We start from the raw sequence: 288,358 nt of genomic DNA on the forward strand, positions 1-288,358 counted from the left end.
AATACCAGGCCTGAGAAGGAGGGGACAACAAATGGAAGATGTATTGTTAGAAAGAAGAGTGTATTTTTATAGCTTGCTCCTTTTACAAGGAAGCTGTTGAACCAGCTGGAATACAAGGTGAGTTTAAAAAAAAGGAGGTTTGAGACATTCAGACAACTACAAGCTAACGAGGTCTGGGTGATGGCATGTATCACGTCCCTACCAGGGAGCTGATGAAGTCACAGTAAGATTCAGTGAAAAAGCATGTCTGGATGAAAGTGGGAGTGAAGTCTGCGTTTTAAGCCTACTGTCCAGGGATGAGCCACTCTGTGGTGTGTGACTTGAGCAGTCACAGGATGGGATGTTGCTTTTAGGGGGTTTAGGTGGTTTTGCCAGCTCTCATTGAGTGAGTAGCTGCTGGACTTTCTTATAGAACTTTTTCAAGAAGATGGTGAAAGTCACAAAAAGATTTTATTGTCCCGTTCCCACCTGCAAAGTTCCTGTCTTCTCTTCTTTGCCTCCACTGGCATATTTCGAGGTCTTGGTGTCTAATCCAACACACAGCCACAGCTACTTGCCTTTATCCCTATTGCTCCATTTGAGAGAGCAACGTCAGAAAAAGGTTTATCTTCCAGCATTAGCTCTGGAAACCCACCCTGGCAGGGCAGCTTTGCGTGTCTGTCTCTCCCGAGAGCCGGCGATTAGCAGGTGTTGCATTAGAGCTGCTTATGTGGGCTCAGTTGCATTGGCTCAGCCCTATTTTTAGCCAGGGCTGAGTTCACGGCCAGGGCTGTGGGGCTGTGTGAAGTGATGGACATGCTACAGGACATCAACCCTCAAGGTTTCTTACAAATCCTTGCAGTCCCCCAAAAGTCATTGAACTGCGTAATCACAAGCAAATGCAGTCTTAGGACCTCAAATTATTGCTCTTGGCTCTGCCGCAAAACCCCCGTTCTTTGCCTTAGTTGGGTACCAGGCGATCTTTAGGTTTGCTCCCCGGTGGATGGCTCCCCTGCCAAACCATCTGAGACTCCTGCACACAGCCTCACGTCCTCACGTCCTCACGCCTGCACGGTGGAGAGGTGCTCAGAGGCCATCACCAGCCCAACTAGGATGGGTGCAAACAGGAGCAGGTTCGGAGCCGTCAGCGTTCAGCTGGATGTTATATGCACATCCATCCAGGGCATATCTTATTTTGGGAGAGGTGGCAAGGCTCACTGCCGCATCTCCTGGGAGCCAAGTAAAAGTCACACCAACAAACAAGGATCTATTTTAATCACAGCCCTGACAACTGTCCCTCCTCTGAGGGCTTGAAATGTCATCTTAAAGACAGAGGGCTTGGTACATGCTGTACAGTTTAATGAAAAACGTCACGTGCAGCCTCGTGGATAGAGGTTTGCTGAGTTATACTAGGAAAATTAAATACGAGTCACACTCCAGCTGGGTTTTGCATCACTACATTGACCATATTAAATTTGTTTTTCATGTGATGATAGTGGAAGGCCAAATTCTGTCTTTGCATATCCAAACACATGTGCGGTCGTTGAACCGGGACCCAGGACAGCACAGATGGGTTGATTCACCTCTGCAGGAATTGCTGCTCCTCGGTAGCAGAGCATGGTTCTTTAATACAAACTGGATGTGACCCACTGCAGAGCAGATTTTGGTTCATGTCCCCTGCAGTTTTCTGTGTGTATTTATAAATCTGGACATGCTCAGCCCCCTAATTTCACACAGAAATGGCAAATCTCTCAGTGGGTCTCATTATAGTCCAGAATTACAAGCCAGTCTTGGAAAAAATATTATATTCAACAGGAAAAATTCCTGGCAGAATTATTCGTAGGAAATGTACAATTCCGAAAGGCAATGAAGTGTTGTAAAACTACAGCATTTAAAAACTTAAATTCCTCTTGGTGTTCACAGTTTTCTTCCTTTTGTTATGCCATTTAATACTTAGATGGTGAGTGCTTGCAGACAGAATGAATTATAAAGGATTCATTTTACAGCAGGACACAGGTTCAGTCCTAGCAGTTGCTCATATGAGTAAAGTTGCTTGCTTATACCCTTGTTCAAAGGATTAGGAAATGAAATCTCTTTAACTGAGTAGCACTGGCCATCTAATTTTCATTTCTCGAGTAAGACTTCACAAAAAGTTGACAACAATTGCTGAATTTCAAAATAACAATATATGGCAAGAATTGATGACATATATTTAGCATCTGCTCCCAATGAAGCTTTTGTGGAACCGACAACTGGATAAAAAATGAGGGCAGGGACCACATATAAGAATAGCACTTCTTAAGTACTGATGACAATAGACACTCTGTCTCCTGTACCAGGAAAATGTACCAGTATTTTATTGCTGTTTGTTGTTTAACCGCAGGACGACTCACAGCCACTGAAAATATTCCACTGAAGACCTAGCGTGCTGCCGAGTCCAACAAGGATGTATTTCTAAGCGCAAAAAAACCACAGAATTGTCTTCTCCCCATCTGAAAGGGGTACAAGAAGACAAAAGCCACTGGAGCCAGTGGTGCTGGGATGAGAAATGGCTCGATGACCCTTCCCTGTCTCTCCCTGCAGCGGTGAGAGATGAAAAACGCACTCAGCGTGTGGTGCCATCAATGCAGGGATTATAGTGTGACTTTCCCTCCCTTCCCAAGGTCCATCTGCAGCCTTCCCGGCACAGAGTTGCCTTTTCAATAGCTCCTGCTATTTTCGGTGCCTTGTAACCATCTCACCATGTGACCAGCTTGGCCTCAAAATGCCGCTGGGGACACGGCCAGGGTGTGCTCCAGGAGAGCAAAATGGGAGCACTGGATCGACCTGGAAGAAGTGGCAAGCTGTGCGTGAGGAGTTACAAGCCATTACCTTATTGCATACTTGAAAAAAGGTACAGAGAAGTTCAGCTAGCCTGAGCTCTCCCCAAAACACATACGGGAAAGATTTAACGGGAGGGATGCACTGCCAAATTCTTCCCTAGCCAGCAGCCCTCCTCCCTAGCCCTGGTTTTCTAACAACAGGGCATTAATTTCCCTTCTCACCAAGCATTATTGCCTTGTCCAGCATTTAGCTTTTAAGCATCTCATGCCCCTGCAAAGGCTGCACTCTCTTGTGTACACCCTGAGCTAATTTATATTTGCTGTTTAAGCTGGAGCATTAATTTGCCTAGCAACCATAGATATTTTTTTCCATGCTGATTTACTATTATTTATGTGTGTTCACAGTGACAGCTCTGCTATATACAGATTTTCTTAGGGCAGTGTTTTCTTGTTTTTCCTCCACACTGGCTCCTCCACAGCGGCTCAGCCGGGTGCTGGTGCATTTGTGGGAGCAGGTGCAAATGTTCAAACCTAAGCCACCTGTAAGTTCAGCACTTCATTTTCAGTAACCAGCTATTTGGCCCAAGAGTATCAGGTGGGGAAGGGGATTTTGTTGGGCTGCAGATATCTGCTCCAGGCTACAGTCCAGGTAAAAGGGCTTCTTGGAGGAATCATGCTGCAGTGCCTGGCTGCTGGCATCCCACCAGCTCCTAGAGCGTATGGGATGTGTGACCCAATTCTCCTTGCAGGCCTGCTAATGAGCCAGGAAGTAAAATGCCTCTTTTCTCACTTTGCTTCTGCTCCATCTTGGCACATGCAGGTGGGTATTTTTAAAGCATGTTTCTCTCTATGTCAGTCCCAGTAAGGTCTGCCCTTTTCTTTAGGTGCCCCTGACAAAGGCAAAGAAGACCTTTTCTGCATGCAACATGCCCACTCTGCTCAGGCACCTCTTTACCCATTGCAGAGCTAGAGGGGAATGATTTGGGACAGGGCTGGTTGGCTTGGCCAAAACTGCCCAGGGCTGTGCTAATGATTTACCCACAGAGGGGATCAAGGTCTTGTGCTTGAGAATATCCCTGGCCACCTATGCAGTGCACATGCCAGCATAAAACTGGGCTGTGTGTCCATGGTAGAGGCATTAGACCTTTTCATCCTGGGATTTTGGACACAGAGTGGGCCAATGGAGCGGTTCCTCCTGTAAATACATTTGCTTGGCAAGGGAGCTGGCAGCCTGCTTCTCCTCTCCTTGGGAAACATGAAGCTGCTGGAATACTTCTGTAGCTCTTTTTCTTAAGGCTTTTGTTAGACACAGCTTCACGATCACCCTGTCCAAACTGGGAACAAGCATTTGAGATGGCTTTTGGCACTGGGGGCCCACTGGCAAAGAGCAGGTTGTATCCACACTCTTAAACTCTCTTACTCCCCAACCACGTCCAAAGCGACTTGGGGGAAGGTCACCAGCCAAGCGTGAACTGGGATGCTCTGAAAGGTTGGGATGAGGTCATGGGGGATCCATGTCCAGTGCCATTGACATAATTACGGCAGAACTGCAGGATTTACAGCAGTGCTAGATACAGCCCTGACATTTTAAATTCTGTTTCCGTGTTTCCTGCTTGCTAACTCACATGTTGCTAGATGTCCCCAGTTTTGCTTTGGTGCAGTCTCCAAACAATCTAAACCCTCCTGAGCTTTGGAGGAGCTGAATCAGAAATGACCAGCTGGGTCATTATTTTCAGAAGAACCCCAAATCAGGCTCTGAGCACCCGATCTGTGGGAAAAGCATGGATTTGAATTTAGATGGCAACTTTGCAGCTCTGGCATTTCTCTGACCTGGCAGCCGTCATGCTGCAGAGGCTGGTATAGCTTCTATCCTCTGTGGGGTGTAATCCAGCCAGCACAAGGACAACGAGGGAGGCTTTCCTGCTTTTCCCAAAACCATTGTGTTTCCCAGAGGACTGTAGCTGCGGCAAACACAGAGACCACAGCCCACATGCTGGTGCAACCGGGCTGGTGTTGAAAGCCCAGCATGCTGCTGCTCATAAAGCAGAGGAGCAGATCTCCCAAGCTGAGGTCGGTCTTGCCGGTGACAGCCTTCGTAGCAAAGCCACAGCATGTCTGGAAGGGTCCCCTGAGCTGCTCATGGTCCAAAATGCTCCTCTCACATATGGGACAAGGGATGGGCTCAGGATCCCCCTCCTTCTATCTGGTCCAGAGGAACTGGCTGCCCGGGGGAAACAGAGAAGGAAAATGGGGGAAAAAACATCATGGCAGAAGAAAGTGTTTGGCAAAAAGCAGGTTAAGAATGGGAAGTGTCTGCAGAGAGAAGTCCTAAAAGGAAAAGTGAGGGAAAAACGAGAGGAAGTCAGAAATCGCATGCCACCAAAATGATTGCGGGAAGTCCATGTCCTTTTTTATATCAGCTGCAATCAGGACGTAATCCAGAGTGTTTTGAGCTCCATCTGTGCCAGTCCTTTGCCCCACTCTACCTCTCTGTATCATGGCGCAGCATCTCTTATGGATCAGACATTCAGACAGGTGAGGGTAGCAGGAAGGTTGCAGGACATGAAGAAATATTTACATATTTTTATTTGTCTTAGTATGAGATCACAAAGCCATGGAAACATATTTTTCTTTAGATCAGAAAATGCTTGTATACATACATACATACATGTATTTATTTGTGCACAAGCATTTCTTCCTCATGCAGAAACAGGTTGCTTCTCAGTTCTTCATCCTACTTAACCCACAATTTCTCCTAAAAGAGCCATGGCAGCAGCCCAGGCTCTAGTTTTGTTGACAGAGGGATCCATGCCGTGCTGATCCTATCCTCTCCACTAACCCACTAGGTGTGGGGCTGCCACTGTGTTATCCCACAGCTCGTACCTGTTCCCCACTAAAACCTCCCGTTGCAGGAAAAAAGTCTTTCCTAAGATCTCTAATCTGCTGACAAGCAAAGGTGATGCAGAAGTTTCTGTACTCCCCCTTGCCTGGAGCATTGGTCCTGGGGAAGGGCCGGACACCTGGGCTGAAGGAGATGGAGTCCTGGTTTCCACCAGCCAGGGTCGAGCTGTTCTCCCCGATACTGCCAACTGGGCATACTGGTTTGGCTGGATTTTCACGTTCTTTTACTTATCACAGGTTACCTTCATACAGCAGCACTGCCTCTGCATATGAAAGGGCTGATCTGCCCTGGGAAGGGAGTGGGAGGGAATCTGTAGTATTTTGGTTTCTCGGCGTAACCTCCTATGCACACCCAGATGCTGGTCCCCAGGACCTTGCAGTGCCCAGGGTGAGCAGAGGAGTTGCTCCCATGAGTTCAAAGGCACGAGGTACCTCCCGCCTGCTCTGTCCCACGGGCTCTGGGAGCTGCTGGGCTTGGAAGGAGCATGCTGACCAGCAAAACGCCCTGCATTATTTTACTCAGGGAAAGCTAAACCTTTGGCTGTAGCTATTTGCTGACTCAAAGCCGTGACAGATGATGCTGAAATCCAAATGTCACCGCGGAAGTAACCTTACACTGGATAACTGGGGTCGCGAGTCTCATGACTATTGTCATATTTTTGAAACCGTGTTTAGCCTGGAGATAAGGCTTCCCTCTGCAGCTTCCTTCCTCTGCCAAGATAACTGCTATGTGTGTGCAGTCCTCTGCCTGGGACACAGCACCAGCGGCTTCTGAGAGGACCCTGTGGGTGGGGACAGGGCAGCTCTCGGGCTGCTGGGGCTGGCAGGGTGCTCTCCATTTGGGGGAGTGTGGTTCTTCCCTGTCTGGGGCAAGCACTGGCACCTTGTCCCCAGATGGTCACCTCCAGGCCACAAGACCATAGTGCATCCCTGGTGTTTTCAGTTCAAAACTTGTTTTGTGGACAGTGGGCTGATATCTGTTGCTTCGAGTTATTTTAAAACAACATAGGAAGCTCTTTTCTCTGTATCACTCATATGGAAAAGCTGAGCTCTTATTTTCAGGTTTGTATCAAGTTTAAAATACGTCTGAAGTTTAGGGAGAGTCCATCCATGGAAGTGCTGGCAGAACTGACCTGCAGGGGAGTTTTACCGATTTGTTAAGGTCTCAGATACCCCTAAAGGCACCTGCAAATGGACTTGGCAAGGTTTTGTTCTGCTTTTATTGGATCAATATCAGTCAGCACTTTAGGTAGTTGCCTGAATGTATTTTTAAAACTTTTATTTGTTGTGAAAGACTGGTCTCTGTGTGACCAGAAAGATGCTTTCATTTCACTTGGGGGCTGATGAGGACTTTGAGAGTCCCGTCAGCCTCGGATGCTGGTGGTCTGTGATGTGTGCCAGTCCCTCCCTGCATTTGCAGATGGATTCATCCCATTTGCTCTAAGAGCACCTTACATCATCCCAGGGTATTTTAAGGCCAGGTCAGTGTAAAATGGCTTTTGTACTAAGGAGTATCAGGCCTAGAGATTTTGTAACTCCACTTATTGCAATCCTCATAATCAGCTTGAGGTCTCTAATTAGCTGCAGTAATGACTCAGCTCTGTAGACAAAGCTTGAAGGTGAAGGATGACATGCTAGAGTTTCTCCCTTATCTGGGAAAAGCTGAGATGTATTGTACCTTTTTTCTTTTTAAAGGAGAGCCAAGCAGCTAAGAAATTTACCCTCTCCCCAAGTTTCATTAACGGCATTAAAAAAGCCATTTGATATGTTCAAAAGCCGTATCCACCTCCCACCTGACTAGATCAGGAGTCTGCCTAAATCAGCTTAAAAAGATCCAATTTCTGAGCAGTTGGGCTTTCTGGAGGCCACCTGTTATGTCACCCTTTGGGACACACCAGGTGAGGTCTCATTTTGCTGAGAATCACAGTTTTCCCTGGGGAACTGTGATGCCTCATGCCCAGCAGGCAATCCAGGCTTCCTGCCCGGCTGAATCCAGCTCTGGGCTGATCCACGGAGAAGTGGCTTGGGAAGGAAAATATGCGCATCCTGGGCAAACCTAATTAAAACCTGACAAGAGAAAGGAGGAAGTTATTGACAAAGGGGACAGTGAAATTTGAAGGGAAGGCTGCTTTGCCAGCTCTCATTGAGTGAATAACTGCTGGAGTTGCTTGAATCCCCATACATGGGTATAATTTGCTTTTCAACAGTTTCTATTAATGGTTTGGCAAAAGTATCTCATTAAAGTTTGTGGGAGCTCCCAATCTTCTGGGCCTCTAAAAAAGGCAAAACTTACTCTGCCCTTCCAGTTGAATTCATGAGCTGATCTCCCCAAGCCACCAGGAAAAATGTCCTGTACTTATTTCCTGATAGGCTGTCGTATTCCCAGCTGTATGGCTTTGTGTCGCTACCTCCCAGCCATTCGGGTGAAATCTGCTGTCCTGCAGGGTTGCAACCAATACATAGTGACAGGGATGCTGGGAGAGACCCAAGAAGCTGACAAAGTACAGCACAATCCTTGAGGTGTTGGTCACTTGGATATTTAGCATTTTAACACTCATTGCAAGGTCCTCTGCTGCTGGGTCCAGTGCTGAGCAGGTAAAAAAAGGATTTGCAGTAGCAAATGTGTTGCTGTGATCAGTCCCGCTCAGCCATTGCAGCTGCGGTCATGCAGCACCATGTAAAACGTTCCTGGGGGACTGTGCAGGGCTGCAGGCTGTTTGCAGGGGCTGCATGCTCTCACTTCCCATTAATAATGCACTTGCTATAATAACTGCAGTCCTTGTGGGAGACCCCTGAGACAGGGACCCTGGCCAAAGAGGAGCACGGGGTGGTGCTCCAGCAGCCTTGCAGGCTGCTTTAACCAGCTTTTGATTTGCCATGCTGGCTTTTGGGACCCCTCTCCCCTGGGGATGAGCTCTCCGAAGGATCTGGCATGTGGACTTTTGCCATCTGGGGGACGGCAGCATCTCGCTGTGTTTCTCACGCAATTGGAGCTAGCAAAGCGAGAGCCGCCTGTGAGCAGAGAGGGTGGTGGCTCTGCAGCTGGAGGCAGGGTTTGGCCATGCCGTACGGCTGCTGGAGCAGAACCGCCTTTGCATTGCCGCAGGGACAGAGGGCGATGAGGACAAGCTGGCACCTGTGCTGGGCTGGGAGGAGGTGCCACCAGCCAAGGAGCCAGAGGGATGTGGAGCAGCCCCTGGAGCTCCAGGTTCGGCAGGAACAGCACTGAGCAAAAATGGTGTGTCCTCTGGAGAGGCAGTACCTACCAGTTTAACTTCTTACATGGCCATGGGGCTTTCTGGTCTTGATTTTTGTTCGGTGTATTTCCCTTTAAATGAAAAAATGCCTTTTTTTTTTTTCAGTCTCAAACTTCCAAAGGGGCGAAATGGCAAGTCCTGCCTTAAAGCCCAGTGTGATGATGCATGGACAAGAGATGCCAAAGTTCAGGGTAGCTCAGTCATGCTATGCATATAGCCCATATACGACACAATCAGCTGCTGCCTGGCCCAGCACTGGGTCAAACCTGTGTGGCTGACAAAGGCAACAGCATTGTCCCCTCGCCATTAACACAGGAATGTGGCCCAGCACATTCACCATTGCAGTAAATCAATTTGTTGCTTTCCTTATTTGAGGCTTCCAGCTGGAAACCCCACAAACCCAGCGGTTTGCCCTTCCTAACGAATTGGTTTTACTGAAAGCTGCAGGATTTGGCTCCTCTGTGCAATTTGAATTCAGTGGGAGCCTCTCACCCTCGCCTGCTCCTCACGGTCCTGTTGCTGTTTCTCCAGAGCCTGATCTTAGTGACATGTGAGCTTGTTTCTTGCAGCTACAGATAAAGCTGGGGGACACAGAAGGGAGAAATTGCCCGTGTTGTAAAGCTAGTCCTCGACCAGTATAGCCACACTCCTTCAAAAGCCTCTTCACTCAAGCACAGAACATTTATTGCTCTTGATAAGGCTGTAAAACATTTCTGGCTGTTTCTGGATTTATCTGGTGAAGTTATGTAGTAGAAGATTAAACTCACTCATGTTTCACCACGTAGCTTAAGGAAACTAGGGCAAAAAAAAAGAAAGTGCTCTCATAGAAATCAGATGTGGTTGAGGTGGGAAGCCTGGATTTGAAAGCAACCGCTTTCAATATCATTAGGACCCAATTGCGGAACAGCAAATGCCATTGGCTTTTAGCAGCTTTTGGTGGGGCAAAATACAGGTCTTGGTGCACATCACATCGTATGGTCCCAGTAATAAGTGCAGCCCAAGGCAGCAGAGACATCCCAGCTCTCCTGTCCTTCAATAGCTCTGTCTCTCTGCTCCCTGGTGTGAGGTTCTTCATTCAGGCTGCTCGCTGGCCCCATGTTGTCCAGAAGTCACACATTCAGAGACCTGGTTTCCAGTCCTGTCCTCTATTTCCAGGGTGCTGAACAATGATCTTTAACAATCATTGATTGCACTTACCTTGACAAGCAGCTTTCTGGGGCAAGGAATACATTTGGGCTGGTTGTGTGCCTACACCACGGGAGGTTTAAATTAGATATTAGGAAAAATTTCTTCACTGGAAGGCTTGTCAAGCATTGGAACAGGCTGCCCAGGGAAGTGGTTGAGTCACCATCCCTGGAAGTATTTAAAAGATGTGTAGACATGTTGCTTAGGGACATGGCTTAGTGGTGGTCTTGGCAGTGTTAGGTTAACTGTTGGACTTGATGATCTTACAGGTCTTTTCCAACAAAAATTATTTTATGATCCTATCCTAATAGCAACTTGATCAGGATTGAAAATTTTAGGACCCTCCATGAAAATGTACCAGGGACAGAAATGTCTGGCTTTATGTTTGTGAAGTTTCATTTTTTATGGCTGCAATCAAAGCACAACTTCACTGCTGGGTAAAAGCTTAGCCATGATTTAGTCATGACCTCGTGATTTAGCCCTCATTGCTACCTCTGAAAATACAGCCCCTGGAAGGACTTCCTCGTGGACACCCACTCCCTGATTTGGGTCATGGAGGTGTGGATGGCTTTGGAGAGGATGCTTGTAACGCTTTCTACAAGGTGCCAGCGGTGTGCTGTGGCCAAATGAGGAAGATCTGCCTGAGACAGGCTTTCCCCACCAAGGAGGATGCAGACGGGAGCACAAACCTAATCTATGCCTGGCTGGGTTTTAGTGCCTCTTACTCACATACTACGTTAGGCAGCAAATCACTTGGGAGTCCTGCGGAAACCCAAAACGTGTACACCATGACCATTAGCTTCTGCTGAAGAAAACATCACTCTGCCGTAAATGATTAATGGGAAAAATATTGCACCACTCCCCTCTAAGCTACCTCCAGCAGTGCTGATGCCCTCCCAGACCAGATGTGATGCTGCTCAGCAAGCGGAGTGCAGACGTGGTCCCCTCCCTTGCTGCCCAGCACGCAGGCAGCCCAGACAAGCACGGGAGGGACTCACAAGCCTTGGAGTCACTATTTCTGACCAAGGAATGGAAAATCCCTTCTCTGAGGAGGTGCTGTCATGTCTTCTCAAGATGTTTCATGGCTTGGTCTCACCCATTTTTGCTAGAGGCCTCTCGGATAGCTTTGGTTTGGAGAAGACACTCCCTCTGCTTGCTGGCCCCTCTGCAGTCTTTTTCTCTGTTGGTGCTGTGTCCTACAGCCACCACCTGGCCCACCAGGAGGGACCACAATTGCCCTCAGGAAGCCTCCAGGACCCCACTGAAGGCACAGGTTATACTTCAGTAAGCATCTAACTGAAAATGGCTAAACCACAGTAAATGTAATTTATAATCAACAGCCAGATTTATCATCCAACAGATTTGTCATCCAACATTTAAAGAACGGTACTGCGGGCAAATTTTAACCCATTCCACCTGAGCTTGGGTGGAAAGGATGGTGGCTGGTGGTGCTCGGAGACAATTTGTGCTGCCACCAGTAAAGCCTGAGCAGCTGTGACATGTCATCCAAATGTATCTGAGACTCCATGTTTGCCACCAAAATGAGATTATGGTGACAATATACCGTGTGGGCACTAAAAATAGTTTGCTGACTTTTTGTCTGGCTTCTCCATGACTATTTATTACTGTGAAGAAAACGTTTTAGCAGGGGTTCCAGCTGAAGTCTTTTGTTCCTCTGTAACTAAGGGATGCAAACGTGGCCCTAATTAAAAGGATTTACTGAGTGTTCTTTCTAGGGATAGTCTGTGAAACAGGATTGTTTCAGTGGAAACAGAGCAGGGAAGTCCAGTGTGGAGTAGGTGGGAAGGATGGATGAAAGGATGAAACCCACTGATTTCTGTCGGAGAAAGGGGAAAAGAGCAGAGCAGACTTTGTGAGGAGTCACTGTTCTACCACAAAAACCCTCGTGAGCTCTGGGGAGCCTGCCTGGCAATGGACACCTTGGCTAAAAATGCAAAACATGGAAGAGATAAGAAACATGCTCATTTGTAGCAATAAATACATAATCTTGTCCTTTCTATTCTAGACCTAAACATACCCCAAACCAGCAGATCTAAAAATACAACAAAACTAAAGCAGTAAGTCAATGCTGTTACTTGAAATGGGTTAGCAGCTGGAATTTCTTGCCTTCCTCCTACACCTGAAGGGACATTGGGGACCCAAAGAGATAACACATTCTTTGCAGATTTCTCCCAGGGGCAGGACATTCTCATCAAGATGTGGCTTCAGGCTTGAGGCCGTCGTGACTTTTGGTCCAGCATGTGCCTGCCAAATCTCTGCTACATGCCTCATTCCTCCTCTGTGAAATCACTGCAGCGTGACCTCACGAAGCCGGTATTTACACCACGCGTTATGTCTATGAGAAGCAGCTGTGGAGAGGTGTTTGGCTGTTGGGACGGCTCACGTTGCTGATGAAGTTTTGGGATGCAGCAGCTTTGGTCATCTTTCTATTGGATATTATCGATCCTGTCACTCTGACCTGCAGTCCACTAATACAAAGCAAACCAGGGAGTTCGGGGTTTTTTAGCTGGCTCCCCCAAAGGCAGCACTGAGGACATAGCACAGCTAAAACCCTGGAGCCCACCGCTGGCTCTTTGGGCTACTCTGTCCCCTGTGTGCTTGGCAGCACCACCACCATGGGATATGCTTCCTCCAGTTGAATCACAGGGGCCCAGAAAATATCAGGTGTCCTTGAGAATTTGTTATATACTTGAGAATGGGTGATATTTGGTTCTTTACCCCAGCAGTAGTGTATACAACCCTGTACATGCCAAGAAAGGAGGCTGATGTTGTGTTAGTAAGGTACTGGCTTGGCACAACCGTTGCATAAAATGCAAATGGATTTGTTCTATGCATTTCAGGGAAAAAAGGGGCCACTTGGACTTACTGGGGTTGGTCTTCTGGTTGGTTTTGCAGCGTTGCAGGACTGGGAGTTGGCCCAGGGCACTGTCCCCAGTGCGCTGGAGGGCAGGGCTGCTGCGCAGGTTTGGGCTGCTAGGCAAACGTGGTATTAAATGATGCGAATAGGTCTTTCTTACGTATTTCATTTCCTTATTTAACTTGAGGAGTGTTGGGTGTTAAGAAACTCAACAGCAGTTAGAAGGAAGCTAAGATCTTGTTCTGTTTGTTTTCCTCTTTAAATTTGACAGTGTGTGATTAATACAGTATCACAGACAGAAGAAATAGATACACAAGAGATTCCTAAGTAAGTATACAGCCATATTATTTTTTTGTAGTGAGTAGGGTAGGAGATGGACATTTTTAGCACAGATAAATTGAGCGTTCTAATTTGTGCTTAAATTCCCCTCCAACTAAGGGTTATCCTTTTATTTCACCTTAGGACTTTGCTTCTGTCTGCCTCCATGAGAATATTGCATATTCCCCTTGTCGTTCAGGTTCTGCTACCTTAAACTTACTTAAAATAAACTTAAAATAAGTACTAAAATTCTGTGAATATCATTGCATGAAGCATAAACTACTGAATTTTGGCACATACTTCTTAACTACTTGAAGGCATTCCCTGTTTTCATAATCTGGGGTTTTGCGTTAAAATGTGTCAGTAGTTTCAGTACCTCCCACATGAACAAGAATTGGAGCTATCCAAGAAAAGAGAGGGTTATCCAGTCCTCTCTTGCTCCACAAGCATGAAGAGATATTTGCCTGGCATGTGATTAGGTCCTAAATGTTGGACCTGCAGAAAAAAAGTACATGCACTGGGGCATGGTGAACCTGGCAACAAAAAACCAAACACATTGGTTAACATCAAGACTAAAGGAGTGATTATAACTTCTCCCAATAGATCGCGGGGTTCTCCTGATAGTCATAGGTCTGCAGAAGAACAGGGGCTGGTGAGGGCCCCTGGAGCTGGGACCTCTGGAGGTCCCTCCTCCAACCCTTGCTAGATCAGGTTGCTCAAGGTGTAGGTTCGCATCTCCCAGAAGAGACATCCCCCACCTTGCTGGACTCCAGTGTTAGATCGCTCTCATGGCGAACGTATTTTTTCCTAATATCTAACTGGTATTTCTCATCTTCCACCTTGTGCCCATTGCCCTTTGTGACTGTTGGTCAGTCACCAAAATACTCCTGAGATTCACATTCCTGTTCTACAGGAGGAGTCATCAGCAGGGCTAGTCGTAGTCCTCTGGGCTAGGACTTTAATCAAAGTTTCTGTGCTGACCTGATTAAGCCAATGGGCTGAAAAGGGGCCCTGGATGGTTCATCATTAGAAAGGACAAGTGTAGGTTGTGATGATGGGCTACCAGAGCTGACAAAATCACTCATCATGTAGGGATCCCATCAGGCCGCTGTGACCCCACAGCTGTGGTTGCGTTGGCCCCTTAGGTATCATGCCCAGCCTTGGGCTGGGTCAGGCCACCCGAGGTTCCAGGACAAGCTGCGTTGGTAGCACAGCTGTGTCCTTTCCCATCCTGGACAAGCACAGAGGTTTGTGCTCCTTGCTGTACCTCCTGTGCCCCTGCAGCAGATCTGCTGGTGTGGAGGGAGAAGCTACAGCAGGCAAGTGTGAACACAGAGCGAGGAGGTGGCCGCCTCCTCCAATCCTCCCCATCTTGATACTTGAAGGGATTGTGACATCTCTGTTTTGTTTCCCTGTTGCATCTCTCTCACAGGCATGGGAATACCAACAGGCTGGTCTTGGTGCCTCTTCGACAGAGTCTCCTTGTCCTTCTGGCTTCACCTACACCCCTAGAGCAGGATGTTTTGATGTCAGCATGCCCAGCCAACCTCAACAAGGCAGCTAGGGATCATCAGAGAGACTCACCACCCAGTGGCTCAGCTCCATCCCTTGCAGACACAAAGTGCTACCATCAGTTCCAGACCCACATCGGCCCCTTGCAGCACCAACGTGATGTCCGCAGGTCAAGGTCCACCATGCCCCTGGTTGCAGAGGACCTGTCTGATCATAGGTGCAGACACCAGGAGGTGGGTGAGCCAGGCACAGCACTTTGAGGCTCTCCTCAGCTGGGATCTCTGGGTGGGCACACAGATGTCCAACCACAGCCACTTTGTTTGAGCTAGGTCCTGGGTCCAGCCTTGAGCGCACGGGGGAAAAAGGAGAAGGCTCTCACCCTGCTGTGGCCATAATGAGCTGTTTTCCTCCCATCTCTCCAGCACTTGGCTTCCAGCCCTGAAAGGAAAAGCACCGTGCCAAGAATTCTGATGGCTGTGTCCAGTGGAGCGAGCCGACACCTGATTTGCCCTTATTAATTACAGTGGTGGGAATAAGCCCAGGGGCAAATGTGAAAGGGTGATGACCGTGTGGTGATAAGGACATGACTCGTCTGTCATTTGCCATAAGGGCTTATCCCGAGGGCTTTATTTCCTATGAAAAATGAGCAGAAAGGCTTTCAGTGCGTGAAGAACCAGCCCATGGGACAGGACGTATAGAAACCCTGCCTTCCCCTCTGCCATGCCAACATCTCCAGACCAGAAAGGGCTTTGTTATTCCAGACGAAGCCCCCTCACAGCCTCGCATCAGGAGTGACGTGTGTGCCATTTGCATGCCGATGTGCCATGAGGCGCCAAGCGATGCAAAATTACTGCAAGAAGGGAGTTAAAAATAGAGACTCAATTATTCCAGAGCTTTTGCCCAGCCTGCTTACGAACAAAATAACCCCCATTACCTGGTGACCCCTGAGCAGCTCCAGCCATTTCCACCACCACCAAAACCACCCCCAAGCCAAGAGACCCTGCCATTGCTGCCTGTGTTGTGTTCATGGGTTGCTACGATACAAAAACACTTATAAAGAGTGCTGCAGCTCTGAGTGGGAGTGCCCAAAACCTTCAGGCCCTCCCTGCTGAGGTTGTTAACGGGAGGATTTTTAGGTATGACTGATCTTGTTTCTGATCCAGCAGCTTTCAGCTCTTGCCCCAAAGGTGTGCTGTGCTTCTTTGCTTTGAACATGTAAAAGAAAAAGAGAGAGAAAGCCATAGATTTTTTTAAATTTATTTTACTTTAATTTAATTTAATTTTAAAAAACAGGAAAGGAAAAGGCCGCACAGCGATTGGCTGAAGCACCTCAATAGTTCAGCTGGGATGCTCAGCCCTTCTTACAGGGTCTTCTCGCCTGTGTCCTGCTCGCACAGCCCTTGCTCAACTCCACCTGGTTCAGTGCTGGAGCAGCCTTATGCTGGTGGCCATAGACTGGGGATTTTTATACCTTTTTAAATACCGGGGAAAGATTTTGGAAGAATGTGGTCTGGGGTTTCTGCAGCCTGTGTTGAAGTCCTGGGGTATCATGGACCGGTGCCTGAGAAGGGTATTTTTTAATGATGCTGTTTGAAATCTTTGATCTGTTTGGGGCTATTAAATTTGTTAATGCAGTGCTTTACGTCCTCCCCAGCTTGTGCCTGGGTGCATATTGTTTTAGCCTGGCTGCTCCCCAGCCAGCAGAGGCAGTTTGAGGGGAAAACTGGAGTGGGACCGATGGTGCTCGCTGATGAGCCCCTTCTCGTTATGAAATATTGCACATGGGTGTTGGTCACAGGAAATGAGTCTCCAGAACAACCCGGGAATCCGTCATGCGGGTGTTTGCACGCGCTGGACAAACAGGAGTGCCCTGCATGCCCCAAGCCAAAAATCAAACAGAGTTTGATTTTTACTGTTTCCCATCCACTCACTGTCTCCTTCTGCCAAAACCCTGGTTGAAAAAAGATATTTAAAAAAATATTTTTATAATAATATACTACTATATATAATTATGTATTGCTATATATAATTATATATCCTATATAATTAATATATTATACTTCATATTAATATATTTTATGTGCATATTCCTATTATAGATAAATATAGATACAAATAATACATAAATTGCATAGAACACATAATTATATCTAGCAAGATACATAAAATAATTAAAAAATCTTTATATCGCAATATATATATACACACAGTTCCTTGGGGATGTGTGTAGCATGTCTGCTTTTCTGGATGCCCAGATGCATCACCTGGTATTATATGTATATAATATAAATATGCATATTTAAATTCCTATATTTATATATGTATATTTATGTTATCGATAAATATACCTTTATACAATATATTAAAATATATAGGATGCATATAATCATATATATTTTTATATTTATGCAGACATACATATCCAGGAATATTAAACAGTGCTTTTACTAAGAGCAAGACCCAGGGTACAAAAACCAGGGGAGATCTTTCCAGAGGAAGGGCAGACCTATAATATTAAGAAAAGTATTAAATGCTGCAACCTTCACCCCTCTTTTCTCAGTCTTGGCTGCACACCAGACCCTGCCAGGGTGGCCAGGACTTTTCTCTTGGCAGACCCAAGCCTCAGGCTGTTCCTGCTCTACCCTTGTGCCACAAATTAGGCTCAGTCCCCTGCTCTGAAATGGCCTTGGGGGGATTCCTGGGGAAAAGGGCTTGGGCGTGATGGGGATGGGGTCTCCCCCTGCCCGGCCAGTGGAGCCAGGGATGCTGCTTCACCTTGCAAGAAAAAAAGAAACTTACCTGGGACATCGCTTTTCAGCTTAAGAGAGAAATGTCTGTAAAGCATCTGCGTTACTATTTATATTATTTGGAGGACAGAAAGAAAAGGGGTTTTTTCTATTATTCACTAGAGAGTAAATTAAAATGTTCCCACCTTCACTTTCCAAGTGCCTCCTGGCCACATTTCCCTGACATTTGTGCTGTGTCTTTTCCCCCATAAACACCCAAATTTCCATTATCTGCAGATCCCACTCAGCTCGGGTGAGGCAGTTAGCTGGCAATAAAAGAAGTGGCTGAAAAATGGACAGGGCGGAAGGAAAATAAATGTCCTCAGCAGGAAACTTAGAAGAGAAAGCTAAGGAAGGAATACATGAGAGGGAGATGGCATGGAGATGACTGTGCCAGAAACAAGCCCATCCAGAAGGTGATTGTCCAGCCAAAACCCACCAGCACTGAGCCAAAAGCAGGATGGGGAGAAGGGCTGGAGTAAGGGGAAGGTGAGACCAGCTCTTTTGGCAGCATCTCGCATTGGTGTCAGCTTCTTGGGTGATGAAACCAAAGGAGAATACAATTTTTAAAAATTTATTTATTTATGATGCTTATTTATGAGGCATTTTATTTACGAAGCATAAAACCCGGTGGCAGTTTGGGTTTGGTGCCTTTTTCCCATTGCTGCTTGCTCTTACGCAGTCCAGTGTGATATTCCTGGAAGATGCTGAACCACCTGGGTGAGATGGTGACATCAGGCATGGTGAGACCAAAAGCTTATTTTTTAATTCAGGCCATTTTCAACCTCCTGTTGTCAGCGTTTCTATGGCTACTTAATTAACCCAAAATGTCAGTGCAGATGGATGGGCTGCCAGCGCGTTGCTCCCTATGCATCCCCAACTCATGTTTTCAGGAGCTGGGCTTGCCCCCCGAATAGCAACACCAGCAGGAGGCTGTATGCATCAGCTTGCATGCATCCTGCAAGAAAAACTTCTCATTTTAATCTAGCTCCCGGGCAACTAGTTTTTTTTTAAATAGGGCCAGGGACATTTGACACCTGCTGAAGGAATTGGGAGGAATTGTTGTGGGCAGACAGACAGACCCTATCAATCAGCCCCATCAACTTAATTTTCTTAATCTACCTAAAAAGATGCTGTCAGAGATCTGGGCACCCAGAGTTTTACCAAAATTTGCCATTTGTGCACGGGTTGATTCTGGTTACCTCCATCCTAAGCGATGCGGTGACCTGACTGACATCATCAGCACTTAGCCTTGATTTTTTGCTTCCATAAAACTCAGTGAAGGAGGGAGGATTTTTTTCCTGGTTCCACCACAGTGAGACGGGTCATTGAAATTAGTTTTATTGCAGGCAGATAAAAAGTTATCCCTGTTTATCACCCGTAAGTTATGCCTGTAATTATCCTGTAAAAGGATGGCTGTAAAAGGGTTGTTCAGGCACTGTCTGGAGATCATCTAGGTTATGTTTTTGGCTTGCAGGTGTTGGGTGTGGGATTGTAGCAGAGATGAGTTCTCAGAAAGGACCACCAGGTTTAAATCAATGCGTTTTAATTAGCAGTGCAAGGACAGAAGAGGGGCTACTCTTGCATTTAAGGTAACAGCAAGCTCACATCAATGTCTGGACAGAAGGATCAGGATTTTCCTGAAGTCCCAGAGTGAATCCAGGACTTTCCTGCTGGTGGATCCAGGGCAAAAGAGAAGCATTTTCCCTGAAAGGAAAAGGCAGCGAGCCGCTGCACTCATCTGGCAGTACAAAGTGCAAAGGGGTGCCCCCATGTCAGGCGGATCTGGATATAAAATTCATGGAGCGCTTCAGGTCTCTGTATTTTCAGTCTTCTTTAAAGTTGAGAGGCAGAAATGGGTAGACTCAGATGGGAGTCATCTCACCCCAAAATGAACTGAATGGCTCGTCCTGGGGGTTGCCTGTTTTTTCCCTGCAGACCCTACGGGAAGCTTTGGCCAGCAGGATGAAGCCCACTCTGCATGTCCCAGGCAAGGCTGCCTGTGTCTCCCACCCATCCACCTCTCAAAAGTGGGGTTCAGCAGCGCCCCACCAATTCCCACACCCCTCTCCTCGTGTAAATACGGCATGGGTCCCACTTGCAGTTCAACTCACTGTAGATATAAGGGGCTGTCCAAGCACGTTTTGGTTTCCTTATCACTGGTGTAAAGGGCTGCACCGAATGATTCAAACATATATTGCTGAATTACATATTATACAAGCACATACATACATATAAGCCCGAATAGAGCTGGTGTGAGGGAAGGAGCACCCCTGCCTCCCTGAAACATGGCAAAGCAAGGTGCGCTGACCCGCCCCACCAGCTGGAGTGGGCTTGGGCCAACATGCTGGTCTGCAAAGGGACATTGGAGGCATCTCCCTTCTGCAGGCGCTGCCACGGGGTGATGGTCCAGCATGGAGCAGCCAGTCTCTACACAGCCTAAACCCCCATGGGCAGAGCTGCTGGTGCCAGTGTTTGCTGGAGCCGTTTCTCATCTTCAAGTCTACAAAGAGTCAGTATCTGCTCCCAGCACTTCAGGGCTGCTGCATCCTGCCAGTGCTGGACTCTGTGCCATCAGCTCCCACCCACTGACAAAAAAAATGGTGCTGTGGTTTACCTGTGGGATGCCAGAAGGTGTTTATCATGGGCAGGGGCACAGGCTTTCCTGCCATAACTGGGTATCAACACCTTAAAGGAGGAAGCCCAGCCACCGCTGGGAAGTCTGTTCAAGCAAAAATGGGAAAAATATTAAACAAAGTGGGAAGTTGCAGCTGAGGTCAGAAGCCATGCTCTGCCTTGGGCACTTCCTGGCTGGCTGCAGATGCTTCGCCAGTGTTGAATATCCACAGCATTAAATGTTTCAGGGCATCTGAAACCGAAAGGCCTTTCAGCCATGGCCAGAGGTGCCCAAATTCACAATAAACTTGATAAGTCAGATACATTACAGCTCCCTTGCACCGAATTGTCTTTAATTTTGGCTTCAAGCCCCCTTTTTGAGCCAGCAACGTGCCCTTGTGGCCAAGAAGGCAAATGGTACCAGGGATGCGTTAGGAAGTGAGACCAGCAGGTCGAGGGAGGTTGTCCTCCCTCTCTGCTCTGCCCTGATGAGGCCTCATCTGCAGTACTGTGGCCAGTTGTGGGCTCCCCATTTTAAGCATAAGGAATTACTAGAGTCCAGCAGAGAGCTACAAAGATTATTAAGGCCCTGGAGCATCTTTCTTATGAGGAGAGACTGAGAGAGCTGGGTCTGTTCAGCCTGGAGAAGGCTGAGAGGGGACCTTATCAATGTTTATAAATATCTCCAGGATGGGTGTCAGGAAGATGGGCCCAGACTCTGTTCAGTGGTGCCCAACAACAGGATGAGGGGCAACGGGCACAGGCTGAAACACAGGAGGTTCCATTTGAATATGAGGAGAAACTTCTTTACTTTGAGGTGCCAGAGCCCTGGAACAGGCTGCCCAGAGAGGCTGTGGAGTCTCCTCTGGAGACATTCAAACGGGCCTGGACACTTTCCTGTGCGATCGGTTCTGGTGAACCTGCTGTAGCAGGTGGGTTGGACTGGATGACCTCCGGACGTCCCTTCCAACCCTAACCATTCTGTGGTTCTTGGAAGCTCCCATCCTCAAACCATGGATGTTGCGACAGAACAGCAACCGTGGCTTACTTCCACGTGTCTCCCATGGGGCTGAAGGGCGCTAGGAGAGCAGTGGGGTGAAGCTCGAATGGCTTTTGTAGAGGTCCCGTGCTGACCCACCGACAGCTCCTGAGGGAGCACCCGTGTTCTGGCGCCACACGCAGCCTCACACCATCATAGATGTCCTGAGTTGGAAGGGACCCACAAGGATCATCGAGTCCAACTCCTGTCCCTGCACAGGACAACCCCACAGTTCACACCGTGTGTCTGAGGGCGTTTTCCAGTCTCTTCTTGAACACTGTCAGGCCTGGGGCTGGGACACCTCCCTGGGGAGCCTGTTCCAGTGTCCAGCACTCTCTGGGTGAAGAACCTTTTCCTGATGTCCAACCTGAACCTCCCTGGCACATCCTCCTGCCATTCCCTCGGGCTCTGTCATCGGTCGCCAAAGAGAAGTGGGTGCCTGTCCCTCCTCCTCCCATGTGAGGAAGCTGCAGCCGCCATGAGGTCTGCCCTCAGTCTCCTCCAGGCTGAACAAACCCAGTGACTTCAGCCGCTCCTCACACAGCTTCCCCTGCACGCCCATCTCCACAGCCCTGCTCTGCACTCTCCAGCAGCCTTATATCCTTTTTACCCCGCGGCGCCCTGACCCGCACACACGACACATCCCCGGGGATGCGCTCCCGCTGCCCGCCCAGCGCTGACCGGCGCGGGGGGCGAAGCGCCGCCGTCCGCCCCGCTCCGGTCCGGTCCAGTTCCGCCCGGTCCCGGGGCCCGCCCCCCGCGGTGGTTCCCGCCGCCGCCGCCGCCGCCGCCGCGCCCCGGCACGCGGACACCCGCACCACAACGCGCGCGCGGCCCGCCCGGCCTTCCCGCCAACGGCGGGGCGGGGCAGCGCGCGGGGCCCGCCCCGTCCCACTTCCGCCGCCGCCGCCGCGAGGGGCCCGCCGGGAAGGCGGCCGGGACCACGCCCCCGCCGCAGGGGAGGGAGGAAAGGGGTGGGCGGGGGAGGGCGCGCGGCACGCGGGTCTGGGCTCCACTGCCCCGCCCCGCCCGTCCCCGCCCCCCGCGGTGCCGGCAGCGACGAGGTGGGTACGGCCGGGCCGCCGCCCCCCCTTCTCCTCCCCGGGGCGGCGTGAGGGGGCGGCGGGGAGGCCCCTCGCGGCGGCCCCTCGCGGCCCCCGCCCCGCCGCCTGGGGGAGAGGCGGCGCCGCCCTCCGGCCTGCGGGCCGCGCGGGGCGCGCGGAGCGGGGGGCGGCCGTGCCGGCCCGGCCTGTCCCGTCCGGGAGCGGGGAGGAGCCGCGCGGGGAGCCCCGGGGAGGCGGGCGGCCCAGCCCGGCGGGGAGGAGGGGAGCGGAGGGGAGGGGAGGGCCGGGGGTGGCGAAACCCGGGGCGCGGCGGGTCCGCCTCTTTCATTGATGAAATTTAAATTCCTCGGGGTTTGCCTCCCGCCCGCCGGCCCGGCAGGGACTGCTCGGCTGAGGGGCCAGCGCGGCGGGAGGGCTGATCCCAGCGGGGCCGGGGCCGGGGCCGCCGTCCGTCCCGCCTCGCCGCTTCCCCGCCGCCCGCCAGGCTCCGCGGGGCCGCGGGGAGGCAGCCTGCCCGCCCGGGGGTCGGAAACCCCCCCGAAACCAACCCGGGCTGTATTTATAAGGGCAAAGTATTTATTTTATTAAAGAGCGAAAATGTCGTCTTTTGCGAAAGGTAAGTTGGCGTGCTCTGTAATCGTGCTTTTTGGCTCTTCAGTTGTGTATACGTAGATCTCTGCTTTTTTTTTTTTTTTCTTTCCTCCTTCTCTCCAGCAGCCCGGTAGCGCAGGCAGCGGTAGGTGCAGCAGCCCCGTTGCGAGGTGCGGGGGCTTCCTCAGAGTGTTCCTGGTGATTTGGCAGCGGGGCCGCGGCCGGTTGCACCCCGCTCGCTCCCCCGGCCCCGGTGGGTGCGCGGCTCTCCCGTGCGGTACCGGTGCTCGGTGGAACGGGGCGGCTGGAGCGGCAGGGCTCCCATCCACGGGCAGGACCTGGACTGCACGGGGGCATCTTCCAAATGAAAATCTCCCCCCCTTTCACTATGAGGTCTGTTAAAGTTCAGGCAGAAAGAGCACTGAGGGCGAGCGTCTACACTTTTTTTTTTTTTTGATTATATAGCCTTGAGTATATTTTGGCGTTTTCTAATCCCTGTAGGCTCAGGCACTCTCCTTTACTCTCTGCATGTGTGAGCATGGGTGTACGTGGTTTGAGTTTCAGATTCCTCTATTGCGAAACAGGGAACCAGCCCACAAGAGGTCATTTCAGGAGGAAAAATGACTTTGGTGCATTGCTGTGGCAGTTTTCTTTCCGATATTCCTAATGGTGCATATGTGCTGTTTGTAGTGAAATCCATGCCTGTAGGTTTCCTTAACATGAATCCGTGCAGGCCTATCCACAAATGTAACTCCACCTGTAGAAAGAACACAAGTAGGTCTTTCGCTATGTGAACTTCGATGTTGCAGAAAACCGAGAGCCTCCGCAGGCTTTGGGAAATCGCTGTCACTCACCCAGTGGATGTCCAGGACTGTGCAATACTTGCTGTGTAAATGCACCGACCGTCTGCAAATGTCCTGTGGCACCTGGGCAAAATGCAGAGCTGAAGGAGGGAAGTGTTGCACCCATGTTGCTCAACTGGCCACTCTGAAAGTTATCAAGATAAGCCTCTTCTTGCTGTAAAATACATTACGACAATGCCTTCTGAATTGTTCTTTTTAAATGGAATTGGCTTATCTCAGCCTCCTGCTGAAGGTAGCCATCTTGCAGGCAAGTGATACTATTTACGAAACTAAAAGCTGGAGACACCTATGTAAAGACCATAACCAGTTTTAAAAATATAACCAAGGATTTAAGAATCCTAAAAGCTTTTAAAAAAAGTAACTACCATTTAAGTGCTCTTTTATCAGGCCAATAGTACTAAAACATGTTGCTGATGTTCAGTGATATTTTTAGCATGAGGATCAGCTGCTAGACTGAGAAGTCCAGCTGTGTCTGACCGTAACACCTAAACTCTTGGCGTATGCTGCTGGAAAGAACAGCTTCCTATGTTGCAAACTTCTGAGTTAGCTCAGGCTAACCTGCTCATCTGTTAAGGAGAGAGCAGGTGTACAGGTTTCACTTCATGTGTGCTGCAGTCCAAGATATGTTGACAAATTTTGCCTCTAGTAGTAGGAAAATAAAAATGTTTGTAAAGGCTGAGTGGGTATGTTCAGTTCTAAAAATCAAACAAAATATTTATCATTATGCATTGTAGTGTCAGTATTTAAAGAGATTTTAGTCCTTGTCAGGGATAAAAATTGCCTTGAACTTTCAGCGGAGCTGGTGGAAGTTAAGGCATTCACTCTGTACCCTCAGCACAGAGTTCAAGGGTAGAACATTTAGAGTTCAGCTTCTTGTTTTAACTCGCTGGCTACCCTTCTTGATTTTTATGCAAGTAGTCTGGCTTCGAGGAGACCTAAATAATTTTCTGCTGTCGGTCTTTCTGTATAGTTACTTAGATTGCAAAAGTAATTAAGATTTATAAGCCACAGCACAAAAGATTTACAGTTTCTTCACGAGGGAGGGGACTTCTTGTCTGACTTTTCTGTGACTCCCTCCTGTGCTGGGTCCTTGTATCCTGAGTACCAAGGCACTGAAGTTCTCTCCTGAGTGAATTAATGAACAAAAATAACCAATCTTAATGCATTCTCCGTTTTTAATGTAGAATAAGAGGGACGGCAGAAAGGAAATACCCCTAAATAAGGGATCACTGCTGTTCTGTTCTTGTGTCTCTTATTTTGTTTCTGATAGTGTAAGATGACCTCCTTTTTATTAGCTTGATCTGACTTATCATATTTTGGTTTTTTCATATGTCAGTTCTAAAGTCATGTATCGTAAATCCGCAAATACTCTGCCATGTGCCGTAGTTCATACTGTGAGGGCAGGGGGCAGGTTAGCAGTGAGAGCGAAGCACAAAAGCGTGCTAGAAATAACAGTGGGGGCAGGAGGGTTTGAAACTTCCCACGTGTCAGACGCCACCACTGTCCTTTCTGTACTACATGAGGAAGCACTTTCTGCTGAAGACATAAAATAAGATATCCTGAGTGGTCATTTCTGCAAAGTCCCATGTTTTCTGAAGCCTCAACTATTTAGTCATGCTCATCTCATCTGCGCTAGTTTCCTGCGTGGGCTGGTCCCCCCAGAGTCTTCCACTACCTTATCCCACCCTTTTCTTGCTTCAGATGAGCATTCAAGAACACTGGTCCCATTAAAGTGGACTTAGGCTGAAATCTGAGGTTTTGGTTGCGAAATAGCTTGGAAGAGGCATTTCTTTTTATAAATAATTTGGGAGTTTATGGCCGCGTGTACCCTTGAAAATCTCTTCCTGCCATTGTCCAACACCCCTGCCTCCCATCTGATTTTTAGAGGCATGATAACTATTTTTTGTTATAGCCTTAGGAAATTTTGCTTGCCTGTAGGAAATAATTGCTTTCAGTTATGCAGATGCACTGGCCTTTCTACTTCCTTATTGCTGTTGGGGCAAAAAGGGAAATAAGCCTTCACTTGGGCTGTTAAATTTAACAGTAGCTCGTTACAGGGCTGCAGTTGTCTTTCTGCAAGCAGTAGGCTGGAGCGCATAAACACCAGCTTCTGTCCAAGAACTCTTGAGGGGCAGCAACGTGGGAACAACGGGTGCCGAGTTCATTTATGTTTGGAGCAGATGCACCGATGCTGTTCTTGTGGTCTTGCTCTGGAGAGCCTTCAGAGAGTGCCTAGATCCCCATCCAGTCCAAATCCTGGTGGACATCTCTTAAGATAAATGCTTGAAAGCCTCTGCCTTGCAGTGGCATGTTAAAAGCAGAACAGCTTTGGGTTGCTATTTCTCTTGGCTGCTTAGTTACAGTATTCAAATTCTCATGTATGCAGAATAGATACTTTTCCTGCACCAGGCAAACCCATGTTTTTATGGACTCTAGCCATGTCCTTCCTTTCTCTTTTCCCAAAACAATAATAGTATTAATAGCACTAACAATGTTGTCTCGGAGCAACTGTGCCATAGCACGTTGAATCTGGATGAGACTGAGTGGTTGCAATAGTTGTTAAATGGTCGACATAAAGCCTAAATATCCTCAGTTGCCAACAAAGGGTGCAGCCATCGGTGCTGGCGGCTTTGCCAGCCTGGGTTTTCTGGGGTGAATGTCCCCTCCAGCTGGCTTGTCTGTGTGCTTGGCGCTTGGTGTTTGGAAAAGGCAACAGGTTTGCTTCGCTTCTCTGCAAGGACATGGGTGATCAAATGTGTTTTGCGTTTGCTGTTTATGTCATGGAGAATGTATAGTATTATAAAATAAAAACCAAACCCAAACTAGGACATTATCACATGTTTACTTTTATGATGCCTTTTTCTTTTGATTTCTTTGTGATGTTACTTAATCTCCAAGTGTTGTTATCTGGTAGCTTCAAGTCTTTTGGCTAATATGAGTGAACAAGATTTTCCTACTTTCCTCCTTCCTACTTTCCTCCTTCCTACTTCCCAGCAGCCTGGGAAAGTTGCTCGCTGGCTGTGTCTTAGCCTAAATGCGCTTAACAGCACAAATTACAGTCTCTGTTGAATACTTGATATTTTTCAGAGTTTCTTCTGAGATGTGTTGCATCATATTGGGAGGGTCACATGTTTTACAGGCTGACGAACTGTGAGAAATGGCCACTGTTGCTGTAACAGAAGTCACGTATTACATGAAAGTATTATGAAAGTATCCCCCTAGCAGTTGTTTCGATTGTTTCTCTGGAAGTTTAGACCGCGTTTCAACCCAAAATGTGTTTATGAAAAGACAGGACTTGTAGCAGTTGGGTATGAAAGTATTAAGCTGGCATAAACCTCTTCATTTTACTGTAGGAGGAGGTGCTAAGAGCTGTCTGTTTTTACATATTTGACCTGGAAAGATATGCCTAACAGGCTTTCAACTATTACCTGTTTTTACTACTAAATGAAGCATTTGATTAAAAAAAGAACCTATTATGCATTGTACTGTTAATCTTGAGCTGGTGTTTCCCCTGTGATGCACTACACACAGTATGTGCACTGCAGCACTTGTCTGTTGTTTTTTCTTTTTTTTTTTTTTCCCTCTCCCCTACCTGCAAAACAGTGCAGTCAGGAAAATGGCTTCTGTGGGCTTCAAAGCAAGGATTAGATACTGTTACTGACTCTGAGGCTGTGGAATACTTTGCTTAAAAAAAATAAAATAAAATAAAAATGGTATTAAAATGAACTGCCTCTGGCTTTCTTAAACCTTCTTGATAGAATAGCCTTTTAATGCATGTTCTACATAAGTAAACTTTAAACACATCCATCTTCTACCAATATTTTCTGGCAGTATCACTCTGTTCACTTGCAAAGTTTCTTCCTGTCCCTTTTTGCACTAGTATTCAGGGTGTTTCTAAAATCCAGCTATATTTGGCAATACATCACTCTCTCTGTTACGGAGAAGCAATTACTCAAGGGATTTGGCAGAAATTAAATTACTGAGGTCTTTAGCGAACATACTCAGAATATCTTTTGTGAATGCACTCCCTTCAAGTGCTTTCTGTTGGAAAATAAAGTCATGTTATTTCTCATTTCTTTCTGTGATGTGGACTTTACTATATAGACCATTTGTATATCTGCTCTTTTTCACATTTGTGGAGCTTATTGCTTTCAAAGGCAAAACAAATGCTGAAGTGATAGACTAATTTTCTAGGTTGCTTAGTAACAGAAATACATGCTGTAGTGTGAAAATAATAGTAAGATAAAGTAAGGGAATATTTACTGGAACAAACTGAAGATAGTGTGAAAGTGCACTGTATAAGTAATAAAAGCATATGTTTTTATTTGCTTATGAGAACAGAAGGATACCCTTAATCTCAATGTTCTACATAAAAGAATTTTTTTAATGAAAAGCTTTTTCACACTTTTACTTGCTTAAGTATGTTGATGCGATAGGATGTGAATTTTTTTGGCTGTCTGGCAAAAAAGTGTACTGCTGTGGATTTTTGGATGTTTCTTGAGATGGGTCATTGGCCTTTTGGGATTCTTGAGTTTCGAGAGAAGGGCTGTTCCTCTGTGGCCCCAATTTAAGGTCTGTCCTCCAAGCTATGAATAACAACAAAGTTAGATTCCTGGAGCTCTAGCACAGTAATAAAACAAGACTAGATATGTGAGTTTATTAATTTTTAAAAGAAAATTGAAGACTATTTGTAATCTAATTAAGCAAGTTTTCTGCTTTTTACTTTAACCTGTGTTTTTATTTTTATTCAAGATTTCAGCAAAGCAATGTCTCAAGCTGGCACTTCACAGTTTCAGGAAGTCATTCGACAAGAGCTGGAGTATTCAATGAAAGTAGAACTTGATAAGATACTTGCGACCGCACCTTCAAATGAGCTAGAGGTAAGGAGCACGATGTGGACAGAACTCAAAGCATGATAAATTAGATATAGGAAATGGAGGCAAAAATTATACAGGGAGGCAAATCACAGAGTATCACAATCCTTATTTTGAGGACCTGCTCTGATTCTGTGTGGAAGGATGGCATGGAGACAATGTCCGCAGGAGACTTTCATTTCCATATAAACTGGGTGACAGAGTTATTATTAAGTGTTTAATCATCTTTAGTTATTAAAGGTTCCGTGTGTCTTTAATGGATTACAGAAAGGGAGGGTAAAGCTGTTGTCTGCCAGATTGGGCCAAATTCTTATGGTTATGACTAAAGACTTGTCTTTTAGGTGTCGAAGTTGGTTTTGTACCTGGAGTTTTAGTGAAAATGAGCTTTTGGTACCTTTTTAGAATTTTACTTGAATTTTAGCATGTCTCTGTTTCAGCTCTGAATAAAATTACTCTTGTGAATAGATTCTACACCAATTTTGTAGAAATGCTTCTGTGATTGAATAGGTATACATTAAATACCAGTGTTAACTAACGTATTTCTTCTTTGTAGCATGCTAAAAAGGACCTGGAAGGATTTAAGAAGCTATTTCATAGATTCCTACAAGAAAAGGGACCATCTGTGGACTGGGGGAAGATTCAGAGACCCCCAGAAGATTCTGTAAGTTGCAATGAAGTGATAGTCTGTAGGGAACATAAAGCTGATAATTGCTACTTGTAGCAAATGATGTAGTTGCATATAGAACGGATACAACTTCTGTGGTTCTGTAAAATCATGTAGGACACCACCTTGGGTTCTAACTGGAAAACAATTATTTATTGACATATGTTGTATGTGTTCCTGAACATCAGGTCCTGCATAACATATGTGTCAAGTTCTTTGCTGTTATTTTGTTAGCTCTTCCTTGAGCAGGAGAACAAAATTGGGCAGATGCCATCTTACCATTTGGTACCTTCTCTGGTGTAAATGGTAAGTTGTGGTAGAGGTGAAGTAGGTAGGACCCTTGTTGTTCCCCTTTCTCTCCTGCCTGTGGAAGAAGGTTGGGTGTGTCAGATGGGACCCTTTCCAGCAATCCATTCTGCTCAATAATTTGAAAGGGACATATGGCAAGTGGGCTGGGTTATATAGCTCATTTATCAACTTCTGTAATCTACAGCAGCTCAGTAAAAGTGAGGAATCTGAAAGAAGTGGGGGTTTTCAGAGTAATTTTCTAACATCAGTTATGTTTTTATAACTTATAACCTGCCACTTGAGCTGCTGCTGAAAAAGCACTAAATATTTTTATTTTTTTTTCCAGCACTGTTTGGTACTGAAATAAACACTTCCTATTAAACCTAACCCCATTTTATTGATTCGTCTGTGATCCTAGGCTGTCTTTTGACTCCTTCATAACTGACAGAGTAGTTGTGCTACAAATTTTTGCTTTTCCCAGAGTGGTGATCTTGGCGTATTGCAGGACTTCTGTATCCTCACACATTTGTGGTTTCTCTTAGCCTCTCTGTGGTGATTCAATTGAGGCTCTGTTTGCAACTGAAAGGCAGGCTGTCTAGTTACTTCCAGAAGAGATGCAGTGCTGCTTTCTAAAGTGCTGAAGAGTGATGCTGTTTTAGAGCAAGTCTAGGGTTTTTCCAAGGTTGAGTGTTTTCTTTTAACTTCAAAAATGTGTGATGTCTCTCTCTTCTGTACTGTAACACCGAATGAAGTGTTGCTTTGGGGAGAAAAATCCACCTTCAATAAAGAGGCCAAGGTGAGAAATTTGAGTTCTGGATAACATGACTTGCAAGGAAGGCTGAAGAAAAGGGGTGTGCTTTTAGTCTAGAGGGGGGTGAAAGGCTGGGGAGTGGTAAGTCTTTTAAATATGTAAAAAGGTAGTTGCAACAATGAAAGAAATAAACTGTTCTCTGTGTCAAGATAAGGCCTGGGATTAAATGACAGGAATTTGATGCGAGTGAATGGGCTTCTTTGTGGAGAGGGAGAGCTATTGTCTATTTTTAAACTTTTGCACACCTTCATTGGAAAAACTTTCAAGTTATGTAAAGGACTGAAAATTACTGGGTAGGACACTGGGAGCAAATGTCAAACAGGAGAGTTATGAGAAGGCACTGAAATTGCCTGATGAGAGATTCCCAGGCAAGGCAAGCGGTGTTTAAAAAAAAAAAAAAAAAAAAAAATTTTAGACAAAGGTCTACCTTAAGGTCACGTAAGGTGGGAAGGAGGACAAGATAAGAAAGAGTATCCTTCTTCTTCCTTATGGCCTGCACTAGCTCATTCTCATCTGTGTTAGCTATGTAGAAACTTTTAAACAAAAAGGAAAACAAAACCAAACAAACCCAAAGCAGTAAGACTCCTGCAAATTTGGGTCACTGGTCACTTTGGCTTACGTGAGATGCATGCATGATCTTGGAGGAAATTTTGCTTCCTAACATGAACTCCAAATCAAGTCATCATGCTTGGTAAATGTCACAGAAGAAAGCTAGGGAGAAATACCTGCAAACAGACATCTTTCCATGCCTTCTTCACTTAATAATAAAGACATCTTGGTTTTGGATTTCTTGGATAAGTTGATAGTTGAACAAACTAAGTGACTTTAGCCGCTCCTCGTCTGACTTCCCCTCTAAATCCTTCATGTTGGGACAGGTATCCATTTGTGAATATATGCAGATTTCCTCTGAGTGCTTTTGTTCAGCTCTAGTTGAGCTTTTCCCTAGTTATAGAAACTCATAGTGTACTCTCCTCCTGGTCTTGTTAGAACTGCGCAGAGGATGTTTTGGATGTTTGGTTCGTGATCTTGCAAGTGATGTATTATTGCCTGTATGGACAACCTTGTTTTATGCGGTGGTGGGGTGCTCAGCTGCTTTTGAGAATCTTGCACTACATGTATCATGGTCTGGAAAGCAGTGACCTACTCTCCCCAGTGTGATTGTTTTGGAGAATTGGTTTGCTGCTTGATAAGTCCAAAGCACTGAGTATTCTGGCATGTGTAATCTTCAGCTGATAGACCTCAAAGTATCTGTTTAGGTATATATGTGCATGCGTGAAGGTATGTGTGTATATATATATAAAGATATACATGCACATGTGTATATGTGTGTATATATATAATAAAAGCATCCAATAATACGCCAAAGTTGTTCGTGTGGGTGTTTGTGGTTTGGTGTTCGGTTGTGTTGTTTGGTTTTGGTTTTTAATCCAAACAGCTTAAAGGTTCCTGCATGGTTTATTGCATTTATAGGCTTTGTCTTTTTCTGTTTTACATGAGGTACTTCTCAGTTTCAGGTTAAGAGGGAAAGGTGTTTTCAGGCTTTTGCCCCATGCCATGGGACTGTGCTGTGCAGGAGCAGAATTTCTGATCAGACTTCTATGGGTCATCTAATGTATTATCCACTGTACTTGTTCTTTGAATGTAGTTTTCGTTCTTTACTGAAGCGTCTACTGACAAGTAAAGGCTTCTGTCAGTGCACTGAAACAGGAATTATTGTCTAGTAGTACGCCTCCATTTTTCTCTGCAATGGGAGATTTCATCCCTGACCTCCATGTTTTCAGTGTAAAGACTAATACCGACGGGCAAGCGAGTTGTAAGCTCCAAACAAGAATAACAGAAGATTTTACCCATTTCACACTATATTGGTAAACTTCTGACTTATTTTTTCCTCCCAGACGCTTTGCTTCCATGTGTCCAAAGGCTTAAAATGATAGCTGGCATATTTAGGAACCATTACTGTTACAGTCTTTGGAGAAGAAAATATACATAGTTAGAGTGCCTGTTAGCAAGGATGCCAGGTAAAGAATGTGGGCATGGCAAGTGTAATTTATTCCTGTTGATGTAGATTGCAGTGATCTGTTTGTTTGAGTTGGGAGCAATAGCAAAGTCCTCCTGGACTCTCTGAGGGAACTGCAGTGATCAAGTTAACCTCAGGACAGCAATGGAAAACCTCATCTAGGATGTAGAGAAAGCATCCAAAGCAGTGCGAATGTGAAAGGACCTTGGCTATTAGAGGTTTGTTTCCCCAGTGGCTGGATTGTTGTCTGCAGCTCAAGTTGTCATCTCAATGAACTATACCATGAAGGAAAAGAAAGAATGTCATGCTCTTACTCAAAACCAAAATGTCTTCCTAATGTTAAACTCTGGAAAGAGATTAAGGGTTCACATGGTGTTATTTCTAAAACTGTCCCTTGGTGCTGATGAAGTATTTCCTTGTTCTGTAAGTACATGTTGACTAATATGGATGTGTTCCTTTCCTGTCTAACCATGATGACAGCCGTGATAGTCCTTTTGTCTGTCTCTAACAAACTCTTCCAAACCTTCTTGCAGTAAGAGTATGCTTCTGAAATCTTAGTCAAACTCCCAACATTGCCTCGTGCAAACTGTTCTGAAAATCACTTCTGTGACGTTGTCTGCAAAACCAAAAGAAGCTAGATATGTCATCTTAGAAGAATCCCAAACCGCGGTTTTTGAGACACATCTCAAATGAGTGACACTATAGTCATGCCTCTGTAAACTGTGTCTTTTCTGCCCGTTTTTGTTCTTGAAGTGTTTCCCCATCAGCACTTACTTGTCAAGTCCAGTGTTCCAAACCCTGAGAGTAAGAACTGATTTTTATTACCGTGGAATACTTCTTATGCTTGTGTATACGTTCACAGGTGATGAGGTAGTTCTGCATATTAGTGCCTGCACATGACTGGAGCTGCTAGATGATAGCACTGGCATCCAGCAGTCCTGATGCTGCAAGGATCCTGCTTGGATATGAGTTCTTGACATTTGTTATTCTCTGAATTAAAGACCCATCAAGATCTAAGGCTTCATTGCCAAGTTGTCGTTTCCAGTGCTTATGCCAAAAGAAACTGAAATGTTTAACGAGGCTGAGTTAGAAATTTTGTATTGTAGCTGATGTAACGTCTGACAAACTAAATCCTTGATGGAGGGCCTGGATGGAATTGTTAACTTCATCAGGATTTTACTCTGAGCTTTCTGTATAAGCTAGTTTCAGGCGTGTTAGCATGGGCATAAAAGGGTGGTTGGTGCTTTAGCAAAAGCAGAAGATTTCAAGGCAGTCTGGCCCTGAACTGAGTGGCAGACCTTCTTTTTGGAGAGCTGCGTTGTGAGTGATGCAAGAAGAACGTAGGGAGACTTGAAATAATTTTTTTGGCTGTTCTGATGGTGTCTGAACATTGTGGGTGTGACTCGCATTCCACCCAGCTAAAGCTTGAACCTAAATGTTTTAAATCCATTTGCAGTCTAATATGGAGTGGTATTTACATTACTGTCGATGGGCAGTGATGGCAAGGAGAGAGGATCTAGTCACATTTCTCTCCCAAACTGTGCCCAGCACTGAGCATACTTCTCTGTAGATCCTGCTGGTAGTGAATTGTTCATTAAGCTTTCTGGCGTACCTACAGTACATTAAAATCACTGTTTATCATCTCTCTGTTAGTGAGAAGAACGATTGTTTTTCAAGGTATCTACCCAGCCTGAACACAATCTCTGACAAAACACAGCAAGATTCTGCTTTTTGCATGCTTCTGTTCCTGAAAAGTTCTAGGAGCTTTGGAATGAAGTTCTGTGTGTGTCTGTATGTCGTTTGTGAAATGGCAGTACTGTGTGGTTGTGGTGTGGTGGGTGGTTGGTTGTGTGGTGGTGGTGGTGGTGTTGTTTTTGGTTTTGGTTTTGTTTTTTGGCAGGGGGTGAGCGATCTTATAGTGACAGCATGTAGCTGCCATGACTGTTGGGTGGCTAATTTCAGTATTGACCTTTGGGAGGTAAGGGTCTCTGAGTACAGGGATCGTAAGGATCCGTGAAGTTACAGGGTTAAAAATGCATAGTAGTTTGGGCAGCAGTCTTTTTAGATAAGAACTGGGAGTATGTGTGCGTGTTTTTGCTAATTCCTCTCGACGCGCACTTGGAACTGGCTATCTGCGTCAGGTCCTAAGTTCGTGACCCCTTGTGCTGTATCAGCTATCCCTGCCTTTCTGACAAATCCATGCTGGTAAACTTCAGGATCTTTTACCTTCTATAGTTTGTTCAGATGCATCCTGCAACACTGAAATGCTATATCCATGTCCTGCCTCTCATTTATTTTGCATGTTTCCTCTTGAAAATACAGCAGAATAAATGAGCTGTGGATAGAATAAACTAACTATGAACAGATGGTATTCCTGGACGGATATGCATTTGGAAGAAGAGGGGGATTGCACTAGATCAAAAAGCTCTAGTTCTGTTTGATTTTTGCATATTAACATTCTGTGAACCTGCTTGTATCAAACATCCTTGCATGGTATCTAGAAGATTGCTAAAGGATTTTCTTTTATGTAGCCTTCTTTTTAATGGAAAGGAAGGGTAAAAGGAAGCAAAGGGATGCATGAGATGCAAAGGACTTTCAGTTCTCCTGTTTGAAAATAATTTTACCTCAAGCTCTGTACCTCTGTTATTGTAGTCTAGCATAGCCATAGCTGTTGTAAGGTAGTACTTGAGGTCTAAATTCTCTTTGTGAGAGCTTGGCGTGACTGGTGAAAATGGTGCTGTTTCCAGTTGGAAGTGGAATAGTGCAATTCTTTGTATCCTTCCTTTCTCCGTCCTACTTCAGCTTCCACATAGCAATAAATCTCGAATGAAAAAAAAAAGTCCTGTTCTGTTAAAAGTTCCTTTGACTTGTTCTATCCTCTGGATCTGCAGTGAGTAGGTGGCCAGATCTGACATGCAAACCTGTTGCTGTGGTTTTCATCCAGGCATTACCAGCTTCTGTGACCTTCAGATTCTCTCCCTCACATCTGCTTAATTCCTAATAGCCTCTGAAAACGCTAATGGTGCAGTGCGAGTGGCAGTACGGTGCCAGTGCAGGAACCATCCTGCCCTGGACTGCCTGGGGCAATGGTCTAGGGAACAGATCAAGTCGTCTTATTTGCCACACGGTGCTGTTTGGGAGCGCTGAAGTCTTCACACAGAAAGTGCGGTGGGTGCTGTTTTAACAGATGACCCTGATCGCAGCAGGCAGTGCTGCTGCCCTGGCTTCGCTACGTGTTATTTCAGTCACACTGATGTGCTCTGTTGCATGAACAGAGACATCTGGGGATGCTAAGGCATCACTGATGCAAGGCCAGTCTAGCGTGTGCCTCTTTTTGGTTGCAGAACTGCTTGCTGGTAACTAATTGCTTGATCTGTTGTTGCTGCTGTCTTTGTGCAGTGTTTTGCTTAGGTCAGTTGCTTCTGTTTTATGGAGGGCATGCCGTGCAGGAACTTTGGGTTTATTGGTGACAAGCTCCATAAACCTCCAGTGTTTAGTGATGATATTTTCGGGCCAGCTGATTAGAAATCCTTTGAGGCACAGTTATGTGAGTGACAAAATTGTTGTTTGTTGTGAAGATTGTCGTACAAGCTTCCCTTTGAGTAGACTTCATAATCTGGCCTTTTTTGTCCAACTAAGGAAAGGTACTGCATGTATAATCTGAAACAGTTGACTTTTCTAGTCCTTATTTACTGTCATCTCTTAATATTTTCAAGGGAGCCATCTCTAGTTCAAGAGTACGCCTATGTGTCCGAACAGCACATGCGTATATGATAATACACATGTACATATATGTTCTGTGGTGGTGTTGTATGTGGTGTGGTGGGGTTTTCTTGTGTCTTCTCTGTGTGTTTTTTGTTTGGTTGGGTTTTTTTTTTTTGGAGTTTGGTTTGGTGTTTTTTGGGTTTTTGTTTTTTAAACGTCTCCCTAAACATTAGCCTCCTAGTTCTCTGCGTTTGACTTCCTGGAAGAAATGAGCTTCTCAGCTAAGTTATAAATAAAACAACTCTGCAGACTTGAAAGCTTTCTCTGTCTTTAATTTAGCTGAATAACCCTATTGCCAGTTGTAAGATTAGGGATGAAGGGCTGTAGTGTTCCTGTGTAACATGGAGTGCTTGTGTGGGCAATCTGAAATGGTCCTTTTTGAGAGTGGTGGATGTGAGTATTAAGGAAGTGGTTTTGACACAGTGTTTATCTGGGTTGCTATGGCTGCCCCAGCTTGCTAACCTTCTCATCCTGGTGTTCTTTCAACAGTTGTGGCATGCGGCAGGATTATGGTGGAAACGAGGATAGATGCCAGTGACATACATTAGTAGCTTAATAACTTTTGGTTGATGCGAACACAGCTCAGGGCCATGGAGAGCAAGCTCTGCTCACAGAGGAGGAAGAACAGTATTTCAGAATGCCTAGAGAAATGGAGGTTCCTGCCATCACTACGTGGAGAAGAGCCCAGAGGAATATTTCCTTCAGATCTCACAGGTGGATAGGTCTGGTTTCTCACCTCACACCTAGTCTTCCTTATTAAGCTGCTGTTGTTGTTTGGCTTTTCCTGTCCTCCGTCTCCCACCACCTCTGGTGGAGGGGAGGGAGGAGTACAAGCCCTGTAGAAATAGTGTAACCATTACGAGGTTGGTTCTGATTCTGTTTCCTCTTCACCCTTGCAAGGATCAGGGACCATCAAGGCTGTGTTGCACATTTTTGGGGAGAACATGCAAGTTCAAACCCAACCAAATCAACAGCTACTGGTTTGTTTCAAGATGGCCTACATCTTCCCCATGTAACATCACAACTTCATATGAGTACAGGTGTTGCTGTATATTTACGAGAAGTCTGAGTACAGTTAAACTTTAAAAAAATATTTTGTGGGTTGTTTAGACTTTATGAATTCATCTTCTGCATTAAAAAGAGGCACAACAACAGACTGCTGCCTTAACACCCGAACAAAACTCATTTTGTAGATTTCCAAGGATACTGAGCTCCCAACTTTACAGGCACAACCCTGCCCCCCCGCCCCCCCCCAAAAAAAATCTTTCAAGTGCTTTACCTCAGATAGGTGTTGCTGGAGGAGCTCATGGTCAGGAGCTGGTGGTTCCTCCCCAGGGTGCAGAACAACCGTGCAGGACAGACCTGGGTGTAGGGCCAGATCCCACCACAGCCCTCCTGGGAGCTGCTGCCAGGCTGCTGCAGGGCTGGGCATCAGGGCTGCACCGTGCTGGGGATTTTATCCCAGGGCGCAGTCACACCTGAACAGCTCTGGAGCCATGTTTGGATACTCCTGATTTTGCTTATCCTGGTTTGAGCATCTTTTAAGCCTTTCCTGAAGCAGGACTGTGGAGATGCTTCCAAAATGCTGCTGTTAAATTTAAAATGTGCAGAGGAATGTTTTGATAAGATTTACTAGCTTTACATTTGTGTTGCTGGGCATCACTGTTATTTTCTGTGAAGTCTCATGCCCAAGCCCTGTAGCAGAGTCTTGTACTGGAAAACTGACAGTTTGCTTGGTGTTTTTCCCATTATTCCAGGTCTGGTTTGGGGTCTTTTGCCACTCTGCCCTGGGACTCCATTCATTTCTAGCCGTCACCTTATTTTCTACCTTCCTCCCTCTTATCAACCTCAGCTGTCTCTTTTCTTTAATATTTCAACCTTTTGTCACCTTCAGATGATGCAATTGAACAGAATTTATAACCTGGAGGCAGGAAGCTGTGCCAGGGTTTGGGGTAGAAAAGGGAGAATGGGAGAAGGCCGCAGCTGGCCAGAGATCGTAGCCGGTAAATCTGGGAGTGGGCACGGAGAGAAAAAAGCAAGGCAAAAATGGACTAATGTTTCCCTCCTGCTCACAATATTTCGTACCCTGCCTGTGTTTCTTGGAGTAATACATGGCACAATCCCGTTATCTCTAGGCACTGTGTGACTAATTGTGAAGACGTGTTTGTGATTAGAACAGTTGTTTGATTTCTTGATACTGCTAGATAAAGAACCTTTATGCCTAAAATGAATGCTGTCACACTCTCACATGAGAAAGCTGGAATGGGAAGACTTTACCATATTGCTTCCATAGCAAAGTGGTCCATCTAAGATACCTTTCAGTAACATATTTAGTCTATTATAGGGATTTGCATAAATTATTCATAGCGAGTTGTGATGTTATCAGTTAAGCCATGCACTTAAAGCTGTCAGCCTTTTTTAATGAAGGGTCTTGGAGAGCTGGTTTTTAACCAGCTAGTTAACAAGGAAGGAAACTCTTTTTAATTCTCAATTCAAGGTAGCAGAAATCTAGAGCCATCGTTTTGATGTAGCATAATTTTTGCCTGGGTCACTTGAGTAATGCATGCTTGTTTAAGTGTTGTGTTTTATTTCATAATCTTATGATACAGAGTTGAAACTGAGACACCTACTGTCAAACTGCTGGGACCCCCCAAAACCTTGTTTGAAAACTTTATCTCTTAGATGTGTGAATCGAATTGTGGTGACGTAGGTAAATTTCTGGGGATCAAAGTTCTGGTTGTCCGAAGGTCGGCATTCAAGTTAAAGCCTTTGATGGCAAGTTTCCACTCCCTTGTCCTTCACTGATCTCTGCAGATTTTACTGACAAACCTGTGTGCTTATCAGTGACTAAACCAGTTTGTTGTTCCTATGGCTAGCATTCTCTGCAGATTAAATGGGAAATATAATAGCATGCCAATATCACCTGTTTTGTTTAGTCAGCTAATTTCCTTCTCTGAAGAGAAGGTGTTAGCAGGTGACTGCAGCCGTGGTTGTGTTACAGCTGCTGCCTGAGCCATGGTAACTCCATGTTTACCTTTTGGCCTGCAGAAAGAGAAATAAAAACTGTTCAACTACAGTGTCTGTGACTTAGCTGGAAAGTAGTAGCTTAAATACTTAAGATTTTCCTTTTTGGTCTTATTCTTACAAGCTAAATTATATTTATCTGTAATGCAATGAGAATTTTACACTTAGGATAGTCTGTGCATTACTCCTAAAGCCGGCTTACATGGTCTCAGGGTTTTTTGACATATGGAACCTCTACTGCTTTTGAAACATGGAGAAGTACGTTAAGCCTGAACTTACTTGGTAGGTAGGAATGCAAGAACTTGGTTAAGAGCAGGTAGATGGAAACATTTCTATCTTTAATGTGTTGGTTAAATCTTATGTAGGGTCCTGAGTGAGTCTGGATGTTACCTGTTCTCCTGGAAGGAATATAGTCTGGGGGTACCTGTGTTCCCAGTACCTGCCAGAAACAAGCAGCAAGGTTCCTGGCATTTGCCCAGAATGTAGCTTTAAAAATCACATCAAAAGAAAATAATTACTAGGCTTACTCTTCAAGCCTCATCGTTTTAGTTGCATCTCTCTGTTTTGATGGGTACACATCACAAAATTACCAAAATTTGTCTTGTTCCCCAGTAACACTGCCTGCTGAGCCAAAAGTTAAGTCACAACATTGACATATATTTTTAATGTTCAACAGCTAGAGTGTTTCAACAGAGAATATGGTGCTATTCTTGTATTTAATGTTTTCATATTAGTTAAAAGTATTTTAGTGAGAAAGTAGGGCTTTCAAGTTAAGTTAATCGCATGCTTTTTTGGAGTACATATCTTATGCATTGGGAATTTTTTCTAAACCGAATGAGTTTAAGCAGTTGCATCGAGATGTTCCTCCTTGGGCCACTCTTTGAGTAATCAGAGATGAGTTAATCATTATGCCGTAACTTCTGGAGTGATCTTATCTTTAAATATATACCATGAGCTTTCCAGATCCTGCGTAAGGCAGAACTTCCCCAGTGCAAGGGATCTGCTCTACGCTGCTGCCTGTGGAATGCTGGAATTGCGCAAACTCTCCTCTCTACCCCCGCACATCCCAGTAAGAAGCATGACTCTTGTTCCAGTGCAATGCAAATTTCCATTGGAACCCCAGCCTGACTTGCCCGAAGCAAACACGGTTCTGAGAACTGGTCCGTATTTGTTTTTGGAAATCAGCTGTGGATCTTACACACTCATCAGAACTAAAATGATGTTCTTATGGCTAGGATACCCACGGCACTTTAACACCAAGGCTTTTTTTCAAAAGAAAATCTCAAGAAGGGAAGGCTAAAGGGTAATTGTATTGATTTTGCTCTGACAGTTTTGGCATGATATTTATCGTTGCATTGTTACCGTTGTTCCTTTGATTTAGGTGCTTTGGATTAGGAGGCAAGTGATGCCTAATGCAAGGCACACTGTCATTACAAGCCTGCTTTTGCTCTCCATCACTAGCCCCAAATGCAGCCCATGCTCTGTCTGTCAGCCTGTGGGATACAGCTGTCGGCAGGTAGAAGACTTTGTGCAAGGTGTCATGTGAGCTGGACGAACACATCCTGAAAATAGCAGGATAAGAACTAGGAACTCTCTTCTACTTTGTAGCGTGCTATTGGGAGAGTAATAACACATTGGATTGTTTGTATTACAACAAATCAGATTATGGTAGAACTCATTTTGCGAATGTTCTTCAGTGTCGTAGATCTTAAGTGGCATAAATCATACACATAAATGTGGGTATTGTTGCCAAATTCTAAGTGTTACAGGGTTTTGGGAGAAAGCGGTTTCCTTTGAAATGTCTGACTGCTGCTTATTTTCTTCTTTGTTTTTTCTTCACAGATCCAGCCCTATGAGAAAATAAAGGCCAGAGGACTGCCTGATAACATTGCTTCTGTCTTGAACAAGCTGGTGGTCGTGAAACTAAATGGCGGCTTGGGCACAAGCATGGGTTGTAAAGGCCCAAAAAGCCTTATAGGGGTGCGGAATGAGAACACCTTCTTGGATCTGACAGTTCAGCAGATTGAGGTAACTTTTGAAGGGCTTTGAAGAGTTGTTGTGGACATTTGAAAGGGGTCTGGGTGCTGGGACCAAATCTGAAACCCACCTGGAGCAGAAATTCATGCCAATACAGAAACATTTTTTTTCCCTGACTAATCTGATCTTAATTAAAGCAAAGCCCGCTAAGTGGTTGTACAGATTTTGCATTTTTGGGGTGAGGGGAAGTTGGGATCCAATTCTTGTTTCACAGTATATGCCAATGTCACTGGGTTTGCCAGGTTTCAGAGTTGTACTTTGGGATAAAGCATTGCTTTTCTGTGCCAGAGGAAGTGAGACTCTCAGCTTCTCCTGTATGGCCCCTTAAGTAACATCCCAGTGGAGACTTGCCAAAAGGGAGAGGAGAGGGAAATGAGGGCTGGGTGCAGCGCTGGTGCTGGAGAATTGTGTGGAAAGAACGGGCATTAGTGGTGTGCACATGTGGATAAAAGAGACGGAGCAGTTGGCAATGGAACTCTTATCCATGCGTGTTTGCAGAGGAGTAATTCACCCTGTGTGCACCAACCCGGGCGGTGGTGATGGTGTCCAGAAACACAAGCAATCCAGTGGCAGAGCTGGCCTGGCGTGGCTGGCTCCTGGGCTTGTTTCCGACTCCTGCAGGTGCAAGTCCAAGCTTAGCTTTTTTTTTTAAAAAAAAAGCTTTTAATGTGCATTGGAACAAAGCTCTTCACAGCAGCTCTGAGTTCCTTGTTGAATTAAAACTCTCATGCTGGAAGTGATTGCTGCCATTTTCCTCTAAAGAAAGAAAAGTAAGAGGAAATAACAGCTGTTGGTGTTGAGAGGATGTTTCAGCTTATGTTTTTAATGCAGAATATTCCTTTTACAGCAGATGAGGTGGTCATTAGAGGAGGAACTTTGGTGTGCCTGTTCCAGTGTTTCTGGAGCTCCAAAAATTTTTGCCTTGGTGTGGTGTCGGTGTGGAGTGACCCTCCCATGTGTGTTAGACAGTTCTATACTACCTTTAAATTTATACACAACTAATGCTATCCTAATCCTTTGGTGTTACGGGCACTTTCTCAAAAAGGTCATTGCAGAAGCCTCTGACACCACCGGAGGTTAATGATCCCAAATGCTGCCCAGCAGATGAGGGCGACCTGACACACAAACCTTTGAACTCATTAAAGTATCTTTTTTTCCCTCCACACTCTTATTTTTGATGGAATCCTGTCACATTTTCTGTTTGTTTTGTTTTGGGTTTTTTTCCCTTTGCTGTGCTGTTCACATGGAAATGCTCTAGCGTATTTCAGCTCCATTTTACAGATGCCCAAGTAATTAACATTGTAACATTTCATTATGTATTCTTGATTCTATTGTCCATCTCGTAGCCTGCCAGAAAGGCTGAAGTGCTTACTGTGGAGAGAAGGTTTTGAAACCTTACCCTGACAGACTTCAGTAATCTGGGGGAAAAAATGCCTTTCTTGTAATCAACAATAGCCTAAAACTTAAAATAATCATTTTGTGGTGTCGTGCTTTTCAAATTTTAAGTCTCGATGCAGATCTAAAAACAAAGATTAGTTATACGTTAATTAATTTGGGCCTTATCTTGACTACTCACAAGGATTTGTGTTCCTTTACCTGATTTATTATCCTTTCTGTTGGCATAAGCATCTCCCTTTTATGTCATGCATTTATTACTTCCAGCCTGTTTTATCTCGTTTCTTTCTCCCAAAATCCTAGGTGTCAGAGTTAAAGCTAATAATACATGCTGAATTTACCATTTCTTTCCCATCTCAGCATTTAAACAAATCCTACAACACCGATGTTCCTCTTGTTCTCATGAATTCCTTCAACACTGATGACGACACAAAGAAAATCTTGCAGAAATACAGTCACAGCCGTGTGAAGATATATACTTTTAATCAAAGCAGGTATCGAAAAACTTCTCCACTTGGGGTGAAAGGAAAAGCTAGCTTGCATTTCTGCGTAGCCCAAATTGTGTTGGATTTTTAATTTGAGATGCTGAGGTAGCAATAGTGTCTTCTGTGCCCATGTTCAGTCGCTATTTTGTGGCTCTTTGTCAGGGTGTTAAGCAGAGTCAAAAGCAGTGTATTATAATTTGGGAGAGGGGGGCATAGTTCCAAGACGCACGTGAATAATGGTGTGCTGGATGCTGGCCTCTTGATTCCTGAATTTGCTTTTCGGATACCTGGTCTCTGGAGGGAGGCAGAGCACGGCTTCCTTATCAAGAACAAACTCTAATCTCAAGTGGCTGGTGGTGTCAGAGGCGGGCTTGGCGAGCTCTGAACCGGTGTGCCAGGGGAAAGCTGTTTTACAGGATGGTTGGAGAACTGTGGCTTTAAATCCTTGAATGAGAGCTTGCATTCTGTAGCTTCTCAGTGACAGCCCAGTATTTGGACGGGTCTTTCAATTCAGAGTACTTACACTAATCTAGAAAGCAGAGCTTCAAAAACTGTATGAAAAAGCCCATGTAGTTGCACCTTTACTGTTGTATTTTGTGTTTCTTTATGCTAGTCCGACATTGGCGAGAACTTAACAAACCCCATTGACTTCCCAGGTATCCCAGAATTAACAAGGAAACTCTGCTGCCAATAGCCAAGGATGTTTCTTACTCAGGAGAGAACACGGAGTGCTGGTATCCCCCAGGCCATGGAGACATCTATGCCAGTTTTTATAACTCTGGTCTGCTGGATAACCTCATTGCAGAGGGGAAGGAATATATTTTTGTATCCAATATAGATAACTTGGGTGCCACTGTGGACCTTTACATTCTTAACCACCTCATGAACCCACCCAATGGAAAACGCTGTGAATTCGTCATGGAAGTCACCAACAAAACCAGGGCGGATGTGAAGGTAAAGGGAGGTGGTTGTGCAGGTCTGTCTGAATGCCTGACACGCTGGTGAAAATAGCCCCTCGTCTCTTCTGCGTGCATGAATTCAGACGTAGATTAAATCTTCTTACAGCTATTTTAGGCACCATTTAACACATCAGCTGTGACCTAATTTGAGATGCACAAAATCAGCAACTTCATGAAGTTCTGATTCATGGAACAAATTTGACCTAGGTTCTGGGCAACAGCCTGGCCTTGACCGATGGCTGAACACACAAGTGATTTTCGTGGGTTGCAGGTCAAAACCCCCACACCTTCTCCAAACTGTCACTTCCAGGGGAGAAGTTTGGGGATGGTTAAAGTAGAGCTCTGAGGGGTGGGATACAGCGGTTTTATCTTTATGGACTGAAAACTGCCTGTGCTGCTCACCCAGCTGTCAAGGTGTGCATTGCACAACTCTGCTTGGCACGGCTGCCGATCTGCTCCTGCCCTGACTGCTTGACTTTGTACAGAGTCCAGGTTTGACACCTTGTCAGACGTTTATAGCACATATCAAATCTTTCTAGCATGCGGTAATTTGTCATGTAACTGGACTTTGCCTCTGTTCTTTTAAATAAGAGAATGGGGAGGAAACATGATTTTTCTCTGTATTCATTAAATATTAAGAAAGCTCTGACATCGTCCTATAAAGCCACAGAAATGCACTGTAAGAATACAGTTTGGGTTACTGAAGTACCACTTGTTTCTTCAGTAAGTGGCGCAAATACAGAACGATTAGATTTAATTTAATTTTGCTCTGTAATCCAGCAAAGTACTGCTGAATGTGATTTTTGACAACAGCAGCACTTGCAAAAGATTCGCAACAACTTTCACAAAAATAATTAACTGTCTTGGAGTGCTGAAACATGATCGTTTGACAGTTCTGACTGTACTTTAAACATACTCTATAATTAGTAACCTGGTAGCTGAACACAAGCAACATGTTTTCACTGAGGTTCAACTTCAAATGCCAACAAAACATTGCATCTGCTTGGGATGAGGGGAGGGTTTTTCTGGCATCTCATGAACAGGACTTAAATCTTCTTCTTTGACCCTTGCAGGGTGGCACGCTTACACAATACGAAAACAAGCTGAGGCTGGTGGAGATAGCTCAGGTCCCAAAAGCACACGTGGATGAATTCAAGTCTGTGTCAAAATTCAAAATATTCAATACCAACAATTTGTGGATTGCTCTGTCTGCGATTAAAAGGCTGCAAGAGAAAAACGCTATTGATATGGAGATCATTGTTAACCCAAAGGTAAACAGCTAGGAAGATCTTAGAGGAAATGGACTCAAAAGAACTGTTTATTTCTAGGTAATGAGACAGGGACTGCTGCCTTCAAGTAGGAGCCGGTCTGTCGGTAAATGCAGAGCTCTGACTTGTCTCTAGTTCTGAGCGCTGTTACCTGCGGGTTGTGTTCACCTGAGTTTTCTCTTCCAGACTCTGGATGGAGGTTTGAATGTTATCCAGTTGGAGACTGCAGTTGGTGCTGCTATTAAGAGTTTTGAGAACTCTCTGGGGATAAACGTACCTCGTAGTCGTTTTCTGCCTGTTAAGACCACGTCAGATCTCTTGCTTGTGATGTCCAACTTGTACAGCCTTAATGCGGGATCTTTAACAATGAGCGAGAAGCGTGAATTTCCAACAGTGCCTCTTGTCAAACTGGGAAGTTCTTTCACAAAGGTGAACTCCTATAATTATACTTTGTTTTTATTCAAGGAAATGAAAACATATTCCATAGCAATACATAAGTTAACAGAGAGGTTTTTATCCACCTCTGGCCATCTGGGCATTCCCTTTTGCTCTTTGTAAAGAACTGTTAGAATACAAATGACTTAACATGTGTGCATAATGTCACACTGCTGCTGGGTGCTCCTTTACCCTGTCAGCTGAGGAAAGAAAGAGTGAATTGGGCTGTGTGTTCTCTAGAGCTTGCCCAGCTTTGGTGGGATACTGCCCTTACTGCTCCTCAGTTATCTCTGACAGAAATTACAATACCACATTTGTTTCAAAGTAGCAACTTTTGTATTTGTCATATGTAGATTTCGAAATGATCCCTGAAAGGAGTTTTCAAGAAGCTCCCATGCTTGTCTTAATCCACAAATAGATTATTTTTTTTTTTTTTAAACCATCTCTATTCTTCCTTCTCTCCAAAAGGTTCAAGATTACCTGCGGAGGTTTGAAAGTATTCCAGACATGCTGGAGCTGGATCATCTCACAGTTTCAGGTGACGTTACATTTGGGAAGAATGTTTCATTAAAGGTGAGTGTGTGAGCAGTATTCTCCTGCAATAAGCACCTCTGCTCCTTGGTAATTGATCCTGCCTAAGTCAGTGCCTTTAAGCACAGTCAATGGAAGTGCTCCTGGGAATTAAGTCACTGGCCCAAGGATTGCAGAGCACAAGAATGAAGAATGACCCTTAGGAAGGAGTGCGTGGTGTTACTGCTAGAGCTGCTTCTCTATGCAGTCCCAGGGAGAGCTGAGGTTTCTGTGAATCTTGAAAACACCACAGACCTCATGACTCATTTCAAAACAATGCTTATGTCTTTGTCCTTTGGCTCTACAAGGCACTCTACTGCCTCGCCTCCCAGAAGGGCTTCATAGCCACAGGCTGTGTCTTACCAGTTTGAGGTTCTTGATTTATTAGTAAATGTTTGAGCCGAGCAAATTAGTTTCTCTCTCATTCTTCCTTAGGATCTGGCCAATCCTAGCAGATTGTTGTCATGGTCCTGTAGCAGTCTAGGCCAGTTTAGCTGCTGACATAGACCAGTGCAAGGTGGGGCTGCAACAGCCAACACTTGAACCACCTTAGGCAACTGTCAGACACTCACACCCATGTGTCTGTTCCCAGCTCTTTCTGCATATTTGCCTTACAGCTATAATGGTGAGCTCTGCCATCACATACTGATGTGGGTAACTCTTCCGCCTAAAAGCAAGCAGACATGATAAAAGCGCTTACAGCAAGCATGTATCTTCAAAGAAGGCATCAACTCTGCTTGTAAGCTGATAGTATCTAGTATGCTGGCAATTACAGTGTTTTCAATATTGCTTGTTTAAAATCTTTGTTGTGAGGGGGGAAAAAAAAGTCTGTGCAGAAACAATACAACTAAATGGATCCAGGATCTGGCTGTTACAGCTGACATCTAACTGGTCCTCCAGACAACACTAGTCTAGCTCATTCTAAGTCAACAGTTGATATAAAGTTTCTAATCACTTGGGTTTTTTTCTGTAAATCCAGGGAACAGTTATCATCATTGCAAATCATGGCGACAGAATTGACATCCCAGCTGGAGCTCTACTAGAGAACAAAATTGTATCTGGCAATCTTCGGATCCTGGACCACTGAGTCAGGGTCGGTTCTGTAGGCTGCTGTGCTGAACCAGCCTTGTAAAGGAAGAACCTTTTAAGCATTAGAAATATAAGTACACAGAGGGCCTATGCTTTGTCATCTTCACAGTACCCTGCAGTATTAATTTAAAATTAATTTCTCTTGCTTATCTTTTTAAGCAGACACATAGCGCCATGGATGTGCGTAAGTAATGCTTCAGTCCTTAAAGAGATTCTGTAACTCAGTTAATATAACCTTGAAGTGCAATACTGTTTGTCTTGAGGTAAGATGGACAGATCTTCTTTGATAAGAAGTTAAGAGGCTTGCCTCTAACATGTAGTAGTTTTGAATTGCTTGTAACTGCAGAAATAAAGCTGTGAAGCAATACATGTGGGACAATGCAGTTAGCTACTCATGTGACTTTTTATGAAGTATAAGTGGCAGGCACAGTTGAAAACCAAAAGTTTCACTACTGCTAAATGGGCAGTTAAAACCCCCTGTATTTCACATGCTCACAAACATCCTGACCTCTAGCTCTCTCTAACCCCCACAACCCACAAGTGGGATGTCCTATCCCAACTGTATGTCAAGATACTGGGGTAAGGCTGTCCATATCTCCATTTCTGTATTGTGAGAGTGGGAATTGTTGATGTTCAAAACTCACCCAAAGAATATAATACTTGAGAATAATGCCTCAGTATCCACATGTGGTGTTTGCTTTTTCACATCCCATCTAAGACTGGATTTCCTGTTAATATCTTAATCCTTGATCTGCCCTCTTTTTTCAATAAATGGATCACATTGACTACACTCATGTTCATATTGTCACAGCCGTGTATGTTAATTTATCTTCTATTGAGTCATTTCTAAATTTGTACAGGAACTGAAATCCCTATCCTGATCACTATTGATTTCTTAATGTTTCTCTTGTATTTACATGCAGACAACTTTATTTTATAAGCTTAGTATAACACTGGTATGTATCATTAAAGAAGTTGGTCTTTAAAAACAACTGTGATTTTATAGCTTTATTTTGACTGACAATTAATGACATCTGTTATGGTAACAGATAAGCATGCCTGTCTGAAGAAACCATAGGCGCGCACACACACACTGTAGTAGACCATTCCATCGTACATAATCGGCACAGGGTTAGGCACTCAGACTATGGTTAGGTAAAGAGGTGTGAGGTGAAATACACAGGCACTTTTCCTTGGTACTGGCAGCATCCAGTCTTAAAAGGTAGTATTAAAAAAAACCTCTTCAATAAATTAATTTCAGTTGCACCTTCCTTAATGGTGTAACCTTTTATAAGCAGCCTAAAAACTTTAAAATTTTTCCTGCCCTGTTTTCCGTGTCCTCTGTCTTTATATGCACCGCTTTTGTGTCTTCAAAACTGTGGAGCAATTGGCAAAGTCCTGAAATGCTCCCTGTCCTGACCCTGCTGTCAGTGGCGATGCCCCATCCAGGGTGGGTAACTGCAGGAAACCATCCTCACACCAGCCTTGTTACCTTTGAATTCCACCAGAAGCCCACTGTTAAAATGATCATTTCACAACTCTGTCCTGCAGGTAATGGCTTCAGTAAGCTGACAGTTTGTTAGAAAAAATCATCTCTTCAGATGGCAGTTTAGAGGCCAGCTGTGAGAAATCCCCTCAAACAGGACTGCTCCCTAACAAATCTGAATCCTATATGCCAGCAATCAAAAGACATTTATTTATATAAAGTTCTGTAAAAAAATAAATTTTAGAACAGCATAGTTTCATAGAGAAAAACATTTTCTACAGAGTTCCAACTGCAAGATTTTTATGTTGTACCATCATTAAATAAGGTAGGACACCATGTGAACTTCATTGCACTAGAAGAAATGCAAAGCATCTTTTTAATATAAAGATATACAGAGCATTCTAGACAACTACAGCTGTGTTACAGCTATGTGTTCTTTTGGATTTGGTCCAAAGAAACCTGAGTCTGTTTCCAGAGAGAATGAAAAAACATTGCACAGACAGCTGATCACTTGTTTTCTTGCTGAAGGACACTGAAAAGATCACTCCCTGCAGCTCACTCTGAGTCTAGTTTCCCCAACTATCAATAGTGCCCTTTCTTGGACTCCGGTCTTAAGTATTCACCTCACAGGCATCACGCTGCTTAGAAGAAAGTTGGTCTGTTGTCAGAGCCAAGTGACTGCTCCCGCTGGATTATCACCTCTTCTGCTCCCAAATTTCAGCCATGTTTAGGTCTAAGTTGTTAAGGCCTTTCAGAGCTTGAAGGTTTCCAGTGTAAAAAGCTACATCTGAAGTAACCAGTCTGCAGTGAAACATAAAACAAGATCAGAATCTGAACCTATCACATCTATCTGCAGTAATCAGAAAAGCAACCAGGGTTTGTTTAGGACTTGGGCACACAATTACAACAATACTTGTTTGAATACCATGCCTGGATTAGATATTTTAAGTATCAGCTCAAAACTCAATGCTACAGAGGTGATTTATTTTACAGGTACATACCATGGTTACTGCTAGGTGTAAAACTAATTATAGGGAAAGGAGATCAAACAACAAGTTCAGAAAAGTCAGCAGGAATTAGGCATCTAAAACGCCTGTTCTCTTGCTGTAATCCCAGGCTTTTCTAGACGTAAATGTAGAATATTAATTATTGCAACATTAACTTCTGTATTCTAGAAGATTAACAGCAAAACAGTTATATTGCTTGTAACAGTTACACAGTTAAAATCCCTCATACATCGTTGAAACATATCAGAGGATGACAGAAATATGATCATGATGTTTCTAGTTAGAAAGCAGCAAGATATAGGAATAAAAATCGTATTTTTGTAGTTTAAAAAAAAAAAATTAACCAGGATTCACAGGCCTGGATTTTTACTGTTATTACAGAAACAAGCAGTTTAAAATAGGATGAAGATCAGGAAAGCGGTTTAAAACCAGGTCAATGAAGACTGCTGGAACAGCAGCAAATGAAATCCAGCATTTGATGTTTCCCTTTTCAAAAGGCCCTGATGACACACTGGGAAAGCTGTGTTCTGAATTAAGTAACTGCTGCCATGAAGGAAACAGGCTTGGGCATCACTGTCTCCAGCTGCTGCTGAGACCCTCCTGAGAGCGAGGATGACTGTGCTGGGAAATGCACCACCAGCATGTCACCAGGAACACCTGCCCCAATCCTCCTATCAAAAAGGGGTCCATTCAGCCCATCCACCCACAAGCACCGAGCAAACCCAAAGGAGCAGGATGAAGAGAGCACAGCACCCACAAGGGTGAAACACTCCCCAACGTGCTCTGGGTGCTGCGGCCCCACTCCAGTGAGCTTGTTGGCTTACAAATGCATTACTAAGTACCAAAGGCAAGTGCATGTTGTCTTGTAATACACCACAAGTACAGAAAACCATTCCAGGCAAACTCACAGAGGATAAGGATGAATAAGCTTAAGCATAAATTGGACAGAAACAAAACCCTTCTTCGTTCCAGCAATTTGAAACATTTATAAACTTCCTTCTCTGGTTTCTTCAACCTAAGACAATGTCTTCTTGCATGTGGGTAGGCTGAGTGAATTTCACCCTTACTACAGTGTAAATAAATACCCCTAGGTCATTAAGAATGATTACAAAACCATTGTTTCAGAGGACAATCCAACTTACAAGGGAATTCAGCCCGCAAGAGGCTGCAGGCTTTCCCAGGAGGTGTGGGACACCAGGTGCAGCCTCTCAGGAGAGGGACCACTGACCTGGTTTGGTGATGGAGGGTTGGGCTGGGGCAGGAAAGGGGAAAAGCTCTGTCAGCATAATCTCTCTTTCAAGTCTAGTTCTGCTGTAAAAACAATTTCTGTATAGAAGCTGCCCATTGCACAGGAGAAATACCACTTTTTCCTATTTTTACTTTGCTAGCAGCATGAGTCATCATCCATGATTCAAAACTGCTTCATGAACCATGCAACTCTTGAAAATTAAACTGTGGCTACTGCTGTCACACAAAAAGAGAAAAAGCAATCCACAAACTGAGGGAACCTACAGCAGGTTTCCAGTGGGACAATGCCGAAATCACAATCTATTACCAGTCTCACTGCATTCCTAGTTACTATGGAAAGGCACAAGTCATGTCCTTTTACTGTAAGAAAGCTCCAAATGGAACACAAAACACAGAGCACGGCTGCATCTGCAATCACAACTTCCTTGCAGAAGACAAAGCCTCCTTATTTAAATTAAGCAGTAAAAAAAAAAAAGTGCCCAAACATACCCATTCAGAGGTCCTCCATCATTGACTACATTTAGGTGGGCCAGCTGCCTCTTCAGGTGAAGTTTGTAGCTTGCGTTAATTCGTAAAAACAACATCTAGAGGAAGCCACAGAACCAGAGTAAGGAACCATTCCCCACACTTGTATCACTGCATACAGTGAGGAAATTGCAAACACCTTAAATCACCAATCTTCGGTTTTGCAATTAATGAGATTTTGCCTTCTGCCAGTCCTTCAGCCTCCTTTCTGGCCATATACAATTCAACACAAAAGACAGTATACAACCTCACTTGTTACGTGTTGCACTAAGAGGACATGTTTGGAGCATGTATTTTAATTCCCTGTTGTCTGAAGCATCTAGCAACTTGTATTAAGGCTAGAAGATAAATCCCTTCCCTGTACTATAACCACTTAAAGTATTTTCTCTAAGAGAAATAACAAAAAACAGTTTGAAAGTACCATTTAATTTAGTGTAGTTTAGAAACTACAACTTAGTGCATTCAGTGACTGTATCAGTCCTTTCTGTCCTTAGATTTACAACTCTGCAGTAGCAATAACTGCAGCAAAATACTGAAAAAGCACATCTGGTACAGTTTGGCCACATAATACATTTAGGGACCTCCAGAAGGCACTAAGTTTGAGCAGCATTACAGAAGAATTCCCTAAAAGGGCAGTACTTGAGCCCCAAAATGTTGCCCTTTGTGTAGAATTTCAGCACTAATTCCTGAATTGAAGATTCACCTCTCTAGACACTAAAATGCAGCTTATAATGCTGGAATCAGCCAGTTCTTTTTGCGTGTCTCATCGTTCTCCCTGCACATCCAAACACTTCAGTTCAGACTGAGCTGTCTGCATGACTGCTGCCAACCTCTTTAATGTGTGGGTTTTACAAAGACTCAATTTTTTTTTTCCCCTCCCAGATAAAAGTAGAAGTCTCTCTCATTACTGAGTTCATGTGCATTTGCAAGGGAGGTGCTACATGAATCTCGAAAATAACATTCACCTGAGTTTGCTCCTCAGGAAGGAGATCATATATAGCTTCATGCATCTTTGCCATTTGCTTGCAGATATTCCTGAAGCATGCTGAAGGAACAGGAGCCTTCACTTCATACTGCAAATAAAAACACAACCAGTTAGTCCTTTCTGCCACCTTCAATTGGTTTATAGAGGAGAATTTCCAACAGCCATCTGAAGCCCTTGATTGCTAATGACATCACAAATCAAAGTTCATTCAGCATATCACAAATCTAAACACTCGCTGGGCATGATCTAGCTCAGCCAAGCATGAGCACAATACAATCTTTTAGCAGTTCTTGCTTCATAAGCAAACAGAAACATTCAAACCACTATGAAATCTGAGGATTTCCCAACTTCATCTACTCGTCTTTGTTAGTTTGAATTGCTTCTCTTTGCTCATTATCTTTTGTTGGTTTCCATTACCCTATGAATTACAGATGCAAAGAGAATAACCACTGTGCCAGCTACACAGAGGCACACACGCTATGTGACCTGCTAGCTGCCCTCTCCTTCAGATTTGTGGGAGTCAATGACAGACACGCAATCCTACCTCTGATGAATACCCCCCTCAAGTACTTAATGAGAGAAAGCTACTTCTCTAAGATCACATATATCCAAATTTCTGAAAAAAGCAGGAAAGGAAAGCATAAAGAAATGGAAGCTTCTGAAAACTCAATATTGGCCATAGAAAACTCCCCAAAACCCCCACAAAAATATGGCAGAAATACCTTGGAAATAAAGTAGGAAACATCCTTTCTCCCTGTAACTGAGATCCAAGAAACAAGACAGTGGAAACCACCAGATGGTTAAGAGATTTGCTACAAAGGGAACAAAATTCTTACATCCCCATCCTGGATAGGGAAGATGAGAATGTGATTTCAGAAGCACTTTGAAAAACTGTCCCAGGAACACTGAAGCCAGCTCTTCAGCTCCTGGTGGTGAGGCTGTGCCAGCACGGGCCTGGGTTAAACACTGGCAGGTCACCTTTGGTCGGCTGACACCTCCCCAAAGGGCCTTGCACAATTCAGTGGAAGAGCTGAATCATTATAACTAAATTCTTTACAAACACATTGGAGGAGACGCTCTCACGCTAGTCTGACTTGTGAAAACCAACAAAGCTTGCCTGAGTGTGAGAGGAAAAAAAAAAGGGGGGGAGGGAGGGGGGCAGTTTTGAGAAAGCATTTATAGAAAAGCCAAACTGATGACCTAATTTTAACCGGTAAAGTAGCAGAAAAATAGTGCTTACTGCTTCCAGGAGCCCTGCTCCCTGCACACCATACAGGATTGTGCCTCAAGACATGAGAGTAGGGCAACAAATGATTTACAATTTACCAGCATGTTGTAAAGCCAAAGGGAACCAGCAAGCTGCAGTGATGGCTCTTGCATGGCTACAGACAAATCAAACTCTTCATCGTGATGGAGAAAAGTAACAGCACCAGAAAGAAACATGAGCTCCAGCCCTGTGAAGTACTGGCCATTTTTATCTCCAGCTAAGGTCAACAGTGTGTAATACCATGAGGGATCAGACAAAAATTTACAGCTCTTCTGAGCAAACGGTCACAAGACAGCAAGCTCCAAGAGAAGCTAAGAACCCACGCTGGATTTTTTTTCTATGAACATTTATCCCTTTTTAAAAAACTACGCCTTTTTCAGTTGTTAATTATAGCCGTGTTAAACACCCCCAGATCCTGTTTTATCTTCCTGCCAGAGTTCACAGACAGATGCTGGGAACTGTCCGTGCTGCTGTGAAACGCCCGCTGAGTGCAGGTCTCACTGCGGGACAGCAGCTCCTGTCCCACGCGGCTCCCTGGGGATGCAAGATTAACTTGCCCACGTTACCCAAGTGCCAGATCAATGTCCCTTCCACTGGACCAAATGGTTTGTCTCCTACAAAGTGTGATTCTAGACTGCACGCTATTTGTTTTTAAAGCATTCTGGACATGCGCCATACAAAACTTGCTTGCTTACTCATTCAGGTTTACCCACTTTAAAGTAAGTGACCACTTTATCCACAACGCCCTGAAATATTTGGACTCTCACAAAAACGTGTAAACCAAAGAACATACTGACACGGCTGCACTGACATGCCTGTTTGCAAATTTCCTGGTTTTATGTTCTTCACAGCCTTCAGTGCCAAGATTTCGTTATTTCAGGAACAAGATGAGCCAAATTATGGGGTATGTTAGGAACAGGGACAAATTAACAAATGGTCTTGTCTCCTTTTCTTCTGCAGTCTGTGGGTTGCACTCATGTGAGCCAGGCACTGTCACTCAAGCCTTTAAGAGCTCTAAGGGACAGGAATATTCTCAGTTTATAACTTGTGCCAGCTCACAAGAGGAGAATGGGCTGTAAAGATGGAAGGACAGTAAGAGATGGATACTTAGCACCTACCATCAAGAACAGAAACTGTGCTACTGGTTTGGTGTGGACTAACTTGTTTACTATCAATAATCTAAATTCTTGCATTTGTCTTTTATTTTCAATACATAAGGGGTAAAGTGACCAAAAAGCCATGTTACTTCAGAGAACAGGTATTTTTGTATGGGGCAAAAAACCCCCCAAAAGTAGCAGACCACTATTTGGATCTTTAGAAAAGGGCATAAATGTTTTTTTAAAAGTGTAAACAAAACAGGGGGCAGGGAATCCTAATTTAAATGCTTTGGGTTCCTTCCCCCGCCCCCCCCCATTTTTGGTAACACTATTTATTAGGGAAAGAAACAGATGAAAAGATAGAGCACAAGATCAAATAAACAACAAAATAACAGAAATGCTGCCTGTTACAGCCACCCCACCACAGCCCCCTTCAGCCTGTCCCCACCTTCTGCTCCACCAGGGACATTCTCAAGAGCTCTGACAAGGAGAGGTTGGCCATAGCCAGTCAATCAAATCAGTCAGTAAAGCACATGAGATCCAAAGCAAAACACTAAGCTTTAAAAGCTCATTAACTTCATCCATCAGACCTGTGGGCCCAGTCCCATTTCAGGGCAGTCTCAGTGTATTCCACCTCAAGATTAGTCAAAGAGAGTGGATTCAGCCCAGGACCGACCTGTTCCCCTGATGAGTGTTAAAAAAAAAAAAAAAAAAAAATCAGCTAAGAGCATTTCACAGGACAAATGTAGCGTTACTATGCAGCAGGAACTGCTAAGCGCAGACCTCTAGCCCCAGCCAGGTCTGCAGCCCAACAGAAGAGCTGGTCCTTCCCCTCCAAAAACTCTTCCTCCTCAGCAGTTTTTTGCTGTTTCCTCAGCTGCAGGAAATTACACACTCCCCACTTCCACAGAGGCACCATGGGGATGAGCAGGAAGCGGGAAGTGGCTCAGCCTGCCTGCAGACAAGAGCTGTCAGTGGATAAAACTGCTAAGGGTAGGAGAGTACTTCAGTTTCCAAACACAGATCATCTGTGCCAGCCAAAACATTCCCGATACAGCTGAAGAGGTAAACAAATAATTTTTTTTCCAAGGGCAAAGGTGAATGACACCCAGGTGGCAAATGTTAACACCAAACATTCACAAGTACAGCACAGAGCTCTGTGTTTATACAGTTTAAAGAAGTTCAAACAATTCCTGATCAGAAAAGTTTAAGATTCTATTTGAAACATCTAGACTGTATACAATGAGGCCTCCAATTGCTATTTAGAGAGTGTGTAATTATTTCCATAAATCATTACCTTTGATAATAGTTTGTCAAATAAGCTATCCATTATGGCAACGAGCTTTGCTGAAATTTCAGCTATATGGTCGTGATAATCCTGTAATGGAAGAAAGCAGGTTTTATTTACTATATAATAACATTCATACTCTTCACAGCACAGTTGAAAAGTAGAACTTTGCGCTTAATTAGGAAACGCCAAAAGAATTACCTTCATAATGTGGTCAAAATGTCTGAGCATGCTAAACTGCTTTGGCTGCAGTCGAGCTTCAAAATGAGCCCTGATAATGGGAATGTAGTGTACAATTAGCTGGAGGCAACGTGAAGAAAGGGCTGTAAGTCCAGAAGCGAGAGAGGGAAAGAAAAATAACTTAATTATTACACAGGAAGAGTCATTTTGTATAGACTGTATCTCCTTCAACATAAATAACAGATCTGACACAATTTAATATTTGTTTCTATTGGGAAACCCCATCCATTGAAGACACCAGGCTAATACCTGGCTATTCACACCCAGCTTCTGTAAGATACGGGATAAGGGACTAATTTTACACAAGGCTTTAAGTGTCTACTTGACATTTTGAGCTCTGAGCACACGCAGACATCAGAGAGATCTCAAAAGACCTGACTCATCAGCTGCCTAACCTCGGCAGCCACATTCTCAAGGCATCACTACTTCTGCAGAAGGTGTACGTATAATAAACACTCTGTCCTGACAGTGCTGAGCTGCCCAGAGCCAGCTCCTGGCAGGATTCCCAGACCTGAGCTTCTCCCAGGTCCATCAGGTCCTGAGATGGCAGCAGGACACACGGTGGTCACTACATTGGCCAATGTGGCGTGTGCTTCTGGAGCAAAGACCTGGCCCAGCTCACTTGTGTCTGCTCCTGTGGCCCCCGGTGGGGAAGCCTTTCAACCCATCTGCCTCAAGTTTTTCCCTTTTAAAAAGGGAAATGCAGACTGGTCATCAGGACACGCTGACACATGAGAACTGCAAGGTCAAACTCCCACTCAACCTATCACCAAAGGCTCTTAATTTCAGGAGGCAGTTTAAAAGTAGGGGTCTCAAGTAGCATGTTAGACTTTTCTGTAGCACGGAACTGGGCACCTAGCTCTCCCCAGCTTTTCAGAGCAGCTGAAGCAGTCCGGGCAGGTAACTTGGGGGCTGGCAATTCAGCTAAACAGCTGTACACTGAAAATGAGGAACTCTAAAGCCCAAATCATAGTTTAGATTCAGCACACAGACACAGAGCCCTAAGTTACCTGATAGCGCCAGGACACTCAGCCACATAAAGACTAATCTTTGACTCAGAGCCACCCACAGGAATAATTTCGCGCATTACTGACACGCGGTTATAACCCGCAGGAACTGTGTGTGGACACGGCGTTACAGAATACAGCACCACAGGGCAGACAGGACAGCACAGCTCAGCAAAATGCACAGGGAGACAGGGGCCTGGCTGCATTCCTCTACTTACATACCTCCCATCTCAAGATCTGAACACTAAGCAGCCCACAAGCATGCCAGCATCACCACTTAAAAAGTAACCGCACCTTCCTGCAGTCAAAAGATTTTTGTGGAAAACTTCCTAGTCTGCATATTTGTTCTGATGTTTCCTTCAAGTGACACAGAGCTTTACGTTTAAAGTGATCCAGTAGACAGCAAAGGAATGTGATGGATTTCAGTACACCCCTTAATCAGACAATTCACTGGCTTTTATACATGTTTTACCCCCTAACCAGCAAGATCTTATCAACCTCTGTGTTCCATGCATGGCACCGCAACACAAACAGAGCTTATATATGTTTAGGTGGGTTTGTATCTTTTTTTTTTTTTTTTTGGACAAGCTTTGACATTTTAAATATGGAAATGCATACCTAGGTTTTTTGTAGTGATTGTTTTCAAACCAACAACTTGCAATGCACCAGCTCCAAGCACTAGTTGGCAACTTCTAGAGTTGAAATACTGTAAGAAAAAGATAGTGAAAATTTATGCTGACTCTTTAACAACTACACATAACCACAGTTTAGAAATACCATCAATAGAATTCCATAAGATTAAGCAGATTATTACAAAATAAAAGAAGGCCAGTACCAGGGTTTCCACATATTCCTTGCTACAGAGGAGTTCAGGACTCCTAACTAATAAGACAAAAGAAACTTTTTCCCCACTCTCTGTATTCACTGGCCCATACTATTTTTTTGACTCAGTTTATGCTAAAGCACTCAAGGCAGTGTTTCAGCAGAGGGAAGCAGAAATATTGTTGTTAAAAAACACAGCTGCTCAGTGACTGAAATTCAGGGACTAATTTCTGCTTCTCTGTGAGACCTTTGGGTGAGGATTCTCTCAGTGTAAAAGTAAAGCAGCAAGTCAGACTTGCTACATTCGGCCTTACTTTGAAAGTTGTGCATAAGAATGGCTTTATACTAGAAACACATAAAATGTACTCCTCAAACCAGAGCCTTGGGTGGAGTGAAGGGTAAGGATCTCACTAATGCTGCTGAGTAGACAAGCACAATATGAGGATGGAAAAGATCAAAAGAATAAGTTTCTGCTCTGGCTCTAGACCTTCTCCACTGCTGATGTTAAGGAAAACTTGAAAGCACTAAAACTCACTGCTGCTGAGGTGACTGAATCTCCGTTTGTAACAGTATAAAATACTGAGATCAAGAAATGACACACAGATTATGTTAAACCATGTTAAAAACCAACTCTGTAAGAATTCCGGCTACAGTAGACAACTCATGACAATCTTCCAAGCTTAGTTCCAGGACAAAAGAAGTTATCATTAAATGCACACAGGCCAGCAAGGTCTCTGGACGGTAAGACAGTTCCTGTTAGCATAGTCTGTCTTATTTTGGAATTCTGCTCCACCACCCAGCCTGAGACACCAGATATTCTAGACTGGCTTGGATGATGCAGTAGAGACAGAGGAGCCATTGCTGCTGTCCCTGATTCCTGCTCTGAATGGAGAGCAGAAGTGCCTGGGCTCATGTCTGAACAGAACCGTCCTGTTGACGCTGGGGTGGAACTTGTGAGACAAAACCTACAGAGAGCTGACCCTTTCTTTTGCACCCAAAGACAGATTCACAAAGAATTGCGATGAGGTTGCCCTTGCAGCTTATGTCTGCAACACAGGGAATTTTCATTCACATAATGCTCCTTTTTCGCAGGGCCACAGTCCTGCTTCATGGGTCTTGCTTCATGATAATGTAAGAATAAACCCAAAATTCCAAGCCCCCTTGAGTAAAAATAGGAAACAATTGTTCTGTCTATTGCCTGGAGTAAGTCACAAGACTCAGGAGCAGAGAGGATATGCTGTGAGCACCGCACACCACTCTGCCAGCGTGGTGTATCCAGGGCCAGAAAAGCAAACCAGACCTAGTGCCGCAACTGAACCTGAGCTACGTGTGGCCCCGACCTGCAAGAAGCATAATCTGCTCTGCTCTCAGACAGCAGTCAGGATCCAAAACTGTCTGACATTCACCATATACAGGACCTTTTCCTGTGCCTCCTGGTGGACTTCAGAAGTAGACCCACTGAACAGACAGATAACATTCTACACAGCCTAAGCTGCTCTGAGCTATTTAGCTCAGGTTAGCACCAACTGATTGACTGCATGGCAGACCATTAAAAACATGCTCTATAAGGGATGATAGGCACTTGTACTCTCCCACTGCCTTTTGTAGATATTACTGTTACCGGATGGCCTGTTGCAGACAAAGAAGCAAGGAAGCAGCATTCCCAAAACATGAAAAGAGCAATACCCCCTCCTTGTGACTGCTTGGAGGAAAGCATTTCTGCATTCTGGCACCATGGTTGCCAACATTCTCTTACCTGCACCAGCTAAATGACTCCAGTAATTACAAACCTGTTTTTCTTTATACACAGGTATAATTTCATTCTGGTTGCAGCCACAGTTCAAAATGGCCTGGAATTTCATTACCTGGGAACACTTTGCAGCTTCCATTACAATAAAGACTAGCTCTCGCTACCCTCAAAATTTGCTAGCTCTGACAGCTGTGAACCAAAAAGCGTAGTGACCTGCAAGGTCACCTTGAGTGGCTGTTGTTTTGTTCAAAATGTAATAAATGAGCTCTTGTTTTCGCTGGCTGCTCTTGTCATCTCTCCAGCTGACGGCACTTTGCTGTCAGACAGGAAATGCAATAATTTAACTGCACGTGACAAGTGAATATCAAGGAATAAAACACAAATTACATAGAGCTAGACAGAACATGATATGGTAGGGAGAGAGAAGTAACACAGAGATGCAAATCTGGCCATGTTTAAAGCGTCTACTGCTATTCTGCTTGCAAAAAGGTGCTGCAAGACTTGAGTGAAGCAGCAGCTGGAGAACAAGAGGTGAAGAGGGGCATCCCCAGTCCCAGACTGACTGCTTTGCCTTGGATAGTGCCTTCAAAGGGGAAGGTTTGTGTATGAATCTGAATGATGACTGCAGGGAGGAGCATTCCTGCATCCAGTTATTCAGGTAAGAACCACCACCAAGAAGATTCTTTGAAAGTCCATCTTCTAGGCTGTGTTTCCCTTCTTCTGTCCCCCATCTTATGTAAAATACACTTCTGAGAGTAGAATCTGTTCATCTTTTATAGATTATGCCTATGTTCAGAACTCTAATACCGGACGTAACCTTTGTAGGCAGCAGAGACACACGTGAAAACCTTCAAATAAATTAACTGCTAGGCTTTGGAGCCTATCTATCTATCCGACAGTTTCAAGATGCATTCATGTGCTCCTTTTACTATTGCTTACTTATATTACCTTGCAGTATCTGTGCTTTACCGACTTTGCTCTTCCCTAGCGAGAAATAAACGACAAAAAGGTCCTGGTCTTCCATCATCTTTACATTTACAACAGAAGCTTCATCCCATACTATTTTTCATGCTTCTGCTGACTATACCTTTACTGACTTGTAAAAAACTAAGGGATTAATTTCCTTCCTGTATATAGATAATCTCTGTGGCATCTGAGATCAAATTGCTTTTTCTTCAGAAGCATTAATCCTACACCCAGCCTGAAGGACAGGCAGCTGTGACAAACACTGCTAGATGGGATTTCCAATATTCCAGCTAAATAAGAGGAAAGACAGCCTTCCCAAAGTTAATTCACACAACAAACTGCATCTTTAATGCCCTTAGCTTAAAAGGCTACCTTATGGCACAGTAACAAACACAATCATTTCTAGACAATTTATATCATTTATATGAAATCAGAAAAGCATGTGAAGCATTACAGAGAGTAAGACATTTTCTCCACCTTAAACACTCCTGATGAGCACAGATGGTACATTTGGAGTCATACCTTCAGTAAATCAGACAGGCGGGTAAGCATGTCAGTGGTGATGGAAGGAATGTTATCCACACACTGGCAGTACTCGAGGATTATTCTTATTAGCAGCAATACTGTCCTACAAGAGAGGAAACAGCCAAATATGTCATCTCAGTGCACAGAGTATGCTGAAAAATCAAACACAGGACAGTCATGTTGATAGAAAGCTACCTAATGCTAAAGATTATAGCATTAAATAAACCCACTACATGATCTGAAGTAGAACATCAAAGAAGATATACATAAAGATGGTTATAAAGAATACCTATTCCACAGGATGGTGCATGGAAAAAGTACTTAACATATGAGAGAAAATCTCTCAGGTTGATTGGTATAACTTATTAATTTCCAAAAAAGCTACTGTGGAACTAGAAGTCTCCATACAGATGTTAGCAGGGGACAAAAAAAATCCAAAGCTCATTTCTTATACTACTGTATAATTCTGGCCAACTTCGAGCAAGTATAAAAATCCACTGAATGTAGACAACATTCAACATCGTTGAAAACAATGAATGCCAAGGAGTCACAAAAAGAGAAGGCAGCTCTGAAGAGACAGCATCTAATATTCAAAGATGCTCAACACCTGTAATTTCCCCTGAATTTTGCAGGCACTGGAGCCTCTGGGAGCTACTGGATAGAACCAGGAAGGCTCCACAAGGAGCAGGTATGCTCCTTTGAATTCATATACACAGAAGACAGGAAAACTAAGGCAATATCCAATGTTCAGAGTAGATATTCTAACATTTCAAAAAGTTAGATCTCTTTTTTTTCCTTTAGGCACTAGAGTGCAGAAAGATGATGAGCAATCAATTGAAAATAAACACCTGGAGAATTTTTGGGGAACATCAAGGCTTTTTTTCATGAATGCATTTTATTTCATTAAATACAATGAAACTGTATGTAGAAGTGTGTAGAACTGAAACAAGTATTTGCACCAACACGAAGCTAATGTTGCTTCATAGAGGTAAATATAACAAGTTTCAAACAAGCAGAGGTGGATTATCAAACACATCCTCTATTAAGTAAATTTTATTCCTTAAAGCATGTTCAAATACTCCTGTTCAACCTGAAATGCTCTTTTACAATGATATCAGCTGGCTAGCACCAAAGTTCCGAGCCATCAACTTACGTTCCAATTGAACAACAATGCACCACCATGAAGCAACTCCTAAAATGACTGCTGGTCAAAGACATTATGTAAATCAGAACTTTTAAATTTGGGCTAAATTGATGTTAGAACTCTGGGGAGCGAGATCTTCCAGGTTTTACTCCCTCCTCAAAAACACTCTCATGCATATTTAATGCTTAAGCCTCACAGTCTTTGGACACATAGCTGCTTTTAAATGAAAGTGGTATGTGAGTATTACATATTTAAAAACTTCTTTGATATAACCAGCTTTAAGAAACTACTTTCCAATCTAGAGCAATCAGGATACCAAGAAATAGCATGTGCAGCTTCTGAGAAAGCCCATAACTTCTCTCTTATTCTGAATGAGACAAGTAATCATTCAGTAGCGGACTGATGTATTTTGGGGTTGTTCAGCCTGGAGAAGAGAACGCTCCAGGGAGACTTTATTGTGGCCTTTCAACACTTAGAGGGGGCCTGTAAGAAAGATGAGGACAAACTCTTTAGTAGGGCCTGTTGTGAGAGGACAAGGGGAATGGTTTTAAACCAAAGGAGGGGAGATTCAGACTAGACATAAGGAAGAAATTTTTTACACTGAGGGTGGTGAAACACTGGCCCAGGTTGCCCAGAGAGGTGATAGATGCCCCATCCCTGGAGACGTCCCAGGCCAGGCTGGACGGGGGCTCTGAGCAACCTGATCTGGGTGAAGATGTCCCTGCTGATGGGAGGGGGCTTGGACTACATGAGTTTTGAAGGTCCTTTCCAACCCAAACTATTCTATGGCTCTATGAATTTTGCAAGAGATAACCTCTAATGCAAGAAATAACAAGTGTGCTGTGAAGGGAAAAAACCCATATTCAAATGAAACCATACATTTCAGCCTAGTCATTCAGATAAAAAACAGCACTTTAATGGACAGAAGAGCTTGCAATGTCTTGTAACTGGGAACTAAAGAGAAAGTAGTCTGTGTGAGGAGAAGGGGTTTTTTTAAAATTTAAATAAGATTGATAAAGCTTTTAGTATTCATCACAGTTCTATTCAAAAGCTCTTGCCAACTAATCCACTGCTAATAGAAAAGAGTGCATCTTACCCAACTGTTGCATATTTTTGTCCTTCAACAATAAGGAATTCAGCTGGCTTTCTTTCTTCAGTAGCTAGACATTGTAGCAAAAAAGGAAGAGATGAGTTGAACTGAAAAGTAGTACCAAAAGAAAGCTTATTTCTAAAAATTTAGTGTTCACTTGCTAAGGCTTGAAAAAAATCACAATCAATCTTTGGAGCACTGCTCTCTCTTACGATTTTTTTTATATAGTTGGCCACCCATCATAATTATTACCAACTGTAAAGTTACTTTATTATCTGCTGGGATTTTAGATCAAAAACACCCCAAAGTTCCACAGTTATTATGGACCTAGAAATTTCAAATACAACAGGTTACAAATAGAAGAAGAAAAGAAGAAAAAGTCACTAGGTTTTCTACTCTACATTCTCAAATTATTTGCTGTTTATATTAATGTTTTAGCTTCAAACCACTTCTTCCTCAGGCTTCATAGTAGAAGCTCTTACTGATGCATTTTTTCATGCTAAATTTGATGCCACCAGTTTTCTATCTTCTTGAAGGAAGCTGAAAGAGCTTCCTTTAAGAGCAATGGTCATTGAGACTATCTTGGTGTCATGTTCCATACCTGGAGTGATTATTGCCCAACGTGCTCTCTGTCTCTACTATATTCCTTTTGGGGGGTTGAGGTTTCTCCACTGTGACATTACTGTATTTTCTTCCTTCTAATCTATTGCCATTTTTTTTCCCCTCCATGTATGTTTTCTTCCTCTTCTAGCTGTTCACACACATTCATTGCTGCAATACTGGATGAATATCCCTGAACGCATTATGCATTCCCATTTTGTGCATGGGGAAATGGGACACAAGGATCAAAAAAGTGACTCGTCTGAGGTCAAATGAGGTTTCTGTGGTAAGGTAAATAATTCAATGTACATGAGTTTTCAATTCCGTGAGCAGCCACATGGCATGCTGCCTCTCATTTGAACAACTGGCAGATGAAGTAGTGGGAAGGAGCAAGGAGGGCTGAACACGTGCACATGCAACACTTCAGTGGTATGTTCTGAGGAAAGATTTAATTTGTGCAAAGACTGTACGCCTCTACACTGGGAATACTCACATAAAAAAGTAGCTCCCTCCCTGTGATAATACTTAAATGAGTTTTCAAAAATAAACAAATAATCTTTTAAAGTAAGCACAAGAAGTTTCAACACTGGTAAACCAAGAAAAAAAAAAAAAGTATCAACTTCCTTTTGATGCCCCCACAATACAGTGAGCAAGCACAGATCAAGAGTTGACATGAGAGTATGTCCTTCAACATTCAACAGCAGCATTTGCCAATAATAAATTCAGTTAACAGTAGGACTGCTAGATACATACCTGCTGGTTTTTTTTCAGGGAGAGAAATTCTGCCATCTGACACCGAATCGACAAGATCCTGAAACTCGGCAGGAACTTCAGCCTGCTTCCAACGCTCGTTTTCCAAGAGCAGGCTAGTTAGAAACACAAAAGAGAGGAGGCTGAGAAAATGAAATGCCTTGTCTTGATGCTTCTGCCTGTAATTCTGTGGAATCAAGACTAACGTTACGTTACTCATCTTCATTAGAAATTGGCAGTAGCAAAACAGAAGAACACCGCGTTAGCCTGAAGATCTCACCATTTGTTCATTCAATCTATCACAGAGGACAAAAGATAACACTAGGCAATAAAGGTCCTTACGAGATCACTGCCATGGAAGTAATGAGTAAATACAAGAATTTTAAGAGCTTTTGATGGATGAGAGCAAAACGACTTGATGTATATTACTGGGTAGGCTGTTCCCAAGTGGAGTGGTATTCTTTAAATGGTTGTTTTTGGAGGGTTTTGGGGTTGTCTGTTGTTGTTGTGGTGAGGTTTTTTTGCATCTGTTTTTTGGTTGTGGGAGTTGTTTGTTTGTGTGTGGTGTGTTTTTGTTGGTTTTGTGTGTGTGTTGTTGTTTTGTTTAAAAAAACCCAAACAACCAACCAAACAAAAACCAACAACAAAAACCACAACACAGCTCACACGCACAAAAACAACCACAAACAAAAAACGCCCCACAAAACACAGGAGTGAATTATCCTGAAGTTACTTAACCTGAGACAAAATCCTGCCCTTCAACGTCACTCCTGAGTACATCCTGTAGCTGTTACTGTCCTTATTAACTGCAGAACAGCCTAGTTTGAAGAAACTTATGGAAACAGTAAAAATCTAAACCAATTTAAAACAACTGGGTTTTAATATAGTTTTTTTACCCCCTGCTCTTAAGTACAACTGTCTTACTACTGTTCTAGGCAACAAAATATTGTGTTTGCCTGGCTTATAATTGATAAAATTATTCATGTAAGAACATGAAGATCTTCTACCCAGAGATACCTTAGTTTCGTCTTCCTCTCCTCATGGAATCTGTTCACAAATCTATTGGCTTGACTCTGAAGTGCTCCTCGCAAGGACATACTTTTTCGGCCACAGATCTGCTCAGTATCCAAGATAAAACCTTCCATCAAGCGAGAAAGAGCAACAAACTCACTGGAATTCAGCTTCTCTAGGAAGCCATCCTACATGCAAAGAAAGCCATTGTAAGACGACATAACACCACAAAAATTCAGAGATGTAAAGAAAAAACCAGTCAGCATGTCTGAGGGCTTCTAGTATTTTAAGAGGCATATTACTTAACCCTGCATGGGACAGAGAAGGCAGATTGCAGTGCAAGCAGCTACCTTATCATAGATACATATTCTCTGCATGGATCTCCAAAGACAGCAAGTCAGAATATTAAAAAGGAGAAAAAAAAAGGCAGCAGAAACCCACACTGCTTTAAAATGACATGATATGTTAATGCCTGTGTGCTGTGGGCATTAATTAACATCAAGTGCCTGTGGCAGCAGGAAGAGTTACTTAATTTCAGTTGAGAATGCCAGTTCAGAAGTCTCACTCATTAAATCATTAAGGATGAGACACCAACAGCAGTCTGACCCAAGCGCCTTACCTTTGCTCTTGCCATAAGGAACTTGACTGAACGATCGTGGCAGATATCAGAGGCATTATAAAGCAACTCTTGAATATTGTTTGCCAGCCTGACCAGTTCCAGGTCAGTCAGCTTCATGTCATCACTGATCCTACGAATGACAGAACCAGTTGGTTGAGCATAAATTTATACATATATATATATATATTTCTGCTCACAGATTGAAGGAGGAAAGAGCCTTGCAGCAACTGTCAAATGCAGTAAGTTAACAACTGAAGTCACTTTGTACAGATGGCATCTCCTAAGTTGCTGTCAACGTCATGTCAGTCCTGCTAACAAGGAAATGCACAACTGCACGTCCTTATATTTTGTTTCAAATTCACATTCTGATTGCCATTAATGGCCTAAGAGTAAACACGATATGGTCATTACTAATACAACAAATATTAACATTTACTAGGCTAAAATTTACTCAGCTCCTGTAACACTTGAGCATCACAAGAGGTGACAGATAAAACAACATTTTTCTTCCAACGCAAGTGTAAGGCCTAAAAGACGTGCTCTGCACTCCTCACCACCTTGTTCTATAGGCTGTCATTCTATTAGCTCTTTAGACTTCAGGTTCCTAAGTTGGTCCTTTTTTAAAAACTTTTTGTGATTTGTCACTGTTTAGAGGCTAACACATAGCACAGCTCTGCCATTCCTGTAATTAGTTACGATAACAATCTTCTGGTCCAGTGTGGCTGCTCAAAAGGCTGACAGCATGAAAGGAGAGAGAAAGTGCAGGATGCTACAGAGCAGCAACTGGGCTAATATTGCTGTAACACTGTAATTTTACTAGCCTGCTCCAAACACAGAGCAGAGGTGCAAAGGAAAGCAGAAGAGGGATGAAGCAAGTTCATTTTAGAACAAAATTATGCAACCAGCCTCGGAAACAACTTCATTGCTCCAGAGCACTAGCTGTGTGGTGTATTTTTAGCCAACTTGGCAAAATGCTGCAGACCAGTTTGGATCCAACCCCCTTCTCCTTCTCTGCTCCTCACTGTAACCCCCTGGACTCCTCTTCACATTGCATTTCTCTTCCAGCATACAACAGATGTTTGGACATACATAGACCTGAATTTGTTTTACATGCAGCATATTTATTTTAAATCTATCTCCTTTGGCCAGTATTGCAATTTGAAGGGGGAAGGTGCCTATCAAAACTGACAGTTGCTTAAACACACAAGCACAGACACTTGAGTACCAATCCGCTAGAGTGAGCAAGCCACTTGCTATCTTCCGTCTTTCAGCAATGTAACAAGTGGCATTTCAATTTTGCTTCATAAAACTCTGTATCCAGACCTGCTGGCTTCTGAAGTGGCTCGTGCCCAAGTCCCACACGCATCATGCCTGTTTCTTTTTTACAAAGGTAGCTCTGATGTGCAGCCATGAATAAGTTATGCACAAAAGGTTGCCAAAAAGGTTACAACTGGAGTGTGGAGCACCACAGGGCAGCACTGCCTATGTTACCAATGCACTGAGATAGATTTATTTAACCATGCAAGTCACAGAGTTGACAATGAGCAATAGATTTTTCTCTAGAATTTATTCAGGTGTGTTCCATGAAGCCAGCTTAAAACATACAGAAAAAGCAGCTGTAGGGAACATGGACAAGGAACAGAGATGCCTCTGCCAGCCAAAGGCATGACAAAATGACCAGTCTTTCATGTAGGTGAGACTTGCATCTCTCCTCTCTACAAAACTGGCTCCCCAGCAGAAGAGATGGAGAAGGGGCCCTTTTCTCTAAGAAGTGAGATAATCAGTACCTACAACCCTACACACAGGTGAAAACGAGGCAAACGAAACCAAGGTGAGCTGGAGACAGTGCAGTCTGATGGCAGTCTCTAGGGGCAGCGGTGGAGAGCCATTCCACTTTGCTTATGTAGAAAAGCACATTCTTCCAAAGTAATTTTTGTACTGTATCATCAGAAACAACCGCCTGCACCTAACACCTTGTTTCTGACATGTTGTAAAGTGTAGACGGGCAGCACATTTTACTCACATCATCTCTACTCCCCCTGGAGTAACAGAAGACGATGTTTGCTCTTTGCTGGATGAGGAATCCGTAGTGCACTCTGGTTCAGAGACCGAATCGCTGCTACAGGGCTCGCTGTTTGGCGAAGTGTTTCTTTGAGAGGTAGTGTCAGCTGCGACAGATGGGAGGTCCCCTTCGCTGAACGCATCGCTTATAAACATGCCTTCATGAGTCAGGTAAGCCACTTCTGTGTCCACCGTACTGTCTTTAGCAGAGTTCTTTTGTAAGGTGTCCTCCAGGTCTCTGGTTTTTTGGTTCTTGTCTAGAACCAAGAAAACCACGCTACGGATAGTATTTAACGTTGCCTGGAATCAAATATAACTTTTATTACAAAAACAACAAAACCCTGTGCCACAACCCTGCACTAGAAAGATTTTCTTTTACTCACAAAATAAAACTAAATCCTGGCTTTATTTTCTATTGTATAATTAGCATTCGGAGGCAGACCCATTCATCTTCGATCGCAACCAATATCAGACGTTTCTAAGAATGGTGAAAGAAACCTCATTTGGAGCAATCTAACACATACAAAAGTTTTGTCCTAATCCCTAGCAGCCTGAAATGGATGTAATCACGCAACAAGAGGTAGTATCTCTTTCCCAGTGCTCTCTTTGTTAGCACTAATCATTTTTGCCCTGGATGCCAATAATCACATATCCTTCTTTCAATCAGAAGTTTAAACTCTATATGCAAAAACACCACCTTAAGACTTCAAATGGAAAGTAACTTCATGCCATTTCAAGTCTGAACTATGTGAAGCTCTTGGTAAATTAATGTCTTACCTTTATTCTCTTGAGGAAGATGGTAAACTTAGAAAAAATATTCTTCAGTAAATCAAACCACTGAGGAAAATTCATCATCCTCATCTGGTCTGCAAGCCTAAAAAAAGAGCAGTGTTCAGTTAACAGCAAATGTTTACTGGCCATGATGTCTACTGGCACATTAAAAAACATGCTTTAAATTGAATGGTAAATATAAGGAAAACCATGTAGACTTTTATCTGGCAGAACAATAGACATCACCTGAACAACAGCCATGATCACCAAAATGTATGCAAGTAGAATGGGGAAAGAGGTATATAAAAATAGATAATAATAAAAAAAAAAAAAAAAAAAAAAGAAAGCCTCACATCTACCATTCGTTTTTTTTTTCATTTTTTTTCCAGGGCATAATGTTCTTTTCCTTGGGATAAGTATGTGTTACCAGCAAGGGAGGGGGGTTAATAACATTTTCAGAAATCATGTGTAAATAAATTTACAGAAAAAATTAAATGAAAATATTTTGAAAGTGTTACAAAAGCCATGTTATTAAGCCCATTTTGTTGCATTGCAGTAAGACCACTTCTGCTATTAAAATGCAAGTTAGCTGCTTGTGGCAAAGGACAGAAAAGTCAGTGACAGAACAAAAGTTAAGCTCTGTAATACACAGTTAGGACCCATTTGCAGAATAGTAAACATTGGAGAATGGTGACCAAATATCCAATGTTTAAAAATGACCCTGTGCCCAGTCTTTCCCAATCTGGGTATAAATGCCAGGTGGATTCTGCCACTCACTTTGCTTTATCAGCTGGTCTGGTTTTCTTACATTGGAGTAACCCTTCGCTGAGCCAAATGAACTGCAGAGCTACAGAAACACAGAAGCTGGCAGGGGCCTCTGGAGCTGGGACTTCTGCAGGTGCCTTGTCCAACTCCTGCTCAATGCAGGTCCAAACAGATTGGATTCCACTGGGCCCTCACCAGTCAAGGCTTGACTATGTTCCAGGACAGAGATCCCACAGCTTCTCTGGGCCCCTGTTCCAGTGTTTGACCATCCTCACAGGGAACACATTTTTTCCTAAGATTCCACTAGCATTTCTCATCTTTCACCTTGTGCCCACTCGCTCTCATCCTTTCCCTGCACACCTCTGAGAGGAGCCTGGCTCTGTCTACAGCTCTGCTGCAACCTTCCCACGGGGTAGTTGTGGGCAGTTCTCCCCTTCCCAGGCTGGAGGGGGACCCAGCTCCCTTGGCTGCTCCTCCTACATTCCCCGCTTCAGCCCCCACCCAAGCCAGTGGCCTCTGCTGGATCTCAATGTCTGTCTTGCCCCTCAACCTGCTGGCTATGTGAACATGGCTCAGGCTGTGGCTGCAAGGACACGCTGCTGGTCCATGGACAACCAGTTCTCCACCAGGACCCCCAGGTCCTGCCCTGCAAAGCTGCTCTGAAGCCATCCCAGCTCCTGCCTGTCCTATTGTAAAGAGCTGCTTCTTCCAAGACACAGAACTTGGCATTTGGTTTTGCGAGGTTCCTGCCTACCCACTTCTTGGGTCTGAAGTTGCCTGGTTTTCTCTCTGGATAGCTCCTATTCTCATCCATAGGGGACGTACTGAAATTACTGACATGTTTTAATACAAAATCCCAGACTATGACAACAGGGAATGCCTTCAAGTAGTTAAGAAATACATGACTAAATACAGTAGTTTATACTTCATGCAAGGAGATGCACAGAATTACAGAATTTCAGTATTCTAAAGGTAAGTTTAATTTAAGGTAACCTTAAAATCTGAACAAGGAGGTAAATATACAATATCCTGACAGAGGCAGACAGGAGCAGAAGCTTAAGGTGAGAGAGAGGGATAATCCTTAATTATAGGGAAATTTAAGCAAAAATTATAATGTTAAATTTATCTATGCTAAAAACCATCCATCTCCTATGCCCTCCCACCACCAAAAAAAAAAAAATCTGACTGTATACTTACTTAACAACCACTTCTGTATCTATTTCTTCTATCTGCGATACCGTATTAACCACACACTGTCAAATTTAAAGGGGAAAAAACAAAACAAAACAAGATCTTAGCTTCCTTCTAACTGGCCAAGTTTCATAACACACAAACAATCCTTAAGTTAAAAAAGGAAAATAAAGAAAACACGTATTCGTAGCATTTAACAACTCATTTCTCTACAAACAAAAGCCCAAAAGAAACCCCCAAATCCAACCCTCCAAACATCTGTTTGCAAAATACAGATGATCAAAACATTCCCAACTGTGTACTAAGCTCTGAAGGGCACATGGGCTCCACCTCAAAGGGACCTGCTTTTCTGAGTATGGATGCTAAGCATTGTGTCAAAATTGTCTCTCAGCTCAGGTACTTATGAACAGAATCCACATTCTTCCCCCTTCCAAAGTGACTTGACTTTGTAAGATGCTGGTTGATAACCTTTTTCAGCTTCAAATACAGGACCTGGGATCTAACCTAAACGGGAACAAAGAGCTCCAGGGCAGTGTGGAAGCACACACCTACCATCCTGTGTTTTCAGGTGTGAAGGCAGACCCAGTTTCAACTGCTCTCCTAGCAGACATGGTATTTGCTGTCTATCTGTCCTCTTCTTCACCTCCAGGGCACCACCTGCCTCTGTCCAGAGACTTCTCCACACCTTTATTGCTACGCTGTGGCCTTTCCTCAAAGGACATTTGCTTTTCAACTCGTACATACAAAACCAGCCAGTTTCTTCAGGTCTCCAGAACAATCGATTTTCATTCCAAATGTATCTATCATTTTACAGCAATTTGTTCACTGATGTCTTTTCACATTACTCTAGATGCAAATCAAATCAATTTAGACTAAAATCATGGTTTTCTCCCAAATGTCAATCAATACCTGATCAAATGAGTCAATAGTGTACAAACTCATCTTGCCTTTAAGTAAATATGTACAATCCAAATGGTGACTGACGGCCGCTATCTCAAGCTACATGGATCTTACCTGCGTTTTGAGTAATAGTGATCAGTACAGAAGCATCTTAAAAGCAGATCCTTGTTCTTCGACTACGCAGTGTGTCCAGTGCATACAAACCTCTGCTCTTTCACCTGCCTGGCAACTACTAATGTCCTGACCAAAATTGCCCAGCAATGCACTTGAGCAGGCACATTTGAGACGTGGGAAGGAAACAGTTTCCTTGAATAAGGAAAAATATTTCTAAGAGTTGACATAATAGGCCACAGTGCAAACGTGTTGCACACCCCACACAGAAATACTATGATCCTGTCTGTTTTCCCTATTCAATAGGAAATTACATTGGATGTTGATTGAATCTTGTCTATTACTGAGCAGAGGCGACGCCTGAAGAATCCAACATAAAGGCAAATATTCCCATCAGAATGGGAAAAGCACTTTATGATCAAGAATGAGCAGGAAAACAGGGAGCACTACTTGCCTATTATCCAACTAAACAGAGAACTTAAAGGAAAAAATGTCTCCTCATGACTGCCAACACAAGCAAGTGAAAACCCTGGAGACTGACAAGCAGATGAAGAGTTTTATCCTGGTGTTATTTATTCATGCCTTTTTTCTTTTTTTTGTGTGGGGATGTGTGTGTGTTACACCTTATATGAAGGCCCAGAGCAGCTGCACACAGCTGTATGCTCTTGTTTCTCCTGGCTTATATTAATATAGCATGACTAGAAAGTAGTGCTCACTTCCATTCTCTGCCAGTCTTTCAGGGATCAGGGCAATGACCCACCGCTTTGAAGTGGGGAGAGAACAAGCAGCTCGGAGCAGGAGCACTTAACCTGATTTAAATTGTATTGGGGTCAAGCAAGAAAGAGCTCACACAATTGCCAACTTCTTACAAGAGTGGTGGTGTAGTTCCGCACATCACTGTCTGTCTTCTAATTCTGCCACAATATTTACTAGCAACATCAGACTGTGTTTATCTAAACCCACCCTGCACAACTAGATCAACAGAACAGGGGGGCTGCAATGTAAAGTGGACTGTGGGAGACAATCTGGCTTAAAACAAAATCCTAACAATAATTAATGATACGAATCATCATCATCATCAATATCTTCCTCCTCCTCCAGACTTGTAAAAGCTGGGTTCCCAACACAGCTCTGAACAGCACGCTGTACCACAAGGACAGGAGAAGCTGTCTTCATCTGCTGGCAAACCCACCACCTGATTCCCAGCCTTTGAAATACAAATCAGAGGCGGCTCACAACGCATCAGAATGTGACTCCTGAAACAATTGCATAGCTTTAGGGGATGAAAAATGCCCCTTGCACAATATTCTCACATATGTATGCAAACAAACAAGATGAGTAAAATTAAAAGTACCAAACACACACTCAGAAGTTCAGTCTAGAGTTTTTGTTTGCAAACAAAAACCATCATGTTGCTAGCCAAAATATTCCATGCATTTTTCCCAAAGAAGTCATCTAGACTTGGTTTATTTGTTGGTTTTAGCTGGTTTTATCTACAAAGACTTTTGGTTTGCCATTTAGGGTAGTGTATCTTTTCAAATAACAACAGCAATGTGGACGAGGATTCATTTTTCAAATAATTTTTACAGGCAAGCACTTCTACCATCTTCATTACTTCACCTTGCTCTCTTCAAAAAAGGCAAAGATGTTTTCCAGCCTTGGTAATTATAGTAATTGTACAGAGAAAGCTGTGATCTGCTGTACTAATGCTATGTATTCCTTCCAGGTCTTTTCTGCAAACAGACCTCTGTGCTTCAAAAAGTCCTTAGGGTCTGCAAGATCAGCTGCTCTGAACGAGACACCAATAACCACTAAAAAACTTCATCAGAGCTGTTCTTAACTGCTTTCAAAATAATTTGTAAAGGGTTGAAGCAACCTTGTCAGTTATGTTAGAAGTGTCTGGCTTACCTGTTTAATGATGTTCTTTGCAGTAACAATCATTTCATCTCCATATATTTCATAAAAATTTAGCTTTCTTTGTTTTAAAAGTCCAAATACTAGTGATACAAGTCTCTCCTATCAAGAAAAAAAATTTTAAAAATAAAACACACTAAAATATCAAAGTGAGGACAAGAAACAATTTAAAGAAATTGCACAGCAGTAATAAAGTTTGTGTATCAAATACATGGTGAACAGTATTTTGATCAGCGAAGCACTTCGAGACTAATGTCACACTTTAAATATGCAAAGCTCCCCATAGCAATGACAGCTCATAGAGTCCCTCCCAGCCCCTTTCATGCCTGGTTCCTCAGTTGTGCTCATCCAATTGTGCTTAACAACATGGATATTTCTAAAGACTAAAGAGTTTCCTTACCCTGAGCAAGCATGATGCTAAATACAATTGCACCAGCACAAGTAAGAATCTATCAGATGGCAGCATGGGGGTGTGAAGAAACTATAGGGCAGAAATGGGAAGATTCCAAGTGCTATTGCCATTCACTAGATTTCATGAAACCCAGGGATGAAACAAGACTAAACAGTTAATAGCGTCTAGCAATTACTCAAGAATTGTACAGACAAAATCCAGAAAAATCTTCTCCTGGCTAGAAAGCAATCATAACAGCCTAATTTTCAGATGTTTATGATCTTGAAAGCAATGAGGAGTATATACTGCAAATGAAGCACATATTCAGGGCAACCATATGCTTGATATAAATACCCCCAAATGCACAGGGAGACAGAATGAGAGCAATGTGCAACTATCAGCTTTCACTGCAAAACTGAATTTTTAGAGTCAAGTAGATAACAGCCCATGTTCTTTTCCACTGACGCAATGAAGCCATGAAGTGAACTCAGTACACATTTAATCAGAAAAAAAGTATCATTTTGAAAAAAATTAATTAGGGCTGGATTGCAGTTCCATGAATTTAGTTACAATTATTTAATTTTATTAAACTCAAAAAAAGGCTGGGGGATGAGGGAAGTTTGGACAAAAAGAGAAATAGTATAAAATGAATAAAATTATAACGTTGCTTAGGGACCTGAGTGAATTAGTTGATGCTAATTAAGTATGTTAAAGATTCAAACATATTCATCAGACAGTTTATTTCAATAATAGACATACCTCTTCTAGAATTTGGCAATCATCTTCTAAGGGTCTATTTAAATCATTGCGAGCATAAGTTGAAAATTCTGCAATCATCATTTTATCTATCAGCTTTTCCAGTTCACAAAGCTGTGAGCCAAGATGCCTAAGAAAAACAGCCATTGAGATATGAGCTAAATAATCAACCTGAAAACGAATTCATTAGTTCACAGTTGAAGAAAATAACCACCCAGCAGGTAATTTCCATGCAATCAACGCTGGCTTAATGGGGTCTCAAATCTTTCACTTGTTAGAGCAGCTGAAATCATGCCTTTTTCAGAGGTACCATCACCTTGCAGCAAAATACATGGACTTGAATATTGATGGAGGGTAAAATGTGGATGTAGGGCTTTTTTTTCCCCCCCTTCAGAAGGTGCCAAGTACCTTCTCTTCCCAAAGAAGGGAACTAGAACCAAGAACACTCGGTGCTTGTCAGTATACAGGTGTTAAAAACAAGGAATACATCTTTTGCTCCTCCAGGTCCCCAGCTCATCAGTCCACAAGTTCCTCCACTTCAAACACTGGAGCTTTTAATGTGGTCACAGATTTAATTCCCATGACTGAGACACAGTAATAGCTTTAGATGACAGGATGGCTTTCAGAGAACACAGAATAGTTTTCAAATTTGCCATTTCTATGCTATTCTAAACTAAATTTTTTTTTCATGTATTGCACATTTTAAACCATATTTTGCAGACTGTTGTCACAAAAAACTACAAGGAAGTTTTTCACATCAGAAATGTCAACCAGTCTTTAAAAGTTGTGCAGCTAGAGAAACTTTTAGCAAAGTAAAAGTAGGAATTTCAGAGATGCCAAACACTTCAGGCTTTCCAACTTCCAGACAGCTGAGAGCACCAAGTATGTGTAAAGATCAGACTGCTTTTTTTTTTTTTTTTTTTTTTTTTTAAGGAAAAAGACACTTTGCCAATAAGAATTAACAGGAGCTGCGATATTTTAAATAAGCCCAGATACAAAATGGAGACAATGAACCTGCATGGCTCACTGGCTTTAATTCAGCGTTGGTGCAGCTGGACCAGCTGAGTTAAACAGATTAATTTTCTTTAATTTTAAGATGACCAGGGATGTGCCTGCTTTTGAAATTGTTGGTCAAGAATTGGCTGGAAAGGACAAACTGGACACATTTTAAGTCTTTAACTTAAGCAAAAAGGGCCTCTAGAAAATCCAAGCCAGTTGCATCATGGACATTTCAAAACAAACCCAACAGAAAAAACTAAAGATTATTATTTGCAATGTAATGACTGGAGTTGCAAAACTTAACTGCAGGACTAATACCCACAAGATAAAGGCTCTTACGTAGGCAGACACAAAGATACTCTTTGGTAACTTATTTCTGTAACTGTGCTTAACTACCCAAGTTACTACTAGACAAGGTAACCTGCCCTCTCAAACCTCAGGTGTGGAAACATCCAACAAGAGTTCCCAGCACTAGTTACCACCACTTTGCTGAAGATGTTCTAGCCCCTAACAACAACAAAAACCACTCCACCCTGAAACACACAAGAATAACTCAAACCTTAATTTGTACTCCAGCGAAACACCTTGGCAATGGTCTCTCTCTTAAGAGGTACCAGTCACACATCAGGTCCTTTCAATGACTGAATACTACAATTCTGTTACATAAAATTACGAGTGTAGGGTAAAAATTCTTTTAAAATACACAGATGAGAACTATTTTTTCCAGGCGTTTGTGGTATGCCAGCATGCCTGTGCAAAAAAAATTTACTGTATCTCCATCACTCCAACAAGGATTGTGAAAACAATGTAAAAATTGGCAGTACAGATCTGTAACTTAGTTAACATGTTAAGTATTTTTTTGTGTAATTAAAAATATGAACTTGAAAAGGTTAAAAAGCTCTAAAACTTTAATTCTATCCTATAGTACTAGCAAGCAATAATCACACAGTTATGACTGATACATATAATCACTGGGGATATTTAACCTAGATTAAAGACACCATTTATTATCTCAAAGCACCACTAAGGTGCTTTCATTTTTTGCTATAACTAGAATCAAATTACATTTTTTTCTGTGTATAGCATGACAAGAACAGAAAAATTATTGTATATAGATGATGTGAGTAGTTTTCTTACTGCTTTATATTGAACGATTCTATGACATGACTCAATTTATAGCTGTGAGTTCACAAGCAAATTCTATAAGCTGTCATGCACAACACCAAAGCAACAAGATTTTTTTAAAAATAAGATACAAATTATTTTGGGAAAAAAAGAGATATTAATTGTTTAGAAAAAATAGATACTGATTTAGAAGTTACTCTCTTCTTAAAATAAATCAGGTATTTGACTCTATTGAAAATTGCGTCATTCTTGCCTAAAGCAGAGCAAAAACATTCAACTGATATTTCTCGGAAAAAGATGAAGTATTTGTGTATGACATCAACTTAAATTTTAAAAATTTCATTTATTTTTAAAACCACAACATTCTACTGAAAAGTTTTATCAAGATCTCCATGTTTTAATTGCACGTTATTTCTCCAGACACACTATACATTCAGGCCACTATGATACTTGGGAACAACTATGCTGGGCTTCTCGGCCGCACTTCCATCTCTGACAGGGGTGATGACTTAGGTTGCATTTAACTCACCTTTCTGAAGCTTCAATATCCAAAGTAGATGGAACATTTCCCACTCTCATCACTATTTTTAACTCTACCAAACCAACCAATGAAGCATCATTCAAGAAATCACTTTTTACAGACAAGATGACTATTTACATGCAAATATATTCCACATGTGACTGTAATTTTAAAATAATGGCACATTCTTGGGACAACATGTATACCAATCACAATGACAACACAATTGTACTCTGCTGATGTAGTACATAGGTTACTTGATTGCAAAACATAACTAATTCTGATGCTGTCACAGGGTTGCAGAAGTACACTCACTACATCAAGGTAAACATAAACGTGACTCAGACAAGGGCTGTGCACTATAATCAAGTGGCTGAGAACAGAAACAGTAAAGAGGAAAGAAACTGTTCTGAGGTGCCCGAAGGTGGACAATCTTAGCTAAAAGAAAGACTAACACCTTCTAAAAACTTTCCTCCCAATGGTTTATTAGCTCTTTAATTTTTTTAATGTAAAAAGCCATTTTTTTAAAGACTTCTTCTGAGTTCTCTTCTACATAAAATGTGAGTCTTTTTCCAAACCAGCTAGAAGGGGTGTTAGAAGAGAATCTCATCAGAACAGACATACAAGAGTAGCAACCATATAAAGTTCTGAATATTCATTTTACAGTTACTGAGCAACAACCATATTTTTATGATGCAAGCTGGGAACCACCAGGTTGCAGGAACCACATAACCTTTAAACAAAACAAACAAGCAAACAAAAGCAGCATCGACTTTACATATATAACTCACTATACAGCTCCACAACAGGTTGATGCAAGTCTCAGAGCTGATTTAACATACTCTGATTTAACATACTTCTGTTAGCATCATACCACAGCGGCAGCTTTGCATACAACACTTTTAAACTGTATATGATGGTTATGATAACTTATTTTACATCAGCAAAAAGGATTCTACTGTATTAATACTCTTGCATATCACAGAGGACACTGCCCGATCCAGTGGCATCTCCCAAGTGGAGTTCTAAGCATCCACTGTTAACAGAAGCAGCCAGCACAGGACCCTGGACTCAGTAATTCCCATCACTGTCACAAACACCTTGATTTCAGTAAAGCATTTAACACAGTCTCCCGTAGCATCCTCACAGCTAAACTGAGGAAGTGTGGTCTGGACATTCAGGTAGTGAGGTGGACTGTGAACCAGCTGAAGGAAAGAAGCCAGACAGTTGTGGTCAATGGGGCGGAGTCTAGTTGGAGGCCTGTATCTAGTGGAGTGCCTCAAGGGTCAGTACTGGGACCAGTATTGTTCAATATATTCATCAATGACTTGGATGAGGGAATAGAGTGTACTGTCAGCAAGTTTGCTGATGACACCAAGCTGGGAGGGGTGGCTGACACGCCAGAAGGCTGTGCTGCCATCCAGTGAGACCTGGACAGGCTGGAGAGGTGGGCGGGGAAAAATTTAATGAAATATAACAAGGGCAAGTGTAGAGTCTTGCATCTGGGTAGGAACAACCCCAGGTTCCAGTATAAGTTGGGGAACAACCTGTTAGAGAGCAGTGTAGAGGAAAGGGACCTGGGGGTCCTGGTGGACAGCAGGATGACCATGAGCCAGCACTGTGCCCTTGTGGCCAAGAAGGCCAATGGCATCCTGGGGTGTATTAGAAGGGAGGTGGTTAGTAGGTCGAGAGAGGTTCTCCTCTCCCTCTACTCTGCCCTGGTGAGACCACATCTGGAATATTGTGTCCACTTCTGGGCCCCTCAGTTCAAGAAGGACAGGGAACTGCTTGAGAGAGTCCAGTGCAGAGACACAAAGATGATGAAGGGAGTGGAGTGTCTCCCTTATGAGGAAAGGCTGAGGGAGCTGGGTCTCTTTAGTTTGGAGGAGAGGAGACTGAGGGGTGACATCATTAGCATTTATAAATATGTAAAGGGTGAGTGTCACGAGGATGGAGCCAGGCTCTTCTTGGTGACAACCAATGACAGGACAGGGGGCAATGGGTTCAAACTGGAACACAAGAGGTTCCACTTATAAAATGTAAGAGGAAACTTCTTCACAGTGAGGGTGACAGAGCACTGGAACAGGCTGGCCAGGGAGGTTGCGGAGTCTCCTTCTCTGGAGACATTTAAAACCTGCCTGGACACATTCCTGTATAACCTCATCTAGGTGTTCTTGCTCCGGCGGGGGGACTGAACTAGATGATCCCTTCCAATCCCTAACATTCTGTGATTCTGTGAAACCTGAGTGAAAAAACAGTAGCAACAGCAGCTTGGGCAGCACCTTCCCACTGTTTCTTCCCTTCCCAACTTCAGCAGCTCACGGAATTGGATTTCTCCGTCAGACAGAGCAAGAGGAAGCACCCCCTGGCCACTGTAAATACAGCTCTCCACAAGAGCAGACAGTGCTGAACATGTCCCATCTGACCAGTCATCAACCTCAGACCACACTTTGACAGCTCTGCGCAGGCTTTTGCTTGCTAAGCTTCTTCCAGCACAAGCACAGGCTGGAGGCTCACATATTCAACACACGGTCTGTGCATATTCCTGTAACACCACAAACCCGGGTCAGTAGCTAAAGACAGAGGTCTGGAGTGGAGCTGTGTAGCAAGAACTGTGCTGCATGCATGAGGACTGCAGACCACCACTTGGAAACCAACTCTCAGCTGTGGGCTACAACAACCACAAACGACCCACAAACAAACCCCAACCAACCACACACACACAAAAAACCCCCACACCACCACAAAAACACCTATCTCTGGTATATGCATTAGTCACACTGCTTATGTCAACACTTACATTTTGTACCTTTTGTATGATGTCCTCCAAGAATGAACAAAGGTAAAACAAACCCCTTCAGCCAACATCATACGCTCAACAGATTCTAGCTCTTTTTGCATTTATTAGTTTCCTAGATGGTTACCTACCGGAAACTGTGAATGCCTTGAAGCTCTTGCTGTAACACCTCTTGTGTCGTTGCTATTAAGTCCAAAGCTCCAACAAACTCAGATGTAGATAGCAGCAACTGTACCGTGGGCTGTGTTTGGTGTACAGTAGCCATTAACTTCAGTTTATTGTATGCTTTTATACAGTTATTTCTGGTGAGTGACAGTCTTAAAACTCGAAGTGATCCTTCACACATTACTTTATCAATTTTGGAAATTTTTTCTCTAAGTAATTTTACAGCCTGGGAGGTTTTCCTGAGGTAGTCCTGCAACTCATGCTGGGAGGTCATTGCATGAAAAAATGCTTCTGAGCGCAGAGAAATCTGATGAGCAATATTGACTTCCACAATGTCCAGATAATGGCTCAGCTAGAAAGAAGATGGAGGAAGAAAAACAAACAATGTTGTTATGACTGGGCAATCTTAGCATCATGCAAATCTACTTTCAGGGTATTTGTCTTTTTGTATCAAGAGGAAATTTTGCTAATTAAAATTAAAACCCTTTGTCAGATTAGCAAGCAAATAACTACCCATCGTGGTTTGATCATTTGTTTTTAAGTGAACTCAAAATCACTTTGAGAAGGCTGACTTGATGCCTCTCCTGCCTGAAAATGACAAGGTAGAAAAGCAAATAATTTTCAAATACCTGAGCTTTTGTACCACAAGGTCACACGCTGGCATTGTTAAATATGGCCATTAACCAGGAGACAGCTCTAGATACTGGCTTGCAAGTAAGAACAGTATATTCACACAAATATGCTACGTACTTTGGGTCACTAAAGTTGCTAAAGATGCAGCCTAACTATACTTAATGACGTGGCTTTGGATTGGCTCTATTCATTTAAAAGGCTGCAGCACCTTCTTCGTAGAAAAATCCTCAGGATATCGCCAGCTGCGGTTGTTTTTTGCCAACCAGTTGGAGTTCCTATTAAATGTATTTCTTGTGTGCTGACACTGTGGGATTCCCAGAGACAGAGTATGCCTACATGTTTAGAACCTGAAATTTAAATTCTCTGTGTCAAACAGTTACCAGGCCACTGGACTGGCCTTATTATTTGAGCTGCAAAAGCTGTGTTCTGGCTTATGCTGAATATGCAAACTCATAGGACTGAGGCATTAGGATACTCAGCTGAATGTTAATACTCAGACGACCTGGTTTCTAAGAGGCACCAAGTACTCAAACCTCATGCTGAATTTCAAAAGGCCCATCCAAAGATGGAAAGAAAATCAGCTGGGGAATGTTTCCTTCTTATAGTTATTTTCATCCTGCATGTATTTAACACTGGAGATTTATACAATATGCAAACTCATCTTTTTTGCAATATGTTTAATCAAAACATCCTCTGCCAACCAGCTGTGACACATCTGGCCCACAGGAAAACCTGAGACAGACTGTGACACTGGGATCAGAAAAAAGGCTATTACGATCATTTCTTTATGTGATTTTACAAACCAGATGCCCCATTATGCACAGTGAGGTAGAACACCAGAACAAAATTATAGTACCTGCCTCAAAGAGCTTACAGTTCCAATGTAGGGTAAGACATAGAAGGAGGTAAGGAAGAAAAAACTGTCAGGGGGAAATTGTTCAAGTAGGTCAGCAGCAGTCCAAAAGCAGTAAGAGCCTAAGCATGTGTGCTTAAGGCAGAGTTTTCCAAATTCTATTGAAAAACAGTGACTGGAGGTAAGGATAATTATGGCAGCAGGGTGCCTATTTACAGGTGGTAAATGTAAACCTCGTGCAGTTCAGTCTTAAAAAGTAAAACAACAAATTTGGGCCCATTTCAGTACCATGAAGCAATATAATAATTTGTTTATCAGGCATGTGGCTTTGGAGGCAACAGAACTGTTTTAGACATTTTAGGTATTTGTATCACCTCCTCAAGGAAGTGTGGGTCACAGCTATCCAACACCTTATTTTCAATCCACTGCAGAGAGTGCTCTGGGTCTCCCTTGTTCAAAGTCCATGCTGAGTGTCCATCCTGCTGCTGCCAAGCTCACTTTATGAGTTTAAAGCATATGCCAGACACTGCTTTTTCACTTTCAGACAGTAAGAGCCACAAGAAACTCCAAAGAAGTATTCCTCCAACTTTAGGTGTGGAGGACAACCCAAAGAAGGACCAAGTTATCCTCCAGTAGACTCTGTCTCTTCCTCCTGATCTGGAGGAAGAGCAGGTAGACTAACCACTGGAAATTTGGAAACATCTTCCAGAAGATCTCATGTTATTTTTTCTTAAGGCAACTCACTACTTTTTTTGTTTGGTTGGTTTTGTTTTTGTTTCCCTCCCCCTAGTTCCCAGAAGCTTCAGTAGGTTAAACAGGAGGGAAAATTAAAAGTTAGAAAACAGACTCCAAAATTATGTAGATTTTCTATAGGCATTTTACGGCTATTTGTACTACAGAAATGACTCATTGTCATTTTTTTGTCATGATTTGATAGACAGATTTATTCAGCAAGGAAAAAAGTTCTCTTTCAGTAAGATGCTTCCTGCATTGTCTACTAACAATCTGCAGACTGATGTAAAATGAGAGATAACAAAGCCCACAACAGCAATGTCTCAACAAACAGTAGAGAACAGCAGCAATGGAATTTCTTTGTAGGAAGTAACAGCTGCAATGGATAATGACATTTCGTATCAAAATCATACCTTTTCTTGAAGTAACTTAGAGGAAGCTGCATCACGATTTCCTTTTCCACCAGCAGTACTAAAATGAGACCACGGCAAAACGGCATTAAATGTTAAGGAATCTTCCAAGGCAAAATCTGGCTTCATAAAAATCTGAAACAGAAAAACAAAAGAAATAAATGCACCTCTCTCACCTCTACCTTTTCCTCCCCAGTTTAACACACCTCCTGTCTCATGAAGCTAACAAAGACCTTATTTGTTGATTTTTCAAACGCCAAATTTTCATTTATCCAGGCAAACACATTCATTCCAGACCATGTGACCAATCTACTTTACACCTTAAATGTTTTTGTGATCTGACAGAGTCTTATCTTCCTGAAAGTGGAATTCGCAGCTCCAAAATTACCTAGGTTATCAAGCACCCGAGATGATCTAAACATCCTGAGCATGAAAATGTAGGCAGCATTAAACCTCAGGTGGGTCCTCTAAAGGATCAGAGCAAACATTCTTCAATAGCAGGGGCTTATATATTCATTTCTGGGGCCACAGCTTCCACCAGACTGGGGATCCAGGCAGCTGTCAGGGTGCAGCGAGTGTTGCTGGGCAGGGAACAGAGCCTCAAGCTGATCTCATTTAGCACAGTGCAGCAAACGTGCTGGTCACAGAAAGAGTCAGTAACATGTAACATTAACTCTACACAACTCAGAGAACCAGTAATCTAAAATTCTCTCTGATAACATTATTTTTACTTGACAAAACTCATACAAACCTTGAGCTTCCAGGCAGACATTAGTACCCTTTTCCCTATATTTATGAAGTGTAGTTTAAAAAGGTTCAGAGACTATAGCATCACACCACACTCAAGCATTCTTTTTTCCTGGACTTTAAATATTGCAATGACAGCTATTCAAGTAACAGCCTACACAACTGGCAGAGAGATGCTGACCTATATTAACACTCTTGACTTCTTAATGTACCTAGAAAAAAATACTCAGACTGAAATGGAATCTGGAGTTGTGTCTTTTGTCAACCTGTCACAAAGAAACCACATCATATATGCTGCAAGCACATCTGCAAGAGGGCTTTGTTCAAGGATTCAAGGAGTTAAACCTACTGCTAAGTTGTACACTATGCAATATTCAAGCTTCTATCAAACTCTTCAGTTTCCCTTTCCTCCTTCAACATAGAGTGCTTAATTTTTTTCAGCTCTGAGGTTTTAACTATTAAAGATGAAAAAAATAATGGCACTTGTAAGACCACTTAAGTAAGAGAAAAATCAAGACCGCAGGAAACAACAACAAGAAAGAAAACCAGATTGTTCTTAGGTTTTGTAAATGATAAGCACTGCAGATCCTCTTGAGAATCCGCTCAAGTAATTAGCTTGGACAAAATTTCTGCAAAGAAGAGAGTACATTCATATATTCAAGACTACACGTGAGAAATCCTTATAAAAGCTTCGAGTGCACAGGAACCATACCTTAGGGACTTGTTCCAGATCTGTCCTGGATTTATCTAAAATTAAACAAAATACAAGTAGTCATTCATAAGCAAACAATGGAAAGCAATTACCTTGAACACTGTTAAACACTATGAGGAACTTTCCAAAACAATGATGCCAGGTTCCTCACAGGAGGCAGACAGGGAACAGTGGTTATAAATTAAAATGAAGGATTCTAAACACAAGGAAAACCTTTTTCACCATGAGGACATTGAAGCACTGGAGCTGGCTGCCCAGAGAGGCTAGATACTCTCCATTCTTAGAGTTTTTAAAGGCCCAATTGGATAAAGCTCTAAACAGCTTGACCTGACCTCACAGCTGAACTGGCTTTGAGATGGCAGTTGCAGTAAAGACCTTCTGAAGTCCTGTCCAACCTGAAATATTCTGATTCTTTGAAACCCTGTTGTTCTTTGTAGTTTAGATCTCATGCTTAGAGTACTCAGAGGTGCTCACACTTGGCTGCTTTGACACCAAAAATGTTAGTGATACAAAGCAATCTACTTAATTCTTCACATTCCTTAATATGCTGTTCAAGCAGCTGGCAAGGGCCAGTAAAAGGTCCCTCTAACATCACCCCAATTTTAATGTTCCAGATTGAAGCTGTCCATACAACCACTTCTGCACAGCACTTGGAGGACGGATGCACAAAGGCTGGCAAGAAGGATGAATGAGGACTGAGGACAGTCCCAAGCATGCTGAACAAGTAGCACAGAAGTAGCCCTTGCCATGAAGTAAGCTGACCTGACAATTGCAGAGGACGATATAGTTGAGCTGGGAAAAAAAGAGATGCATCATTGCACTCCAGCAGAACTTGAAGAAAAGGCAAATCAGACTTTTGAGGTTCACTTTAAATCCCCTTTTCCTTCCCTACTTATTAACTTAGCATGCATCATGAAGGGAGGTGCACACTGGAGGCCAAAAAAGGTGAGGAATTTAAAAACAACAAGCCCATTCCTCAGCTGGACAGTCTACTCATCTCTGACAAACACGTTAAATGCTTCACGAGCATTATCTCCCACACTTCTACGTCTTTGCTTCTTATTTTATTTGCTTGTTACTTCATTTGTATTGAAATAAAAAGGAAACCTAGAAATCATCCTGCTGTCCTCAGTCTTTGGATGGACCAGCTTTTATGAAAGTGAAAGGTCAAGTCATGTGGGCTAGAGTTAGAGGAAGACAAGCAACACTAACAAAATAAACCATAGAAAATACAGAATTTCAGCTTACCAAATGATGCTTCTACTAGGAAATGTCCATCTACCCAAGAAGCTCACAGTTGTTTTGGTGACACAGTAATTTTCTCTTTTTAGAAAACAAAAGCCTCTTTCAAAATGGATTAAACTAAGCCTGAAGAAGGAACTTTTGTTTTGCAATACAGAATCACAGAACGTTAGGGATTGGAAAGGACCTCAAAAGATCATCTAGTCCAATCCCCCCGCCGGAGCAGGAACACCTAAATGAGGCTACACAGGAATGCGTCCAGGCAGGTTTTGAATGTCTCCAGAGAAGATGACTCCACAACCTCCCTGGGCAGCCTGTTCCAGTGCTCTGTCACCCTCACTGTGAAGAAGTTTCCTCTTATATTTTATAAGTGGAACCTCTTGTGTTCCAGTTTGAACCCATTACCCCTTGTCTTACCATTGGTTGTCACCGAGAAGAGCCTGGTTCCATCCTCGTGACACTCACCCTTTACATATTTATAAATGCTAATGATGTCACCCCTCAGTCTCCTCTCCTCCAAACTAAAGAGACCCAGCTCCCTCAGCCTTTCCTCCTAAGGGAGACACTCCACTCCCTTCATCATCTTTGTCTCTGCACTGGACTCTCTCGAGCAGTTCCTTGTCCCTCTTGAACTGAGGGGCCCAGAAGTGGACACAATATTCCAGATGCGGTCTCACCAGGGCAGAGTAGAGGGGAAGGAGAACCTCTCTCGACCTACTAACCACCTCCCTTCTAATACACCCCAGGATGCCATTGGCCTTCCTGGCCACAAGGGCACAGTGCTGGCTCATGGTCATCCTGCTGTCCACCAGGTCCCCCCTGCTCTCTAACAGGTTGTTCCCCAACTTATACTGGAACCTGGGGTTGTTCCTACCCAGATGCAAGACTCTACACTTGCCCTTGTTATATTTCATTAAATTTTTCCCCGCCCAACTCTCCAGCCTGTCCAGGTCTCACTGGATGGCAGCACAGCCTTCTGTCAGCCACCCCTCCCAGCTTGGTGTCATCAGCAAACTTGCTGATAGTGCACTCTATTCCCTCATCCAAGTCACTGATGAATATATTGAACAATACTGGTCCCAGTACTGACCCTTGAGGCACTCCACTAGATACAGGCCTCCAACTAGACTCCGCCCCATTGACCACAACTGTCTGGCTTCTTTCCTTCAGCTGGTTCACAGTCCACCTCACTACCTGAATGTCCAGACCATGCTTCCTCAGTTTAGCTGTGAGGATGCTACGGGAGACTGTGTCAAATGCTCTACTGAAATCAAGATAGACCACATCCACCACTCTGCCATCATCTATCCACCTGGTTATGTCTTCATAAAAGGCTATGAAGTTGGTCAAGCATGACTTCCCCTTGGTGAAGCCATGTTGACTGCCCCTAATGACCCTCTTATCCTTGATATGCCTTGAGATGGCACCAAGGATAAGTTGTTCCATCACCTTTCCAGGGATTGAGGTGAGGCTGACCAGTCTATAGTTACCCGGGTCCTCCTTCTTGTCTTTTTTGAAGACTGGGGTGACATTTGCTTTCCTCCAGTCCTCAGGTACCTCCCCCGTTTCCCAAGATTTGGCAAAGATGATGGAGAGTGGCCTAGCATTGACTTCAGCCAGCTCCCTCAGCACCCGTGGGTGAATCCCCTCTGGACCCATGGATTTATGGATGTCCAGGTTGCTTAATTGCTCCCTAACCCACAAACAGACTCATTCATGAACAGCTATTCCAAAATAACACCAAGTACAAAGAAACCCTACAGAAGGGCTTCCTTTTGCACGAAGGAGGATGAAAAGCAATTGAAAGAACTTGATCAAAAGGAGTAAACTATTGAATACTTTTTGCTGCATTACCTGTGGACATTGATACAGACAAGCCTGATCAAACAGTGATTGGTAAATGAACCCTTTTGTGCCAATATTTTTCTGAAAATACATTAAAATAAATTAAATATTAAAAGTTTGCTCCAGGTTGTGAGTGTTTCTTATCCTTTTGCTTATCTTGTAATTTTGCTTCTCGCCTTCCTTTCTCCAGTTCCGTATTAGCTGAACTACTTCCTTAAAATCTCAAAATTCAGCCTTGCTACAGCTGGGGACACCAAAAGAAATTTGCCGAGTAGTCTTTGCTAACAGTAATCAGAGAAATACTAACCAGAGAACTGGTCAGAGTGAAGCTTCATGAAGTTCAACATAGGAAAGTGCAAAGTCCTGCACCTAGAAAGGAATAACCTCAGGCACCAGAACATCCAGTCTAGAGGCTGGAAAGCATCCCTTCAGAGAGGGACCTGGCAGACAACAAACTGACCACAAGCCAGCAGTGCACTCTTGCGGCAAAGCACCCTGGCCTGCATTAGGCAGAGCATTGTCAGCAGGTTGAGGGAAAGTGATCTCCCTCTCCACTCATCACTAGTGAGACATCTGGAACAGTGTGGCCAGTTCCAAGCTCCCCAGTACAAGACAGACCTAGATGTACTGGAACAAGCCCAGTGAAGGGCCACAAAGATGATTAAGAGACCAGGGCATTTTTTTATATGAGAGGCTGAGGGAGATGAGACTGTTTAGCCTGGAAAAGTTCACGGGGGATCTTATCAATGGTTTTAAATATCTGACAAGAGAGCGTAAAGACGACAGAGCCCACCACCGTATATTCTTCATCTCAAAGTCAACAGCTGCTAGAAATTTGACGCAACAGTTTCAACGGATCTTAAATAAAAGGAAGTTAAAGAAAACACTGCTGGAGACATAATGACCTGCCATGAATGCAAACAGGCCAAGGAAAGTTTACAAGCAGGTATCACAGGCATTTTGACCTATAAAATATTAGCAGTGGTCATGAATACTTCTAGCCAACCATTTCAATTATTGTTACAAAGAAATCAGCAGCAGCTATCATTGCACATGAAGCACTCCAGCAATTAAAGGAGATGATCAGTGTATCATAGTATTCATTATTGAATGCTATAAGATACTGATACAAAAAGAAACTACTTCTTCATGACTAGAGGAAGGCTATGACTGTACCGTGCGTGTGTAATAGTGTCCTGTCAAAGGTATCTTTAGGAGTACAAATATTCTTGCATCTTTCATGAACCTTCTCTCTCTGTAAAAGAGAAAATATATTAAAGAATTATTCTGAGGCTTGAAAAACCCCCACTTTTTTTCTTTGAATCAGTACACTGAGAACATTTTCAGTGAAACATAACTGTGTTATGTCAATTAATTCTGACAAGTTCACAATAGTATTTTTTTCAGATGATCTTTGTCCAGCTGAAAGGTACCAAAAATTTCAACTTGTAGTCAATATGTTGCTTCTTCTGCATCTTTATATCTCAAGAGAAAATGAACAACAAAAGTTATTGAAGAGGTGTAATAACTTGTCTGCGTAATGAGATATAACCATAGATCAATTGTAATTACATATCCAAACATTTATTTGCTGTCTAATCCACAAATTGCACTAACACTCAACGAATGCTTTTTCATTGCTAAATTAAATCAGACCAAAGTAGAAATTGCTTCCACATCTTACTAATGAGTACCTTGCTGAAACCACACATCTTGCTTTGTCATGCTGAGCTTCAAATTATTTTTTTTTTTAATTACAGGTGTAAAAAACACGAGAGACCATAGCGGTAAGAAATTACATTTCTAAAGAACACCAATGTTATAACAGCTAGATCTCCACCAGAAGCTACATCATGGGTCTGTTCCCTCATCCCAAAATCTTTCATTTAGCAGTCACTGCATTACACACTAATTTTAACAGATGAGCTCTTAAATGTTTTAACTGTTGAATGTGTGAACTAATGGCAATAGTTCAGTTACAGACAATTCCCTTTCACATAGTTTAACTATGATTTAAACAAGTAACACTTCCTGCAGCCGATTCTGTAACAGCAAAAAAAATAAAGTTACAAACCAAGGAAGCAGAAAACAGTGGGAGACTTCTACACGTTCTTTCAGTTAAAAAAAAAAGAATACTAAATACTTACTGACACCTGTATTTTAAGAGTTTGTAGAAGTCTCCTACTGGCCCTGGTGTCCTTAGATGTAGCTTAAACTTGCCTGTTACAAAAGAAATCATTGAGATAATAGGCCTATTTACAGTTTTAAGAGCTTCATATATAAATGTTTACATCAGAGTCTCTTAAAAAACCTCTCCAACCCTTGCAGCACAGTCATGTTTTATATTTGATCCAAAGGTCTGAAAATGCTATGTTGCGCTATAGAGTCCAATCAAATCATCCTTACAGAAAAAGAATTCATAATCAGAATGAATAAATATGAACTGTAAGCCCTGGCACAGAGGTCAGTATTCAGAAACACAAATTTTAAAAAAACAAAAGCAAAAAAACTAAGCAACACAACAGAAACTGCCTTGAAATAATTTAGACAGCATTTTCCATAATACGAATACTGAGATTATAAAATAAGAAATACCTAATGAAGACTCAACAAGCACTGAAGAGCAAATTGTCAGCTAACTGTTTGATGGACTACTAGCAGGGACAATTCTAAACAGAAGGATCTCAAACCTCCTTCTAGCCCCTAGTACTATGTGTAACTAATTTTGGGTTCTTACCGGAGTGACTTCCTGTTGGTATAATGCAAAATGTTCCTTGGTGATCTGTGGGAGGTAGAATGAAGGCGTGACTTCAGTGTCCACAAAGTCCACTCCCCATGTTTTTGTAAAGAAATCAGATTCCCTTTTTGCTAACCTAGGATCATTTAGTGCTGCTGGGAGATTGACTTTGGAATGATAAATAGTCCATCTGTGCTGATCCACAACTAGAGATGGGCTGTCACATAAATTACTGGAATCGCCTGCAGCACAGAAGACAAGACAGTTTGTTAAGGTGAGAAACAAAGTTGTATTTTTTGCTAAAATGCAGTTCTTAAGCAAACTATATTTTCACAACTAAAAATGCAAAAGACTCATAATATTCTCCTTCTGCAACACTTCAACTTGCATTTCTTCTACCAGATTGACTAACACAAGTTTTGAACACAGTGCTGTGTTCATACTCATTAAAAATTTATTTAGCTCAACATCCTTAGCTTGTATTGAAGAGAAAAAATTCCAACCACAAACATATTTTCAATAATCTGAACTCTATCAGAATAACAGTTGAAATTTGTTAGCATGATATTTCATAATTCTTAAGATCCCGCCCCACCTACCCCTTTTTATAAACTAAGCTTTAGTATACCACAGCAGCTACAATTGTGACCAAAACCTGGTTTTACGATAGTGCTAGAGACAGGTCTTGGTCTCATTTCCCACGGTAACAGGGCTGGGGTGTTTCACAGAAGTGATGCAGCTAGACTCCAAGCACACTGGACAGGATTTTTACAGGCTCTGACAGAATATACTCTCTTCTTGTCTGTGCTACAGATCATAGCCATACTGTGGAATCATACAAACAAGATCCTAGCTATAATGTGGACATGTAAAAACAAGCTGCAAATGGGAAGACTCTCCCATTGCTCCAAAGGGTGGTATAAAGTAGAACTACAGCACACTTTGAAATAAGACTATGGCTTAGTACACTACAGGCAGTATACAAGAAAATTTGACTGAACAATTGTAAATGCATTAGCAAATTTAACTGCATTTTCATTCTCCTTGAGATGGACATTACCTGTAGGTTCCTTGGGACACACATCAGGCAGTGACTGCACAGGTCGAAAGTGTTTGGTGGTGTCCATTTCCTTTTTGAAGAAAGCATCACTGCTGTTTGACTGAGGCACTGGTGAAGAACTGTGGCTTGATGCCATTGCATAAAATCACCACTTGGTAAAAGCTAAATAAGAAACAATAAATACAACCTCTTTATTAACATTCTGGTTAGGGATTGTATCAAAACAATGGCACTCCATCAGCTACATAGTATTTTGTAACTTGCAACACTTTAACTGACACATTTCAACAGCAACAGGGAAAAGTTTATTTTAAATACAACAATAAAAGGCAGAATATAACTTTATAGTCTGGTTCCTCCCATGCCTCTAGGTTTGGAGGATAGCTTGTTCTTGCACACAGCATGAATAAAATCACATGTTTTAAAAAAAAAAAAAAACCAACAGAACAAAAATGCCAGGACCTCAGCAACAGGAGGTGCACTGTTTTTTCCAAAGGAGGTCTGCAACCTACATTTGTGATTCAGACAAGCCCAGCAACAGCTATCCGCAGATAGAATATATCATTAATGATTTATAGTAACTGAAACGATAATCAGATTTCAGACAAATCAGAATCTGAAGAATACGAGCATACCACAAATACCAGAAAAGCACAAGCACGTGCCATATATAGAACACAGGCATCTTTTATCACTTGAAGCAGGAAAAATGGCAATTCAGCTTTTCATGGCTGTCTATAAATAGAGTTTATTTCAACATAAAAAGCAATTGCAGAAAGATGACAATTAAAACACAGATCAAAAAGCTCAGGAGCAAGGAAAGTCCAACTACTTTTCCATTGAATTTCAAGCTCCCAATTTGAAAATAATCAACCTTAAAAATTTTACACGAGGGCTGAGCAACATAATGAGTTCTTTCCACCTGTAAACAAAGCTGCATTTCCATCGAAGTATCGTTTGAGTCAGTAGTAAACTGCAGAAGTATTTGAGAGTTTATTAAAAAAGACCCATAATGTACAGCTCAAAGAGTGCCTGTTTAAAGGGACCGATCTGAATCCTTGCCTTTAAAGAGAAATAAACACATCTAGTAAGATCTTAACATTTACCAACCGTTAAGGGAGACCTAAATTACTTACGACCCTGTGAAGGAGCACAAAAAGATAAAAGGCTATTTTATCTTCAATCGCTGAAGCAGGCACCAAGGGACAACTGTACGTCACCCTGTCAACTTCTAACAGCATCACAAATATTACAGAAAATCTCATTTGGAAAAAAAATGTTCTGCTTTCTAAACAAGGTTGGACGTGTCCTACAAAAAATTCCTAAAGATGAGTTAAGATACGTACAGTTGTAATAGAACATCCTAGAGAACAGGCCCATAAAGACTAACAAATGCCGTGAGCACGTATTGTGGCCAATCTGCTGTCCATCAGGTGCCACTGCTGACGGTCCCTTGCCTCTCTGCCTGACAATGCACAAGACAAGGACAATAACATGCTTCCACTGTCATTTTTAGAAGGGACTTTTAAAAGGGGTGAAAACAGACAAGAACCCTTTCTAAAGGGTTGCTTTCCAAAGCTAATTCTTTCTTTATTAAGCGCTTCCCTTACATTTTGGGGTGTTCTTGTGAAAAATCTTGTTTATGATAATGACAAAACACTATATTTTAGCATTTTTAAAAAACACATCCAGTGCTAAGTTATAATGCTCAAGTCTCCTAAAGGCATACGGTTAATTTATCTGCCTTTGGGACTGCTTCGAAGTTCTATATTTGCAGTTTTTCTCCTGAAAAAGCCTCTGTAATATGACACACAGTCTGCTCTAGCCAGATGTATGAGCAACTAAGGCAATCTGTAGAAAGCACTGAAATCTTGTACTCTTGCTTGCAAGCCTATCCCCCCCACAATGAAGTATTGCCTAAAAGTATATTCTAAGATGTGAATTGTCTCAACTACATAAATCTCAGTGAAGAAAATGCTAACTGCATTATGCCAGTCCAAGATTTAAAATAAATTTAAAAGACAATTTAACACTGAAAACTAATTCAATACTTCAGCTTTTCAAAAACAAACTATACCTACTCTTGCACAGGTAATTACTTGTCACCATGAAATACTCACATTGCCTTTGTAAAATGACAGATCTTAAAACAGAATTAAGAGAGTACAACAAAATATCAATGCAAGCAGTAACCTTCACACTGTTGAGTGGATTTCAACGAGATATAAGGATTCACAGGCAGAGGCCTTCTTAAATGGCATGCAATATGATGCTGTGCTAAATTATTCATAGTTAACAGCTATTCTAGTAGCTTCATAAGTCAGAGCCTAACAGATAATTAACCTCAATGAACAGCCCCATTTGCACAGGAATAAATGCACTTGTACTGCCCCAAATCAGGCATTCCTCAAACTGCAGTCCGTAAACTAGCCAAGTAAGTATAGCTTCAGAGAGAAACAAAGCTAGACAGAATTACCTGAACTAAATTCAAATTATGAAGTCTACACGAAGACAAAAATCCTGCCCTACACCTGAGCCCTTCTGCATATGCGGACCTTGCAGACAACTGAAAAAACTTCATTAATTCCCCAACAGAACAGCTGTTTCTTGTGCTACGCTACTAAACATTTTATAGACAAATGAATCTATAATAAGCCTTCTGAATCAGCGTTTTTAAATACACGACAATATATAAACTTGCTGATTTAAACATACTAAAAAAAAGCACACACCTCGGTGTTAATATAGAACAAAACTGCTGCAGAATATTTTTACTCATTCCACCTTAAATGCAAGTGAAATGCAGGTAAATGTAGTTAACTACACAAACTGTGAAGAATGAATTATAAAATCTTAAGTCCCCTGAGCCTCCTACTTAGAAGAACGTATATGCAACTATGTAACTTAATGACATCAATATTTAAATTATATACAATTAAAACTGGGTTAGATTAATTCTGTTCTCTCCAGTAATCCCCATCATTTACTCACATTTTGTCTAGCAATGTGTATTAAACTAACACAATAGAAAACTTTAGGGATTAGATACATGAGTAATGACGGAAATACTTACAGGATTATGGCTGTATTGGCATTGTGCCTTCAATATACTAAATCTTTTTTGTACACACAATATTAATTTCCTTAGTTAAAAAATGACAACTGTCACTGTAATGTCTTAATATTGTTCAAGTCAATAACATAAAAAAAACTTTTAAAAATTCAACCATTGTAACAACGAAAACAGCTTTGATGATTTGAATTTACATTATTCTTACAGTCTGAAGAAATGAAGATTAGTATTTCAAATACAACAATCTTACAGCTTCCTCCATTTAAAAAAAATCCCCTTTCAATAACACACTTAGCGACTACGATACGACACAATTATACGATGTACAGGATGTGATAAAATGTCTGTGACGACAAACGTAATAACCACATGCTTGGATACTGTACAGTCAGCAAAGCAGAATATCTGCACAGTTAGTAATGTATTAATCACATTAATTTTAAGTAGTTGTTTCTGTGATGACTACTGTCTGACTCTTGCGTTTCACACTCAAGGTTTCAGCAGTCAGAAGAGCAGCACAACAAACAACAAAGCATATTACTCAGAAGTAATTGCACAGGACAGTTACAACTCTTGAGCACATGCTTGTTTTTTCAAGTATTAAGACTAGCACAAAGTTCTTTAGAAACTGCCTTTCCATATTCTGAGCATTACTTGCACACTTTGTTTTTCAGATAGTAAGTCTTTGCTACTGAAACAACCAGTATTATCTCTATACGAACACAATATTAGAGAAAGTGCAAACCAAACCTCACCTCTTCATGGATATTAATGTCATACTTCCTCATTATTGAGTGGTTTTCCATTAGCATTATCAACCAATTTTGTATTTCCTACTTAAGGTAACAGCTTTACATGAGTTAAACTTTTTTACTGGGAATATTCATGTGCACACACTTCAGTTTGCAAAGCTGTAACATGTATTAACAATACAAATTAGAATTTATGAAGTCAGCAGCATCCCTGCAAGGTGCCTGAAGTAAGTCTCAATTTATGCACTGGAGAAACCCATTTTTCTCCTTTCTCTGTCCTTTCCCTCCCAAGTGAAAATAAATCTACAAGCTACTACTAATACCTTCAACTCAGCTGAATCAATCGACAGTTTTGGTAAGTCAGCTGGTACTACAAGGGGCACTCAGGAAGATGGATCTTATTGGCTCCAGCCCTCATCTAATTCATAGAATCTGCTCTCCAAACTTGATTTTGGCTTCAAAAATAGCGACATCTAAGAAGAGACACTAAGCACTCAGAGGAAAGAGCCCAGGGCTTCCACTTGACCACACAACACTGAGCAAGTTCTCCTTTAAGGATTCCACACAGTCCATGACGAGCCACACTTGGATACTATCTACTTTTCAAGAGGTATACTATGCGTCCCAAAGGTAAGGAGATATTTCTTTGTCAAAATGAGCTTTTCTTGGTCAAAATGAACATTTCTTGGTCAAAACAAACGGCATGCTGAAGTCCCTGCTGCTTTTTGTGGCTTTGTCTGGGAACAACAGAGTGAAATCAAAACATTTTAAAGTACTGTTTTGGTTACCCAACACCCTTTGGAACAAAACCATCAGAAGCCACCCACAAGTCATGCTACAGCAAAATATTTCACCATTTCTAGAAGAAGTGATAAATACCAGATATGCTTACTAAGGAAAATGATACCTTAAACATAACTAAAAGAGAAAAATGCACAAGGGATTCCTTCTAGGACCTCAACAGCCAACAATGTGCTGTTATTGATCTAATATACTTCGCTTTCAAAAGTTTAAGTTTCCCACTCTATCATTACACAGATCTTTTTGTTAAATCGGCAGGATTTAACCCTGTAACAAGGAAACCATGGTATGAGCAAAGTACGCACCCCCTTTGTAAGACAATGTGAACCAGCCTGGACTAACACAAGCTTTTAATTTCTTTCAACCAGCTAATTCCTCAGGCTAAAATTTCCACACTTGCCCCTGTGGCACAAGACAGACATCCCTCCCCCAGCAGGGGAGCCAAGAAGGTTAGCTTTCAGCAGAAATGTTTAAGCAGTTTCAGAGAATGAGGTTAACGCTGCGGAAGCTGTTCTGCTAACTCAAGCTCTTTCTGAACTCCTATTTTCATCCTGGGGTTTCAGAGCAGAAAGCAGATGAATGTCAGGGTGACGACGAGGCTCTAGTGGGAGGACAGCTATGACTTGCCCCTATGGCAGGACATCTACATTTGGTGCACGCTTCAACACCAAATCTCCTTACACAAGTTGGCGAGAAGTCTGTGTCCACCTGGCCAATCTGAAAGCCTCATAAGTATACATGTATTTGTATTCATGAGCACGTGTTTATTTCACTGCATCCTGCACATCTTTTAATAGTATACCAATTCTTGTGTCCCCACACTGAGGCTGCACCTTGTCTGCAAAGTTAACACGAGTGATGACCATATGGATGAGCCTTGCTGGGATGAAAGCAACCTGACAAGGAAGCTATATATGAGTTATCTCCGTTTCTCATCAGCCCTGCTTAGCCACACGCACTGTTACGATCCAGCATACCCTGCAATTCCTTGGACAGTGCTGAGCCAGACTGTGCTGAGCCAGACTGTGCTACTTTCTCAGCAAACTGCATAATGAGGACTGTGAAAAAGCAAAAGCACTTGTAGAGCTTAAAGAGTAATGCCACCACTCTCCCTTTATATTGACTTTTTCATAATGCCATCTCAAAATCCTCTTCTCAATGCAGGGCAATAGGCAAAGAAAAAAGTAATCTGACTACAAAGAAAGAACAGGATAGTTGCAAGCCCACTGCAAAGCACTGTGGGTCAACTACCAGGCCATGGTAAAACAGCATCAGATTTTCATATTATTATATTTTGAACCGTTTTCTTTTGTCCTCCCCAGCTGAAGTCACCTGAACAGTAAATTTTTAAAAAACCCAACGAACAAACAAAACCTACACACCAAACTTTAGTTGAGCTTCACCTCTTTAAATACAAGAATCAGATCCTCTGAAAAAAATCACCCCAAAAAGCCCCATCACTGAACAACATATTGTTATCTGAATGCATGTACACGTTATTTAGAATAATATACAAATGTACAATATACAAACACTTTGTCAAAAATTGGAAAGCAATTTATCTCCCTATAGACAAACTACCTTAAAACTAGTATTTCACTTTTATTCAGGTACTGAATAAAACGATTAAACGAAACATCTGTGATACACCCAATGTACCAAATGCACTTCCTTTCATCCGGAAACCTAACTTCCAAGTGATGAACAGTAATTTGAAATCGGAAGGCAGATTCTGTGCTGGAGGAACAGGCCTTCTTACAGATATTATGCGCCAAGTTCTTCCATGCCAGGGGTGGTAGAATCATGCAGAAACAATTAACAAAGCAGTAAAAATATATGTCAAAAAAGAAAGCGCCTTGTGGTTAGTTCCCCACACTATCACATAAGATGAGAGAGAAATTACTTTGTACTCTTTTTTTTTTTTGCAGGCATCAGCATTACAGTGTGCATTATCCCCTTGGAAAATGGTGAAATATGAGCATCTTGTATAGCTCCACAGAGGTACCTGCATCTGAACAAAGACCAAGAAGCCCTGTCAGGCATTCCAGCTAGAAGTCTGACAAAAGCAGAGACCGCAGAGCAGTGACATTTTGAGGGAAGGCAGAAGAACTGCATCAGCCACAGCAAAAATCGTAACACTAAGGTCCTGACTTTACAATAGGAGTTTGACAGAAGCTGGCAGCAATTCGCATCAACAGCAGGTTTCCTCGTGCAGGCTCTCCACCTGATATCTTCAGTGGGGTTAGGCTCAATCTGTTAATCTGAAACTAATTTTCTAAAAATGTGATTTTTCGTGAGAATCATGTCTTTCCGAAGCCTTACCAAAGCCCTGAAAAACTGCAAGTAGCTATGAAAGAGCCAAATAAAAATATTTAGTAGTTCTGACATTGTGCAAAAAGCTGAGATCAGGGATTATCCAAAAGCAGGCACAGCATACCTCATAGCAAGTCTTATCAAGTGCTCTGGACATAGAATGCCAGACCACTGGCGGGAGGCAGTAAATCACTCTGTAGGGCCAGTACTCAGCAAACAAGACCATCCAAACTTCACCTCGGTGAGCACCAGAGGGTGCCACCCACATCTGTTGATAGTTCTTGTGGTGTTACTACCTGCCCAACAGAAGATCAAATGAAACAGATCACCTCTATTCACATCACTTCCTTTTCATCCCTCGAATAGCTTCCATTTACAAGAAGTATAAATATTCCTATAACGCAAATGATGGCATGGTTATTCTACATTTAGAAAGCCAAAAAATAAAAGGAATGTCTTACACCGCTGCTTACAGTAAGCGTGTAAAACTGATGGGAACTCTCTGTCATATTACATAGCACCAGATATGCTACTTCAACTCTAATAACCTCTTAAACACACACACTCCCATGTCCAAAGTGGCTCCTTTATTTGTTTTAAGAACTAGATTAATAGTTGAAATACCCTAGCCTTTTCTCTATCCAAAGATGAATATTTTGGAACATCTGATCTATAAATGGATCTGCCATTTTGGAGTACATCAGAAATACATTATAGATTCTTTACCATTTGAAAAAAATACTCAGATCTTTTTTTAAAATCTAGGTAAGGTGGGTACAAAAAGTTAAAAATATGGGGAAGACGAGTCTTAGACACGCTGCTAAATATTTCTCTGGACTTAATCATATATATGTAGAACATACACTCATGATCACCCTTTCTCTATGTTATATTCATAAAACAAAATGTGGAATAAGCAAAATAAAGTGTTTAAAAAAAAATATAGAAACCAAAAGAAAACTGAGCCTCCCAGCCAGACAGATAAGATGTTCGTGGCCCTTCACTCTTCTTGAAAAACTCGCAGGTCCTCATTTCCCTCAAAGTCTGAAGAAGGAAAGCAGAAGTGGCCTCTACACAGAGTTGCTGTCCCAAAAGAAGAAATGATACCTACATGATTTCATTTCCCAACTTCTTGCCACTCAAACTGACAAAAAGCAAGTCCATGGCTGCTTTCTCTACTCTCTCTAGTGGCTCCTTACACTTCTCAGGCAAACAATACTGCTGTTCAACCTTGGAAATGTGTGTCCCACTCCTCTCCTGTGAAGTTTGTGCTGCCAACATGAAGGCAAAAATCCTCCACGCATGCCAACTCCTACTACAGAGAAAGACAGTACTGAAGACACAGGGACACCCAGGACAGATCCTGTTACCAGCAAATGGGATGGGAGAGGTAGAGCTGCTCCTCAGTGTGACTTCAGACCTCATTAGTGAGGCTGCCCACACGATGCATGGCAGCTTTTGCTTAGACAGCCATAGATCTCCTGTCAACTAATTCACTTTAGGCATTGTTTTCCTACCCAACAGAAGCACCATCCTATGCCCAGAGGATTTCAAGGGAACTATAGCTTTTGTCTACACTACAGTTTGGGAAAGAGTCACACTGGCTCTCAGGCTAAAGTAGCAACTACTGCAGCCACAACAACAATTAACGAACTGCAGTCAGGTTTTTTAGTAAGAGTATTTTTTCGCAGGGCCACAAAGCAGCTGTGGTTGCACAGGAGCACAGCTGCACAGAAGTTCATAGGACAACTTCTAGGTCAGGACTCCGTCAGATAGAGTAAGACGGTGAAGTCAATACACCACCTGCACTTAGAACTCTCAAAAGCACACATGCAAATCAGTAAGCGACTAAATATTTTTATTTACTTTAAAACAGGTACTTCAAACATTTGGGATCACTTGATGGTCTGTAACAGAAATCCTAAGTACTGAGAAAAGTTAAGAAAAATGGAGAAGGAAAGGAGAATCAATAAAATACTAAGGCTAAAACTGGACAGTCAAAGAGAGAGAAAGTTAATTTTTTTGTTGAAAATGCAAGAGGTCAGTATTTTACAAGCACATATGGGTGTCTCTCTAATCATGACATACTGTCTGTGAAAAATTACAGTAAGGAAAGGTAAGAAACTACATTTGTCTATGCACGCAGTTTTAGGACTGTCTATAAGCCCAGGAACCATCACAATCCTAAAAAACGCTTTTTTGGAACCAACAAATCCTTCAGCTCTCCCCATCCCAGTCACCATTAACATGGGTGTCACATGCCAATGTTACAGAGAAAAAACCCAAACACTTGCCCCAAAGGTTACTTCCCCACACCAGCTGCTCACAAAATCCACCCCTGGCGAGCGCGGCATCGCCTCGCGCGGAGCCAGACGTACCTTAGCAAGGACACGCCGGGCGTATCTCGGGGAGGCCGTCGTCATATCTCTCCCTGTCGCATCTCACGGAAAACCACCTGGCCTGGGAGCTGGGGGGACAGCACCTCGGTGACCTAAGGGGGACAGCCCGCATGAGGGACGGCAGCGACCGCGGTGTTAAGGGCAGCCCACCAAAGCCTGGCTTAACCCTGGCACTTCCACTTCAACGCCTCCCTGCCAGGGATGGGCAAGGAGTTCAGACACCATCCGTTTCCCACCGGGGGGTTACCATGGAAATAGAAAACCTAAATTTGCAGGGGAAAAAAAAAAAAATGCAGAACGGTGCAGCCTCCCCCCGCGCCTCGAAGTTGGCGCCCCTTCCCTCACACCCTCCTCTCCCCCACACGGCCCCGGGCCGCCCCTCACCGCGCCCGGGCCGCACAGACAAAGGGCACCCGGGAAAATTCAACTTTCCTGGCCGCTCTCCGTGAGCACCCCCCCCTCCCCCCGGCCGCGGGCGGAGGCGGGGAGGCACCTGCACCGGCGGCCTGGCAGCGGGCGGCCGGGCGGGGAGCTCCCCGCTGCCTACCTGCGGCGCCGGGCGGGCGGCGCGGCCTAGCGCGGCGCTGGCGCCTCCGCGGCGACACGTCGCTCCCCCCCGCGCAGGGCGGCGCGGCGCAGGAAGCGGCCCGGGCGGCGGCAGCGAGGGCGGCGGGAGGGGCCGAGGCACCGCCTCTCCCCGCCGGCCGGGGGAGGAGCCGCCGCCACGGCCGGCGGAAGGGGCTGCCGCTGCCCGCCCGCGCCGGGGGTTGCGGTTCCGTCCCCTCAGGAGCCGCGGCGGCCCGCGCGGGAGGCCTCGGAGCGGAGTGCCGCCGCCCCGCCCCGGGCTGGGGGGTGACCCCCAGTGCCCATGGCCGTCCCGCGCAGCGTCCCAGGGCCGAGGCGCCGTCATTCAGGAGTCCCCACGAGTGCCCCCGTGAGTGGCCCCGTGAGTGACTCACGACTGAGGCGCTGCCATTCGAGAGGCCCCACACGTGATGCAGCGCGTCCCTACAAGTGAGCGCAGCGCCGCCGTCGCAGGGTGCGAGAGGCCCGCGGGTGCCCCACAGCCAAGGTGCTGCCAGCTGGCAGCCCCATGAAGAGAAGCTGCCATTAAGTCATGAAAGACATACCCGTCATTAACCGTCATACCACCTCATGTCAATTCGTGACGTGAGGTAAACGCTTTCTGACCACCTGCAAAATGAGGGGGTATTTTTCAAGTTTTAGATCCTTCCGCGTGACAAGAGGGAGACAGAAGATTAAGTAATACACCGTTTAGAAGCAGAGTGCTTAGTTTGTATTTAACTTATAATTAATAGAGGAACTGTAAGTAAGAAACTAAACTATTATAACTAACATCATCAATTATTTCTTAGTATAGATGTACTGCATGTCAAAATTTTCAAAAATTGTAATGCATATGTAATAATTTCGTGAATATAAGCAACGCAAGAGCATCCAGGCTTTGGAGCGCTTACGGAGGATGATCCCCAGTGTTCCCCAGCGCTGACAAAATAAAGAATGCTGCTTAACGGTATAATTGACTCTGCTGTTAATTTTATCTCTCCGTTTCACCCGTGGATGAGGTGCTGCCATGTGGGAGTCCCCACAAGTGCCACCGTAACTCATGGCCGAGGTGCCGCTGTTACAGAGGCACCATCACCTGAGAGGCCCCACGAATGCCCCATAGCCAAGATGCTGCCATTTGAGAATCCCCTGAAACAGAAATAACAGCAATTATATGGTTAAGTGGCATTCTTTATTTTATCAGCACTGGGGATCATCCTCCATAAGTGCTCCAAACAGTGGATGCTCTTGCGTTGCTTATATTCACATAATTATTACATATGCATTACAAATTTGAAAATATTGACATAGAAAACATCTATACTAAGAAATAATTGATGATGTTAGTTATAATTGTTTAGTTTCTTACTTACATCTATTAATTATTAGTTAAATACAAACTAAGCACTCTGCTTCTGAACAGTGTATTACTTAATCTTCTGTCTCCCTCTTGTCATCCAGAAGGATCTAAAACTTGAAAAATATCCCCTCATTTTGCAGGTGGTCAGAAAGCATTTATCATGTTAATTGGTTGATGATGGGTACGTCTTTTGTAACCTAATCACATTATACATTAATTTACCAGCTTCTCTTTACCCCACAAGTGCCCCACAGCTACAGCACCGCCATCCCAAGGGACAGGAGTCCCCACAAAGTGCCCCACAGCCAAGGCGCTGCCATCCTGGAGTACACGGGCTCCCACAAATGCATCCCAGCAATGCCCTTGTCGAGAGGAGCAGGGTCTCCTCAGGGCCATGGAGGCCTCACAGCTTCCCTTGGAGCAGGCAGGGGAGGGGAGCCACAGCGGTCAGGCTCTGTGACTGCCGCTGCACCTGCCGTGGCCGCAGCACCGCGCAGGAAATTGTGCGAGCATCGTACCCACCTGTCCCCTGGCTGGTTGCAGCTTTAGGGTGTTAACTTGAATCAACAACAAAAACACTCAAACATCCACCTGGGTGTGAAACGACCGCTTCCAGAACAGGTCTGGAATGCTTTACTTATTGGAAAACAGCTGTATTTATGCTGTAAATAAGAGGGAGTCGAAGGTGCTCCCGCTGCCCTCAATAAATTGCGATGTTGCACAACTAGGGCTGCCAGATGTGCAGGCTGGGGCCGTGATCATCTCAGGGAAGGATCCTGGGCTGATCTCCACCATGTTCACGCGCTTCCATGTGGATTGTGTATGAGTTGGTTTGGCTTTGTAGCATCAGGCCAGCCAGGGCCTTGCAGGTAGGGAAATGAGAGGGAAGTATTTGCAAAGTAGGCATCTTATGTAACTCATTCAGACTTACATTTCAGGCTGTAGTTCTTCATCAAGCCACAAAAGATGCTGAAATACAGCAATACGTTAGGTTGCAATTAAGCAATAACAGCCTCATGCCTGTTCGTGCCTTAAACACACTTAAATCCTCGGCCGTAGTACTGCAGCGGTCAACAAAAAGTAACAAAACACGGGGAGGCTCTAATTAATTGATAGCAGGAATTCCATTTGCATTAACGAGCAGAGGCACATAAGCACATGGCCACAGGCCCTATAAATGCACATATGTGGAAATCCATAGCTTCACACTCTGGCTCACTGCTCACTAACTCATTTCTGAGTCTGCCCCTGCACTGACACCAGACTGATGTCTCCTCAGCTGGGCTGAACATGTTTTTCACTCCTGGGTAGTCTATGTTGACAGACCTTTATTGCATACAGTTTGTTTTGCAGGCTCTGGACCAGGAAATCCCAAGCAGCCATCGCTGGGGTCAGGCACCTGGGGGTCACAGGGACTCTTAGCTGGCTCCCGCAAGAGCCATACCTGATCTGACCCTTTGGCTCAGGACGCTGCTCTGCCAGGTAGCAGGCTCCTGCCTTCAGCTTTTCTCTTGCCACATGTACTAAAGGCAGCAGAAAGCTGCTGATACCTATTACAGCCCCTGTCACTGGTGCAGCAGGCTGGGATTTTTGCAAGAGGAGGAATGAGCTGTAGATGCAGAAGAGAGAAATACATACATATGCACATAAGATAAATAAATGGAAGGATGAAAATACAAGAGACTTGGGGAGATGCTTTGTTCTCTGCACAACCCTGCATTAAGGACATTACTTGCTCTGTTCCAGACACTGGCTGTCTTGGGGAAGATGCATGTTTTGGTTGCAGTATCCCATTTAATTCCTCCTGTCAGTTTGCAACATGGCAAAAGGCCATGTCAGGCTAAAGATAGGCACTAGCGTTGCTACCACAGGCTGTGAAAGGCTTATCCCAAAGGATAACCAGATTCAGGACATTTAAAGCAAAGACCCATCAGCAAGCAAGCCATTGTACATCCCACAGCAGAGGCTGTGGTTTCATGCACGTGAATGTTGTGCTCACAGGGTGAACTGCATGTGTTTGTGTCACTTCAAGGCGTTTTGCTAGTGCTTTGTCTCCAGCAGCAAGACAGGCACAGGTAGTCACACCTGAATGTTGCTGCTGGTATCACACCCCTGGGCTGCCATTGCCAGTGGTACCACTCTCCCACCTTGCATTAGCACGGACTTGAGCACTAGGCTAAGTCGTGGCTTTTGGACCCAGATATGGAATGTCTTGGGTCACAAGTATTTGTAGGACCCAAAGCAAATGTGGGGCTGTGGAGCTCAAGTCAGCTGTTAGCCCTGCAGACCTTAAGACATTGCAGAAAGGAACACCTGAGAGACGTAGGTAGGAGGATTAGCAATTAGCCTTAGAGGCCAGTGGAAATTTATGGCTGCAGTTTTCCTGCTTTCACTGCTTAATGTCACTTTCTCAGGCCACCACATATATGGGTACACCCACGGGTCCCCAGGTTTCAAATCATGAAATACTGCATAATGTCGTGGAGCACAAGTAAGGATTTTAAGATGTCTACCTTGTGATTACTTTACCTTTCTGGGGGCCCTGGCCAGCCTGATGCTATGAAGCCGAACAAACTCATACACAGTCTACATGGTGGAGATCAGCCCAGGATCCTTCCCTGAGATGATCACAGCCCCAGCCTGCACATCTGGCAGCCCTAGTTGTGCAACATCGCAATTTATTGAGGGCAGTGGGAGCATCTTCTACTCCCTCTTTATTTACAGCATAAATACAGCTGTTTTCCAACAAGTAAAGCATTCCAGACCTTTTTGGAAGCGGTCACTTCACACCCAGGTGGATATTTGAGTGTTTTTGTTGTTGCTGTTGTTGATTAAACTTAACACCCTAAAGCTGCAACGCCTGGAGAGTGAAACCTACTGCTGTGAATCCCAAGCTTTTTTGCATCAGAATATTCCTGGCAGTTTTTACAATGGCTTTGTGACTCACAACTCACAGAGCACCAAGGTTTTCATTGCAAAGCTTACTGAAAGCACAGCTTAACATGCTCCTATGTGGATGGAAGTGCTGGCTACTCAGCCTGGCCCACTGATAGACACTCATGTGTGCATGACAGTCTAGAAGATGCTGACGTAGGCCGAAATAGCACCATTTGCTGCTTTGCATGTGAAGGTGCAACGAGACCTGATCTCCTCTCTTACCTTGCAAGAGGTGACTGATTTATACAATGAGTTTAAAGACCAGAAAATGTGGCACCACCAGAACAAAATACTAGTTTAATATTACTGTTACTTCTCAGCTGTTGGCTTCAGTGTCAGTGGTCGTCATCACCACTGGCACACTCTCTTTACATGCATTATACCTTTCCTAGACATGCTTTAGAAAATAAACATGTACTTTCTCGTACTTCAAAATACCACCTTTGGCTTTCTGAGGTGCTGGGATTAATATCAGCTCAGCACAGCTCAAACAGTCTTTATTGGAAGCTGTAACAGTAAAAGCAGTAAAAAACCCCCCAAAACAACAAAAAACCCAAACAAACAAACAAAACACCAAAAAAACCCAACCAACCAACCAAAAAACATGTTAAATATTAAATGCTTGTTAAGAAGCCAAAGGGAATTTCCCTGCAGCAACCTGCAAACGTCACTCACAATATTTTCATAGCATCTTTTCCACTACCTGGCAGAAATAGAAACCTCTTTGTCTGTAACAGCCTCAGCCATGTTCAGACTGCAGGCACACTTCTGACAAGCTCTTCAGGGTGAAAAAGTAGTGGTTTGGGTTTGTTTGTTTGTTTGTTTTCTTGGGGATCACGTTAGTTGGAGTCTATCTATCTTCTAATCCCCCAAATGACACAACTGCAATAAAGTGAGAGTATAACGTAAAACTGATTGCTGCATATAGATGCAGATTGCAGAAAGACTGAGTTTGCAGGATTCAATCCTGTGGAAAAAGTCAATGACATCAGAGGAAGGACAGAGGCTGTGTTAGCCCTGCCCTCCATTGCAGTTCAGATTTGTGTTACTCACCGTTGTCTCAAATTTCCTTGGCCATGTGGGTTGAGGATGGCATTCCTACCTTGTTGCCTCATCATTGCTCACGGCTGGCTGGGGGTGTCCCTGTGGCTCCTTCGAGCACTCGCAAGTGAGATGGAAAATCTGGGTTTGCCCAAAGCATATTCATTGTTTACTTTCGGTAGTCTGACTTTCTGGAAAGGGATCAGGGAGTATGTACATAGCCACTTTCCACTGGCAAACTGACAGGTGGGAAGGGAGGGGAAAGGCAAAAAGAAAGGGAGTCCCCAGCAGAGGGGCAGCTGTGGGTGGTAATTAACCACAGCCACTGTTTGTGAAGGGAAAGCCCTTCCCACAGCCCCAGTGGTAAACTGAGTTTCTCCTCCCTAGCCCTATGGGTCAGCCTGAGGCTGAGGGTGAGTGCTGCAGCATGGGTACCATTTTTTGTGCCTTCCCTTGGATGAGCCAAGGGCTGATACACTTGCTGCTGCAATGTGTCTGGTCCTGATCTGTAAACTGAGCGGGGGCTGAGTCCATCTGTGCAGAACTGACCTCAGTGCTCAGCTGCTGAGGTTCAGACCTCCAATCTCAAAGCATCTTCACCCTAATCAGGGAGGTGTCCTGCCAGGTCAATCTCAGTCAATTGCTCAGTGCAGCTTTAAAAAGAAATTATGCATTACTCAGCATTAAATGACCTTTATGTGGAGCTGGACCTACCCTTCAGTTGACATTTGCCCAGGAAGTACCGATCTGGCTGAAAACCTCAGATCTGTGTTTCTCTTTCACCAGAGAGGTACATTCAAATGCACAATGATTAATTGTGCCAAAGACACAGGGGAAAGCCATACCTTCAAAGTGACCTTTTAGCCAGGTACTTTCCCATGACCTTTAATATTTTTCAGTTGCAATGAAGAGAGTCTTGTCATCTGCTCACACAGGGAAAGTAAAAAATTGTTTGATTTTCTACCTTGGTTGTTTGATTTTCTACCTTGTGCTTCATTGACGTTATCTCTGAATTAAATGTTGTTATTGTTCTGCTCCATTTTCTATCATCAGCAAAGCCCTCTGTTCCCCTTGGGAAGAATAAACTAATGCTCTGTAATATTTATGGACCAGAAGGAAAGGGTGACAGACGTGCAGTTACCTCCTGCTGCTTGCTTTTCTGACTGTCATCTTTTGGTTGAACACCACAGTGGTAGTAACAATGCCAGGCCAGCCCGATATCTCTTTCCCCTCGGACTGTGGGATACTCAGTGGGTGATTTCTAGTGACTTTGAGAAGAAAGGCTGGTTTAAGCCATAACAAACTTCCTCCAGGCACACAACATGGCTGGTCTTGTGAACTCTTGTATTCACAGCCTGAACATGCTGATGGATGTCTGCAGATAAGAACGGCCTTTTCTTTACCGGCAGGGTTTGGTGGGGACATTGTGAGTCAGTGAACCATAGTTCACTTGACTGTCTACCTCTTTGAGTACAACTTATGTCTGTAAAGTATGCTTTTATGGTAAGTCCTCTGACTATAGCGTTATCTCTGCTTCTGACTGATTGCCAAGGGCCACGTTGGCTTTGCAGGAGAATGTGACTCAGCACTGCCAGTGTGTTATAGGGCCATAACACTATACATAGTGACATAAATCAACAAACATTCCTGTGCGTATGGGACATAGTCCTACGAAGAGTCTCCTAGGTAAACAACTCCAATCCCCAGTAGTTTCAGCCAGGAAAATTTTTCTACCGCTACTTTTTCAGGTACGTGAGTTAAACTGGCATTCTTGAAAGACAACAGAAAAATGACAGGGTTTTTTCCTACACTCAGTCTGGTTCAGGAGTCTTCTGTGGTGTCTTCCGGGAAACAAACAGGGGAAACAGTGGAGTTCGTGATGTAGAAAAATGGTAAAAAGATCAAAAAGCTCAACATTTTCCCAGATATGAGAGAATGCAAGAGGAAACAAAAAGTAAGGAAATGTGTATTACTGCTCTGTGGCAGAACTAGTAGCCAAGTACTGTAAAAGCTGGGTAATCTCGAATAATATCTGGGCTCCTTTCTTTGGATGCTGTAGTGTTATAGAAAGTCTCTGCTTGCAGGGCCCTGGTACCACCAGCTTTCAGAAACTTTCAGAGAAAACCCTTGCTCAGCTTGTACTACAAGTGAAAAATGAAAAAGGTTTTGGGATCCATAAGGAATACGAGGGAAAATAACGATTAAATGTAATTAGAGGGGCAGGTCCCCCAGGAACCCTTGGAGGAAGCGAGGGATACAAAAGAAATATGTAAAATAATAAACACTGCAGATAAAGCAGATGTCTTCAGTGATGCGAAGGGATATTAAAACGGAATTTTTCATGCCAATAGTGAGGAAAACATTTCTGTGCCTTCTGTAAGTAAGTGGAGCATGGCACTCAATGCCACAAGAAACCCTTCAAGACAGGAGCTTAGAAATATGCAGAATGGGATGGCAGTTTTATAGGGTGACATTAGCAGCTTTCAAAATGAACATTTATGACAATTTTGAAGGTTATTTCCATCATGTCAATCAAATGCTATCTACTAGCTATCTACGTAGCTCAGGATCAGAGCCATGTAGAGAAGAGAGATGACTGGCCCACCTCTGCACTCATGGGCCACCACCTGATGTGCTGTAACCTTGCTAGAGACAAGATACAGGGCAGGATGGGTGTCTGATCTGACCCTGGAGAGCAATACCCACATTTTCCTTCAAAGGTGAGAATGAGCCAGGCCACTACTGCATGTCAGAACACACAAAGCGTGAGAAGGGGCCTGCAGGAAGGAAAAGTGGCTGGATCAGAGTAGTGGAGGTCCATGGCTCTGTCTAGGACACTTTCTTCATAGGCTCCATTAACACTCTGCCGCAACATAAGGACCACCTATAAAACAGGGATATGAAATCTCTCCCCTTCCTTTTAAATGATACGGCGTTTATTCCTCCATGTCTGCAATGGCAGTGGAGCTCCTCCTGGCTTTAAGTCATTCCTCAGCACACGCTGCAGATGTATCTGCATTTAACCCAGTTTCTTCTTGGTACTGCCAGCCTCCACTAAAGAGTCTGCATAAAATTAAAAGCTCTTGCTTCTGTATCTGGAGTGAGCACATTTTATCAGATAGCAGCTTATTCTGATGGAGTACATTAATACCTGAGTCTGGCTTTTTTAATGTCAGCTTTCTAGGCTAGCTTTGTTATGTGCAGTGCTCCCTTCGAATTCGGCCACTGCCACCTCGACATTACAAAAGGAGGGATTCTAGTGGGATGCTTTCAGGGAAGTGTAATGAGAAACAGTCTGGTCCAAGCAACAACTCCAATGTCATCAACCATGGACTCAAACAGGGCTTTGCTTTTAAATTAAATGGTGACACAAGAAGCTATTGAAAAACACGACAGGAGATTCTCCTGTTTGGCAACAAGGAACCACAGTGTAAAGACCAGGCCTAATATGTATAGAATTCACCTATAGCATTTACTTGCATCATCCATGGGCATTAAGACACCTTATCGAGGCCTCCAGCTTTGCTGGGTGTAAGAAAGACTTCTCCTTTTGCAGCCTGTAGACTCTTTCTCTAATCCTGCTGCTCTTTGTGATACTTCTTAAGAAGTTCCTCTCTCTCATTTCTTTTTTCTGTTTGCATTTCACTGCAAGCGTCTTCACCAATCTGACCCACACCTTTGTACTGCTGACAAATATTTACCTTGCTTTTATTAGCATCGCTCTCCCTGTCTGCTTCCACCATTTAGGCTTGAGTACCTAACATCTTGATCTGACAATCTCCTCAGCAGGATTTGATGTTAAACCTCCTGACCACTGTACCACCTTGGTATGCCAGCAGCAGCAAAACATCTTGACGTTACTGGATTTTAGTGTATTAGGCACCATCTGGCAAATGGGCAGTTTTGTGCCTGCAAGCAAGCAGACAATACACAACCCAAATGTTTTAAAAACTACATCTCCTAAGTGCATCCTTTCCATCTGAGCATGCGTGAGAGGAGATGTTTGACTCTTAAAGGACTCCAGGAACACGTGTCTGCTGGAGCTGCCATCCCACAGCCATGCAGTAAATTTCTTTTCACAAAACAAACAAGGGTGTCAGAAAGATCCTGTCCTGTATTCCCAACTTTTTCCATGCTAACTCTATCTGGAACAATTATTTCTGGCCTCTCAGTCTGCCTTTACTCAGGCAAACTAAAAGCTCTTGTTTCTGAGATTACTTGTGGGTCAAAATGTGCCATTTCAAAGCAAGTGATGACGTGAAGTGAGAAAAAAGACAAGAGTACAGAAAAAGCAGACTGAACTGGTGATGTCTAAAGAAGGTACCAAGCAAGCAGGGCAGGGTCTTAGGGACAACCAGAGATATTAATTTGATTCTAGTTTTACCACAGGGTTCAGTACAGATTTCATTGCAAAAATCAGATAAAGGCCCTGAATTATAGATGTTTTTAGACTTTGCTCTAGGTTGCAAGGTCCACCAGTAGAGGGGGTGCAGCCACAGGAATCTCAACCAAGTAATGCAGAAGTGGCTAAGCCAACTCGTTGCAATCTTAGGTATCACACGCCTTTGTACATTTTAAAATTTTACAGCTGTAGAAGTACCATGAGCATGTAGATTAAATCGAGGAAGCCGCACAGTGTCACCTCACAGCAGGCTACCCCAGCCTGAACGGTGCTGCACACATCACTGCCTCGGTCCCCCTCTGCCCATCGCTGACCATGACTGGCAATACCAGAGATTAAAGGAGATAGGGAACAAAAAGTCTTTTTTTTTTTAGTTTCTTTTTTTTCTTTTCTTTCCTGTAAGGGCATGATTTTGTAGAGACGGGTAGTAGCTTTTATTGGGAGAATGATCTGCCTGGAAAGCATCAACGTGCCTTTAAGCACACAGTTCATCTTCGCTTGTCTTATCTTGCTTCTACCCTAAACCCGTCACAGCTTCAGCGTGACTATTAAGATTTAATTTAGGTCAGATTTACTTCCAGCAACCACTTTGTATTCCAGCAGATGGCAGCCTTTCCCCAGATTTCCAGAAAAGAAGAGTACCTGGATTTCAGACAATACATGTCTTTTCTTGTCTCCTACTGTCTGCTTGCCGCCAGCAGAAGCCTTGATAGCAATGGAGAAACTGCAGCAAAGCTAGAGATAGAAACAAGACTGAAATCACCGCCTTGCATTTGCAGGGCTTGGCTGCTCATCAGAGGTCTGATCAGCTGTTGCACCACCTCTTTATTCATCTAGGACCACGTTTCCCTTCCAACTTATATCAGAGTTCAAGATCAAAGTAATTAAAAATCCACGCTAATTCATTTCTTCACCTTGACAACAACACATAACAGAAAATACATCATGCTTTGTGGATAGTATGTCAAAATCGAAGTGACATTTTTCAGTGCTTGACTTAATAAGATGTTCGCGTCATATTAAAAAAGCACCTCTGTTAAAAGACCTACAGCAGCTGGCTGAATAAACCGTGGTGTGGGCGAGGCCTCAAATTACTTCATCTGCTGGTGACTGTTCAAAAGAGCCTTACATACGCTCTGTGGATTCACCCAGCCCTAAAAAGCAAGGAGAGAAGTGATCAGTACTCTTCTGTCCTGACCCTTTTTATGCCCTGCTCTTGGAGCCAGAATGGGAACACTTACTGGGATGAAGTTTTTTTGTGATGACCACAGGCACACCAAGTTCTAATGCCCTCTACACCCTGTGGAAGCATTTCTTGTTTACCACACGGCAACTCCCTTGTCCATACTGTGTTTTTATACCTACATGACTGGTATTAATCAGTCCTGGTGTTCTGTTTCACAAGCACAAGAGAGGTGCAAAGATGTTTTCTTCCGGGAGATTTTTCCTGATGCAAACACAAAAGAACACAGCTTTACTTCTGTGTAGGCTCTGCCTTCAATTTCTACTTTTTATCCTGCTTCTGTTCTCACAAAATATGTTAATAGCATCCAGATGCTTATTAACATGTTTCATACTAACAACCAGAGACAGGAAATACAGGCCAGATGAGGAAAAGAACAGCTTAAACAATAGTTAAGAGAGATGAGAGGAATTCAGAGTCAGCAGGGCCGAGTAAAATTTACTCTGGAGCCTTCAAGAAACTAATCAAACGATTGCCAGTGAATGATTTCACAAACTCTGGGAGACCGGAGAGGTCCCACCGGAATGGAAAACCTATTATCAATGTCTAGGGAGACATCCAAATACAGCATTAATTAATCTTAAAGACCCACATGATCCTAAAGCAACTGCTGTGGGCTTACAGCAACAAGCCGTGTCTAACCAGCTCCATTTCTCTCTTTGATAAGGCATCTGGTCTGGCAGCTAGGAAAGGGAAGTGACACGTGCTGTATCTTCACTTGAATAACGCCGGCTCATGCAGCCACCAAAGGAAACAGTCTAGACAACGTTACTACAAGGTGAACAGGCGAGCGAGTTGTTTATGCTCAAGGTGTATTGTTCATCATATGCCCGGCTTGGTGTGTCCCTGACGGCCCCCACTGCGGGAACACTGACTCACAAAATCCGGCTGAAGAGGCAGGAGGCTGCGTTTCTGTGTGTGTACTGTGAGGGATGGGAGATGCAAGGAGAAAGAGTTAATTTCACACAGGAAATCACTGTCAGCAACAAATGACCCCAATTCCCTATGTTATACTCAAAGTCTTGGCATTCATGATCATATTTTCCTTACAAGACATGCGCACCGCCCACCCCCAGTTCAGCTTTTAATGAAAGAAACACTTAAAATACTCTTCTGACAATCAACCCAGCCTGCAGAGACTGTTGCAGACTGCTGCTTATATCTGTCCCTCAGAGGAGTCTTTTCATCCTTTTAAAAGCCGCCCTCTTCTTTCCCAGCCCAGGTCTGGCTAACTAGAAATCTCGAGGCCATTATACTGCAGTTCGCCCATCTTCCTGGCTGCATTCATTATTAATAGCTCATCATTAAATCTTAATAAATTGAATAGCAGAGGCTTAAGGCTTGTTAGGCACCTTTCCTTCCTTTTTTTCTTTCTAGGTCCATTTGTTGGACGAGTTCATTTGGTGTCACGCAGGGGAAGCTGTCGATCGATAACAGGCGTTCCTTTTGCAGAAAGTTGTAACGTCTCTATTTCCGAACTCTGCACAAGTGCTTAGAATACAAAATCTTTTGCGTTGGGCCGTTTTTTTTTTTAATTTAAGAAACCAAACCAAACCAAACCCTAAATGGTAGGTAAGTCTTTGGTCTCAACTTGCTCTTCAGTTTAACTTGTTAGAGTGTTAGAGTGGGAGCTGATGAGTTCTGGCTTCGTTCATCAGTGAGTTGGTGTCACGGGGAAGACAGGAATAGCCTGGCTGTGTAAAGCCTGCGTAGGACTGATCCTAATGCAGAATCTGTCCCCTGAAGAGCGGTGAATTGAGGATACTCCAGGAGAAGCACAGAAGCCTGTGGCAGGGAGGGAGCCTCTCTATCATGTTTTGGAGGGCAGCAGTTGCTCTAGCCCCATTGCAGGGGTGCACAGCCCCACTCCCGGGTGCAGCAGTGACGCTGCCAGCAGGACTAATATTTGCTTGCATAGGCTTGTTTTGGTGTGGGTAATCCCTCTCACCTTGTGGTTAAAACCTGAAAGGAGGACTCTGTAGAACATCCAAATTGTCGAGCATTTGAGGCTCAGGCACCCAAAACTGGAATGCTTCTCAATTAGGCAGAAATGTACTGAAACAAAGAACTGTCAGGATATTTTTCCCCACTGGAGGACATGGATAGGAGTCTTTGGAGGGGCATACAGCATGAAGGACATGGGAAGGAGCCCTCTCACCTCGCTCAGTGAGTGGAGGGACTCGAGAAGGACATGGCAAAGTTGAAGACAGATCAGGGAACAAAAGCAAGAACCTAGAAGTCTGCCAAACACAACCTACAAAGAAAGATCAAAAGGTTGCTTTAGCATAGAGAAGAAAAGGCTGAGAAGGGACATTCTCATAGCCTTCAAAGGCTGCTAGAAGGAGGAATTAAAAACTATTGTCTCCACATCCTATGGGGAGGCAACAAGCAGTAATTTGCTAAAACTTTCATTCTAGGGGGCTTTAAGTTCAAGATTAAGAGCAATTTCTCACTAGGAGAATAGTTGAACGTAGGAACAGGCCACCTGGAGAGGTTGTGTATTCTCCATTAATCTGCAGATTTTGAAAGGGCGAGGGAGATGAATGCTCTCTAGCAGGATTTGGGTAGAAATGACCCTGCCATAGGGCAGACTAAGGTGGGAGAGGACTTCCATGGATCCATGATTTCATTATGAGCAATACATTTTTAAATCAGCTGATACAAAGAAGCTTGCATCTAAAACTCATGAAAAACAAGTTTGATATGATCTGGGAACCGTTATTAGTTTCCTTTTCTTTTTCCCCTTGAAATAGTAGGGAAATTCTAGATGCACTGAGATCTGATACTCAAAAGAGAGCCAGAACTACAATTTTAGACTAGCTCATCTGACACATATACCGAGCAAAATAATGAGAAAGCAGATCAGAGCTGACACGTAAAGGACAAATAACATAACGCCGATCAACATGGGTATTTTTGGAAGAAAAGTTCACATCTGGCAAACCTGCTTTCCTCTGAGGTAACAGGTTCGGCAGATAAAAGGCAGTGGCAATGGAGTTTTGTAAAACATTTGACTCAGTACAGAATGACATTATGATTAAAAGATTAGCACTCTCCCCTACCAGAAAGGCCCATGTTAAATGCATCAGCTGGCAGCTCCCCGGTGGAGGCTTTGCCACGAACAGGACAGAATTGCCTGGGAGGCGCCTGGACCCGACACTGCTTCACATTGCCACTCGGGATCCGGGAGCAGACACGAGGTGATCGCTGACAGTACGGATACAGGATGTAAGGATCAGCCAGGTGGCAAGCTGGGCCCAGGAAAGTTATTTAGAAACTGCTGCTGCACAGAACACGCTGGATGCACTGCTGGCTTTTTTGAGTACCAAGAGCAAACGTGGGTTAAACACCTCTACCCTGGGGCCTCCCGCAGCTGCTCTTCTCTTCCTCTGCTGTGCCCTGGAGAAGCCAACCTCTGACATCTCACGTTTATACTTCTGTAGTGTGAATTAGCCCATAAATTACAGTCTGAAAGATTGTTTGGGGCCAGCAGAGCCTCTTGCGTGATACTGTTCAAAATTCTTCACTGCAGAAACATAAATACAGCCTGGCTTTATTAACCGTTAGCCCTATCAAGATAAAAATACAACAAAACACAGACACACATGGTCTATAAATATATCCATGCTGTTGTGAGGAGCACTAAGCCCAGGCTTCCACACTATGAAAACCTGTGTATTGGGCAATATTGTTTCAAGGACAGGGAGGCTGGGGTGTTTTTTCCTTCAGGGCTGGCACGGTTTCCAGTCAAGCCCTCCTTTTGCAAAGGCACTTTCCCCAGCTCTGGCGGTGGCTTTCGCTGCCAGGAGCTGCCAAGGAGTATGACATGAGCACTGATTCATCGACGCCCAAAGGCGCTCGCACACACCTTCTGCTTCTCCTGCTCGAGAACAGGCAGAGCGAGATTTCCAAGTGATAAAGAGTGACGCTGGCAGAAATGCTGAGTAACACTGAAAGCACCCGGAGCAACGGTGGAGCCAAGGTCTTCGGCATCTCTTACCCTGCCTCTCAGGAAAGCTGCTCTGAAGCCACTTCTAACACGAATAAGTGAAAAAGCATTAAATATCCATGCTCCGTGTTGTTTTGTGGCATTTAAAAGACCTTCTGATTGATTTAGCTCCCCTTTAGATGCAAAGCAAGCTGATTAAATAAACCGAGGCCGCAGCAACCTTGCAGAGCCTGAGCCAGCCGCTGCGACCACAGCCTGCGGGGAGGTGCCCGCATCCCTGCAGCCCATCTTGGACAACGCTTGTCCTGCAGCAGGGGTGGAGGGTGGCATCACAGGTTCATCCCATGATGGGATTCATGGACATGTCACCAGTCCAGGGCAACGCTCCACGGAAAGACCAGCTGGGCAGGTAGGACCGTAACATCCAAATCCCCTGCAATTTGGAGCCTTCTGTTCCCTTTAAAGTCACGTTTTAGGTGGCTGTCCAGGCAAAACGAAAGGAGGCATGCCTGCATTGCAGCCCTACAGAGACTTTTTGAAATGTTAGCCACCGTGCCAACTGGAAGCACAGGCCAGAGAGAAAAAGAGGCCAATTAAAAAGCCAGGTTGTCTCTGTGTTGCTCAGGGCTAACAGAACAGATGATGGCATCACTGGAAGCTGTGTTTGCTTTTAATTGTCCTCATTCCCCTGAATAACTAATTCTCTCCTCCTCCCACACAACAGAAAAAAAAAACCCAAAAAACGGGCTTTTTGGAAAGGATGAGTTGACTCAATTCCTTTCCTACAGCGCATGACAGCAAGCTGCAGTTTTTAGCTTTGCATCCAGGCAAGTTTAGAATATCACTGCATGCATTCATTTTGTTTAAAATCTTCTGGGATCAGCTAAAATTACTGTTTTGGAAAGAAGAGGATATGGAAGCATTGAAGGCTTTGTGTTGATTCAGCTCCTAAATTGCAGCCAACCAAAAGCAGTAGTACAGGTAGATCCCATTTGTGAGGCAGTTGTATTTAAAAAGTTATTTTACAGGTATCAGTGTGCTGAGGTGTGGGAGGTGCTGGGACTTGGTGAGATCTGAGCATCATCCTTCTTGTGGCTGTTTCCCAGGAGCCCAGGAAAGCCACTGCTCCTCCTTTATCCTTTACCAGCTCACATTTCCATCATTTTCAAGGAGAAACTGAAGGGTTACCCTATTTAGGCTGAAGAACAGATTACCAAAAAACCCCAAACCACATTTTGTAGGGCTTGAGTCCAGCCAGCGTCATTCAATGCGTTGGAAGTAATGTATGTCAATAGAAACACCTAAAAAAATAATCATAACCACAGCAAACACGACTGAGAAACGGTCAGGTAAAACAACTGCGGAGAAAAGTGAATCCGATTTAAATTGCAGGGGGAGTTTGAAGCAAAAACAAATACAAGGACAAAGACAATGAGCTATAAATATGCAGACAGTATGATCTTGGGAGTTATTAGTAGAGAATATACATAAGGAAGCTTTCCCCTGCAAATGATGTAACTGTCTACTGCACTTTCATCTTCTGTCTGAAAATGTGAACTATCATTTCCTACCTACCCTCTCCATGCCGCTCGTGCTTCGTGCACCACACTCACGAGGAATCCTTAGGAGTACGTTGTGTGCTGTGCAAGTGCTGCCGAGAGGAAACCTTTTAATGAGACCTTTCCACTAGGAAGAATTAAAATAAGACGATCCTGGTATGAGTTATCACTCCAAAAGACTCTACTTGTATTTCTGAAAGGCAGCAAATCTCCAGTAGTGATCTCAGTACAGAGCTGTTATTACGTACGTAGACAGGGTAGAGGAAAGAAGTCAGAGCAGATTAATAATTTACTCCTACCTCATCTGTTAAGTGACAATAAATCTGCAAAAGCATTCGAAATGAAAACATCATAATATCGCAGGCATTGCCAAATTACAAAGGAGTTGCTTCTGCCAGCAGGAAAGTGCATTTCTAGTTGATCTGTAAGGTCATTCGCGCCCACGCAGAGTATGCGAGATGTCTCAGCCCCCTGCACGGCAGCGCTGGGCCCTCAGCAGGGGTGGCAGAACCAAGTATTTGCTGGTGCGTTCGCTGCTGCCACAAACGCATCCTCTGTTGCCAGCAGAGCCAGGCAAACACCACAGGGCAGAAATTAGGCCAGTTGCCACTCTCTCCCATCAGCCCGTCAAGAGGGGCAGTAGGACAAGGACATGGGCATGCTGGGCATGCTAGCAGCAAAATCAAGAGCGGCAGATAAAAGGTGAATGGGAAATGGTAATTCACTGCCTCTTGTAACACAAGAAATCTCATATAAAGTCATCTGGCAACAGGCTCAAAGGAAACATGTCGCACTTTATAGTGTGTGGCTGAGCCTTGGGTCTCCTTCCCGCAAGAATTTCAGGTGCTGAAAGCCTATTTGAGCTCAAATGCAGCTAGGTTAAATGAAGAAAAATCCAAGGATGACACCTCTTACTCATAAAGTCTCTGAACCACAACGTGTATGAGATTTGGGCAGCATCACATCTGCTTGTCCTGTTCTTATTCCTCCCAGGCACACACATCCACCACTGGAAAACAAGCAGGGGGGTTGGATGGACCTTGCTCTACAGAAGAGCAATTACTCTGGATCCAAATGCTTTTCATGCAGGAAGAGCCGGAGGACCAGCGTCAGCTCTCCTGCTCTACGGTTCAGACACCAGATTGAGGGTCCAGCTCCTTTTTCCACACCAGGACCTGGCACTGTTGCCTCATTTTGCCGTGTCCCCATCGCTCTGTGCAGCCAAGAGACAAGGGAGATCTTGGGGACAGGCTGGAGTCAGGGGTAGGCAGGGAGCTCCTGACTGCCAGAGCTGGCGCTTGGCCTCTAGTTACTCATCCTCCCCCGAGATCAGCCTCAGCGGGGTGCAGCCCCAGCCAGTGCCTGACCTCATCCCACACAAGCCAGTGCTGAGCAAGGGGAACAGGGCCGGCTTCTGCAAAGCACCTGCTCACTGTGGCCGTGGGAAGGACCATATCTGCCAGGGCTGGAGGGAGGAAGAGGAATATGGGCAGCAGCTCACAGGGCAACCAAGGCAGGAATGTAAAGATTCAGGTACAGGGGCTTGTGGCTAATGCTGCTCCCTAAGGCTGCACTGATGCACAGCCCAAGGCACATCCAAAGCCACCAGTCCCGTTGCCAACCTTGCAGTCCCACGAGGCTGCGTCTGAGCTGGGTGTCCCCAAGGGGACATTTAGGTTTGAAGGAATAAAAGTGCTATTTTTTTTTTCTGCGCTTTAAATCTGCCACTCTTTTTTTTTTCAGAGGAGACAGGACCAGACTGACAACCAGCAGCACCCAGCACAGTCGAAGCAGCTGGCTATTGTGCAATAGAACACATCAGTGTTTCCCCAGCTCAGCTTGTGTCACTGGTACGTTACCGTGGGATAGCGCATAAAGAGCTGGTTTGACACAGTGCTGTTTGCTGCAAGCAAAACAGAGTTCTGAGCTCTTGCTGTTGCACCTGGGAAGGGGCAGGCTCGCTGCTGCCTGTGCAGAGGCCACACTTGCCAAAGAGCCCCCAACACAAGTCACAGGAACCGCCACAGCTCCTGCGGATGCTTTTCTGGATCTTTTTCACGGGGTGTGTGACAGCACGTGTATAAGTGATCTCCCATAGTCATGAAAGAGCCTTAGAAGCTGCATTTCCAGGATGATCACAGCCCTTGCATTAAAGCTGAGTGCTACAATTAAAAATAGATGAGCTTTGCCAGTGTTCTGGCAGAAAAGGAAGCAGTGATTGCACAAGCCAAGACTAGGACCAGGAAATTGGTTCTGATTCAACAGCAACCAGAACTAATCCAGGCTGAATGACAACATGCAGGCAGGTATCTGTAGTCATCATGATAGCTTTATGTTTCAAAACTGGAAGTGTATTTTTAGAATTGGGCCTGGAAAGTGTCTCTTCCGAAACAGATCAAGCATGCCACAGCAGGGTCATTATGGGATTTGCAAAGCACCTTCAAAATACAGGACTGCTGAGGTGACTTCACCATGTCCTTAAACCTTTCAGGATACCGGTCTTATTCTTGTGGGTGTAAAAAGCCTGGCAGGCGGGATTAGAAAACCTCGTCCCCACGTCTGAGAGCCGCACCACACGCTCGTGATGTTGCTAGAACCCAGCGGCTGAGTCAGCGAAGGGCACAGAGTGCTCCACTGGTGCCAGGCAACCCACTGCTTTCCCGGGAAAGCCCCCAGCAACCGCTCCTGCCCTGCCAAGAGTCAGCTCACCAAGAGCTGCCCTGCCTCTGCTTTGGGGGGTGAGGTGGAAGGCTTCCTTAGCCAGCTGCTGTGCCAAACTGCTGCCTTTTACCAGTGTTAAATCCATGCAAGTTCCTACAGCTGAGAAGCAAATTATATCATTAAATCACCTGCATCATGCAAAGAACTGTGTAGGACACGGCACCAATGCACAAAGAAACTGCAAAAAGCTACTTGTTGATTTCCAGTTGCGCTTCCACAGATCTTCGCAAAACTTTACGGCTAGAGAAGAGCGTACACTTACCTCATTTTCCACATGCATTCCCTCATCAGTCCCAGCTACCTGTGGTGATCTCCCAGGGAACAGCCCTGTCCCATCTGCTGGTTGCATCACTGATGCCTCTTTCCATTCAAACAAACCTTTGAAAGCAGGTGAAGGCCACAGATCTCCTTTGGGGATGTTTTTTGCAGGTACAACAGGCCAATTTAGGCAGCACACAAGCAAAGCTGTAATAGTCTCAAAGCCAGCATAGCACCACCTCTTGCACTTCCCCCAGCTCCCAAATTTGTTCAGAACCAAGGGTCTTAAAGTTCAGAGTGCTTCAGTCAGCTGGTTGAGTCAAAGGGATCATTTTACTTTAAATCTGACATTCATTTTACAGTTTACAGAGTACAAAACCTTGCATTTCAATTGTTTATTAAAGAAGCCCAGGGGGCACTCAAATAGGGAACCGCAGTCAAGACAACTACTTTTAGTTACCTGGCATGTTGTACAGAAACTGTTCCTCAAACTGCACAACCACTGCTATCCCGCTTTTGATGGTGGGATTTCTGTGTCTCAGGCATTTGAATGCCCATGTTCTGCCCATTTAAAAGTGAGATTAACAAGCCCAGTTTGGGTCAAGAAAAGTATATAACAGGCAGAGAGCGTGGGGCAGACAGAAGGGTTTTCTTGGCATAATGCTAACCAGTGAAACAGCTGGTTCTGCTTATCCTACACCACCTTCTGTGGCATTTCCTTTTTGGGGGGCCAGGGGTGGAGAAGCATAATGAAAGCCTATCATCTTAATGAGAGAGAAGCTTAACAATGGTTCTGTGTTGGGCATGAACCTCTCCTTCCCCTCTGCAGTCAGACATGCGTGTACCCAGCTGCACTGTTGCCTCCACATCAGCATCCAGCTGTGCCTCTAACACAGGGCAAGTATAGCCCTTTCCATCTGTCTGCTACCGAGTCTCAATCTACTTTCACAGTTCATCTTTATATTACTCGAACTGCTTCGCAGCTTTCCTCATGTCCTTTTCTGATTTTTCATATCCCTGCAATCAACAAGATCAGGACCAGAGAAGAAGTGTCAATCTGATTTTGTGGAAGGTTGAATCAAGAGCTCTTGACATTTTATAAGAGCCTAGCCACTTAGTTAAAGTTTTTGCTTACATTTCATTATTTGTAACTTACTCAGGGAAGAGATCATTTAACTGTATCTTTTGAACAAGAATCTCGCCTTTGTTAATGCAGGGTTAAATATAAAACACATTGAAAAGTCACATCTGAAAGGGGCCATTCAGATCCATGACTGGATGACATGCAAATTCTTCACAGTTTTTTTGTGATCTTAATCCACACGTGCAGAACAGACACCTTATGTGACAACAAAAGGGCTATCTCCATCCCTTGGAAACAAAGCAACAGAAAATCTCAGAATTTCTATTTTTGCAAAGTGTTTACTCACGTAGTTTGAATAAATTAATTTGCAAATAAAAATTAAACTACAGTATAATATAGTTTGAATAAAATGATTAGAACAACTACAATACAGGGGTTTCTCGCTGCATTACTTAATGCATACAATCTGGAAAATGTCAAAATCAGTTATATTTCTATGGAAAGGGAGTAACAGCAGTTACTTGTACATGACAGCTAACTGAACTTATAGTACAGGTTTCCTGACACATGCATTTCCTGAGTGAACCAAACAATATATAAAATTTCTTCTTAAAGATGGAGAAACAATTGACAGTCAAAGTAAATAATTCATGACAACTAAGCAACATAGGTCTCTCTTTAAACCAAGAAAATGTTAGAACATCTTCAAAAGGAAAAAATAAAGCTATGCTATAAACTACAGAAATTTGCTACTGTCAATTATACAGTACGTATTTTGAAAAAAAAAAAGAAAAAAAGAAATAAAGCTCGCCGAAAAAGCTCAACTCAATCCTAAAAAAGGTCAGGTTGTGTATTTGCCATGAAGCATGGTGGGTTAGCAGCAAGGCTGGGTGTAGTGCACTGGCCTTTTCTGGTGGATACAGAAGGGAAAGGAAGGGTAGAGAGGGGAGAGCAGAGAGAGACAACAAACTAGAGCCCACCGCAGGGTGAGCGGACCTTAGCAAACATCCCACACTCAAGTTTACCAGCCCAGCCCCAGCTCAGGCTCTTCCCTAACAGGGGATGCAGACACACATCCCCAGGGTACCAGGCTTCAACTTTGTTCCGCGTGCAGCCTCGATGAGTATTTGTACAACAAAGCAGGGCAAAGGCAAGCGCGTGACTGGCCAGATGAAAGGCAGAACACCCGAGTGACAAGCCTGTGACAAGCTGTGATGGTGGCCGATTCACAAACTGCTCCCACATGTGCACCCGCCTCTCCCCTCACCCCCTGCCCCAAAGAGCAAGGAACAAAATGAGCCTTCTCTTTCAGGTTTCTTAATGTTTAACATTGGAAAAACCCTCACAAATGTCACTAATGCTAAATAAAGAGATGTGTTAGCATGAAGGGAGAAAAAAAATCCTTAATCTAGACTAAGTTGCATATTCAAAGAGTCTGGTAAATATTCTCCTCATAACTAGACCTTAATACACTCCTACCAAAAAGACATCTTAAGAAGTCCTTCTTAGCTACCTTTTGACATGGTTAAAGCACACCTTTATGCCACCATAATTTGCATTAGCTTTGTTTAAAAAGCATTTAACTATTCTAAGAACTCAGTATTTTAGATTAAAAAAGATTTTTCTACCATTTCCATCTCACGTTCATTCTCCATCCAGAACTACTCTACACATCCAATTGCTGGATGTAACACACTATGACCATGCTACTCCCTAAACATTCTACTTATTTTCAATAATAAAGATAAATAGAAAAGAGTTAATATACACATTATATTTTACAATGTTTGCATCCAAGCTGTAAACTAATGTTCTTTGAACTATTCACCCTCCATATACAAAAAGAATGAAACAACTTTCAAACACTTTGGGCATGTGATTCAAGACCATTAAACTGAAGGCATCGAAGTTCACTCTACAATACTTCCTTCACCTCTTCGAAAATAGTTATTAACTAAAACAAGCAGGAGTCTTCTCCCTTCCCCCACCGCCCCCGTTTCTTCCATTTCCAGACTTTTCTTGATAGAGAGGGATTTAGTTGTTGTAACAAAAAACCAAAAACAAAAACACCCCAAATTCTTCATCTTAATGCAAACCAGCAAAGCCCAGAGAATACAAAACCAGTCAATTTAAAAATCAGAATTGCTTAGCTTATCAGTTTACTGCAGTCCTTGGTAGCACATGTGTTAGTCAAGAGGTCCTTGGAAAATCAGTCTGATGTAACCTTGCTCACCAGCCAGCTGATGCGCACAGAACGGACAGGCTGCGTGAAAAGTGTGGGTACCATGAGGAAGAGGAATTTGGGACCAATATGCAGTTGTCTTTTCAGAGCACACGTGTCCACAGGGGCTGAAGGCGTGAGTTGGAGGTCCTGCATCCACATAAAATCCCGCTTCGCATCCAAGCCACAGTGGCACGTAGGGGCCGACAGAGCGGCACATGGGACACTCACGATCCTTGCCGTCTCTCTCCTCTTTGTTTCCCCAGTTGTGATAGCCGTGAACGTGGCCACAGTTCAGATACACCCATGGCTGCTTTTCGTCTACAACATCTTTTCTCTTCATGCTGGGAAATGCCAAGGTATTAAACCCCACTGGACACTGGGGCCTTGCTGCGTTTATCTCCTGTCTCAGTGCCTCCAGGTGCTTGACAGTGGGAGTGCGTGAGAGCCCTTCCGCAGTGCGCCACAGCAGTGTTGCTCCACACAGATCTATCAGAGAGCCGTCCTGGAGCTGGTTCGTTTCGTTCTCAACCTTGCGATGGACAAGGAGAAAGAGAGGTGTCACCTAACGTTATATGAAGAGTAACATAAGGTGCTTTTTCATAATATAGATCTGCCTGGAAGATGCAGACAAAAGTTTCAAGCAGCTCCTCACGGTCCTATACAAGATCACACAGAATCACAGAATGTTAGGGATTGGAAGGGACCTCAAAAGATCATCTAGTCCAATCCCCCTGCCAGAGCAGGAACACCTAGATGAGGTTATATAGGAATGTGTCCAGGCAGGTTTTGAATGTCTCCAGAGAAGGAGACTCTACAACCTCCCTGGGCAGCCTGTTCTGGTGCTCTGTTACCATCACTGAGAAGAAGTTTCTTCTCAAATTTAAATGGAACCTCTTGTGTTCCAGTTTGAACCCATTTCCGCTTGTCTTACCATTGGTTGTCACCAAGAAGAGCCTGGCTCCATCCTCGTGACACTCACCCTTCACATATTTATAAACATTAATGAGGTCACCCCTCAGTCTCCTCTCCTCCAAACTAAAGAGACCCAGCTCCCTCAGCCTTTCCTCATAAGGGAGATGCTCCACTCCATCTTTTGTTGCCCTGCCCTGACTCCCTCCAGCAGTTCCCTGTCCTCCTTGAACTGAGGGGCCCAGAACTGGACACAATATTCCAGATGCGGTCTTACCAGGGCAGAGTAGAAGGATAGGAGAACCTCTCTTGACCTACTAACCACCTCCCTTCTAATACACCCCAGGATGCCATTGGCCTTCCTGGCCACAAGGGCACAGTGCTGGCTCATGGTCATCCTGCTGTCCACCACGACCCCCAGGTCCCTTTCCTCTACACTGCTCTCTAACAGGTTGTTCCCCAACTTATACTGGAACCTGGGGTTGTTCCTGGCCAGACGCAAGACTCTACACTTGCCCTTGTTATATTTCATTAAATTTTTCCCCGCCCACCTCTCCAGCCTGTCCAGGTCTCACTGGATGGCAGTACAGCCTTCTGGCATGTCAGCCACCCCTCCCAGCTTGGTGTCATCAGCAAACTTGCTGACAGTGCACTCTATTCCCTCATCCAAGTCATTGATGAATATATTGAACAATACTGGTCCCAGTACTGACCCTTGAGGCACTCCACTAGATACAGGCCTCCAACTAGACTCCGCCCCATTGACCACAGCTGTCTGGCTTCTTTCCTTCAGCTGGTTCACAGTCCACCTCACTACCTGAATGTCCAGACCACATTTCCTCAGTTTAGCTGTGAGGATGCTACGGGAGACTGTGTCAAATGCTCTACTGAAATCAAGGTAGACCACATCCACCGCTCTGCCATCATCTATCTTCCTCGTTATGTCCTCATAAAAGGCTATGAGGTTGGTCAAGCACGACTTCCCCTTGGTGAAGCCATGTTGACTGCCACTAATGATCCTTGATATGCCTTGAGATGGCACCAAGGATAAGTTGTTCCATCACTTTCCCAGGGATGAAGGTGAGACTTACTGGTCTATAGTTACCTGGGTCCTCCTCCTTGCCCTTTTTGAAGACTGGAATGACATTTGCTTTCCTCCAGTCCTCAGGCACCTCTGCCGTTTCCCAAGACTTGGCAAAGATGATGGAGAGTGGCCTAGCATTGACTTCAGCCAGCTCCCTCAGCACCCACAGGTGCATCCCATCTGGACCCATGGATTTAGGAATGTCCAGATTGCTTAACTGCTCCCTCATCAACCAAGGCAAATTCCTCCATTGTCCTGTCTTCCTCTGGGGCCTCAGGGGTACGGGGCTCCTCAGGACAGCCTCCGGCAGTGTAGACAGAGACAAAGAAGGCATTCAGTAACTCTGCCTTCTCTGTAGCCTCTGTCACCAGGGCACCCACCTCATTTATCAGTGGGCCTACATTGCCTCTGGTGTTAGTTTTATCTGCCATATATTTGAAAAAGCTCTTTCTGTTGTCCTTGACCCCTCTCGCCAGGTTTAATTCTAAGGAGGCCTTAGCTTTCCTAGTTGCCTCCCTACATCCTTTGACAACAGCCTTATATTCTTCCCAAGTGGCCAGCCCCTCCTTCCATGATCTGTAAACTCTCCTCTTCCACTTGAGCTTACGTAGCAGTTCCCTGTTTAACCACGCAGGTCTCCTGGCTCCCTTCCTTGACTTCCTACATGTTGGGATGCTCTGATCTTGAGCTTGGTAGCAGCAATCCCTGAATGCTAACCAGCTATCTTGGGCCTCTTTACCTTCAAGCAGCCTTGCCCATGGGATTTCCTCTAGCAACACCATATACCCATAGGCAGTCCAGTGTCAGCTTCTCTCTCGCTGTTTTTTTAATGTACACATTATTCTCTTCTCACATTAAAAAAAGGCTGAAAAGCTCCTCTCCAACTTTAACAACTTGTCTCAACTCCATCCCTATAGCACTCTCAACTACGTTACTTGAAATACATCAAGGAGGAATGGCACAAGCCAAGTCTTGTTTAGTCCTTCATCACATTTTAGGCTGTTTTCTTCAAACACACTGTTACATGTGGCTTTCCTCTCCTCCAGAAAAAGTCAGCTGTCAGCATTCCTAGCTAAATGCATCACTTAAATAAGTGTTCATGTAGCATTTCTTGTTGCGAAGGGATCCCAAGTCATAGCAAAAGCAATCACATCCTGGAAACGTTGCCAATGCTTTGGAAACCAGAGGGGAAACTCAGAATGCTAAGGCAGAAACGGATATCCAGGTATGTGGGCATGCGTCAATAAAACTGTAACTATTATTTGTTATTCTATAAAAAAGGAGAAATGGGAAAACCTTAAAAGCATAAACTCAAGAGGGAGAATCAAGAAAATACTCTTTAAAATGTGTGCATGACTATGACAGTTTGCAGAGGAGCAGAGTGGATGGGCAACTCAATTTAGAAGGGCAGTCTAGATCTGCAGTTAAGTACCAAGTTTGCAGATAAACTCTTTCAGTTACTCAGGTTGAGTAAGACACCTTTGTGTATGAGCACAGACACATAAGAAGTCAGTGTAATAATTACAGAGGTGACAGCTACACTGAATGAGGCAGATTCCAGCCTCTGTTTCTGCCCAAGCATATGGTTGTATTCATTTTAAGCATTGGTCACTATTCTTACCATTTTTCCCCTCTGCTGAGCTGATCTGGTTTCACGGAGGCTGAACACGTTCCCACACACGGATATCTCTCTCCACACCCCTGGCTTGGAGTCTTCTGTAAATCCATTACGGGGGTGCATAACAAGAACTCCATTTGTGGTCAGTCCATCCATTTGCCCATCTGATGTCTTCCACTTTGCAGCTTTCTCCTAAGAGAAGTTACATCAATGAAAACTTTGCCTGAAGTGGAGCTATGAATTAGTTCAAATGTAAGCCTGCCTGCACTGAACTTGGAAGAAAAAAGAAACAGTTCCCTTACCCCAAGAAAGATGTTTTTTGAGGAGTCAAATCCTGCAGCATATATCCTTGCCGTAAAAGGAGGATTACGTTCACATATGATTCTGCAGGCAAACCTTGATATAGTGCTCTGCACAGACTGCGTATCTGAATTACTCTGACTTCCAGGAACCGTGTCTGTTACGACAAAATCTATAGGACTCTCTGTTGACCGACCAATCTGGAAAGGGATTAAAAAAAACCACCAAAACCTGTTTAGAAGTTTGCTTTTGGGTACAGGAATATCCAAGCTCAACAGATTTTAAAGTGATCAAGAAAAAAAACCAAACATGATATTTCAGTTTGAAGTATTCCCCTCCACCAATCTAAAGTTAGGATTCTAAAGTCTAATCTGAATTGATGAGTTATTCCACCTCCATGTGATCAAAGCTATTCTGAAGGCTGAGTACAGTCAACTGAAGGAAAGGGAAATAAAATGATGTAATTAAGTCAGTTCTGAGAAAATTTCCCATTGAAGGCTGCATCAGAAAGGTTACACTCAGGTCAGCTGGACCAGCTGCAGCAGCACCAAAACAGCTAGTAAGCCACATTAGAAGGAAGAAAAGTGATATTCAGCCACTTTGCGTGCTCAGAATATTCTGAACAATGCCAGACTAGATGGAGGTGTAAATGTAGGAAAATTAGACTATGTGAGCTCACTTCAGCTCTGGTGGGGCACTGAGAAGCAGAAAATCCATCAGGAAAGACCAGGTACAAGATGTCTGGGGTGGGAAGGGGTTATATTATAATAACATGCAGAGAACACAACAGGAACGCAACATCTGACTGTAACCAGATTTTTTAGCAGCTGTGCCTTCTTTTCTGGTTGCATGGAAGAATGAGTTTTGCAGTCCCACACAGCTCTACTGGGTTTGATAGTATTGCATGGGTTTCACTGCTTTTCCAGGCAACTCATCTTGTCCTTCTCCTTATAAAGCATAAAAGGAAGTTATATCCCTCTCCTAAACATCCATGTAGCCAGGTTTAAAGCCCACTTGCACACTACTACCTTTCACTCTCTCCTGGAGCTCTCCACAGCCTCTTATAAAATAGCTGGTTATATTAAAGACTGATTAACTGCTGGGCAGGAGACCCAAAAGCCTGAGGTGCTTTTTGGTGAGGGCTGGAGAGCTTTCATTAGACTGAACTGCTGCGTCAGAATGTATTTTTCCATTGCTTCTGAAGCAGGATAACCCATCAGTACACGTGGATTCCCACTGGCAATTTTAGAGCAGTATACATGCCACAGCACGCCTGAAGAGAGAACACTTACACACAAACAATAGCTTATGCTGCAGTTAGTTTGTTACAGCCCTTTCGCTCTGTTGTAGGTATTTGCAGTTGCACAGCAGCTTCCTCCACCACTTACCAACACCTCCCACCTCCTTAGAACATGCACTGGCGTCACAGCTAAATGCTGTGACAGCAAAACTCCTTGCCATAAATTAGTGACAACGACAACAACAATCAACGCAAGATCAGTCCAGGAATCAGAAGGAACAAAGCACACACACAAAAAAACCCCAAACAAAACCTTTCCTTTTGAGAAAAACAGGAAACTGCTACAAGATATGAGCACGCACCACAGCTGCAAATGTGTTTGTGGTTCCTTCTCACACATACAGGAACTGCAAAGTTGCTCTGAACTTTGGGCCTCCTCTCTCTACATTTCTCAATGCTCTAGACTTACTTCTGGGTTCACTTAAAGAGTTAGGAGTATTTTTCATATTAGTTGTGTCAAAAGCTTTCCTGTATTTACACACTGTATTTCTTCTACCTGATCTCCAACTGCCTGATCCCAAATTCCTTTGTAAATGCTAGAAGCAAAGTTCCAATTGCTTAAAGAGAACTGTGTACTTTATTCTTCATTTTGCAAGAAGGGACTAGGAAATAGGTTACGTGACTTGCAGACCAGCAATCAAAGGCAAAACTATAATCGTGTGCATTAGTCACAAAAGAACAACTTTCACCTCTGACCAAGCCTCAAAGAGACACACAGACATATAGCTTTGTTCAAATGATGGCCTTAAGAACAAACAGAATTAAATATTTCTGAATAGTAAAGCGCCGAAAGTGACACATCCAAACTTTTGGGTCTGAGGGAAAAAGCCTGTTGAGAGGATGTCTTGTTAGAAATTACCAAAAGCAAGAATACATTTATATATCATATTAACTTCACATACCTGGAACATATCTGTGTTGCTGTCATGTGTATATTCAACCACAACTGTCTGGGCCCGAGACAAAGTGTAAGATATGCTGTGTTGGTCCTTATTACTTATTGCCTATGGAAAAGAAGTCAAATATTATTGAACCAGTGAACAATAACTACTGAATACAGCAGCAAAACAGACAATGTATCTAACTGGGCTCTTGTTCTGCCCAATTAATGCATTAAGGCAGATGGTTGTTAGTGACACACCTGTAGTTAAACTTCACAAAAACCACTCCTGGCCATTAAAAAAAGCTGCAGGATTGATTCAGCAACAGACCAAACTGGTCTCTTTACTGCACACTGCAACAAAATACACGTAACCAAGACATATGAGTCATGCTTCATGTGAAAGCAATGCTGGCCTTGACACAAAAGAATAAAAACAACCGAGTGCAAAGACCAAAAGTGCATATAACACACCTTCATGCTCTTCTCAGCCTGAACTTCTCCAACAGCAAAGTTAGGACAAAAACTTACGGATTTCACTCTAGAAACGGAATCTGAGTTCATACTAAAATCAGTGATGATTAATAAGATGCATAGACAAAAATGTAACAAGCAGTGGTGGTAAACAAGGTAATATGGAGAAACTCAGCAGAGGTTGCAGAAGTTGTAGCAAAGTCATCTAGGTTTCCATTTGTTAGTCTGCAACTATGAAGAACTGAACAAGTAGTCTAAAATTGTTTCTAAATAGCACTTACTTGAAGATCATAAAGAATTAGGAAAAATAAATGTTCTTTTCACAGATCTCCAATAGATATAATTCCATTACAATAACTTCAGTTAGCAATACACTTTTGATTTCAGAATATTCAATGCCATTCCCTGAATTTAGGAATCAATATTCTTAAGTGGCAAGGTATTGAGAGAGTCAAGCACTTCACACTGCTGAATTTGTTCACGGGCCTGATCAACACTGGATCTTCTCTAAACATCCACTAAGCATTCTCAAATTCCCTTGGTTTTAGCAGAAATGCTCCATTTCTTATTGAACATAAGTGCACATATGCTTGAATGGCAGAGGTATTTAATGATAATACTTTCTCTATAATAGTTTTGCCATGAAATACAATTCAACTTCAGGACCGAATCCCACCCTTTACTGGTTCTTAATGGGAGCTCTAAAATTTATTATGAGCCATATAAAACTTGCCCTGCAAAATCCACCTGTCCTCACGCCTGAGAAACTCCTACCCATTCAGCCAAGTAGCAAGTGCACACGGAGCTTTGGCAAAGATCTTTTAAGACAGCTTCATGTGAAGCAAAGTTGGTCCTAAAACATGAATAAGCGCAAAACCAGGAGAGCTAGAACAGATGTCTGTAGTGAGTTTGGAAGGAAAACAGAATAGAAAACGTTTTACATGACTAGCCTATGCCCTGAACATTCACATTTCAAAACCAAACATTTTTCTTCCCGGACACAGCAAGGACTGGGCACCAGATTTCTTTTGCTAAATGGTGTCTTGCTAAGTCTGACAGGTACCAAAAAACCATGGATAAACATGAACCGTTCTTTTCACAGACAGAACTTCATGCTTTTTACATCCTTTCATCTCAGCATAACAGCAGTGACTTCAATGAACTCTTTACACAGCATCAGGAGACATAAGACTTAGCTAGACAAATCAAGCTTACCTTTGCTGCCTGAGGGGTACAGGCAATATGTACAGTGCTAGGTTTCACCCCATTTGCCTTGGGCCTTTTAAATAAAGCAAACCGACTTTTTCTTCTTCCTCTATCTCCATTTGGGAGAGACCCATTGTACCTATCAAAAAGCACAGAAAAAGAACAAGGTCCATCTTCCTGTATTACTTAGCTTCTTATGAGATACAGACCCGCAAGAACTTTCATTCCAAACACAAAGTCTTCTTAATTAGTAAGGTATTAATAATTACAGATTTCCAATTAACCACACCTATTTAAATCTGAGAATTGATAAATACAATACTGAAAATTGCCCACGGAATTACAGCATACACAAAGTTTGTAGGGCAAGGAATGCTACCCAGATTAATCCCAAAGCTACTATAGACAAACACAGGTGACTTGGGTCAGATGTCAGATGACATGAAAACAAGTGTGGTTATATGCATATCTGTAGCTTTATCTCCAAATGATGTGTTCATACTGTAAATGAAAGATTCTAAATACTCACCAACCCTGGTGGAGAGCTAGTATTTTATAGAACTTTGATTGAAATAAAAACCCATAAGGAATAGATATCCTGTCCTCTTAGACTCCAATTTAATCCCTTAGAAAACCCTCAGACTATCACTTTGAACATGTCAACATTAACGGGCCAGCTGGCAAACTTGTTGTTTGCACTTGGGTATTATAGTCTGCTACTATGTTCTTATAAAACTCCTTTCAGTTATCCTTGAAGTCCTAAGGACATTCTCCTTCCACATTATCACCTTAGTCATCTGTCTCAGCCCAACTTGGAACCAGCTGGGAAACCCTTCACAAACTGGCTGCCTTGGTCACAAAGTGCTTGTGTGGGAAGGACACAAGAGCTGAAAAAAAATCAACATCTATTCAAGTGTTTAGAGCTCTACATTCATGCTCATGTTGTCACAAAAAAGTACGTGTACTGCAGCGTCGTTTTCCAATATATTGCATTACGTATAACGCCTGTTTGCCACTGGAAAAGTTAACCCTCCCTTCACTCTCTCACCATATCAGCTACCAAAGTGAAGCCGATTAACTCACTGTTCACTTGCACACTCACTAGATACACTGCAAGAGAGAGTTTGAGAGGTTGTGAGACTGCCTCTCACAGCAACCTGCATTTTATCTGCCTTAAGTGCACCCTGACATTCTACATTCATTCTTGCTTCTAACCAAGACACAAACACTTACCCTAACACAATCAATTCACCATATTTTACTGGTGCTTTTGATGGATGATTTTCTTGATCAGGAGAAAACATGAGCTTAGCTAATGACTTCTTCTCAAATTTCAGGTCTCTGATCAAGAGTTGTGGCACACCTTTTTCATTATTTCCTGTAAAAACAAAGATAAAATTAAGGGTAAGAGAAAAGACTCGAATCCATCAATTACACAAGCCTGCACACTTATAGAGCAGATACAATATTTTGTGTTTTCCGTATTTTGGTTTTGCCTGAAATTTGAAAAACATAAAGCCGTATCAATTAAGGCTGAATTGCCTGGAAGAACTACCAGATCACACAGCCACACAAGTGCATTTAGAAAATTCCAGTATGGACTTGATAAAACATCCATAGTTGTTTTCCTTCAGGCTAGTTTTTAGTATAAATGGTATATAGCTTCATTTAGTATGTTTGGTTCAACTATCAAGAAGTAGAGCCATATGGAGATTAAAGAAACAAAACAAAACCAAAGCAAGACCATTCTATTAGCTAGAGTGGTGGAAGTTTTCATAGGAAGTATCTGATTCAGAGCTTTCCAAGAAATGTCTGGATTTGCAGATGGAAGGAGTCTACCATGCAACTTTGGGGTGTGCAATGTGAACTTTTGTGTTTAACCAGATACAGAAGTGATACAAACAGTTATTTTAAGAAGATTTCTGAGGGAATTCCACATAATTCTTAATGAGAACAGTGCCTTGAAGTGCAATTTTCATCATAGTTCTGCTTTGATGAATAGTTTATACTAGTATTTTTTTACAGCTTCTCATTAGTAACATTTCCAGACACCGCTGACCTACCCAGCCCATCCCTGACCTTCCTATAGACTCTATAGTATAGAGAAAGCCTACCCAACAGAGCACTTGCTCAGTAAAGAATAAAGCTGATGCTAGCCTGTTTGAGGCTTTTTTAAAACAAAAACAAGAACATTCCTTTGATTCATCCAAGTAAGTTTTCATATCAACTCAAAAAGCTATTAAGCTTTTTTACTACTGATGGTTAACATTCTGCCTTCTGTTCAAATACACATTTTGGCCCACATAATGTTTCTTGTATCCTGCCATCAACTTTGATCACAACTACAATGCTGTATTCTCTGTTTTCTTCTACCTCAACTAGACCGCAGATATTAGCAGAAAAGACGTCACATGCAGATTTTATCTACCCCATCTTCTGTCCTAACAGGGAAAAGGAAGCAGCAGCACTTGACATCCTGCTCACATTCGTTCAGAAGATGACGCAAAGATCCTTTACTGACACGATCTCTACCTACCCTCTCCCAGTCATCTTCGCTCCTTCACAGAGAAGCTTGGCCTTTGACATCTCTTCTAAACCTACCAATTTCTTATTCAGCACGGATATGTTGATCCCCACACCTCCAATCAGCTCATAGTCCTCTCTGAAAATTTAGTATGCTTTTTCATGCTTTTTTACATGCTGTCCCACGTATTTGGGAGGGCTTCACACAAATACGTGCAAAGACATCTTATTGTCCTACAAACTTTGGCTGTGACGCCTGCAAAACACAACCAGGAGGCCAAATCCAAACCTTTCTTTTTCCTTTCATTTCTCATTATTTCCCAAAACTCTCCTCCTTTGCTCTCAAATCTGGGTACCGTGGATTTCATAGTGCTTGAAATAAGAAGTTAACTGAAGACTCTCTTTGTGGTTAACATATGTGTAACATTATCACAAGGGTATCCTAACCCACTGCTAGATGTGTGAGTGCACTGTAATAAACCTGATGTGCACAAAACTATGGAAGTGTCTGCGTCCCATCTACATGACAGTTACACCAATATATTTCTGTTGCATAGGAACCAGTGGGCATTTTCACTGGCCAGCTCTCTGTGTTCGTGCTGTACTGTATCTATCATTCATCTGGTGCAGAAAGTGCCTTATACTGATCCAAGGATCCTCATCTGTCACAAAGGAACAGCACCAGCAGCACAGGAGAGAGCGAAGCAGTGCAGTTTGCTCCAAAGCATTTCTAGATTGCTGACCAACCTGTAGCAGTACATTGAATGGGATGGTGAGGGCATTTACTGTTGTAGGTGGGACCCAAGATTTTGCCTTTAGAATTCTAAAAGGAAGAATTTAAAGCAAATTTATATTAAAATGTTACCTAAAACTCCTACCATGCCAATAGTCATAACATATTGACACGGAGATTATCCTGTTTGATAAATGGAGCCCCGCAGCATTAGCTGTGTTCACAATTTTCATGTTTGCTATGGCCATCCATATTTTCATGTTTGCTATGGTCTTCCTTGCCTCCTGGCATCACAACCCCCTTGGAGTTCCACACCAGAAATTCTCTGAAACCACATACCTTGGGAGACACTGCAAGGGTGGTTTACTGACATTAACAGTAAACTATCTAGCTCTTGGTGTTTAACAGTGCTTGGTTCTCCAGCTACATTTCCTTTCTGAAGTATTTCTATTTAAGTGATCTTAAGCATTTATCTGTATATATCTATAAGGTTATAAATTAATTATGAAGTATTTCTACTATCAACTTGAGTATTTCTTTTTTTATGTTAAAAACTTCCTGCATCATAGTTGCTTATATATTGTCTTTTAAAACAGCTCCTATTTTTTTTTTCTCCTCCCCAAATGATTAACCTATTTTCTGCTTGAATATTGATCTCCTCAGCGGTACCTCTCCTGCGCTTCAGCCTTCTCCACATATAACTAATTTCATCTTAGCCATTGCATTTCACATGCAATGCTTCACATTTCTTTGCTAGAATATATAATGATTGTCCTTTGACTTGACATTTAACAACTCAGAAGAAACACTGCTATGAAATCTGTAGCACCACCTATTAGGATATAGCACAGGACTAGTAAATACCATGACAGGGTAAAAAAAGATTTGAATAGTATCCACCCAACACTATGGTCTTTGAAAAAGAGCTAATCCATTCACTTAGAGAAGGTGGGAAGGCAAACATTAAAAATAACCTTAACTTTTGCCATTAGTACAAGAAAAGGTTTGGCGTAACTTCTCCTCTCTTTCACCCAAGTGAACAATTTCACGGAAAACTAAAAAATTCCATCTCCCAATCAGTCAACTTCTGAAGTTTCATTAACTATGCATGAGGAGTTAAGGAAGACCCTACTTTAAAGAGTTGCTTAAACAGGTGGTCAGTCACCTACTCTTGAAAGATAACTGAGCAGAAACCATGAAAGGGGCCAACAGTTCCAAGTGACAGACTGCAGCAATGCAAGACGTTAACTAAAAAAAAATCTTAATACATGGAAAAGTGTCCAACATCTAACACTCAGCTCCCCCTCAATACATTTTTTTGTTTCACATCTAAATCCAGTCAAGTTTATTTTGAGACTGGTGCACACGACGGAAACCTACTTCTCATTTGACCTAAGGAAGGTTCGAGAGTTAGAAATCTATAACTACAATTAGTGGAACAGCTTGCTCGTACATTTTCAGAAACATGGCTTGAATGTTTGAACTTTTCTTTCACTATGTCTCAGAATCTCTATTAGCTGCACACACCACTTTCACAACTACTAACACCACCCAGCTAACCTCAACTCAAGCATATGCAAAATTCAGTGCCCCTACAAAAAAAAAAAAATCAGTACAACCTACACCCTGCTTCTCACGCAGTACGATCTGCCTGATGTACTGTACCCAAAAGGAAGACTCATTTCCTTCCCAGAAGTAAGAAAGATTAATCATATTCTTCCAGTGAGGTCCCAAAGACTAGTCCAAGTGAAATTTGATGTCTGCAAATAAAACTCAAGTGTTGTCCCACTGAAGATGAATCTAACAGGCCATGGGCTAACATCTCCAGTCCTGAAACAGAGCAGGCTTATGGATCATTCAAAGCTTGATAAAGCATTTAAGAACTTACGGGAGCGAATGCTCTTGAGTTGAGAGGGAGGATCAACTAATTTATATAGTGGGCCTTCTCTTGTAGTATAACCTGACCAGGTTTTATTTCTAGAATACTACAGAAGACTTCTTGAAAGTGTTAGGAAAGGTTAATTAAATATGTTAAAAGACAACTTAGCCCTGTAGCACCAGTACAGAACTAAGCAACTGACTGCTTAAAAAAATATGTGCAAGTTAGCTTTTTGCTGTGACCATTAATTTTGCAACAGCACCTCTGGCCACTGGTGGAGCAGGCTTCACTGAGTAGGCTCTGAACAACAGACTGTTCTGAGCTCCTCCAAGATCCTTCAACACTGACGTCAAGGTGTTAACTACAAGATCCCACCCCATCCAACATTCTTCCAAAATCATAGAACTGGTAGTGGCAAATTCTTCATGTCAAGATCTCTCCTGCTACAGAGACTAAAACCTGAAAACCCCCACCTGTGCACAGTCATGTATTACAGAATCAAAAAGATTTTGTGAGTAAAGCAGCTTGCACACAGAGAAAATAGGCTCAGAACAGCATTCTTTGATTGGGTAAGAGGTGAGCACAACTGTTTACAGTTAGCACCTGGAAAATGGAACAGGAAAATGGAATAGGAAGAACTCATGAACAAGTAATATATTTTTATTCTTAACACTGATTTCTCCAGAGCTGGGAGAAAGCTGATAGGAGGTAACCTGCACAATACTTGCTTGTGCAACTGTTTTTAGGGACTGGAAAGAGGCGACATCCAAACTGAAAAAGTATGGAAATCCTGTTTCTTGCAAGCTTTCTTGTTTAACATTCCCTTGAGCCACAGAAGGCCAAGATTGCTATGGCAGAAAACAAGCCACAGACTTCTGATTACATTCAAGCAGAAAGAAAAGCCGTATCACATTGTACTCTCTCCTGTCACATTCAAACACGAGTCTCCAAATCTGGAGGCAGACTATTCCCCAGGAAGACCTAGCAAACTGTGCCTCAGAGTAGATGAAGAGTTTAAGAGCTTGCCCACTTTCACTGAATATGCCATTTTCAGTGGGGGGCCTAGAGACATAATGAATTTTGGTTGGTTTTGAACTATCAGCTTTAGCTCACCAGCCGTCCTCAATCATTCAGCTGCCTTTTCTCATCATGAGACTATGAACATGATTAGTCTTTGGTGGCTTCTATAGGAAGTCTCCAGATCTTGTTTGCACTAAGGCACAGCACCTTGTGGTTAAGTTCGCTATTTAGTAGACCAAGAACAGCAGTATCTTAATGGTTAAAATGGGGTGGGGGAGGGGAGAACATAAATTCAATGAGCCCAAGCAGAGATTCATTAAACAGTCGGCTGTGAGCTAAAAATACTAGAATAAAAGTCTCTTTGTAATAAATTACCATCATTTTCTAAACACAGAGCCAGCATTATAGGCTGCTAGCAACTGTAGCTAGTGCCAGACTAGCCCTTTTCTAAAATACTGCATAAATAACTCCACTTTCACAGTATAAAAAGAAGTCCTCTGTCAATGAGTATATTAAAATAAAAATACACTGATTCACATGCAAAAATCGGAAATTTTTCCATTTTTACAATATTACCTTCTTTATGTTCTATATCTACATGTTCTAGGGTTTGGATTTTTTTGGCTTATAAAGTTCAAGACAACTTGTCTACTGATATTTTTATACAATTTGCTACTTGTAGTCCCTCCATTTACTACTCTTGCAATTCTCATACCCAGCTCTTGCTTCAGCAATTCTGTGTTAAATCAGGGGGATACGGACAAAATATAATCCAGCTCTTCTCACAGGCATGCAGTGACAGGACAAGAAGCAACAAACAAGCTGCAACACAGAAAATCCTGATTAGTTATTAGGGAAAAAAGTAATCCAGGGAGGCTGCGGAATCTCTCTTCTTGGAAATATTCAAACCTCAACTGCACATGATCCTGAACAACTTGATCTAAAGCTGTCCAGTCCCACTTTGAGCTGGGGAACTGGACCAGATAACCTGGACCAGCCCAAATTATTCTAGGAGAAGAATTCATTTTAGGAAGCCTGGCATAATTTTTTCAATCAACTGAAATATGCACCTTGGGTGCACTTCTGATCAGTTAGACATAAATTCTGAGCAAGTCCACTACCAAAAAAACTCCACATTTTATCCTCACCCTCCCAAGGTTTGCATGTTACTGTATAGAACTTTATTTTGATGTAAAACTCCGTATTGCTCTTCAAACAAAGAATTCACATCGAATAGTGCAGTTACCTGACTAAACACAAGCAGGACCCAAGTTTGCCAACATCCATTGACACAGTTAAGCCCCTCAATACTCCTGTCGATTTCTACTAGGTAATCTTCTGGCTGCGAGATCAGAAACTAAACTCCTCTGAAGGCATGCACAGCATTTCAGTGCTGCATATTCTTTTCTATGGATACATCTCATCCCTTCTACGGCAAAAATCATGGCTTCCAGATTTAAAGGACCAGAACACCTAAGTTAAAGTCACTGTGAAACACAAAGGGTCTACATGGAATACTAGTCTCTCAAGATGAATGTATTTGCAAGCATGGAAGAAGGAAGAGGCAATAAGTAATGATAGAGAAGTAAAAACAAAACAAAAAAAACCACAAAACAAACAAACGAACCCCCCCCAAACCAAACTGATTCATTCCCAGCAGACTGCCTTCTTGTTTGATTACAAGTCTCCATCAAGTCCAGGTTGCCAGATTTCAGAAACATGAGGTATGTTACTGCTGATCTACACTGGTGTGAGCAATGAGGAATCCGTTTCATCACTGCTTCTGAAAGCTGAGACATAGACTGGGAAATCACTTTCTTCTACATGATGGTGAAGTCAGCACTGGAAAGTTATTCTTCTTTAACTGTTTTTCTTAGCAATCTTTTTGGAAGCTTTTATTAAAATAGTTTTACTGAAGCGATCACCTGGCTAAAGGAACATGCAGAAGAGTACATGTTTATCAGCCAGAGTTTTCATGCTTCTCCCAGTTAACAGTTAAAAACAAACTCATATTTCCTTCACACACATACCTGGAAATTTAAGTTCAGCAGGTTCTATATTCCACTTTCAAGATTAGCCAGATCCTGTCTACAGCTTGCATCCTTCACTACAGATGCACAGGAAAGGTGTAGTAATGCAGCTGTGATATATTCAAATTGCATTGTCACTTTAGATCAGTAGCCGTACTTTACCTAAGGAAAGATAATATTTTCCTTTCTAGGAAAGGGAGTTTCTCAGCACTAAAAAAAAAAAAAAAGCAGCCTTGGGAGTGGGAAAAAAAAATCAGCTCAGCCTTTTGCATGGCTTATTCTTTCCTTAGTCTATACTGTTTGCATTTTCTTCTATAAGCTCTGAATAAGCTTAGTCATCCACTATATACACAAAAGTGTCTTCTGATATGAAAGTACTGAAAACATGACAACAAGGGCAAGCTCTGAAATGAGCAAGCAGTCTTTCCTGCAGAGGACACCAAGCATAAAACAATGCAAACTATCATCTGCTGTGCCTTGACAACATCTGTAAAATCTCAACAAACAGAATGAAAGTACATTTTTACCACAGACATCTGGCATTAGTAGGCTAGTCAACCTGAAAACGAGTCATGCAAGAGTCATAGCACAAAAAAGCTCCAAACGAACAACCAAAAATAAGACACATTGCCTGTCAACACTTTCAAAGGGGCAGCATTAACCTGATACACAAGAGCAAACCTACTGCTTTGCACAAAGACTACAGTTAACTTTTTCCGGTCTAAGAAACAGCAGTTTTAGTCGGGCTGGCATCAGGTGTCTTGCTTCAAGTTCTGTTTCAGTCTCAGAAGCAAATCTGAGCAGTTCTCAGCAGTTTCAGAAAAGTCGGGAAGAGAGTCGTGAGGACAAACATCCTTGTTCATTTAATAAGGCAAGTGTTTTATAGAAGACTTCTATTATAGGCACCTATATGAAAAATCTGTACTTTATGACAGCATTGAAAAATGGCATTCCTGTTCCGAAGATGGAAAAAGCCATCTAAGCACAGGGGCCTGATTTCAATCGACCTCTGCTAACTTCTGTCCTGTTATTCTGAACTGCCATTGACTGGATGAGAATGTGGCTGGGCATATTCAACCTGGAAGAGTTATGCAATGGCTAACAATCCACGCTGGCAGACTGACTAAAATAAATTCTGAAAATATTCCCCTGAAAAAAAAATCCAGCATTTTTTCAGTTACAAAAAGTAACAGCTGATCCTCCCCTGAGGAAACCACGACAGCCTCCTAGAGGTTACAAATGATGTAATTCAGGCTGCGTGTGGGAAGCTGAAAACATTTGTCTTTTAGCACAAGGTGTCTATTTTAAAGCTGTCACTGCAATATTATCTATAACCTTAATTAGCTGAGAAAAAGTTCTTCATCAGTTAAACTGCTGTATGTACATGCGGTCTGCAGCCCCTTACCACCCATGTCCTCCACGCCAGCTTTCAGGTGTACCAGTGACGAAACATGAGGCCAAGCTCCTCTGCTGAGCGCCCCTGCAGCATGGGGGACAAACGCTATGGGCCGAACTTGCTCCATCGGCTGAGCGACCTGTGGAAGTTATTCACACGAGCTACTTCAGAAGATTAATTTTGCAGCTTTCTACACAAGCTTTTGGCTGTTACAAGAAACTCTGTATGTTTTGTTAAAAAGGGACAGTTCTGATTTTATACCCAGATCATCAAATGAAGATTATACGACCTGTAACGTACAAAGCCATAAAAAAAATATAGCAGAGGCATTCTGATCGAACAATATTAGGTGTTCATTTGCCATAGCACTGCTTATTTGTATCTTCAGGGAGTCCCTTGCAAAAGTATAAGCATGAAAACAAAAAAAAAATTTGTACAATAAGGGTACTACATGGCAAAAGTATGGTTCTGACACAGAGGACTTTGTAGTCAGAAGCCTTTGAAATTATCCTCTTTACTGCCTTCAGACAAATTGCAGAGTACTACCTTAAAAATAAGCAGTCCCAACTTTCATTGCAAGTTGGTGACAGATGCACAACTCCCATGTACAGATTAAGAGTTTATACCAAAACAGAAGCATTTTATTTTTAAAAGGGCTGTTACGCAGATCGATAGAGCTTTTTATGCTTTAATGACTGAGCTGAGAAAGATCGTCTGTCTGATGCACCTGAACTAGACTACACAGCTGACAGCCCCGTGCTTGCAGAAAACCACAATGACTTCTTGTTCTACAGATCTGAACGTTGCCATTTTGCTTTTTTTATGAGCCTCTGACTTCCTGATGAGGCAGTTTATGTACAAAAGTATCAGCTAAATAGGTGTTTGTATTACACTAAAGCCTTTTCACACAGTACACTATACCATCTTGCAAAAATAAGAGTTGCAATTACATTTAAAACGTTTTTTTGTTTGTATCAACAACACATCTCTAGCAGCTCCATAAGAAATTCTCCTTGGTATGATTTCGTTAGGTAATGTAGACAGTTTCAAGGCATCTTGCTCTGCACTGTGAAAATGAGAAGCAACTGACACTTCTTACGGACAAGCAGCATTTATTATACTATGCACTTTGAATGTCTCTTCCTATTTTGGGTGGAAGTGCAGCCCGCAGACACACTGCCTGATATCAGATATCCTTTAAACCACATCACTGAACTATCTTTCAACTTCTCACTGAAAAAACACTGCAACTGAGTAGGCTTTTAGAAGAGAGACTGAAACAATACAACACTAGAAGGGAACAGCAATGGCATGCAGAGCACTTACCAGTATCTTTTTGTCCTTGGAGTATTTCTGCACAGCAGAGGAAAAAAAAAAAGGCACAACACTTTGATCTTGTTTAAAACCAACTGAAATTCACCAACTCCTTTAAACCCCCAGCAACTGCCAGACTGAGTGCCTCTGCTCCGTGTGCTTTTACTTAAGCCGTGGGTAGCGCCTTCTGACTGAAGAGGGGCTGGCTCTGCCTTGCGTAAGCGAGGTAAACACCACCGCGCCTCGCACCATTGGCTGGAGCCAGAGCCTGCGTCCCGCTCGCCGCCCCATAAATTCATCCCTCTCTGGCCCCAAAAAGGTAAAAAGGAAGCAGAGGGTGTGCTGAGAATGATCCTGCAGCCCAATTCCCTGGCAGCTCTGTGGATGAGGCTCTTGGAGAAACACTGATCTATTTCCTTCTCTGCTTCTCTTACATAACTGTACACCCATGCATGCTATACTTTTTTTTTTTTCTTTTTTAATCACCACTTAATAGCCCAGCTAGCTTTCCTGACCTCCCACACAAAAAACGACTTCTTAATACAACGAGAATTAAACCAGCAGAAACTCTTCAGGCATTGCTATCCCTGTTTTCACTGAGGCTATAGAATTGGACACACGACACACCTGCAGACACCACCTGTGTGCACTGGACTCCCATGGCCAGCAATGCTGTAAAAGCTCATTCCTGTAGGAGGCACATTTAGAAAGGCAAATCTGCACGTGTCAGACCAGGTTCTAAGCTCATTTCTTATTCCACTAACACTGAAATCACTGCTTCAAGCCAGTGGGTGGGATCATTTAAATGTCTGAGCCATAAAATGGTGACTTCCAAGTTACCACCTCTTCAAATTGATCATGCAAATGCTCTGAGGCTGCTACAAGCATCACACAATGCAGGAGTTAAACCTTTACATCCAGTTTTACATCACAGTTGTAGTGGGACAAGAAGACGCGCATGATTACCCTGAGGCTGACATCCGACATTTCCAAGTTCTACAGGTGACTATTGCTCCAGTCTCTGCTGCTCCTTCCTTGGCTTGCCACCTCAATTTTGCAAGCACAACTTTATGGATTGGTTTCCCTCATCTATCCATATTTTCAGAAGCTGGTTTACTTGCTCAGTTGTTTTTCAGCTGGATCTGTGTCCTGGTTCAGCTCACGGCACAGCTGTGCAGTCACACCAGCAGAACCAAAGGTGCAAGGGGAAGAGAAGTTGCATTACTCAGCACCACTCTAAAGCAAAGCACTGTCAAATGACATTTTTGTTCAAAATGCCATGACACAGCATAATTTGCAGCTCCACAGAAGTCAGCTTCACTGCTGAATGCATGACCCTTTTCTCTCTCCTTGACCTGTACTCCACAGCCAGCCTACCCCCAAATAATACCATAACATTGTCCTGTTACAGGATCTTGTCACCTACCTGAAAAACTCAACTGCAGAACCTCTTTCCATAAGGTACTTTGGATAATAAAACATACATAGGCTCAAAGACATTTTTTTTCCCCTCCACTCCTATCAGAGATTACTAAGCACAAAGATACTACTTTGCTACACAGAGGTGACTGGGCCACAACTGCTGAACACTGAGAAGTGCCTGGAGAAATACTGACATGCAGGTCCTTCCTTGTTCCCACTCTTCTGGCTACCAAAAACAACATGCTACTGAATACTGATCTGAGATGGCACGGTCGTTATCACGGCTATCAGATTACTGAACTGGAACAGGGCCTAGGGAAAAATACAAAACACCACACAAACACCAAATATTTTAACCCAAATCATTTTGTTAATCTGTTTCTGGGTTTATTCTGTAAACGTGCTATACCAATGGCAAGTGAGGGGATAAGAACCTTCTGAACCAATCTCATCAGTAAAGCCAGAGGCTCATCAAGCCACATCTTGAGATTAGAGTCAAGCCCTCCTCCCTGCCAAAATATCAACATCCTGACTCTACTGGCACATGAACCTAGCTTTTCCACTGGAAACTTGAAAAACCTTAAAGCGACACATTCACTGTGGTGGAAGTGTCACCTCATCCCACTTGCCCATCACCTTATTACTATATCCTTGTCCTGGCCTATACAAGGTGGGCAGCTTTAATAATTTTTTTAATCAAGGCCAAGTTAGTTTTGTTTAAAAACAAAACCAACCAAAAGCACCCACTATCAGGACTGTGCTAGTATCACTTAACACACAGATATGGCAACAAGAGTACAAAAGGTGGTCTGTATTCAGGTATTTAACTGTAGTGATACATTATATTGGCATGAGTACTTTGAGGTTGCATTAGTTTCCTCAGAAAAGCTGTAAGACTTAAGTTGTACAGTTTCAAAACTGTTCATTCTGAAAAGCAGAACTTCAGAAGACTAACTTGCTTCTAGACCTCCTTTATTTTCCCATTTTACAGATGCCACTGTTCAGAGACCAGGTTAATTAGCTTGTGGATGACTTTATGCTGCAGGCACATAGAAGTTACAGAGCGAGCAACTGCAGGTGGATATGCCTTCTAGTGCCCAAGCCAGCATCCCACAGATAACAATCCTTATCTCTACATCCCGCCTGCCTTCGTATTAGTGACCCACGGGATTCTGGAGCGCAGACTTCTGCTATCAGGCAAATACACCACATAGCTATGAAAAGAGCACTAATTGTGTCCCACCTTGAAGTAGTTTTTTGGGGGTATTTATTTTGCCCCTAGGCACACTGCTACATGTCTGCCTCTGAACATCTACCCTACAGAGTCTGAACCACTTTGTTTCCCTGCCCACTTTCACTAACAACCAGGTTCTACTCTCTTCTTGTGTCAAAATTGTCTCTCACTTTTATTAAGAGGAGGGCTCAATGATTTCCCCTTCACACAAGAACCATGTGCTGCCTTGAGGACTGGAAGCAAATGCCTCAAGCGTGCTGTTGCTAGGCAAGCTATCTGATTTTTCCTGGAGCAGAGATGCTGCCGACCATGCCAGAGTAAAACAATGAAATCTGTAGCCCAAGATATCACTGCTAATTTCATGAAGTGACGCTTAACTGCAGGGGAGGTTCTTTCCTCAAAGCTGTTAGAGAAATAAAGGGCTGTATCGTCATGTTCTTCTATCTGACTCATGAACAGATGCTGTACAGTTTGATACAATTACGTGATTTCACATGACATTCAAAATGAGCTTTGAAGAGAAATGCATTTCTAGCTCTACTAGTTAAAAAGACAGCTTTGCAGATACGGTAAAAGGGTAATGCTATGTCCCCTGGCATGCAGACAGCCAAGCAGCTTGAATGGCAAACTCCTCAAACTAGACTTCACCTCATCAGTTACTACTGATAGATTTCAAGACGGACATTTTAAACATGTCTCTGATAATTTTTAACAAAACAGGCAGGGAGTGGAGTAAAAAACCCCACACAGGATAAGTGCTTGAAATTGCCACATACAGAATACACAGAAAAGGAGACTGAAAGAAACAGTGAGAAAAAAGAGCAGAAAACATGGAAGAATATTATCTGTAATGGTCCTAAGGGGAAGTATATTTGTATACCAATACTGGAGGCTGAACATGCACTTATACACCACTGTTTTCCACCAAGTCAGTGGCTGAACTCTGATCAAAGCCAATGATACACAAACCCTCCAAATATTTAATGCACTGGGAAGTGTGAACACTGTTAGGGGGTTCCCAGAAGTCTAACCCCAGGTACACAGCAGAAGAAGAAAGGAGGGAAGATTACTGACTTGCCAGCCCCATTAATCTTTCACTGCGTTATGTCACATGTAATCTCTGTGCAAGGAGTTCCCACGTTATACAGTTAATAAAATCACACTACAGTGTTTTAAGAAGATTGGGGGGCATGGGGGGGAAGCAGCCAGAAGCCAAGAACACACTAAATAGAGTATACAATAGAAATTTTAATCAAATAATCTGCAGGAAGAGGAGGAGGGAAGGAAATGACCTAATCCCCTGCGCTACTGCATGGTGCCTTGTTGCAAGTAGCAAGAAAATCCTTGTAAAGGCCAAGCAAACAAAGGTCCATTGTTATAGCTCCAGCTTTCAGAGAACATTTTGCTGCATCTCAAATTGCTGCAACATGAAGGGTAGATGATACTTTATGAACTTTTCCACACTGACCACTTCTGGAAAGGGTGGGAGAGGCTAATTAGATTTGCAGGACAGTGAGTAAAAGAGATTTAAGTAGAATCTCAAGTTCTTAAAGCACAGCAAATTCGCCTTCAAGGAGATTTGCCAACTTGAAAATGTCTGTCGTCCAACCACCATGGTGATCCTTAGGCAACTGTGGAGCAATTTGTTGCTGAAGCTGCAGTAGCCTAGTTACAGAGAGGCAACAAGTCATCACACTGCAGAGAGGCACTTGCCATGACAGGAGTCATCCTTTGCCATCAGAAAAACCTAATGAGCTCTTCTTACCAAGTCCTATTTCACCCTTAGATCTTTGTGCGCCTGCTCCTCAGCTACACCTCAGCATATCCCACCCTGCAGACTGAAAAAAACAACTGGCCCTCTGTCATGAGGTTGATCTCTGCTTTAGTAGGCAACACATGGCTTTTAGCATTGTACCAATTCAGTACTTTCAGCTTCAACTGGGAGAGACTCTGTCAAAAGCGCATGCAAGATTTTCAATCCTTGGACTGAGAACATACTTCTATGAGCTGAAGGAATCCCAGGCAGGAATAAAGAAATACCTACAGACAGCAGGGCTACTGACTCTCAAGAGCCAGTCAAGAGTTACCCCTAGGTTTAACTCTAAGTTGATTCTAGATGGTGCAATATGATCTGAAGCATAAATCCCAAAGTTAACTTCAAAGGTCTCCAATGATATTAACAATCTGAGTCCAAAGGGCCTTTAAATTTATGTTTCCTTCAAATAAGGCACCTCTGTTGGAGGTTTACTCCCTTCACACTTCACTTCAGTCATTCACCAGAATCTGAGTGCTGCTTCTTTGTTTCCAAGAGGCTAAGTCAAGTCCTTTCCTCCTAAGGGACTTCACAGAATCACAGGATAATTCAGGAGGTCATTAGACTAGCCTTCTGCTCAAAGCAGAAGTTGGTTTCCCAGATATTAAGCTATTACTGCCAGAGACTGGGAGCTGTAAGTATTAAATGGCCTCAATATGTGCATTCCCTCAGGAAATAGGAAAGGTGTACCGAATGCTGAAGAACTGCAGATGACAAGCAGTCTTTCAGACCAGTCTGGAGCTTCTTGTTTGTTCACAGCCTTTCTATGACTGTTAGATTTAACATTTGCTAAAAATAAAACAACTGGCAAAAAATACTGCAGAGAGCTTGCTGTAGCCACACCAAAGACTGTTTGGGCAGATGAAACACTTGAAAGGGTGAGACCCACACATCCTGTGTTTTACAACAGCCTCACACAAGAAATGTGTCCCAATAAGCAATTCAGCACTGGCACTATAAAACTCTGTTCACAGAAACTGTCGCCCAAATAAGAGATTTGGGAACCGAGCTGCTCCTAAGATGGTCCTTCACCTGGCTTCTCAAGAATGACCTGAAGCATTAGACATGCTGGATTCCTAAAAATCCAAGACTGAATGGATGATAGGTCAGGGCACCATTCCAAAGAAAACACATTTATTTCCAAAAAGGTCAAACTAGTGTAAGCCATCTGCTAAGTCAGAAACATGCAGATGTAGCTGCACCAGGATTCTTTCTAAAACAGTAAACTTCAGTTGCCCAGGTACCTGGAAACACTTTTTTTTTTTTTTTTTTTTAAGTTCTCTAGGAACATTTCTGGATCTTGAAAACCTGCAAGCCAAATACCATATCTGCAAGTCCAATTAACCTAGGCAACACACAAACACTTGCTCAAATAACTTTCTAGCTGTAGTTCTGTGTTCTCTGAATTCAGATTCACTCAGCTTCAGGTATTATTGTTTCCCCTAAATGAAGGGAGGCCCAATTTGAATTCATTTCCAAGATGTAGTTTTCCTGCTTGCAAAACTTTTAAGGTACCTTCTAGCAGAACTAGCTGAACCTGCATTACCTGCAAGTTTTCATTCCCACAAAACTAGATCATCTGACCAGGGACTTCTTCAGAGAAAGTTAAGACAGACAGTTGCTGTAACTATTAACACATTTTTACCTTACTTTTAGCATTCAAAAGCATTTCGCATAGACTAGCAAAAAGGACAGAAAAAGTATTCAGTTAGAGAAACTCAGCTAAAATTCACTGGCTCCCCACACTCACATTCTAGGGGAAAAACAATCTTAAGAGGGACAATGTTTAAAAGCTATTCAGTACAGTTTCTATTCAACTCCCACATCACACAAATGGATATATTAAAATAAGGCAAGTATCTTTTCACTCAGAGAGGTCATGAAGCTCAAAAGTCAAATTTATCCAATAGAGTCTCCCTCTGCTTTATCCTAAATTCCTGACCACACTTATTACACTCTTGATACTCCCCATTTCAACTGTAGTTCATCTGCAATTCCAGTAAAAAAATTGCTGGATAACCTCCACACTGCTCTCCTCACCTCTGCGTGTGAACATCCCAAGTCTGTAGTTCATACATGAATACTTGGTAAGTCACTGCTAACGAATGTACGATCTTACTGTATTCTTCCTCCTCCTAACTTCAGACTTTGGACAGTCTTTATATAAGGTACAAAACCTGGCCCTTTCTAAACATATCACCTCCAGCATTTACATATAAAAGCATATGACCTACATACCTCTGGATAGTTGTCAGAAGGTTGTGTACTCTCTGCAAGCCAAGTGTCAGGTTTTTACAGTGGCCTGATAGGATACGTTACAACCCTACACATAAATGCCTTGTTTTGGTACCTCAGTTTCCTATATTTCTGACATTCAAGCATGTATTTTTACGACTATTTTAAATAGTGTTGAATGAAGTCGGGTATAGAACAAAGGTTACTTTAGAGAACAACCCAAGAGAACAATAATTGATTACTTTGCACATGTAATAGGTTTCTAATAGAAGTATATCGAACTATCTCAAAATATATTAAAAGTTGGCTCTTCATGAGTAAAGTTATACATAAACACAAACTAATCTTTCGCACACCTAAGTTTCCAAGTTGACTGCCTTCAACAGCCAGCAATTCAAACAGGACAAAGTTCAACTATCTCTTCCACCTCCTCATCACTTACGTGTTCCTAGTTAGTTACCATTCAGAAAAAAAAAAATCCCATGCTATTCAATGATATCTTTCTTTCCTTTATAATCCCATGGGCAATACATAATTTAGCATATCTAGAGAGGAACAATACTTCCTACCCTTCTAATCCAATTTGGATAAGAGGCTTCCTGCTTAGAAGAATAAACAGGCAGTTGCACTTTTTCTCTACCTCCATGTGGGCACTAACACATAACAACAGAAAGGTCAGCCTCAAAAAGTAGCCAGTGTTAGGGATGCCATGCCTCAATTTTATTCCTTGGTTGAGTCAGGAATCCAGCTTCTTGTTTACAGGTATAAGGAGAGAGCTGGTAGGCACTCTTGGCTCTTGTCACATCCCACATTTGGCATCATTGTGCCAAATATATTCTCACCAAAAAAAGCCACGGACAGAATACCCCAACCACGGAGACGAAGCTGTCCTACTTCTATAGAGACACACAGCACTTTGGTCTGACCATATGGCCCAGTTTTCATTAAGAGCTAAGAAAATAGTTATGTTTAACATTTGACTTATAGCTAGAAGTTTGAGGTGTCGCTAGTTTCAAGTTTTCTATTTGCTATGTATAAAGAAAAATGTTACTTTCAAATAAGTGAAGGTATCTAGCTGAATATGGCAACTTTTAAAAGTTCAGTGTCTTCAGTTACAGCCAGAAGAACTCTGATGGAAAAAGTATTTTCAAGCATGTGGGTCATACAAGACAGATTTTTGAAAAACAATGACTGTTTTTGTACCAAGACAGTGGCTTTTTTTTTTTGGTTTTGTTTTTAAAATAACAGTGCTCTCCAGAATCCATATGGCTTTTTGTCCTCTCAGACTATGTCACTGAGGAAAGAAAAATTAGACCAAAATCTCACATATGAAGACAAAAGTAATTTTAAATTGGTAGAGTACAGAGATAATGATGGTCACCGTGGCAGAGCACTTCTCCAGCAATAGTCAAACGTGCACGCATTGCAAGACAGCATTAACACGTTCATCTGGTAGTTTCATAGAATACCCTTGCTTTTTCAATGATGTTAACTAACATAGCTAACCCTAATGAAATTACATTAGCAAGACAGCAATTTGACTCTTTGGTAATTCCACTAGTGAGGAAAGTGCTCCAGATCATTAAAAAAAAAAGTTCTTCCTTGATGCACCAAACTCAACAGAAATGTGCCTGAATGCAAACCTTCAAGATTTGGCCTAGGAATTTATAAGTCCTAAAACTGAGGTTTGGAGAAACAAGTTCAGTGTATTTCTCACCCTGCAATGCAAGTTTACTTATTTCCCACATAATGTTCTCCAGCAAAACAGCTCAATAATTTCTTCTGAAGAAACACATGCATAAAGCTGTATCCCAGCTAGGACTCCGGTGCTCGCATTTCAAAGTTACGTGAAGAAGCCTGAAAACCAAGTGTAGTTGGGCAGCTACAGATTGGGCTAGATTTGAATTAGCACACGCATGAAAACCTACATCTCTTTTCCATTTCAGGCATTTCTCTGACATGCAAAGATAAATGCAAAAGTATCTTACACCTGCAAACTCACTTCTAGTAATTACCTTGGCTTTGCACTTTGTACCTGTATGCACTGAGAAGCAGGCTTTAAGGGGTAAAGAATTACTCATTTTCTCTCATAGAAAAGTGTTTCCATTCAGGAAATAAGAAACACTGTTGGGCAAACATACCAAAAAGAGCATATAGCTAGAAAAAGTCACAGTTTTGACAGCACCACAACTGAGTAATTTTTTAAATAGTACCAGATGATTCAGAACACAGTAATACTTTACGCAGTTTTGAAATCAATTTCATATGATTTACAGCATGCACTTATTTATTAACCAAAGTGACTTGTTAATGTAATACAGAGTCTGAATCTTGAGAAAGACGTTGAAAGAAGCCTCCACTTTAACCCACAATGTGCACCCCAGATACCCAGTTACCTGTTGGTAGCCTGTATGGGTATCTTCAAATGCACCTCTGTGAGCCACAGAAACCTTAAGTCCTGTTTTTCTAATATAGCAAAGTTAACAGTAATAATCTAGTATGGAGGAGCTGTTTCACTTGCCCTTTTTTAGACAGTCATTCGGGACAGACTGATTCATTCCAAGAACTCTGGCTCTCCAGAAGTAATTTCTGCAAGTTTTTAGGGGTAGACAAGCCCTCTCAGGACTGACATTGTTTATGAATATTTCTTCAAATTACTAACAGCTGCTCATACTGAGCACAGTAGTGCCTCACCCACATGCATATAAAGGTTTGTAGAAGTCCTGCTCACATCCAATTTGCTGCTTGTGATTAGTTACTCTCCTGCTTAACGATGTCTCATATCATCTGTTTGCAAAGAAGAAGAATGCCATAGGGCTGCAGAAGGTACAAACCAAGGTAACCAAGTTGCCACATGTTAAAGAGTTACTACCCAGACTCAGTAGAGATGTCTGACCACATTCAAGCTCCTGTAACAGTGCAAATTCAAAGTAAAAAGAAAAAAATTAAGGAAGCCCATTCAAGTAATTAACTATGCAACAGACATACTAAATAAACTAAATAACTACCAAAATGGCAAAGTCGGTGTAGCCAATTTGATACTAAACAGCCACAATGAGTTTATGAAATATCGGGCAAGCGGGACAAAAGCTACAAGTTCGTCAGGCTCATCAGCTGAGACGACTAATAGGCAAGTTGCTGCCTTAAGCAGAATGTATTGCCTTGATGCAGCTTTGCAGCAGATATTTTATTTAGAATTTCAAAAACAAGTCTTCAAGCATGCTCGGTCTCACTTCAGCAACTTCAACATCAGCTATAGAAATAATACATATTCTCTAAACACAAGAGAAAGAAAAGGCTTTTGCTGGCTTCACAGCCACTCTTGTACTTAAGCTCTTCAAAACTCTGAAGTCATTCTGTACTTTCAGCATTTCACTGATGGAAGTGTGTGAAAAACATGTCCCCAAAATAAACTCTGAACTATACAAATAAACACAGCACTGTCACAAGCTTGCCCTCCTCTAGCCTCTCTTGTATCATACTTATTCCTTGTCTGTAAATATGACTGCTAGGACAAGAAGATGCAAGGTAGGCAGTGCCAAACAACTCTGATATGCTATCAACACTATAGAACATTACCAAACCAATATAATGAGGAGTGTATCAGCTCACATAATTTTATTAGTTTCTGAGGTGAAGCATTTTTCTTTTAGTAACCACTTCCAGGATGACTGAGGCTTTTTTCCTTGCTAGAGGTGAGGCACTTCAATTGCAGAAAAATTCACACACACAAAAAGACACACAAACAATAAAAACAGGCAAATATAAAAAGCCTATCTTCTAAAAAAAGTTAAGTTTAAAACCAATCTGCGACCTAAACTCAAAGTATAGCTTAATAACATGGTAGGAAAGATGTATCAGTAAAATTAGATATACAGATATATAATTTTCACCATATTTTAAATCTAAGAAATCTATAGTACCTATCTCATATTAGAAATAAGATTAAAAAAATTACTCAAGAGAAGGATAGAGATGTCATAGCCGAAGTGCAGCAGCACAGCTGTTGACACAAGGCTTCAGTCCTGAAACTCACGCAATGAGAACCGCGAGTTGGAGCTCAGCACCTGTGGAACAAAGCACCACATCTGGGAATAACTGTACGTTCCCAGTTTTGCAGAGAGCTGCTTTTTTCCTGCTTCTGGTTCTAAAACTAAGCATGCTTGTATTTGCTGGATCGTGATTTGTGAAAGTCCAGCTGTGGGAGTAACTGTGTGTTTTACTTCTCCTAGGTCCTTCTTTTAAGAACAAGACTGAACCTGACATTAAGGGGTGCGAGGTTATGAAGTACTGGGCTTCTTTTTATAGATAGACCTGTCTTTTCAGCTCACCCTCCCTCACTCAGCAAAATGAAAAGGTTAACAAAATCACATTAAATGTGATTTCCGTCCCAATATCCTCACATGTTACTTAAAAAATTTTTATCAACAGATTTAAATATCTGTGCTTCCCAAAGTTATAGCATGGTGCTTATTCCTTAGCTTTTGATATAGAAGTCTATCTGGAACTTCAAAATTGGATAAAAATAAAAAGAAAGGATGCAATCCCCACCCTGAAAACAATTCCACTATAGTTGTATACACTAAAGCAGCAAGACTTGTCTTCATTTGCAAAAATAAAGGTCTAGAATACAAAAGTAAAGCAAAGATAGAAGACCTAACACAAAGGGGCACTGAAATATTACAGTAGAAACTCTCAGTGAAGTGGCAGCCAACTGAAATCAAAGATCGTAAGAAAAGCTTTCTTGTTAATCGAAAGCAATGTGGAACCTCTTTCCAATCAGAAATGCACAGAAGAATCTAAAACAGCTCCAGCGTACAGAAGACTGCATCCTTTTTCAAAACTTCAGCTTCTCAGATAATTGCTTGAAAACTCAACATGCTCCAAAAATTATTTTTACTGTGGAACAAATGAAGAATCTCTGATTAAATAATTAAAAAAGAAAACCTCGTGGCCTGTAAGTTTAGCCCAGATTGGAGTACTGCAACAAGCCTCTTCCTTAAGCATCTTTGTAAAGCATGCCAAAAACATTAGTTAGAAGTGTAATCTAAATAAAGCCACTATTAAAAAAATAAAACTACATCATACCATTGCTGGAACAGCTAAGGAACTGGTCAGGGAGAAAGGATTATTTCCTGGCACAGTACTGTAGCAACAGACTGAGTTTTCTTTCTCTTTTTATTATTATATTAAGCCTTCACAATGTTTTGCTAAAATGAAACTGAGGTTTGTAGCTCATCTGCTTAACAGATGATTGAACAGCAGGACTTCGTTGTTTCTAGGCATACTGTGCAAAAAAATCTCAAAAAAAGTAAAAGCATGCATAGTAAGGAAAAGAAACTGAAGTCCAAATTCTGGTTTTGCTCATTTGCCAGATCACCTCACCAAACCTGATACCCAAGCACAATTATGCAGGTGCAAGTAAGGATTCAACTACATTGAAGGCAACTGAATTAACCAGCATAAGCAAGATCACTATCAGCCTACCTAAGCAAGACTGTACTAGAACAGACCTGGGCTGTACATGTAATTTATTTCACCACATCAATTTTGGATAAGCCCCAGACGTTCAGAATAATTACAGCACCAGAGACAATGCTTCATGTCAGTTACAGTATTTAAGCTGCGTACTGTTTGTCTGAAGAGATGAAGCACTCAAATGCCAGGTACCTTCCAGTTTTTCAAGCCACCAGCTTCAACTGTGTTCTACAACTCTTACAGAATGACACCCTTACTAAGGCTTGTTGCAAGAATTTTGGCTTATACACAAGCACTCAAACACAGTAAGTCCTCCCTGATTCACCGTATTTTACAAGATAGAAACTTCTTCCAAACAGATGGGACTCTAGAGTTGATAAAAGAAAGGTCTAAAAGCTACACTACTATTAAAACTGCAGACCATATTGTGCTGTTTGGCTTCACCTTGAAATGCACTGGCAGAGTTGAGTAATTGTGAAATAAGAATTCATTAATCATAGAAACTTCACAGAAAACCCAGAGGCACAGTGGAATATACAGCTGATGAGAAACCAAAAGAAATGTGCAGCATGAATTCAAGTCAGCAAATTCATGTGAAAGAAATAATGGAGTTTTCTATACTTAAAATGTTTTGGGCTGTTAACCACCAATACTGACTGCTCTAACTAGTTTTAGGACTTTGGCAGTTTAAACAAAAATAGCAGCCATTTAAGTACTGATACTTTTGATTGTGAATAACATTATGATTAGCATCTCATGCCTATTTGCTCCAATCCCTTGAGATGCAAAATAAAACTGTAAAGATTTTCAAAGTTAAAAGTTTGCTCACTATTAATCACACCCATTGTACTTGAGGCTATAATCTCAATTTCACTAGCATTAATTTGGTATGAAAACTGATCCAAGAAAGGGCAAGTTGATGTTCTCACAACACCACATGATTACTTTGGTGGAAGCAATAGCAAGAGGAGGCAGCACCTGTTGTCCTCAAACCAGAGGGCTAAGGAAAAAGAACAAGCTACAGATATATTCACAGACAAAGCTAGGAAAAGCAATGCAAGAATTTTAAGCCTACCACATTAGAAGGATATATAGTGTAATGACAAAACTTAAGACAGCTCCCTGAACCTCTTAGAAAACACCTGCTACTAAACTTGTTTCTCTTGGGTTAGCAAGAAAAGTCAGCTCATGGACAAACTCTGGTCAGCAGGCCTGGAGCAAAGGAGGGCAGAACAGTCAGGGCTGCTCAGCTTGGGTCTGGGGAGGGGGTGGCTATGTGTGTGCACAGGACAGGGAAATGAGAGGGAGAATGCATCGCTCTCAGCCAGCAGTAAATATGATATCAGCTCAGAGCCTCTGGAAACAGCCTTCTGTAGAAATCCAACATTAGAGCATGAGAAAGTACACTTTGGTACAGCTTAGCGGGCCTGTCTCTAATATAATGATCTGCAGTTTTATAAAAGCTGGGGGTAGTTGCTGTAGAGACATGCTGTCCAATGAACAATTTTAAGCATTCTCTCTACCTACTTTAAAAGAAAGACAATGTTTAGAGAACACACACAGTTACAGACAGTAGCAGCAAGAGAATACTAATAGCTTGTATTGTTCTACACTTTTATTTCTTGCAACTAATCTCAATCAACATCTTAAAGAGGTAAACAAAAGTTCTATTGTATTTTGAGGGAATTCTAGAAGTAGTTACTGAATTTTCTCTTCAAATTTTTCCTATAGAAAAGGTGCAAGTAGAAAAGTTTGCTCTCTCAGAGTAACTTCGTAAATACAAACTCACCGTGTCCAAGAACTGCAAGATTGTAACCGCACTTCCACTTGGATTTGCAATACATAATCAAAAGCCACACTCGAAGGGAAAATGACCTGTTGATGATGGTGGCTGTCAACAATGGGTTCAGATCAGTTAGCTGCTAGTGCAGACAGGACAACATTTTTCAACACTGCGAGAGAAAGCGAGAGCAAGACCATATGGTTAAGCCCCATCCATCCACATTAGCACCGAATGGCTAGCATCACTGATTGAGAACTGTCAGCTGGGCGACGCAGAGGTGGGAAGTCCACCTGTTGCTCACAGCCACTGTAAAGAATGGTTTCATAGAAGTTTAGCAACATTGGTTCAGTGTCTACTGGAATAAACGCATCTTGAGGAAAACACAACTTACATATGTTTGAACACAGCATATACTCCTGTGTCCAATCAGTATCACTAATGCAGAGCAACTCAAATAATTGTTTAAAATTATTAGGGTAAGTCAGTTGGTTTCAGAATGCTCCAGATTCACCCAAACTTAAAAACATGTTCTGGAATTATACAGGATAAGTCCAAGTTTTACATTTACAGAAGACTGACAGTTTCAGGTAAGCATTAGGCAAGTACTGTCAGCATACACCATGGCCAGATGCTACTCCAGACCATGCAACAAAAATAAAGGGATGAAAGAGCTGGCTTTAACTTCAAACTACTTTGAGTAGGGTGAGCTGGACCACATGATCTCCAGAGCTCCCTTCCAAAATAAATTATTCTATTAATTGACAAACTTGGCCACTAGTGCAGAGGCACGAGCTTTGCATGCAAAGATGGAAGCCCTGCATCACAGAATTATTATTTATCACCTGTTTTCACAACCTGCAGGAATGCCTGCACTTAGTTGTTCCCACTAACATATAACAGGAGCATGTTCCGTGGTTAAACAATTTTAATGTGGCATAAAATACCACTGCTGGCAAAAGCAGCGGCCTTGCCTGCTGCCTTGCATTTAGATGACACAAGGTTTTTGCACAACCATGGTGTCTACAGAATCACGCCCCAATATATTCCTCAATTTGATTTACCAGGTTTCATGCGTGGACCTGAACAGAAGACAGGAACAGAGGGCTGGCACTATGTTACACGTAGTGATCTCTGTGCTCATTTCCAGAGAAAGAGTGAAATTATGTTTTTTAAAATACATGGACTAATTAATAGTGAGATGACAGAAAACAGGGTTTTTTTTTTCCCCAGCACCACTTAAAAGCTGTGTTTAATCTTGAAAAATAAGGGAGCATAACCACTCCTATTCTTAACTTTGGAGCTAATTTTTGTTTTCTTTGTACTCGCTCTGCTATTCAACTTATTTTGTTCCTTTAGGTAACAAAAGCTACATTCATCACCAAAAGACAGCTTAGTACAGCAATAATCTTATTAGCATGCATATTGAGTTAATACTAAGCTTATGTGAAGGATGTTTGAAAATTAAGCTTGAAAAAAAGTACAGTAACAGCAATAAACTAAAAATTTCGAGTTCTGCCTCATTTACAAAAGCAGACTTGCAACAATTCTTTTGTCTTCATCAGGTTTAGTCATTTCCTGTACAACTTTTCTATTACTGATTTGCTGTGCTTGGGGGCCTAGGATTTGGGACAATTTGAGAGACTAAAGGCAGATGAGCATCATTAGGCTACTCAGTTCTGCAGCATGATGTAGCACTAATTCCTCTAATGAGAAACACCATCAAGATAGAAATTACCACAACATTTTTGGGAGACAAAAATGAGGCACAGTTTGTCCGCTAACGTTTATGCAAGTTACTTCCATAACCAATTGCTAAAACCGAAATTGCAGGCAGGATATACTAACATTAACACATTTTCAGGTCCAGTTGCAAAAACTCTTCTACCAATATTCCTTCCGAACTGGTCATTTGTCTGCATGCTACAAAAGCATCTTCTAATACTGCTTGGCAAGGGCAAACTACAGAAATTGAACAGGCCACAACATAGACTCCAGCACGTGTGCTAAGTTGCAATGAAAAGACAGGAGAGGAGAAGAACAGTCTCTGAAGACTGGGGGATAGTGTCTGAAGATTGTCAAAGATGAAGTGATTGTTCCAAAGACTAATCACCATCCTTAAAATGGAGTAAAGTCTGAATTATAAACTGTAGCTGAGGACTGGACAACTGAAGTTAGACTTAAAACCATGCTCGCTCCTTCAGTGCAAGAGTTAGGCCTAACGAAAACCACTGACTACCACGGTTAAGCCTACAATGAAAGCTAACTAGGAATTCCCACATACTTCAATTACAATAATGACTAATAATAGGGAACGTAGAACTCCTTGGAATTTTAAGTCTCTCTGTATCAAGAAGATGGCTCTATTCCCCACTTAGATGCACATCTTTGAAAAGCTGAGCAATTTTAGCAGCACTAGCAGAGGGTAAAGATGGAAAGCAGACACCAAAGCAGACAGTAATCTAATGAAAGGAGGCTCAGGAGAAGGAGTAAAAGTGGCAGAGGTGGAAAAAAAGAGGCTCTACTGAGTGCCATGCTCTTCCACACCAGCACAATGGAAGGGAATCCTGCTCCACTCTAAGGGCTACGAGCCACCTGGCCAGAGGCCATGTTTATGCATAGCTACTTGGCCCTGAGGGTTGAAAATAAAAGATGAACAGCCAAAATACAAGGCCAGCAGACACAGCTGTTCAGGCAGAGATCAGCAGGCCTGACGACTGTAGTGTTATGAATGCTCTAGCCCATGTTGGTTGGCTGTTTCACACTATACCCTATTCCTTCCCTCAGTCTATCGACCCTGAGGTAGATAAAGAGAGGAAGGAAATAACTCCTATTTGTGCTCTGTGTCTCTCCCCTGCCTCTTTCCCTTCTTGCCTCTTCAGAGTTCAAGTTTTTACGGGCACACTTCTATACATACAGCATACAAGCACTGCAAAATGAAAGTGTACAATTTTTGCTATGGTTAGCTGATTCTGACAGTACTTTCCCATCTCAGGCTTTTATAAAATTCAAGTTTCTTGAAAGACAGTTGATGGACTCTGTCTATAACACTACCCTTAGTCACAGCATACTAGTCAGTACTAAAGACAGGAGTTCACAAATAATTCAGGGATTTAGCTTCTATAAATGGAGAGTTTGGCTACTGCAGAGATGTCTGATCTACAGCTCTCACTCATATAAACAGTCCCTAGCCACAGAAATAAAGACTGTCAAGATCCTCCTGCAAATTCCTGCAGGGAAAAGAAATTTAAACGATAGCAGATTGGATGGAACAGCTCTAAGAAAAATCAATAATAGTAGCTGTAAAATCTAAAATTAAAGTAAGTCTGGTTTTGATGCTTTCAGGACACACAGTACATTAAATCTGGCATAAACCCAGTGGAACATGAAGTACTTGTAGACAGTGTCTGCCAAGAGCTAGAAATATAGCACTTAGTCTTCAAAGAACAAGCAGAGAACCTTGGACCATTTCTACTCTATGCATCTGAAAAAAAATTAAACCAAGGTGATCTTTCCAAGGGAGCATTTGTATTAAAACCAATTGGTGTGCTTTGTGCAATACTGAATTGAGCATATGCCGATTGGCAGAGAATCAGTATTTGTCATTTTATAATCTGTTTCACTTGTGACAAAGGTTACGAACAGATATACCTCTTCGTGTTCCAAATCATCAGGCTTGTGCCTCAGATAAGCTCTGTACCTGGTCCTTGGTCACACTGACACTTCTAAACAGCTGACACGGTGAAGAAATGGGAAGCATGAACTCGGGGAACTCACACTGCACAATCGTTTGGTTTTTTTTTTTTTTTCCACCTACCTTCACATTTGTTGGTACTCTGTTAGTTTACACACCTCAGAGCAGAGCAAGGTTTGATTAGTAACTCAATACTAATTCATATTTCTGTAGCAGCCTCCTCCAAACATTAGCAAATTAAACATCAACAAACCTGTGAGTTCCTTACCTTTATTAAAATGAGGGGGAAAAAAAAAAAAGGAGGGAGACAAGCCTAACATGCATCTAGGGCTTTGGAGACATCATTCATCAACCCAGCACACAGGTTCCTCTCCCTGCCATCTCCCACGCACTGAACTCCTAGTTGGACAAGAAAGTGGAGAGCAATCCCAGCTTCGTTAGGTTTTCTGCTATTATAGGTGCGAGGGCTTACACATTCTTCCCCACATCTCCCAGAGATTCAAAAGAGAACACACCTCTCCTGTCTCTAGGGCTAGTACAAGGTGCTGGCACAGACGGATCACAGCTCCAGCCCTGCCTTGGGAAACTGGAAAGCAAGAGAAAACAGGCTATGCTACACTCGACATCTGCCCAGACCAAAGCAAGAAACTTCTCTTGCCATCTCATTCTACACATAAGCCAGGGACTGTCTGGATCTCTAAAACTGCTATTTCTTGATGACTGAGGTTTTGAAATATACAACAAAAGGGGACAGAAAAATCTGAATGTTAATCCTCCTCATTAATAGCTATAAAATAATAGCAGCATGCCCACAATGCTTGCTACTGTGGGCTGAATGAGACTAAAAGACACCAGATGCTTGCTACACATGCTTACTGACAGGACGAATAAGCTTTTCACTTCTCCCTGCTACTGGTCCCTCTTGGCTTTAAAGGTAAAGGTTCTCTCTTCCCTCATCTTTTGGATCAGGCTCCTATCTCAACACTGCCAACTTAAAGAAGCTCCTCCCCAAAGTTACAGTAAGCGAAAGATTGCAGGAAAAATGCTTGTAACACGTAGGAGTTTCCCTTGCTAACTACACATATCTCAGAACAGTGAAATATGGACAGTTATTTAAATTAGGGAAAAAAATTAAACAGTATATAGATATTGGCACAGAAATTCAAAAGCAATTGCTATACCTAAGTCACAAGTGGTTTATAAGCCCCCATGTTTTACTACAGCATCCTGGTCTTTGTCAGTCAGCAGCAAGAAGTACAAGGGCCTACTCTACGTTCACATCTGCTGCTCAGAAAGCCCCAGACAAAACTAATACACTGGCCACAGTACTGATTGTAGAAATACAGACACGTGCAAGGAAAAAAAAAAAAAAAAGTAAAAAGAAAAGTCACTTGTGCATATACCTGTTCGCAAGATCAAGAAGAGTTCCTCAACTTCAGCAGGTGGCTGACCACCACAGAATAATGCATGACTTCTTTTAGAAAACAAAAGGAAAAAAACCACCCAGTTGCCATCCTCACCACAATACACTGCAACAACTTTCAGTATTTCAGTAACCTTAACCAACAGCTCATGCTGCACCAACAGGGAAAGCTCTACTGGAATGATATTTCACACCCACCACATACAGCACCAAATGAATGCAAAAAGAATTGATGCGTGCTATTGGCAGCATAGTAATTACCTTATAAAGACAAAAAAAACCCCAACAAAGATCTACTATGATGGAATCAAGAGGAGATGACTTGTCTGTGAAAGTCATCTAAGCACAATGAGGTGATCAACTGTCTTCAGACTAATATGCATTACAATATAATTTGTATTAAACTTGGTCTGTTAATCTCACAGTATGAATTGCACAATTATGGGGGGGGGGGGGTACATATATCTATATAAGCAAACATATATAATGGTTTAACTCTAAAAGATGCAGGGACAACAGTCTGGACCAGAGCAGCAGTCCTTATCTAAAGTGTCAGCACTACCATCACAAATTTGCTTAAACATTATCAAACGAGAAAGAAAAGAACAAATGAAACACTCAAGCCTGTTTTGGGGCCTTCAGATGCTCTGCATTACCTCTCTGAAAAACTGAAAAAAAATGTTTAGATCTTTTCCCTGTACAGAAGCTGGTTTTGCCCCCATAAGTTTAATGGAATTTGAGCTGGATCTCTCCCAGCCCCTTGCTGATGGAACATTAAACAAATATCCCCCTAACGCACACAAATAGCAGGTGTTTAAGTGCTACCATGACATGTTTTACAGTTTGACTATTATCCTCTCCTCTCTAACTATCCAACTTCTGATCATCACTATTAATGTTACAAATATTTTATCATTACAATGCCAATTAAACAGAACCTACATCTGATACGAGAACAAGCCGGAAACATCTTCGGGTAAAAATCAAGGTGATCTTTACATGTGGCTTTAATTCCCCCTTTTAAAGCAGAAAAAGAGGATGAAAGCATGAAGTCACTTGAACATACCAAATCTTTAAAAAGTGTACAAGTGATGTTCCTCCTTCTCTCCACCCCAAGTTTACCAGCCTTATCTGTGCTGGCCATTCAAGCCTACGTTGTGCCCTAGGGCCAGCATCAGGCCACCCACCACTCCAGCACAAAGACAGATCATACCACAGCATATCTAGCTTAAGGAAAAACATCCCCTAGGAAGCTGTGCATGGACAACCAGTGCACTCACACCACTTCTGGGCAAGGTACCACTTTGTGTGGAGTTCTGAAAGCAGCATTCCCAAACTGAAACCAAACTGCCATCAAGGTTGGGTCATGAAGATGGAAATAGCAGTATTGACTGAATAACTCTTTTCCCACACGAACAGTCAGCAGCTCTCGTTCCCTATACACAAGGAACTCTCCCAGTTTCTTTTATAGAAGATTCTGACATCATTAGTAGCACGTTGCATTTTCTTTCTTAAATTAAAAACAGAGCACTTGTCCAGCAGAAAGTATGAAGATCCAAGACAAAGCGCATACCTACCTGAGACATTAGCTCAGGGCTGAGGTCCCTGTACTCTTTCGCTATACAACAGAAGTTCAAAGTCATCTTCAGCTAGCCTCAAAATGTGGCAACTGAAATACCTACATGTGTTTCTTTTCTTCCATGTTGAGCATTCCTTGGAGCATTTAAAGTGGCTCAGGGAAAAGGCAAACCAAGCCAAACAACAAAAAAAAATATATTAGTGGGAAATGGCGGAACTGACTTATTTTTAGAATTAGCAGTGTATCCCAAGAGGTACATCACAGAAGGAAAATGAGCAACAAGCTCTTAAAAAGGAAGTGAATTACTTTATAGTAACCCTCCATGTGTGATGCATTTTTGATTTTTTCCCCATATCTCATACCAAATAAACAGTTCAGCTACCATTACTTATTTTCCCAGTTGAACTATGTGTTAAACCATGATCAAGGCAATATTTATTTGTGTAAAAAAATATTGTACTGAACTACAACTACTTCAGATAAGTGGACAGAATATCAAAGTAGCATCAGACAAAGTCTCAGTATACATAGGAACACTTAAGAGGAGCCTTGAGACTTCTTAGCAGGAGTTCTTCAGGGACCACTTTTATCTTTTAGCACAAATAATTTGTCTTAAAACAAACAAAATATAGATGAGACAATCAAGTTTGTACAATTTTAAAATCAAACCTTTACTACTTAATACTGCTAGGGCATTAAAAGCAGAAAGACCTGAGGACAGGGAAAGCAGGCACTTTGGGGCAGGTCTGTAACCATCAGAGAGGCATGGTCTTAACAGAAGAAAAGGTACTACAAACACACAATACCCTAAGCCTACTATTGTTACTAGTTTAATGTTGTCTTACAGCATCCTAATGGACTTGATGGTTAAGGGGACCATATTTGCAGGCTCTGTAGGCTCACTAGTTCCCATCCCTAAAGCCCACAGTTCTACCCAGGTGCTTCATGCGCTGCTCAAATCATTGCTGATCACTTCTTGGGCAAAGAATGGAAATGTTTCAAGCTACATCTAACCCAGAGATTTCAGTTTGGCAGCCCTGACCCAAAGAACAATTGAGACATTTGTGTTGTTGACCCAGGTTAAGGGGTTACCATCCTAAAGGACAAGCTGGCAGAAGGGAAGGAGAAACAGCCTCAACAGCTGCTACTTCCCAATTGCTTGCTGCTCTGTTCAGACAAACCGCAAGACAATTAAGCAGGTGCACTGAAGAGAGGCACTGAAGAGAGGCAAGCAGGGCAGGGTGAGATACTCAAACCAGATCACTAAGTTTGCTCTCATTATGTCTCTACACACTCTTGCAGGCCTTGAGCTCCTAAGCACTGATGCCAATGGCAAATCTTAAGCCATTTTAAGGGGGGGGGACGGGAAATCAGTCCCTTCAAATTTGGTCTCTACCTCCCACCTTGCCCATGAAGTAACGAAAATAGTTATCCCAGCTCAGGAAAGAGTATTTTTATGTATTTGTAAAAAAGCCCAAAGCGTTATATAGTTGCAGAAACATAGCTGCTTGTATTTCAAGTATGCAAAGTACATCCAGGCAGATGAATCAATTGGCAACGGAAGCAAAAATTAATTTATGGTGGTCTACTTAAAGACAATTTTGGCTATGTAGGGTTTTGCTTTTTGTTCATTGTTTTTCTACTTTGAGGGGTTTGGGTTGGGTTTTTTCTTTCCATCTTCTCAAGTCCTAGTTCCAATAAAGTATCCCCCAAAGAATCTTACTCAACCAACTTGCTATTCATATTATCAACTATCCTAATAATAATAAAAAAATAATTCTGCAGATCATTTCTGGTTTAAATCTATTTAACTTCAGCTTTTTCCTGTCTTCCTTGCTGTTCATTTCTGTGGTTTACTTTAGGCTTGTCTACAACATAGAGCCTCAGCCACTATAGAAAATGCTACAGACCCACAAATGAAAATGCAGCATTTAGCGACAAAATCTTTTGTACCAAAAGCACCATGCTTATCTCCCTGAATAACAAATATGTAAACTAACAGGCTGACAAAAGCACTCCATGGGCAAAAGCTTGCCTACACCTGAGACTTCACTTAACTTTTGTCAAATAGATGATGTGATTGCTCCCCTCAACACATACATGCCCATCCTATATAACACAGCCAGACCAGCACCAATCTGGCCCAAATATCTCTGTACTATTGAAAATAAAAAAGTCTCCCAAAAGGAATGCTTTTCTCCCTTGTAAAAACACATTGATGCAATTAATCGGCCACAAACAGGGCTGGCAAAGGAAAACATCTGGTTGACAGAGCTGTATAGCCAACACCAAGGGAGATCAAGAGCATTTTGAGCCTGCACAACACATGCAAAGTCTTCTGCAACATAATCTACTGGTGAACAAGGACAGTACCGCAATGTGAGTGTGAATCAAACAAATCCTCTTCCCAACATGAATATAATTACAGGGCCAGAGGAAGAGCTTTTGACTGCTCCTACTCTGACAACCACCATATACCTTCAAGTAGGACAGTAAAATTATAGGACACTCCTGATCCTGAAATCACAGCCAAAAATGCACTGCAAGGTTCAGTCCACTCCGCTCTCGAGCACATGAGATTTGAGCACAAATTTCAGCATTTATGTAAGAACATGCCATGGCTGGCAGTCAAGTCACTATGGCTGAATTCAGCAGCATGGATTAAGACACAAGGTCAGCAGATTAACTTTTATTACCTATTCATGAACTGAACTGTGCTCTTGCACAGCAGGGACTGAAGGATTCCACCAATCTTTAACCAAATGCTTCCACTCAGGCACTACGTTCAGTCCAAATCAAACAAGCTGCTGATTAGTTCACACTTGAGCCTACATCCTGAAACACCACCTTCCACAGCATTTACACCTGGTACATCAGCCAGGAGATGTGGCTGGAGCAAGACCGGTATTGATGACCATCTACCTTCAGCACAGGGTGCCAGCAGAGGACAAGAGACTTTGCAGACAAGAGACTTTGCAGCAGAGGACAAGAGATTTTTTTCAACTATTTTACATCCATTCAGGACTACAGGGTTATTCCAGACAGGTCACTTTGAGGAGCTGGCAACAGTTGGTGCTCCCAAGCACATGACAAGGATCAGCAAAAGAAGTCCATGGCACAGGGCTCACCTAGGTAACCAATAAGCTGTGCACTCACCCATGCGAAGCATCGAAGCACCTCTACCTACTTGAAGCAAGATCTCTTTTTTAAATCAATATAAATACAGGATGCATGGAAAATAACATATTCACAGTGCAAGGCTGTAATTTTTCTGCAAATCAAGTTATTGCCAATAGTTTTTCCTGCTTTTAGGAGGCAGCGGCAACAGGGTAGAGCTTGGGTTTTTTGTAGTTTAAGGATGATTTCCAGCATGTCAAAAAGCTTCCTTCATTTTTAACCTGGAAGGCAGTTTTTTTAATACATCAATTCAAACATTTTAAACAAGAAACACAATCACTTGTGACTGTCATTTGCCACATCCGGTGCAGAACAAGGCCACAAAGAACGTGGCATGACGCTATTGTGTTGCTCTAGCGCACCTCCAGCCTCCCACTGGAGACCCTACAGCAGCACAGGGAGATGGAAATCCATCCCACGAGCTGCCCACAGCCTCCAGGGAGACACAGACCCCTTTTGGTTTTCCCCAACTGACATGATTTGCACCTCACAGAATCAGAACTACATTGCTATTGTACCTTCTTCCCCATGAATTGCTCCATCCAGGTACACTAACTGGGCCTGACTGGGATGCAATGTTAATTTCAGTAGAACCGGTGGACTACAGTAGGAGTATGAGATTTACTGGTGCATCCTGTTAACTGGTAGATTGAAAGGAAACAGAAACTAGATCAGATGGAAACACACTTACTTTTTTCCACTGAAACTCTCTCAGCAGTATTTAGTAGTGCTCAACCTACTTCCTACGCCCTCTCTTTGCTGTCACTTCTTTTGACAGTTTGTCAGCACTCCTGTGAATCTTACAGATTAAGGAGCGAACGTCTGGGAAGCAAAAGAGCTGGACTTTTTCCTGTTGATGCCACCTGCAGTCAAAACTTTTACAATCCAACCAGCATGGTGCACAGTGACCAGCTAGCAAGAAGTACCTCCGATTATTGGCATCCTGCAGGAATTCCTAATCAACTGTGTAATTTCACTTGCAAGTATGCACTTAAAGGTGACTTTGATTTCTCAGGAAACACCCTCATTCTTCCTTTTTTAACTCCGGACACAGATTAACATTACAAACACCTTTGGGTTTTCTACTCTCCTGTATGCCACAGTTTCTGTCTGAGAAGACATGTTATATCAAAATATACTTGTAATTAATTCCTTCCAAATGAATAAGAGTTTTAAATACCACTGGCTCCAAGCAGATGATGTTCTGTTTTGCACCTAAAACCACACAGTCTCTAGTTATAAATCCTGAAGTGAAAGGATCCTGTTTTCCATGCCTAGTTTCTTAATAGAAACCAGTATTGCTGCCAAAATATGAAACGGTTGTAGCACACAGAGTTTATGCTTAAACTAATATCTAAGTTCTGCTTTATGTGAAATACTAGTAGCTACTCAAAATTTTCATTCCCAAGATGAACACTAGCATGGTGACCTGCTGCGTTGAGAAATACAGTGTTTAGTAAGAACAGAAACATTCATTAGACACACTTCACAAGACTATACTCAGCATAACATAGGTGCTTCTACAACAGGGAGTAGTTACATTTATACAGTCCTAAAATTATATTTGGCCCTTTGAAGGCAACCACGAGGCTGATATGGCCCCCAGTGAAAATGAGTTAGACACCCCTGTCCTACAAGCTTAATTAATTCATTTGAAACCTGAGACGTCTAAGCTTAAGGTACCCAGTAGGTGCCTATATACAACTAAAAGGTATTCCTAAAGCTTCCTGCCTGGCCATTCATACGACTTCAAAAGGAGGTAGGACACTTATCTTACATGGCACTAAACCGGTCTAATTTGCCAACTATGAGTGTTCAATTTTCCACAAACTGGGCTTTTTCTTGGGGGATGGAGTGCAGGGAAGAGAAGAGGGGTAAGCGCCCTGTGCAGATGTTTGAACTTTGGCACTACATTACTCATTCCCAAGCTGTGGGCCTAAAACATTACAAAGCCACACGGGCCACATGACAACACATGCAAACAAAAACCTCTGTAGTCTGTTCGGCTGAAACTTTCATCTCCACTAACCTACTGGTGCCTTTCAGCACAAAAAGCAATAGCAGATGTATCATCAACAGGTCATCTGGCTGCTTCTTTGTAAAAAGAAAAAAAAAAAGAAAAAAAAAAGAAAAAGAAAAAAACAAAACGTAAAACACGAAAAGCTGCTAAACAGAAACCGGAAACGGCCTTTTTTTCCCCCCAGCTCTCCCCTCAACCCCCACAAGCGTTAAAACATGGAAAAAATAAACCCATCGTCCTTTGGATGTAGAATCGACAGCTCTGTCTAGCTGAAATGCTTCCTAATTTTACTTTCCAAGTAGTGTGTTTTCAAGGCAGAGGAGTCCCAGCAAAAACAAACGGGTGGCCTTTGAAAGGTAAGGCCAGAAACAAGAGTGTTACAGCTAGACTGCTTTTTCTTGCATGTATTCTAGAAGCTGCATCTTGCAGAGGTGAAATAGCTCCATTTTTTGAGAGGATAGTTAAAACAAAAACAAAGAAAAAAAAGCTTTCAGTGTAAAATATAATAATCGCTTCAAAAGATCGTTATCCTTTTTAAGAAGCAAAAAATTTATTCAGCTGAAAACACAACTGCTGCTCCTCTCCATTGCCTTTTAAAAATCTTCTCCATAATTGTTACAGGCAGAAATATCCTCCTCCTATTAGCTCTTCCTGAAACTGCATTATTTAACTACTCGAAAAAAAAGAAAAAACAAACCAAAAAACAATAGAGTGAAAAGAAAAACCCGACAAAAGTTGCGCTGGATGGCAGCCTGCTCACAAAAGAGCCAAGGCTGAGAATATGGGAGAGAAACCTCGCAATTCCCCCCAAGACGCTTAAAATTAAAAAGACACAACTTATCTACCGGCTATTTGGATTCTTCCGGGGTAAAATAACATCAAATTTGTTAGAGCTAAGGGAGGAAGGAAAAAAAAAAAAAAAAGAGAGAGAAAGCTTTCCCCCACCAAGATTTTGCACGTTAACACCAGCAAAACAAAACCCCCCTTTGTTTTGTTTTCACCGCCTGCGTGCTGCTCCCATTCAACGCTCCGGCACAGGGGCTGCGATAAATGGAGCCTGGACTTCAGGGGGACTCTTTCCTCCCCGAAAAAAAAAAAAAAAAAAAAATTACACCACCACCACACATCTCCCTAAATCGAACAAAACCTCAGAGTCTTAATTCTGAGCTACTTTTTTTTTTTTTTCTATTTTTATTTAAAGTGATGTTTCTCACGAGGGCAGACGGCTCGGCAGCCGCTCCATGACAAAGAGCTGCTTCCCCAGCACATCCAGTCCCAGAGAGAGGCTCAGCCAACTCCGTCTGGGTGCGAAAAATTTAAAAAAAAAAAAAAAAAGGACAATAAACTGCCCAAACCTCCGAGAAAAAAAAATCTTTTTTAAAACAGCAACAAAGAGGGAGCCCTGAGGAGGCGCAGCACAGAGCGCGCAGGGCGGCGGGGAAGGGGAATGGGGGGAAGCGGCCCAGGGAAGCGGGCAGACCCGCAGCCCGCCTCCCCCCTCACGATACGGGCTCTGTCGCGACAGGCGCGATACTCACCCCGGGAAGGAAGGAAACAGCAGACGAGGCAGTCGCAGCTCCCCGAGGCGGCAGAGGCAGGCCGGCAGCGAGGTGAAGGCGAAGGGGCAGCCTCAGCTTCCGCCCCCGTCTCCTCACGGCCGCCCGGAGGACGACAGCCCCGGCTGGGCTAGAGGGGAAGGCGCCTCCGCAGCGCTCCCTCCCGCGCCCGCGGGCTCGCGCTGAGAGAGAGAGACCGTCCGTGAAACGGCAGCAGCTGCCGGGAAGAGGCCGCACAAGAACCAACCGATCGCCGCCGGCTCCCCCGCCCCGCTCAGCTCCGCTCCGCCGCCCTCCCCTCACCGCGCCGCCCGCCCTCTGGCTCGGCGGCCGCCGCGCGCTCGCGCACCCCACCGGCGGGGGCGGGGCGGGGGGAGCGGGGGGCGTGGCCCATGGCGAGGCCTCGCCCCGAGGCATGACGGGAGTTGTAGTTCCCGCCCCGTGGCCCGGCCGCGGGGAGCGCGGGTGTGTGTGGATACACATGTATGTGTACATACATGCACACGTGCATGTACTTACATATGTGTGTACGTATGCATGGTTTTGTGTGTATGTCTGTATATACGTACGCATATAGAATCATAGAATCATTTCAGCTGGAGGAGACACGCAGGCTCACCGAGTCCAACCATAACCTAACTCCAGCGCTAAACCGTGTCCCTAAGAACCTCGTCTAAACAGCTTTTAGACACCTCCAGGGATGGTGACTCCACCACTTCCCTGGCAGCCTGTTCCAATGCCTGACCACCCTTTCCGTGAATAAATGTTTCCTAATATCCAATCTGAACCTCCCCTGGCACAACTTGAGGCCATTTCCTCTTGTCCTATCACTTGCTACTTGGGAGAAGAGACCAACCCCCTCCATTCTACAACCTCCTTTCAGGTAGTTGCAGACAGCGATCAGGTCTCTCCTCATGTATATAAATGTATCTACATGTATTTGTATATCATCGAGTCACAGAATGGTTTGGGTTGGAAGGGACCTTAAAGCTCCTCTAGTTCCAGCCTCTCAGGGACACCTTCCACTAAACCAGGCTGCCCAAAGCCCCGTCCAACTTGCTGTGTGTATGTTTGTGTATACATAGATATGTATAGCTGTATATGTCTATGCATATGCATATATTAATGTGTGTACACATATATGTGCATATATTTGTGTGTATATATGTATGTACATGCATACACTTATACATAAATATACGTGTGTTTATATAACACATCTATGTATATATGCATGTATCGCATCTACTCCCATCTCTGCAAACCAGAGCCTCCCTATTTTTCAATAACAACATCAAGCATGGTGGAATAAGAAACACATTCAGTAGGAGTCAGGAGTGATGCTCAAAGGCTGTTATACAGGCTCAGAATGGAATACAGACTCTACAGAGTGGCTTCTGCCTGACGTGAATGCTCAGCACTACTTGGGCTCACACCTGGCTCTGGGTTTTTAGCCTCATTTCTCTGCCAGAGCAAAATAAATAGTCCTGGATCTCATAACTTGTGGTGTGCTGCCTCGATCCTGTCAAGTTACTCTTGCTACGGGTGTGTGTGTGCTTAAATAAATATATAAAAACATATTTTAAGCATGATCGCTCTGTATCATAGGCTGCTTTGGCAGTACTGCCAATGATAACTATTATAATGGCTCTCCAAGAGCATTTGTTTGGAGAAAACATATTATTGAAATAAATACCTTGAAATACTGTTTCAGCTGAAAGACTCTTCTCTGGCAATGGAAAGAAAGACTACATTAACTGGTTTTGTTCTATGTTTTCTGTAGCTTAAGGGAAAGCACAGGATGTGACCTTCAAACTTATTTTTTGTTGTACACAGCGAGAAATAAATAAACACATTTGTAAGGGGAAATGGGGCTTTTACCCTCGCATCACTCAGAAAAAAACACGGTCCTGCCCCAGCATGACAGACAAAGTCAATGAAGATGCTTTCCTTGCAATCACACTGAAAGCTGCTGAAGAGTTAGCAAGGTTAGAAATAATTAGTTGTGCTGGGCTGTGTAAGAACAGCTCTACGAGTCATTAACCTGAGTTTCATTGGCCCTGGGATTTTAAAAGAGAGATTAAGAGATATAACTCGCAGCTCCGAGATTATAAAAACAAAAGGGTCAGGATGATCATCTATTCTGACCTCCAGGGCACAACCCTGGGCATCCTGAAGACAGCTTTTGCCTCAAAGGCTGTATTTCTTTCAAAGAAGCATTGACACCTGAGATAAAAATAGCCCTGATGATAAATCCTCCCCCAGCCTTTGATGACTGCTGCAAACAAAGCCTGGTGTTAAAACAGCTCTGTGGAGTGTTTACTGGTTTGCCTTTAGATTTGCTGTAACTTTGTTCTCTGCCCTGGCAGCCCATTATCTCTGCTTTATTTCCAACCTAGGTATTTATAGCCTTCTGATCGAGGCATCCTTTAATCTCCTCTTTGCTGAGCTAGTGATACCAGCATCTCCTAATCCTTTGCTACAGGGCAAGTCGCACACTTGCCCTCGAGCAGGAGCGTACCTCACAAGCCCCCATAGCTGCCGGACATGTCACTTCCCACAGGACCTGACCACGGGGCAGCAAGGGGCATGCACATGGGCACGTGGGAGATGGGTGGCTGGTGACGGAGTTGCTGGGGCGTGGGTGGAGAAGCTCCTGGCATGAGCTTTGGCAGCGACATCCTGCTGGGTCCCACCTGGGAAGAAGCCGTATCTCTCCTCTCAGGGACCAGGTGCTTCCTTCCCCGGATGGGGAAGGAAGTGAGGGAGAGGCAGAAAGCCACTGTCATCTTGGACAGGCATCATGCTGGGATGAGCCTGGTGCTGCCTGACCCCTGCGTGCTGCCTTATGTGCTGGGACTACTGCATGTAATGAATCACTTGCCACACATGTGATGTAACATGACAGTGTTAATAGATCTCATTATTATCCAATTTACTAGAGGAAACGGAGGCGTGGAGAGGTGAATATTATGCCTGGGGCATACTGGGGCTAGATAGCTGGAGACATCATGCTGCCGTCCCATGTTCAGTTTACCAAGATATATAGGAATTAGGCACAGCTGGCAGAAGCACCCATGGAGGATGCTGAAGAAAGCCTGGGGGGAGAGGAATAGCTCGCAGGGTTTTGCCTTGCCCATAGCACGTGTGTCCTGACACAGCAGATGGTCCCCTTGCCATGTTGAATGGGGTCCCGTTTGGCTACCAAGAGATGCTCTAGGCTGCTCTCACTCACCACACTTTTCTGTAGTAGCTGATGGGTTTGTCGTGTCAACCCTTGGGAGGCTTTTTGCTGATTTCCCCCTGCTGTGCAATCCTCATGCAGAAGCCAAAGCATAGATGAGGGGTTTCCAGTATCGCACCATCCCCGCCACAGCCTCATCCCTGCTGCCTGAGGGACGAGTCCTGGATGCCAGCAGTGCCGGAGCCGAGCCCAGCCCTGTCCCGGGACAGCAACCAGGGCTCACGTCCCATTGCTGACCCTCTTTTATCCAACTCTAAATTAGCACCTTCATGATGAATAGCCTTTGATGGACTTCTGTTTCATTAATTGGCCCGATCCTTTCTTAAGTCTGTGCAAGCATTTATCCTTCATACAACCTCCTCATGCAGCCCTGCTTGCAGTTGCCTTTCTGATCTCCATCCTGCCTCGGGGTTCATTTTTTTCTCAAACACAGTTCAGAGGAAGCTTAAGAGACAAATCAGATGTACAAAGCATTCCTCTTATAGAAGGAACAATTTCAGAAAGCTTTTATTTCCCACTTAAAAAAAAATAAAAGAGGAAACAGCTGAGTTTGGTTGCAGCTTTTGGTATTTCCTTATATTTAACACATGTCCCTTGCTATGGAAAAAGAGCAACCGCCACTCAAGGCTGACAGTCCTCTGTGACATGCCCAGAGGTCTGGAGAAGCTGGTGCTTCATAACTCAGCTACCTGCTGGCAGCAGGCCTAGGGGCTGTTTTTCCCTGTGATCCCACCATGTCCCCATGTCCCATAAGCTTGTACTAACCAGTGGTAAGACAGCAGGGAGCTGAAATATAAAAGATTTGGTCTTTTTCAGGGAGCCAAGCTGGCCCGAGGTGACCCAGCACCACAGATAATTGGTTGGAGAAAGGAGGGTAGGTAGGTAGAGCACACGTCTGCGGATCCATCTCATTTCAGACCATTTTTTCCCTCCTGGCACTGAAACTTGGAGCTGCCACCCAGCGAAGTGGAGCTCTGAAATCATCTTTGATATTTAAACAATTATTTTCTGTTTTCTGACAGCCACATGCTGTTCCAACGTTCATGTCGAACAGGCATGAGTCAGATGCAAATTAAAATGACACATGGTCCCCTCTAATGTTCCCATCAGAGCACGTATGGTCCTGTGATCTCTCCGCAGCAACGAAGAAACAGTAAAGGATCTTGGCCAGGTTTCTGTACTGCTCTAAACTGCATATAGCCCCAACAGCTCATCCACACCACACTGCTCCTGCCTATATTATTAAATTAAATGACCCTGAACCAGAGTGGCTTGGCTGGGGTAATGGCCATGCTCCTAAACACCCTGCATCCCCAAAAGTGTGTGGCTGGTCCAAACTCCCCCTCTGGCTCCAATGCATCTCCTGGCCATGCCCAGATCGTCTTCTAGACCTAGAGTGCCAGGATACTTCACCAAGTCCTCCCCAAAACCTCAGAGAAGCCCCTCGTTTCTGGGGGAGAACCTGTGTCCCCAAGGAGTATTCTCAAGCCCCTCTAAGGCAGCTGCTTCTCCAGGCTGTGAAATGGACATTGGCATCACTTTCTTCATCCAGCCCCTGGGATTTAGAACGATTCACACCTACACACAAATGAACTTCTTCAGGGACCAAAGCTGCTGGGACTGAGCATGATGACAGGGCACTGGGTGGCTGCTGATGCCACAACATGCTGCCGTGGGTGCCTGCGTGGGTAATCACTGTGGCTTGGTGTGATTAAGTCATTAGTCAGGCTTCAGTCACGTGAAAATATTTAAGATTACAAGTCAATGCTGAATTCCTTTTCAGAAGTTTTAGGCAGATCAATATTTAGTGCCAGCTGACAGGAGGTCAGAGTATGTCAAACGTAAGAGATGATGCTGTAACCCAGAGTGCTGCCATCGCCCTGATCATCAGATTTTGAGTTCTTCAGAAGGAATGTGCTCCAGCTCATTACAAACTCAAACTATGGTCCATTAAGGATTCAACATTCAATCATGGTAGAAAAAACAAACCACCCTGAGCCTGGCAGCCAGTCCCTCCTTTCCCAAGCCTGGCAGCGGGGATGTGCACTCACACCTGCACTGCGCTTATGCAGAGTACAGGGGTGGCTGTGCAATCACTTGCAATCAATCAGGCCGATCATCTGTGACGATTAAATTATGTTCTTCCACCGGTTCTTAGAAATGTAATTTGCTTTAAGTTAATAAGCAAACGTCTACCCTCTCAAAGCGTATTTGCAGAGATGTAAAATCAAGGGGCATTACATATTGGCAGAGAAGAGGGAGAAATGGAGCTGTTGCATCAGCACAGTGTTTAGCAAGGATGCTGCTGGTGGTTGCATTGCAGTCAGCCACCTGGATGGATATGTATCAGTCCCACTGATATACATTAATTAATGATGGGGACAAAACCTTCAGTCCTTTCAGAGGACGTCCCTCTGAAGATAACCATAAAAGGGGAGCTTAAGCAGCACATGAAGCCTCCTGCTGACCCTCTGCTGCGGAGGGGATTGCACCCTGCGGGCTCTGGAGTGTATTTCGTTGCTTTTCCTCGCACATGGGTCTAGAGGGAAACTTTGTTTAGCATTTGCAGTGATTTCCCCACCAACTGTACCCCAGTAGGTGTAGTCAGCACCCCACCAGCAGCACCTCAGGAGTATCTCACAGGTGGCTGAGATGTGAGAAAGTGCTCAGCTGCTGTTCGGTCTCACAGAGGTCCTCTCATGGACCGTGCAAACACACACCTCAGCTTTTCCGGACACTCATTCCCACAATTAAAATATTTTTTAATACATGTTTTTTGCAATTAACCTCCCTCCCCTTCTTTTTCTTTTTTTTCTTCTCTAAAACACGATCTCTGAAGATGTTGGCTGGAAGGACATCAGCCCTGTGCATTTTCCCAGGGAAGAGAATGTGGTAGCATCTCCCCCACACCCAACCCACGACACAAACAGCAAAACAGAGGAGGCAGGTGTTACTTTATCAAGGCATATTTAGATGCATGATTAGGCAAAATGAAAACACCACATGTCGCTTGTTAGAGCTGCTGTATCAGTCTGGAGGTTGATATAATAAGAAAATCAGTACATAAACATCAGCTTGTGAGTGCTCCTCATGCCCATAGGATGGGTCCACTTCATAGGTGACCTGCACAGCCCCTTTTACACCTGAGGAAACTGAGGCAGAGAAAAATGAAGGGGCTTTTCCCAGAATATCATCAGCCAGCACAGGAGCATGAGAGATGGACATGCAGAGATGGTATCTTATCCATTTTTTAAAAGGACTGGCAAGCAGGGGAGACACCCATAACACCCAGCTCCCATCCAGATGATTCAGACTCCCCTCTTGTACCCTCCTTTGAGAGGAGCAGCCACCATCACCTTCCTGATTTACTGCCTAGAGACCAGTCCACATCACATCCAAGTCCACGTTGTCTAACCATGGGTTAGTTGAAGAAACAAAGCAGCTTTTGAGTCCTTGAATCCCATGAAAACACACAAAACCACAGATGTGTATATATTTTTGTTTGCTTTCAATATAGGCAGCCAAGGCTTTTTTTTTTTTTTTTTTTTTTTCTGTCCCCCTCCACATGTTATGGCAAAAATCCTGTGCTTTCTGCTTGGGAACTCATACATCAGAACGCCCATTGTGGCTATGATTTAAGCCACATGAGCTGGCTGCGTGGTAACAGACTAACACTCTTTCCTCAGCCTTCGCACTCAAAAATTATGATTAACATGGTGTGTTCTGGCTGGTTAAAGGGTAGCAGACCAAGGAAGAAGTTAAAGGGAAGGAAGCCACCACGGTCTCCATCAACACAAAGTTTGTTTAATCATTGCTTAAGGAGGATTTGCATCCAGTACCTGATTAAAAGCCCGCTGGGACCAGCCCAGCACAGCCACCTTCAACCTTTCCATCCATTTTGAGGGTGGTGAGATGCCTACAGCAAGACCCCTGGTGGCCTGGCTGGGACCAGATCCACCAGGTCTTCCCTGAGGATCTCCAACACTGTCTACCCAAACAGAGGCTCAGACACCACTGGTGATATGGGTGATGTGTTTGGGGGAGGAACTGAAAGGCTCCTGCTGAAAGCAGAGGTGTTGGGCAGTGAACTTTGGGGATTTTACGGCAAACATTTCAAATCTCTCATTTTCTTCACTTGACTGTAGGGTCCTGTGAGACAGGGCCAGCAGCAGCTCTTGATATTCCTTCTCTAGACCAGCCAGTACCTATTGTGTTCCCTGGGGTTGGCTTCTGGATCCTACCACAGGTTTGGGGTTTCTTTTTGCTTTCAGGGTCACTGCTGGATTTTGGAATCAACACTTGGCCATTCATAGCCATATTTCATCCCTGGACTGATGCAGCTGATAACAAATCCTGTTGTTTCCTGCCATTGCACTTTAATTTGCATTTACCATCACTGAACTTCATTTGATGTGATCTTGTCCTTTCACCTGGGAAAACTCCCTGTCTGCAGCCCCTCAGTTTTACACGGGCTCGCCTCAACTACGTCACTGTGATCTTGGTGAGGAAAAAGCCTTCTCTGAATATTATCCAGACAATGAAGAACACTGTGTCCCAGTCTGGTGTCTGCAGGCTTGGGTTATGGCAGCTTGCTGCAACCCAGAATGAATCAGAGCTGTGAAAGCACATACTCACTGACAGGAGCCAGCATCCCACCTTCCTAGCAATCACTCAGCCCTGTCTGCCCACCGGCTCGGGCTCTGGTGGCTCCATCGGGTCTTGCTTGATCCTGAGGAAGATGTGACCTTGTTCCACCCACCACTGGTGGTCTTTGCCGGGACCCCATCACCTAATGGGATCTAATGGCTTGATGATAAACAGCTCCTAAAACACGTCGGCTGTGTCTATGACAATAAAATCATCCACACCAGGCCTCAGCATCGTTTTGGCCCAGGCCAGTGAGCTCAAGCATTGCCCAGGTCTGGTTAGGAAAACACATGAGCTGAGGACCACTCAAAGGTGGTTGGATATGGCCACCTTGTCTGGGGCTGCAGGAGACTTTGACAGCAGTAGTACATTGCCAGCTGGCCTCAGGACCAGGACACAATTTATTCCTGTATCTATCTGTATATCTATCATGTACATCATGTGTTTGAGGCTCGACGATGCTCTGAGAGCCACTGGTGTAACCCAAGCTGACTCTGCTTCCTCCGTGCTGGCAACACCAACGCTCCTTGGTGGGAGTAACCAACGCGATGCCCACCAAGCCAAGGTTCACAGCCATGGGAAACAAGGCTTTCCCAGCAGGAAAACTAGGAAATAGGCGTACAACGTGCTATTTGTTAAAAAACTCATACCCTGGTTGCGCAAAAAGAGGAAGAGAAACGAAATCGTCTGCTTGTTGAACACTCCATGAGTCACTCTGATACTAAGGTGTGGTATCACAGACTGCAGAGCTTGGCAGGTCCACCCTTGCTTCACTGCCTCCATGGTGGGAGCCAAACAGTTTTTCAGGGCTGGGTGTTGACGCTGTTTCTGGGTACGGCTGATCACCCAGGAAGATGGGTTTGCTGTGGGGCCACCCGGCATCAGCAGCCTGGCAGGAGCAAGCTGTGCACTGACGCAGACCAGCCATGCCAAGATCAGCTGCTACCTGGGCTCTGACCCTGGCGGAAATCATCCCTTGTGTTTCCTTAGGATGGGGCACACAGATGCATCTGACAGTGTTGTCTTGCACCACCCAGCGTACCAAATGGAATCACAAAGGCTGCAGAAGCAACACAAGCAAAGCATTGGAGAGGCCAAAAGGAGGATTTTTCTGGCTGCATGCTCAAAGCAAAGCTGGGCTTTGACCTCTGCAAGGCCAGGAAACGTAGGTGCAGTGTCCATGCCTGGATCCGGTGGCAGGAATTTTTCCCTACATAGCAACAGTTGTTATGTACCGATAATCCTTGGCAATTCTCAAGGAAATTGAGAGATATTAATTAATCTGCACATCAGCCTTGTCAGGTAGGCAGCTAAATATTTTCATCCGTGCTTTACAGCCTGGGGAAGTTAGACCAAAAAAAATGAAGCAGGTTGTCCATGGTCATGGCAAGAGCAGCTGCCAAGATGCCGGCAGCACTCAGCAACTGCTCAGGGCAAGAGGGCTGATGCAAAAAAAAAAAAAAAAAAAAAAAAAAAAAAGAAAACCAGCATACCCATAGGTAGCTCATCAGAAGATTCAAAGGAAGCACCTAATTTTCAATCCAGCAAAGCAAACCTCCCATCAGAGAGACTTTTCTGCTGCTCATGCTGGCATTTCACAGCTCAGTTTAATTATACTAATCATGTCGATGATGACTCCTGACATTCACCTTCATTAGCCACTGGCAGCCGTGCTCAGCTGCCTTGACTTCAGAGCTATCAATGTCTGCTTTAAATAACCCACGAGTAAAATCAGCTGGGAGACAGTGTGTCTGGGGTCTCCTCTGGCATAGCCTGTATGGAGGTGGCTGGGAATACAACACTGAAGCCAAAGCTGCAGCTCAATCCTGGCTAAGCATGACCTTTTTTCTAGATGTCTTGGGGTGGGAAGAGCTTCTCTCTTTGGCACTGAGGGTGATTACTGGAAGTGGGAAGAGGGGATGATGTGCAAGAGGGACCAGGTGAAGATCAGTTCATGGCACCATCTTCCCAGCTGGCTTGGGAAGTGTCATTGCTACACCTCATGTTGTTTAAAAGCATAGTTAGTGCCATAAACAGGATTCAGCCAAAGGATATATTTTTTTTCCTCCAGCACCCATTTTCCCCAAACAAACAGAAATTCATGGTGCACTGGGGGTAGTCATATCCTAAAAGTAGGGGGTATGATGGTTGGAAGGGTAAAGCAAAAGGCAGGAGGACACATGATGTCACAGCCACTACTGAAGCCTAGTGCTGCATAGCTGGGGAGCAAAGCCAGACCCTGTCCCACCCTCATGAGAGCCACCAAGGCCACTGTTGTAATCACACTGCCCTTTCCAGAAATGTACTTTACACACCTGAAACCAGGGTGAAATGTAGAAAAACAAATCACAAAATCCCAGGCAGATCATGAACACAATTAGGTGCTGTGATGCAGCTGCTTTGTTTTTCTCTCCTTATGGTTTAATGTGCTGTTTGCAGCTTGTGATTCCCATTTTACTGGTTATGCTGCCCCGGGAACACAGAAACAAAACTTTCAGTGATGCCATTTGTCAAAGCAGAGGAATTTGAGCTCTGCAAAATAAAAGCAGACAGAGAGGTAAGATACTGTTTGTGTGTAGTTAAAGATACTGCGGCAATGCTAAGTACCATTTGTCACTTCTGTCTGAGGGATCCAAATTATAATCCGCAAAAGGCTGAAGAGAATGATGATTTCAGCCTGCTAGAACGCAATTTTCCCCAATACTGACTGCAGTCCAAAAGCTTTTTGCTGCAATGTTTTTTTATGGAGATATTATTTTGCAAACTAATGCCCACAATAAATTCACTCGTGCAGATTCTACTAGCAGAGACCAGTCACTCATTAAATACCATGGCATGCAATGCTTGTTTAAAACACAGGAAGCCATCTGTTTATAATTAAGAATAAATAAAAAGCATAAGGATTTTACATTGTAAAAGAAAGATCATTTTGGCATTAATAGAACTGGTCAAGGTATCAGGCATGAATAACTATTTGTGCCTGTGGCTCTCCCAAATGCCTGGTGAGATGCAGCATTTATGAATGATGCACTGGGTATGATGCTGCTGCCACATTGTAGTTGGACACTTGACTCTCATTGTATCTTTTGTACTTTGCTATGAGGTAACTGATGCCTGACAAACAAACAAACAAACGAAACAAACCCCCCAAACAAACAAACACACACACAAAAACCACCACTCCTCCCCAAAAAACCCAAACAAACAAAAAAACCAACTAAGGAAGAAGTGAGATGGTTTCATTATGAAGGATGGGATTTAAGTATTCCCATCTTTCATTCAACCTTTAGAGCTGGTGTTTTCCTGACTGTGGAAGTGCATGGAAAAATGGAAAACTTCTGTGTTCTTTGGGGAAAAGATGGCCCACAGCAGGTTCTGAGTGCTTATATCTACCTTGGAAATCTTTGCTTTGCATCAAGTTAGATTTCTCCGTGCTGGCTCTGATGTGCTATATCTGCACTATATTTTGGATGGCTTCTCTGTTGTGTGTCTTGTTTTTTGCTATGTCATGCAACACACAGTCTCTCAGGAATGCAATGGACTTTTGCACTCTTAATTGAGAAGGATGTTGTCACTGCAAAACCCTCCCATGCAGCCACAGGAGTGTTTCTGAAAGCTCCTCTCGGGGAGCACACGCCTTCCTTCCCAGGAAGGCAAATCACCGCCTTTTTCCTGCTGCGAAACTGCAGGAACACTGTTCCTTCTGCTTCAAAGATGACTTTCAGTTACTGGAGCAGATGCTGCTGGTGACTGGGCTGGTGGGAAAAAGCCACCTTAGAAAGGGACATGGGACCCTGGGCCAGGCTGGCCAAGAGAGGAGGCACTTCTGCCCCTGGCAGGGTCCAGCTTCGCATAGCAACTGGCTTCCCGAGCTTGTTTAAACGCTGTTTCAAAGGCAAGAGAAAACTCTCTTAACTCCCAAACAAGTAGGAGGCTGCACTCCGTTGCCACTGCCCTTCCCACCACGCCGCAGTGGTGCAGGACTGCACCGCGCTTTGCACCCTGCTGCACTGCGGGAAGGAAGGGGTACGTGAGGTATATGATGTAAGCCGTGTACCCGAGCCTTTCAGTGCTGGCAGTAAAAACCAGCAGCTGTACTGGTGTCCCGGCGGCAGCAGAGCAATGGGCACGCGCAGGCATCGCTTGCAACCCAGTGATGATAAGGACAGAGCAGAGAGGAAAAAACTGAATTTCTCTTCCAGCTGCTGGCCAGTGGGTCTGTTTATGCCAGGGCACAGAGGAGAGGACACGGCATCTTCCCGGCTTGGCCCTGGTCAGGAAGGGCCGGGAGGGGAGTGTCACCATCAGGCTCATCCCTTCCCACACACTCCTGCTTAATCCAGCACCCTCCTCTCAGTCCCTCTTCAGAAAAGGGGAGAAAAGGGGGAAAAAACCAAAGCTGATGGAGGCTCACAAATTCCTAGTTTCTGTATGTCTTCCCGAATATGTATGCAGATTTTGATACAACAGACACACTATTTTTAGTTTCCTTTGGAGTATGTTTGGGAGCAAGCCCTTAACTGTTGCTGTGCTGCTATAGAAACCGTATCCATGTACACTGACATGTTTACAATTGTTTTAAACACCATAAACTTTCAAGGGCAAAGTCGAGCAGCTTATTTCCATTAAAGTCACTGCCCTGGTGTGGGTTTCTTTTACTATTACTTTTATTAATTTAGGACCCTTCTCATCTTTATCTGCCCCCGTGGAGCTTTCGTCTGAAGAAAGGCTTGCCAGCTCTCACTGCCACGGTGCTTGGCAAACCTGGAGCAGAGTGGTTGCAGATCTGGATTGGGGAAGAGAAAAAGTTTTTGCTAGCTCTCCCTGACCTCAGCTGTAGGACGGGTGTTCAGCAGAGAGCAGGGCATTCGTGCAAATCTTGCTGTGCAAGCAGAGCTGCCTGCCTGCTGCTTCCCCACGCTCCATCCTGGAGCCAGGCAGTCACTGCAAAGGGTTGTTCAGCCCTTGTGGCCAGCTCACACCTATCTGGGACAGCAATGCAGTGGCCTAACTTTAAAAAAAAATAATAAAAAAAAAAAGGGCAGCACAACAAGACCTTTTAGTTTAGGCTTCGGGAAGAGAAAAAGCTTTTTGAAGTTTATTTTTTAAGATTTCCTGAAGTTAGGCTTTCCCATCTCTTTTTGTTTTGAAGTCGCAATCTTTGTCCTACAACAAAAATTAGAAAAGGAGAGAGAAAACCAGATTTTTTTTCCAACATCCCAGGTGGGCAGCAGATGTGAGAGAGGAATACTGTCATCCTTTCCTGAATATGAGACATGATGTATCATTTGAGCTGGATGAGGAGCACAGCTTTGACCCCATCCTCCTTGCTCTGAAGTCAGAGCCATCATCTGCAAGGTGGTGGATCAAGGATGCAAGAGGACCTTCCCCTAGAGCACCAGCCCCAAAGCGACCATGCCAGGACAAGGGAGCTCCATCTGTGGCAAGGCAGGGACAGACAGAAGGGGACACCCTGGGGTTGCTCAGCACCCGTCAGAGCACCGAAGCACACACATCACCTCCCTCCTGAGCTGTATGAGCCCCATTGCTTTGCTGTGTTGAACTTGATGCTCTGGCACAGAAAGACACCACACCAAACTGGTTTTCCCTGCCTGGGAGCATCTGCAGCAAAACCCAAGGCAGGATTTGGCCTCCAGGGTCAGTGTCTGCATTGAGCACTGCCTGGTTTTGGAGGTGGACCTGTAATTTTGAAATTGGACCTGTAAAGTTCTGTAATTGCTTTGCTAAGCTTAAGCCGAGTTCCCACAGTTATCCAAGATCAGTAGGAACCAGGTCTGTGTTGAAGTAAAGGAAACAAATGGGACTTTGCACTGAGTTTGCTCCTAACTCGATTTAATGCCTCCGATGTTGGCAACACCTACTTTTCCTCTTTCTTGTGCAAATATGGCTGTGCTTACCTGGTTATTATTTGTCATTTCATTCTTACTATGGTAATTTATTTATGTTTGCTAGGTCATGCAATACAGAACAAAACCAACAACCAAATAAGTAGCATCTGCAGTAACACCCAAACAGGTAAATAGAGGCCAGTGTCAATGGTTAGTTGTGGGTTGCCATTTGCCTGAGCCAGCAGTTTCACCTTCCACATGTCTTCAGAGAGCAAGAAAGTGACAATCTGAGTTGACATCTACCTTGATGGAGCATCCCGTGCTGTGCTATGCCGTGCCATGCAGAAAGCCCCCGATGAACTAGCCCACCCCCATATAATGCTCACGGGGCTGAGGTGGTTGCGGTTTTGATGCTCTGGTCCTCATGAGTTAAAAAACACAGCAGCAAAACACAGATCTTGGCCCAATGGCTGATTTCTGAGCGACTGGGTAATGACAGGTTATCAAATATTGATGTGCTCACTGTGAAGCAATTAAAGGTTGGCAGCCAAAAAACCCCAGAGCTTGTTGTTTAAAGAACGTATTTGCCTGCAGCTGGAGTTTGTACTCCCCCAAAAGTCCAGGTTGAGGAGGCTTGTAAAACCTTTCAGACCATGGGATATGCCACCAAACTCATCTTGAGAGCTGCTTAGAGCAGAAAAAAAGGCATGAAGAAGGGGTTGCTCCTGAAGGTCCCATCCCCAGCTGTTGCACTGTGGGAGCCCTCTTACACAGCAAACCAGGCAATGATCCCAGCATTACCATCAGACATAACCTACCCCTGCCTTCTTTCTACTGCGCTTCCATGGCCCAGTGACAGGTCCTACTTGATGCTGCAATGCGGCTACATGAGCAGGGCTCAGTGGCGTTGCAGGTAAAAGAGTCTTGACCCAGGGAGTTTTGACTTTATTTCATTGTCAGTTAACACAAACTTCTCATCACCTTTTTGAATATAGAGCTGTTTGAGTGCTGAAGCATGAACTGGTTGGGTGCTCATGCATAAATTAAATTGGCGCTCATGCATGGATTAATTGGGTGCTCATGTGTGAGCTAATCAGGCACTCATGCATGCATTAATTGGTTGCCCAGGCATGGATTATCTGGGTGCTCGTGCAGGTACTAACTAGGTACCTTGTGTATGAATTAACAAGGCACTCATGCATGCACTAATCAGTTGCTTGTGCATGAGCTCACTGGGTCCTCCTGTGTAAACTAATTAGTGCCCATGGGCGAATACAGTAATCCCTGCAGTTCATGCCCATCTTGTGGGCATGCCTTCCCTGAAGCTCATCCTTAAAAGGTGTTCAAACACAAATCCACTATCAACTCTACATTCAACATCGTCATAATCTTAATACACACCAATTACAAGCGCCACTCTTCCTCCCTGGGGACCAGACAGAGGGATTAACACTGAAGCAACCTGTACGTACACTCACTAAAATTTCACTCCTTGCTCCCCAGAACCAGAGTCCAGGGGTTATCAGCATCAGAGCCCAAACTTTTATCTGTAATGAGCTCCGCCCCTTGCACAATGAACTAGGGCCAACATTATCAAAGTTCAAATATATGTGCTTCTTGTGACTTCTCCCCTTATTCCCATGGACCAGGGTAGAGGGGTTGGTGTTGTAAAAACCTGAATGCAAGACTTATTGCAAACTTCATACTTTGCTCCTGCAAAACACTGAGCCAGGAAGGCCACAGCAGTCTGAACATATATCCATCGCAAACTCCATCCCTTGCAGTTACTGCAAGTGTCAGGCTTTGTCCCTGCAAGACAAAATCAAAGTCATTACGGCAGTTCAAATAGACGCCCATCACAACTGTGTTCCCAGAGCTCTGCTCTCCCAGGTCACCAACTTCATTTATCCTGCTTCAGGTCCCCAGCTCAGCTGTACGAACTGCTTGTTGCCCACCAAGGCATGGAGCACTTGTTAACACATCTACACTCATGTGTAAGTTGTTCAGGTGCTCATGCATAAATTAATTGAGTGCTTAGGCATTAATTATTTTGGATGCGACAGCATAAACTCACCAGTCACTCATGCATAGGTGAATTGGATGCTCCTGCATGGACAGAGAACACCCAGCCATTTACAGCCAGCACAAGCAGAGGTTGCATGGCAGCCAGGCTTGCACAACTGACCAAATCAGCAGTGAGTCTCCTTTCCAGTTTGGCCTATTTGTCTTCTTTTGGCCCCTCCTCACAGTGCTGCATCTGCAAGCACAGCCCTGTGTCGTGGTTTGATTGCGGGGTGACAATAAAACCGTGGCAGATGTATTGTTAACCCCCTCTCCCCACCTCCTTCCACCTTCAGCCCCTCCGACTCCCCCTTTCCCACTAAGGACAGGTGATTGGGAGGGAAAGAAGGACAGAGAGAAGAGAGTTGGAAAAATTAAAAATGTTTTACTAATGCTACCAATAAAAATAGAGAAAATAATACAAAATACACAAAACCAATCTTGAAAGTCCCGGCAACTGCTCCAGCAGATGTGGGGCCGGCACCCGAAGTCCTGGACTGGACTCTGCAGCCAACCGGAGCTGGATCCAGTCTGTCACCGGGCCTCAGTTCGCAGGCACAACTCGCAAGGTCCTCTCCCAATGTCGGCCATTAGGAAAAAGGACAAAATCCTCGTGATCCCCCACTTTCATATGAAGTATGACATGAATGGGATGGAATACTTTAGTTGGTCAATTTTCAGTTCACCTCCTGCTTGCGCATCTCGTGGGATGTGCCATTATCAATGACCTCGCATTCCATTGCTATGTCTACCAAAACATGTATCTAGCTTTCAGGAAAACTGCAGTTAGTAAGAAGGCTTTAGCTGATAGGGAAATTCACTAAAAGAGAAACTTGTTTTTTAACAAAACCAGGACACCCTGGCATCCCACAACCTCCATTTTAGATCATGCTGTTGGTGTTTCACCAGCTGCTTCTGGGCTTCAGAGCTCCTGTAACCCTCACAGACAAATGAGAGAGGGACAAGAGGGGATTGAGGTATCAGATCTTGGGCACTATTTTCCATGGGCACATGAAGTTAGTGAAAAACACCATGCATTTGTAGTCAAACACAGAAATTTGGCAGCCCCAGGGCCAGCTCTGAATTCCTTTAGTCATGCCGGTTAGCACCTTCCTTGGCAGATGTCAGCACAGACAGTTGTGGAGTCATGACATGTCCTCCTGTTGGAAGCACAGGAGCACTGAGGCAATGCCAAGAAGCTGGAACGGGACAAGAGCTGGATCTGTTCATGCTGGGCTGCACTGCTCATGCACCTCTTCCTTCTGGAACCTGTCCTCCAGGCTGGTCCACAGTCAACATGCCATCCAAGGGGCTTGACATCCAAGCCACTGTCAGCCTGACCTTTGGTGGCTCCTCAGCTGCTAGTTGTCCAAGAGCACAAGTGTTGGGGTTGGGATGAGTGGTGCTCAAGTCACCACGTGTCTTCAAAGGTGAGGAATTGTCTTGCTGACCCAGAGATATCTCCGGTCCAGATTTGCTTGGTTTAGGAGATTGAGGGACCTGAAGTCTTGGCCCATTAACAGGAAGCTGATGTCCTTATAGAAGCACAAGCCAGCCAAATTATAGCAGATAGTCATTGATACCAAGCAAATTTAGGGCTGCAAGGGTGGGAACTGCTTGAGGCTTGGTCTACATCTTCTTGTGAACTGTTCATGATGCTGAATACACTGTTCTGGGTGATCAACACAATGCAACAGCTAATTCCCTTAAGCCCTCCAGGCTAAGCATGAACTCAGCCCTTCTCCAAAGGGCTGCATTCAGTCACCATTGCGACCAGTCATGAGACACAGCCTCCAGATTTGTAACATTAGGAGACAATCAACCTACCCTATCACAGATGCAAACATGGGGCCTGCATCTGAAAAACAGAATTATTTCGAAGACGGGATCACTGAGCATAGCAGGAACATGAAATTATCACCATGGAGAAGCAGCCTTCAGCTCAAAGCATCCCAAACTAATTTCTTCTGTGGCTTTGAAAATGGTTTACAGAAGCTATAAACACATCACACACATAAACACATCTCATGGCGGGGTGACTGTGTGAATACCCAGGGACAAATTCGTCCATATCTGAATTACTCAGCATGGTGCACGTCCTCATCTCAGCAACATCTACAAAACCTGCAGGCAGAGCATTCATGTATGTTTCTGCCTGATGCCACAGGCACCTTGTCTCTGGACTCACCCATTTTAACAAAGTGGGGTCAGTTTCTGAAAGCCACCCCCATGACCCTGCTGAGGAAAGCCATTGACCAGCACCAGACAAGCCCTGAAGACCACCTGGTGCACCAGGGCAGGATGTGGCCCATCCCTTGCCCCCAGGTACTGTGCCCTGCACAGAAGAGGCTCTCGCTGCCCAGGAATGGGCACTTGGAGAAAGTTGAGCGTTAGAGATAGGTTAGCCAAAAATCAAGTGCTTTTTTCACCATATTTAAAGAAAACAGCTCTAACGGGGAGAGAAAGAGATATGGTAATAGAGGGAAGTCTGAGGGCAGACAGGGATTTGCTTCCTATTGTAGAAGGCTGCAGGAGGGGATTGCTTTGCCTGGAGACAGGATTAGCTGGCATTTCAAGAGAAGGTGGCTGAGGGAAGAAGTTGGTGGGAAAATTCATGTGCTTCAAGCATGTATTGAAGTTCAGGAATGATTTTCATATGCCTCTGAAATATTTCCTGCTTGACAAAGCCACAGCGAGCCCCAACAATAAGCAGAGGAAGAGGCTGGTGCTGCCTTGAGTGGCATCCCTTCAAATGGCTTGGGAGCACTCTGGAGGAAGGACTCAAAGTTGCCAGAACAGGTATTTCTTGCTGCACTTTCTTCTCGAAGCAAGGACATCTCTTCATACACACTGGTGCACACTAATACCTGGAGACCAGCCAGGCCTAGCAACATTCCATTCAGAAACAAGCATGATATGTGTAAAGAACATGAAAGGGGCTTGGAAAGCAGCGGTGGTGGCTATTCACTCAGAGGCCACCGAAAGCTAAAAAGTAATAGGGCTGTGAAAGTCAAAATTCACTAGATGGGAAGAGGAAAACTTAAATACTGTGAAGAAGTTTGGCCACTAAGGGAGGATTGAAGAGCCCTGTGAAAAAAGATGAGACTTAAAAAATTGTCTGTGGCCCCAGGCAGCTGGTGCGTGCGCAGGCTGGTGGGTCCTGAGTGGGGCTTGCTATTTAATCCAACACCGAATTTAAAGCTCAAGCCGTTGGGCTGATCTCAGCTGCAACAGCAGGAGAGATGCTCCAAATCACTTTCACAAGAAAAGTTATCACTCACAGCATTTTTGATGCCATCCATTATTTCACCATGGAGGGAGCATGATAAATTTTCATCCTTTCCCTTTGGGAGAAAGGACATCAAGATGCACTTTGCACTTGATCTTAGATCTTTATAGACCTTAGATCTGTCCTGCCATGGGCTGTCCAAGTGTACAAGGGCAACTGTCCCATTCCTCCTGCCTTTGCCGAAGACTCAGAAATCATTTCAAAGAAGCATTTCTAAAGGACAGTCTGCCTCTTGTCATTGATTTCAGAGGGCGTGTGAACATGTGTCCCCCATTGCCAAAGATCACAACCCCTGAACTGCTCAACTGGGGATCCATGCAGCAGGACAGGCTTTAAAACATTTTTATAAGAGCTCTGGCAACAAAAGGTGCATGTCAGAACACCAGATAAAACACTTAAAAAGTGATCAGAGTTGAGCTGAGATTGCAGCTGCTGCGGTTTATTGCACTGGAAAGCAGCCACGTGTGGCTGGGTGAAAACTCCTCCACTGCAGAAAAACTCTTGGGATGCTCAGAGCCTCTTTTTTCTCCTCTTCCTCTGGTGCTGCAGGAAAAGAACCCGCAACCCCCATCTCAGGCTTGGTTTAATTTTTGTGATGCAAAAAAACCCCACCATATTTTTGTTTCGGCTCAGGCATTTGTGTATAACTTGAAGAAAAGTTGTTTCACTCTGTTTCCAAGTCATTTAACCCCTGAAAATGAACTCTTCTGCCATTTTCAATTAGGATTAAAGTAACTTTTAAAAGCAAAGATAATTTCAAAAACAAAGATATTTTAAAATATTTTAAAAATGTTTTAACTTTAATAATACGTTTTTCAAAATTGTTTGATTACAGAAAATATCAATAAAAGCCACATATCATGAAAAAGAAGGCAAAATGACACACTTACTTCATTTTGGGATTTCTTACTCTTTGCATGGAAGCTGTTTGCTAGCCATGGCCTTGTTCTTCATGCAATTTTATTTCTTGAGTACCAAGTTTCACTCTGACTTTATTTTTTCCTGAAACCTTCGTTGCAGCCAGCCTCTAACACGGCAGCTGCTGTGCCTGTACGGCACGAATGTCATGAGGAGGCATAAGGAGATTTTGGAGAGCCCTGCGCAGGTGGCTGGGGCTTTCCCCTGCTCCTTCAGCCAGCCGAGCCTGGGCATGTGCTCCTGCATGTGGCGCTTGACTTTGCTGCTTTCTCAGAGCAAGAAGAAAGATTTATAGGAAAGCAGATGAAAATACACACTTATCATAGTGTCACCTTTGTATCTCTGCATGTACAGCCCCAAAAAGATGCTTTGAGTGCTCTGATGCAGGCGAGAGACCCCTTTCCCCCAGACCGAAGAGGGAGCATTGAAAAATAAAGCAAGATTTTGATGTGTGCAAGACAGATACAGTCAACAAAGCATCTGCAAGGCAGATTTCCTCGTGCTTTCCTTGTCCTGAGGGGCAAAACCAAGCCAATTAATGCTGAAGGGAATTCATGAAAGCTGCATGCCTGGTGCCCCAGGAAACCTCTGCAGCTGCCTGGCTGCTCCCACCGGACCATGGCAATCCCATAAAGGCTAGGTAATACAGTAACATCATTCCCTCAGGCTCCAGTTCGGGAATGCACTTAAGCACTTGTTAAACCTTAGGTGTATACTTAAATCCCTGGGGTTTTATTCCCTTAAGCCCCATACACTTTCTCTGCCTGCTGAGCTGGGATGCTCATGCACAGGGTGGGAAAATGTTGTTTCAACCAGCTTATACGTCTGATACAGGATCAATAGCTCTTCGATGTGAAAGGGAGCAAAGTAGGTTCAGCTCAATGCTTCCACTTACACAACCCATCAAGCAAGCTCAGACCACAAACAACTGCCCAGACAGATGCTACATTATTTATTAGAGCAGGCTACTGATATTAGGCACAGGCTGAAGAAGGAGGGGGAGTAGATAGCAAAGAAGATAAAAACTTAATATTTATTAACCTCCAGAACAAAAGGACATGAGAAATAGGGAGCAAACAGAGCATCAGGAGAATTTATGCCTACAGAAAAGACATCAGTGCTTTCCTACTTCTTAGTGAAGGAAGGAAACCTCCCCTCAGTACATCACATTATGCAGCATTTCCCCACCCAGAGATGCTGGGACTCCTTGAGAGACAAGCAGGTCCCTGAGCACTGTTGGATCAGTGCCCAAATTTGCCAAGCACTGAGCTGCAAACCGCTAGTGAGCAGCTAGGGATTTTTTGCTGAGTTTTCAGACGTAATGGCAGGATGGGAGGTGAAAACCCTGCTAATGCCATTCAAAGACAAAGCCAACAGTGAAGGGTTCTTTGGGATGCCTCACTCATGCTGTGGTTACTGGAGCATCTAAATCCCAGCCCACACACGCAACTGAAGCACTTCAAGGGGACCCTGGAGGCAGCAGCCTATCCCTGAGGCACTGCAGCAAGTTGGTATCCAGCGAGCCCCATTCATGGCACCGCCAACTCTTAGCTTAGACACCCCAAAACCAGCTCCCAGGATCCATCAGCTGTGGCTGAAGTGGTCCACAAGAGAGGGGTGAGAGATGCCTGCAACACCGAGATGCTGCAAGGTGACAGGTAGTAATGTAATAGCAAATATTCTTAGACTTACAATAATAATTTAATATTATAATATATTAAACCCATAATATATAGTTATATATTATATTTAACATATACTGATATATTATTAATTACTAATAGTATATAATTATTATTATAGCTGGCTGAAATATTCAAGCAGAGGGAGCAAATTCTTTGTCTCAGCAGCGAATTTGCTAATTTTTCTTGAACACAGCGGCTGCTGTTGCCACCCTGCTGCCACTCTTGCTACAGGGCTTGGCTTTTTTGTGCTGCAGCCTGGCTTGGGGAGTGCTGAGGGGGAAGCTGGGGGCTGCAGTGGGTGCTGCCTTCTCCCAGCAGCTGTGGGGACACAGCCAGGGTGCAGCACAACTGTGGTTCATCTGACTGGTGGGCTCGAGAAACAGGCCACTGGAGTGGAGGTGAAGACAAAAAAACATAGGAGTACAGGGCAAAAGTAGCACTGGGAGGTCTTGGTTTATAGTTTCAAGCAGCTCTAGAGTAGATGGAAATAACTGGAGGGGCCTGTTTCTAAACAACTTTGTGCAGCTTTTTTCTTGTATCAATGCAAAACAGATTGGGTTGGAGCAGGCGAAGCTGGAGGAAGTGATGGGGAGCTGTGCTCTTGCTGCAGTCCAGGCTGGGTTGAGCAGGGAAAAGCCTTGAGGGCTGATGAATGAATTAACCACTGAGGGCTGATGAATTAACCACCAAGGGCTAGAAAATGGGGCAGTTTCCCAGCTCTGTTGCAGACATGAGGATCAGCAGAAAAGAAAGATGACCGTGGACCTCACTTGCTCTTTTGACCCAGGCAGCTGTCTGGACACATAGAGTCTCAGCACAGCCAGTGAGGGCAAGGACTTGGTGTAATTTATTTTTTTTAGAGGATCAAACTAAAGTCATGCTTCCCCCAGGGCTGCCAGCTCCCCCAGAGTGCTCCTGCAAGCAGTGATGGGTGCTCTGCCTCTTCCCACAACTACAAGCTTCCTTTGGACAATGCTTCTGATGACTTCTTCAGGTCACATTGAGTTTGTCCACATCCATTTCTTTCCGCACAACAGTTTGCTCACCCTCCTTCTTCCTCTGTATATTTCTCTTCTCCCCAGTAAAGCCCCTTGCCCAAAAAGCCCAAATGCAATGGTCTAATCCTGCTGATGGTTGACTGAAGGATGGTGTTTATGCCACCCCACCTGCAGCATCAACCACCCAGGTCCCTAAATCTGCCTTGTGGGATCATATCATCTCACCATGAACACATGGTCTTGTCACTGCTGTCCTCCTTCTTCCTTCTGCCCATTACAACCACATCACCTCCTCCTACATCAGCTATCCCCATGGTCCCATGGGTACCATGTCCCCTTGGGCATGCACAGCTCACCTTCTTCATGGTCTCTTCAGTTACCACGTATTTATTTAACTTTCCAGCCCTGCTGGGTAAAATAATGAGTGCTCTCCACACAGCTGGCATTGTATAGTTGTGTGTTTCACATTCTGAACCCTTTTCCCAAAGGTGTCACCCCAAAAATCCACGTTGTGGCAGGAGCAGAAGGAGGAGATAGAACGTGTGTTTGAGAGTAGAAACAGCCAACTGGAATAATGAGCAGATGGGTTGGTAGGAAGGGACAGGGAAGAGGGATGGTGCAGCCTTGGGTTAGGGGTACTCTGGCTGGGACCACCCTCTCCTCTGTCCACTGAAGCAGAGCCTCACTCCAGATCCACATTCTGTACCCAGGGCCGGTCATCACAAACCAGCTGTGCAGGAGGACCCACACTCACCGCATCCTTTAACTAAGGTAGCTCCCTTTTGGGTACTGGAGGTACTCACCCCGGGTGCCCTCTCTCCTCGCCTAGACTTGTACCAGGGCAGCAGAAGCTGGCACTGCTGCTGCAGAGATACCCAGGCACGATCAAAGCCCTGCAGCATGGAGTTATCTCTGTGCACATTAAGGACCAGACAAGCCTACTGCATTAGCGCAGTGAATGCAAATTTTTGGGCTTTAATTAGCTGAGCAGGGAAACGCTGGTCTATCTTTAAAGCAATCTAGGGGATTCAAAGGGGAAAACAAAGGCTTTGAAATCAGAGGCTCAGAATAAGAGAAAAGAGACCTTAAAACCATTGTATTGCTTATTGGCATTGTATTGAGCATGAACCCTTTTTTGTCACTCCTCTAAATATCACATCTTGGAGACATCAGGGCTCATGTTCATGGAAGTCTCCAGCTTGCAACGGCATTAAGAATTGCAGAGCAGGTAGATAGGGATGGAGCAACATCCCTCAAAGGAAAACTTCTGAAATCTACTGGACTGCTGCCTCCATCAGCTCCTGAGCCTACGCGTCTTGTATGGCCCATGGTGTGAGCTGTGACATGTAGCAAGCAGGCGTGAGGCTGTCCCTCCAGTGTCACGAGTGCCACACAAGTGCCTCAGGAAAAGCTTTCATCCTTGTTTTGTTACCTTCTCAGGGCTGGGCTTTTTTTTAGTGTAATAGCTCATTTATTCATGTGTTCCTCATACATTTATTAGTGACTAAGGAATCGATTTTTCCATCCACCTTAATCCATAATTAAATGTATAAAATTAAATCTTGGCTGTTATTACAGATGAGGCAGGCAAGCTTGTTTTCTTTTTTTTTTTTTTTCATGGAGTGTATAAGAAAATAACTATATTAAGATCTATGCCCAACAAGATGCACGCTTGAAACTGAAAGCTGCACTGCAGAGAAGCTCAGGAGATCAAAGGTTTTTCTACCTTCCTTGAAGCTGTGCTTGAAACAAACAACCATTTTTTCCAAAACCTGCATTTTATTTGAAGCTCAATGGGATCTGATGTCTTGCCTGTTTATTTTCAGTTGCTAATGGTTTGTCTGCCACCAAAAGAAGTCTTTTCTTAACCCCTTCTTCACAACATCCCTTGAGAGATGGGAGCTGTATGTATTCTGGGGCCAGAGCCCTTGCAGTATCATGGGCTTATCCTGCCCAGGACAGCCCTCAAGTCTTTCATGCAAAATCCCACGCTGCATTTTGAGGATGTGCTTAGAGCTTTTACCACTGCAATGTCTTGTTGCCGTTGCAGAGACAAATTTACTCTGCTTGCAAGACTCTGCTGGAAAGAGCCCGGCACTCGCTGTAACCTTGTACGGTACCCAAGGTTTGATTTTTATCACCAAGTTCTGTTTTGGGCAGAACCCATTACAATCATTACATGATAGCATGTAAATCTCCATCTGCCATGTCACACAGTGAGTGACATTTCCTGACAGTGTGTTCCATCATGATGGGACTTATTTATAAAGTGGTGATTTAAAGTTGTAAAGAGCATCAGGGATGGGCATGTGGCTGAAACCACCTCTACCCCCCAAACCCAAAGATTTTTACTCTTTTATTCTACCTGTCTCAGGAGGGATCTCACCAACCACTGTTTTGCAGGGTTTCAAGTCCAGGGAAACATCTGCTTCAGCCTTCCTTTTTAGTTGCAAAGGCTTCTTTTAAGAGTTACAGCTTCCCCGGTGTCTACCTGCTGGCATGGTCCTGCTGTCCCCATTAAGTCGGGGCACTCCTTGCCTGATTTCAGCAAGCTGCAGCAGAGGGTAGTGCTCTTGAAGATAGTTATTAAGGCTCTGCAGGTTTTCACATATAGTGGTGGGTGGCTATTAAATTAAAAAATAACCGTAATGGTAGCTTTGCTGGGGGAAAGGCTGTAGGTTAGCCCAGCCCATGTCAGGCATCAGAGAATCCACATGAGAGAGCTGTTGAAAACCAGGTTTTTAGGTACACTGAGCAGCTGGCTACTGAAAAGCATCTCAAACTCAGATTTACATTTCTACTCCAGTTTCTTACCAAGATTGCTAATACAAATGATGAAGGATAAATACAGGACAAAACGCAATTTCACCCTGGTGCACCATGTTCCTCTGGCATTTTGTTCCAGGTTCTTCTCTTGTCTTCTGATCTCTTCTTCTCCTATTACTACTACTACTGCTACTACTACTACTACTACTACTACTACCACTACTACTACTACTACTACTACTATTACTACTATTATTTATTTCTGCTTCAGATGCAAACCAAACTCCAGCAACGCTGTGTCCATGCATGGCCTCCAGATGCCCTTGTTGAGCAGAGGTGTGGTGCAAAAGTGATAAGATTATAAAAAAAGATGGAAAAAGGAAGGGTTGCCCCATTTGCTCATCAGCTATAGAAAGGCAAATCTTGGGGCCAACCCCCTGGGGTCTACCCAGGACAGCTGCTCCCTGAAACAGGGATTTGGTGCATGCCAGTAGGAATAATTTTATATGAAGAAGATATAAGAAAGGGAAGCAATAAGTGGAAGTTTCCTCCTATGCAAGGGAGTGGCGTGAGTCACAGAGCACTCATCCAGACAACTAAAAATGAGGAGAAGCTGTATGTGTGGGCCCCAGCCTTGTCTAGACTCCATAAATATTCACAAAATGAGGATAACAGGCAAAGGAGGTGAAAGGGACAGGCTCCTCTCCCTGTAAGCATCCCAGTAATTAAGCAGAGATGTCATTAAGCCACGGCGTTGTGGCACCTCAAAGCTGCGCAGGTGCCTGTGCCTTGTGTTGACCTGCCCAGGTGGGAAGCAGCACTCCTCCAGCAGGATCCACACTACCTGTCCCTTTAGTCTCCACAGGACACAGCTAAAAGGTTTCCTTGATGATGTATTAAATGCAGAAGAGACCAAATAACACCACTGGTATGGCCCAAGGTCCTGCACAGGAGACAACCACCCAAGTAGACACCAAGGTCCCACGAATTTCAGTGCAAGTGCTCAAGTGCCCAGATGCCTGCATAAAGCTCAGCCCTCTTGTTTCGAAAAGACAGGAATTTCATGCACCATAGCAAAAAGAAGTAAAACTGATGGACAAGAGGGAGGGAAAAGAAATTAATCAGGATTAAGAGGGATAAACTCTTCTTTGAACACCATGCACAAGTCTGACAATGTCTCCTGAAAGGTTTGCATGGAAGTCCCATCTGCTACCAGGAGGTTTTTATGGAGGAGACCTAGGAAAAGAATGAAACCTGCTGCATTTGCGCTTTTGCCTAAAACCAAAGAAAATGTTGAGAGCAGCCCAGTCAATGTGGTAGCAAGACTGGCCAGGGCAGAAGCTGAGGCAAGGATGCCATAGTGGCCCCCACAAACCTGTACCAGCCATTTCAGGACAGCTTGGGGTATATGGAGAAGAGATAAAGTCATATGTCCAGCCCATTTAAGAGTTTTTGTCAACTAAATAAATGAGAAAATGACACTTTTTAATTCCATCAAAACACACTTGTTGCTGTCTTAGCGGATTCCTGTCAATCTCTGGGGTACAGAAATCAAATAGTCTAGTTTAAAAGAAAAATCAAGCAAATCTTTTGCTGGCTTGTAACATGACAGACATTTCTGCAATTACCTCACTTCAAATAGGCATCTTAATGAGCAGGAGCAGAAAACATCCAACCTAAAGAGGTGAGCAGCCTTTACCCTAAGTCATTACTGACCGGTGAGATTCACTGTGCCCTTAATAAAAACTTGAGGGCAAGCTTAGGATTTGACTGCTTACATAAAGACTCCTATTGCTGCTTCAAATCATGGTGCAATTTAAAAATCAATCATTTTTCTTAGAAAAACTAGTTGGGTCTGGACGTCAAGGCTGTATATCTACACTGCCGTAAGACTTCCTCTGCGTAAAACAGGGAGCCCTTTTGACCCAAAGGACTTTGCTTCCAACGGAGGAAATCAAGAAGGAACAAAGTTCACTGGGATCAAAATAAATCTTTGCACAAGAGCAAACTTGCATATGCATGCCTGTGCGCTGGAAAAGGATGTACAGCCCTGTTAGCCCACCGCAGTGATGGCAGATGGGTGTTGGGGTGTGAAAGCACAGCCAGAGCTGCCGCCTGAGAAAACAGAGGGCTCGTTTCCTAAAGCGCTTAGTCATTTCTAATGACTTCTGCATCAGCTGCAGGTTTAGGAGTGACTCATCCATGTGGAGCTGGAGAAAGGCTAAGGAGAACGGCAGGGCAGCTAACAAAGCTCAATTTTTGCTGGCTAAATGAATTTGGCACTTAAGTAGCATCCAGCAGTACTCAATAATTTCATACCCTCAAAGTCCCTTCCTTTCCCATAGCCCCATGTCTTTTTGCTTTCTGCTCTGTCGGCTGGCATGGTGGGAAGAACATAGGAACACATCCTGGTTTCACCTTCCCCAAACTTATTGCTTGAAGTGATAAGACATAACGATGCAGCAGCATGGCAGATGACAGAGGAAGAAGGCAGCAAATGCTCATGCTGCTTCGTCTTTGCTCTGATGTGTTATTGCATTGGACATGAAAGGATGTCACTATAAACAGCCATGGGACCTGCCCAAATGAAACAGCTGATCCGAAAAGATTTTCACCACGACTTCAGATTTACTCTGTTTCGAGGTTGTCTCCAGGCAGAAGAAAGTGGGCACGGCACGGCAATTTAATGCAAATCATTAGTGTAGCCCCAACCACAGTGTAGCTGTGGTGCTTTTGAACACCAGCAGCTTGTGGGAGTAGAGGGTGCTATTGTGGTTGGTTGTTTTTGTAAGATACTGTGGGCTATTTTGGGGAAGCTGCCTTGGTTCCTGCTGCCTTCAGGCAGCTGCAAAGCTTTTCTATGAGCTTTAGTTTCTAACACCCCCATGTTTGGGTTACTGGAGCCACCACTTTGGTGCTTGGGCCAGCATCTCTGCTGGCATCCTCGTATCCATAGCTGGCCAGGCAGGTGTCGGAGGGATGATGTACTGGGGAGAAAGAGGTTCGGGGAGGGGAGAAACCAGGATGTTCTCCTCTCTCCTTCCCATCCTGCTGGCCAACAGAGAAAAAACCAAAAAGACACGGGGCTATGGGAAGGGACTTTGAGGGTATGTGTTGCATTTGCTCTGATGATGGCTGGAACTGGATGAGGAGCAAAATGCCACTGCCTGATGCACCATGGGGAGAGGAACACCCACCTGCCACTTCGAATGAGAGCAGAATTTTGGGAAGCAGAAAAAATGTGCAGTGTATCTGCGTGTCTGTCTGGCATTGACAAGTGTCTGGGGGCAGCGACTTGTGACTGAATGGTAACAGAGCCCTAAACAAAATCGGAGGGATAGGGGGAGCAGCCCTTTTTATTGGCACTGGCTTCTACATTCTCTGCTTTCAAAGCAGAGAGTTGGGCAGCTGCCATCGCTGGGTCTGCAGGAAAGCATCTTGGTGCCACTTGGCACAGAGGGTGGGCAGCGCGTTCATCCCTGGGGAGTCCTGGAAGGAGATCGGTTCTTCTTGTCAACCTTTTCATTTTGCTTCCTTTAAAGGCTGGGTGGGGGGAGGAGGAGGAGAGGACCAGGACAACTCAGTCTGAAAGAAAAAAAAGAAAAAAGAGGGCAAGTTAGAGATGTGGAGTGCTTGGCAGAGACCCAAAGCACAAGAGCACAGAGACCGTGAGAAAAATGTCAGTTTACTGTCCAACTGGATGGAAATCAGATGTTGCATTGGGACTTCACAGAACTTGTAAATGAATAAAGAACTGGGCAGGAAAGGAAGGAAGATTCAGCCGGGCTGGAGGAGGCAATCCAGCAGAGCCTTGGTCCTGATATGGTTAATATCCATGGGACTTATTCCTACAGGCATCAGTGAGCCTCTTATCACAGTGTAAATCTTCTGCTGACAGCTAAACCAGATCTCCTGAGAAAGGAGGACTGCAGACTTCAGGGCTTTGATGCTGTAAGTAGCTGAGGGAGTAGAAGAGGAGGTGTGAGGATGAGGAAGAAAGTCATTGCAAGCCTAGCTGGAAGCTACTGAGGGCAGAGCCTGGCTGGTGAGGACAGCCACTCCAGTGGCACTGAGCAGCATCTGTCGCTGTTCCCAGTTCACCCAGTGGCTGCTCAGGTGCATGGCCTGGGGATGCCAGTGTACCCACTGGGGATGGATGATCCCACAACCCAGAGTGCCAGGAAGGGGACAGATGTGGCAGAATAAATGGGACTCTGCCTGGGGATGGCTTGCAGCAACATGAGTACACAGCTGCCTTCAGAGCTCAGGCGACTTTTGCCATTCGATGTGCAATCAGACCATGGTACACACAGTAAGATTAATGGAAGAAGTTGTTTGTGCCTGTGCTTTTGTTATACACATGCACACACAAGTCCTGCCCTGGCTATTTTACTTGGGATACCACTAGATCCAGAATCTCCTGTGGGACCTCCTGTTTGCACCCACCAGGTAAAAGACAAAACGAATACAAGAAGCAGCAGGGACAGCTAAAGAAGCCTTTGTAAGCTCTGTCTCGACCACGATAAATAGGGGAATGCTTTGAGACTTCTGTTTGAAACTGCTCACAATTGCTGAACCCGGGACCTGCCTCACATCTGCACCTGCGCAGCAGCTTAAGTAGACCACAACAACCCATGGCTGGACTAAGCGAGCAGCTCAAGTGTGGGCAGTGGTTGGAAACACAGCGTTCAGGGCATCCTTTTTCATGTGCCGTGCTCTGCCTGCCAGGCAGGGACAAAAGGCTGGTCCTCGCCATTTCCCAGCAGCTCGCCGTGGGAAGCCTGTTCCTGCTTGCCCTGAGCTGGCATTCAGTGTGGGCTGGGAACACAGCCACTGCACTGGGGTCTGCAGGACCCCTTTCTGTAAGGAAACAAATCTGTGCTCCTTCCACAGGAGGACCACGGGTCTCCCTAACAGCCAGCCATGGACCAGGGCCATGCTGTGTGAAGAGCTATAAATACCAATAAGGATGGCCGCTTTCCCCAAAATACTCCGAGTCCCACTTCAGCATGAGATGCAGATCACATCTCCTGCTTGCTAGAGAGTTTTCCATACCGATCGCTGTAGTCTGAGAGCCAAGAATGTTCTGAGTGCTCTACCCACAGGTGTGAGGCATCGAGGAAGGGGGGCATGGATGGGGCAGAGCTTGACCGACACCCAGACTGATCAATAAGAGCATTCCATCCCATTAGCATCATGCTTTGTATTTAAGGAGAGTCGGGATCTTCCAGCTGGCTTTTTCTCGGATCCAGGACAGAGACCTGTTCAGGGGAGTTCTGTTCACGAGTTTCTTTAGTTTGGCGTTTTCCCATCCTGTCGTTTTGCAGAGACTTGGGCCTTTCTGCCTTTTTCTCTCATCTCTCCCCAGGATCGGCTGTTCGGGACCAGGTGCTGCTTCCTGGGACTGGCTGCTCGGTGTGGATGAAGTTCATGAGGAATTGCACTGAGTATCTTTTTATTTTATATTCTATTTCCATTATATATATATATATTAGTAGTAATAGTAGTATATTAGTGTTATTTTGTTATTTTACTAAACTGTGTCTATCTCAATCCAAGTTTCTGCCTTCCTTTTCTATTCTCTCCCCTGTTTGGGGATGGGAGGGAAGGGACCGAGCAAGTGGCTATCGTGGTTATATTGCTAGCTCGGGTTAAACCATGACAAGTATGCTGCTGCATCCAGGACCAGAAGCTCATGGAGCAGAACAAAGCTTTGGGAGCTCAGCTAAGTGGCCAGTGAGCAAAGAAAAAATGCATTTCTTGGGCTATTTCAGTGCCACTGAGCTCCATGACCAGCAAGATGGGATGTCATGCATGGGACAGAGCTGGTCAGCCTCTGCAGAGGTCTGCTTGCATCTATGCTTGGGGCTGCAGGAACCAGAAAGTTTCAATGCCACCCCATTACCTTCAAATCAGGAGAAATTCCATTCACCTCCCCATCGGCAGAAGTTAGGTTTTTGGAGGCCCATTGATATGCAGGCCAGAGAAACAGGTGAGTGAGCAGAGCCCCTGAATGCACGAGGCTCCCCTTGGCCTGGTGGGATCTGGGGGGCTTTGCACCCCAGCAGCTCCCAGTGGGTTGCTGAAGATGCTGCAACCAACATGACTGGCTTTTGGGGCCAGGGCAGAGAGTGCAGTGCCCTTGGAGACCATAATGGGAAGAGGTTTTCCTGTGCAAGGGAGTTGCCCACCCCACAGAGCACTTTACCCCTTCTTCAATGAGGTCTAAAGGAGAGAGATTCTGCAGGTGGGTGAAGAGGCACTTGGGGAGGCAAGACCATGCAGAGATGTTCAGAAAGGGCAAGCAAGACCAGAGCTATGGCTGGTGAGTCTTTCATACTGCCTTAAAAAAAGACCCAAACCAACAAATCTCCCACAAAACCTACATCCGGACACTCACACAGCACCTTTGTGGCCTCATGAGACCTTGGCCAGGGATGTCTGGAATCCGGGCTCCCTCTAGAGGGTTTTGTGCGGCCAACAAATGGGCAAGCCATGGTCTTGGGGAGGGGATGGGGACACAAAATCATAGACCTGTGTAGGTTGGAAAAGACCTTTAAGATCATCAAGTCCAACCTTTAACCTAACACTGCCAAGTCCACCACTAAACCATGTCCCTGAGCACCATGTCTACATGTCTTTTAAACACCTCCAGTTATGGCGACTCAACCACTATCCTGGGCAGCCAGTTCCAATGCTTGATAAGCCTTTTGGTGAAGAAATTTTTCCTAACATCCAATCTAAACCTCCCCTGGTGCAACTTGAGGCCATTTCCTCTATGGCTTGTTACTTGGATGGGACCCCAGGGCGCAGCCTTTCCTTCCCCTGAGGTCCTGTTTTGCAAGGGATGGTATTAAGAGCATCCTCAAATTGCCCTGAGACAATGTGAGCCTCTTCAGCTCTGCCAAGGGGGATAGCAGGGGCAGACACTCAGTATGTCCTCACCCTGGGTTGAGCCTTGGCTTTAGCCAGCACAGCAACCAGCTGCTGAAGGCTGGAGCTGCAGGTCTGCGCTTTGGGAAGGCTGCAGCACTGACAGCGCTGGTGCTGTGGTGCTTCTGGTCAGCCGGAGAGAGGAGAACCCTTGAAATGAAGTATCTGGTGGCCACATACCACTTGGGCATGCAAGAAGGTTGTTTACATTGACTGCTTAAGCCAAGGAGGATTTGAGGAGAGCAGTGTTGGAAGTGACTTAGTTTCGTTCTTGCAGACAGATCTGAATCCATGTGTGGAGATCCTATCAAGGGATTGGAATGACTGAGGGTCAGGAACCACGTCCTGAGGCCAGAGCAGCAGGACTAAAGCCAGGAGATGCTTGAAGGCAACTAGCCCACACCTTCGGGGCAAGAAGGCTTAGATGAGCAATGGAAGTCAGAGCAGGGGCTACCACCAGGAGACACATCTCACCATGAAGCTCCTTGTTTCAGATACCAGCATAAACTCATCATCAGAGTGGTCCTGTGCTGCTGTAAAGGAGCAACCTTGGAGAATTACCCAGCTGCCAGCCTGCAGCAGAGCAGCTCATCACCAGCCAGACCGCTCCTGGCTGGGAGTTGTGGCAGTGATTTGCCATTACTGACTTGTCTTCAGACATCTACGGCTGATCTTGTGTCAAAAGGCATTTTCACTTTCTAATAAACCTGCTTGCCAGCCTTCAGAGATATTTTGTCATAAAGGTCAATTGTAAAGCTTAAGTTTCATTGCTAATTACTTCATTACAGCACAGACTGCCCAAAGCAATGAGACGCTTCAAACATGCCTATAAAAAAAGAAAAAGTCACGTTAACTCATCCTTCAGGTTTTAATTAGAGTGACTGTAGGTGGCAGGTAAGCAAGTCTGCAGGATCTCACAGCCTTTGAGAGGGGATCTTGGCTCTCCAGCTGCTCAGGCCAAAGTCGCAGGTGGAGAGAGGTCACGCATCAAAAAAGAGCACCAGGAAAGAGGGTTTGAGTGCTTTTAAGGTCTCTCAGAACAAAGCTTCCCCTACAATTTGAGGTCCAAACACATGAAGTAGGAGGACAACCAAAATTCTCCCCAGGCCCTTTCACAAAGGACTCTACTAAGCTATGGCAGAGCCAGAGAGGACAGCGTCTGTTTGAAAAATGAGCAAAACTTCGAGTTGTTCATCTGTGTGCAAGTTCCAGCTGCCCTGTTCATTCTGGGAGGGATAGGAGCAAGCTAGAAAAAGAAGACCCACAAGAAGTAGTGTTCCCTTCTGATTTCCACCTGCTCTTCTGCTGGGACCGGTTTGCCCCATGCAGACACTGGGAGACAACGAGCAGGACACGGCTTGCAGCAGCTTGCTGTCCCACAGGCTCCCCAGGAGCAGCAGCTCCTCGCGGGGTTTGTGCTGATGGTTTCCTTGCCAGCTTTCACTAGATGGTGCTCTACACCCGCCCTTGAAAGCCTGTTTCTCCTATGCAGCGTTTTCAGCTGTAATCTTAGATAGGAGGAGAAAGGGCTCTTCAGTGGATGTTTTCTGCAGAGGCAAAGCGTGCTGCAAGCTAGCAGTGGAGTTTGGAGAAACAGCTGTCTCTCAGGTTCTGCTGAAACATAATGGGAAATGCTTAGAAGAAGAGGAGGTCAAGCAGACAGTACAAAGGGCAAGGCCATTTGCCCTCTGCCTGGAAAGTCCTCATTCACATGGATTTGCCCTCCACAGAGGAATCATGTCCAGGCAGAGAATGTCCAAACTTGCCCTGACCAGGACTTAGTTGAAGGAGGACAACTTAACCCCACTCCAACCATGACTGTGGGCAACCGCTTCCAAAAGTGTCCTGGGAGCTTCAGTGCCTCTGAGTCACAGCAGAGGACCAGAGTGCATGTGTCTCCTCCTTCCTCTCTTCAAAACCCGAGTGCCAGCCCCAGCCAGCCCTCACTCCTGCAGCCGAAGCCGTGGGCTCGGGCAGGTTGTCCTACCACACAAAATACAACCTCTGCTGCTTCATCCCAGGGCGGTGGAGCTGCAGAGAGCTGAAGCGCTTCGTGAGTGAATGACAGGCTCTGCCCCTGTGAAGCACCAGACACTCTCCAGCACCCTCTTGGCACACTGGGAGGGAGGACGCCTCTTTCGAGCTTAGCAAACTAAGCTCTTAAGTAGAGTTTGTCAGCCAACAGATAAACACACTCTAAGTGTGTTTATCACCCTTTGGTAGGGAATATGACGTGTTTATACACAGAGTGGAAGTGGAGAGGCTTTCTGACTGCGCAAGAGAGCTACCCAGCAACTGAGATGAGGCTGCTTCAGGTGGAAAAAGGATTTTCAAGGTTTAAATGATAAGTTTTCTTGCCTGGTTGTCATCTCCTGTGTTTCCTTTGCCAAGGCGGGGGTTCCTCGTCTCAAAGCCTCTGACCCGCGAGTCAATGCTTTTGCATTTGCTGCCCTTTTTGAAGCCTGTGCAAGCCCCTGTGGGGAAGATAGAAAACATTGCCCAACAACAGGTCTTTCCTGAAAGCCAGTTTTGCAGGACAAAACCCCTGGAGAGGCTGTCTGTACTCCATGCCACGGAAATTTTCAGCATACACAGCATAAGATGTCTCCTTTGACAAGCTGTCAAGAGCTTTCAAGAGGCTCTTTATTGCTCTACACACCCTGGCTGGGAAAGCTTGAGCAAGCAGATCAGCTTTGCAAGAGTCAAACGCCAGTCCTCTCTGCTCAGATGTGGAGTTTCGGGCACTGCTGCCCTTCCAGCCTTTGTTAGTATAATTTCAGTGTAAGAAAATAATTGGGCCCAGCCTTAAAGTTTCTCAAGCTGGGTCTTAAGCAGGCATTACTGTCACTGGGGAACAGAGTTGTTTCTGCAAGTTTTCAAGTAGGTCTGTCTTCTGAGGCAACAGGTACCAAATTTTTCCTGGGTTGACGAGGTCTCTCTGTGCATTCCCTTCAAGCCTTGGCACTGTCCAGGCCTCCTAAAAAATAATTTCCTGCGCACACAGAGGAGGAGAAAACAAGGCTTGGGAACCACAGTCAGAGTTATGGGCTGCGATCTCACCTAGCCTTGTCCAGCCACCAGGTTCAACCCAGAGAAGATCCTGGGATCCAGTGCAGAGTGGATCTAAGGAGCATTGATAATGTCCACTGGAGATGCCGCTTGCAGCAACCAGCAGGAACAAGTGCTGTTTCAGAAGCTGAAGCCCCAGCATTGCTTTGATTCGTGATTGATTGGTGTCGAAAAATGGGAGATTCTATCACAACTGAGGAAGAGAACTGCCTTTCTATCAGAGGAGGGAAAAGGAAAAAAAAAACTACCACGTTTCAGCAGCTGAGTTGGAGTTATTTCCCTGACCATCTCCATTTCAACGCTGCGGAAGTTGGCATGCTGGCATCCGTTCCAGTCTCGCCTGACACGAATTATATTTGCCTTTTGAGAGACATTTGAAGATCAAGAGGATTACAGAGGGGTGTGAGGAGATGAGTAATGAGGAAACAGCCTTCAGGAGGTTGCAGAGGCCAGTGAGGAAGTTATATGAACCCTTGATGCCAAGCGCTGCATCTTCTGAGAGGCTCAAACTCTTCTGCATCTGGACAGCATCAGTAGAAAAGGGTGAGAAGTAGAAGCTCCTTTTCCACCATGGGCTTCTTTGCTCTACACATCAAAGGCAACATCATGGGAAACCACACAAGTCGGTCTCATCCTTCCGATGCTCTAGGGCTTTCCTGGTGTGGCCTCCCTTTATGCCAGCCCCAGGTCCAAGGCTTGCCGGGAGTTGTTTCCCTGCCCTCAGGCATTGCATCGCTCCATGGGCTTGGCTGAGCTGGTGAATGAGCTGCAGCACCGCTGCCTGCCCATCCCACCAACACATCTACCCTCCCCAAGGCGGGTGGGAGGAAAGCACTTTTTAACTTAATGCTGGAGGTTTTAAGTGGGACTAATATTAATCTCATCAGTGCTTGAGTTTCATGTAGCACAAGTGCCGCTGTGAGCCAGCCCTGGAACACCTCGTGCTGCTCCCTTCCTCCCATATGAAACATATAAGGATTCATTAATATTGAAAAAAAAACCCCATCTCACTGCGCCATCATGCCAGTTCAAATCATCTCAACTGAGTGCAACGAGCTCTATGCACCCATGAGTGGATGTCTACATGCAAGTTGCCCTTGATATGCAGCCAGCACATTAAAACCTGGCAGGATTTTAATGCAGGCTCCATGGGGTGGTGCTTGAGGCATGCACCCCAAGGCCCAGGTTGCAATTCCTTGCTGCTTAAAACCTGCACATTTGTAATGCAGCAACATCTCTGCCTGGATCATGCCCCTGGGGGTTGCCCTGGAAACAGGTTTGCAAGCAGAAAACGTGATGGTGAGCAGGGCTGGTGTCCCATGCAGGAACATGGGCACAAGCAGCTGAGTCAGATCACCAGGACAGCTCAGCAGCACGAACTGCTGCATCACTGTATCACAGGCATTTTTGGGATGGCTGTTTGCTTTGCTTCAACTCTTCCCTATACAAGCTGATAATGTGCAACTGATATTACACTCAAAAACTTGCTGCAGAGAAATCCATAAGCAGCCAAGACTGGTTCTGCAGGATTTGTTTTTGCTGCAGGGTCAGGCACCAGCTGCTGCCCTGCACCAGTGTCCCCACTGTCACTGAGGACTGGAGCTGCTCTAGCATCAGGGACACCTTGGTCTGGTGGCAGCTGTGAGGCCAAATTTCCCAAAGGGCGGCAGGGATCCTCCCTGCTTCCAGCCCCAGACACGGGCAGGAGCATCGTGTTGCTGAGTGCTCTCAGCCGCTGTCTGCCTCCCCCTCCTCCGCACGGTGCCGGAGATGGAAGGGAAAAGGATCAGACGCTGCAGAAGTCCTGACCTTATTACTGCGCTGCCTGTATACATTTTGTGGTAACGCTGTGATAATTATCAAACACTTCCTTTCCATTTTCCTAGCCAGGCACCAACATTATTGCTATCACCCTGTCTCCTTGTCTCTGCAGGAGTGCCCTCAAAGACCGCCTCTGCATTTGGCCGAACAAGATGTTCCAGTCTGAGGAACCACAACAGTATTTTTCCTGGTTTTCCACCCATCCCCGTAAACCAAAGCAGCAGCTTTTGTTCCTGTTATTTTGAGTAGGGTGCATTTTTCTGGCTAGTGTCATATACAAGGACAATACACCCACCATTTCGCATCTGCTTTTGGTTAGGTGAGCCCAATGCTCCAGATCAGAGCGCTGGTGTGCCCGATGGAGTGATAGCATGAGGAGTTGCATAAATACAGTATCCCAAAGCAGAGTGGGTGGTGTTCTCCCAAGGAGATGTCAGAAGCATCCAAACAATGGCTTCTTGCAGAGGTAGAAGTGTCCTCAGCACCACCAGTGCACAGAGCCTCTCCTGAGCATCAAGGAGCAATCAGACAATTATGGCCCACGCAACACCTCTACCTGCTTAGTGAGTGATGGAGGACACGTGTAGCCCTAAACCTGTCTGGCCATTGCAGGTCAGTGGTGTATCAGTCATGAACTGCAGGGTTTGCTGCACTCACCTGTGAGCTGGCAATCAGTCCTCACATGAGTGCTCGAGCAGTTCATGCATGAGCACTGATTTAACCCATGCACAAGCAACCAATTAATTTATGCACAAGAGCCCAAAAAGTTCATGCATAAGTACCCAATTAATTCAGGCATAAGTACCCAATTAATTTATGCATGAGCACCCAATTACTTCATGCATGAGCACACAAACAACCCAAGCATGAGCAAGCCATTAATTCACGCATGGATGCTTGAGGAGTCCATGCATTAGTGCTCAACCTGCACACACCTGAGCACCCTATTTGCTCATGCATGAACACCCATCTAAGTCACGCATGGGTACCTAGTCAGTCCATGCACAAGTGTCTGATCAGCTCATGCATCGCTCATTGTTTATCTGAGTATATAATAGCTTGTGTTTTCTTTTTCTTATTACCAAGCCAACGATCAGAAGTTTGTGTTAGTTGGCAATAAATTAAATGAAGTAAAAATTATTTCCCCCCCTCCATAATGAGCATTTTGCCAGCTGGTATGACAGTGTGGTGCGGGAAGGGGCTGATGAGGATGGTGCAGCTGGGGAAGAGGGCAGAGCCAGCGTGGTGGGCAGTGTCTCTGATGGCAGCAGCTTCTGTGCTTCCATAACAATAACGGCTCCCCTGCACCTAGGTTGGTGTGTGATCTCTGTGCATTTTCCTGCTCCTATTGTTTTGCCATTTAAATGAGGGCAACGTGGTGCTCACACCTAAGGCATGCTCACATCTCATGCAAAAGCAAGGACCAACTGTTTAGCACTCATCACATTTTTAAAACTGCACAGCTATGCCTGCACTATTCCTGAGCTCCCAGTGCAAAACCACACAACCTTCCTGCGAACAGGGATAATCCTGCTCTTCTGGTCTAGAGACGTTGCAGAGTGCCAGGACTCCCCAAAACCCATCACTCTGACTCCCATAGACCCAGGTGATGGCTACATGATGACCATGGTGGTGACCATCTCCTGACCCTGCCAGGAGATAGGTGCAAAACCCATCACTGCTCTCTTCCAGCACTTCCACTTCACAAAGATGAAAAATATAAGGGTATGCTGGAAACAGACCACAACTTTGCCCCTGCTGTTGTTATCAGGCATGCAGTGGGCGTCTCCTTATGATTTCTAGTCTTCTTTAAAGGCATCTGGGATGAGCTTTTGTCTGATGGGACTTTTCACACCAAGTCCATGGCTGTGCCTGGTGGGAACTTCCTCCTGCTAAGGGTAGTAGGATGGGAAAGAAACACATTTGCAAGGGGCAAGGTGCCCCCTGAATGAGAGGACACATGGTGGGTCTCCCAGGAGACTGCACTTTTGGCAGGGACCAAAGCACACAAACATTTTCTCCATGCCATTTTTAATGGGCTTAAGGCAAAGCATCAGGGCAAGGAAGATCAAACTCTGGCTCCTGTGCCATTCTGGCACAGCTCTTGGATGTCTCTGCTCAATCTCCCTGCTCCTCGCTCAGCCCTGTGGCCAACTCATAGCAAATTATTCCTTTATTCTGTTCCTGCAAAATATGTCGCAAAAAATGCGTTGTTGCTGGGGAAGCAATAGCAACCACAGGCACAGAGTTTTTTTTCTTTCTTGGATGAAAACAATTCATGCCATGGGTCACTGAAGCGAAGTGCTTTCTAGTAATGCTTTTTTTTTAAAAAAAAAAAGTTTTTATTAAAACATCGAGAGAAACTAAGTTACCAGCTAACATCACTGTCACTTCCAGAGCTCCCTAACCCTGACTGGTCCCATCCTTGGCAGGCAACATCCCTTCTAGGTTGGTTGAACACCATATTTTACCAGCTGCCTGGGCTAAGGGCTTCAGGACCCTCTCTTCACAAAGAGGAGGGAGAAAATACAGCATATTTGTGTGGCTATTCAAGGGTTTTGAGTCAAAGTTTCCAGTGGGGAATAACGCCCATTGAGCTATCATACAGCCAACACATGCTCTGGCTGGTATCCTGGCTCTGCCAAGGTCAGGCTCTTGGGTTGCTCCAGCATTTTTTCCCACATGTTCAGCCCATGCATGAGTGCTGCCAGAGCCTGCAACTCTTTGCTGAGATGCCTCTGACAGAGGGAGCTGAGCTAACCTCCTGCCATGGGGCTGTCCCAGCTCTACGCAGATAAAATAAATATTTAGCTTGAAAACATCTAACAGTTTTCAAAGAGCCTGGGATGGCCCAAGCATGTTTAGACTGTGTACATAGCAAAGGGCACTAACATCTTTGATTATTGTCATATGTATTTGGCACTTTTAACTGGAGATCTTCACAGTCCTCCACAGAGAGGTTTGTCCTGTTCATTTCTGCTTTACACATAACAAAACAGAGGCACAGTCAGCAAGGGCTGGATTTATTCCAGCTCCAGAGGACGAGTGTTCACAGTGCCATGTTTCAAGCCAGCCTACTTTGTGTTTCCTCTCCAAGGCCAATGCTTCTTCAGCACCAGCAAGAGTGTCATCCATGTTTCCCTGCTGGCGGCGGTGGTGGCAAGTGTGGCTTGTGTCACTTGCACCCCTATCTTTGCATCACTGCCCATATCTCACTATGCCAATTGCCCCTGGCTGCAGCCAGGCCATGGGTTTGCAAAACTGTTCCCAATTGCAGATGAAAAGCAACCCTGCCTTCTGCTTTGCATCACAGTGTAACAGCTCTCCAGCAGACTCAACTTTATTTATCATTCCTCTTCACAGATGCTTCAATATAAAGTAATTAGTACTGAGGCTGACATCAAGCCACAGACAAATTAGGCTGTAACACCACCTCTCCTCTGCCTGGGTGATCTGGTTTTTGGGAGCCCAGGAGGAGAACCTCTTGCCTGTACTCTGTCTAAGCTCCATAGCCAAGAGCAGGACAGGCTCCGGGGAGCACCACCCAGAGCATGCCGCTGCTGGTGGAAGGTGTCAAAAGGAAGCCTGCCCTGATCCCACCATCTCCTCTGCTCTCATAGTGGCTGAGGAAGAGACAGCTGAACCCTAATCCAAGAAATGAGGCATGTTTTCCTCTGGAAGCCACATGGGCTTTAATGAGAACCTAATCCAGGGCCTTACAGCCCTATTTTTTTAAATTCCTTTTGAATCAACATGTCTGCACTCTCAGTTCAAATACATATTTGCCCTGACCCACAACTTCTTCCAAACCGAATTTTCCCAGGAACTTTTACTGAAAAAAACCTGTCTTACAGCTTCAGTAACATCCAGCCCAGCTGATACAGCCTTCTGGAGAAAATATTGCTAAACTGATGGGTCAGCCTGGCATGGAAGCTGCCAGTCACAGAGCAGGAGGGAGCCTGGGCAGGAGCTGGCCCCAGCCAGGGGAAGGAGATGTCCCCAACCCCCCCTCAACTCAGCACTAAGGTCACTCTGCTTTTCTCTATGTTCCCATTTAGCCACAGAGCAAATCCCTTCAGAGAACGACAAGTGTAAATCCAGGTTTTGGTATCAGAAAGCAAGGTACACCTTCATGCCCTGAGAACCATGTCATGCCTGGCTTCGCCAGCACCATGGGGAGCTGAGGTGGCCCAGGGGACTCAGGTCACACCCTGGGCTGGGCTATGAGACTTATGAGCATTTGCCAGGGCACTGAATCATATTTTCAGAAACAAAACTAATTTTACAGGCTCTGCATTCTTAAGGTCACCAGCTTTCCAAGAAATTTTAAATCTGGTAAAATTCACCCAAATCCTACAATCACTCATGGAAACAAAGGCTGAACTGATTATTTTCGCTAAAAAGTTGGCAGGCTTCCAACTTAATGAAACAGCTTTGCTGAAAGAAAAATCTCCTGTGGGCAAAATCGCATATCAGTGGTTTTTGAAACCAAATGAAAATAAGGCATTTCAGGAAAAAAACAAAACCAAAGACAAACAAAAAACGCAACCAACACCATCAACCAAAAAAAAAAAAAAACCCACCAAAATAAAACAAACAAGAAACAAAAACCCCCCAACGACAAACACCAAAAAGCCCCCTTAAACAGCCTCAAGTCTATCTTTACCCCCAAGTCTGGAAGAGAAAGGTTCACACTTATTTTTCATCTGTTTCTTCCCACCCCAGTTAAGAGAAAAAAGGGCAGAGTATTTTTAGTCTCTCGTTCCTGCTGCAGATGCAAGGGAAAATGACTTTTCCCAAAGCTGTTTGGAGCTCTGTGTGCTGGAACAGCTGTGGGAACTCCTGCCTGCTCCAGCTCCAGGGAAATAGTGCTTGGAGAAGGTTTAGGTGACCAGGAGCTTATTTGTGGGTGGCCAAATGAGGCTTGGGTCTAGCTCAGCCTAATCATTTCAGGGCAGTTTCCAGGGACTTTCTCCGAGGCATGTCTGCAAAAGATTAACTGAGTGCTGTTGCAGCACCTCACCACCACTCAGAAAACGGCCTTTGAGAGTCTCCTTGCAGCTCGTTTTGGGGTGGAAAGAGCAGAGTGAAGAGCAGTGCCCAGCCCTGCGCCACACACAGCAAGACAGCCACAGGAAAGGGGTTCACATGCCTTCTTGCCTGAGCTGCTCCTCTGCTATTGTATGCAGGGATGGGCATGGAGACATCATGCTCCCTGATGCCATTGCTCTTCTCCAAACCTTTCCCAAACCCCTAATAACCTCCTGGAAGTGCAAGGACCAGAACTACACAAACCCCTCGAGATGTGGGTGCACTGTAGCTTTAGAGAGGCACAAGGGTGTTCTCATTTTTACTCCTAAACATCCCTGATATATGGTTTGCCTCTAATGCTGCCAGATGTGGAAATATTTAGGTGAGAATGGCTAGCATAGCTCCAAGCTCTTGTACCCAAGCATGTCACTTGCAAGGTAAAGCACAGTCGTCAGTACATACCTACAATGACATTCATCCATCATTGACACTGTCCACTTTCAGTTTCATAAGAGCTTTTTGCAATTCCCAAATCAACCTTCTCCTTTAGCATCCTAAATAACTACCCAACAAACTATCCCTCTGTTTTTAATGACTACATTATCCAGCCCATGTCTAACAACAGATGCCATCAGCAACCTCCCTTCCTGGAGAGAAACACCCTTTGTATTTACCAGCTTTAATCATCTATGGGAGGACAGTGCCTTTTATGCCATAGCACCTGACCTTTAGAAGCCAGTGGCAACACAAAACTGCTCATCTCTATCTGCTTTTTGACTCCTGCAGAGAACAAAAAGGTTTGTGAGACATGACTTCCCTCTGCAGAAGCCCTGTCCACTCTCCCCAGCTAATTAATACATTAATTGTATCCTGTGGTACAGTTTCTAGTCATTTGGCCAGGGCAGGCATGAAGTACAGACACTGAGAAAGTCCCTGAAGGCTTTCTTCAACATCCTGTGGAAAGGCAGGGCATCTATCCTGGTCCTGGAGCTGTTTTCAGAGCTCTTGCTTGGGAGGAGGCAAAACCTTCCAGGGCTTCCATGTATTAACTGTTGCAGAGCCTCACACCAAGTATTCACCTTGCCTGGACCCCTTAATCCACATGCCAGTGGATTTAACACTATATTAAAGAAGGCAGCTTATGGAGAAGCTGCTGAGAATTCACAAAACAGAAGCTTAATGAACAGGGTGCTGGGGAGAGGAGGTTAAGTCATACACAGGAATCTGCATTACCCAAGTCTTTGCCTCTAAGGTTGATGAAGGCACATTGGTGGAAGCAGCTACACCCAGGAGCACCCCAGCAAGGGACCAGGGTCACTGCAGGACCCAGGACACAAGTGAGGTGGGAACTCAGGCAAAGGCTTTAGATAATTTACAGAGTTAGTAGAAGGGTAGTGGAATTAGCCAATTTATTTGAAAATATAATAAAACATAACAGAATAACAAGAGGAATTGCATCATAGTAACTTTGTTCTTTGTTAAATATTAATAATGGTAGATGTTATTTTAGAAGAATTTACTTTTGTAATAGTATTGCAAGATATTCAGCACCTGAAAGTACCTGACGCATAGAAAACACCTTCCAAACACCAGTGAGGCACCATCAACTCTGTAGTAGGCACAGAGAACAGAGGCAGTGGTCTGACAGTTCAGTCCATCCACTTCTAGGCTTCCTAATACCAACTGAAGTGATGAAGCCACATGAGAAAGTATTGATCCAGGATGAACTGTTGGTTCAAATATATATATATAAAAAGATAAAGATTTCGGGTTTTTTTTTTTTGAAGCAGCAGGCCTCGGCCCCAGATCAGGTATCATCTCCTCTACATCTAACCTCCTGCCAGAGTGGCTACAAGCCACCCTCCAGCAGGAGGCATCCAGCCAGCACAAGCTGTGCACTGCTGGCTCTGCACAGCTGGAGGAAAGGAAACCCACTGCTCCTGCCTGACCCAGATCCCGTCTGTCTTACAGGCAGAGCAGGAGCAGCACAAGTGACAGAACATCTGACAGAAACACTGACACAGTGACTAACCTAACCAAGAATTCCAGGAAAAAAACAGGGCAGAGACCCAGATACCTTACTGTGTGCTGAAAAGTTAATGCAGCTTCAGTTTTCTAGAGCTGCAATAAGCTGAAATAGGTCAAAGACTTGCAATTGTGTCAGAAGCATTCAGTCACTCCTCCTCCCCTCTTAGATATCAAACACATCTTGGCAGTGTCAGCTCTCTCTCGAGCTGTAATATCTGCTCCCATCATGATCAAGAGAAGCAGAAAAGGGTGCAGTTGCCCACAGATCTGCTCACAGCACTGAATGGCCAAAGAAGTGACAGATCTCTCCTTGCCATGGACAACTCAGAGCTGCACTTCAGGAAAAACTAAACCTGAAGGAAAGAATATTAACAACTGTCTGTGCAAACCTCAAATGTGCACAGGGCTGTTCAGCTGAAGGACCTTCTCCTGCACTGATTCAGACTCAAAACAAATTAAGGTGGGTGCAGACTCTGGGAGAGGGGGGTGTCACTAGCCAATCTGAGGGAACATAGGGGCAGGACAGGTTTGCAGACACAAGCCATCCTCATTTGGAATGGAAAGATAAAAAATGAGAGAACATAAGGCCATCAATACTGGAGGGAAGGATCAACAGATGCAGTATGCCCAATTCCTTTTTCATTTAAAAATATCTGCCACATCATGCCAGAGGTCTCAGGCTACTGTGCCCGATGCATCCAAGGCTTCTGCTGCTTCCAGCGGTCTCTTACAGTGTCTCCACATGACTATTCCCAGACGAACAGCAAAGATTAAACAAGTCACTGCCAGCAGCACAACTAGGAAAGAAACACAAAAGCATGTTATTACAAGAGAGAAAGCCAGTGCCTCTTGTCGCACCCCAGCTCCCAGTACAAGGGGCATTCAGGGAAAGAGACAAAAATACCTCCCTTCATTACTCCCCACAGTTGTATTTCACAGAGTTCAGAGTTTCACTGCTATCCAGTCATACTTACCCAATGCTTCCAGGTCAAGGCATGTCTAAAAGGCAGAGGCTTTACAGACACAGGAATAAAACACTTTGCATTATCAAAACACTCCAAGAATACTTTAACTATATAAAGAAACATGCACTAGGTTTGGGAAAAGCACATTCTTGCCCTAACAGCCAAACAAGCTGAACCACTAAGAATAGAGTTTTGCTGGTAGAAATGCACCCACTGCAGGAGCACTGCTGTCTGCCAGAGATGACACATATCTTTGCGTTCCTGGTGGCTGTAACCATCAGGAGATGAGTCTCCAGCACCCTAATGCCTTTGGCAGACAAGCTCTGCTAAATCGTGCTGGGTGATTTTAGACGTTAACAGACTCCATCTGCCCTTACAGCAAAAGGGAACATGTATGTACTGGAGTGGCTGAGATGGTGGTGCCAGTCCAGAAATTAGCTTTAGCCACTAGTACGTGGCAGTGGGAAGGCTGAAGGGTGGCAACATGCTCCCTTCTGCTGACACTGTGGTGGGAACAGGCATCTAAAACCGCTACAGCAGGACTCAGAGTTCACACAGCTCAGTCCCTTTCATGCCAGGATAAAAGTACTCAAACTGGCATAGCTTTTGCTGCGATTATGCAGTATTCAGACAGCTTAAGCCCTTTTACAATGGGTGACTACACTTAGCTACAGTGACCAAATAATCCCAGTAAAACTCGTTAAGGCTAGCCCCAGCTCAGCACAGGAGGGGAGCATGTGCAGGTTTGGTGGCTTTTTTTTTTCCCCACTGTGAAATTTAGATACAATCCCTCCTTGGTTCAGAAACCTATGCACTGCTTCTATATCCCACATGATATAGGGCAGATGGAAGCCCACAGCCTTCATTCGAGCCCTGCTCTTTGGCCCACCTTGCATCAGAGGGAGCTATAATACCAGCAGAGAACCCAAACTGATGATGGAGAATTGTAGGGCATCCATGTTGTACTGGGAAGTGAACTTGAGGCAACACAAGGTTTGAATCCAGCTGCAAGGCTCACAGGCAGTGATTTCTGCTCTGGTCTTTACTTTGCAAAATGATTGCTTTCTAATAAATCCTTAGTTCTGCTTTTTATAAGTAATACTTCTCTAGAGGCAAGTCTGCCTTTCTGCCCCAATCCACAGGAAAGATGGGGAAGTGTTCACTGGCTGCCTTCTGCAAGATTTGGAAACAGCCAAAGAGTTTTACCTATAAAAATGCTGTTTGTCTTTGAGGATGAAAATGAGAAGTTCTTCCATGCACTGCCAGTCAGAGCTATTATGACCACTGGATAGATTGTAATGTTATAGCAGACATACTTGTCAAAAAAGAAGTTTTCTAGATAAAACCTGTAAAGAAAGAGAATGACCCAAGTAAGTTTTTCTCTGTACATTTTTTTTTTTTACCATAGAAAGTTTAAAGAAAGGAATTGGACAAAGTGTGGTTTTGTGTTTTCCTCCCCTCTCCCCCCCCGCAGGCCAGTTTGCAGAGTCCAAAATGGTTAATATACCAAAATTCAGAAGATGAACAAAATATCTAAGGTTAAGTTTAGACCAAGCCTTCACCTGCAAACCTAGGGCACGTTGGGCTCATACAAGTCACAGCAACCTGTTCCTCACCCACAGCATATGCTTATTTACATTGTTGAGGCTCAGGGAAGAAAAGTTCTGCTGAGGCTCCCTGATCATCTGCTGTGAATTGCAACAGAGGCCTTTGTGCTGGTACAGGGACAGATTATGAATGGAGGCAGATGATCCAACTCATTTGTGAGAGGTAGAAGGGGTCTTTCAGGCTTGGTGGGAACCCATGAGGTTGCTTACCATATTACTAGGCCGAGAGCAAGGATGCTTAGAGAAGCAGTTGTTGCTCTCTCATTGGACACATTCCACTTGTAGATCAACACAACAGCAAAGTTCAGCAGAGTGGCGATGGTGGTCCATGTTGCATACAGCGCCAGCCCATTCTGGACCTGCCACACAGCAAGATGACAAGCGGTGATAAAAATGGTAATTCTTGCTTGCCTTTTGTGACCCATAGATGCTGGGGCAGTTAAGCCAGTCTTCTGGACCTAGCTGCAGGGAAAGTCCCTCAACATGGAGAGGAGTTGAGGCCTTGGAGTCCCCAAAGTCCCCAGAGATCCACTCTGGTAGCAGCTGCAGAATTCCCTGTACAAAGCCTGCAACCCCAGCAGGGGCTTCCCATGCACACAGTCTGTGGCTGCCGAGCCCAGTTGTTGCAGGCTGCTGTAACTGGCAGAGAACAGTTTTGATTTGGTTTTTTTTTCCCATCTCAGCAACCTCCCAGCAAACATCTTTGCAACACAGAGCCTGTAGCAGGCAATATCAAGGGCTGGAGTCACCCCTGAGTGACGACGGGGAGTCCAGCTGTTCACGGTTCCCTGTGTTATACTGGTGTCTCAGGAACCGAGATACAAGGGTGTGAAGAACAGACCCCACTCCCGGTTTGTGCCAAGAAATTTAGAGACATTTCTGGCATCAGGAGGAACTTCTCTGTGCAGACTCCTCCTTCACTGGAGACCCTCCCAGCTTCTTTGATGTACTTTTTCAGCTGACCCGCTTTCTCACTGAGCAATGGCAGCATCAAGCCAAGGAACCAAAGATGGTTAAAGCACACACAGCCATCATAGGAGGAACTACAGTGTGAGGTGTCTTGGATGGGGAGGGAAGGTTTGGGGGTAGTGGGTTTGAGCTAGGAGAAAGGAACGAGGAGGGAATCAAGGAGTGATGAAGTATGAATATGCTTATCTTATTTTCTCTGTGCAGCTTGCCAAGCAAACACCTACTCTTCTCAGAGACAGCAGCAAAGTAATTTTCTTCCAGAATTTGGCAAAACTCAAGCAGGCAGCTCCATGTGAAACCTTGAGCTATGTACACTTCCCCATATAATAATTTTTTTATAGTCTGATACCAGGGACATTGCTTCTTTCTCTGCCATAAATATTCTTCTCCCCACCCCAAACAAAACTCTGGGTTGAAGTTTCATATATCACTGAAAACTTAATTCTGTAGTAGCTGGAGGAATACAAAGGATGTATCTTGCTCTGAATCATTGCCATGATGTCTACTAGGACACTGAAGTGTAATTAAGCCTGTGTGTACCTGCAGCAGGCAAAAGTTAAAGTCAGGGCAGAAAACTTCCTTTACCCATCTCCCTGTCATTGAATCTTTCACTTTTGAAGCCTTCATCACGGGTTTTTGGTTTGTTTTGTTTTTTACCATTTACCAACAGCACAGGTTACCAGTTGCCACCTACTAGGATGCGGATGAGCCAGAGCTCAGCTTTGTGACCCTTCACAAACCAGGAGGAATAGGTGCTCAATGCTCGGTGTGAAATGAAGAGAGCAGCATATGTAGTAAGAGTGAGGGCGGCCAGGAACACCAGGGCTGGGAGGAGGTACCTAGGACAAAGAATACATGCACACAGCATACAATACATTTTTTCCAGTGGTGTCACAATGCCTTAATTCATAGCTTTGGTGTCTGGCCTCTACTGACTTTAAGTTAATCAGCCTTTAATACAGGTAATCACTACATGTAGCCCTCATTTTAACATACTGTTGTTTTATTCTATTAACCACAAAGTTATTTTCCTGACTGCAATTGATTTCTTCACCTCCTGACAGCAGTGCTATTATAAGCCCTTCATGTGACCATAATTATGAAAACAATCCAAGGCAAGGAGCTTAACTGCATTGACGAAGAGAGGCATGGCTTTTTCCTGTGGAGGAAAAAACCCCACAGAACACTAGTTTTGAGGGGATCTTAGACTCCAATAACTGATCCACCTCATGAGCAAGACAAAAACATCATAACCCCAGACTTTTATGAAGGCTGCTTTTTGCCAAGGCCTGTCAGAGTTCTACAGGTGTGATTAAGCGTTCACACACATACAGGAAAATGCGAAATGAGCTATTGGGGTATAGTTTCAACAAGAGGGTTAGAAAGCATTTGTAACAAAAGGCAACTTACTCCCAGTCCCACAGAAACAGCCATCCAACATTGAGGCCATTATTCAGAATCCACACCACATAAAAAGGTATTGGCAGCAAGTCTGGCTTTATGTAGACACACCCAAGTTCACTCCTGCCAGGAAAAAAGCAGATACAGAGACAGGAAAACAATGCTTGCATTGACCAACTAAACTTTCCTCGTCTCATTTTCTTCATACTAACAAGGACTCTATGCTAGAGTTAAACATTTCGGCTTAAATCAGACTGCTTTCTCCTCTGCATCCTTCTCTGACACAAAAGAAAATATCTGTGGCTTTCCCCATTCAGGACATTGTCCCATGGTACAAAACTTCTTGCTGCTCTCTGCACCATCATGGCTTTAGGACTGTTCCATAGATGTTGCAAGACTTGTGCCACTAGTGGTGGTAGCAGTGCCATGGTCATGGGATTTTAGCCCAGTTCCCAGGGAAAAAGGCTTATAGAATCATAGTATGAGTCCATATGTGCATACATATTTTGTATGTGCAGGCATACATGTGTATATGGACTTTGTCACCCTTGTACAAACACATACTTCATTCTTCTCTCAACCTTCAGTGTTAGCCAGCAACCGAACAGCTTCTTACAAGTCATATGAAAACAGCAGATACACAAGACTCAAAATAAGCAGTCCATGGTCTCCCTTGACAAAAGAGCTGCAATCTAAGTCTAACCTACAGAAGACATCACAATATTACAGATATTGCACAGTACTGCATGAAGCAGTTATTGATCTCACAGCCTCAGGAAAAACTTCAAGTCTAGTTCAACAACCCAAGAGACTTCCCAAAGCCAATTCTCTGATCTCTAGCAGCAAATAAACTCAAAGCGTTAGCTTCACAATTCATTAGCTTTGCCCCCATGGATTCCTAGTATCTAGCTGTAAGTGCAGCTACTGGGTGACACTACCAGATCACATGAATCAGGGGGAATCAGTGGAAATCAGGTCTCACAGAATGGTTTACTTGCTTTGTAACCTGTCCACACATTAGAGCATTTCACATACGACTCCAAGCTACTTCCCAGCTTTGTATACTGAGTCTAAAAGATACTCCAGGAAGAGCTTCAGCATGTCAAGAGGAATGGCAGTGGGTTTACTCCAACTGAAAGTCCCAGAAAAGTGGGGTAAGAGACTGAGTTACAAAAAGGAAGAGCCATGTCCCTCATTTATACCATAAGCAGATAAAATACCTTCGACAGATCCCTGACAAGGCATAGAGAAGCCATGCAAGCTGCCAGGCATAGATGACATTCCAGATGAGGAACGTCCAGCCAGCTGGTGTGAAGTCAGTGTTGTACTTCGCCGAGATGTTTCCAGGGGTTGCCCTGAACAGACCTGCAGTGAAGAAAGTTATTGCAGGCAAAAGTGTTACTACATACTAAGGATGGGGAAAGACTGCTAATTTTCTCACTCTGCAATCTTCCCCAGGGCTTAGCCCACACCTCAGTGGATCTGAGGGAGATGAGAGGATGCCCTTGGTGAAAACAAGCTGTGTGCCACAGTTGGCTTGCCTTCACACACCTCACTATGGGGTGCCTGCCCCTATGAGGAACCCTGAGCACCTTCCCTTCTTACACAGGGCCAGACAAACCAGTTACACATGAACAGAGAGAAGCACCACATCCATTTATGACACATTCAGCTGGGTACTGTTTAAATCAAGAGTCACTGCCCTCTGTAAACCCACAGCAGCAGCCCAAACAGCTTCCACCAGGGATACAAGGGCAGCACACACACAGACTGCCTTTCACCTGCCACTAGATGCAGGTTCACCAGGGACAAGACTGTTTACTTGGATTTCAAGGGAACAGATGGGGCTTAGACACCTGCCTGTAGCACCTGGAGGATGCACCAGCTATTCCATCTTTCTCCAATCAAGGTGTACTTGGAGAAGCAATGGGAAGGCAAATAGATCCAACTCACCTATCTGAACAAAGACAACTCGCTTGCATTACCTTTGAATTTCCCAATGGCATTTCCAGCATTCAGTATCACCATGACTGTGAAAGTGGCCAGAGACAGAAACATCACAAAAATCTTCAGCTTGTGTATAGCATCCATTTTACTCTGTAACAAATCAGAAGTATTGTTTGGCTACTTTAACATATGCTTAGGTTCCACTTCATGTCCCAGAGACTGCTTTAAAAATAACATTGTAAATTCTGCATTTGCTGACTTTTTAGTTCTTATGAAAACACCACAAATAAAGGCCTTGCATGGACTAGGAGCATCTTTCTTTGAACCAGCATCCTCCTGACAGCAGTCAGTGTCAGCAGCCCAGAGAATAGCCCCCAAAACTCAAGGATTTCTAGTAGTAGCACCTGTAATAGTCTCCCATGGATCAATACTGTAAACTCTCCAGATCCATTCATTCATTCATTTGATGATCTGGGGAAAAACCTGTCTCACGATGCCCAAGATTGGCTGTTACCTCCCTCTGCCAGCCCCTAGAACCATAAAGGGTAAAGACTCCTGTATAACTTTCAGATGAAGAGCAAACACTACAAACACCTGGGAAGTCTGCCTGGTTTCTGGACAACTCTGAAGCACAGAGGTCTTGCCAGGCTGCAGAACTGAAGTGGGAAGCCATGGAGTACCCAGCAAGCAGCCTGCTCTGCCATCACCCATCCCTTCCTGCAACAGCTTTAAGGTCTAAATAATCTGCAAGCAAGTATAAAAGAGGGATTGCAGCTTATCTTTCACCACTGTTGCATTTATACTGAAGCAAATGGGCCTATCATTTTGCCCTCTTTAGGAAGGAAATATGAAAACATTAAAATCTGGCTTTGCAGTTGAGTGCCTTTTAGTTCAATATAGCTTTTCACATATATGCCTCTAATTTTGTAAATCCTACAAAAATAACTTCTTTTCATGGTTACCTCCTCATCTACTGGCTGCAAAGACCTAAATGCTTTAGCAGGTCTCAAGAACTTCATAGGTTGTAAAAATCTACATACTACATTTTTTAAGGTTTTTAAGCAGTGACTTAAGCTCTCCCAAGTGATCTCCATTAGTCCAGCATTTTTCTAAGGAAAAGTTTTGTGCCACCCATAAGAGTGAGTGTAAATGCATCCACACTATAGGCAACAGCTTTATTTCCCCTCATAGCTCAGCACTTGAGCTGCCTTCTCTATACAATGGCACTTAAATGCCTTCCAGGGTCGGCAGGAATAACAGAGTTGTTCCAGGCTGCTCAGCATTCAACTAATACATTCTGGTTCCCACTTCAGTAGACTGAATTAAAGCTTCAGGCTTTGTTAATGGACTGAACTGCATCCAGATAGATCACAAGGAAGTAGGAGGGGAAATCCTGTTTTCTGTAAATCCATATAAGCTTTTCCCTCTTCAGTTCCATCTAAATAGATTCCTCCTTTTTTTTTTTCTTTTATTTTTAATGAAAATGCTATGTGGAAGAATTTGTTTAAATCGAGATATCAAATACCAACTAGATTTCTGTCAGTCAGATCCCAAATCAACCCATTGTCTTCAGTTACACTGAATTAGCAAATTCTGAAAAGAAAAATCCAGTTGTACTATAAAAATGGAATTTCTGACTCAGGAAAGAACTGACCTCCAGATTTCTGAAATCCAGGAAAATATAGGAGAGGAAATATCACTGTACACTTGTCCTGTTCTTATATTGGGCATCGACTTCTGGCCAATCCAAACCAGTACATGTGACTAGATGGTCCTTTGATCTCACTGTCAGGCCAAATCTATGTTCTCCTGACAGTCCTGTAATTGAATTCAGCACTTTTTTTTTTTTTTTTTAAATCAGCATGTTGGGAAGATACTTAATTACACAGCTTCAGAGAAAACCATGCTTACTTCCATAAGTCTAGAAGGAAAGTTATTTTAAAACTGGTCAATAGTTTTCACTACTGTCTCTCACCACCCGCCTCCCTCTGGTTTATTGCCAGCAACAAACGTCTGCAATATTTCCCTGCCTGTGTTTATCAGCTGCAAACACCCTTTAGAAGAATCAGAAATATTACTCACAAGGATCCGCATGGGCTTTCTGGCCAAGTCTTACAGCCGTAACTCTGCTACCACCAGTGCTGGGGAACCTCTGCTGCTCAAATTTATCTGAAGAGATTGTACACAATTTTCAGAAGATTAACAATCACGCATTATTTTAAAAAAAATCACGGTAGCTCGACATGCTTTGTCTGTGAGCTGCAGTCTCCGATTGGCTAAAGCCTCCCAAAAACAAGCACTTACACAAGAGAAATGTGGTTACTTAATGAGGGCCTTTTATAACAGCTGGACCAATGCACACTCCCAACTTCCTGGCAGACAGAACTTAATGAGTAAATGCTCTCAGGCTCTTGTCTGCTTCATCCCTCCCCATCTCTGCCATGAGAATGGAAACTGAGTGCTCCAATGCGAAATATTGCATCTCAAATGCATGTCCAAGGCAGCACTCTTGTGTGGGACAGGGGACACCTGCAGGGGCAGCTGCAGAAGCAGCCTGGGTCTGGGGTCTGGAGAAGCTGGAGATGTCACACATAGTGAGATCTGGATCCTGTGAGCAGCTACAGACCTTCCTACAGCCCCAGACGGAGCTGAAAGCTGAGTGCCTCTCAGGACTTGGCACACAAGGTGCACTTTATAGGGTTAAACGTTGTATGGACATGAGCAACTTCTCTTGCACAACAAGCACATGTACATTAATCCTGTATTTTTATACTTCACATCTAATCCTTGCAGTTCAACACATACTTTGTTGAAAATCCCCAAATCTGGCCTCAAAGCCAAACTTTAAGTAATTCTTAAATCTGATAAGGACTCTAGAAACCCCATGGAGAACCTTCCTAATGTCAGAACCACAAAGGAAGGAAAGATAAGATTATTCTGAACCTGAAGTGCTAAATGGACTTATCCAAGAGTTATTTTTTTTTTAGAGATTGGTTTCAAGCATATTCCATACATAAATTTTTGTTCAGATAGATAAAAGGGTCCTGCTCCCACTGCAAGCCAGTCCCACAGAAGCAGAGCAAGCCACACAAGCTCAGTTTTCACCTACAACTTTCCATGCTATAGAACTGCAGTCTCACCACATCTACTCCTCTTGTTTTATATTTTTGCCTGTTTCCCCTCAAATTTAAACTATACCAGCCAATTAAAAATATGCTTCAGCATCAAAATGTTATTCATCCTGTGCAACTACAGTGCCTACCAAGCAGACAACCTTGCCAGGGACTCCCCCACGTCAAATAAAGGCAGTGAATAAACCAACACCTATTGTCATCCATTAGAGGTAATATCCTGGGGCTGGGAATGAAACCTGCTGCGGTTTCCTAGTCCTTTGAGGCGGGGGTGCAAAGCCTACAGGAACATGGATCTGCCAGCTGTGGGGAAGGGCAGGGCATCCAGCCAGCACTGCTGTTCCCTGCCTTATCAGCGTAGTTCTGAGGCCCACCCCGTGAAGGTATTCTGCTGAAGAAACCAGTGGCTTAAATACAGTTCATATCAGCCAAACAATACATTATGCTCTACACACTGATCACAAACAAGAACTTCTCATACATAACCTGCTCATTGAAGAAAACCAAGGGCCAAGCTCACAGTGTGGTGGCATTAACATCTTTCTCTCCCTCTTTTTTTCCACTTTGCGTATCCCCCAGATGTCTACACAGCAACTCCCTCCATGTCCTAAAAACTGCCTTCCTCCAGGTTACAAGTCTATAAGCGCTGTTACAGCAAGTATAGGCTGAAATACAAACAGAACTATCACTTACATCACACGACCCTCTTCTTCCTAGGATATTACAATCTACAATACACTCTTCACACTGAATGTCTTAATTATGGCCCATTTTATACATATAGTGTATATTAATATATGTTTATACTCATGAGGTATTATCAGATAGGCCAAACAACCTCAGTATGATGTCAGACATTACGTTTTCATCCAGCAAACACGTGGTCTGAAATGCTTTTACTTAATAGACAACTGTATCTTAACACATGCCTGTGAGGCACAGCTGATCAGCTAGGTCCACATGAAGACAGGTTCCATATGCAGGAAACATTGGTTCTCCCATTTGGCCAATGTACACTTTGCTGTGCCATGTTCTTGCTTGTTATTTCATAACGCATCTGCCTTATTTCAGTGGGACAACTGGAGGCAGTAAGCCAGGCAGCAGCTCTAGGCCCACATCCTGGGTTTTAAAATGTATTGTTTCAGAATAGATCAGAAAGTAGGCCTTGCATCAAATATTCAAAATTATTTTACCATGCAGGTTTATGAAAATCCCCCAAAGCATGTTTGTAAAGTACAGAGGAATGTACTTAGCACTTACAAACATGTTAAAACCAAGCAGCTCCTACATTGCTAGGCTGCATAGCATTGCCAAAAGTGGGAATACTCAGTACAGCTACAGTTCTAAGATACCAGCGTCAAACTCAAAGCAAGCATTTACAGAAAGGCCCTACCTTTTCAGCGCATCTTCACTGAAAGAACTTGCGTCTTCCACAGTTGAATATCCTTGCTGGCCTGCTGAGGAAATTATATTGTCAGATGAGAGAAAAATTCAGTTACACACATTTCAGTCAAGAAACGGCTATTAATATTTGTATGCACAAAGTGAAGCATGATACAATCCACATTTCCAAAAGGATGCGTCTTTAAGTCAAGAAACTCAACAATGCTGAACAGAATCACTGGAACCAACTCCACCACAGAGCCAGTGTACAGTACTTCAAGACAAGCTGCTTTGAATCAAATGTAAGTTTGTATTCAACCGTGTCATAATAGCAGAAAACAGTTCCCAGCTAACAGGGTTTTTTTTGTGTGTGTGGGGGTTGTGTGTGGGTTTTTTGTTTTGTTTTTTAAACATCATGGCAGTTTTCCACTGAAAAGTAGAGAGGAATATAATATACTCTCTTCCTGTATTACCAAAAATATTGAAAGGTCTATCTTTAGAGCCCTCATTTGTAATTAGGAAAAAAGTTGCTTTTCAAGAAGGAGGGATCTACCATGCCCATCCCTCCCCATGCACACTCCCTGCAGCACCATGGTGCGCAGTGCACCTCAGACACCAGTTCACATGCAATAGTGGGACTGGTTGCAATGGGACCACAGCTACACTGTCACTCCCCTGTGCACTAGAAAGCACTGTAAGCATTTACAATAAGCAGAGCTAGCATGAGTAGCCTTTGCTCTGGAATTAATATCCTGCTGACAAGATTAAAAAAACCAAAACAAAACAAACCGAAACACATGAATCTGCCTGCTAGTATCTGAAATAAGACATGAAAACAGACAGTTTGATTCCCACCACAGAAAGTAGAAGCCAATTGCTTTCTATCTAACACTACCTCTGTGGAGGCCCTGTCCTCAAAATAAACTCATTTTGCACTGCCCAGGAACTGAAACAAGTTCATCTGCGGGCAGCTCACCCACTTAATAGCACACACTGTCATTAGCAGGAAGCTCCAGAAAGCAAAGCACTAGAAGAGCCATTTAACAGTCACTTTTCCTCATCAAGGAAGCCTCTAATGTCATCTAGGACAGAGATGTTTCTCTCTTATCTGGAGACCAGCACAAAGAGTTGAACAAACTAGTGCCAGCGTAGTGGTTATATCTGCTTCCAGCCAAGCAACTCAATAAAATAACATATGAAAAGGAGAAGCTCTCAACACAGAAGGATGTGCACAGGCAGGGAAGAGCTGACCTGAAAAGCAGCTCTGTGTAAGTCCCAGTTGCAGATGTGAGATAAGACAGACAACTCCTTGTCCCAGATGCAGCCACCAGCAGGGATCTCTGGGTCAAGTCAGCAGCTCTTTTGCTCTGACCCACACCAAACTGCACAACAGCCATCACAGCTGTCCTGAACATCCCCCCAGCAAGGCAGGAGCTCAGCAACTCTGGACCAGACCCCAAAAGCCTTCTGTCTCCATCAGCAGCAATGACTGGTTTAAATCCAAAATGCATTCTGCACACTCAGCACTCCCATCTAATGTTTACAGCCGCTTGCTTTAACTCCAGCCTTTCCTCATGTGCCAGGCAAACTGGCACCCAAGAGTCAATGACCTCATTGGGAATAGTTTTCAGGCCAAGTTCGGTAAACGTTAACAAGCAAACATGCTAATCTTCTAACAAGAGCTCAACCATCCTAATCCTGCAGTAGGTTAATCTGCGAGCCTTCAGTGCCAGGGATTAGCCTTTCCATGCTGCTAGAAGGGATGGATTTGACTGGGCACACTAGGATGGGCACACAGTGAAGAGGATCTGTGTTAACAATCCCCTTCGAGTATTTTAAGAGGAAAAAATCATCTGCCTTTTATTGTTGGAGAACAGAACAGATCCACCCTTTGGCAGCAGGGAAATCTCTGTAGGTTTAAGAGAACAAGAACAGTAATAAGAATCCACTACCCACTTATTTTCAACCAGATTTTAAGGCAGCTGCCATGCTAAAATTCATTGACGGATCTCCACCAAATATTTGCCTTGAACTCTAGATTAAAGACATTGTTGTAAAGTTTTAAGTAACTCCAAGCTAACCCTTGCCCGACTCTTGTGAAAGAGGAAAAAAAAAAAAGACAACGCACTTCTGTCTTTAAGCTAAACTTCAAGACAAACAGAAAATATTTTCCCCAGATGTTCTCGCTTACTGGTTAAGCATTGAGAGAATTGCCTTCTTCAAGGGCAGCCCCAGAGTCTGCAGCAGCATCTGGCAGGCAGCAACCACAGCATCAGACCAGGCAGGCAGCCCTGTCTGGAGCTGGGAGGCAGAGTACAGGCACAAGAAACCAAACACCTTTGCAGCCCACTCCTTCAAACAGTCTGACTCTCAAGAGATGACAAAGAACAGCAGAGTTAAGCAGGGAGGAACGAGGACACATTCATATGCCTGGATATCTTCCTTTGGTAATCTTTATTTACTCACATGGCACTACTGCAGCTCACAGGACTCCCCCACGTCCTCCTCTGTGTCACTGAAGGAGTGACACACAACCAACAGCATATATTCACTACTCTGTTTGGCCAGCATCACTTCTGTATCCTTACCGATTTTAAGAACAGACTATTAGCCTACTGGGTAGCTTTTCTCTGCTTTCACCACTATCACCCCTGAAAGCTTCGCAAGCATTCATTGTTTTGGGTTTTTTTTTTGTCTTTCTGTTTTTTTTTTTTTTTTTTTTCCTCCCCGCAACTCCATGAGAAGAAGCAAAATGCACCCAGCAAACAAGCCTCTTGCACTGTCAGCAGTACAACAGGTGTTTACAAGCCCTCAGTGGGTACAAATAGCTATTTTGCAGAGCCCACGTGGCCACCCAGCATGGCCAGGAACAGAAGCAGATAGGAAGGGAATAGAGGCACCTGGAGTGCAATCAGAGCACAAGTTTTTCTGACTTCTGTGGGAGCAGAGAACTGCCTTAATTTTACAGCTGCAGCATTCAGGTCAACAAAAACCTCTCATGCAGAAAGCCTGCTTTCCAACTTGGGTGGCCTGATTTTCTTTATAGTGTTTTTGTGGTACTTTATATGCTTAAATGCAGTAGTGTCACCTATAACTGGCATAATTCAATGCATCTCTCAAATCAACAACGTGCATCTCAAGCTGAGCATTTGGAAAATAAGAAACACAGCAAATATTTTGATTGCAGTAGCTTTCCTACAAGAGAGCAGCATGAAGCTTAAACAGACAACTTCAATTCACAGCAGTTGAGTGCCTGACTTTGGCATGAATACTCCCTTAATATAGCAATTTTGCAATTATCTAGGTTTTTTTTTAAGGCAACTAGAGTATATGCAAAATGCCATCACATGGATATATATCACCTCCTACATGAATCATTAACCAAACTGGAACATTTAGTTCCATCACTGCAGAAAATTAGGGGCACAAAGCTCATTGCAAGACCTTACAGACAGGGAAGGTAATTTATATTAAAAATAATCCAGTAATTTGATGCAACCCTCTCCTATCAACATACATGCACGGAGCTGTAAGCATCAGTCTGGCCAGAATCACCTGTGTGCAACAAGGAAGCTCATGGGATAGGGGCCTCACTGCATTTCCAGGTATCTCCTTTATTTTTTGATGCATCTTCTATACTCTTCAGTAGCGTACCACAGAGGCACCCCAAAGGTCATTTTAGGCAGGCAACAAGCTCCCAACAGACTTTGTTATAACCAAAGCTGTTTTACAGAAACCAACCACAAACAGGGTTTATCCAAAATTATTCAGCACTGCGATAGCATTACACAACACAGGTTTGGATACCAGTTAGGAGTTCAATTACTACACAACCAACTCTAAGTCAAGGGGATCAGATCCCAAAACACCAGAGTGATTGTTCAAAACGCACATCGTCCCGCACTCTGTCCAAGTGAGGACCCTAAAGGGTAACCAGATTGCTTACCAGGTCAGTAAGGTGTCTCAGTCCCCAGGGAATGTTCCTTAGATGGCCAGTCCAAGGAGGAGAGTCTTTGCAGACCTGCTGCTCCAAGAAGACCAACTCACAGGGGGTTTCCTGCAGCCTCCACCTGTACTCTAGTTGAACCTGAGCTGTGGTCACTTACAGTAGTTGTCCAGAAACTTCTTAGACAAGTAATCTCATTAGTCAAAGGTTCTGTCTGTCATCCAAGGGGTGTGTGCATGACCATAGTGGTCCCTCAGCCTAGAAGTTCCTGTTGCTCTTGGGGTGGGGGCAGAGCGGAACTGCCACACAGGGGATGCTATGGTGTGCCTTACTGTCCTGCCTTGCCCATCAAGAGCTTTAGGCAAAATGGAGTCTTTTGTTACCCTCACCTGGGTATCTCACAGCTTCAGTACTGCTGGTCATCATCTTGTTACCTTATCTCTAAGGTTTCAGTTTATTCTTTGACCTCTGGTTATCTGCATGAAAGACATGGGGTGGCTCTGCAGCAGTTAATACATTCCAGTCCTTTAACTCTTCATCTGCTGGTTTTTTGGTGTCTTCAGCCATACATTTCTATTGACACCAATAGTAGTATTTCTGTTAAAAGCCTCTATATCAGGCAGGTTATTAGCCACACAAGATCCTGGCACAACTAATACAAGCTGAGAGCTGTTAACTTTCTGTGGACCAGGGCAGGGAACAAGATCACCCACCTCTTTTGAAGACCACTAACAAACTGATGAGGACTGAGCTCCCAGGGTGTCAGAAAAAGCCAGAGAGTCCTGGTACTGTGCACCCCAGAGAGGCAGCATCAACTCTGTAACATCAGCCTCCTGCCATATTTTCTACTGGAGGCCAAAAATCTATGTTGTCTTAGTCCAGATACCCTTCAGACTTATCATGGTGTTATTTTTTGCAACTTCCTGCCCCCCTGCTTTTCTTCCTTCCTACTAATTAATTTTTGGTGAAACTTACGGTGTTAGCAGTTTTGTTCTGGTTACTCTGTTGAGGCTTGTCTAGAGTCAGAATCCACAAAGCCTTAGTGCCATCATTACGAGCCTGTTCCTCTGCCTTGGAAGCTAGCTGAACTGCCAGCTCTCCAGACAATATATGACAACCTCCTTTTCTTCTTTGTTATTGCTTCCAGGTGTCTGAAAGTGCCATCTATGTAAGGCTTTGGTAGCGTCATGGTCTAAGACATGTTTACTGGCACATGACATGGGCCATACGTAACACTGGCGGCTGGCTGGCCAGTCAGTCATCACACCTCATCAGCATTAGAACCTCAGACTGTCACAAGTTTAGGCATTTCATGAGTTATTTTGGTTTAACGTCTGTGAAAGTGACAGAGTTAGGTCCCACAGATCTACACAGCGTAATTCTCACAAGCATTTTTATTTTACAGGCACAGAAAGATTATGACTGCAAAACAGATTATTTATAGGCTACAAAATCTGCCAGTTTGCCACAGGGCCCTGCAAGTCTCTTATGTATAAACACCAGCAGACCTGTTCCTCAGAGGAAAAAATTAGATGAGGTGGCTTCCAAGAAAAGTACAACCAGGAAAAAAAAAAAATACATACACATGTAACAGGAGGAACACCTGTTGAAAAATCCTGGAGAAGATAGTTACCTGAGGGATAAGAAGTAGAAGAGTAGCAATAGCACTTACCTAGATTAAGGAGCAGTGCTGCTGCACAAAGAGAGACAAGGACACCCCAGCACAAGCAACGTGCTCACCCACAAACTCCTGACCAGAGCTGGGTGCCGGCCGCAGGGGCCATCAGCAGCCCCAGGCACAGAAAAGGGGTACACCAAGCCCAGAATTCACCTAACAAACACCGAAAACTAACCAATCCACAATGTGGGTCAAGGCTGAGCTTAACTAGAGTTTCTGGGCAGAGGGTGTGGGTGGAGGCCCCAGCTGAGGCTGTTCAGAGCAATTAGCACCCATGGGTGTGCTGGGGGCTTGTTGGTTATTTTTGCTGAAACCCCACAGCTGCAGCACACCACAGCCAGGAAGCTGGAGAAACAGCAAGACTGTGCTCCCCATAAGGAGCAATTGCAGCAGAGACACTTCTTCCCATTGCACATAGCAACACCACACAGAGGTCAAGCATGACCCTTGCCTACTGTGCAAATGAGGATGACTGATCACTATGTTTTTGTTTTGGTTTGGTTTTTTGTCTACCTGTTTTAACTGTCAAGAATTTAAAGCATAAGCACTACACTTTTTGGTATTGGTGCCAAAAGGCAGAGGAGTCAGAAGTTGTACCTCTTCTTCCTTTCTGATTTAAAATGCTGCATCCAAAATCTAGAGAGATTTTTTTTCTCAGTGCCACATAAACCTTGATTTAAAAAGGAAGATCATGAACTTAAATGCTTTGTATCTTGAAAGGCTGTCTAAGCTGGTGCTTAAGGGGTAAAAAATGCCCCATCCCACAGAGCTGTGGTAGACAAGACCTTCAGTTTATTCCTCACTAGTGCCTGTAGACTTTATTCCTTCCTCTGTTTATTTTTTTTTGTTTTCTTGTTTCTTTTACCTGCCTTCATTCACTGTATGTCTTTTGGCATCAGCATCACCTTTTCTGGTCCTGTGTAAAAACCCCTCCCTTACATAATGGAGCTTTTTCACAAAGCCCCAGGGCAGCTCCCATCTTTCAGAAAGGATGTTCACTGGAGAGGCCTGGGAAGGTCGAGTTTGTCTCTTCACTTCCAGACTTCAGATGCCACTGACACCTTGTTCAACTGCTCATCTTGAGAACAGTTAACAGGGAATATGCCAGTAGGTGGTGTCCAAGAATAGCTTCTGGATTTGGTGATACCAGTGAAACCTGTGCTACGCTCAAGGCTCTTCTTACAGATGTTGGCATCTGCACAGTGGAGTGCAGGGGGGCTGTTGTGGCACCTCCACTTGCAGCACCTTCAGGTGACAGCTGTTGCCTTCTTCCAGTCTGCAGGCTGTTTTTCACAAATAAGCACCTTTACTGGACTCCTAAAGCTCCATTCTTTTGAGATTTCTCCTCTGAAGAAGGTAGCTGGGTGACGGATCAGGCTATCACCAGAACAAGGGGCCAAAGTCTCCACTTCTGTCTTTAAGCACTTGAGGCAAAAAAACCCAAAACATGGGTGTCTTTAAGTGCCATCTGAGCTGAAAACTATTAATATAAAGTCACACTGGAGAATCTTAAATAGGAGATACATATACCTACATGCATGTGTATGTATGTAGCATCCAAAAATGTCAGTGACCGCTTCAACCTAGTTAAGACAGCAAGTTTTCAAAGGTACATTTAAACCAGGAACAGAAGTGTCTGCCACATGCACTTCTGTCCTGGAGAACATGTGACGGTGGCATGGTCAGACACAGCTCATGACTTGTCGGCCATAGAGGCAGAACTGATCGCTGCTGCCTTTGGGATCTGGCCAGGAGCAGAAGGAAGGACTGGGGATGGAAAACCCGTAAAAGCTTGGCTTACTGCTTGGGCTGACGAAACGGGCAGAGGAGAGTGACTGTTGGTGCAGCAAAGGGCTACTCTACCTTGCTGTCAGCAACACCACCACCACAGCATGGCTTCCAGGGCTCTTAACAATCATTCTCCACCAGTCTGCTGCAACAAGCAGCCTATGCTCAATGCTTGGCCTGCCCAAGACCACCCTTTCTTAACGCCAGAAGCCCTCCCTCACCAGAGCTGCACAGGGAAACAGCTCAGCTGTGTGCACCCAGCTCACGCCTCTCTCGAGACGGGCATCCCCATGGTGCCTCTTCCCATGTGGAGGCTCAGAGGGTCCAGCAGCTGCCTGGAGGAAGGAGTTAATCAGATCCAGGCAAGGGAAGCCACAGCAAAGGTCAAGCAAAGACTTTGTGCAAGCATAGACCAATACTGGACCTGGTCACTGAAATTCAGTTGTCAGGGCTGTCCCTGGCAGGTTTCTTTCTTGTGCAAATTAACACTCATCCAGAAGGTTTCTGGGCATGGCTTGGTAATTAGCAAAAGCCAAGAAGAGCTCCCAGGAGTCTGTGTGCAGTCAGCTGTCATATTTTGACAGCTGAAAGAGTTTCATAGTATGGACGCAAGCTCTTCTCTCCCAGCTGGCCTCACCACCAGAGAAAGGCCCTGAGTGTGAGTAATTTGTTAGAATAGATGTGGCCTCAGATAACTCATTTTTTAACCTGAGTCTCAGTTCCAGCCCTCCTCTGGCTTTCTCCTAACTTGCTACAAACAACCAGTTCCCTTCTTTTCTATAATTTTGTGTTTCGCTGCAGCGCAGCACTTGCGTATTTTCAACCCTCCTGGTGTTGTGCTCCTGCTAGTCCCTTTGCCCCATCCCACGTTTCTCCTGTGGAAGCCTTTGGGGCAGGGGCTGTGTTCCTCCTGCAGTCTGGGGCCTGGCTGCAGCCACATCCTTGCTCAACTTTAAGCTTTCAGGGGATAAAAATGACAACAACGTTGTCATGTAGTAAGATGAGAAAATGTCAAATAGGTCTTTTGCTTGTGGCTAGAAGGAAAAATTACGATTCCTATTTACAGGTTTCTCCCTGCCATCAGTCACCTCTTGCCATGGTTGTACTTCCACTCTCAGCAAAAGCAGGAATTGTCCAGGGTGTGAGTAGCAGGCTACCTGCTGGCTGTGCTAAAGCTTGGTATTTTAGCTAGGAGTAGAAATACCTTCCTGTTTTGAAAGCCTCACTTTGCTGCAATGTAATAAGTCATCGGTAAAAGCTAGAAAAATCTCAACCTGGGCATTTTAACTTGATTTGCTTCCTGGAGATAGATAAATGGCTGCAGACACATGCCACTGTGCTCATGGAACCACAGGGAGAGGATCTGATCTATTGCAAAAGCTCAAGGTCACATTTTGACCTAAAACAGGAAAGGGATCTTGCTTGCGTTGCGACGAATTCTGCTCATTTGTTGAGACAACTTCTAACACAACTGTACCAAAAAAAAAAAAAAGGTACTTCAGACTGGTGGAGAGACCTCCAGAGAGCCTGTGGAGATGCCGTGACACAGCTCAGCATAGCCCTGCACCCAGGCTGTGTAGGCATTGGGGAAACAGAGAGTTCGAATATTCCTGTCCTGGAGTCAGTGAGGGGGGTGAAAGAGAGATCCTTTCCTCTATGTGACACAGTTTATTCAGAACAGAACATTTTAAGGCTACCCTCTGTCATCAGTCTTTTGGAAGAACAATGGCTAAATGCTGCCTGGAATCAGTGCCTGGCTCATCTTGTCGCTGCACCTCATTTCCAGGTACATGCTGGTCCAGGTTCACTAAATGCCAGACCATAGGCAATAGGTGTATCCCAGAGCCACTCCAGCTGGCCGTGGAGCTGTCTGGCTACTCTTTGGGCCACCCTCAGCTTCGCCCCATTGGGAATTTTATTGTGTTTATTCCTCTGTGGTTGCTATCTGATAGAGATGGCACCAGGATCCAGTGAGTAGGGCATGAATGGGAGTCAGGAAAACTGGTTTCTGTTCCCATCTCTGCTCCTCATTTGCTGTATTTCCATGAGCAGTTAATTAAGCCTGAGCTTTTCCCACTTTAGAACTGTGATAATTACATTTATCTCTCTTTGTGAAGAGCGAGGGCTTGAAGAAATTTGGATAAAAGGCCTCAAAGAGCCAAGTGTTGTTATAGTTAGTTATAATAATCTTGGCCCTCCCTGAATTTATAAAAGTTGTCCTGTTCCAGTGGCTCTGTTTCATAGACAAGGCAGAAAACACAGGAGCATAATTACAGAGTGACTCCATATTCTCCTTCAGGCTCCTTACATTGCATTTATTTGGCTAAACCCAGCTCACCTACAGCCTGCTAGTTACCTTGCACAGCTCCTAAGGGAGTAGTCAGTATTGCAATGAAATGACCATCACCACAAAGCAACTAGTTTTTTTGTCACACCGTGTTGGTGATTAAAAAGCACCATAATAGCTTTAAACTTCTGAAATAACAGTGCAAAACACTAAGCTACAGGTATTCTGGCATTGCATAAAGGACCTTTTTCAGAACAAGGAGAACAAATACGATACTGCTCTTCAAAGATGTTTAGCACCCTGATTTCTCTTTAGGTGCCTAAATTTCAAGTGACATTGCAAGCTCCACAAAGCAAATAGTTCAAGTATTACTGATGTTTACAGTGATGAGCCACTCCAAATTTCATGAGAGACTTCATCTACAGGACCAGTTGGGAAATCTTACCCCTTAAGCTCTGTATGATCTTATTTCACAGACTGTAAAGTCCAGGCTTAATTTTTTATGTAACAGTCCTGAGGGCCTACAAAGTCTGAGGCAAAAGTCACTACTTTTGCTACTAATAGGCACTAAAATGTGAGCAAGCTATACCCTCTATATTGACAACAACATTTAATAAATTAAACAACGCTGTGGAAAAAATCCTGGGCCCTGGGAGCAGTTCTGTACTGTTTAATTCCTTAGAAAAATGCCAGTTTTGACCCAGTCTCCCAGATGGAGCCTGAACAACTGCAGGGCTTAGCACGGAGCACAGACCTTCCTTGAAGTGAAGTTCACATGTGCCTGCTCTGCTCTGGAAGTTTAGGAGTGTTTATGGTATGGACAAAAGCTATAGGATAGGTCCCAAATAAAGGAAATATATAACAGAAAGTCTTAATCATACGAGTCAGATGTGTTTCTCCAGAACTTAAAAGCTCCAAAAGAAGAAGAAAGAAGTGTCTGCATTTGCAAATGTATGTGAGCCTGTGTGGGTGTGAGGGTAAACATACACATTCAGGGGGAAAAACCTTCCAAGAAAATCCCAGAATATCCACCACCAGATTACAAGCAAAGGAGATGCCAAGATCTTTGAATTAATTATTCTCAGTGAATCATCCTTACAGTTAAAAGCCATACTGGCATTTCCAGAAAAACTTTCAGTTCGGTATATGTAAACAAGTGTAAAGAAAACAAAAAAAAAACAGGCAAGAAAATTTGAAGATAAAAGGCTTGAGATAATAAGATTAAAGATGTTAATCAGATACTTTGCTTCTACAGACTTTGACATTTGTATCTGAGGCAGTGATCCCCAAACCATGCATGCCATGCCATCCCCCCACCCCCCAGATTACTCTCTAGCTTGCTTTGTCCCTTACCAAGGATGCCAATTTCTTGCCTTGCCCACCTCTGCATCATATCAAGGCCTCAGTCTCTTCCATGTGCATATCATACTTGCTCCTCATGTGTAGTCCATGATTTGAAAGACTTGAACTAATAAGCTTTACAAAATAGATGAGTAGTCTAAATAACAGGTGGGAAGAAACAGGGCAGAAATTTTATGACATGTTTATTTTACTTTACACCTTACATTTACAGCTGATGAACTCACACGTAGTCATCTATTGTCTTTACTCTGGTTGTATGAACAGTTTTACCCAAAAAGTGTACCAATGGATTAAAGCATTCGACCTTATTTTTCCCACAGTTTGAAGGATTATTCAGGTGGTGATAGAAAATGCCCATCAGTTTCAAGCCTCTGTTCTCTAGGAAACCACAGGGTGAGAGTGTCTACAAGAAAAGCACCCTCATAGGATAGGCAATGAACACATCAGGGGTTGGTAGTCACGTCACTGTGATTCTTCCCACTAAAAACAATCATGGTTTGCATGCACCATGCTATTGAAACTGTATTGCTACACTTTTGTAATACTGCATCTGCGAGAGATTGTGTCAGCCAGTTTAACAAGCCAAGAAACAGACTAGGTCTTGCCCATTAAGTTTTTCCCTAACAAGTGTTTATTCAGGCCCTCCCCAGATGTTGAAAAAGATGAAAGATTCTTTGGAAAGGGTTCACACCTTCTGATACGGCCAAAACAGACAAGGGGAAAAGGAAAAACCCTCTGCAATAATGCAAGCGGGCTAATGCATTGCAACAAAAACATTTCAGGCTGAGAAGTTGCTACTGTGACGGTTGGCTGCCCGCGAGGCAATGTGCCAAAATGCTTCTGAAATGCGACTGTGGTTGTAGATGAGCAATAAGAAAATGTCTCGCATGCCAGTGCAAACCTCTGCTGTCCCAACACAAAACAAAGACAGAATGCAAATGGAAGACTTGTGTCATTAGCTGGAAGATGAGCCCTCATTCCCTGACATACATGCAACCTAAAGAAGTGTGAGACAGAAGGGGACAGAGGTATGCTCATTCTCCAGCTTATAAACAGTGAAAAATCCTGCATGTGTAGTTCTTCTGAAATTGTGAAATGAAAAATCTGGTCTGATTGTGTAAGGCTTCTGCTGTGTCAGACCAGCTCTGCTTCAGACGAAGCAGGACGTGACCATACCTCTGGCTGTAATTACCTTTTCTGCCACTGACGTCCCTGCCAACCTCGTGCAAGTCATGATGTCAGCTGGTGAAATCTGTTTCGAGTCTGTAAAATTAAGCCGAGTACCTGCTGTCCCCTACTCCTTGTCCTGCCTGCGTGGGTGCTGCATCTCCCTGGGCAGAGCTGCTCTTCACTGTGGTATATACGTACAGTGCTACGCATGGAGGGAGAGGGATGGGCCAAAATGAAATCCCCACTGGTGAATACTAATTGGTTGGCTCTTTTTCCTTCCATCGGTTTGACATTTTTCCCTTGCAGGCTTTTCACACTGCCTTAGCCTTGAAGACCTCATCTGTAACTGGAGACTGCATCAGCCAGCAATGATGGTACATCTGAAGGGGAAAGGAATCACAAACCTTCCAAGGCAGAGCTTTTCTGGCATATTTTCTGCTTGCCATTTGTTTACAGGGAAATGTCCTCAGGGCAGGAGTCTTCTGTGTCAGGGGTTATATTCTGTTGGTACCTATCAGATAATAAAGCTGTTTTTAATTAAGACGGGCTGAGCAGGGACCGGTGCCATATGCCTGCAGTGGACACTGTACCTGGGTGAAAAGGAGGGGAGATTGGCAGTCTGGAGACCTGCTTGGGATCTCACGGGTCAAACATGGGATTTATCTAGCCAATACTGGATATTTACACCATAAGCAGGAGATCTGTGCTCCTTTATAACCTAGTGGGTAGAAACAGATTATTCTAGACCACGGTTTATCCCATCCTAAAATCCTTCAGAGAGGGAGTCTCCAGTATCAAGCTGTTGGTGCTGGAGTTGAACAGATGAAGGTGGTGAGATCAGTTTGACTCCAACTCACCTGACCCCTCGATATGGTGATTGTGTGGATATATTTCACTTGGGTGGCCTGTGAATGAAAAAATAATGCCAAGATTATTTTTTTAGAATTATATTTGATTACAGTACTGGCTTTCTCAACATATAAACAGAAAACATGTTCTTGCTAGCATAATTTATACTGATTCCCAGAACCGTGCAAGCACATGCATTTTTAGGCTAGAATAATGATGTGTACCTCTGCTATGCAAAGACTTTAAAATTTGAACAGCATAAAACTGTCATTAAAAATAACTATTTCCCCAAGCAAAACTCTTCCACAAAATGCATTTCTAAAGGAGCTGTACCCTTGGCAAAGAGGATCGGATCTGTATTGCTGTCAGAACACATGGAAGAAACAAGCACCAATATCTCGCTGACACTTCAGTACTGTAAAACCTGCCAGGTTAGGAAGTGGATTTATACATAAAAAAGCTACCCAGCTATTTTCTGACACAAATCAATGAACTGCTCTGATGGAATAAAAGCTTCATATAGCACCACCATTATTGTATATTGACCAAGAACATCTGCATGGTCTGCCCATTTAACTAGTGTACTAGTTTCAAAATAGGTTTTGGTGTTCCCATTGTGCTGCACTTCTGCTTTTGGAAATGCCCAAAGGATTGTCTGAATTGTTTTTCATAAGGATGCTGAAATCATTGCAGTTTCTGAAACAAGTGGCAGGAAACACGGGCACCTCAGGACCAGCGACTCTAGCAGGACACTAAGTTGCTATTTAGGTCACACGTTCTGGGAAAATATGGCAACCTTGGCTTTGAAGGGGAAATGGAAAGATCAAGTCTTCTGCATATGGTTTGGTCAGTAAATACCCTTATCCTCCAGCACTGCTCATTTAAAAGGCATAGTGCTTCTTTAGGAATAGGAGTGGCTGGTGACCTCAATATTTAACTAACAATTAAATATGATCATTGCAACACAAAGCAAAAACATCACTTTTTGACACAGATGATTTTGGGAAGAAGGTTGTACAGGCAACCATTCAGGACGTTCATGTTGCCCCTGAAAAGCCCTCTTCAGTTGGGAAGACCATACCACCCTGGGAGTTGCCTGCCAGAGCTGAAACTGCAGGAGGAAGCCACAGAGAAAAGATGGGGAAATAGGAAAAGGGAGTGATGTGGGGAAGCTGGAAGGAGTTGGGAGAGACTTGGATGAAGAAACAGCTGGAAAGTCTGCTTTATTTATTCAGCGGACAAACAAGGCAGCTCCCCCATCAATAACGATTACTCATCTTGGGCGCGCTGGTCCCAGATTGACAAAGGGTTTAGGTGTGGTGACAGCAACTCCCACACCTCCCTTCCAGGCGCCTGGCTTCAGCAGTGAAATGCCCAGACACCAGCTACTCATATACACATCCAATATAAGATGCCATAATTGCTGGGTAATTGCAATTAACACCTAAAATAGCCAATAAGGAAAGCTAAGGAAATGGGTCCCGAGGTGGATTTTGAATCCCACAGATACATGGGCATAAAAGAGGATTGTTCCTTGCTTTACCTCTTGCATTGCCACACCAAGTTTCAATGCATAAACAAAGGGGACCAGGCCGCTCACCAAAGGCAAGGCAGACATGGAATTGCCATCTTCAGTCTAACAGAGGTCAAGCCAGCACCTCCTTTCAAAGCACCCACATTGGCTGGAGGGAAGGAAATATTTCTTGTCTTGTCTTGACAACAGACCACTGGGCATCAAAGGAGTGTCAGGTTCATGAAAATGAAAAGATGGAGGACCATGACCATCTAGCTCACTAATAAGGATATTTTCCTAATAAGGTGTGAAGAACAGAGGTCTTCAGGTATCTGTTCTCCACCACCATTCGTGTATGTTCTCCAAATAACTGTTTTTGAACAAGAGCCTGTAAAGCCTTGCTACTCCAAGGAACATATTGGTAAAGAGAAAAAAAGGCTCAGTATTAAGAGAAGAATATTAGTGAAGCACTTGGGGATGTAAAACATTCAATATGCAACCAGTAGAATAAGAGCCACTGCTAATGGATGAGGGCTTTGCCCTCCAGGTAAATCATCTCATCAAGAGGAACCAGACACATGGGGATCCCACCCACTGCAGTTCCCAGTGCCAACTACAGCACGCAAAGGGAGAAAAAAATATGTTTAGCAAACTTACTTTCATTTGCAAACTCTGTGTTGAGATCCTATAATTACAGTCTTCAGTGCTTTCGAAAGTACAGTTTCTCAGTGCGTGGAGAGAAAGCTTGTGAGAGGTAGGAAAGATTTTGCTTGGAAAATGGGCCCCAGTTTTGCTATCTGGAAAACTGAAGTACTACTATGTCTTTGAGGTCTGCCTATAAACAGTGCTTCTGTAACAACAAAAGTACGAAGAGATGGTCTAATAACAGAGATGCTAAACAGTATTATCATAGGTTGCGTGATACAGCGCACTATAATATTTAAAACATAAAGAACAAAAGTCTGTTCAGTTGATATATTACATCTGAGATTAGTAATCTGAGCAGCAAATGTATTCAAGTCTGCTGGCAGACACCACAGAAGAGACACACAAGTCAAAGAGCCTGCAGGTTTTCTAGTGACATTAATCTGCATTTATATAGTACATTTCACTTGAAGATCTAAAAGAACTTATTAAAACTCTCACAACTCTCCTGCGGGCTAAGAACAACACTGTCTTTTCAATTGATGGGTAATGTGGACTTCACCAGAAAAGTGTTCAAGGTCAAAGAGGGTGAATATCAAAGCTAGACAACTTACCCCTGCTACCCACCTTCTGTGAATATCGTCTGAAGAAGCAGAAAGCAGGGAGGGATGTGCTGTTAATCAGAAGGTGACACTGCAAACCATTTCAAAGCAGTTATGAATAGTAACTAGCAGTTGTGTAGCACAGCTTGCAACAAAGGTAGATCGCCCAAGGACAGCATGTCCATCAGCTCCCTGAACACACACAGGTGTGAGGGACAAGCCCAGACAGATGTCTTCACACACACACAACCAGAGTATGGATGGTCTTCTTCAGACAGAGCCAGGATCTTGGGTCCTGGCTCCCATTGATTTTACTGCTTCCAACAACGTGCGTAGAGAAGGAGAAGCCCCCGAACTGTGCCTACCTTGTGGTGCAAGGCCCACCTACAAGGTCACATAGGAAGAGGTGGTTGACTCCACAACTCAAGACTGCCTCTGATAAGAAAGAAAGAAGAGTAATTATAGTAGGCGATTCCCTTCTGAGAGGGACAGAGGGCCCAATATGCAGAGTTGACCCTCATCATAGGGAAGTATGTAGTCTACCTGGAGCCCGGATCAGGGACATCACCAGGGCAGTCCCCAGCCTGATGCACTCAACGGACTGCTACCCACTGCTGATCTTCCAAACAGGTGGGGAGGAAGCTGCATCCCATAGTCTGAGGGGAATGAAGAAAGATTTCAAGGCCTTGGGACGGTTTTTGAAAGAGTCTGGGGTGCAAGTGATTTTCTCCTCCCTCCTTCCACTTTCAGGTGCCGATATGGGATGGAATGGAAGAATTCAGTTCATAAATGATTGGCTACAAGACTGGTGCTACAGGCAGGACTTTGGCTTCTTTGATAACAGCTGGTTTTATAAAACACCAGTCCAGACAGTGATACGTGGGGAAGGTTTATCTCACAGGGGCAAAAGGATGATAGGACAGGAATTAGCAGGGCTCATTTGGAGAACTTTAAACTAGATTCGAAGTGGGATGGGGTTGCAGCTGGGCTTGCATCAGTGGGGCAGCACTCTAGAATTGATAAACACCGGGAGGCCTCCCATCCACCTAGGGTGAAATCGGTGTGCTCAGCTCGCTCCCTGAAGTGCCTGTACACCAATGTGTACAGCACGGGGAATAAGCAGGAGGAGTTAGAAACCTGCATTCGGTCAGGAGATTATGATCTGGTGGCATGTTAATGGTGGGACAGCTCACATGACCGGAATGTGGTCATGGATGGCTATGTCCTTCTCAGGAAAGACAGGCCAGCCAGGCGCGGTGGTGAAGTTGCTCTTTACGGGAGAGAGCAACTACAGTGTACTGAGTACTGTCCAGGGGTGGATGAGGAGCGAGTCGAGAGTCTGTGGGTGAGAATTAAGAGGCAGGCTGGCAGGGGTGATACTGTTGTGGGTGTCTATTACAGGCCACCAGATCAGGGTGAGGAAGTTGATGAGGCCTTCTATAGGCAGCTGAGAGCAGCCTTGCAATTACAGGCCCTGGTTGTCGTGAGGGATTTTAACAACCCTGATGTTTGCTGGAAGGACTACTCAGCCAGTCAGCCTCAGTCTAGGAGGTTCCTCCAGTGCATCGATGATAATTTCCTGATGCAAATGGTGGATGAGCCGACTAGGAGAGGAGCACTCCTGGATCTCATCCTCACTAACAAGGAGGGTCTGGTTGAAGCAGTAAAGGCTGAGGGCTGCCTTGGCTGCAGCAACCACGAGATGGTGGAGTTCAGGATCTCGAGTGGCAGGGACAGAATACCTAGCAGAATCACAACCGTTGACTTCAACAGGGCCAACTTTGGCCTTTTCAAGCAACTGCTAGAGGAAATCACATGGGCAAGGGTGCTTGAAGGTAAAGAGGCCCAAGATAGTTGTTTAGCATTCAGAGACTGCTTCTACCAAGCTCAAGATCAGAGCATCCTGACACGTAGGAAGTCAAGGAAGGGATCCAGGAGACCTGCGTGGTTATACAAGGAACTGCTGGGCAAACTCAAGTGGAAGAGGAGAGTTTACAGATTACGGAAGGAGGGGCTGGCCACTTGGGAAGAATATAAGGCTGTTGTCAGAGGATGTAGGGAAGCAACTAGAAAAGCTAAGGCCTCCTTAGAATTAAACCTTGCAAGATGGGTCAAGGACAACAGAAGGAGTTTCTTCAAATACATGGCAGATAAAACTAACACTAGAGGCAATGTAGGCCCACTGATGAATGGGGTGGGTGCCCTGGTGACAGAGGCTACAGAGAAGGCAGAATTACTGAATGCCTTCTTTGTCTCTGTCTACTCTGCCGGAGGCTGTCCTGAGGAGCCCCATACCCCTGAGGCCCTTCAAAAAGGGCAAGAAGGAGGACCCAGGTAACTATAGACCAGTCAGCCTCACCTCTGTCCCTGGGAAAATGATGGAACAACTTATCCTTGGTGCCATCTCAAGGCATATCAAGGATAAGAGGGTCATTAGGGGCAATCAACATGGCTTCACGAAGGGAAAGTCATGCCTGATCAACCTCATAGACTTTTATGAGGACATAACCAGGTGGCTAGATGATGACAAAGCAGTGGATGTAGTCTATCTTGATTTCAGTAAAGCATTTGACAGTCTCCCACAGCATCCTTGCTGCTAAATTGAGGGAGTGTGAACTGGATGATTGGGTAGTGAGGTGGACTGTGAACTGGCTGAAGGAGAGAAGACAGAGAGTCGTGGTCAATGGGGCGGAGTCTGGTTGGAGGCCTGTATCTCATGGAGTGCCTCAAGGGTCAGTTCTGGGACCAATACTATTCAATATATTCATTAATGACTTGGATGAGGGAATAGAGTGCACTGTCAGCAAGTTTGCTGATGACACCAAGCTGGGAGGGGTGGCTGACACACCAGGAGGCTGTACTGCCATCCAGTGAAACCTGGACAGGCTGGAGAGTTGGGCGAGGAAAAATTTAATTAAATATAACAAGGACAAGTGTAGAGTCTTACATCTGGGCAGGAACAACGTCAGGTTCCAGTATAAGTTGGGGAATGACCTGATAGAGAGCAATGTAGGGAAAGGGACCTGGGGGTCCTGGTGGACAGCAGGATGACCATGAGCCAGCACTGTGCCCTTGTGGCCAAGAAGGCCAATGGCATCCTGGGGTGTATTAGAAGGGGGTGGTTAGTAGGTGGAGAGAGGTTCTCCTTCCCCTCTACTCTGCCCTGGTGAGACCTCATCTGGAATATTGTGTCCAGTTCTGGGCACCTCAGTTCCAGAAGGACAGGGAACTGCTGAGAGAGTCCAGTGCAGAGACACAAAGATGATGAAGGGAGTGGAGCATCTCCCTTATGAGGAAAGGCTGAGGGAGCTGGGTCTCTTTAGCTTGGAGAGGAGGAGACTGAGGGGTGACCTCATCAATGTTTATAAATATATAAAGGGTGGGTGTCACAAGGATGGAGCCAGGCTCTTCTCGGTGACAACCAATGACAGGACAAGGGGCAATGGGTGTAAACTGGAAAACAGGAGATTCCATTTAATTTTGAGAAGAAACTTCTTCATGGTAAGGGTGACGGAGCACTGGAACAGGCTGCCCAGGGAGGTTGTGGAGTCTCCTTCTCTGGAGACATTCAAAACCCGCCTGGACACCTTCTTGTGTAACCTCATCTAGGTGTTCCTGCTCCGGCAGGGGGATTGGACTGGATGATCTTTCAAGGTCCCTTCCAATCCCTAACATTCTGTGATTCTGTGATACCTTTCAGAGGCAAATCCCTTTATGAAAAACACTTGAAGATCTTCAGTTAGCTCATGGCCACATCATGCCATGAAACTCTATAGACTCAGGAAGCGGCTGTCTTCTAGATCTCAGAGGGAATGATACTCTCTCCTGAGCCATGAGGGGCACTCCTGAAATACCAGGCATGTTCTTCAGAGTAGTTGTTTTCAACTTTTGGCCAGCAGACCTGTGGCATCCATGGCCTACCTTTAATGGGTCCATTAAAGCTAAGAAAACCAATCTCTTATCAGTAGGTTTCAATTTACCATCAAGGAGGCTGAAGAGCACCCCAAAGTATTTCCAGAGTTCACAAATCAACAAAGCTTGAAAATCACTACTTCAGAATTTCACAACAAAATTCCCATTCAACCTCTCCCTCTCTGGGTAGCAAGATATGACGAGACCATGACCCAAGGAGGTATGGCTACAGGCAAAAAAAAAATCTTCTCACTCAAGTTATTAATCAAATGAATAACCTGAATGAGTCTCACTTCATAGTGAGTCCCTAAGGGCTCAAAGTTGGAAGTCCAATTTGGTGTCTCCCCGTAGGAAGCATTTTCCTGTAAGATTAAACAGTAGTGGCTACTGAATCAACAGCATGAACATCCTTGCTGTACCACCCGTTATTCGCTTTCAGAACTCTGTTACAGGGAAAAAAAGTTCAAACCTATAAATCTACAATATTAAAATTTTGACTGATTATCCATAGGATAAGGTACCCCCTTATATTGCAATGCATTTGCATGCGTGCATGCACGCAAGGATGTGTTTGTTGTGACTCCACTGGCTCACAGTGATTGCACCCGACAGAAAGGCCCCAAAATGCTGAAGTATCCAAAAGTTTTCGGAAAAAGACAACAAAGCTGAGGAGCCAGATTCACCAGTGCCCTTAGTGAGGGAAAGGCCACAGTGGCACCCTGTGATTGCAACATCAAAGGCCAGCATCAGACAACCCCCAGACTACCCTTTAGACACAAAACCAGAGGAAACCAGGCTTCGCTGGCTCCATGGCTTATGGCATGAATTGCTGCTCTACCTGCAGTGTCACTATGCCTTCATTGCACCTGAGGACCTGATTAGGTGAGGATGGGTTTGTCCTTCTCTGCTCCCTCATATCCGTCTGCCGTACAGGCTCCAGAGACTCTTGCCCCGCTTTGCCACCGACCTGCTAAACCACTTTGCCTCTCAGCACCTCTGTCTCCTCATTTTTGAAATCAGGATTATGACCTCTGCAAGACACTTCGATGTCCACAGATGAAGTGTGCTGTGGCACGTATGCACAATCTCTCTATTTTAAATGCTTTCCTTTTGTTTATTCAACTTTATTATTAATATTAAAAAATGGAAATCAATGAACCACCCATCCCCCATTAAAAAAAAAAAACCACAAAAACCAAACCCACACCCAAAATCAGCCTTCTCTTTTGAAGATAATTATGGGAGAGAAAACAATTTTGAAACAATAGATGGCAAAATGCAATGCTTAGAAACTACAGGGCAGAACATATTTCTCCACCCCACAGTTCACTGTTGCAATACTCCTGTTCTCTTCCATTTTCTAAGTCATGTACAAAACATGCTTCCAAAATACATTATTTAGCTTTGAACTGCGGCAATGCACAGCAGGACGCCTGTCAGAGCAAAGTGTCAGTAATGGAGGATACCTCATATGATCCAGATGGGAAAATGAGTTGAGACTGCAACAAGTCCTGGGTAATAATACAGCACCTGAAACCAATGTGCACAGGCAGTGAAACCCTGGCTTGATCAGTTACTCAGAGCAGTTTCCACCTGTCCTCTTCTTCTCAGGGATGGCCTTATTCCCTGTCTGGGCAGATGTGCTAACTGACCTGAGGTTTTCTGAAGGCACCGTTGAAGGATGAAGGGCAGTTGCCAGTCTAATACTGTAACTGCAGATGTCCAGGACTCAGTCAGATGCTGACTCTGCTCCTGATGCACCAGAAGAAGTATACCATTTTAGACCAACCAGTGATGTCTAGCAAACCCAGGTATGCACTACGTTTCCACCTGCTCTGCAGGTACATTCAACTGCTCAGCCTGGCAATTAAAATGTATAGATGTGATTCCCATATTCCAGGTTTCATTTGCAGAAAGCACTGTAAAAAGAGAACTATTAAGACAGGCCTTTTAACTTAATGAACGATATTTTCAGTGGGGCTTCTGAAAATAGTAAACAGGCGCCACTCTGTCTTGCAGACCATGCAAAGCAACAGGGAGCCTCCTCTGGACTGAGCAGTCTGTTTGGATCTCACATTTACAGGCCAACATACTTTATAAATTCGACTATGTTTTGTGAGATCATTAGGAAAACAAACAGATTAAAATGGAAAACAACGGCTCAATCCCCTTTCTCCAGGCTAGTCCAACACAGAAATTCACTCATTCACCATGTAATGCATTAAGTTTCAAACTCAAGATTTTTTATCCATAACTGGCAATCTGGAACATATAGCTTGTAACTTGTGCAACGAGCAAAATATATGCCTACTGACACCAGGAGTGCTTGTTGTTCCTCCTCTGTCATGGTGTGGGTGTCCCCTGTATCACACTGGGGTGCACGAAAACCTCAACAGTTCAGCTGCTGTTGGAGCTGCTTCAAAAGCTTCTTGGCTGAGCTGAGGCATTGATACCACCAAGCATGGAAGTTAATCTCTACTATTGCCATGGGTTAGTGGGGTCCGAGGAAACTGCCCGACAATCAGTGTGCAAGGAAGATGTCTGCAGGGGACAGTAAGCTGCAGGGGACAATGGCTGCATATGGACCTTTAGCTCTTCCTGGCCACTGTGCCCTGCCTGCGTCTTGCCCCGACTCTGACCTCCTGGAACTGCTCCCAGCAATACCCCAAACTCAGCAGGACGTGGTCGTGGAACACCTGCTCTAGGGGAGCCAGCTTGAGCAGATGCTGGACCAGAAGAGCTCCACAGGTCCCTTCCAAGCTTCGCCCTCCTGTGTGACTCTGTGCTTTGGTTTCACTCCTAAAACACTTCAAGTCAGCCCTGACGCCTGCTCGAAAGGATGCTGGCACAAGGGACTTGAGGGTGCACCCCAGCTGGGCCCACCAGGGACTTTTCTCCCGTTTACCCTCCCAGTTCTCCCCACCATCCCCATGGTGAGCAGGGAGCGAGCATCCATGTGGTGCTCAGCCACCGGCCAGGCTTCAACAACAACAGCCTGCGAGCAAAAACATTTGCTCATCTATGGTGACAGTGCTCATCCTTCCTCCTTTGTCAGGCTGCGGGTGTCCCCTGTAACACACCGGGATGCACAAAACCCTCAGCACTCCAGCTGCTGTTGGAGCCACTTCTAAAGCTTTTAGGATGAGCCACCGTATTTGTGCTGCCCAGCATGGTGGTTTGCTTTATCCCATTGCCATGAGGGGATGGATTGTGAAGAAAATGCCTGACAATCAGGATGCAAGGATGGCGGCTGCAGAGGACAGCAAGCTGCAGGTGACGGTGGCTGCACAAGGACCTTCAGCCCTTCCTGGCCACCGTGTGTGCCGACGTGTTGCCCTCGCCCTGAGCTCACGGCGCTGCTCCCAGCACACGTCAGGCCTTAGCAGGAGCTGTGTGGTGCCCACAATGCCAGCAGGAGCTGAGGGAACACTCCCACCTCCAGAGGTCCTGTCCGGCCTCCACCCCCTGTGTGACTGTGCTGCGGTTTGACTCCTCAGGCACCTGAACTCAGCCCTGATGCCGCTGGCAAGGATGCTGGCACAAGGGATGGTCCCAACCTCCTCCCCGAGGATTCATCGCCAAATCACATCTCTCCGGTCCAAAAAATCATACAGCAGACATAGTCAGAACAGAGAAAAAACCCACTTTATTGTGAACATCAACCGCGGGTGAGTGAACATTTTAAAAACACTTTCTTGTAATTTCCAAAACACTTTATTGTGAACAACAGCAACAGGTCTAACGGTCAGTTACAGGAAAACGGGACCTGCAACGAGAGAGTCAGAAAGCACTGAGAAACGCATAAAGGCAGGAACAGGCAAGACTTGGTTCCCCTTTCCTTGGGGAACAGCATTTACAAGGAATTGTGGACAGCCCAGCAGAGAGAGCTGTGGCTGCAGTGGCTCCGGGATGGCTCTGGCGCCTCATCCCCGTGGGTGATGCCCTGAGAGACCTGTGCCTGTGCAGCATTGCTCCCGATGCAACCCAGTTATTTAGAAACCCTGCAAACCACCATCCCTCACCACCCCCTGCCATCAAGCTGGACAGACTGAGAGCAGTGCTGAGAGCTGGGAAAGATGGGCAGCAGAGCCTGGTATGTACCTGGGCTTCCTGAGCCTCTGCACCTTCCTGCGTCTTCTTAGTTTTCTATCCCCAAACATGTTGTTTCTCTTCCTCCTCTTCTTTTCCATATCATTGTCACTGTCATCTCCACAGGTGTGTTTTCTCTTCCAGTTTCTTCTCTTTCCCTCATCCTGGGGAGAGCCTTCAAACCTTTCCATCCCACAGTGTGATTAGATATAGAAAGCCACGATCCACTGGAGACAGTTCTTGCAACTAAAATGAGCTCATTTTACCTTCTATTCTCTGAAAGGCTCCTCTGCTCTTCTCGGAGCCCCAGGGACTCTGCCACACTCTCGATGGTGGTTGGAGGGAAAGATGGAGGTGCCTAAAGCAGAAATTTGGAAGTTAACAGGTTGGCAAGAGACAACATAGAGTAGTAAGTGACTTACTGCCAAATCGCCACGTTAGCTCTACAGAGAAGATGCTGGTTTGCATTGCCCACACTTTGTTTTCCTTACAATGTATAATTCCATGGGGAGCAGGAATCCCAAACGCAACAGGGAACAGCTGCCAGGAGGAGGCACAGCAGCTCCTTGGCCTCATCAGAAACAAACCTCCGACCCGAGACACGTTGTCCCGGTGTCTGGGGAGCTGCCATACCTCTGCCATTTCCCCTCCAGCACTGTGTCTCCCCCAGCTTCTTTGAGGTTGTCCAGCAGAGAGGGGGGCATCCAGAAAGGATTTTACCTGATGGTTCTCGTCTGCTCTGCCTGCAGGGCCACTTTGCTCTTCCAAATGCCCATCTAGAAAGAAAAAGCATGTACTGCAAAGTGACTTTTTGGAATGAAGCAGCACATAAAACAAAGCCATGCCAAAACCCTACACCAGTTGTCTTCTTGACACTGAAATTTCCTATGTCCCAACACCAGTATGGGACAACCATGAGTTTCTCCCTTTACCTGCCGATCTGTCCATGGGTACTGATGACTCCTTGGCAGATGGACAGGAGAGACCAGCTGTCTCCTCCACAAAGATGTCACCGAAGTACTCAATCAGAAACTCCACCAGCACGTTCACCTGCACACGTCAAAGCCTTGGTCTCAACCCAGCTGCCTGAAAAGGCACCAAGCAGCCTTTCCCGCTCCCGAGCCTCGCCTCTGCGCAGAAGGCTGTGGCTGTGGGGCTGCTCTTCCAGGCAGCCACCCCACCAGCATTGGCTCCAGGGAGGAGAAGGCATCCCGAGAGCTGCGAGCAGCCAAGCTCTGATGGGCCGGGAAGGCTGCAGCCGGCTGCTCCAGACAGCGTACCTTCTGCGTGACCTCCAGCATGGCCTCCAGCGGGAGCAGCTCCTCCTCGGGTGGGCTCAGCAGGTTGGGCCCAACGCAGATGGCCAGGTTGTTAAGGCTCATCTTGCTGGTGGCTGTGTTGTGGCCGATGTGCTGCAGGAGGTTCAGCAGCTCCTTCAGGAGGAGGAGATTGGCTGCAGGCAATTTCTTGGCCACTCTAAGGAAACAGGAACACAAGATGAACAAAGGAGCTAGTTCATACAGTTTTCCAGGTAGTCTTGGCCAGTGGTCACGGCTCCTGCTCAACATGCAGCCCAGTGCCTGCACTTACGCTTTCAGCTCCTCTATCTTCTCCTCCGTGCTGGTCTTCTCCATGGCTGCCATCCACTCCTCGTACAGGTTGATCATAAGGAGCTTGGAGGGGATATTTCTGAGGAAGTCCTGCAATGGCAAGAGCTCCAGGTGAGCCCTAGAACATGCCAGGCCAGCCAGGAGCTCCTCCATCTGCAGGTCAGAAGCACTCACCTTCAAGATGACGGCCAACAGATCTGCAGGTTGGCTTTCCATGTCGATGTCCAGGCCACGGTCCAGGGCCTCGCGCAGCTCCCGAAGTTGTGTCCCACTGGCAGCTCTTCGGAATATCCCCTCCGTTGATGGTCCTTCGCGATGTAGGACAGCCAGCAGCTCCTGCAGGAGAGGCAGGAGAACAGATGTTTGGCTGAAGAGAGGCCTTCCAGCTGTGCTGTCCAGAGCCAGAGCTCTACCCTAGACAATGCCACCTCCTCTCGCAAAGGGACTGGGAGCAGAACTGAGAGCCATAGCACAAAAGCACCGTTCTCTATGTTGGGAAAACCTGGGGACACCCAGCATCTCTGTGCAGCATCTGGAGGGAGGGCTGGGGAGCCCCTGTCCAGGCTGCTTACCTGGATGGGCTGGGGCAGCGTGCCGTCCTCCCCGCAGAGGGCTGCCAGGGGCTGGCCAAAGAGCGCCCTGCTGCAGCCGGAGCCCGCCTGCCCTGGCGCCTGGGCAGCGGCCGGGCTGCGCCGCAGAGCAAAGGGCCAGGGCAGCCCCCTCCTCCTGCTGCTGCTGCTCCCTCCTGCTGCAAAGGAAAACAGAGCAAGAGCCCGTCAATGGAGCCTGCCTGCCCTGCCCTGCCTGCCCTGCCTGCAGCGCCATGTGTGAGCGCTGCAGCAGGACAGGCAGGGAGCGGCAGCTGCAGCCGCGGCTGTGGCTCAGCGGCTCCGGTTTGGAGGCTCCTGAGAGCCGGCGTGCCAGCGGGACAGCCTGGGACAGCCCCAGCCCTGCTCTCCTCCAAGCTGTGGGCAGCACCAGAGGCTGCGTGTCCCCGCAGAACCACGTCCATCGGCCCCTGGACAGCGGGTGTCCTTGCTCCTCCAACTGACATCCTCCCTTGGGCTGCCCATCCTGCATGGTGACACTCAAGGGACAAGTGAGTGCAGCTCCACTGCTTGCAGGAGGATGCCTTTCTTGACAAAACTCACCTGCTGAGTGACCAAGTCTCCCTCCATTCTCAGATGGGGCCAGTGGAGGCCCTTGTTTGGGACCAACCTGCAAGAACCAGGTTGCGCTGAGAGCAGCCCCGCAGCACAAAGGGCCACCGGCGAGCTGCCACCGGCACCAGCAGCCTGAGCGCAGCACAGCTGGGACCCTCTGCCCTCCCGGGTTCTCTGCCTCACACAGCAGGTTTCCTCCCAGCAGTGCCAGCAAGGATGTACTGGTGTTCCTGGGGGCTCCCCAACCCTCTCTGCTTCCCGAGTGGCACCGCAGCACCCTCCCCGCCTCAACCACAACCTCACCCCCCTTGCCGCTCATCCCTGGCCCCCCAGCACAGCCAGAGGCAGGTGAAAGGCAGCCATTCGCACCTTTGCCTGGCGCTCCATCAGCCTCTCCAGGCTCCTGGCATTGAAGGTCCTCCACTGGGCGAGAGAGAAGGAGGGGAAGCAGGTGAGCAGCCATGGCTCTGCTGCTGGGCTGGAGGAGCAGCGCTCGGGGACAGAGCCCAGGACAGACAGACACTCACGGCATGGCGGCGGCTTAGCTCCTTCTCCACGATCTTCAGCGATGGCAGCCGTTCCACGCGGGGTCTCTTCGCTCCTTCTGGTGTCCTGTGCACCAGAAGGGGAGAGGGAGACAGGCGGGTGAACCCCGAGCCACCTCTTCTCTCTCATCAGGCAGCTCTGCCCGAGAGCTGCCCGCAGCCGCGGGGTCACCTCTCCCCAGCTGGGGAGCTGTGTTCCCCCGTCCATCTGCACCTGGAGCATCCCCCCGCCTTACCCCAGCAGTGTGTCCAGCCACAGCTCCTTCAGCGCCCGCGAGCTGCAGAAAGAGAGGAGAAAGAGCATCAGGCCCTGCTGCTCCCCAGCTCGTGGGCACAGTTGGGAGCCTCTCCTGCCTGGCCACAGAAAGTGGCACCACAACTCACCCGAAATGGGCAACGCAGGAGCCGCTGGGCCAGATGAAGATGAGGCAGCTCCCGTCCTCATCGCTGCCCTCCTCTCCCTCCTCTTCTTCCTCCCGCGCCGCTTCCTTCCCGCCGCTCAGCACCCACAGCTGGTCCAGGGCCAGGCGGAGCTGTGGGCGCAGGGTGGTGCCGCGTCTGCAGAGAGGAGATGCAGGCAGTGAGCTGCGGGTGGCCTCCCGCCTTGGGGTCCCCCCGGGCACAGCCCTGTCTCCCCCTGCCCTTGGCACGGCCATTGGTGCATCCAGCACCTGGGGCTGGTGCCAGGGTGGCCCTGCCCGGCTCCCAGGGCCAGGGATGGGGGAAAGGCAGCTGGGCTCTGAGGCTCTTACTGCAACTTGGCGATGAGCAGTTCCTCCTGGAGGAGGAGAAGGCGCCTCTCGCTCCTCTTGCGGCCCCGGGTCAGCCGCACGTCCGCGCTCAGCACCGGCTCGGCGTCGCTGAGAGCCTCCCTGCCCAGCAGAGAGCGGCGGGCATGAGAAATGCCGCTGCTGCGGGGCCCGGCCGTGCCCGCGTGTCCCCGAGCCGCGGGGGGAGCCCACCTGGAGCCGCAGCAGCAGTTGGCCTGGCCCATCCCGCCCGGGACAGGAGGACCCTGGCCGTGCACCAAGGACGCGGCGCAGACGGCCACAGCGAGGACGTGACGCGGGTGCTGGTGCTGGTGCCGGTGCCGGTGCCGGGGCAGCGCTGCGGGGCCAGACTCTGCCTCCTGGCAGCGCTGCTGGGTGCCAGCACAGCTCCGTCCTGCCGTCTCTTCTGGCTGGTGGCTCCAACTGCCCAACAGCCCCAGCCCAACGGAAAGTGGGAGGGGCCTGGGGGGCACTGGCCTGGGGGTTCTCTCCACTATGGCCATGGCTGCCTTGCACTGGGGAGCCCCGAGCAGGACACAGCCCAGGGGAAGGACCACCTCCCTCCACCTGCTGCCCATGCTTTGCCTACTGCAGCCCAGGAGCCGCCTTTGCCCCAAGGGCACTTTGCTGCCTCCAAATCCCTGCCCTGGGGCTCCACCATGACCCCGGGGCTCTGCACAGCTGCTGTCCAGATGGGTGTCCCCCAGCGTAGCCTGGGACAAGGGCTTTTCCTCCCCACGTGCAGGCCCTTGCTCTTCCCGTGCTAAAAGGCAGGACATTCCCGTCAGCCCCTTTCTCCAGCCTGTCCGAGTCCTTCTGCTTGGCAGCACCACCCTCTGCCCGCACTTGTGTGCCACCTGCCAGCTGTCTGAGGGGACACTCTGCCCCAGCTTCCAGGTCACTGCTTCCCCGTTTTGTTCCTGCAGGTTATGAAAAGCTCTTCAAACTCTCTCATCTTTCATTTGGACGTCACGCCTCTACACGGTGCTGATGTTCTCTGTACCATGGGATGGGATTGGATTGTCGCACAGATCATTAGAGAGGAGGCAGCGGAGATTAGGAGACGGTAGAGAGCAGATTATCGGCATTAATGATGCCAACCCCAGTGACAGGAGGTGTCATCGAGCTCTTGAGCCAAAGGAGAAAAGCCAAAGGTGTCTATTGAACTCCATGGGCTATGGATCAGCAGATTGGATTCATCGTCTTCCAAAATGAATAGATACACGATAAAGGCATATTCTCTCTTGACGGCTACAATGTATATTTTGCATCTATGAACATAAAACATCTGTGTCCCTCCCCCTAAGACCTTCTCTAAAAAAAAAAAAAAAAAGGAAGAGCAAAAAGGACTCAACTGTGCTGTGCTGTGCTGTGGAAGACGCATAATTCCTGTCTCACCCACAACTTTCCACCTACAGCCAAAGCTGTGGTGAAGTCGCCCTCCATCTCAACCACTGCCTGGTGCCTCTTCCCCAGGGAAAGTCCTTCCCCTGTCACCCCGTGGCCATCGCTGGTCGTGGGCAACGCAAGCCCCAAGCCTCAGCCACCGCCCGAGGCCACCATCTTCCTATAGCCATCGGCAAGATCTCAAACTCCTTCTCAAGCTCTAGGAGAAGGGATGTTCATAGGCAGGGATGCACATGGCACAGCCTGTTCCAGAACAGCCACAGCTGCTGAAAACTTCCTGTGTCCTGGATGGATGGTTTGCAGGACCAGCTCCTGGCTCCACTTGCACTGAGGCTGGCGACAGCTGTATTTCAGACAGGTAGTTCAGGTCTCATCCCTTATCCACCAACCATCCCCACAGGCTCAGCAGCAGGGGAACTCACAGTGGGCTGCGTGTGAGCAACCTGCTCCACGGGACTCGTGGCAAATGTTGTGTCTGCATCCCAGCTCTTCTGTTCTCCCTGCAGGGGCCTGATCAATCAAACAAGCTGTTTTCCCTGGAAATGGCCATCGAGACTGAAGACACATGCCTCTTGGTGGACACCTGCCAAGCTGGGAGACTGTCAATGGCACACGTGCTGCTGTGCCAGCTTTCAACCCCCAAGATGTTGAAATAAGGCAGGTCCAACAGGAAACGAAATGTGTGTTGAGCTGAGGCAGGAACACTCATGTCCATAGAGGAGCACACTTGGGCGTTCAGGCTTTATCACACTTGGGTGTCAAGGCTTTATCCTTGGCGAATCCGGCTGGAGGAGCACCAGAAAGGAGTCCTGCCCTGGGACCCATGACCTTCACCCACCGAGCGGCCAACAGAGCCAGGGACAAGTTTGTGTGCAAGGCCCTCCTGATGGCAAATAAAGGATACAAAGTCAGCTTTGGATGGCCTGTGTCTGGTTGAACTGTTGACACTGAGCAACGGCTTGTGTGCTGGTTTGACTGGAAGCGAGTTCATTTTCCTCATGCAGTTAGAAATCTTTCTTTTTCATAGCTAGCACGGTCAGTCTTGGGGCTTATTTAGAGAACAAGAAGGTAACACCTCGGGACGGAGTTAGTGTTTTTAATTGCTCTGAGTCTGTCGCAGGGGAGTAATTTAGGGTTCTGCTTGCTGCAGAACAATATTTAGCTTTCTTAAAGAGAAGCGCGACTTAAAAGAATTCGGTAGCAGGTTCACTCTATTATTTACTGCATGGGGGAAATATGCCAAGGCAAACTCTGCTTACCTTCCCTCCAGGTGCCTGTATCTGTCTTCCCCTCCCTGATAAACGTTCAGTCCAGAGTCTGTGTCCTGGGGCTCCGGAGACAAACTTTCAGGTGAAGCCAGTATCCGTCACGGTGCAAACTGTCAGGATTCTTCTTCCCCTGATAACTGTTTGCTGCTGAGTCTATGTGTTAGAACTCCAGCAGCAAACGTGCAGTTGCCCAATAACCGTATGCAGAGCAGACTTTCAGGAGACAAATTTCTTAGGAAAACAAAAAATGTAATGGAGCAGAATAGCAGAAGGGCTGGCTCAAGCTGGGTACCTGCGCCCAAGCATAGAAAACCACAAATTTTTATATCTTTGCAGACCATTCACACCAGGATTCAGCCCAATAGCAATATTTCACCACCACATCCTTTGCTCCACATTGGACCCTTTTTCCCTAACCCCACGTGGGCTTCTGTTTTGTTCAGTTGTAGAAATTGGTTTTGGTGCATATCCTCGAAGGTGCCGTTTTGCCTGGATAAATCCTTTCTTCTCAGAGAAGTGCAAAATAGGCCCCACATGCAGATGTCTGTGATGTCACTGCGTTAGCCTTGGATCGTTGTTTTCCCAGTCGGTTCCATTTTTCCCAGCAAAATGCAAGCTAGGCTTTATCTTGCAGGCGTTTACTGGAGTCTGCAGTTGCTTTTGGTAAATACGAGCTTAAAATTTTAGCAAATCAAGTTTACCAGGTAACATGAATCAAAGAGTATATTAGAAATCATACAGCCTTGTATCTCTAAATAATCTATTACATTTGGTGTGCATCTACCTAAGCTAAATGATCAATATTGAATTGGGCTCATCCACCAGAGTGAAACCATTGCCATACAGCTCACTTATTTGGCAGGGAGAGCTCAAAGTGGGCTCATCCATGCTGTCGTATTTATCGAATGAAGTGGTCGACACATAGTCAAATTGCATACAGTAGGAAAAGTCTGCACGAGCCTCCCTGCGCCCACAAGCCAGCGGCGTTCAGTGTGCCGTTGTGCTTCCCCGTGGGTCTCCTGGAAGGAGTTCTTGGCCTGTCTGCGGCTCAGGCCCTTCCCTCCTCTGGAGCCTGGACCAAACTGCTGCTGGTTTGGCTGGGGAGGGGTTCAGTGCACCCACCACAGAGCTTTTCTTCCTTTTTCTCTCTTCTGTCTCCGGGATCGGCTGGTCGGGACCAGGTGCTGCATCTGGAGAGTGTCTGCTCGGTGGGGACAGAGGTTGTGAGGAATTGCATAGAATATTTCTTATTTTATATTCTCTTTCACTTTTGTAGACATGGGTAGTAGCAGTAGCATATTAGTGTTACTTTTTTACATTATTACACTGTGTTTATCTTAATCCACAAGTTTATTCTTCCCTTTTGATTGTCTCCCGTATTTACGGGTGGGAGGAGGAGAGTGAGTGAGCGGCTATCCTGGTTATACTGCCAGCTCAGGTTATATCACAACACCTTGATTCAAAGAGAAGCCATTAAAAAAGGGAAAAAACAGCTCTCTTCAGGAAAAATGCAGGAAATCAGAGACATTTCCAAAGGGATCTTTTGTCTATTTGACATTCCAGGGAGCAACAGTTTGGGGTTCAGGGCTCAATGGTCTTGGCTGGCTTTTTTCTAGTTGATCGTTTGTAATTTAATGACTAAACTGTTGTTACCTCATTCCAGGAGTTTTCTTGATTTTGCCCTCTCATTCTCCTCACCATCCCCGTGGTGGGGAGGGAGCGAGCGGCCGTGTGGTGCTCAGCTGCCGGCCAGCCTTCAACCACGACAGCCTGTGAGCCAAAGAGTTGGTTTCTGCATGGTGAGAGTGCCCGTCCTTCCTCTTCTGTCAGGCTGCAGGCGTCTCCTGTATCACACCGGGACGCACAAAACCCTCAGCACTCTGGCTGCTTTTGGAGCCGTTTCTAAAGCTTTTAGGGTGAGCCACCGTATTTGTGCTGCCCAGCGTGGTGGTTTGCTTTATCCCATTGCCATGTGGGATGGATTGTGAAGAAACTGCCCGACAATCAGGATGCAAGGACGGCGGCTGCAGAGGACAGCAAGCTGCAGGTGACGGTGGCTGCACAAGGACCTTCAGCCCTTCCTGGCCACCGTGTGTGCCGACGTGTTGCCCTCGCCCTGAGCTCACGGCGCTGCTCCCAGCACACGTCAGGCCTTAGCAGGAGCTGTGTGGTGCCCACAATGCCAGCAGGAGCTGAGGGAACACTCCCACCTCCAGAGGTCCTGTCCGGCCTCCACCCCCTGTGTGACTGTGCTGCGGTTTGACTCCTCAGGCACCTGAACTCAGCCCTGATGCCGCTGGCAAGGATGCTGGCACAAGGGATGGTCCCAACCTTCTCCCCGAGGATTCATCGCCAAATAACATCTCCCCGGTCCAAAAAAACTCCCAGCAGACATAGTTAGAACAGAGAAAAAAACCACTTTATTGAGAACATCAACCGCGGGTGAGTGAACATTTTAAAAACACTTTCTTGCGACTTCAAAAACACTTTATTGTGAACACCAACAACACCAGTCACAGGATTTCAACTCTTAACAGGAAAACGGGACCTGCAACGAGAGAGTCAGGAAGCACTGATAAATGCACAAAGGCAGGAACAGGCAAGACTTGGTTCTCCTTTCCTTGGGGAACAGCGTTTACAAGGAATTGTGGACAGCCCAGCAGAGAGAGCTGTGGCTGCAGTGGCTCCGGGATGGCTCTGGCGCCTCATCCCCGTGGGTGATGCCCTGAGAGACCTGTGCCTGTGCAGAGATGCCCAGTGCCCCTGTGGCACACCGCAGGGCTCCATCAGGAGCCCCTGGGGAGCTGACACCCACTTCTTTACAAACCCGCACACCACCATCCCTTGCCGCCCCTTGCCAGTGAGTTGGACTCACCAAGAGCCATGCTGAGGGCTGGGAAAGATGGGCAGCAGAGCCTGGTACACACCTGGGCTTCCTGAGCCTCTGTGCTTTCCTGTGTCTTCTTAGTTTTCCATCTCCAAACATGTTGTTTCTCTTCCTCCTCTTCTTTTCCAGGTCATTGTCACTGTCACCTCCGTAGGCCTGTTTTCTCTTCTGGTTTCTTCTCTTTCCCTCGTCCTGGGGAGAGCCTTCAAATCTTTCCATCCCACAGTGTGATTAGATATGGAAAGCCACGATCCACTGGAGACAGTTCTTATTTCAGCTAAAGCGAGCTCATTTTACCTTCTATCCTCTGAAAGTCTCCTCACTCTCCTGTGTGACTCTGTGCTTTGGTTTCATTCCTAAAACACTTCAAGTCAGCCCTGATGCCTGCTGGAAAGGATGCTGGCACAAGGGACTATCCCAAACTCCTCCATGAGTACTCACCACAAACTAACTGCTCCCCACTCCAGCATATGCTGAGGCAGACTCAGCCAGAAGAGACAAAAGATCATTTTCTTGTAAAAATCACCTGCTGCCAATCACCCTTGCCTTGGGGTTCACCACTGGTTCCTGGCCTCCAACTACACGTATTGAACCCTCTTGGTCAGTATCTTCCACGCCCGGGCACTCTGACCGTTTTCCATCCCCTGCACTGCTCATCGCCCCGTGTGGTGTTTGCTTTCTTCTCGTCTCCAGGCACATCTCCCTTTTTGCCTCCCAGGTCCATCTACCAGATCTCTCAGCACTTGAGGGTGCACCCCAGCAGGGCCCATCAGCAACTTGGGCATTTTCCTCAAGTGCTGCCTAATCTCATCTTCTTCCACCTGGTCCCACCAGATCCCCTTACACTAAGGGCACCTCTTCTTTGCTCCAGCTTCTCTGCCAGGTCTCCAGGGTCTGGAGTGGCTGAAGGCTGGATTTGCCAGAATCTTTGTGATCAAAGAGGATTGCCAGAACCTAGAGCTGCCCAAAGTACTGCCATAGCCTAGACAAGGCCAGGAGAGCTTGGAGATTGAGCAACTTAAGTCCCCAAATGGGAACCTCGGATGGTCTTAATCATTCCGGTTCTTCCTAGGAGCTTGTATGAGGCCATGCTTTGCATTAGTGCTGAAAGCTGCACTGCTAACGCTGGGATGTGTTAATTACTGCTGAGCAGGACTTGCACAGCACTAAGGGCTTTTCTGCTCCTCAGGCTGCCCCGCCAGTGAGCAGGCTGGGGGTGCACAAGACACTGGGAGGGGACACAGGCAGGACAGATGACCCCCACTGACCAGAGGGATATCCCAGAGCACATGGCCTTGTGTTCAGCAATGAAACTGGGGCGCGGGGGTTGGTGGGGCTGCCCTTGCTCAGGGCCTGGCTGGGCATCAGTCGGTTAGTGCTGAGCACTTGTTTTCCTTTGCATCACTTGTTTTGCCTGGGCTTTTGTTTTCTCTCTGTTTCTTGGCTGGCTGGGTTTTCATTTAAAATCTGTAATTTAATTACTAATCACTTGTTATCTGAAACCAGGACTTTTCCTACTTTTACCATCCTGATTCTTCCCGCCACCCGCATGGTGGGGAGAGAGGGAGCAGCCGTGTGGTGCTCAGCCACCGGCCAGGCTTAAACCACCACAGCCTGTGAACAAAAGCGATGGCTCATCCATGGTTAGAATGCTCATCCTTCCTCCTCTGTCAGGCTCTGGGCGTCCCCTGTATCACACCGAGACACACAAAACCTCAGCGCACCGGCTGCTGTTGGAGCCACTTTTGTGGTCCATCCATCACAAAAAACCTGCTCCGCACTCAAGGACACAGCCCTCTCCACCGGCAGGCACAGTCAGAAGACAGAAAAAACCACTTTGTTGCAAACATCGGCTATGGGCGACAAGAAGTTCAGCCGGTGTGTGATGAATCAGCACCTGCAACCACAGAGTCAGAGAGATCTGAGAAATCCCTGAAGTCAGGAAGAGGCAGGATTTTGTTCCCCTTTCTTTGGGGAGAAGAGGGAGCTGTGGCTGGCACTGGCTGTGGGATGGCTCTGGCTCATTAGGAAAGAAAACAACCAACCACAGCAAACAAGGGCTCCGTCCCCTTTACACAGAGCAGTCTAACACGGGATTTCCCTCATCCACCACTCAGTTCCTGAGGTTTCTGACTGATAAGCTCTCTCATTGCTGACTCACAACTTGGAACTCCTACCCCTGTGTACTGCTTTTGGCTGAGACACTTAAAATTCAGCCTAGGAGCCTGTACGGGGCTGTGTTTTGCATTTGCACTGTGAGCAGTGTCGCTAACCGCGGGATGTGCTACTTATTGCTAAGCAGGGCTTGCACAGCACCGAGGGCTTTTCTGTTCCCCAGGCTGCCCCATCAGCAAATGAACTTGTGCTGCCCAGCGGGGTGGTTTGCTTTATCCCATTGCCATGAGGGATGGATTGTGAAGAAACTGCCCGACAATCAGGATGCAAGGACGGCGGCTGCAGAGGACAGCAAGCTGCAGGTGACGGTGGCTGCACAAGGACCTTCAGCCCTTCCTGGCCACCGTGTGTGCCGACGTGTTGCCCTCGCCCTGAGCTCACGGCGCTGCTCCCAGCACACGTCAGGCCTTAGCAGGAGCTGTGTGGTGCCCACAATGCCAGCAGGAGCTGAGGGAACACTCCCACCTCCAGAGGTCCTGTCCGGCCTCCACCCCCTGTGTGACTGTGCTGCGGTTTGACTCCTCAGGCACCTGAACTCAGCCCTGATGCCGCTGGCAAGGATGCTGGCACAAGGGATGGTCCCAACCTTCTCCCCAAGCATGCATCGCCAAATAACATCTCCCCAGTCCAAAAGATCATACAGCAGACATAGTCAGAACAGAGAAAAAACCACTTTATTGTGAAAATCAACCACGGGGGAGTAAACATTTTAAAAACACTTTCTTGTAACTTCCAAAACACTTTATTGCGAACATCAACACCAAGAATCACCGCCACAACCGGTCATAGGAAAACGGGACCTGCAACGAGAGAGTCAGGAAGCACTGATAAACGCACAAAGGCAGGAACAGGCAAGACTTGGTTCCCCTTTCCTTGGGGAACAGCGTTTACAAGGAATTGTGGACAGCCCAGCAGAGAGAGCTGTGGCTGCAGTGGCTCCGGGATGGCTCTGACTGACGGACAGCAGTGCTGAGAGCTGGGAAAGATGGGCAGCAGGGCTTGGAACGCACCTGGGCTTCCTGACTCGGGGCACCTTCCTGGATCTTTTCCTTGCTCCATCCCCAAAAACGTTGTTTCTCATCCTCTTCTTTTCCATGTCGTGTTCATCCTCCTGTTCCCAGGCCAGTTTCCTCTTGAGCTTTCTTCTGTTTTCCTTATCCTGGGGAGACCCTGCAAACCTTTCCATCCCATAGTGAGATTAGATAGGGAAAGCCATGATCCACTGGAGACAGTTTTTATTTCAACCAACCAAGCTCATTTTACCTTCTTTCCTTTGAAAGGCTCCTCAGCTGCTGCGGGCACCGCAGGGACTCTGCCACGCTCTCGACGGTGGTTGGAGGCAAGGATGGAGGCACCTAAAGCAGAATTTGGGGAGATAACAGGTTGGCAAGAGATGACTTGGAGTAGTCGGTGACGGAGTGCCAGATCACCACCTTAGCTCTACCAAGGAGATGCTGGTTTACATCGTTCACGGTTTGTTTTCCTTACAATGTATCATTCCATGGAAAGCAGGAATCCTAAACACACGAGGGATCAGCTGCCAGGAGGAGGCACAGAAGCTCCTTGGCGTCACCAGAAACAAACCTCTGATCCGAGACACGTTGTCCCGGTGTTTGGGGAGCTGCCATACCTCTGCCGTTTCCCCTCCAGCACTGTGACTCCCCCAGCTTCTTTGAGGTTGTCCAGCAGAGACGAGGGGGCATCCAGAAAGGAGTTTACCTGATGGTCCTCGTCTGCTCTGCCTGCAGGGCCTCTCTGCTCTTCCAAATGCAGGTCTAGAAAGCAAAAGGATGTGCAGCAAAGTGTGTTTTTGGAAAGAAGCAGCACATAGAACAAAGCCATGCCAAAGCCCTACACCAGTTGTCCCCATGACGCTGAAGTTTCTTGTGTCTCAACCCCAGTCTCTGACAGCCCTCAGTCTCTCCCCTTACCTGCCGATCTGTCCATGGGTGCCGGTGACTCCTTGGCAGATGGACCAGCTGCCTCCTCCCCAAAGATGTCACCATAGTTCTCTATCAGAAACTGCACCAGCACGTTCACCTGCACACGTCAAAGCCTTGGTCTCAACCCAGCTGCCTGAAAAGGCACCAAGCAGCCTTTCCCGCTCCTGAGCCTCGCCTCTGCGCAGAAGGCTGTGGCTGTGGGGCTGCTCTTCCAGGCAGCCTAGCCACCAGCATTGGCTCCAGGGAGGAGAAGGCATCCCGAGAGCTGCGAGCAGCCAAGCTCTGATGGGCCGGGAAGGCTGCAGCCGGCTGCTCCAGACAGCGTACCTTCTGCGTGACCTCCAGCATGGCCTCCAGCGGGAGCAGCTCCTCCTCGGGTGGGCTCAGCAGGTTGGGCCCAACGCAGATGGCCAGGTTGTTAAGGCTCATCTTGCTGGTGGCTGCGTTGTGGCCGATGTGCTGCAGGAGGGACAGCAGCTCCTTCAGGAGGAGGAGATTGGCTGCGGGCAACTTCTCGGCCACCCTGAAGAAACAGGAACATAAGGTGAATAAAGCACATGTTGCCCTCAGTTTCCAGGTGCTCCTGACCAGCAGACAGGGCTCCTGCTCAACAGGCACACTGCTGCCTGCACTTACGCTTTCAGCTCCTCTATCTTCTCCTCCGTGCTGGTCTTCTCCATGGCTGACATCCACTCCGCGTACAGATCGATCACGAGGAGCTTGGAGGGGATGTTTCTGAGGAAGTCCTGCAATGGCAAGGGCTCCAGGTGAGCCCTAGAACATGCCAGCCCAGCCAGGAGCTCCTCCATCTGCAGGTCAGAAGCGCTCACCTTCAAGATGACGGCCAACAGATCTGCAGGTTGGCTTCCCATGTCGACGTCCAGGCCACGGTCCAGGGCCTCGCGCAGCTCCCGAAGCGCTGTTCCGCTGGCAGCTCTGCGGAATATCCCCTCTGTTGATGGTCCTTCCCGACGTAGGACAGCCAGCAGCTCCTGCAGGAGAGGCAGGGGAACAGATGTTTGGCTGAAGAGATGCTTTCAACAGCAGTGGCCAGAGCACTGCCTCACATCGCAGAAGCGTGACTCACAGCTGAAGAGGCCAAACCCCCATCTCAGGAGCCCCTGGGGACACCCAGCATCTCTGTGCAGCATCTGGAGGGAGGGCTGGGGAGCCCCTGTCCAGGCTGCTTACCTGGATGGGCTGGGGCAGCGTGCCGTCCTCCCCGCAGAGGGCTGCCAGGGGCTGGCCAAAGAGCGCCCTGCTGCAGCCGGAGCCCGCCTGCCCTGGCGCCTGGGCAGCGGCCGGGCTGCGCCGCAGAGCAAAGGGCCAGGGCAGCCCCCTCCTCCTGCTGCTGCTGCTCCCTCCTGCTGCAAAGGAAAACAGAGCAAGAGCCCGTCAATGGAGCCTGCCTGCCCTGCCCTGCCTGCCCTGCCTGCAGCGCCATGTGTGAGCGCTGCAGCAGGACAGGCAGGGAGCGGCAGCTGCAGCCGCGGCTCTGGCTCAGCGGCTCCGGTTTGGAGGCTCCTGAGAGCTGGCGTGCCAGCGGGACAGCCTGGGGCAGCCCCAGCCCTGCTCTCCTCCAAGCTGTGGGCAGCACCAGAGGCTGCGTGTCCCCGCAGAACCACGTCCATCGGCCCCTGGACAGCGGGTGTCCTTGCTCCTCCAGCTGACATCCTCCCTTGGGCTGCCCATCCTGCATGGTGACACTCAAGGGACAAGTGAGTGCAGCTCCACTGCTTGCAGGAGGATGCCTTTCTTGACAAAACTCACCTGCTGAGTGACCAAGTCTCCCTCCATTCTCAGATGGGGCCAGTGGAGGCCCTTGTTTGGGATCAACCTGCAAGAACCAGGTTGCGCTGAGAGCAGCCCCGCAGCACAAAGGGCCACCGGCGAGCTGCCACCGGCACCAGCAGCCTGAGCGCAGCACAGCTGGGACCCTCTGCCCTCCCGGGTTCTCTGCCTCACACAGCAGGTTTCCTCCCAGCAGTGCCAGCAAGGATGTACTGGTGTTCCTGGGGGCTCCCCAACCCTCTCTGCTTCCCGAGTGGCACCGCAGCACCCTCCCCGCCTCAACCACAACGTCACCCCCTTTGCCGCTCATCCCTGGCCCCCCAGCACAGCCAGAGGCAGGTGAAAGGCAGCCATTCGCACCTTTGCCTGGCGCTCCATCAGCCTCTCCAGGCTCCTGGCGTTGAAGGTCCTCCACTGGGCGAGAGAGAAGGAGGGGAAGCAGGTGAGCAGCCATGGCTCTGCTGCTGGGCTGGAGGAGCAGCGCTCGGGGACAGAGCCCAGGACAGACAGACACTCACGGCATGGCGGCGGCTTAGCTCCTTCTCCACAAGCTTCAGCGATGGCAGCCGTTCCACGCGGGGTCTCTTCGCTCCTTCTGGTGTCCTGTGCACCAGAAGGGGAGAGGGAGACAGGCGAGTGAACCCCGAGCCACCTCTTCTCTCTCATCAGGCAGCTCTGCCCGAGAGCTGCCCGCAGCCGCGGGGTCACCTCTCCCCAGCTGGGGAGCTGTGTTCCCACATCTGGCTACACCTGGAGCATCCCCCTCCCTTACCCCAGCAGTGTGTCTAGCCACAGCTCCTTCAGCGCCTGCGAGCTGCAGAAAGAGAGGAGAAAGAGCATCAGGCCCCACTGCTCCCCAGCTGTGGGCAGATCCGTGTGCCTGCACAGCCCTGCCCCATGGGGAAGGCACAGGGACAGGACAGAGCCCCGTGGGGCAGGACAGAGGCACTGCCCAAGCCCTGGCTCCCTCTGTCCTGCCAGAGCAATTGCTCTTGCCCTTCCTTTCTGGGCACCGAGAGCTGAGCAGGGGATGCAGGACGTGGCAATGCCCCCATCCCTCCCTGCCCAGGCTCTGCACAGAGGGCAGAGGCCATTCCCAGGCTGATGTGGGCACAGTTGGGAACATCTCCTGCCCGGTCATGGCACGTGGCACCACGACTCACCCGAAATGGGCAACGCAGGAGCCGCTGGGCCAGATGAAGATGAGGCAGCTCCCGTCCTCATCGCTGCCCTCCTCTCCCTCCTCTTCTTCCTCCCGCGCCGCTTCCTTCCCGCCGCTCAGCACCCACAGCTGGTCCAGGGCCAGGCGGAGCTGTGGGCGCAGGGTGGTGCCGCGTCTGCAGAGAGGAGATGCAGGCAGTGAGCTACGGGTGGCCTCCCGCCTTGGGGTCCCCCCGGGCACAGCCCTGTCTCCCCCTGCCCTTGGCACGGCCATTGGTGCATCCAGCACCTGGGGCTGGTGCCAGGGTGGCCCTGCCCGGCTCCCAGGGCCAGGGATGGGGGAAAGGCAGCTGGGCTCTGAGGCTCTTACTGCAACTTGGCGATGAGCAGTTCCTCCTGGAGGAGGAGAAGGCGCCTCTCGCTCCTCTTGCGGCCCCGGGTCAGCCGCACGTCCGCGCTCAGCACCGGCTCGGCGTCGCTGAGAGCCTCCCTGCCCAGCAGAGAGCGGCGGGCATGAGAAATGCCGCTGCTGCGGGGCCCGGCCGTGCCCGCGTGTCCCCGAGCCGCGGGGGGAGCCCACCTGGAGCCGCAGCAGCAGTTGGCCTGGCCCATCCCGCCCGGGACAGGAGGACCCTGGCCGTGCACCAAGGACGCGGCGCAGACGGCCACAGCGAGGACGCGACGCGGGTGCTGGTGCTGGTGCCGGTGCCGGTGCCGGGGCAGCGCTGCGGGGCCAGACTCTGCCTCCTGGCAGCGCTGCTGGGTGCCAGCACAGCTCCGTCCTGCCGTCTCTTCTGGCTGGTGGCTCCAACTGCCCAACAGCCCCAGCCCAACGGAAAGTGGGAGGGGCCTGGGGGGCACTGGCCTGGGGGTTCTCTCCACTATGGCCATGGCTGCCTTGCACTGGGGAGCCCCGAGCAGGACACAGCCCAGGGGAAGGACCACCTCCCTCCACCTGCTGCCCATGCTTTGCCTACTGCAGCCCAGGAGCCGCCTTTGCCCCAAGGGCACTTTGCTGCCTCCAAATCCCTGCCCTGGGGCTCCACCATGACCCCGGGGCTCTGCACAGCTGCTGTCCAGATGGGTGTCCCCCAGCGTAGCCTGGGACAAGGGCTTTTCCTCCCCACGTGCAGGCCCTTGCTCTTCCCGTGCTAAAAGGCAGGACATTCCCGTCAGCCCCTTTCTCCAGCCTGTCCGGGTCCTTCTGCTTGGCAGCACCACCCTCTGCCCGCACTTGTGTGCCACCTGCCAGCTGTCTGAGGGGACACTCTGCCCCAGCTTCCAGGTCACTGCTTCCCCGTTTTGTTCCTGCAGGTTATGAAAAGCTCTTCAAACTCTCTCATCTTTCATTTGGACGTCACCCCTCTACACGGTGCTGATGTTCTCTGTACCATGGGATGGGATTGGATTGTCGCACAGATCACTAGAGAGGAGGCAGCGGAGATTAGGAGACGGTAGAGAGCAGATTATCGGCATTAATGATGCCAACCCCAGTGACAGGAGGTGTCATCGAGCTCTTGAGCCAAAGGAGAAAAGCCAAAGGTGTCTATTGAACTCCATGGGCTATGGATCAGCAGATTGGATTCACCGTGTTCCAAAATGAATAGATACATGACAAAGGCATATTCTCTCTTGACGGCTACAATGTATATTTTAGGATCTATGAACATAAATCATCCGTGTCCCTCCCCCTGAGACCTTCTCTAAAAAAAAAAAAAAAAAAGGGAAGAGAAAAAAAGACTCAACTTCAGGAGCAGTCAGGCTTTACATAGCCAAGTAAATGTCCCTATATCTTCCCATGCAATCAGACACTTTGTCTGACATTCTGCCTGTACTTGCTACCAAAACAGGACTTTTCTAAGAAACAGTAAACAAAGAGAAAAACATGCTGTTCTGCCATTTACATGTGCTGGGCTGTGCTGGGCTGGGCTGTGGAAGACGCATAATTCCTGTCTCACCCACAACTTTCCACCTACAGCCAAAGCTGTGGTGAAGTCGCCCTCCATCTCAACCACTGCCTGGTGCCTCTTCCCCAGGGAAAGTCCTTCCTCTGTCACCCCGTGACCATCGCTGGTCGTGGGCAACGCAAGCCCCAAGCCTCAGCCACCGCCCGAAGCCACCATCCTCCTATCGCCATCGCCAAGATCTCAACCTCCTTCTCAAGCTCTAGGAGAAGGGATGTTCATAGACAGGGATGCACATGGCACAGCCTGTTCCAGAACAGCCACAGCTGCTGAAAACTTCCTGTGTCCTGGATGGATGGTTTGCAGGACCAGCTCCTGGCTCCACTTGCACCGAGGCTGGCGACAGCTGTATTTCAGACAGGTAGTTCAGGTCTCATCCCTTATCCTCCAACCATCCCCACAGGCTCAGCAGCAGGGGAACTCACAGTGGGCTGCGTGTGAGCAACCTGCTCCACGGGACTCGTGGAAAATGTTGTGTCTGCATCCCAGCTCTTCTGTTCTCCCTGCAGGGGCCTGATCAATCAAACAAGCTGTTTTCCCTGGAAATGGCCGTCGAGAGTAAAGACACATGCTTCTTGGTGGACACCTGCCAAGCTGGGAGACTGTCAATGGCACACGTGCTGCTGTGCCAGCTTTCAACCCCCAAGACTTTGAAATAAGGCAGGTCCAACAGGAAACGAAATGTGTGTTGAGCTGAGGCAGGAACACTCATGTCCATAGAGGAGCACACTTGGGCGTTCAGGCTTTATCACACTTGGGTGTCAAGGCTTTATCCTTGGCGAATCCGGCTGGAGGAGCACCAGAAAGGAGTCCTGCCCTGGGACCCATGACCTTCACCCACCGAGCGGCCAACAGAGCCAGGGACAAGTTTGTGTGCAAGGCCCTCCTGATGGCAAATAAAGGATACAAAGTCAGCTTTGGATGGCCTGTGTCTGGTTGAACTGTTGACACTGAGCAATGGCTTGTGTGCTGGTTTGACTGGAAGCGAGTTCATTTTCCTCACGCAGTTAGAAATCTTTCTTTTTCATAGCTAGCACGGTCAGTATTGGGGCTTATTTAGAGAACAAGAAGGTAACACCTCGGGACGGAGTTAGTGTTTTTAATTACTCTGAGTCTGTCGCAGGGGAGTAATTTAGGGTTCTGCTTGCTGCAGAACAATATTTAGCTTTCTTAAAGAGAAGCGCAACTTAAAAGAATTCGGTAGCGGGTTCACTCTATTATTTACTGCATGGGGGAAATATGCCAAGGCAAACTCTGCTTACTTTCCCTCCAGGTGCCTGTATCTGTCTTCCCCTCCCTGATAACCGGTCACTCCAGAGTCTGTGTCCTGGGGCTCCGGAGACAAACTTTCAGCTGAGGCCAGTATCCGTCACGGTGCAAACTGTCAGGATTCTTCTTCCCCTGATAACTGTTTGCTGCTGAGTCTATGTGTTAGAACTCCAGCAGTAAACTTGCAGTTGCCCAATAACCGTATGCAGAGCAGACTTTCAGGAGACAAATTTCTTAGGAAAACAAAAAATGTAATGGAGTAGAATAGCAGAAGGGCTGGCTTAAGCTGGGTACCTGTGCCCAAGCATAGAAAACCACAAATTTTTATATCTTTGCAGACCGTTCACACCAGGATTCAGCCCAATAGCAATATTTCACCACCACGTCCTTTGCTCCCCATTGGACCCTTTTTCCCTAACTCCACGTGGGCCTCTGTTTTGTTCAGTTGTAGAAATTGGTTTTGGTGCATATCCTCGAAGGTGCCGTTTTGCCTGGATAAATCCTTTCTTCTCCGAGAAGTGCAAAATAGGCCCCACATGCAGATGTCTGTGATGTCTCTGCGTTAGCCTTGGATCGTTGTTTTCCCAGTCGGTTCCATTTTTCCAAGCAAAATGCAAGCTAGGCTTTATCTTGCAGGCATTTAGGGGAGTCTGCAGTTGCTTTTGGTAAATACGAGCTTAAAATTTTAGCAAATCAAGTTTACCAGGTAACATGAATCAAAGAGTATATTAGAAATCATACAACCTTGTATCTCTAAATAATCTATTACATTTGGTGTGCATCTACCTAAGCTAAATGATCAATATTGAAGTTGAATTGGGCTCATCCACTGGCCTCGGAGGAGTGAAACCATTGCCATACAGCTCACTTATTTAGCAGGGAGAGCTCAAAGTGGGCTCATCCAGGCTGTCGTATTTATCGAATGAAGTGGTCGACACATAGTCAAATTGCATACAGCAGGAAAAGTCTGCACGAGCCTCCCTGCGCCCACAAGCCAGCGGCGTTCAGTGTGCCGTTGTGCTTCCCCGTGGGTCTCCTGGAAGGAGTTCTTGGCCTGGCTGCGGCTCAGGCCCTTCCCTCCTCTGGAGCCTGGACCAAACTGCTGCTGGTTTGGCTGGGGAGGGGTTCAGTGCACCCACCACAGAGCTTTTCTTCCTTTTTCTCTCTTCTGTCTCCGGGATCGGCTGGTCAGGACCAGGTGCTGCTTCCAGAGAGTGTCTGCTCGGTGGGGACAGAGGTTGTGAGGAATTGCATAGAGTATTTCTTATATTCTCTTTCAATTTTGTAGCATGGGTAGTAGCAGTAGCATATTAGTGTTACTTTTTTACATTATTACACTGTGTTTATCTTAATCCACAAGTTTATCCTTCCCTTTTGATTGTCTCCCGTATTTATGGGTGAGAGGGGGAGAGTGAGTGAGCGGCTATCGTGGTTATACTGCCAGCTTGGGTTACATTACGACACCTTGATTCAAAGAGAAGCCATTAAGAAAGTGAAAAAACAGCTCTCTTCAGGAAAAATGCAGGAAATCAGAGACATTTCCGAAAGGATCTTTTGTCTATTTGACATTCCAGGGAGCAACGGCTTTGGGTTCAGTGTTTAATGGTCTTCCTGGCTGGCTTTTTTCTAGTTGATCGTTTGTAATTTAATGACTAAACTGTTGTTACCTCATTCCAGGAGTTTTCTTCATTTTGCCCTCCCATTCTCCCCACCATCCCCGTGGTGGGGAGGGAGCGAGCGGCCGTGTGGTGCTCAGCTGCCGGCCAGCCTTCAACCACGACAGCCTGTGAGCCAAAGAGTTGGTTTCTCCATGGTGAGAGTGCCCGTCCTTCCTCTTCTGTCAGGCTGCAGGCGTCTCCTGTATCACACCAGGACGCACAAAACCCTCAGCACTCCGGCTGCTTTTGGAGCCGTTTCTAAAGCTTTTAGGGTGAGCCACCGTATTTGTGCTGCCCAGCGTGGTGGTTTGCTTTATCCCATTGCCATGAGGGATGGATTGTGAAGAAACTGCCCGACAATCAGGATGCAAGGACGGCAGCTGCAGAGGACAGCAAGCTGCAGGTGACGGTGGCTGCACAAGGACCTTCAGCCCTTCCTGGCCACCGTGTGTGCCGACGTGTTGCCCTCGCCCTGAGCTCACGGCGCTGCTCCCAGCACACGTCAGGCCTTAGCAGGAGCTGTGTGGTGCCCACAATGCCAGCAGGAGCTGAGGGAACACTCCCACCTCCAGAGGTCCTGTCCGGCCTCCACCCCCTGTGTGACTGTGCTGCGGTTTGACTCCTCAGGCACCTGAACTCAGCCCTGATGCCGCTGGCAAGGATGCTGGCACAAGGGATGGTCCCAACCTCCTGCCCGAGCATGCATTGCCAAATCACATCGCCCCAGTCCAAAAGATCATACAGCAGACATAGTCAGAACAGAGAAAAAAAACCACTTTATTGGGAACATCAACTGCGGGGGAGTGAACATTTTAAAACCACTTTCTTGTGACTTCAAAAACACTTTATTATGAACACCAACAACACCAGTCACAGGATTTCAACTCTTAACAGGAAAACGGGACCTGCAACGAGAGAGTCAGGAAGCACTGATAAACGCACAAAGGCAGGAACAGGCAAGACTTGGTTCCCCTTTCCTTGGGGAACAGCGTTTACAAGGAATTGTGGACAGCCCAGCAGAGAGAGCTGTGGCTGCAGTGGCTCCGGGATGGCTCTGGCACCTCATCCCCGTGGGTGATGCCCTGAGAGACCTGTGCCTGTGCAGAGATGCCCAGTGCCCCTGTGGCACACCGCAGGGCTCCATCAGGAGCCCCTGGGGAGCTGACACCCACTTATTTACAAGCCCGCACACCACCATCCCTCGCCGTCCCTTGCCAGTGAGTTGGACAGACTGAGAGAAGTGCTGAGAGCTGGGAAAGATGGGCAGCAGAGCCTGGTATGTACCTGGGCTTCCTGAGCCTCCGCACCTTCCTGCGTCTTCTTAGTTTTCTATCCCCAAACATGTTATTTCTCCTTCTCCTCTTCACCTCCATGTGGCTGTCACTCTCATCTCCGCAGGCCTGTTTTCTCTTCTGGTTTCGTCTCTTTCCCTCATCTTGGGGAGACCCTGCAGACCTTTCCATCGCACAGTGTGATGAGATAGGGCAAGCCGTGATCCACTGGAGACAGTTCTTATTTGAACTAAAGGGAGCTCATTTTACCTTCTTTCCTCTGAAAGGCTCCGCAGCTGTTCCGGGCGCCCCAGGGACTCTGCCGCACTCTCGACGGTGGTTGGAGGGAAAGATGGAGGTGCCTAAAGCAGAAATTTGGGAGTTAAAATGTGGCAAGAGGTGACTTGGAGTAGGAAGTGACTTACTGCCAAATCGCCACCTTAGCTCTACCAAGGAGATGCTGGTTTACATCATTCACAGTTTGTTTTCCTTACAATGTATCATTTTGTGGAAAGCAGGAATCCTAAATGCATCAGGAATCAGCTGCCAGGAGGAGGCACGGCAGCTCCTTGGCCTCACCAGAAACAAACCTCTGACCCGAGACACGTTGTCCCGGTGTTTGCGGAGCTGCCATACCTCTGCCGTTTCCCCTCCAGCACTGTGTCTCCCCCAGCTTCTTTGAGGTTGTCCAGCAGAGAGGGGGGCATCCAGAAAGGATTTTACCTGATGGTCATCGTCTGCTCTGCCTGCAGGGCCACTTTGCTCTTCCACATGCCCATCTAGAAAGAAAAAGCATGTACCGCAAAGTGACTTTTTGGAATGAAGCAGCACACAAAGCAAAGCCATGCCAAAGCCCTACACCAGTTGTCCCCATGACGCTGAAGTTTCTTGTGTCTCAACCCCAGTCTCTGACAGCCCTCAGTCTCTCCCCTTACCTGCCGATCTGTCCATGGGTGCCGGTGACTCCTTGGCAGATGGACCAGCTGCCTCCTCCCCAAAGATGTCACCGTAGTTGTCGATCATAAACTCCACCAGCACGTTCACCTGCACACGTCAAAGCCTTGGTCTCAACCCAGCTGCCTGAAAAGGCACCAAGCAGCCTTTCCCGCTCCCGAGCCTCGCCTCTGCGCAGAAGGCTGTGGCTGTGGGGCTGCTCTTCCAGGCAGCCACCCCACCAGCATTGGCTCCAGGGAGGAGAAGGCATCCCGAGAGCTGCGAGCAGCCAAGCTCTGATGGGCCGGGAAGGCTGCAGCCGGCTGCTCCAGACAGCGTACCTTCTGCGTGACCTCCAGCATGGCCTCCAGCGGGAGCAGCTCCTCCTCGGGTGGGCTCAGCAGGTTGGGCCCAACGCAGATGGCCAGGTTGTTAAGGCTCATCTTGCTGGTGGCTGCGTTGTGGCCGATGTGCTGCAGGAGGTTCAGCAGCTCCTTCAGGAGGAGGAGATTGGCCGCAGGTAAGTTCTTGGCCACCCTAAGGAAAAAGGAACACAAGGTGAATAAAGCAGATCTCTCCCACCGTTTTCCAGGTGGTCTAGTCCAGCAGTCAGGGCTCCTGCTCAACAGGCAGACTACTGCCTGCACTTACACTTTCAGCTCCTCTATCTTCTCCTCCGTGCTGGACTTCTCCATGGCTGACATCCACTCCTCATACAGGTCGATCACGAGGAGCTTGGAGGGGATGTTTCTGAGGAAGTCCTGCAATGGCAAGGGCTCCAGGTGAGCCCTAGAACATGCCAGCCCAGCCAGGAGCTCCTCCATCTGCAGGTCAGAAGCGCTCACCTTCAAGATGACGGCCAACAGATCTGCAGGTTGGCTTCCCATGTCGACGTCCAGGCCACGGTCCAGGGCCTCGCGCAGCTCCCGAAGCGCTGTCCCGTTGGCAGCTCTGCGGAATATCCCTTCCGTTGATGGTCCTTCGCGATGTAGGACAGCCAGCAGCTCCTGCAGGAGAGGCAGGGGAACAGATGTTTGGCTGAAGAGATGACTTTAAACTGTGCTGGCCAGAGCCGGAGCTCTAACCCAGGCTAGACTCCCTCCTCTCGCAAAGGGGTTGGGAGCAGAAACATGAGCTGCAGCTGAAGGGCCCAGTTCCCCATCTCGGGAGCCCCTGGGGACACCCAGCATCTCTGTGCAGCATCTGGAGGGAGGGCTGGGGAGCCCCTGTCCAGGCTGCTTACCTGGATGGGCTGGGGCAGCGTGCCGTCCTCCCCGCAGAGGGCACCTCCCAGTGACAGGAGGTGTCATCGAGCTCTTGAGCCAAAGGAGAAAAGCCAAAGGTGTCTATTGAACTCCATGGGCTATGGATCAGCAGATTGGATTCACCGTGTTCCAAAATGAATAGATACATGACAAAGGCATATTCTCTCTTGACGGCTACAATGTATATTTTAGGATCTATGAACATAAATCATCCATGTCCCTCCCCCTGAGACCTTCTCTAAAAAAAAAAAAAAAAAAGGGAAGAGAAAAAAAGACTCAACTTCAGGAGCAGTCAGGCTTTACATAGCCAAGTCAATGTCCCTATATCTTCCCATGCAATCAGACACTTTGTCTGACATTCTGCCTGTACTTGCTACCAAAACAGGACTTTTCTAAGAAACAGTAAACAAAGAGAAAAACATGCTGTTCTGCCATTTACATGTGCTGGGCTGTGCTGGGCTGGGCTGTGCTGGGCTGTGCTGTGGAAGACGCATAATTCCTGTCTCACCCACAACTTTCCACCTACAGCCAAAGCTGTGGTGAAGTCGCCCTCCATCTCAACCACTGCCTGGTGCCTCTTCCCCAGGGAAAGTCCTTCCTCTGTCACCCCGTGGCCATCGCTGGTCGTGGGCAATGCAAGCTCCAAGCCTCAGCCACCGCCCGAAGCCACCATCCTCCTATCGCCATCGGCAAGATCTCAAACTCCTTCTCAAGCTCTAGGAGAAGGGATGTTCATAGGCAGGGATGCACATGGCACAGCCTGTTCCAGAACAGCCACAGCTGCTGAAAACTTCCTGTGTCCTGGATGGATGGTTTGCAGGACCAGCTCCTGGCTCCACTTGCACTGAGGCTGGCGACAGCTGTATTTCAGACAGGTAGTTCAGGTCTCATCCCTTATCCACCAACCATCCCCACAGGCTCAGCAGCAGGGGAACTCACAGTGGGCTGCGTGTGAGCAACCTGCTCCACGGGACTCGTGGCAAATGTTGTGTCTGCATCCCAGCTCTTCTGTTCTCCCTGCAGGGGCCTGATCGATCAAACAAGCTGTTTTCCCTGGAAATGGCCATCGAGACTGAAGACACATGCCTCTTGGTGGACACCTGCCAAGCTGGGAGACTGTCAATGGCACACGTGCTGCTGTGCCAGCTTTCAACCCCCAAGACTTTGAAATAAGGCAGGTCCAACAGGAAACAAAATGTGTGTTGAGCTGAGGCAGGAACACTCATGTCCACAGAGGAGCACACTTGGGCGTTCAGGCTTTATCACACTTGGGTGTCAAGGCTTTATCCTTGGCGAATCCGGCTGGAGGAGCACCAGAAAGGAGTCCTGCCCTGGGACCCATGACCTTCACCCACCGAGCGGCCAACAGAGCCAGGGACAAGTTTGTGTGCAAGGCCCTCCTGATGGCAAATAAAGGATACAAAGTCAGCTTTGGATGGCCTGTGTCTGGTTGAACTGTTGACACTGAGCAATGGCTTGTGTGCTGCTTTGACTCAAAGTGAGTTCATTTTCCTCATGCAGTTAGAAATCTTTCTTTTTCATAGCTAGCACGGTCAGTCTTGGGGCTTATTTAGAGAACAAGAAGGTAACACCTCGGGACGGAGTTAGTGTTTTTAATTGCTCTGAGTCTGTTGCAGGGGAGTAATTTAGGGTTCTGCTTGCTGCAGAACAATATTTAGGTTTCTTAAAGAGAAGCGCGACTTAAAAGAATTCGGTAGCGGGTTCACTCTATTATTTACTGCATGGGGGAAATATGCCAAGGCAAACTCTGCTTACCTTCCCTCCAGGTGCCTGTATCTGTCTTCTCCTCCCTGATAACCATTCACTCCAGAGTCTGTGTCCTGAGGCTCCGGAGACAAACTTTCAGATGAGGCCAGTATCCGTCACGGTGCAAACTGTCAGGATTCTTCTTCCCCTGATAACTGTTTGCTGCTGAGTCTATGTGTTAGAACTATGTGTTGGGAAGAATATAAGGCTGTTGTCAGAGGATGTAGGGAGGCAACTAGGAAAGCTAAGGCCTCCTTAGAGTTAAACCTGGCAAGAGGGGTCAAGGACAACAGGAAGAGGTTCTTCAAATACATGGCAGATAAAACTAACACCAGAGGCAATGTAGGCCCACTGATGAATGGGGTGGGTGCCCTGGTGACAGAAGATACAGAGAAGGCAGAATTACTGAATGCCTTCTTTGTCTCTGCCTACTCTGCCGGAGGCTGTCCTGAGGAGCCCCGTACCCCTGAGGCCCCAGAGGAAGGCAGGGCAATGGAGGAGTTTGCCTCAGTTGATGAGGACTGGGTTAGGGACCAGTTAAGCAATCTGGACATCCATAAATCCATGGGTCCAGATGGGATGCACCCGCGGGTGCTGAGGGAGCTGGCTGAAGTCATTGCTGGACCGCTCTCCATCATCTTTGCCAAGTCTTGGGAAACGGGAGAGGTGCCTGAGGACTGGAGGAAAGCAAATGTCACTCCAGTCTTCAAAACGGGCAAGAAGGAGGACACGGGCAACTATAGACCAGTCAGCCTCACCTCCATCCCTGGGAAAGTGATGGAACACCTTATCCTTGGTGCCATCTTAAGACATATCAAGGATAAGAGGGTCATCAGGGACAGTCAACATGGCTTCACCAAGGGGAAGTCGTGTTTGACCAACCTCATAGCCTTTTATGAAGACGTAGCAAGGTGGATTGACGATGGCAGAGCAGTGGATGTGGTCTACCTTGACTTCAGCAAAGCATTTGACACTGTCTCCCACAGCATCCTCACGGCAAAACTGAGGAAGTGTGGACTGGATGATCGGGTAGTGAGGTGGACTGCAAACTGGCTGAAGGAGAGAAGCCAGAGAGTCGTGGTCAATGGGGCGGAGTCTGGTTGGAGGCCTGTATCTAGTGGAGTGCCTCAAGGGTCAGTTCTGGGACCAATACTATTCAATATATTCATCAACGACTTGGATGAGGGAATTGAGTGTACTATCAGCAAGTTTGCTGATGACACCAAGCTGGGAGGAGTGGCTGACACGCCAGAGGGCTGTGCTGCCATCCAGCGAGATCTGGACAGGCTAGAGAGTTGGGCGGGGAAAAATGTAATGAAATATAACAAGGGAAAATGTAGAGTCTTGCATCTGGGCAGGAACAACCCCAGGTTCCAGTACAGGTTGGGGAATGACCTATTAGAGAGCAGTGTAGGGGAAAGGGACCTGGGGGTCCTGGTGGACAGCAGGATGAGCATGAGCCAGCACTGTGCCCTTGTGGCCGAGAAGGCCAATGGCATCCTGGGGTGTATTAGAAGGGGGGTGGTTAGTAGGTCGAGAGAGGTTCTCCTTCCCCTCTACTCTGCCCTGGTGAGACCTCATCTGGAATATTGCGTCCAGTTCTTGGCCCCGCAGTTCAAGAAGGACAGGGAACTGCTGGAGAGAGTCCAGCGCAGGGCCACAAAGATGATTAAGGGAGTGGAGCATCTCCCTTATGAGGAAAGGCTGAGGGAGCTGGGTCTCTTTAGCTTGGAGAAGAGGAGACTGAGGGGTGACCTCATCAATGTTTATAAATATATAAAGGGTGGGTGTCACGAGGATGGAGCCAGGCTCTTCTCGGTGACAACCAACAGTAAGACAAGGGGTATGGGTTCAAGCTGGAACACAAGAGGTTCCACTTAAATTTGAGAAGAAACTTCTTCTCAGTGAGGGAGACGGAACACTGGAACAGGCTGCCCAGGGAGGTTGTGGATTCTCCTTCTCTGGAGACATTCAAAACCCGCCTGGACGCCTTCCTGAGTAACCTCACCTAGGTGTTCCTGCCCTGCCAGGGGGATTGAACTAGATGATCTTTCGAGGTCCCTTCCAATCCCTAACATTCTCTGATTCTGTGATTCTGTGAACTCCAGCAGTAAACTTGCAGTTGCCCAATAACCGTATGCAGAGCAGACTTTCAGGAGACAAATTTCTTAGGAAAACAAAAAATTTAATGGAGCAGAATAGCAGAAGGGCTGGCTCAAGCTGGGTACCTGCGCCCAAGCATAGAAAACCACAAATTTTTATATCTTTGCAGACCATTCACACCAGGATTCAGCCCAATAGCAATATTTCACCACCACGTCCTTTGCTCCCCATTGGACTCTTTTTCCCTAACTCCACGTGGGCTTCTGTTTTGTTCAGTTGTAGAAATTGGTTTTGGTGCATATCCTCGAAGGTGCCGTTTTGCCTGGATAAATCCTTTCTTCTCAGAGAAGTGCAAAATAGGCCCCACTTTGCAGATGTCTGTGATGTCTCTGCGTTAGCCTTGGATCATTGTTTTCCCAGTCCCAGCAAAATGCAAGCTAGGCTTTATCTTGCAGGCGTTTAGGGGAGTCTGCAGTTGCTTTTGGTAAATACGAGCTTAAAATTTTAGCAAATCAAGTTTACCAGGTAACATGAATCAAAGAGTATATTAGAAATCATACAGCCTTGTATCTCTAAATAATCTATTACATTTGGTGTGCATCTACCTAAGCTAAATGATCGACATTGAAGTTGAATTGGGCTCATCCACTGACCTCGGAGGAGTGAAACCATTGCCATACAGCTCACTTATTTAGCAGGGAGAGCTCAAAGTGGGCTCATCCAGGCTGTCGTATTTATCGAATGAAGTGGTCGACACACAGTCAAATTGCATACATTAGGAAAAGTCTGCACGAGCCTCCCTGCGCCCACAAGCCAGCGGCTTTCAGTGTGCCGTTGTGCTTCCCCGTGGGTCTCCTGGAAGGAGTTCTTGGCCTGGCTGCGGCTCAGGCCCTTCCCTCCTCTGGAGCCTGGACCAAACTGCTGCTGGTTTGGCTGGGGAGGGGTTCAGTGCACCCACCACAGAGCTTTTCTTCCTTTTTCTCTCTTCTGTCTCCGGGATCGGCTGGTCGGGACCAGGTGCAGCTTCCGGAGAGTGTCTGCTCGGTGGGGACAGAGGTTGTGAGGAATTGCATAGAGTATTTCTTATTTTATATTCTCTTTCAATTGTATAGACATGGGTAGTAGTAGTAGTATATTAGTGTTACTTTTTTACATTATTACACTGTGTTTATCTTAATCCACAAGTTTCTCCCTTCCCTTTCGATTGTCTCCCGTATTTACGGGTGGGAGGAGGAGAGTGAGTGAGCGGCTATCGTGGTTATACTGCCAGCTTGGGTTATATCACAACACCTTGATTCAAAGAGAAGCCATTAAGAAAGTGAAAAAACAGCTCTTTTCAGGAAATATGCAGGAAATCAGAGACATTTCCGAAATGATCTTCTCTCTATTTGACATTCCAGGGAGCAAGGGCTTGGGGTTCAGTGTTTAATGGTCTTCTTGGCTGGCTTTTTTCTAGTTGATCGTTTGTAATTTAATGACTAAACTGTTGTTACCTCATTCCAGGAGTTTTCTTCATTTTGCCCTCCCATTCTCCCCACCATCCCCGTGGTGGGGAGGGAGCGAGCGGCCGTGTGGTGCTCAGCTGCCGGCCAGCCTTCAACCACGACAGCCTGTGAGCCAAAGAGTTGGTTTCTCCATGGTGAGAGTGCCCGTCCTTCCTCTTCTGTCAGGCTGCAGGCGTCTCCTGTATCACACCGGGACGCACAAAACCCTCAGCACTCTGGCTGCTGTTGGAGCCGTTTCTAAAGCTTTGAGGGTGAGCCACCGTATTTGTGCTGCCCAGTCTGGAAGTTTGCTTTATCCCATTGCCATGAGGGAGGGGATTGTGAAGAAACTGCCCGACAATCAGGATGCAAGGATGGTGGCTGCAGAGGACAGCAAGCTGCAGCACCTGTGTAAGAGGACAGTAGAACAGCTAAAGAAGAACAGCTAAAGCAAGCAGGCTACCATGCTTTCTTCTCTTTTTGTGTCTCAGCCCTGGCAGCCCTAGGAGTCTGCATGGTAAACGATGGCAGAGCAGTGGATGTGGTCTACCTTGACTTCAGCAAAGCATTTGACACTGTCTCCCACAGCATCCTCACGGCAAAACTGAGGAAGTGTGGACTGGATGATCGGGTAGTGAGGTGGACTGCAAACTGGCTGAAGGAGAGAAGCCAGAGAGTCGTGATCAATGGGGCGGAGTCTGGTTGGAGGCCTGTATCTAGTGGAGTGCCTCAAGGGTCAGTTCTGGGACCAATACTGTTCAATATATTCATCGATGACTTGGATGAGGGAATTGAGTGTACTATCTGCAAGTTTGCTGATGACACCAAGCTGGGAGGAGTGGCTGACACGCCAGAAGGCTGTGCTGCCATCCAGCGAGATCTGGACAGGCTAGAGAGTTGGGCGGGGAAAAATTTAATGAAATATAACAAGGGAAAATGCAGAGTCTTGCATCTGGACAGGAACAACCCCAGGTTCCAGTACAGGTTGGGGAATGACCTATTAGAGAGCAGTGTAGGGGAAAGGGACCTGGGGGTCCTGGTGGACAGCAGGATGAGCATGAGCCAGCACTGTGCCCTTGTGGCCGAGAAGGCCAATGGCATCCTGGGGTGTATTAGAAGGGGGGTGGTTAGTAGGTCGAGAGAGGTTCTCCTTCCCCTCTACTCTGCCCTGGTGAGACCTCATCTGGAATATTGCGTCCAGGTCTGGGCCCCTCAGTTCAAGAAGGACAGGGAACTGCTGGAGAGAGTCCAGCGCAGGGCCACAAAGATGATTAAGGGAGTGGAGCATCTCCCTTATGAGGAAAGGCTGAGGGAGCTGGGTCTCTTTAGCTTGGAGAAGAGGAGACTGAGGGGTGACCTTATCAATGTTTATAAATATATAAAGGGTGGGTGTCACGAGGATGGAGCCAGGCTCTTCTCGGTGACAACCAACAGTAAGACAAGGGGTAATGGATTCAAGCTGGAACACAAGAGGTTCCACTTAAATTTGAGAAGAAACTTCTTCTCAGTGAGGGTGACGGAACACTGGAACAGGCTGCCCAGGGAGGTTGTGGATTCTCCTTCTCTGGAGACGTTCAAAACCCGCCTGGACGCCTTCCTGTGTAACCTCACCTAGGTGTTCCTGACCTGCCAGGGGGATTGAACTAGATGATCTTTCGAGGTCCCTTCCAATCCCTAACATTCTGTGATTCTGTAAACATTCCTCTCCACAGCCATTTCACACTTAAAAAATTCATACTCAAAAGTGGCACAACCCAGTCAGCACAGGTTAAGAGTTTATTTTCGCTCCTTGTTTTCAGCTGGCATCTCTCATGGCATCAGTAGATTTTCCTAACAGCAATGTGCTGTGAAAGCTGGAGAGAGCGGGAAGGACAAAGGGCACTTGCACCATGAGAAAACTTTCGAAAGCCGCCATCGTTGTAAATGACTACAGAAAGGGAAGGATAACCGAGTCTCGGGCAATCTGCCTCCAAGTGGGCAAGGAAGACACGCGGGACCACAGGCAGATACTGAAGGAAAGCAGTGCATCCTCTCCATTACAGCCCACCTTCATGGCAGGTGACAAGTGGCAGCACCTTCCTCCCTTGGTTGCTGCACCACCCATAAGTCATGTCCCCCATTACGCAGCTCTCACCGCCAACACCTTCCCACCAAGACAAGGACTGTGGTGGACTCTTCCAACAGTTGTGAACTTGCGCCATCTTCATACCTTTGTCAATGACTTTGTGTCAACGTGACCTGAGAGACCCGAAAGCCCAGGACAGGAGGACACTCAGTGCAGCTTGTCAGCGCACACACAGGTCGAGCGGTGGCTGCGGTCCTGCTGTGCGGAACACGGAGCATCCAGCCTGGCCGACACACCGGGGCATCTCCAGGTGCCACCTTAGTGCTCCCAGGACCTTCCTGGCCAGAACTGCCAAATTCACAACCTGTTAATAAGCGCTCTGGCACTTCTACACCAAACTGCAACGCACAGCTCATGAGGTAACCTGGCTGAAGACTAATGTCTCAAACTTCTTATTTGACATGGACGACTTCGGAAAAAATCCAAGAGAGGTCCAGTGGAAATTCTCCTTCTTATTTCCACGTGAGGAGAGGCTGAGAGAGCTGGCACTCTTCAGCTGGGAGAAGACTGTGAGGTGCAGGGGGTGTGTGTCTGACCAATGTGTATAAAAAGCTGCTGAGAAGGAAAGAAGCTGAGGGAGCCAGGCTCTTCTCCAGAGTGTGTGCTGAGAGGACCAGAGGAAACAGGCACAACTTAAAACTGAGAGGACCGGAGGAAACAGGCACAACTTAAAACGTGCGATATTGCAGCTGCACATGAGAAACCAGTATTTTACTGTTGGGGTCATAGATTTTAGTGGCTCCAGGTGTGCCTGCTTGAGCAGAGGGGTTGGACCAGGTGACTCCCACAGGTCCCTCCAAAGCTCAGCTGTTCTGTGTGATTCTGTGCTTTGGCTGCACTCCTAAAGCCCCTCAAATCAGCCCAGATGCCCACTTGAGAGGATGCTGGGACGAGGGACTATCCCAGACTCCTCCCAAGCATCCATCACAAAAAACCTGCTCCGCACTCAAGGACACAGCCCTCTCCACCGGCAGGCACAGTCAGAAGACAGAAAAAACCACTTTGTTGCAAACATCGGCTATGGGCGACAAGAAGTTCAGCCGGTGTGTGATGAATCAGCACCTGCAACCACAGAGTCAGAGAGATCTGAGAAATCCCTGAAGTCAGGAAGAGGCAGGATTTTGTTCCCCTTTCTTTGGGGAGAAGAGGGAGCTGTGGCTGGCACTGGCTGTGGGATGGCTCTGGCTCATTAGGAAAGAAAACAACCAACCACAGCAAACAAGGGCTCCGTCCCCTTTACACAGAGCAGTCTAACACGGGATTTCCCTCATCCACCACTCAGTTCCTGAGGTTTCTGACTGACAAGCTCTCTCATTGCTGACTCACAACTTGGAACTCCTACCCCTGTGTACTGCTTTTGGCTGAGACACTTAAAATTCAGCCTAGGAGCCTGTACGGGGCTGTGTTTTGCATTTGCACTGTGAGCAGTGTCGCTAACCGCGGGATGTGCTACTTATTGCTAAGCAGGGCTTGCACAGCACCGCGGGCTTTTCTGTTCCCCAGGCTGCCCCATCAGCAAATGAACTCGTGCTGCCCAGCGTGGTGGTTTGCTTTATCCCATTGCCATGAGGGATGGATTGTGAAGAAACTGCCCGAAAATCAGGATGCAAGGACGGCGGCTGCAGAGGACAGCAAGCTGCAGGTGACGGTGGCTGCACAAGGACCTTCAGCCCTTCCTGGCCACCATGTGTGCCGACGTGTTGCCCTCACCCTGAGCTCGCGGCGCTGCTCCCAGCACACGTCAGGCCTTAGCAGGAGCTGTGTGGTGCCCACAATGCCAGCAGGAGCTGAGGGAACACTCCCACCTCCAGAGGTCCTGTCCGGCCTCCACCCCCTGTGTGACTGTGCTGCGGTTTGACTCCTCAGGCACCTGAACTCAGCCCTGATGCCGCTGGCAAGGATGCTGGCACAAGGGATGGTCCCAACCTCCTGCCCGAGCATGCATCGCCAAATCACATCTCCCCAGTCCAAAAAAACTCCCAGCAGACATAGTCAGAACAGAGAAAAAAACCACTTTATTGAGAACATCAACCGCGGGTGAGTGAACATTTTAAAAACACTTTCTTGTAACTTCCAAAACACTTTATTGCGAACATCAACACCAAGAATCACAGGGTACAACTGGTCATAGGAAAACGGGACCTGCAACGAGAGAGTCAGGAAGCACTGATAAATGCACAAAGGCAGGAACAGGCAAGACTTGGTTCTCCTTTCCTTGGGGAACAGCGTTTACAAGGAATTGTGGACAGCCCAGCAGAGAGAGCTGTGGCTGCAGTGGCTCCGGGATGGCTCTGGCGCCTCATCCCCGTGGGTGATGCCCTGAGAGACCTGTGCCTGTGCAGCATTGCTCCCGATGCAACCCAGTTATTTAGAAACCCTGCAAACCACCATCCCTCACCACCCCCTGCCATCAAGTTGGACAGACTGAGAGCAGTACTGAGAGCTGGGAAAGATGGGCAGCAGAGCCTGGTACGCACCTGGGCTTCCGGAGCCTCTGCACCTTCCTGCGTCTTCTTAGTTTTCCATCCCCAAACATGTTGTTTCTCTTCCTCCTCTTCTTTTCCATATCATTGTCACTGTCATCTCCACAGGTGTGTTTTCTCTTCCAGTTTCTTCTCTTTCCCTCATCCTGGGGAGAGCCTTCAAACCTTTCCATCCCACAGTGTGATTAGATATGGAAAGCCACGATCCACTGGAGACAGTTCTTGCAACTAAAACGAGCTCATTTTACCTTCTATCCTCTGAAAGGCTCCTCTGCTCTTCTCGGAGCCCCAGGGACTCTGCCACACTCTCGATGGTGGTTGGAGGGAAAGATGGAGGTGCCTAAAGCAGAAATTTGGAAGTTAACAGGTTGGCAAGAGACAACATAGAGTAGTAAGTGACTTACTGCAAAATCGCCACGTTAGCTGTACAGAGAAGATGCTGGTTTGCATTGCCCACACTTTGTTTTCCTTACAATGTATAATTCCATGGGGAGCAGGAATCCCAAACGCAACAGGGAACAGCTGCCAGGACGAGGCACAGCAGCTCCTTGGCCTCATCAGAAACAAACCTCCGACCCGAGACACGTTGTCCCGGTGTCTGGGGAGCTGCCATACCTCTGCCATTTCCCCTCCAGCACTGTGTCTCCCCCAGCTTCTTTGAGGTTGTCCAGCAGAGAGGGGGGCATCCAGAAAGGATTTTACCTGATGGTTCTCGTCTGCTCTGCCTGCAGGGCCACTTTGCTCTTCCACATGCCCATCTAGAAAGAAAAAGCATGTACTGCAAAGTGAATTTTTGGAATGAAGCAGCACATAAAACAAAGCCATGCCAAAGCCCTACACCAGTTGTCTTCTTGACACTGAAATTTCCTATGTCCCAACACCAGTATGGGACAACCATGAGTTTCTCCCTTTACCTGCCGATCTGTCCATGGGTGCCGGTGACTCCTTGGCAGATGGACAGGAGAGACCAGCTGTCTCCTCCACAAAGATGTCACCGAAGTACTCAATCAGAAACTCCACCAGCACGTTCACCTGCACACGTCAAAGCCTTGGTCTCAACCCAGCTGCCTGAAAAGGCACCAAGCAGCCTTTCCCGCTCCCGAGCCTCGCCTCTGCGCAGAAGGCTGTGGCTGTGGGGCTGCTCTTCCAGGCAGCCACCCCACCAGCATTGGCTCCAGGGAGGAGAAGGCATCCCGAGAGCTGCGAGCAGCCAAGCTCTGATGGGCCGGGAAGGCTGCAGCCGGCTGCTCCAGACAGCGTACCTTCTGCGTGACCTCCAGCATGGCCTCCAGCGGGAGCAGCTCCTCCTCGGGTGGGCTCAGCAGGTTGGGCCCAACGCAGATGGCCAGGTTGTTAAGGCTCATCTTGCTGGTGGCTGCGTTGTGGCCGATGTGCTGCAGGAGGTTCAGCAGCTCCTTCAGGAGGAGGAGATTGGCCGCAGGCAATTTCTTGGCCACTCTAAGGAAACAGGAACACAAGATGAACAAAGGAGCTAATTCATACAGTTTTCCAGGTAGTCTTGGCCAGTGGTCACGGCTCCTGCTCAACATGCAGCCCATTGCCTGCACTTACGCTTTCAGCTCCTCTATCTTCTCCTCCGTGCTGGTCTTCTCCATGGCTGACATCCACTCCTCGTACAGATCGATCACGAGGAGCTTGGAGGGGATGTTTCTGAGGAAGTCCTGCAATGGCAAGGGCTCCAGGTGAGCCCTAGAACATGCCAGCCCAGCCAGGAGCTCCTCCATCTGCAGGTCAGAAGTGCTCACCTTCAAGATGACGGCCAACAGATCTGCAGGTTGGCTTCCCATGTCGACATCCAGGCCACGGTCCAGGGCCTCGCGCAGCTCCCGAAGTTGCGTCCCGCTGGCAGCTCTTCGGAATATCCCCTCCGTTGATGGTCCTTCCCGATGTAGGACAGCCAGCAGCTCCTGCAGGAGAGGCAGCGGAACAGATGTTTGGCTGAAGAGATGCTTTCAACAGCAGTGGCCAGAGCCAGAGCTCTATCCCCAACTGGACTGGGAATAGAAGTGTGAGCCATGGCTGAAGAGCCCACTCCTCAATCTGGGAGCCCCTGGGGACACCCAGCATCTCTGTGCAGCATCTGGAGGGAGGGCTGGGGAGCCCCTGTCCAGGCTGCTTACCTGGATGGGCTGGGGCAGCGTGCCGTCCTCCCCGCAGAGGGCTGCCAGGGGCTGGCCAAAGAGCGCCCTGCTGCAGCCGGAGCCCGCCTGCCCTGGCGCCTGGGCAGCGGCCGGGCTGCGCCGCAGAGCAAAGGGCCAGGGCAGCCCCCTCCTCCTGCTGCTGCTGCTCCCTCCTGCTGCAAAGGAAAACAGAGCAAGAGCCCGTCAATGGAGCCTGCCTGCCCTGCCCTGCCTGCCCTGCCTGCAGCGCCATGTGTGAGCGCTGCAGCAGGACAGGCAGGGAGCGGCAGCTGCAGCCGCGGCTCTGGCTCAGCGGCTCCGGTTTGGAGGCTCCTGAGAGCCGGCGTGCCAGCGGGACAGCCTGGGACAGCCCCAGCCCTGCTCTCCTCCAAGCTGTGGGCAGCACCAGAGGCTGCGTGTCCCCGCAGAACCACGTCCATCGGCCCCTGGACAGCGGGTGTCCTTGCTCCTCCAGC

General features: G+C 45.3%; 5 protein-coding genes across 7 annotated transcripts; 1 reads left to right on the forward strand and 4 right to left on the reverse strand.

The window, feature by feature from the left end:
* Positions 1–22,683: 22,683 nt before the first annotated feature.
* UGP2 (UDP-glucose pyrophosphorylase 2) lies at positions 22,684–48,484 on the forward strand. Its single transcript, XM_065632178.1, has 10 exons — positions 22,684–22,973; positions 28,564–28,691; positions 29,239–29,346; positions 41,097–41,282; positions 43,047–43,180; positions 43,828–44,125; positions 45,204–45,401; positions 45,585–45,827; positions 46,302–46,406; positions 47,383–48,484. The coding sequence occupies exons 1-10, from the start codon at positions 22,955–22,957 to the stop codon at positions 47,488–47,490; spliced, it is 1,527 nt and encodes a 508-aa protein (XP_065488250.1). The 5' UTR covers positions 22,684–22,954; the 3' UTR covers positions 47,491–48,484.
* Positions 48,485–48,554: 70 nt separating this feature from the next.
* VPS54 (VPS54 subunit of GARP complex) lies at positions 48,555–102,313 on the reverse strand. The gene is made up of 24 exons (XM_065630896.1): positions 102,242–102,313; positions 101,674–101,786; positions 92,357–92,518; positions 91,297–91,538; positions 89,736–89,814; positions 85,473–85,507; positions 84,017–84,148; positions 81,352–81,737; positions 75,783–75,909; positions 74,627–74,734; positions 71,714–71,769; positions 69,758–69,854; positions 68,943–69,280; positions 66,920–67,049; positions 66,307–66,488; positions 65,293–65,405; positions 63,946–64,009; positions 61,703–61,808; positions 58,261–58,348; positions 56,597–56,718; positions 56,405–56,485; positions 52,724–52,831; positions 51,723–51,817; positions 48,555–49,779 (listed from the first exon to the last, which is right to left on the reverse strand). Exons 3-24 carry the CDS (start codon positions 92,490–92,492, stop codon positions 49,674–49,676), a joined length of 2,931 nt encoding a protein of 976 aa, XP_065486968.1. The 5' UTR covers positions 92,493–92,518; positions 101,674–101,786; positions 102,242–102,313; the 3' UTR covers positions 48,555–49,673.
* Positions 102,314–123,219: 20,906 nt separating this feature from the next.
* PELI1 (pellino E3 ubiquitin protein ligase 1) lies at positions 123,220–171,386 on the reverse strand. 3 transcript variants are annotated; one of them, XM_065631168.1, is made up of 8 exons: positions 171,099–171,386; positions 142,401–142,530; positions 134,044–134,188; positions 132,820–132,949; positions 131,153–131,254; positions 128,953–129,150; positions 128,654–128,842; positions 123,220–125,568 (listed from the first exon to the last, which is right to left on the reverse strand). In XM_065631168.1, the coding sequence occupies exons 2-8, from the start codon at positions 142,516–142,518 to the stop codon at positions 125,002–125,004; spliced, it is 1,449 nt and encodes a 482-aa protein (XP_065487240.1). In that variant the 5' UTR covers positions 142,519–142,530; positions 171,099–171,386; the 3' UTR covers positions 123,220–125,001. The 3 variants fall into 3 exon arrangements, with proteins under 3 accessions (XP_065487240.1, XP_065487242.1, XP_065487241.1); XM_065631170.1 differs by lacking the exon at positions 142,401–142,530 and having other exon boundaries at positions 171,099–171,234; XM_065631169.1 differs by lacking the exons at positions 142,401–142,530; positions 171,099–171,386 and adding an exon at positions 143,718–143,736.
* Positions 171,387–215,909: 44,523 nt separating this feature from the next.
* Positions 215,910–224,586, reverse strand: LOC135987700 (uncharacterized). Its single transcript, XM_065632769.1, has 8 exons — positions 224,427–224,586; positions 222,383–222,494; positions 221,618–221,762; positions 220,407–220,520; positions 219,691–219,835; positions 218,238–218,386; positions 217,627–217,766; positions 215,910–216,252 (listed from the first exon to the last, which is right to left on the reverse strand). The coding sequence occupies exons 1-8, from the start codon at positions 224,436–224,438 to the stop codon at positions 216,131–216,133; spliced, it is 939 nt and encodes a 312-aa protein (XP_065488841.1). The 5' UTR covers positions 224,439–224,586; the 3' UTR covers positions 215,910–216,130.
* A 44,198-nt stretch (positions 224,587–268,784) lies between these two features.
* On the reverse strand, positions 268,785–277,601 carry LOC135986956 (T-cell activation Rho GTPase-activating protein-like). Its single transcript, XM_065631514.1, has 9 exons — positions 277,556–277,601; positions 275,758–275,801; positions 275,360–275,521; positions 275,166–275,275; positions 274,856–275,051; positions 274,517–274,625; positions 274,305–274,360; positions 273,852–273,943; positions 268,785–268,842 (listed from the first exon to the last, which is right to left on the reverse strand). Exons 1-9 carry the CDS (start codon positions 277,599–277,601, stop codon positions 268,785–268,787), a joined length of 873 nt encoding a protein of 290 aa, XP_065487586.1.
* Between the last annotated feature and the right edge of the window lie 10,757 nt (positions 277,602–288,358).

Source organism: Caloenas nicobarica, chromosome 3, assembly GCF_036013445.1.
Source record: "Caloenas nicobarica isolate bCalNic1 chromosome 3, bCalNic1.hap1, whole genome shotgun sequence".
NCBI lineage: Eukaryota > Metazoa > Chordata > Aves > Columbiformes > Columbidae > Caloenas > Caloenas nicobarica.

What these genes read in the sequence shown, in the direction of transcription:
- PELI1 (XM_065631168.1), bottom strand. Translation starts at nt 142,518, where the DNA reads ATGGAGCAAGTTCGGCCCATAGCGTTTGTCCCCCATGCTGCAGGGGCG. An exon ending in TGGCGTGGAGGACATGGGTG is followed by an intron (nt 134,189 to 142,400) that starts GTAAGGGGCTGC and finishes TTGTTTTTACAG; the next exon opens with GAAATAATGAAAAAGGTGTG. An exon ending in GGTGAATTGATTGTGTTAGG is followed by an intron (nt 132,950 to 134,043) that starts GTAAGTGTTTGT and finishes GCTTTTTGATAG; the next exon opens with GTACAATGGGTCTCTCCCAA.
- LOC135987700 (XM_065632769.1), bottom strand. An exon ending in TCTGGCTCATCCGCATCCTA is followed by an intron (nt 218,387 to 219,690) that starts GTAGGTGGCAAC and finishes GCTGTGTGGCAG; the next exon opens with GTCCAGAATGGGCTGGCGCT. An exon ending in GCTCTCGGCCTAGTAATATG is followed by an intron (nt 217,767 to 218,237) that starts GTAAGCAACCTC and finishes CTTTCTTTACAG; the next exon opens with GTTTTATCTAGAAAACTTCT.
- VPS54 (XM_065630896.1), bottom strand. Translation starts at nt 92,492, where the DNA reads ATGGCATCAAGCCACAGTTCTTCACCAGTGCCTCAGTCAAACAGCAGT. An exon ending in GTGTCCCAAGGAACCTACAG is followed by an intron (nt 91,539 to 92,356) that starts GTAATGTCCATC and finishes TCTGTGCTGCAG; the next exon opens with GCGATTCCAGTAATTTATGT. An exon ending in CAAAGAACATCATTAAACAG is followed by an intron (nt 71,770 to 74,626) that starts GTAAGCCAGACA and finishes TAAATTTGACAG; the next exon opens with TGTGTGGTTAATACGGTATC.
- UGP2 (XM_065632178.1), top strand. An exon ending in TGACAGTTCAGCAGATTGAG is followed by an intron (nt 41,283 to 43,046) that starts GTAACTTTTGAA and finishes TTCCCATCTCAG; the next exon opens with CATTTAAACAAATCCTACAA. An exon ending in TATACTTTTAATCAAAGCAG is followed by an intron (nt 43,181 to 43,827) that starts GTATCGAAAAAC and finishes TTGACTTCCCAG; the next exon opens with GTATCCCAGAATTAACAAGG.
- LOC135986956 (XM_065631514.1), bottom strand. Translation starts at nt 277,601, where the DNA reads ATGGTTATCAGGGAGGAGAAGACAGATACAGGCACCTGGAGGGAAG. An exon ending in CGCTGCCCCAGCCCATCCAG is followed by an intron (nt 275,522 to 275,757) that starts GTAAGCAGCCTG and finishes CCTCTCCTGCAG; the next exon opens with GAGCTGCTGGCTGTCCTACA. An exon ending in GAGCAGACGATGACCATCAG is followed by an intron (nt 273,944 to 274,304) that starts GTAAAATCCTTT and finishes TTTCTGCTTTAG; the next exon opens with GCACCTCCATCTTTCCCTCC.